Consider the following 288,358-nt stretch of genomic DNA (forward strand, 5'->3'; position numbering starts at 1 on the left):
ATTCCTTGCTTCAAACCCACTGGGCAGGATTGAGAAGGCGATGGGGTCAGCCCTGAGCAAATGGTCCCCTGTTCTTGTTTACCACGTACTGGGCATGTTCAAATCCAATCTCATCCAGTCCTCACAGCTGCATCCCTCCAAGGGAATAGTCGGGGAGACTGAGACCAATTACCTGGTAGATGCAGTTATTTGATCCACGTGCTCACCAGGCTGATCCAAACCTGTCGGATTCGCCATTCCGAAGAAAGAAAATTAAGAGCAAAAGAGAGCCCGTAAAGACTATTTTTAAAACACAAAATTTTAATTTTGGAGTGGTTTGAAAGCCTGCAAAAGCAGCATAGAATTCCCACCACCTTCACCCAGCCTCCACTGACCCCTTACATACCACGGGCATTTGTCAAAATCAAAAGGACATTAACACCGGCATAGCCGTGTTAAGGGAACTCCAGACAGCATTTCACTGGCTTCCTTCTAATGGCCCCTTGCTGTTCCAGGATGCAATCCAGAACACACGCTGCACTTAGCTTTTTTTTTAAACTTATTCTTTTTGTTACCTTGTCACCTTGGGCTTCAATTACTTGCACATGCTCAAGGCCGAGAAACACGCACAAGCAACGTGAGCCGCGCTGTGGCTCAAAACAATTTTGAGCAATTTCCCTTTCCACTCTTCGGTGGAGGAGCCCTCTCAGAGAAACTGGCAGCAGAAGGCCACAGGCCAGGCCAGAGCAGAGCGAGGCGGGGCCCAAGCCAGACACCAATCGCAATGCCTTCCAACCATGGTAGTTCCCGGCAAGTCAGATCTCTGCTCAGAATGCCTGACCAAGGGAAGCAGTGTAAAGAAGTCACCAAGGCAGCCAGAACTGGCAGGGACTGATGACAGAGAGGCCCCATTCAAGGACCTGGATAATGTTCTTGCCCAGGGTCCCCAAGAAGAGGATGAACCTCCCCAGTGGAACATGTCACTGCCAGGATTGGAAGCCGTGGATGAAATCAGAGGGAATTGTTTCACACCTGACTTAGAAAAAAAAAGTCACAGTCATAAAAATGAATGAATCACCCAGCCAGGCACACGAGCACTCCAGGCAAATTTAGAAAGCATGTGTGTGTTTAATGCTACTTTTACAGCGAGTGGAGTGCCCAAAAGGTGCTAAATGGGAAGGAGAGAGACTGGGTCCAGATTTCTCACCGAAACTGTTTTCACACAGAGGTTCTTGACCCATGGATGCCTCTACAGGGAAAGTTACCCAACAGAACACCATAACAGCCCCACATACAAACCAAGAGTGGAGGACCCCGAGGGGCAAAGTTCTTAGAACACACTTCCTTATCACTGTTGTTGTGATGACAGCTAGAAGGGAGCTGCCTCCTTAGTCCAGCCATAAGACCCACCAGAATCCCTCAGAGGGTATCTGTGTTATTTAACACTTTAAACCCCATGGCCTGGGCGGGCCACTTTCCTTCAGGTGTAAATTCCTTGTCCCAGGTGTGGTCTCCTTGTCCGACTAGCAACAGGGAGTCTTCAGGAGTGTCTGTTAACCTGCGGCGAGTCCTGGGTCACTGGCTGGCTTCTCAGACCTCATTACAAGCAGGGTGGCATTCCTTGTCTAGGAAACACACGGGCCACGTGAACTGGACCGCATCTCAGAACGATTTAGAGCATTTGCCAAGGAGCATCCCACACACATACAGGTACACACACACACACACACACACACACACACACACACACACACACACACACACACATGCGTGCCAGGTCCCCATGTGGCTCATACTGCAAGAGCCACACCATTTTATCATTCCTGTTTCTTGCTTGTAGTTTACAAAGCACTGTGATGGAGAAGGCTGATCTTCAAACCCAAGAACAGAGAGAGCTATAAGGCTCTGGCCCACAGGGCTGGTGGGATTGGTCTCAAGGCCCAGTTCTCCTTGCTGGTACTCACATTGGGGACTCTGTCTCCTTCCTCAGGGTGTGTCTGGGAATTTTCCAAGGCTACCCACCTATCCCTGGGGACAGTGATGGGGTGTCTGGAGGATATTCAGACAGATACTCCCAGGGATGACGCTCATTCTGGCTTGTGTGTTACAGTGGCCGTGGGCTCCACCTCTGCGCAAATGAGGACTCATCCTGAGGCAGGCAAGTCTAGGACAGTTTAGCATTCTGGGACTGTGTTTGGCATTATTTTTTTGCACACCTCCCTTGAAATAATGCACTTGGCAGCCTAGCTCCATCACCTGTAAGTACCATGTGCACATACCCTTCTCCAAACAGTTCACTAGCAACCTCAGAACTCCCTTACCCCCATCCCTGCACCAGGCTACACATATCCCCAACTATGAACAAGTTTCCTCACTCCTAATAGCAGTCAAATTAGACAGTTCTATTCCAGTGTGTTCTCAGTGTTTCTGGGTGTGAAGAATAGATGGGACAAACTGGCCTGAACTGGTTCTGGGTGCATGTACAGTCTTGGTTACTGTTCTATTGATGTGAAGAGATACCAGAACCAAGACAACTCTTATAATAGAAAGTATTTAACTGGGGGCTTGCTTACAGTTTCAAAGGGTTAGTCCATTATCATCATGGTGGGAAGCAGGCAGGCATGTCACTGGAGCTGGAGCTGAGAGCTTAACATCCTGATCCACAGGCAGCAATCAGAGAGGGGCTTGATTGACATGAGCTTTTGAAACTTCAAAGCCCACCCCCAGTGACACACTTCCTACAACATGGCCATACCTACTCCAACAAGGCCACACCTTCTAATCCTTCCCAAACAGTTGCACTAACTAGGGACCAAGCATTCAGTGAACCTATGAGGGCCAATCTCATTCAAACCACCACATGCAGTAAGGCAAAACTACATCTTCTACTAACCTTTTAGCGAGAGTTCCCTATTGATCATCGTAAGCATATGCATAATTAGGTGTGCATGTGATTAAAATCAGATGCATCGTAGGACGGGACACATACAATAGGAAAAAGGAATATATGATCTTTTTTTAGAGAGCCACCCAAACCACACCCCTTAGTAAACAGCCTTTCTTTCCCTCAGACCCCAGAAAGGAGGCCCCAAACAGTAATCAGGCCCCTGTCAGTCTCGAGCAAGTCTCTCTAACCTGCACTATCGCTTTGCTCCAAATAATGTGACCTTGCTACTTCTGCAGATCTGCGTGAGCCTTGTTTTCAATTCTTTGAGATAGCCTTGAAATACCCTGCCTGGAGCCCAATGGCCAGCGATAATCCTGCCTAAAAACAATGTCAAAGTAAGTTAGCCAGAATCCTGTTGCATCCTCTACCTCATGCCTTCCCCAGACAACTCCCAACTTCAGAAGAAGGACTGGCAACCACACAGTATCTCATAGACCAAAATAGAGCTTTTTATTTCCAAACATAGAGCAGATACATTAAAAAAAACATAAAACAACAATGAAAACACGAACTCATCTTTCAGAATACCGCTGCCACCAAAATAGACAAGCACAACAGCGCTCAGCAGGGACCGGAGACTTACATGACCCATCCCACAGAACTGAGAGGCGCTGCGGCCCCCAGTCAGCTCTGGACTTGATATGAACTGAGATAACACACACACACACACACACACACACACACACACACACACACACACACACACGTGTTCCAAGATCGTCATTTTGGCTCCAGTTCCGCCGGCCTTCCCAGAAAGCTGAACTTTTCAAAAATTCATGTTTTATTACCACAGAGACTTGTGACAAGAGGAGATGGTCCCTCTGTACTGTTTACACAAGTGAACACTTTAAACAATGAATTTGATTGCTCTGGACACCAAAGCACACTTACACAATACATATACACACGCACACACACGCACACAGACATGCACTCTCCTTCTCTGCCCACCTCTTTATCCTCTTTATCCCAGGAGCTCCAAGAACTTGCCTGACCCCTGCATCTGCGCTCTTCTAGAAGAATTTGGCACCATGCACAGTGATCTCCCACAGCAACCTCTGTCCTGCATCTGCCCCTGACAGTGGTGGCCCGAGTCTGTTTCCAGTCCTGCCCCTGGCACCCTACCCTGGTGCTCCCAACTCCCCCCTGGCAATGGGGGTCAAAGAGTTTGCTGGTAGAGTAGACACAGGAGAGAAACTCTGCCACTCCTGCACAGGAACGGCACCTTCCAACAGGCTACCCAGATGCGGGAGTAACAGTGGCCTGTGGTCCACAAGGGAAAGAAAAGCAACGGAAGACGAAGGCAAGTTCCACACAGTGGCAGAAAAACACCCAACTTGTGACCCGTCACCCCTGGGTTCAAATCCTACATGTCTCACTCACTCACTGGCTGGCTGATTTTAGGCAGTTTGCTAACCTTGTCTGCGCTCTGGGTTCAGCACCTAAACATAAGCTCGTGACTCCACTGCCCAGGTTCTCAGGAGCTGGGCTGTATTGCAGGCCCTGCCTTGTGGGTCTCTTCGCTTTCTTCCCATAGAACTAAAAGAGGGGCTACAGGCTCTGTCCCTCATCTGTCCAGTGTCACCAGGAGCACAGGTGGCCTGTCTGTGGAATTAGTACAACAGCACTGAGCAGGGACCAAAGGACTCGAAAGGAAACCTGGGATCTCTTGGGAAGCTGAACTCCTCTGCCACTGCTGTCTCCTGTGTTCAGGGATGGCTGGGTACCATCCTGTGGGCACCTGTGATGTTACCATGGGAACTGAAGGCAAGCAGATGCCTGGAGGATGCTGAGCCATGTGGGCTGCCTGTATGGCTTGTGCCGGGAGACCCCAGGTTTTTGTTCCTCAGTTGTTTTTTTAGAACAACTCCCCACTTGCTCTTAAGTCAATAAACAGAAAGCCGTCCGCTTGTGCCTTGGGGTTGAGGGGGAAATGTCGGCTGATCTTCAGTCCTTCAGGGGCAACCCTGTGCTGGAGAGGCACCTGGGCTCTGTTGGTGATGGTGGGCCTCAGTGACCGGCTAGAAGGTTAGCACTAGTCTGGAAAAGCTGCAGCCCTTTTTCCCTTTCCGGGATTTGCTCTCAGGAGCTCAGTGGAGCCAAGAATGACTGAAACACTGTGATCTTCCTGGAGATCTGACCACAGAGCAGGGTGGCAAGTTCAGCCCAGGCTCTGCAGGACGGGTGTTCCAAGAGTAGATTGAAGGGCTCAGGGACTCCTGACAACTAGCAGGGGCTGGCAGGCAACACAGAGGCCATTCCTGGAACTTCTAAGGGCCATGCCTCCAAGTTCTGCCAACAGAGCGTGAGACCCAGATGTGGGGCGCAGAATGAACCTGGGATTTTGGTTCCAATAGTGGCCGATACACCTAGGCAGCAGCCTGATGCATTCTTCCTTGCTAAGAAAAACTGATTTTTACTGGGATGTTCTAAAGTTAATGTGGGGGTTGGGGGAAGAAGCAGGCAAGAATTTTGTCTTCTGAGGGGGTTAGGATTAAGGATGAGGATGACAAGCAGGTGCTTTTCCCACAGGACAGATTAGCAGTAATACTTAAGTGGTTTGAGGACCAGGAAGTCCATTCAGGCTGGAGAGAGAGAAAGGCTCAATGATCAACTACTCATGTCTGCCACAGGTACATTAAGGGAGGGAATGGCTCACTTCTCTTTTCTATGCTGACCTGGAAAGTATACAAGACTAGGGTGAGGGAACAGAGGAACCTCTGCTGTAGGCTGACCTCCCTGAGAGAGGGAAGTGGGGTATGACCCCTCCTGGGTTGTGTCTAAAACCTTAGATGTCCATAGCCAAAGACAGCCTTGGGTCTCCTGCCAAGCCTTGGTGCTCAGACCTCAAGGATCTACCTTGGGACCTCTAGAGGCGCAGCCAGTGAGCTTCCTTTCCCTTCTGCTATGCCCAGGCCCTTTCTCCTGTCCCTCATCTGGCCTCCCTAGTACATCTCCTCTGTCCTCATAGTCACAGCTACATTTAATTTGCAGAAGCCATGAGACACCCTCCCACTTATCCCCAGGTCCCCCTGTGTCTCCTCCATGGCCCTCTAGCTCCTGGTAGGTTGAGCAGCACCTGTGGGAGGCAGAGGAGCAAAGTCAAGGGCCAAGGCCCTGGTCTGGATTCAGCATCTTAAACAGAACAGATGCTTCTTGGTCTAGATCCAGAGGGCAGGGCCTAGACTTCATTTACCCTAGTGTTCCAATATGTATGGCCCCAAGAAGGGACTCTAAGGGCTTAATATATGGGTTAGAATGAAGAGGGGACAAGACACTTTATCTGTCCGTCCGTCCATCCGTCCATCTGTCTATTCATCTTCCCCTCTCTCCTTTCTCCATTCCTTTCTCTTTCTCTCTCCTTCTTTCTCTCCCTCCTACTCCCCACTTCCTGTCTCCCTTTCTTGCTGTGTCCCTTCTTAAACAGTGGTAAACACGTGCAACATAAAGTCTGGCCTCATGGCTACTTAGCGTGCATTAGCGGCCCTCCGCCTCTGTGGTCCCTGACTGGCCTCTGTCTCTGTTTCCCATCTGATTACCCCAGCCAGATCAGCTCGGCTCAGATTCTCAAACCCTTCACAGAGTTTGTTGATCTGACCTGTCCTGACTTCACATTGCATGGAAAAAGAAAGGCCCTCTCAGTCTCTCTCGCTGTCAGGCAGCCTGGGCATCCTCGCAGGGTGGCCCACACCCTTGGCACCCGGCCTCCCAGCAGTAGCTCACGAGGGGCTTGTCATTCCCCTTGTCCCAGCTGCAGAGGAACCCCAGTTTCCTTCCTCTAAAGTATCTTAGGACTCTGGTCCCACAGGGAACTGAGGCCAATGATGGGGGACTTCACAGGGGCAGAGGAGGCCCTCAGGGTGTGTGGCAAGTCCTGCCTCTTGGAGCAACACGAGGCTGATGGCCAATGACCTGCAGGGATGTGCCTGCTGAGGGGATTCCTCAGAGAGTCACAGGAAGCCACAGAGTCTCGTTAACCCCACCCCAATGGAGCTGAGAGCAGAGAGTGGCCACTCAGTGACACCATTCCCAGAGGCCACAGAGACTGCAGCTTAGTGGTACCAGCCCCAAGTCCTTTCTCCCCAGTATGGGCTCCAGGGTCCAATAACCCTGGATTCCAGTCTCACCTGGATGTGGGCAAGTGGCTTTATATCTTTAAAAGCCCCTGTGTCTCACCTCACGCGTAGGGATGAAGAACTATCAGGCTTGATCGGGGTGGGCAGTATGGAAATGCCAGCCCTTCGGTGTTGGTTCCCCACAGAAAGGCATCGTCTGTGTCTTAGTTAGGGATTCTATTGCTGTGAAGAGACACCATGACCACAGCAACTCTTACACAGAAAACATGTAATTGGGGTGATGGCTTACAGTTTCAGAGGTCAATCCATTATCATCATGGCAGGGAGCATGGTGGCGTGTGGGCAAACGTGGTACTGGCTGCATCTCCACCAGAAGGCAGCAGGAAGTCAACTGACTATCACACATTGAGAAGCTTGAGCAAAAGAGACCTCAAAGCCCTTCCCCACAGTGACACACTTCCCCCAACAAGGCCACACCTCCTAATAGTGCCACTCCTTTAGGAGCCATTTTCTTCCAAACCACCACAGCCTAGTGAGCAGCGCCTCGGCCCTTCCCGCCAGCACCTCCAGGACTTCCTAGCTCACCCGTTGTCCTGAGCCCTAACTCCACTTAGACCAACTACATTATAAACAGATTCTCTGCTCCTGCATTCTGCACTCAGAGGACAGATGGGGACGAAAGGAGCAGAAAGCGACACAGGGTAGGGGACCAACAGCACTGATAGTACCTGCTTGGATCCTTACACACACACACACACACACACACACACACACACACATACACACACACATATTCCTAGGCTAACCTAGGTAGGTTACATGTGAGCACTGTCTGCAGGACAAATAACACACACGTACACACACACACACACACACACATACACACACTCATGTACACACACACACGTACACACACACACATGTACACACACACACACACTCCTAACAAAGACTTTTTAAGCTTTTTAAGCTCCAACACTTCTCTCCAGGGACACCTTCCAACTCTCCATGGTAATTGGCTAGGAGGCGACATCACAGTAGCAGGTGTCTATACGCACTTTAAGCAAAAGAAGTTACATCGGAAAAGCACCCAGAAATGGCTAGTATGTCATATTCCAGCTATATTCATATGAAAGAAATAAAAATATCAGTCCCCCTCTGTTCAAAAAGTTATGCAAACAAGCAATCCACAGTGTCATTGTCATAGTTAAAAACAGAGATATGTTCCCACCACCCCACCACCGGCATATTGCAGTTACACCCTCCCCAGCCATTTACCACAAGACACAACTACATTCATAGTAAACAGCTCTCTTTTCTGCTTTTTCTTTTTCTCTCTTAAGTTCTGGGGATGGAACCCAGGACTCACACCTGTTGGGCAAGTGTGCTATCTCTGAGCCACGTCCTCGCCCTGGGAAGGGAGGTGTGGGGAGGCTATACTATATAATGAACATGATATCACCTGAGGACGGTGGTGACCAGCCCATTTCTGGCTTTATAGGTTCTTGCTGTGTGGCTGTGGGTAAGGGACTTTCCTTCTCTGGGCCTCAAGTTTCTTACCTGTGAGATGGGAAAGCGGAAAAGGAAGTGCTGATGTCCTTTGCCACAGTTCTGACCAAGTGGTGGACTAATGATCTTAGTGAGCATCAGGACTCAGCTACCTGGGTCTGAGGTCAGGTGCACCAGCCCCTGATTTCCCGGCAAAATGGCAGTGTGCAGGGGAGGCCTTATGGCTGAGGTCATAGACCAAGTAACAAGCCCAAGGCACTGCCGTCCTGCTTGCCTTTCCTAGGTTCTGTGCTAAGATGAAGACCGTACATGGTGTAGCCTGATGCCAGCTTGGGAGGGACTTGGTCTGTGTGCATAGGGTGGTGACCTTGGAGTCGGGTCCCTCTTAGGGCCTCAATATTCGTTATGTTTAAAGTGCCTCTCTGGGTCTTTAACACTGTGGGTGTGTATCTGATGCTAATGCCTGAGGGCACCCCCACCTACCAGACAAATTCCATCTGTAAAAAAGGGGGCATTAAGTATTTTCCAAAAGAAAAAAAAGTGTCAGTTTAGGGTAAACTTGATCCAGTTTTAACCCACTTAGGGATCATCCCAGAATTCCCTGGTCATACTTCCAGCCTTGGGCATAGCCTGGAGTCACCCCAGAGGCCTCCCACACATACCTGGAGCCCACCTATTTGTTCCTGCCTGGAGCTAGATTGTGAGCCCTGGAAGGGGAAGAAGATAAGACCTGTCCATTCCTGTAGACCCACCAGCCTGCACAGTTCCTTCTTGAAAGGGAAGAGAGACCCCTTCAGATGGGCCGAGTCTTTTCCACTCTGCCCTCAGTTCACGCCCTAGCCCGGAGAATGCCCAACCACAATGGTAACACAGGCCTCCTGGGACTGTCACGGGCCACTGGCAATGTGCTTCACCCTTGTGCATAAGAATAAAAAGCCAAGTTCATCTTCCTTTTTTCTTTCTCCTGGGGAAAACACACAAACAAAATCCCAGCCACTTCCTGAAGACACAGGGTCACGCTCATGGTCACAGGCATTTCTCGCTGGTCTGTGTGGTGGGGCAGGCTAAGTGCCATCACTCTGTGGAACTTTGTCAGTTCTCTAAGTTCTTCTGCTCCTCTCTGGGGATCCCTCTGTCACCTGTCTGGTCTCACTGCTCTTGGCCATCACCGCTTCTTTTTATCCAGCCTACAGCCCAAGTCCTTGTGGCTTTAAAACTAGCCACATGCACAAGAGCTCCAAGGCTCCAATTCTGTTCAGCTAAGCTCAGAGCTCGGAGACTTCTGTATCTGGATTCCTGGGTACAGGTTGTCATAAAAGTAACATGTGATTTCTCCTGTCTTCCAGGGATGACAGAACGCTAAGGCACGAGTGTCACACATCCCATTAGGGAAACACACTGCTGGGGACTTCTGTAGGCACAAAGAGACATCGTATCTGAAGTTATCTACATTGAGCATATACATACACTGCGTATAAAAAAATCTGTACATTATTCCCTAACCACACATAGTACACATTTAGTATAAATAGACAGAAATGACATCGTAGAAAAAGCAAGTTCTGGGAACAGATGCAGCATTTAGACAGAGGCTCTTCTGGGTGTCTGGTCTGTCCAGCTTCCCCCAGCAGCCAGCCTCAGCGGGTCTGCAGAAAGTCACCTGTAGGCCCCAGTGGGCTAGGTGGGCGGGGGGCCGTTGTAACGAAGCATGAGAGCGAAGGAACGGGCGAAGTTGTTGGCCAGGGCGCAGCTGCGCTCCTCCTCACCAGCCGGCAGCAGGAAGAGCAGCAGAAGAAAGAGCAGGAGCAGCAGCTGCAACGGCAGCGCCACGCGGCATGCTTTCTGCAGGAGAGAGCAGGGATTCCGCCACCGCCTCTGCTGTCGACTCTGCGAACCAACACAAGACAGACCGTGAGCGACTACGAGGTTCAGGGGGCAGTGGGGCAGGAGGGCACGCTGGGTAAACTGTGTGACCACAGGCGCGGACTCTCCACTGTGAGGAGGGGCACGATGGTCGGTCTTGGTTGTCAATCGAGAATCGCTATGGAAACAAACCTCTGAGCATGTCTACAAGGGAGTTCTAGATTGGGTAGAGGTGGGAAGACCTGCCCTAACTGTGGGCCGCACCATCTCATGAGCTGTGATCCTGGACCAAACGACTAGAAAACGACCACACACACACACACACACACACACACACACACACACACACACACACACACTTCTAACAAAGGCTTTTTAAGAAGCTAACAAGGGAATTGACAATCCTAGCTCATCTCAGTTCCAAGAGCCTTTCTGTGCCTCAGTTTCTCTACAAAGTATTATTACCTGTGTCCTACTCAAAGCTATCCAAGAAAGGACTCCACAGGAGGCAAAACTCCCTTCCTTCATCCTCTTTGCTCTGGCCATCTGCCTATCCCTCAGTTCCCAGGAGGTGACCACAGAGACTCACGCCCACCATCTGTGAAGATTTTCACTATCCCAATATTACACCCCAAACATCTGGGCTCCATCTGTCACGTGTGTACACATGTGTACACACGCTGTACCCAAGGCCTCCTCCTCAACTCTTCCCCTAGACCATGAGCTTCCTGAATGTTTCTAACTGCTCTGGGAGGCTGGTTGTCCTCTGCCTATTTCACAGAGGACGAAACTAAAGCTAAAGGAGAGTCAGTAGCCTGAGATCACACACAGGCTCAACTTCCACCAACACTGCAAAGCCCAGGCTCTCTCCATCACCCTACATGGTGTCTCTCATAAGAAACCATGACTAAAGATAATCACAAGGCAGCACTCTGGGCCTCAGCTGTCCACATGGGTCCCATCTTGACCCAGCATGTTGAGTATAGAACAATGAGTATCAATGCAACTGAGGCTTGGGATCCTTTCCTAAGGCCTGGTGGGGCCTCATTCACTACCATAAAGCCAGACCAGCCCCAACAGCTCAAGGTGAAGAGAAGCCTGGCAGAGCCCAACCCAATGCCTCTCACTGTAGCTCCCTCAGCACCATCTTTAACCCTCTGCCTGCCCTGGGGCACACTGGTAACTGTTGTCCTTGTCTGTCCTTGGGAGCCCAGGCAGGGAACTGGGTACATCCTAATGATGAACACATTTCCCAGCTGGCCTGCCTACCTTGACCACATGTTTTCTTCCCTATTCTCTGAGTACCCAAAGCATGGGTTTGCAGCCCTGATCTCACTACTGAGAGCTCAGAGGAGCCTGTGTGTGTCTCATCTGTATGCAGGCCAGGCTCACTTGATCTCTGTGTGAGCTAGGCAGGCCACAGAATCACCTTTTTTCAAACTCCCAGGTTGATGGAGTAGGAGAGGAGACAAGGTACACTGAACTCTTTGCAACTGGTTGACTTCCACGGTGGAAGACAATGGATGCAATGGCCAAGGGAAGGGCGACTTTGTCCTCACTCAAGGAAGGCTAGCACCACATTCAGGGGCAGGTGTGTGGGTGTCAGCATCAAGTATCATCATTACATTCGGGTAACTGGGGAAACAGCAGAAAGAGGAACCAGGGTAGATGTAGGAGTCAGAGAAGGCTCTGAAGGAGATGCTGTAGGTTAAAGCATTATATTTTGTCAACAAGGAGTATCATCATCACATTTGGGTAATTGAGAAAATAACAGAAAGAGAGGAACCAGGGTAGATATCAGGACAACCTCTGCAGGGGATGCAATCACAGCTAGAGGCAAGGAAGACGACCCCCAATACACCCCCTAGCCTGACTGACCAGGGAGTTACAGGCTCCATGGCTAGGGTGAGTCTCTAAGATGTAGGGGAGGTATGGGAGTGGGAGGCTTGGAGACAGGAGGCCTGGAAAGCAACCCATGTGGATATCAGGTTCAAAGACTCAGTGTTGAAGGTCTTGGTGACAACTCTGTCATAATTCAGCAATGCCCAGCTGCTTTGGGGTTCTGTGGGTGGAAGGAAGATGGTACCCAATGCGGTCTGAGGCCAGTCTGGGTCCGAGACAGTGTGGCTGAGCAAAGCCCAGCTATTTATTCAGCTAGGACGAGGGATGCGGCCGATTTGAGCCGTTGGCTGAGCTGTAAGCAGGTGACCCAGAGAGAGTTCAGTGACATCACTCTGCCCAGCCCCAACTGGCCTTGCTGTCCCTGGGCAGAAGAGGAAGAGAGCTGTCAAGAGCATTGAAGATCAAGCATGAGAGTGTCCATCACAGCACCCATCATACTTTTTTTTTTTTAAACCTCAGCTGTGACAGCTATCCTCTACCACTGGAAGCCAACCAATGCCTTCTGAGGGTTGGTATTACAGGATCCCACCCAGCCCAGGCATCTGTTGAAAGGCAACCATTATCTTACCACCAAGAAAGCAAACAGCCACCACCAACCCTAGAATAAACTTGACCGAAAAGCCTCCATAAAGGAGCTGGGCCGCTGTGGCTCAGTAGGTAGAATGCTTGTCTAGCGTGCATGAAGCCCTGGGTTTGGTCCCCAGCAGTGGGTAAACACGGTATGATAGTAACACTGGCACTCGGGAGGTAGAGGCAGTAGTAGAAATCCAGGTTCGTCCTCACAGACAGTGAATTTGAGGCTATCCTGGGCTGTGGGAGACTCTGTGGGAAGGGAGGGAGGGAGAGAGAGGAAGTGAAGAAGGAGAGCCCACATAAAGCTGCATGCACACGGAGGGGCTGTGCACATAAATCTGCGTGCACACGGAGGGGCTGTGCACATAAATCTGCGTACACACGGAGGGGGGCTGTGCACATAAATCTGCGTGCACACGGAGGGGGGCTGTGCACATAAATCCGCGTGCACTCGGAGGGGCTGTGCACATAAAGCCGCGTGCACACGGAGGGGCTGTGCACATAAAGCCGCGTGCACACGGAGGGGCTGTGCACATAAATCTGCGTGCACACAGAGGGGCTGTGCACATAAAGCCGCGTGCACACAGAGGGGCTGTGCACATAAAGCCGCGTGCACACAGAGGGGCTGTGCACATAAAGCTGCGTGCACACAGAGGGGCTGTGCACATAAATCTGTGTGCACACACAAAGGGTCTGTGCACATAAAGCTGCATGCACACACAAAGGGGCTGTGCACATAAAGCTGCGTGCACACGGAGGGGCTGTGCACATAAATCTGCATGCACACAGAGGGGCTGTGCCTTCAGTGGGGATGCAGAGAACAAGGAGAATGACCTCATAGGAAGAGGGGCCAGAACATTCCACATTTGGTTGAAGGGAGGGGGGAAAAAGCCATTTCTTGGGATCTTGAGCCATAGGCAGGGCCTCTCCCAAATAGACGGGCTAAGTGGGTATCCCCAGTGTAGCCTAAAGAAAACCAGAACAAAATGTAATCATCAGCAGAGACTTTGACCTCCAAGAATCCCAGGTGAAGGTTTCCTGGTAGAGGGTGGAAGTAATCATGAGTGCTCCCTGGGAGGACTAGATTGGAACAGAAATCTAAATTCCAGAGAAGTGGAAACGTAAAACAAAAATTATGAATCTTAAAACCTTGGGAAGGGAAGGGAATGGGAGGAGAGGAGGGAGGGGGAAGCTATGGTTGGTATGTAAAATAAAAGGGGAAAATGTTAATTATAGAAAAGAAAAAAAAAACCTTTGGGAATACAATCAGGTAAACCCACGCCACTCCCAGGTGGCACCACACGTGGGCCTGTGTGCTGAGAGTCTCACTGTGCGGTGCCCAGTGTACCAAGAGAGCCTGGCCCTTGCAAACTGGAGAACAGCAGGGCCAGTCAGCTCAGGGCCCCAGTGAAAAGACTGTTTTCAGGGAGGGCAGCCATACATCCCAGGCCACAGCAGGCCTTGAGGTGACTCACGGCCCAGCTGCCATTCAAGAAGCAGCTACGATTCGTGTGTCTGAGCGTTGCAGGCAAGCGTCCACTGGCACCGAGTTGCCTACCATGCTGGCAGTACAAATTTAATAAATCCTAATTATTCTGTTTATGCAAACAAACAGGCTGAAGCTGCTGACGTAGCTGGAGCCTTGGATGACTTGAGGCCTAGAGGGAGTAGAGGAAGTGTGGAGAACCAGCCACACATAAATCATCAGCTCGACAGCGGGTGTCTTTCTTCCCTGTGGGCTGAACATAATATACAGAATGTTTTTAAGTTGGTGAGATTACAGCATTTGCAGAAGGTACTCCTGTTCTGCCTGGCTGGCCTCTGCGTATGTGTGCGTGTCATGTGTATGTATGTGCATGTGTGTGTGCACAAGTATGCATATGCATATGTGCGTATGTGTGTGCCCATGTGAGTTTAGGCACATGTGCATGTATGTGTGCACATGTGTGTGTAGCCCTATCATATTTGCACATACCTAACCAGGTAAAAAACAACATAATTTGGGTAAAAAAACAACTGTGAACTTGGGTCTTGAGTGTCCCATAGAGACTCGTGAGTTACAGAACTGATCCCCCGGCTACAGTATTTGGAGGAATGGAATCCTTAAGAAGTGGGACTGCAAATGGCTCAGCTGTTAAGAACAGTGTCTGCTCTTGCAGAGGACCTAGGTTCAATTCCTAGCACCCACACGGCTGCTTACAACTGTAACTCCAGTTCCAAGGGATCTGATGCCCTCTGTGGTGGTATTGTGTTCCCCAAAATATTGTGCACTCTAATAAACTTATCTGGGGTCAGAGAACAGAACAGCCACAATATTAAACATAGAGGTTAGGCAGTGGTAGCACACGCCTTTAATCCCAGCATTCCAGAGGCAGAGATCTGCCTGGATCTCTGGGAGTTCAAGGCCACACTGGAAACAGCCAACCATGGTGACTCATGCCTTTAATCCCAGGAAGTAATGGCAGGAGGCAGAAAGGTATTTAAGGCGTGAGGACCAGGAACTAGAGCTGGTTACGCTTTTAGGCTTTTGAGCAGCACAGTTCAGCTGAGAGGCATCCAGTCTGAGGAAACAGGATCATCTGAGGAATTGGCAAGGTGAGGAAGCTGTGGCTTGTTCTGCTTCTCTGATCTTCCAGTGTTCACCCCAATACCTGGGCTCCAGGTTTGATTTCATTAATAAGACCCTTTAAGATTCATGCTACAGCCCTCTTCTGGCCTCTAAAGGCACTGCACACACGTAGTGCACAGACACACATGCAGGCAAACACTCATACACATAAAATAAATATAATGATAAAAACAAAAGGACCTACTGGAAGGTCCTTAGGCCATTAGGGGGTGTGCCTTTGAAGAGGACTGTGGAACAGACTGTGGTCTTCTCCTCTTCCTCTTCCTTTGCTACCCGGCCATGAGGTGGGTAGTTTTATTCCACCTCATGTTCCCACCATGGCATATTACTTCACTAAAGGCCCAAAGCAACAGTGACAAGTGACCATGGATGGGGAAACTCTATAAAATCTGTGAGCCAGATAACCCTTCCCTCTTTATAAGCTGATTTCCTCAAGCATTTTGTAATAGTAACCGAGAACTGACTAACACAAGACTTGTGCATCACTCCTTTTTCTGCTCTTGGAAGAAGAAGCAGGAACAGTGTCTATAGGCATCTGAGGTACACACACACACACACACACACACACACACACACACACACACACACATGGCAATGAGAGCCTACTATGTGCCAGTCGGTAGGAAGGAAACTTTCCTTGCCTTTAGTTCAGTGGACTCCTTTCCTTCACTGGAAGATCATGGTCAAGTAATTTGACAAATGTCACACACACCAGTGACTGAGCCTGGATTTGAACTCAGAGCATAAAACACCAGTTCTCAAAGTGTGGTCCCTGAACTAGAAGTGTGAACAGCATCTGGGAATGTGCCAGAAACACAAATTTATGAACTTTCTAGACCAGTGGATTAGGATGTTAGGGCTGGGCACATCCATCTGTGTTCATAGGGCATCCTAATTGTCTCTCCTAATTGTCTCTGAATATCAAGCCGCCCACCATGAATGGCTTCCTTCTTCATAGGAGCTGAGGTTCATTGGCTTAAAAGGAAGCCAGAATTGAAGTCAGCCTTTTATATGCCTACTTGTTTGAAACATAGCATGGATAAGCACATAGAACCTTCTAGTTTGTGTACCCAACAGTATGATGGCTGACATCTCCTAGCTGTAGCTAAACAGGGCTATTTGGTGACTATCTGGGTTATGAGCTCTCACGGCTGCTGCCCTTCAGAGCCCTCTGACACAGAGACAGCCAGGCCTCAGCTCCAAACAGATGTTCCTGCCGCTCTGCACCCAGCCAGGTGCACATGCTCTAGGATGGCACACTGCCACTCTTTTGTTGGATGATGGGTTTGGAGCATATTAAACAGCGTGTGGCACGAAGTCATCACTGACTCAGGGACGACAAAATAAATGAATGACTAAAGGGAGAGACAGTCAGTGGGGACCACGACTGTACCAGGGATCTGGACGTAGCTACCACTTAGAATCTGCCTGACAGAGGTGTACAGTCTATGGCCCACGTGTCACATGCACCCCAGGACAGCTAGGGATGTGGTCCAACACAAAACTATAAACTTACTTAAAACATTGTGAGGGTTTGGGTTTTTTGTTTTTTTTTTTTTTAAGAAAAAAACTCTTTGCATGGTATGTCTCAGTGTCAAAAGGTTGGACGCCTCTGATCAACTCTAGCTTAGGCTGCATGGACGGGGACTCCCAGCCATGGAGGGGCTTAAAGTACAGCAACGACAGGCAGATTGACACTGGTCTTGGGACTTCTGTCTTCCACCAGGGGCCACCAGGCCAGGCAGTCCGGGTCACCTGCCCTTTCCAGACACCCCTTCCTAGTCTCTGAGGTTCACATCATTCTGAACTAGAGGGAAATCCTGGGTGAGACATGTCTGCCTCGGTATGTTCTGGTTCCCACAGTCTTCAAAATTAATTCTCGGAGTAAATGAAGCCAATGTTGATGTTTTCATTTCACACATGGGCAAGGGAACCCCCAGGCAGGGTGATTTTTCCAAGGCCATAAAGCTGGTTGGTGAAGGGCCCCGGGCGCAGCCTTGGTCCATAATAAGCCCTTCTTGATCCACAAGTCACTCAGTCTCCTGAAGTTGCCAGAGGCCGGGAATGGATCCAGGGTGCCCGCACCTGGGATTTAGACTCTGGAGAATGAGATCTGAAGTGACGCCGGGTTCTTTAACCAGAGTGTGCTGGGGGTTCATGTGACTACAGCCAATGTTTGGCAAGAAATCAAGGGCATCACTAGGGACAGCAAGGGACAGGAATGGGGAGAAAGGCCCCAGGGATTTCTTCCAAGGCACCCTACGAAGGGTTAAAGCATGGGTGTTGAGATCTGAGGGCCGATGCCATAAGCAGTCACATGCCTGGTGGACACATTAGCTCTTCACGCCATTTTCCCCTCAGGCTTAGAGCTGAGCTAAGACTGCTCCTCTTTGTCAGTGTCAGGGTACAATGAGATGCTCTAGCCACAAGTGTCCTGGCCTGAACTGGAAATATCCCCACAGGCTCGTGGTTTTAACTGCTGGTGGTTCCTAACAAGGGGAGGTTGTGGAGCCTATGGGAGTTGGGGCCTAGCTGGCTGAAGGTTATACCAGGTCGCAGTCCCCAATTTATCCCTCTTCCTCCCCTCCCTTCCTCATCTCCCCATCCCCCGATCTCTCACTTTTCCTCTCCCTCTCTCCCTGGGTGGTCAGGAAGTGGACCGTCATCCTCTGCCACAGGCTCCCAATGCAATGACATACTACCCAAGCACAGAGTCCTAAAGACTGTGGCTGCACGCTCTGAAACCCTGAGCCAAAGCAAACCCCTTCTCAAGTTTTTAATCTGTTGGGTATTTGGTCACAGCACTGGCAATGGAGCTGAGACCCCCTAAGAACCAGTCCTGGCACACAGAGCCCAAGCAGTGGGGGGCGCCACCTAGAGTGCCGTGACTGGTACTGTTCTCACTTCAGCTGTGGCTAGCATGGGAAAAGCCAGAGTCTCAGTGGGCACCAGTGGAAACATGTGCCTTGTAGAGCAAAGGACTCCACCACCCTTTCTAATGTGTCCCCTGGGGCCGAAGAGGCCACATGATCCAGTTTGCCCAGAAGAGTCTAGGCTCCTGGGTCAGTCCTGATTTACACCTGCCGGCACAGTAATCAAAGCAGTATCCAGTCACTCTCCAGTGTGTTCTGGGTCTCGATGACAAATCTAGGGGTCCTCCTACACTGTGTGTAGATCAAGGCTAATCTGTACACACTTGTCAATCCCTCCTTGAGCCTGAGAACACATACCCCAGGGCCCAGCCCATTACAACCCAAAGTTGGTTCTCTTCAGATCTCATGGAACATTCTAGAAAATCTAGACACCCTGGCCCAGAATCACAGGCCTTCTAGCCTTGAACATTCTCTGCCAGCTAGCTATGTCGAGCAGATGGCAGACACGTACCTTTTGGAATGCAGTCAGCTCCCCTGGAGAACTCTGCGTCTGTTATTTTAGGGAAGGGGAAGAAATGGGGCAAAAATCAGCTAGGCGCGTAAAACTTAAACCCCAGCAGAACCCGTAACAGAATATTCATTTTGTCAGGGGAGTATTTCGTTAACATTTCTGGTCATCTGGACAGCCTGCGCCAGCAGGGGATTTCGTTTAATGAGCTTTTTAACACACTTCAGGTCCAGGTGGCACACTGTCTGGATGGCCTTGGCCAGGGCTGGGGACGTGGCCTAGCTGGCTTGGACTGGGCTGACACCTAGTGGCCAAACTGCCAGTTGTGGGGCCGGAAAAGCCTGGTGTGCCCCCAAGCTATGGCTTCTGGGCTCTGAGGCCTGAAAGGGGGGCTCTAGGAGGCCTTCTCCCCTATTCCTTCCTGGGCCTAGGAAACTTAACTTCTTTGTCTCACGTTGCTGTCAACAGTCTAGAGGGAAGGAGGCCTCTCTCCTGAATGGGCGTGTTAGGAGACCACAGCATTTAATAAAGGCTATCATTATCCATGGTTTGTGTAGGAGATAGGAAACCCAGGAGATAAAAGTGCGAGGTCAAGGCCAGAGGAAGGAAGCGCTGAGTCTCAGGACCGCTGGCCTCCACTCATGCACCCCTGTGGCAGCGCCACACCACAGAGATGTAACAGAATGTTGCCTCTGCCAGTGAAGAACTATGACCCGAGCTTCTAGCATTGGGGTCAGGGGTGGGACTTAGCTATCCCCTCTGGAGAATGGGGTGCAGATACTCCAGCAGAAGGTGGCTATAGGCCCAAATGGGAAATGCACATAAAACTCTGACATGGTGGAAGTAAGAGATCTGTATACACTACTCACAGGACTCCAGCCTCACTGGGAGGTAAGATGGACAAATGATATGACATAACTCACGTGCCTAAGACCCAAGAGTGTCCCTCTTTTCCTTTGAGCAGTCCCATTGGCCTGGTATATGGATGCACCAGAATGAACTAGATTCAGCTCTGTCTCTCCAAGCCATGGTTGCCTCCTGGGACCCCCAACCTTTACCCCCAGCACCTACCAGCAGGTGGCCAGAGTCCTTGAGTTTGGACTTGTACAGCATCCAACGATAGCGCAGATCTTCCAGTTCATTGGAGGGGTCCCTTGCTGGCCTGAGTCGGAGCAGGTTCTCAAAGAGATGCTGGCCTTCTGGAATTCGGGCCTCCAGCTCCTGAGAGAAAGGCAGCATTATGTCTCAGCTGTCCAGTGGCCCAAGAACCCCACCTGGCTGGTAAGAATACACCAGTCAAGGGCCACCTGAGGCATGCTGGGAGATGTGCACAGGACCAGTAACACAAGACTCTCATCCAAGCAAGTTTTTAAAGAAATGTTTTTAGGGCTGGAGAGACGGCTTGATGGTTAAGAGGAATAGCTGCTCTTGCAGGGGAACTGGGTCTTAGTACCCAAATGTTGCCTCATAACTATTTTTAACTTTAGTCTCGAGGGATCTGATGCTCTCTTGGGCCCTCCAAGGGTACCAGGCACCCATGTGATGCACAGACATACATGCAAGTAAAACACTCATACACATAAAATATTCTTTCAAAAATTGGTCTTAGAAGTATTTATTTTATGTATATGAGTGTTTTGCCTGCGTGTATATATGTGCATCATAAGTATGCCTGGGGCCTGCAGAGATCTGAAGAGGGTGTTAGATCCCTTGGAACTGGGGTTATAGATGGTTGTGAGCCACCATGTGGATGCTGGGAACTGAACCCAGGTTGTCTTATGAGAGCAGTAAGTTCTCTTAACTTCTGAGTCATCTTTTCAGCCTTCATCTATGCATCCAGAATCTTAGAGAACACCCCCACAGTGTTTACTTTTAACATTGACATTCCAGGACCATGAGTGGTCACCATCACAAAGTGGTCATCATGGAGCGTGCCACTCTGTTGGCATTTCTGAGGCAGGCAGAGTTGATGTTAAGTTGGGTAGACTTTTTCTAAGTAGACCACAGCTCTCCCATAGGATGACACTTCCTCTTCCCAGGAGTCCTGAGAGGTGGTGTGATGTGGAGTGGATGAAAGGTCTACAGGTTGGAGTCTAGGCTTCAGCCCCAGGTTTGGACCCTGGCTAAGCTGCTCAGGACCTACCATGGTGCATGGGTAAGAAGTCATTGTTGATATGACTGGAGTGGAGGGTGGGAAACAGATCTGAGTTGGGGGTTGGTGGGTGGGAAGACTTGCTGGTGATACTCAGCTCCATCAGCAGGATGAGCCATGCACTGAGAATATAGAACAACGTTCAAAGGTATCAATGGACTAACAAATAGCGGGGCTAGTCAGGACAAAACTCAAGGAGGTGGAAGTGCATCCCCATGGCAGAGCACATGGCTAACATGTCTGAGACCCTGGGTTCTATCCCTAGCACTGCAAAGAAAACCAAGCCGCCACAGACGCTATGGGGATGGACAAGAACCCAGAGAAGCAAGGCCTCTTCAGACCTCCTTTTGCTCTTAGGATTTTTGCCAACCTAGAGGGAATGATACCAGCTTTGAACCAATCTATGTTTCTGCAGCCTCCCAAGGTTAAGGTGGTGAGAGTCAAAGCCTGGGCTCTGCAGAGGAAGGGACCTGTCATTCCCTTTGTAGATGAGATGCCTGCATGCTTATTCTTGGAGTAAAGGGAGCCATAAGTGAATCTGGGCCTTGAGCGTGCTTATTCACAGCCTAGCTCCAGATCATCTTAGTGGTCCAAGGAACTACAAGACTTGAACTTGGACTCAGTGGTCCCAGAATCATAAAGCCCCCACTTCTCAGAAATAGAAAAAAATCTCTCTGGAGGAAGAAATTATCCTAACTCCCAAATTAGTTTTAGTATATTTTGTTCAGGACAAAAGGTAACCACACAATAATACGTGACACCAAGAATGAGAAGCAGAAATATGTGACAGAAATATTTCTAAATGCCTGGAGGTATCAGAATTATTAGGCAGTGCAATTATGGTGGGTTACAGTTCAAAGAATTAAAAGATGGGCTGGAGAGATGGCTCAGCAGTTAAGAGTACTGACTGCTCTTCCAAAGGTCCTGAGTTCAATACCCAGCAACCACATGGTGCCTCACAACCATCTGTAATGAGATCTGGTGCCCTCTTCTGGCCTGCAGCCATATATGCAGGCAGAGCACTGTATACATAATAAATAAATCTTAAAAAAAAAAAAAAGAATTAAAAGACAAGCTTAAACATTTCATCAAGGATGTGATGGAAGACAGAGAATGTAACCAACCAGACCGAAGGGAACCAAACAGAAGTTCTAAAACTGATTGCCATGACAACCAAAGTTAAGATCTTAATAGACATATGTAATAGCAAATGAGACACAGCCAGGAAGAGAATTAGTCAAGTGGAAGTTGAGTCAGAAAAAAAGTATTCAGAATTCAACACTCTGAGTCAAGGGCAAAAAATATGCAAAAGAAACAGACAAAAATATACAGGTGGGAAGGAAAAATGTGGATTTCAATGATGTGAGAAAAAGACATCAAGGCAAAGGTGATATTTTAAGAGATCTTGTCAGGCCTTCTGTAAAGGCCCCACATCACAAATGCAGTCACAATGATTGCCAAGCAGGATAAATAAGAAGAAAATTGGACCCTAAACTATCACTGAGATGTCATATAAATAAAAGAGAGGAGAGGAAGAGTGGGCTTGATTAGGGAGGTCTTGGACAATAACGTAGGTTTGAACTCTGTAATAAAATGCTTTCATCAGGGGGTCGAGGTCTGATTATTGATTCTGTTGGATCACTGCAGAAGGAGCCATGACCTGGGTGACGCTCCACCAGAAAGGAGAGCAGGGAGGAAGCTGCTGCCATGGTCACATAAACAGAAAATGCAGAGGGAACAGTAACATCCAGGAAATGGACTTGAGAAGGGTTTGATGACTGCTATCGGTTGAATGATTGTCCCTTCCCAGATCCATGTGGACAGTATTGGGACATGGGACCTTTGAGAGATGACCTGGCCCAAGGGTGGGATTAATGACCCTCAAGGATGGGACTAATACTGTCACAAAAAGGCCTTTTTTAGATCCATTTGTCTCTTTGTGCCTCCTCCATCTTTTGGCCATATGATGATACAAGAAGGAAACCTTGCTAGGTTCTGATACTTGGAGTTTCTAGCCTTTTGGAGTGGTGAAATTCTTGTTGGTTATGACTTATTCAGTCTGGAGTATTTAGCAATAGAAACAGACCAAGACTAATAAGATGGCATGGAGGAGAAAGTAGTGGTAGACCAAATACAAACATGTGATTCCCTCTCTCCTGCCTGCAACACCTTTGGACTTTACATCAAGGGGTGGAGTCTCTTTCTTATCCCTTGAATCTGAGATAGCCTATTGACTTTCTTTGTGCAGCAGAACACAGAAGAATCCATGTGACACTAGCATGCAAGTTCCTATTCTAGGCATTGAGTAGTCTGGGCTGTCCCACATGAGAATGAGACATTCGTGGTCCGTGTCGTGTTTGTCTCCACCAACTTCCAGCCCCCCACCAGATCTATCTAGTTGTTCCATATCTGATGAAAGATAAGATTGTCCAGAATATGTGTCTTGAGCCCAGAATTGGCAGAAACCGGGCTGAGCTCAAATCACCAAGTGTCAAAGTCATGACTTAAACAATAGTTATTGTTTTAAGCAACTCGCTGTTGTGGTGGTCTATGGCACGATGGCAGCTAACCGATACTGGAGTCAAGTGATCAGTGGTGATATTTTTCAAATAGAGAAATATAAAGTGGGATGGATAGATACATGCATAAATGGATGACTGATGGATGGATGGATGCATGCATGCATGCATGGATGGATAGATAGATGCATGGATGGAAGCATGGATGGATAGATGATACATGCATAAATGGATCATTGATGGATGGATGGATGGATGCATGCATGCATGCATGCATAAATGGATCATTGATGGATAGATGGATGCATGCATAGATGCACAGATGGATATATGGATGAATGAATGGACAGATGCAAAGAAAAGTTAGTTCTAAAATCTTTGAACCAAAACAATTTAAAACTATTATATAGACTCAGGAGGGCTTACAAATGACTATTAAGCATGAACTCCTTCGTTTGAGGAACTTCTGGTGGCATGGGCCCCATTAGGGATCATTCCCTGGAACAAACCTGCAGTTTCATCTTTCTGGTCCTCAAGTCCTTGGCTGTGGCTGTTCTCATTGCAATGATTCCAACTAACTTGGAGTTTTCCGCCTGCAGCCACTGTTCAAAGTCCCTCAGGAGCTGGGAGTGATCTTCATGGAGGTCATGCTCTTCCAGTACGTTTGCCTGCAGGCAAGCATGTGTTTAGATGTGAGAAAGGTCTACTGGCCATGGACCCGGGGATCCCACCAAAGCTGAAGATGAGGACAGGGGACCTGAAGGGCATAGGAGAGGCTCAGAGGGATGATGAATAGGCCTCCATTCATCCACATTTAGGAGCCAAGAGTGTCCCTCACCATCACCTTTCTGGAGCTCCAGAGGTCATCATCATCCTTGACCAGGACACCTACCCAGTGGTCATCATCCTTGACCAGGACACCTACCCAGTGGTCATCATCCTTGACCAGGACACCTACCCAGTGGTCATCATCCTTGACCAGGACACCTACCCAGTGGTCATCTTTCCTCCATTCTTGTGGAGATGTGGGCAGGGTGAAATGAAAGCCAGTCCAGCTAAGTCCTTCCCTATCCCTTGGTGGTGCCCTACTCTTCCCTGATGTGGCTGGAGAGCCCTGGGTTCCAGTTCTATAGGCTCCTTGAAGGTTGAGCTTCTCTCCTCCTCCTCCTCCTCCTCCTCCTCCTCCTCCTCCTCTTCCCCCCTTCCTCTCTTTCTCCCTTCCCCCTCCCCTCCCCCTCCCTGGTGCAGTCTGTAGCTGCATCCCGGTATCCCGGTACCTCAAACTTCCGCTCCCTCTGGGTCTCTGTATATACAATCCCCTATACTGAGAACATGCCTGTGGTGGTTTGAATGATAATGGTCCCTATAAGCACACATATTTGAATGCTTGGTTCCCAGTTGGTAGAGCTATTTGGGAGTAATTAGTAGTATGGCCTTGTTGGAGAAAGTGTATCACTGGAGGTGGGCTTTGAGGTTTCAAAAGGCCAGGCCATCCCGTTAGCTCTTTCTGCCTCATCTTGTAGATCAAGATGTGAGCTCTCACTATTGCGCCAGCATCGACGGTCATGAACTCTAACTGTAAGACCCAAATAAATGTTTTCTTTTTTAAGTTACTGTGATCATGGTGTTTTGTCATGGCAATAGAAAAGTAATTAAGACAATGCTTCTCCCTCCTTCTCACACTCAGTCTTGAGGGTTCAACTGATATTTCATCATCCCTAGAAGGGCTTCCTCACCCCAGAACTGGGTGTAGCATCCAGCCTAGCTGCCAGCATATGCCATACCTTTTAAAACCCTGCTTAAATGCCTGGACCCCCACTCCTTTGTCATCTCTCACGCTGTGTTTCAGAGCCCAGCAGCACAGATCATGTGTCTGGTGCTTGTTAGCCATGCAGAATCAGGCTACTGGGTCAGGACCTGCATCTCCGACCTGTTTGCTATCTGGGGTCAGCAGTAAGTTTTAAAGCCCAGTCCTCTCCTAACACAGGCTGCTGCAGGGGCTCAGATAAATGGGGGCCAGTCTTGTCCAGGGGTGTTCCTGATCTTCTAATGTGATCTGGGACCTCTGAGATCTTAGACCTCCAAGACCCTCAGTCCTTTAGCAATTGATTACTTCTGAGGTCACATCAGGGGCAAGTAACAAGAAAGTAGATACATCCTATGAGCTGAACACATGGTCCAGGGCAGGGAGGGAGCTGTGATGGAGGCCCCCACCTCCTCAGTTGACATGGGATCTGACCTTTCTCCCAAAGCCTGTGAGACAGACTCACCCCATGCCGATGCCTGGGAATAGGGTCCTGGGGGTTGATGAGAAAGCCAGCCTTCGGGATGTTGTTGGTGAAGAGTAGTTTCTTCCCCGTGTCCACTTCTGTCCTCTGCAGCTGCTCGTTTCTGATGAGACTGAGAAGAAAAATACACTTACTCAAGGCAGTCATGTGCTGAGCATCCATCAGGTCCCAGGAGAAGAAGCAATAGTATCAGAGCACCAAGGAAACTTTGGAGATTCACCATGGTTAAGAACTTAGCAGCCAGAGCTGGAGAGATGGCTCGGCAGTTAAGAGCACTGACTGCTCTTTCAGAGGTCCTGAGTTCAATTCCCAGCAACCACATGGTGGCTCACAACCATCTGTAATGAGATCTGGTGCCTTCTTCTGGTCTGCAGGCATACATGCAGGCAGAACACTCTATACATAGTAAATAAATCTTAAGAGGAAGGGGAGGGGGGAGAGGGAGGGGGAGGAGGAAGAGGAGGAGAAGAAGAGGAAGAAGAGAAGAAGAAGAGGAGGAGGAAGAAGAGGAAGGAGAAGAAGGAAGAGGAGGAGGAGGAGGAGGAGGAGGAGGAGGAAGAACTTAACAGCCACCTTTGGGGACCATCAGAAGGCTTCCCAGGCACATTCATGCCATTTCTTCCTTTAAACCCACCTTACCATACCAGCAAGGCACATGTAGATGCAGCTAGAGAAGTAAGCTCAGGCAAGACAGGCTGGAGGCTAACTCCCTAGTGAGAGACGTTCTCCAATCCTCAGAACCCTACCAGAATCACTAACTGGACCAAAGATGGGGATATCCCCAGATTCCTGGCACCGTGGCTGCCATACATCTCAGCCTCAGTCAGATGCTCTAGGGACCCTAGGTGATGAGGAGGCATTGTCTGGGACAAAGTGGAGAGCAAGGAAGACCCTTACCTCAGCAGATTCTCCTCTAGCAGCCGTAGGGCCTGCCAAGACTCCACCAGCTTCCTCAGATCCTCCTGGACCAAGGCCGCCCCCTCTGGAGAAGACTTCTTCATCACAAGCTGGCCCAGTGCTTGGAGCAGGGACAGCTGGACCTCTCTCTCTGGAATTTCAGCCAGCAGCTTCTGTGGGACACATGGATAAACATATATACATGCGAGGTACTAGTTTGGAGGACTCTCTGTACCCCAGTATGAAGGTCACCCAGAATGCTTTAGGGGAATGCAGGCGAGAAAATGAACCAGCACCTTACCTCAGGTCCAGTCTCTTGGGACTCAGCATCCCAAAGATGCACATCCCCTTGGTGTGTCTCCAGCGTCTGTGTGACCATGGTAACCCACTGCTGCAGCTCTGACAGCCGGTGGCTGAAGGTGCAGTGCTCTCGGACGCTCTGCTGACACCTGTCCACAAGGTCCTGCAGTACAGCCAGGAGCTCTGAATGCTGCTTGAGGCAGACTGTAGATGATACCCCACAGATGATACCTAGACCTGCCTACATGCCCCCCCCACCACAACTATTAGGGGCCATCACAGGAGATGGGGGAGAAAGGATGTAAGAGCCAGAGGATGGGAAGGATGCTATGACATGATATGGCTGGTAAACACATGAACTCCCAGCAGCTGCCGTTACCGGTACAAAACCAAGTCGGTTAATACCACAGCTTGGATAAGAGAGGAGTTCATGAAGCCCCACCCCTACCTGAGGAGTGGTTGGCAGCTGAAGGCTATTGGGGGATGAGGAGTCATTTCTTCTTTGGGGTGTGGCCTCTTGTAGGCTGCCCATTTTCAGGGGATGCTCCACACTTATCGCCGTGTGGGCAGCACTAACTACTCAGTGGGTTACAATTAAAAAAAAAGAAGACGGGATGAAGGTGGGGTGGGGACATGGTGGGGATGGTCCAGAAGGAGTGGAAGGGGGGAGTGGGGTGGATATGATGAAGATTTATTGTATACATGTATGAAATTGTCAAAGGAAAAATAAAAATAGTCTTTAAAAAGAATGGGCAGCCTGTGACCTCCTGCAGCATTGTGGAGGAATCTGCAAGCGTTGTGTGGAGGGGCGGAGCAAACAGCTCTGAGGTCAGGGCTGAGGGTAACCGATGGACAGTACATGGGGGTGGGGCATGGGGCAGGCTGCTGTCACCCTAGGTTTTGTCTGGGGGCCCTTACATGGGTCTGTTTGTTCTTTAAGATTCATGGAGCCATGCCAACGTGCTTTCTTTTCTGTATATGATTGACTGTATAAAGGTTTTCAAAGCTACCTTGCTTTTTTTTGGGTGTGTGTGTTGGGGGCCCCTCTATCCCTGGATCCTGTTTCCTAGGCCTGTTAGTTTCTCAGAAGTCTGACTCATGAGCCTTTCTCTTCTCTGTCTCCAGGAAAGCTGGGCACTGTCCTCAGAAGGATGGCCGTTCTCCATTCTTCTGGCCCCCTTGCCTGGGACTCTCTGAGTCCCCTTTCCAGCCCACCATGAGTCATTCAGACTCCGGCCCTCTGCCACTGTTCTCACTGCACTACCCTGAAGGTCTCATGCCTCTGTGCTGGGCTTCCAAAGACCCTATCTCCCTGTATCTTTAAACAAAACAACAACAACAACAACAACAACAACAACAACAACAACAAATCACTGCGGAGATAGGGATGCCAGGCCCCTACTAAGGGGCTAGAAGCCCAATTGGAGGGGGGTTCAGCATCCCACATACTGCACCTACTTTCAACAACCCATCAAAGATGGCCTCAAATGTTTTCTAAGCCCTGCTCCTCTGTATCCTCAGTGCCAGGACCTGGGTACCAATACTAACCACCTCCAACAGCTTCCTGCCATAGGGACCTGTGGCCTCTGACACAGGAGCATGCTCCCTGTGGATGTGATAGTTAATCTTGCTTGACCCGATCTAGAATCACCACGGAAATAAGGCTCTAAACGATTGTCTGGGTTCAGTTAACTGAGGTGAGAAGTTCCATAAGTGTGAGCTGCCCCACTCCACGGGCCAAGGCCCAGGACTACGTGAAAATGGAGAAAACTGGAAGCAATTGGATCTCTGTGAGTTCAAGGCCAGCTTGGTCTGCACAGGGTGCCAGAGTCCGTCTCTCTCTACTTCCTGACTGAAGACACAGCGAGACCGACTGCTCCGAGCTCCTGCTGCTGTGGTTCCCTGAACCGTGAGAGGCTACACCTTGGCACTGTGAGGCAAAGCAGACCTTTCTACTGTTGTCTTTGTCAGACATTCTGTCAGGGATGACAGGACATGAAGGCCACTTGGCTGTGAGGGAAGGGGGAGTTTACACTCACTAGACTTAACAAGCATTGAATGTCTGAATAAGGGGACAGTTTCCCTTTACAGGAGCATGATGGGGTGTCACCCTCTTGCTACCACTAATGACACCCAGTAAATGTGTCCTCTAATGATTGGCCTAGCTCATCATTTGAATATAATTCTTGGAGCTGACATTTGGAGTTCTAGGGGCTTCTAGAAGCTGGGAACAGTGCCCTATCTCTCTATCCCCTTCATTTATCCCTGAGACTACAGATCCAAGTTTACTGAGCAGATTGGTGAATTCATCCAGACCCAAGGAGTTGCTTGGGCCAACAGGGCTCCTTAGGTCCTCGGTGTAAGGCATCATCTGTTTCCTGGAGACTCCTGGGGAAGCATTTGGGGCTGAGAGTGGAGTGAGGGCCAAAAGTAGCAGACAATGTAAGGTGCTCCCACTCCATGAAAGGAGGGAGACAGAACTGCCCCACATCCCACTAAACTGTCTCATGCCCACCCATACTTACAGTGATTAAAAGCCTGTTTGCCATGGCCTGGGGTTGGGCTCTATGGTAGTCTGAATGTAACTGGCCCCCATGAGCTCATAGGGAGTGGCATTATTAGGAGGTGTGGTTTTGTTGGAATAGGTATGGCCTTGTTGGACGAAGTGTGTCACTGTGGGGGTGGGCTTTAAGGTCTCAGATGCTCCAGCTACGCTCGGTGTAGACCCAGTTCATTTCCTGTGGCCTGAAGATTAAGATGTAGAATTCTCAGCTCCTTCTCCAGCACCATGTCTGCCTACACACTGCCATGTCCCACCATGATGTCATGGACTAAATCTTTGAACTGTAATCAAGCCCCAATTAAATGTTTCCTTTATCAGAGTTGCTGTGGTCATGGTGTCTCTTCACAGCAATAGAAACCCTCACTGAGACAGGGTCTAACTCCACACACAGGTGTAAGGAGGTCTCTGAAGTTCTAACAAGGCCACTGACTTGTCTGGGAGCACACCCTTCCTATACACGAAGGGCTTTGCTTTGGTTTAGTTGAGATTTTCTCTCACTCTTTAGAGGTACCACTGGCCATGCTGCCTGATGTGACATCAGTGGTTGTGGTATAAAGGGAATATTTCCTGACCTCTCCTATGACCAGAACTATCTGTAGCCACTTATATATGACTTGATTATGTCTCTTTAAGAATTTCTTTATGCTGGGCGGTGGTGGCGCATGCCTTTAATCCCAGCACTCGGGAGGCAGAGCCAGGTGGATCTCAGTGAATTCGAGGCCAGCCTGGGCTACCAAGTGAGTTCCAGGAAAGGTGCAAAGCTACACAGAGAAACCCTGTCTTGAAAAAAAAAAGAATTTCTTTCTATTCTAGACATTTCTAGATTGTCTGTGAGAGTGGTGTACCCACCTGTTAGCTTCAGGGTGGTAAAGAAGGTGTTTGCTATGGAAATGGGGTGTACAGGGCCAGGTGGGCTGAAGAAGTTAGCCTAGCACTAAGTTTTCTTGAGGTGTGGCCAGGGATCCGCTTAAACTCCCTGAGGCTTAATTAAAAAGCAGGACGACCCAAGCCTGTCTAAATCAGGGTGTGTAGGGAGCCTGGAGCCTGCATCGATACTTGTCTTGGTCAATTGTCAAGAAGTCTGGGTTCTGAGCATCCATCAGACTGCAGGAAGTAGAATCATCCTGTGCACCAGAAAGTGCTCAGAAGGCCACTAGAGGGCGCTGCAAACAAGGCTCTGAGGCCACCAGGGCTGGGGACACAAACAACTGCACCCACGCAGGCAGAGGAGACAAGGCAGCGTTTTCTGTTCTGCATCTGTGGCCCTCATCACAATGGGAAACCCTGGCATCACTCACTCACTTGCTGATTCACTGTCCCGTCCACCCAGTCCCCAGGAAAGCAGGGCCCTGTCTGTCAGTGTGAGCTGCCTCCGCCACGGGAGCCCAGGACAGCAGCCCGCATACAGTAATAGCTCAACAACCAGAAGCTACACAAATGAGGATGAGAAGAAAGAGAGGTTGGAAGGAACAGAAGCTGGAAGGAGAAAGGACCCAGGAGTGTAGGATTCTAAGACCTGGTCCTCACTGCTTAGGCCCTTCACTGGTCCCTTACCTCTAGGGACCTCTTCAGGACTTGCTGGTCAGAGGAAATCTGGTCCACTTTGTGCTGGTGGTTAGAGTTCTCCTGGGCAAGAGGCCTCACAGCCTCTATCTGTGTCCCCAGATCGAGACCCTCTTCCTGCAGGCCCTGTGATAGAGAGAAGAACAAGGGAACTTGGCCACCTGCCTCTCCATCCAGAAGTCCTTCCATCCCAGAAAACCCTCTATCCAGAAGACCCTCAATCCAGAAGACCCTCCATCCCACGAGACCCTCCATCCAGAAGAACCTCCATCCCAGGAGACCCTCCATCCCAGAAGACCCTCCATCCAGAAGATCCTCCATCCAGAAGACCCTCCATTCAGGAGACCCTCCATCCCAGAAGACCCCCCATCCCAGAAGACTACCCATCCCAGAAGGCCCTCCATCCCAGGAGACCCTCCATCCCAGAAGACCCCCATCCCAGAAGACTACCCATCCCAGAAGGCCCTCCATCCCAGAAGACCCTCCATCCCAGAAGACCCTCCATTTAGAAGATCCTCCATCCAGAAAACCCCCCATCCCAGAAGACCCTCCATCCAAGAAAAACCTTCATCCAGAAAACACTTCCATCCCAGGAGACCCTCCATCCAGAAGACCCTCCATCCTCGAGGCCCAGTGGGGTAGGGACTCTGAGTGGGAGAGTCCCTGGTTGGGGTTCCCAGGATAGCATGTTCTCTCTGTCAGTGGCTGCACCACATGGGTGGTCCAATAGATTCCTTTTCAGGGCAAATCAATCTTTAAAATTCAGACACAAATATCCTGGGGCATTATTAAAATAAACTATAGGAAAGACCAGACAGCATCTTGGGAAAGAAACTCACGTCTAGACTCTCACTTGGTGACCATTGGCTGTTATGAAGAATTATACCCACTTCAGTGTTAAAGCCTCAAATGTACCACGCTTAATGTTTTCCAGAGAATGCTGTCAGCTTATACAGGAATGGTGTTTGGGTTTGAAACAATAAACACTCTGTCATGTGCATGATAAAAACCAGTAAAGCTCCTCAGCTGGCTGGCGATTACCAATGACCTGCCTGCATGCAGTCCACACATGATATAAAACATATCTTCCTAATCGCAAAATTGGTTTATTCAACTGAAAGTCTCCGGACTCACCAAAAATAGTTCACACGACAGTTAATCTCCATTGTCAACTTGACTGGATTTGTATCATCTAGGAGACACCTCTAGGTGTGTCTATGGGGGTGTTTCCAAATAAGATTAACCGAAGAGGGAAAACCCACATTGAATGTGGACGGCACCACCCCATCAGCTGGAGTACCAAACCAAATAGAACTGAACTGAGTGCCGTTGTTCAGACTTCGGAACCCAGGGGCAAACAAAAGAACTGCTTGTCGCTCAGTTAGACTCGACTCAGCTGCTCAGGGGTGCTAACAGCCCCGCTGGGGCCAGGAACTGTCAGCTGAAAAATCGGAGGTTCTACTGAGACACAAGTCAGATCCCCAGTAAGAACCTTGGGCTCAGGCTGGCGACTGTTTGCACCTTGCTGCCAGAGGAGGAGCTCCCGTGCAGGCAACCGTGTGCCAGGTGACAGTCACTCCTCACCTGCAACCTTAGGAGCTGAACCTGCTTTCCAGGAAGGTCCCGCTGAAGTCCTTTCTCTGCTTGGATCCTGGCTTGGAGGTCTAGGAGTTTCCTGTGTAGGGGGTCAAAAGCCACCCCGAAGTCCTTGTGCTGGGCGAGCAGGCTCTGCAAATAGAACTACAAATGAAGCATTTTCCTCACGGCGCCTTTTAAGACCTGACACTGGGCCGGGCTGCTCTCTCTCTATACTGATCCACCTCCTCCAGGAAACACTTCCTGATGGGTCACTCCAGTGTTCTCTCACCACACTTTAGCCATAGTCCTCAAGAACAGCCCTCCCACACACACCAAATCTCTCCAGAAGTTTGTTTGTAGATAAGGTTTTGTTAGAATACGGCCCCGCCTACTCATTTCCTTCTGATTCTCTGCTATAGAGGCAGAGTTGGGTCAAATGCCTGACAGACACTGGCATCTTCACTGACTGGGCCCCTGCAGAAGCAGCAGCCTGTAGACAAGAGATTCTCAACCTTTGGGTCAAGACCCTTTTGGGGTCAAATGAACCTTTCACAGGGGTCACCTAAGATGATTGGACAGCATGGATATTTACATTATGATTCAAAACAGTAGCAAAATTACAGTTTAAGAAGTCACAAGAAAAATAATTTTATGCTTGGGGGTCACCACATCATGAGGAACTGTATTAAAGGGTTGAGGCATTAGGAAGGTTGAGAAGCACGATCTAGAGCTTTGCTGAGACCGCTCTGCAGACACCTCCTGTAACTGTCCGTGTGTGCTTGTCTCCACCAGCTGCCGCCATGGTTTGAGTGGAGACTTCACTTCCTTTCTGGTTCCCCCAGCTCTGGCAACCCTGCCTTATCATGCTGATGAAGTGTGATTGCTGGCTTGGAGTCAAGTGATGCAGCCTGAACCCTGACCCCTCCACCATGAGATACCTGACAGACTCTCCTCACCTGTAAAACAGGGAGGCTGGCAGCACCTCCCCCATAGTGTCAGCTGGACAAAGATTAACAGGTGCCTGGCCCAGAGCCAACACCTGTAGACCGTAGCTATTATTATCATCATTATTGGCTGCTCAGCAAACATTTGGCAGCTAGAACTGGCTGTCTGCAGAGTGCCAAGCCATTGCTTTGACTTATTGCAGTCAGAAGCATGCCATTAATAACATTCACTCGCTGTGGAACAGTCTTTTTGTACACTGTGAATATGTATTACTCTCATTGGTTAATAAAGAGCTGACTAGCCAATAGCTAGCCAGGAAAAGGTTAGGCAGGACTTGTGGACAAAAAGAGAGCCTGGGGAGAAAAGGAAGGAGTTGCCAGGAGACACAGAGAGAAGCAAGATGAACATGCCGTGGTGAAAAAAGGTATTACCACGTAGCAGAGAGTAGATAAGAAATATGGGTTAATTTAAGTTCTAAGAGCTAGTTAGTAACAAGCCTAAGCTATCAGCTGATCATTTATAATTAATATTAAGTCTGTGTGGTTATTTGGGAACTGGCCAGTGGTCCCGATGAAAAACTCTGCCTACATTCACTCTTAGGATCATGGTTGGTTAAAGTTAGCAAATGCTTGTATCTTCATTTTCTATTACATTTAAGTGTGTGCACACGTGTGTGTGTGTGTGTGTGTGTGTGTGTGTGTGTGTGTGTGTGTACATGCGCACGCGCACACGTGGAGGTCAGATGACAACTGTAGGAGTTGGTTTTCTCCTCCTATCATCTGGGTCCTGGGGGTTGAAAGTGGGTAGAGAATGAGCAGCAAACACCTTCACTGGTTGAACCATCTCCCTCACCCCATCTTTGCTTGTCCATCAGCTCTACAGAAGACAGCATGGCTTGATTGAAACCTAGGGAACAGGGTTAGGAGTGACCAGCAGCAGACAGGTGACTAGGGAGCCAGTGAGAAGGGTCACATGAGAGTCCTGCCCCATCCATAGACACAGAACCTGAGATTGTGGGAAACAGAGGCATACATCCAGAGCCACTGGGCAGGGGTGGAGCTGAAATCAAAATATCAAGAAGGGCTGTGCCCGCCCCCTGGCCAAGCTCCAGGGTGCAGCGGCTGATGCTCACCTGTAGTTTGCTCTTCCTCTGCAGAAGGCTGTTATGCAGTAAGTCTCTGTCCCTCACAGAACTTGCCACCTGCTCCAGGAGAGCGGCTGCTCTCTCCTGGCCCAAGATGCTCCCCAGCAAGTCTGTCTTCAGCTGCAGCATCGCCAGCTGCTCTTTCAGCCGGGAGCTCTCTGCCAGGGCTGCCTGTGGGAGACAAGGTACCCATGCACCTCAGACAGCCAGGAAAGCCCAAGCTCACAATTCCTACTGTTGCTGCGCGGGAGCTGTGACTCTGTGGGCATCTGGGGAACCGGCACAGTAGAAGCAGACAGGTAGGAATACATTGGAAGGTTCTGAATTTCAGGATCCATGTTGGGTTTTTTTTACCCACCCTCACCCATCTCATTATCAAAGGCCAAGGAACACTTCATCCCCTTTTCTGTCTGGGAAACCTGTGCCCCCTCCATCATCACCACCACCAGCTATGGCACAGGCTCAGCCTCTCTCACCTGGACCGCAGCTCGGCCTGCCTGTTGCTTCTAAGCTGGTGCCCCAGAGCTGACCTTTCACACCTCACTGGCTTGATCTTCCATGCCTCTACACCAGTGGTTCTCAACCTTCGTAATGCTGCAACCCATTAATACAGTTCCTCATGTTGTGGTGACACCCCCACCATAAAATTATTTTCGTTGCTACTTCATAACTGTAATTTTGCTGCTGCTAGGGATCATAATGTAAATATCTGATATGCAGGATATCTGATGGGGGTCGCAACCCACAGGTTGAGAACCACTTTTCCACAGTGACCCTCCATCACCAACAGATCTTCTGACTCCCTGGAAACACCTTGCTTTGGACTTCTGACCTTGAGAACTATGAGACAATAGAATTTTTATTTTTTATTTTTTTTTTTTATAGAAGAAACTAGTCAAGACCAGTAATTTTATTTTACTATGGGGTTTGGTATCACATTCTTTGTTATTTAAATGCCATATAGTTATCCAAGTTCAGTTCTTTTTTTTTCATTTTTCTTTATTAAGAAATTTTTCTACTCACTCTACATGAATTTTTTATTTTTTAACACAAGGTTTTACTCTGTAGCTCAGGCTGGCCTGCAGATTACTACATAGCCTAGGCTGGTCTTGAACTCACAGCAATTCTCCTGCCTCTGTCTCCACAGTGCCGGGATTACAAACATGAGCCATCACATCATAGTCCACAGCTGTATGACATGATCCTAAATACACAAAAACTGTAAATTAATTAGATTTTCTGTCTATCACATGGAAAGGTCTGGATGGATTTCATCAAATAAAAGGACAGGTTTAGGATGGTCTGACCTAAAATTGAGGTTTATAGTGCACACAAATTTCATTTGAGATCATTTCATAGATGGTCATGAGGATTGTCTAAAAAAGGCGACCATCAGAGGCTGGACACACAGCTCAGCCGCTGAGAGTACTGGCTACCTTCCCAGAGGACCTGGGTTCAACTCCCAACACCTCCAGAATATCTGATGAGTGTCTGTAATTCTCCTTCCAGGAGATCTGATGCCCTCGTCTGGCTTCTGTGGGCACCAGGTACACAGTGGTGCATACACACACATAGGCAAAACATCCCTACACACAAAAAATAATAAAATAAAAAAATTTAGAAAGATGACCACCAGAGCCACAGAGATAGCATAGTGGTTAAGAGAGCACACTATTGTGACAGAGGACCTAAGTTCAATTCCCAGCACCCACCTACAACTCCAGCTTCAGGGGGGATCTGTTGCCCTGGCCTCCTCGGGCACCTGTGCTCACATGCACATACCCATACATGGGCATACACATAACTAAATTTATTTTTCAACTTAAAAAAAAAAAAGCAGCATCCTTCAGCCCCTAAGCATGGGAGAAGGGATCTACTGAACCCTTGGGAGGAAGGATCATGTCCTGCTGTCAATAACTATGGAGCTGGGCTTGATGGTACACATCTGCAATCTTAGCATTCAGAGGGCAGAGGCAAGTGGATCTCTGTGAGTTCATGACCAGCCTGGTCTACATAGTAAGTTCCAGGCTAGCCAGGCTTACAAAGTGAGACCCTGTCTCCAAAACTAAAAAAACTCAATAACATAAATAAATAATTAGGGAGGGATTGAAGTTGGGGAGACAGCTCAACAATTGGGGTACTTGCTGAACAAGCCTGAGGATCTGAGTTTGAATCCCAAGAAACCCAAATAAATGCTGGATGGGCATGGTGGCCCAACTTTAGTTTCAGCTTATGAAGGCAGAGGTGGTGGGGGATCCCTAAAGCAAGCTAGCTAGCAAGACTAGCCACACCAGTGAGTTCCTGGTTCAGTGAATAAGGAGAAAGAGCAACCAAGTGATTCCCAGCATCAATCTCAGTTCACACATGAGCAGGCTCCAAGCTGCAGGCTGAGCAGTGTTCTCCAGGGGAAGTGGGTCAACCCGGAGTAAAGATTCTCCCAGCAACACCCAGTAGGTCAGAGCAGTGAGGGGAAAACTGTTCCCATATGTTGATGATGGTCCTATGCTTTGTGGGATGGTGGGTACTCTTTAATTTTCCAGAAATCTTTATGTTTTGGGGGTAATGTACACATGTTTTTGTAATCAGAACAAAAACTAATATAAAATGAGGCTGACGCCCGGCACATTTTCATGCCTCCCTCTGCTCTGTGTGTCTGAGAATCCCTGGACACAAGAGCATCTCATGGACTGAGAGCTCAATAGTAGCATAAAGCAGGGTTTATGAGCCAATCAAAGCCCCAGTGTTGAGGGACTCTGGGGCGGATGCTGCCACATGCTCTCCCTGTAACGGTTGCTCTTTCTCCAAACAGCCAACATTTGTTTTGTGCCCAGCTGAAGGCCTAGAAGTGTTAGTGTTGCAGCTACAGCCAGTCATGACAATTTCACCATCTTCAGCCAGGCACTGGTTTAAAGGACGGTCACATGACCTGCCCAACCAATGAGAGGAAAGCTTCCCAGGAAGGCTTTAGCTCCTTGTTGGCAGAGTGAAAGCAGTGATGGAGGGGGAGGCCTTAGGCCCCTGTGCTGTTCCCACCAATAACAAACACTGATTGCTACTTGGCAGCTAAGTGGAGGCCAGAAAGAGACATGCCTTGGAGCTAGGAGAGCCTGGGTTCCAGATGACTCTGTCGAGCCATGAGATCGACCTGATCATCTCTGTGTTTGAAGTTCCCACTGGTCAGGCTGTCACTGAAGACACAGTGAAGGCAATGGCTTGCTACACTGCTCTCTTGTAGAATCATTAATCCTCTACCTGTGGTGGGGTCCCCAAGGAAGACAAAATTCCACGTAGCTTCGAGAAGATCCATGAAAGTCACACCAGGCTTTGGCTTTACCCGAGGACTAAGGATGACTTTTGTCCCTGAGAACAAGTGGTGACCCTTCTTGTACACTTGGTACTTGGCTGACACAGAGCAGTGAGCTGGACCCAGGTGTCTCAAGGACCCAGGAATGCACTTGTCCCTGGGAGGGTAGCTGAGGTGCCACACACTGGGCCAGCAGCCTCCCCGGCCCCACAAAGCCTGATTACCTCAATCTGGGGCAGAAAGGTGTGAATGGAGGGCAGGTCCGGCAGGCTGGTGGTGATGTCCAGGAGCCTCTGAGCCAGGGCCTTCCACAGCTGCAGGTCATTGAGGGGCCGCTGGAAACGCTGCCACAGCTCTGCCCTGGTCGCATTGTGGAGCCTGGCATTCTTTCCCTTCATACTGCCAGGGCAGCACAGGGCACAGATCCAGAGAGAAGATAGTGAGATCAGTCCAGGGTGAGGCCTCTGCCCAGGCTGCCAGGGCAGGGAATGCCCTCCTAACACATGGGCTGCTACGAAGTAGCATAGGAAGTAGCTGGGAACTTGTAAACGCTGAGACAGCACTGACCACATGCCTCAGGTCTTCCTTAGGACAGACCCTCGGCTCCCTCAGGCCTGTAAGCTCTCAAAGAAATGAGATACACAAGTGTCCTCTGGGTCTGCAGTATCTGAAAAGCTGAGACTAGAGTCAGGCAGAGCAGCTGTGACTTGTGTGGCTTAACTCTGTCAAAGCCCCTGTTTCCTCATCTGAAGAACAAGTAACACAGTGCTATTCACACTGCTGCTGGAAACATTATAATCCTGATGCCCTTCACACTGAACTCAGGAACATTCATAATCCTGATGCCCTTCACACTGAACTCAGGAACATTCATAATCCTGATGCCCTTCAAACTGCTGTTGGAAACTTTACAATCCCGATGCCCTTCACACCAAACCCAGGAACCTTCATAATCCTGATGCCCTTCACACCACTCCCGGGAACATTCATAATCCTGATGCCCTCCACACCACTCCCAGGAACATTCATAATCCTGATACTCCTCATACTGCTCCCAGGAACATTCACAATCCTACAGCTTCTAGTAATAGAACACTAGGAGCTGCCCTTCCCACTTAGAACCAAACAAGCGCTTAATCCAATTTTTAAAAGAAATAAACGATGAAAATGTGAGTCTGGGACCCAGAGCTACTGTGAACCTAAGGGCATTTGTCAGCCTGAAGAGAGTGCTGCAGAATGAGCTAGCCTGTGACAGCCCCCGGAGTGAGGACACTAAAGGAAGCGTGCTCTGATAGCCACACCCTTCTTGAAGGTGGGACCTTGAAAGCTGGGCTCTCAGGATAAAAGGGCTGCTATGGAACTGTCTTCACAGAGAGCTAGTCCAGCTTCAAGGCAGGAGACCAAAAGCCTTGGGGGTAAATTGTAGAGACCCTAACCTGGTACTGCCCAGTCAATCCAAACCCAAACCCTGGTTAAGATATCATCCCAGGCTCAGCTACTTCCTACAAGTAAGTTTTCTAATACTAGGCCCAACACCGGATAAAGCTTCCCTGATCCTGATAAGAGGATGGACCAAGCTGAGGGAGAGGAGACCTATGGCCACTGTGCCTTTGTCTGTTCTGTGTGTGTAGCAGGTCCAAGCCCCAGCCTAGCCCTGCTTTAGCATTGGGCAGTAGGATCTAGGCACTATCCCAATTTTACAGATGTGGGGCCTAGGAACAGCTGTGGGTGAGAGACACGGCAGATGAAGCTCCTATGTCCACTCCGAAGGAATCCCCTATAACCAGGTAGGGGTATAAGATGTACTATGGGGTGCTATTGGGATGGCTGAGCTGATGCTTTCTTGGCAAAAATAGGTGAGCGCTCTGAATGTGCAGCGCTCATTTCTGCAGAGGGAGGCCATTACTCTGCTCTTTGCTGAGCTCGACTGTACCCATGGTCAGGGAGGTAAGCAGAGGCAGTGCTAAAGAGATGATCTGGTACTTAAGTCTCAGCATGGTCAGAGGCAGAGGAGTGGTTACATTTACCCAGGAGCCCTCCCTTATGACATGGCATGGTGAAGCCCTCCCAACGCTCAGCCACTCAAGACCCAGCAGAGGTGGGCCAATGAGCCTCCGAGCCGCGAAAAGCAATGCTCACGCCTCTTGCTGGGAGCCAAATGCAAGTCTCAGCTGAGTAGAGACTTGCCACCCCCAGACAGCCCATCCTCCACACACAGGGTGCCAAGTATCCAGCACCCTGAGTCCCGCCCACTCGTAGTCCTGACTGGTCTCAGCCTCCCTGGGTACCTTTGATATTCCTGAATGGCGGCCACCACGCTATCGGAGAGTGACTGTAGGTCAGGGAAGGTGACAAGTTCCTTCAGTTGAGTTTGTAGCCGGTCTGCACGGGGCTCCTCTGAAGCTAGTGCAGCCCGTGCCCCCTGCAAGACATGACAACCAGACGTCGGTGAGGCTCCTTAGGGGAATGACAGTGTGTGTGCAGGGGCTGAGAAGAGGCTGGTGACTGGCCAGGCTGGAGGACCTGGTCACCAAGGGCACGGACTGTGGGACCTTACCCTTAGGCTCAGTCTCTGATCCCTTCCCTGTAACAGCCTGGTTACACATGGTGTCATCTTCTTCACAGTGACACTGTGACAAATGCTTCAGTCTACTGTAACTGCTCCCATTGGTTCGGGGATATCTTAAACTGCAGGCCCCCACCTGCGTTCAATCCCCAACACTAACAAAAAGGACGACCATGAAGAAGAAGGGATTTCCAGAACGTGGATTATTGGTTAGCAAGCTGGACCCACGCTAAGAGCCAGAACTTCTTAAGCATCGACATTTTTAGGCACCAAGCACTTTCTCTGGCCCTACGGCCATTATTCCCAATTCACATACACCTGAAGTAAAAACCATGCCCCAAAAGCTGCCCAGGAGAAAGGAGAGGAACCTGCCTGAACCCTCACAGGCTAGTCCTGCAGTCCCCACTTTCAACCTCTGCACCAGGCTCCAACTCAGATTGAAGCAGGTGGCCCTCAAGGATGCCTGGTCCCCTTTGTAGAAAGATGCAGTGCAACCTGACCTGCTGGGAGGCTGGGCGGAAAAGCTCCCAAATGCATAAAGGATGCTCGAGAAAACCTTAGCACCATGGTGGGGCAGAAGAGCGGTCAGGGCCACTTTTATTATTTTTTTTTTAAAGATTTTTCCTTTAATGCCCTCCCACTTGAAGGGGGCTAGGGAAGGAACCTGGAGTCCCATGCAAGCTTAGGTAAGTTCTACCACTGAGCCTCAGCACCAACTTCAAGTGTTTCCTTCGACCAAATCATGATATTAACAATAAAGTAAGGGGTTGGGGAGTGTTGGACAGCTTGATCTAAAACCTGTCTGCACACTTCCTGCCGTGGTTTGAACAGTGCTGGCAGCGGTACTGGGGGCTTTTAGGAGGAGGGGTCCAGGGGGTCCTTAGGTCTTTGGAGGTGTGCCACTGAAGGGGTCCGTAAGGGCCTGCTTGTCTTGTCTTCCTCACGGGCCCTACTTTCTGGCTTAAGAGGTGAATGGTTTACTCTGCCGTAGACTCGTACCATGACATGCTGTCCCTGGCGGAGGCCCGGAGAAATGCAGTCTCTGGACCTCAACCGGCACCTCCAGCGCATGCGCCACAGCAAACCTTTGCTCCTGCTAAGTTCACCTCAGCCATTTTGTTACAGGGACATGAAGGTGACTAAGACTTCCCGAGTGGGTAGGAGCCCACGCCGCCTTCCCTCCCCAGACCTGCCCTGGGTTTGCCTCACATCGTCTCTCCACCGTGAGCTTCCCTCCACTGCTAACCTCGCCGCTTCCTGGCCAGAACGTGTCCCTCATCCCAATGCCGAGTCTGCCACCAACTTACTTTGTGCCTTTAGGGATTGCAAGGGGGGAAATATCTCAGGCCTTAGTTTCTCCTTCTTGAAATGGGAATAAACACCTGCCTTCTCAATGGCCCTTTTAGGGAACTCAGGTGCCAAAGGATCAGGCACACCAGAGAGCATGCGTAAAGCCGATTCCGATTCTCCAAGTGGCAACCTGAGGCCCAGCGCACCCCTGTACTTACCGAGAGCAGCCTCCAGTGGGCCACCAGCTCATCTTCTGTGGCTGTCTTCACCGTGGGCTCCAAGCCCTCATGGGCCAACCTCTGAAGGCTTTTCTTGAACTCTCCCAGCTCTGCCTCCAGCCTCAGGATCTGCTGCTCACAGGCCCCCTTGGACTGGAGCAGACCCTGCAGTCTCCCTTCTTCCTCCTTCCAGAGGACTCTCAGCTTCTCCAGGACCCCCCGCATCTCCTCCAGCTCCCCGGAGATCTTCTCTGCACCCAAAGGAGAGGTGTTCTGGATGACACCCTCGGCCTGCTCCTCCAACCTGTTCAAAGACTCCTCACCCCTAGGGAAATCCTTGGCGATGTCCTGTCCAGGATGACGGGGAGATAGCAGGAAAGCAGGGTTTAGCTGTGTTCTCAGAGCAGATCTGGGGATCATGCCAGGGGTGGACTGTCTGCTCTAGGTCACGTGGACTTGTGAGATGGGAACTATTCCCTCCAAGCCATTGAGCACTTACAGGAGAATGTCTCTTTTGGACATGTATGTCTTCAGCACTGTGTGGCATTTGCTAATGTTTCTAAAAAAAAAAACCAACTTGAAGCCATCAGCAAGATATGCCATGGGGCTACAAAGAGTCAAGGGGCACTCAGCCTCACAGTATGTGTGTGTGCAGATACCTATTTATATTTTAGATGCATGTTTATCTATATCACTGTATCTGTACAGATGGATGGAGAAAATGTGTGTGGCTGATGTAGCTCAGGTTGGCCTTGATATATAGCTAAGAATGGCCAACACACCAAATGTTTTGTACTGGATCCCCGGACTCTCTCCCCAGGAGTCTGTGCTGTGGGTTGTGGGTGTCTGTGTCTGATGTGGAAACTGATATCCCCACTTGCAATATGTAGGGTCTCCTCCGTCAGCCAGGCCTCAAGACACCCTAGTTGGGACACAGTGTCCTGGTTGGGTCGCAGTGGTATACCTGCAGTGCAGAGAGGCGAAGCTCCATAGCCAGCTTGCAGTTCCGCCCCAGACAGCTGCGCACTTTCTCCACCACTGCCTTCAGCCACAGCTGGAACTCGGTCACAGCCTCCTGGTACTGCTCATGCTCCTGGGCCACCTGGGTCAGGAGATCCACCCTATGCTGCAGGAGAAATTGCTTGTCATGAAGGTCCCCAGCCTGGCTAGGAGCCCACTGCCTGTGGCTGGGGCTCTTTTTTTTTTTTGGTTTTTTGAGACAGGGTTTCTCTGTATAGCTTTGCACCTTTCCTCGATCTTGCTCTGTAGACCAGGCTGGCCTCGAACTCACAGAGATCCGCCTGCCTCTGCCTCCCGAATGCTGGGATTAAAGGCATGTGCCATCGCCACCTGGCATGGCTGGGGCTCTTTAAGGCCAGGGAACAATCACTGGCTTGGCAGGGAGTCGGGAGGCATCTATATGGAGGCGTGAGTGTACACATCAGGGGTGCTGGAGTCAGGACCAGACCCTGGAGTCCCACACATGCCAGCACTTGGCCTGGTCAACCCTACAGCTGGCATTCTTTCCTGCTATGTCTGAGGAATGCCACTTGACTAGGGTACAGGAGTAACACCAACAACAATAACAGCCACAGAACACTGTCCCTCTGAGCCCTTGTTCCTGCCCTCCCTTCACCCTCGCCCTGCTGTGGGCATTGCTAAGGATGTTCCATGCAAACTCTGTAAACTCCCCTGCCCATCCATAAGGGGCTCTCATTTTTATTTTTGACAGACAAGGGCATTGAGGCCCAGAGAGGTGAAGTGACATGCCCAAGGTCACCCCGCTAGGACAGCCAGAGATGGGGGGGGGCGGTCCAAGCTGTATAAGAAAGGTAGCTGAGCACAACCTAGAGAGGAAGCCATAAAGCAAATCAGTAGCAGCATCCTTCTGTGGCTTCTGCTTCAGTTCCTGTCCTGACTTCCCTCAAGGATGGACACTGACCTGGAACAGTAAGCCAAATAAACGCCAAATAAACGCTCTCCTTCCCTAGGAAGCTTTTGGCCAGAGTTTCTGTCACAGAAATAGAGGAGCAAAGTAGGACAGAGGGGGTTTGCAGAGAAAGTTGAGGAAAGGGTCGGAGGACTCATTCGCCACGCACCTTGTGCGTCTGGGCATTCATGAGCCATAACCTAACACCATTGATGATGGAACAATTGGCATTAAATAGGGTCACCCCTATAAGGTGCACACTGGAGTCAGGAGGCCTAGGACTCTCACAGGGCCCAAGCTGAGATCCAGATAGTCACCATGGCACTACATTCTCATCCCCACATAGGGATGAGGGGGGGACCCTTTAAGCTGGGGGACCCCAGGCTGTTTCTAACAAGCCAAATGCTTTTGGCTTTGCCTGTCCTGTGGCTTCTACTGCCATTACTCACTCGAGAGTTACTTGCATTGTGCCACACAAGCAGCCAAGCAGCATAGAAAAGAACGGCCCTGTTCCTATGAAACCTTTCATTCTGTACCCTAGACCCGGAACTTCCTGTCCCTTCTGTAGGTCATGAGACAGTCAGCTTTGAAACTTCCCCTGCCCGTTTAAACACCTAAAAGCTGTTCTTAGCCCAACGCCAAGCAGGCACACGAGAAACCAGACAGTGTAGCAGCTGAAGGTTGGTGACCTCAGCTCCTTGCTGTGGAGCAGGCCGTGTCTAGGAAGGCTCTGAGCCTGTGGGAAGCTGAGTCCCAATTCCTCCAGTGAGGAGGGCAGATAGTCTGTGCACAGTTCCCCTCCTTCCAGACACTGTTCACCAAAAACCACTCAATAATAATAGCTCATTAAACCTCGGCAAGATGCACAACATGCAGAAGAAAATCTCCCCATTTTAGAGATGAGGTAGCTAAGGCTTGGGACCAGGTTACTTAGGAAAGAGCTGAGACTCTCAAGATAAGAACCACCTGCATCCCAAAGGAGAGCCTTGGCAAGGACCACTGCCTTCACAGATCAGTCCTCAACCTTTGAAAGCTGCTGGAGCTTCTTCAGTTCCCTCAATGGTTCCCACTTCCTGTGGTGTGGTTTGCACACGCACAGCGCCCTCCAATCCCAGGAAAGGCTCACGGATGAGTCATAGCGGGTTACCAGGAACCTTAGCGCCTAATGCTGATGGCAATGGATGAGGGTGGGAAGGACCCCCCCCCCCTCCGCCCCTAGTAATGAATGGTGGGTAACACTGCCTGTGTAAATGATGAGGTGCTGGCACCCAGGAAAGTCCAGAGCAAATAAAAGTCCGTGTGATGAGGAGCAGGCGCTGGCAAGGAGTGGCGGCAGGCAGGAATCCAGATTAGCTGAGCGCCAGGCACAGCCATTTCAAAGCCAGCTCAGCCAGTGGGAGGGTGACAGGGTAAGGAGTGGCTGAGGGCTCCGCCTTCTCATTAAACCACACAATTAAACGATCTGCAGCAAGCAGAGTTATCAGCAATGTCAAAACCCAAGCAATTAACAGGGTGGCTTGGATTTATGTCACCAACAAAGGGCTGTGGAAAGTCTAGGACCCATGGCCTGATGCCAGGCAGCCCTTCTCAGAGGCGGAAGAGGGAGGATGCTGCTGTTTGCCACTCGGAAGCAATGGTTTCAAATCAAACAAGGAAGACACTCCTGGCACCAGCTGGCCTGCCTGCACTTTCCTTTTGATACTGCTGCTCACCTCTACACTGGGCCTAGAAGCTTCTTAGAGGTGGTCTCCAAAGCCAAAGGGGGTGGCCCTGTCCCCACCCATATCAGAGGCTCATCAACTCACAGGTTGGACAGCCATAAAAACAGACTGGGGGTGTCGAGGTGGCTCAGCAGGTAACTGTCCCCTTGCTGCCAAACCTGACAACCGGGATGCACAGGGTAGACATGGAGAAGGCTGGAGAGCAGCTCAGTAGTTCAGAGAGCTTGCTGCTCTTACACCCAATCTACCCCTCGGACCTACCGATGGACTCAGGTGTGGGGACACTCCCAGGATCCAAGTCTACCTTGGGAATCACGAACTTCTGGCTGTTTCTGTTGGGTCAGTGGTGCCTGACCTTCTGATTTTTATTTTTATTATTATTATTGTTATTGTTGTTGTTGTTGTCTTTAGCCTTTATAAAAGCACCTGCTGACATCTCTCCCATCTGTCTACACTGTAAGAGGCCCTGTCTACACTGTAAGACGGCCGGAGGACTGAAGCGGTAGAGACAGAAGAGGCTTAGGAAAGACAATACTTGCTCCGGAGAGCTATGATTTCTGGGGGACTTAGGGTCATATGAGGCAGACAGTGAGATTCCCAGAGGCGATGAGCCATGATGGCTTCTGAATTGGGGTGGGAGTGGTACTCACCAACTTCCCCTGGTACCTATCTTCTTCTCACACATGCACACATATAAACACACAAATCTCACGCTTCCTCTTCTCTGCTCCCTGTCCTCACCTGTTTCTGTAAGTCACAGGGAACAGCCAGGAACCTTTCCTAGCCAGGCCTGGAGGAGCAGACCTGGAGAGAGAATTCCTCCTGTGCCTGCCCTGGCCACATGGTACTTGTAGAGTCTGGAAAAGGGTAACCAGCTACAAGAGCCAAGTCAACCTGATACAACTGTGTCCATCCATCCTGACCCAGGCCAGCAGCCTGGGGAGCCACGTGTCCCCAGGAGCATGTGTGTGTGTGTGTGTGTGTGTGTGTGTGTGTGTGTGTGTGTGTGTGTGTGTGTATGTGTGTATGTGTGTGTGATTCTCATAAACAGTTCAATGTGCCACACAAGGATGCTGCTTCTGTCTGTCCTTCATACACTGAGAATAAGGGAGATCCTTTATGGCGGGCAAACACTGGCCAGTTCTCCAAGAGTTAAACACCTAGTGATGATTAAGTGAGCAACCCCTATACCAATGGGAAGCAGCAAGGCCTGGCCTGGAACCCAGTCCCTTCTCAGGCGCTCAGTGTCTCTAATGGATTTCCATTCTCTGCTATTTGGATGTCAATGTCCCCTCACAGCTCGTGTGTGGAAGGCTTGGTCTCCAGCTGTTGAGAGGCGATTGGATCCGCGGGCACTAACTTCATCAATGGGTCAATCCACTGATAGCCTTGAGCTGAATGGGCTGTTGGAAAGTAGAGGCTACCGACTCCTCTCTGCTTCCTGGCTGAAGCGGTGAGCAGCTTGCCCCACCACAGCCTCCTTCCGCCATGATGCTCTACGCCACCCTCAGGCTCAGAGCAGGAGTCAGACTGAGCCGGCTAAAACTGTGAGCCGAATTAAAAACCTCTCCTCCTTTGTTTTCTTCTGGTATTTTCTCTCAGGCATGGAAATCAGCACACTGGCTTATTATAGAAATTCTTTCCCATAAATTTCGTGGGCTTGAGGACCCCAAGAGACTCCAGCACTGAGGAAAATAAGTGAGTGTCCTCCCACAACACCAGCAGGAATACAGCAAAGAGAGACTCATCCTTTGGGACGGCAGACCACAGCACACCACAGAAAGGGACACTTGGCTGCAGAAGTAGGACCTGTGACCACCAGCCACATAGTGCACCTGGGTCTTGGTTGCTGGGTCTGAGACTGTTCCCTCAGATTGTAAGAGGAATAATGGCTTTCCAACCCAGGAGGAGCAGAGACCCTGCAGAGGGACAGAGCCCGAGAGTGCCGCCCTCACTCTCCACCACTGGGAGACCACACACACATTTCTACAAATGCAGTATGAAAAGGAAGGAGTTACCTAAAACAAATAAATAAATCGGCAACAAACAAAGCCAGCCATCTTGCAGAACATGGAACCAAGAGCCTATGGCATCAATTTGGCTCAGCGATCAGTTTTAAAAAACACACTCGAACCTGGGCGTGATGGTGCACACCTTTAATCCCAGCACTCAGGAGGCAGAGGCATGTGGATCTCTGTGGGTTAGAGGCCAGCCTGGTCTACAGAGTGAGTTCCAGAGCAGCCAGAGCTACACAGTGAGAACCTGTCTCCAAAACACAAATAAGCACACTCACATCAGGAACCACCAAGCAAGCACAGAGACAGAGAAACAGGGACCATGAAGGTTGATTCCCAGAGTGCCTGGCTGGAGCAAACACAGAGTTGTGCTAAGGGCAGGTTCAGCCATGGGGATGTGCACCACGCCCTGATGGAATAAGCTCAGATGGAAATCACAGAGCCACAGGGAAGCCTATCCACCCTGCAGGAGACACAGTGACACCGAGTGTCTACCCCTGCAGCTCCCACTGTTAGACATGGATGCTTAATAACAGTAAGAACATAATCCTGCTGCAGGCAAGGGACATTTTTATAAAGGAACAGGTGGACAGATAAAGACCAATGAAGAAAAACAGAATTTCCAAAAAGTAACCATTTAACATAATAATTCGGTGAACTGTTGCCAAAACGTGGCCAGGATGAGGTGAGAGGATGGGGCAGAGGGATTGGGGTGAGGGCAAGAGCAGGAGTAGATGGGCTTCAGGGATGAAGGGGGGGTACTAAAAGGGAAGAAATGAAGGGAGGTGGGAGGGAGGAAGAGAGGGGAGGAATGATGGAGGATGAAGGAAAGCCACTGGGGGACATGAACTGCACAATCCATTACTTTGTACATGTTTACTAAACATCCACATGTGTATGAAGCCCTGAGCAACTCTGGACGTATGGACAATGGGTGGAAGGATAGGTGGATGGGTAGGTGCAAGATGGGTGGATGGGTAACCAGGTGCCGGATAGATGAGCAAGTGGGTGAAGATGGACAGCAGACAATGAGTAGGGGGCGGGCAAGAAAACAGATGGATATGATTACGACATGAGAGGCTGGCTCGATGGGTGGGTAGATGGGTGGGGTGGGTGGCTAAGTGGTTGGAGAGACAAATAGACTAGTTGGTTAGGGAGCAGTAGACTGATGAGTGAGTGATCAGATGGGCAGGAGAGATAGGAGAGTGTAGACTGATGGATGGGGTGAGTGAAAGGGAGGCTTGCTAATATACTGGGGAAGGGAGCAGACAGGCCAGGAAGCTGAGTGGGAAGTGGGTGTGTAGATAGACTGATGGGGGGTAGCTAATGAAAGACTGGGGCGATGAACTGACTATGAGTGAGCAGAAGAGGGATGGATGGGCACGGAGCCATCCACGGCTTACCTGGGCTCTGGCCTTCACAGCATCGTACTCAGCCTTCATCTTCTTCTGGGCATCTTCATCCACACTGGGGTCCCCGATCCTGTTGAACAGGGAGCCTGCCTCCTCCAGCAGCCTATCCAGGAGCACAGCCTGATTGTCCACATTATGCAGCAACACCTGGGCGTGGCTCAGCTGCCACTGCTTCTCCTTCAGGCCCAGCTGCAGCTCCACAGGCGGCTCCAGAGCGACCACCATCTTCTGGAACCAGCGGTAGAACTCATCCCGGGCCAGCAGATACTCGCTCCAATGCAGCCACACCCACTCGATGCGGCTGTGGGAGAGATGGAGGGGCTGAGAGGCCTGACCCCAGCTCCTGGGTATAGAAACCCTGTCGCTGCCCCCTCCCAGATAGTAGGGGCTGTGTTGTAGGGATATGAAGGTGACTTCTCTATGCCGAGTCACAATCCAGATTCTAGACTCTCCTTTCCTATGAGACTTTACATCCTGTAAGTAATCTCCCAGATGAGGCCAAGCCTGGACTCTATAATACCCTCAGCCACCCACTGGGGAGATGAATTTTAGGGGGCCCTGAGCCACCAGCACCCCAGATTCTTGCTCTGAACTCCCACTGCCAGTACACAAATCCTTCACTCTGCCCACAGTGGCCCCAGGCCCTTAGCATATACTGCCTGAAAGCAATTGGAAGATTGCTCCAGGACTGTGCCTGATATTAGGCAGAATACAACTATCCACGGGCCAGTTAGTGGCCGACAGGTAGTGATAGAGGACTGAGGGCCTGTGTGACTTCTCAGGGTAGCTCCGCCCGTTCATCTGCCTCAGTGTCCACCTCTCTAGAGGACCCTATCTCTGCAGTCAACATGGAGACATTCGTTTGTAATGTCAGAGAGAAGGGTTTGGAAGGCAGAGAGTTCTGTTCGGTCATGCGCTACCACGTTCAGATGTACATGCGCTCTGGGGATCCGAAAGGTCCTCATACTCGCATAGTAAGCGCTTTACCCACTGAGCCATCTCCCTGGTCAAGGCCAGGCCTTCTCATACGCCTGCCGTTCTGCAGAGGACACATACGCAAGCCCATCAGGACTGCTGATGCAACAATTCGAGTGTCCAGGGTCCACCCAGCATCACCATTACGCCTGTGTGTTATTAGAAAGAGACATTGGCCTGAATCCAAAGAGGACATGCTGTTCCCAGGACCCCTAAGTCCGAAGAAGTGTCACTCAGACAGAGGTCCCAAGATGGTATGGAGATGGGTAAGAAGGGTCACCAGCATCTGAGCTTGTAGCAGTGAGGTCCCCTGTCCATCCTCACCTGTGGCAGTGAGTCATGTAGGTGACCGTCTCCTCCCATTGGGACTTGATATCCTTCAGCTGGGCCAGGATCTCAGGCTTCTGGCCCTCCTGGCAGGTTGCCAGGAGGGCCTCAGCCGCCCGCAGGACCAGTTCCACCTTCATGCATCCCTCAGGCTCTAGCTGGCAGATTTTCTGTGGATACAACAGCCATTTTCCCAGGGTTAGACACACCACCACCAGGCACAGACATTGTTCCAGCGCCAAGAGCTGGGATTTCATGGCTAGAGTTGCTGCAACCCAGCTTAAGGCTCTATACTCTTCTGATGTGCCCCCTGAGCAAACTGCTAGGGGGGCTTTGGGAAGGGAGAGGGAGCCCTGGAGGTTATCCCTGTCCTTGACCACTGGGCCACATCCAGCTTCCAACTCAGACAGAGTTCACTCTCTGCTGGGATGTGCCTTCCGCGTCCTGTACCACGGTATGAGCAGATCAACCTTTCGGATTTTAACTCATAAGAAAACAATTGTAGGCAGCGTTCATCACCATGTGTGTGGCCTTGAGGTGACACCCTCAAGTCTGCTGTGAGATGCTATTGTGGTCCCCACCCAGCCAAGGCTCTAAAGGAGTCAGTCACACTGCTTTGCCCTTTGCTCCAAGGCCCTGCTCCCACGGGTGACAGGAATTTGGCAGTCCATTCCTGATGGGTGAGTCACTCAAGGACACCCCGGAGCCTTGCCTACATCTATCCAGTCTGTCTCCAGCCTGTCTCTCAGCCCTCATCTCTCTCCCTCTTTCTTTAAATTTATAAATAATAATTGTGTGTGTGTGTGTGTGTGTGTGTGTGTGTGTGTGTGTGTGTGTGTGTGTGATGTATGTGGGTGAGTGTGGGTGAGTGTGTGCCACAGTAATATGTAAAGGTCAAAGGACAACTTGGAGGCGTCTGTTCTCTCCTACTGTGGGCCCTGGAAATCAAACTCATGTAGTCAAGTTTATGAGGTATCCTAGTCAACTTGGCAAAACCTAGACTCATCTGAGGAGAGTCTCAAGTAAAGGATCTTCCTGATCAGATTGGCCTGTGGCCAGGTCTGTGAAGGAATTGTCCTGATTGTTCATTACCCGTTGTGGGGGGCACCATCCCTAAGCAGGTAGCAGGTAGGCCTGGGCTGTGTGTGTGTGTGTGTGTGTGTGTGTGTGTGTGTGAGAGAGAGAGAGAGAGAGAGAGAGAGAGAGAGAGATGGATGAAAGAAAGACAAAGACAGAGCAGAATGTTTCTCTGTGGTTTTTCCTTCAAGCTCTTGCCTTGAGGTCCAGCCCCAACGTCCTTCACTGACGGATTGTGACCTGGAAGTGTTAGCCGAATAATCCCTTTACACTCCACTTTTGGTTACTGTGTTTATCACAGCTGCAGGATGAAACTGGAACACACAGTACGCCCCTTTACCCCTCTGATATGCCTCTAGCCCTGTGCCCCATTATCATTCAGGGGTACATCCCCTCTAGATGTCCTGCATCTTTTTTTTTTCCTGAGACAGGGTTTCTCTGTGTAGCCCTGGCTGCCCTGGAACTTGCTCTGTAGACCAGGCTGGCTGTGAACTCACAGAGATCCACCTGCCTCTGCCTCCCGAGTGCTGGGATTAAAGGCGTGTGCCGCCAGCCCCAGCTCAACATCCTACATCTTGAACCTCATCCTGCCTTCAGCTGTCTGAGGGTGGGCATGAGGCACAGCAGGTAGTTAACCACAGCTACCATCACTAGTGTCATTATTCCCACCTCACAGACTGAAGCTTGGCCTCCCGATCAGGTGACGGGACTAAGTCTAGGGCCATGTATGGACTAATAGGGTGACCTTTGCCATGTGACTTCTGTACTTCAGGCCTATGACAGGCAGGCAGGATGGTTACAATACCAGGGCTAAACTGAGTCACGTTAGCATGCTTCACTGCCCTAGGCACCAGTAACTAGCCACTATTATTACATTGTTTTTGCAGACAACAGAATCTATTTTTTTCTCTTTTATTTCCACCTACTTGCTTGACTTATTGGCAGCTCCCCTTGGCCTAACCTCAAGCTTAGCTCCCAACTTTCTCACACTCATGTCCTGGGCAGCCTGGTTGTCTCTGTGCCTTCTAGGTGGATGGAGAAGGAAGGGATCCTGACATTCAGATGTGGCCTTCTCTGACAGTGTGTGAGTGACCTCAGGCAGGTCACATGACTGCTCTATGCATCCCTTTCACTCCAGTGACAATATAGAAATCCCTGCTATGTCCAACTTACATACTGCTTTAAGCATATTGACAGAACATGCAAGTAAGCATTTTTGTCAACTGTAGCGTAATTAGACAGACCCTCCTCCAACACATGTACATAGTCCCCAGCCCTCTCTTTTGCTTCCTATGATCAAAGTTAACCAGGATGACAACAGTGTATGACAACACGGAGACTTCCCACTCACACATGTTATCAAAGAGTGAAACTTAAGAGTCCCCTCCCCTTTCCCCTGTCTCTGTGTGGGACCAGGTCAAGTGGAGAGCGGGAAGCATCCTTACAAGAGGGAAGAGGTTTTGTTTGTTTTGTGGGGTGGCAGGACGTGACAAGTCACCCTCTATGGGCAGTGGCTATGTCAGGCCCCCAGACAAGAACCTGCTGTGGATATCGCTCTGTATGCTGTGAATGTGTTGCTCTGATTGGCTAATGAATAAAGTGCTGATTGGCCAGTAGCCAGGCAGGAAGTATAGGCAGGACAAAGAGAGAGGAGAATTCTGGGAACAGGAAAGCTGAGTCAGGAGTCACCAGCCAGACACAGAGGAAGCAAGATGTAAAAGTACCAGTAAACCACAAACCATGTGGCAACTTATAGATGAATAGAAATGGGTTAATTTAAGATATAAGAACTAGATAGCAAGAAGCTTGCCATGACCATACAGTTTATAAGTAATATAAGTCTCTTTGTGTTTACTTGGGTCTGAGCGGCTGCAGGAGCCAGGTGGACACAGGAAAACTTTAGCTACAAGAACCTGTGTCCCACTCTGTAATAATCAGTCATGAGAAAGACAGCAATACCTCCATGGCCAGGGTAGACTGAAGAAGCAAGAGCCACTTACGGAATGCTCTAGACTGAGCATCCAGTGTGCAGGATGCCACCCACCACCAGGAACAGGGGCCTGCAGTATGGCTGGGAACGAATCTTTTGCCTGCCAGAGATTTGATCTGATTAATAATAATAATTAGGAGATGGTATCTCTCATGCCCAGATGGATGCAGAAGCCGTCACAGTCCTCACACCTGTTATGTTGCTCACTCCAGTTTTACAGCTAAGAATGTTGGGGACCCTCAGAAGCCAGGGGTCGAGACTAAAGTCGCCTGGGAGGATCCTAGGTCCCTGAGTCTCACGGGGATCTGCTAGCCTCTGCCAACCAAGAGATCCTTTAACTTGGGGGAAGAAGTGAAATTCAGCCTCCCAGGCCACACCCCTAAGGAACCTGCCCTGCCTATGAGGTGACAAGGACAAAGCTCTCCTTCCCAAAGCTAAGCACCCTACTGAGTGATCTCGCCTTTGCCCACCTGATCTCCCATGGGAGGGAGGGGCAATCAATTTTCAGGCCAGCAAAGGATTCATTCCCAGTCATACTGCAGGACCCTGTTCCTGGTGGTGGGCGGCATCCTGCGCACCGGATGCTCAGTCCAAGTGGCTCTTGCTTCTTCAATCTGCCCTGGTCATGGAGGTATTGCTGTCTTCCTCAGTGTCTTGGAGAGACAAGAAAGTGCCCGAGACCCTCTGCTCTTTCCAAGCATGTAATCATGATGCTTTCTTGAAAGGAGCTGAAAGGTCCCAGAGGAGACAGAACACTAAAAAAGCCTCCCTTCCCCAGACCTAGAGGCTTGTTCCCTACCTGTTACCAAGCAAGAAGGGACATTTGCTGTGCCCCGAGGCCAGGAGGGGCTGAGGCCGCAACAGAGAAGGGGGAGGTGGGGGGACAGAGAGGAAGAATTGGTCCCTCCTTCTGCCACACCCACCCTGCCATGGCATGGGGGCTCCCTTCTGTAGCTTTTGCTTGGCATAAGGGCCCTTACCGGTGAGCGGGATCCCAGGGAAGTCTGGTAAGACAGGAACAGCAGAATCGCTCTGCTGGTTCAGAGCAGCTGGTGGCAAAGATGGCGTGTGGATTCGATGGAGAGAAGGAGGCAGTAAAGCTAGAGCAGACTTTCTCAAGGGTTTCCCCTCAACCCGGCCAACACTAGTTGACCACAGGCTGGGCACGGCACTGGACAGTATGGCCCATTCTGGGATTTCCTGGCAGGACAGGGGGAGGGCTACAGACAAGAGAATCATAAAAGGAACTAGAACTGGGAAAAATCCAAAAGGGCTTCTTGGAGGAGGCAGCATTGATGCCAAGCATGGAAATGGTGCCCACAATCGGAAAGGCAGAGGAGCGAAAAGTGGAGAAGCAAGACATAGCTGTGGATGCACACACCTGACTTCTCGAAGCCAGATCCCAGCAAATGCTAAGGTGCCCCTGATCAGAACAAGGCCTAGAAGCTGGTGAGAAATCTGAGGATGGGACTCAAGTGCAGGCCCAGAAGGCTGGGAACCACAGAGTGAAGAGAATGAAACATGGGGACTTGGAAGAGGATCTGGGAGCTCTGTGACCACAAGTATGGCCAGTGTCCCAGTGTCCTAGCCCACAGGAATCAGGTGGTCCTCCCAATTCCAGGGCTGAGCCCATCCACACATACATACATGCATACACATACAAGCGTGTGTGTGCGCACACACACACATGCACACACTCACCAGCCTAGACAACAGCTCCTCCCATGTCCCTCTCAGCCCTCACTCACAACCTGCCAGCCTCATGTGACGAGCTGCTGGGGAAGGGCACTGGAGGACAGGGGTGCTGATGGGTAGTGATGGGCAGGAGGGTGCCAGGAAGCCAGCTGGGGGCAGAAAAGCCTGGCAGTATTTCGTTTCACACGCTTACTCATGCCAAGCTGACGGGTATTCTGAGGAGACACAGTTCATGGGCAAAAGCCTAGTAACAGGAAATAGAGGAGGATCGTGTAGTCTTGGGAGGGGTAACAGCAAAGGGGGGTGGACATGATGATTTCTAATGCCAGGTGAAGTTTAGTTTTCCTCTGGCAGACAATGGGAGGTGGGGAGAGCTTCAGAGGAAGACAACAGAGGACTTGATGGTTAGTCTCAACTGTTAACTTGACAGGATCGAGAGCCACCTGGGAGACTGGCAAAGCGCACTTCTCGGTGTGTCTGTGCAAGCTCTGAGCAAATCGACATATGTGTATGCCTGTGTGTATACAACATGTACGTCCACAGAGGCTGAGAGAGTGTCTGATCCCCTGGAGCGGGAGTAACAGGCAGTTGTACGCTGCCAACTTGGGTGCTGGGAACTGAACTCGGGTCTTCTAAAAGAATGGCAAGTACTTGTAATTGCTGAGCCATTTTTCCAGACTCCTCCCACCTTTTTAATAATTTATTTTATTTTTAGTTATGTGTATATGTGCCTGTGTGAGGGTATGTGCATGTGAGTGCAGGTGCCAGCGAAGACCAGAAGACAACAGATCCCCTTCAGCTAGAGTTACAGGTGGCTGTGGGCTACCTGAGAGGCATGCTGGGAACTGAGTTCGAATCCTCTTCTAGAGCTGGATGACATACTTAGACCCGAGGCATCTCTCCAGCCTTCAACTATTGGTTCTTAATTGCTCCCTACTGAGGGTAAAAGTGGGGCGATCCAGGCCTAGCAGAAGCCTTGGATTTAAGATGTGGGTATTGGGCAGAGCCAAGTCTGAGCCAAGAGGGTTAGGGGACTCACCTGTATGTGCAGATGTCTCCCCACCCCCACCCCAGATGGAAGGAGGGACATTTTGTGACAGAAGCCTGGATGAGCAGCCGGGTCATCATGTAGAACTTTCTGGAAGATCAGAACCTCAGCCTCAGCCCCAAACCACCTTATCAGAATGTATATTTAAGTAAAATGACCAAGACATCTAAACACAGGTCAGGGTGTGAATGACTCTAGTCTCTCAGCCACAGGAGGAGGGAGATGGCCGATGCCACACTGCCAGCAAAGCCCGGCCACTGCCTACCTCTGTCTCGCGCAACCGTGCCTCCAGGGCCGCTCGGGGCCCCTGTGTGTTGTCATTGACCTGAAGCTGCTCCTGTACCACCTTCATCCACGCCTGGGCATCTTCCACACTTCTGTCAAAGTCCTCCTGGGGCTGCTGCGTCATGGCACCTGTGGAGACTGAGAAGGACCACATGAGGTCAGAGCTATGGAGAGACCCCAGGCAGCAGCAGGCACAGCATACCAGTGCTCCCCATGATGCTCCCCACTTGGCACAGTGGTTAATCCTAGGTGCCCAGAGCTGGAAATGGACAGGGAGAAAGCAGGTACAGCCTCTGCTGTGCGGCGAGCAGCAGCTGGTAGAGACATCCCCTTGTCACGTAGCCTCCCTGTCCCGTTCTCTAGCTTGGGAGCAAGGTGGCTCCTATCTACATTCTCAGGCCCTCCACAAAGCTCTCAAAGCTCACAGACAGAGAAGGCGAGACCCCAAATGAGCTTGATTTGAATGGATCCAAGCCCTCAACTGAAAGAACACTGCCCCGGGCATCACAGAAGCCCAGAGCACTCCGAAATGAACACGGCAAGGAGACGACCATGTGAGTTTATACTGTTCCCACTTCACACCAACTTGGGTCCCCAGCAATTCTTGTTTGTGTCCCTCTGTGGAGCGGGAGGTGGGGTTGGGAGGTGCCCTCACAGACACAGGCAATCAGCTGACCCAGTCCATCTGATAAAGCCCACCCGTTCCTTAGTGATACCTGCCAGCTGGGGCAAGCCACGCACCCACACCAATCCCCACGGCTGGGCTGCTCCTAACCTCATCCTGCACTGTGAGTGCAAAGTCTCAGATGTTCTCATCCAGCGTTCTCTAAAATCCCATTAAACCAAGACAAAACTCTTTTGCATTCCGATTCTAGGTGTCAGCTGACAGCGACTATAACCTGCTTTGGATTAAGGTTATTTACATCCACATTCTGTGTGAAGGGATTGGGTCTGACTTATCTGCCAGTCTCCCATGATGCCTTGCACAGAACGTCCAAGGTTGCTGGAAGAAGCAGCCCAGAATGGGCGTACACTCTAACACTAAACTCCCCACACACCATTTTCTCATTATTTTGTTTTATTGCAAATGCTGGGGATGGGACACGGGGCTGTGCGTCTGCTAAAGAAATACCCTACCATGGAGCTGCATCCCAGCCATGCTACTATTTAAAATGGCGAAATGTGACCTGGAGAAATGGCTCAGCGGTTAAGAGCACTCACTGCTCTTCCTGAGGACTGAGGTTCAATTCCCAGCACCCACATGGCAGCTAACAATTGTCTCTAACTCTAAGATCTGGCACCTTCACACAGCCATACATACATGCAGGTAAAACACCAATGCAAGTGAAATAAAAGTAAATAAATCATTTAAAAAAAATAAAAATAAAATGACAAAAATGTGTAGGACATGAGTAGAAGGTGCCTATAGGGCAGAAAGTAGAGGTCTAAAGAGAGGGGAACAAGAGAGGGTGATGGGCAAGAAGGAGATATCTAAAGTATTACATAAGCTCACTCATATGTAAAATCTGTGTTTAATTATATCACACATGTGCATACACACATGTAACGGAAGCAGGGGGAGACTATTTGGAATGAGGAAAGGAACCAATGGGGGGGATAAGGAGGATGGGGAGGGGAGCTGGGGAGGGGAGCAAAGAGCAGTGGGATGTGTGAATGAAAAGTCATATGTACCACAGATCCTGAAATCTATCATTCTGTATGCTAACTAATAATAATAATAAAAAATAAAGTGGCTAACCGAAAGGAAGCTAGAAGTGACCTCCACACCCAACCGCAGGGACTTGGTTTATATTATGGTCTATGGTGTACTTGCACTTGAGACTCTATAGTCGCCCACAGAATGCAAGCTTAGTGGGGACTTGTGGAAGCGAACACTGAGGATACAACACCAAAGTGAGGCAGAATTATGTCTTTAATATATACCTAACCCCTAACAAAAACACCACCAACAAGGGGCTGGGGGGATGGCTCAGCCTTAAGAGAACTGGCTGCTCTTGCAAGTGGACTTGAGTTCATTTCCCAGCACCCACATGGTGGCTCACAACCACCTGCTACTCCAGGGGTGTCTGACGCCCTCTTCTGGCCTCCACAGGCACTGCATGCATACACATGGTACACAGACATACATAAAACAGACATAAACAAATCTTTAAAAAAAAAAAAAAGATCAACACTAAAAAGCAAAAAAAATCCACTCATATAAAAAGGTTGGGACTCCCCATTACTGGGCTCATGTGACTAAGTAAGAGTTGAGGGTATGTAGACGTGACCCAGCCCCTCAAAGGCCTGGTTGCCATTATATAAGACCTGAGGTTTCTCCTATGAGGAGAGCCACCGTAGCCTCAGAAGCTACTTGGCAAAGGGCAATTGTCCCTGCCAAGATCACCACTGAAGGATTCTGCCCCCTTATTTTTACTTATTTTTTAAAATATTTATTTTATTTTTAAGTATGTGTGTGTATGTATGTATGTGTATGTGCATATGAACATGGGTGCCTGCAGTGGCCAGACCTGTCAGATCCTGTGGAGCTGGAGTTACAGGTGGTTGTGAGCCTCCTGACGTGGGTGCTGAGAATCGAACTCAGATCCTCTGGAAGAGCAGTGCTTCTAACCGCTCAGCCCTCTCTCTGGCCCATCTCGGATTTTCAATCTCACAAAACTTTGTGAAAAATTTCGGGAAAGAGCAGCCATCTTTTTATGATTAAAAAGAATAAGTAAAACCTTTTCCGAACATGACTAAATCACACAAAAAGCCTTGGCTGGGAATCTGGCTGGCCTCAATCCCCATGGCACTGGGTGGAGAAATTTGTGGCAGACAAAGAGACACAGACAAAGGCCGTGCCAGCTGTGCTGGGCCAAAGGACATGGGCATGGGTGGGCGGTGCAGGGCAGGCGGCATGCTAGGCGTGGCTGCTGCCCATTCAGAGCTCAGCCCCCAACTCGTTGTTTTCCTTTTAGAGCTGTTTTGACATTTTTCTAGAAACTTAATCCACACCTGCAGCCACGCCCTGTCTCTCCGTGCTTCTTTTGAAATGCGCCTTCACGTGTGCTGGCCTCCACGTTGGTTCTTTGTGGCCAGGAACTGCCCACTAGCTGCCGGTCTTGTCTAGCTTCCAAGAATTCAGCTTTTATTTTTTTACAAAGCCAGGAACGTAGGGACAGAAAATCATCCCCAGAGCCTCAGAGGACAGGAGCCCCCTGGTCACTAGCAGAACCCTTTCACGGGCAGGGCTTGCCGAGGAGAGCATGCTGGTTCGGTGACCCAGTAACGCACCTCACCGCAGCCAGGGCTCAGCCCAGCCTCAGAGGCCGCTCACATTGGCTGGGGAGGCTGCAGGCAGAGTTCAGGGGATCTGAACCTCTTGGAGAGAGATGCCACACCCAGGAATTTAATTAACACGGCGCCCAGCCCACCTCAGGCTGCAGCCCCAGCAGTGAATAAACAGACCTAGCCCGGGTGGCGGCAGCGTTCAGGATGGACAGCTGCCCACAGAGCATGTGTGGCTGCAGGCGGCTAAGTGCCTTCTCAAGTGCAAAGACTGAAGAAAATCAGCCATAATAAGACCCAGTTAGCAAACCCGGAAAACCAAATTTGAGACACACTACTACTACTACTACTACTACTACTACTACTACTACTACTACTACATTAACACAGTAAATCACACAATCTAACCATGGCTCCTATAACTCCCGTAGCTCTGAAATAACATTGGACATAAACAACACTTGGAGACATGTGTGACAGCTGCACCATTAACTAAAAATACACGTGATGGAATGCCAGGCCCCATGAATAGCGGGAGGTTGTGGGGGGCGCTTCCCTGCTGCCTGTGTACATGCCTGTGTACATCAGCTCAGGGTTAAGTCGGGGGTAAGGGTGGAGTCAGTTTCCCATCTAAACTCATGGACCCCCGAGTTCTACCCAGGGCCCCATCAGTACAAAGACCTGTATGGGACAGCCTTCATTTAGTCAATGGGGAGAGACTATCTCTGCAAGCAAGTGTAAGAAGCTGACAGCTGAAAAAGCAAACAAAAGGCTGGAGAGATGACCGAGGGGTTAAGAGCACTTTCTGCCCTTGTAGAGGACCCAGGTTCGGTTCCCAGCACCAACAGGACAGCTAGCAACTTGGCAGTTCACAACTATGTGTAACTAGTTCCGGGGATCCAATGTTTCTTCTGGTCTCTGTGGGCACCAAACACAAACATAGCGCGCGCGCGCGCGCACACACACACACACACACACACACACACACACACACACACGCGCACATGCATGCATGCATGCAGGCAATCACTTATACACTGTCTTGGTGGTCAACTTGACTACATCTGAATTAACTAAAACTCAGGTGGTTGGGCATACCTGTGTTTTGAAGTTGGAAAGACCCACTTTTAAACCTGATCTTTTGAGGTGGGAAGATCCACCTTTAATCTGGGTCACACCTTCTATAGCCTATATAAAGGACGTGGAGGAAGAAAGCTCTCTCTTTGCCTGCTTTCCCTCACTGTCACTGGCAAGTCCATTCCTTCACTGGCATTAGAGCCTACTTCTTTGGGACTCCAGCATATGCCAAAGACCAGCAGAGAATCCAGCCTCATGGACTGAATAACTACTGGATTCTTGGACTTTCTGTTGGTAGCCAGCCATTGTTGGACTAGCTGGACCACAGATTATAAGCCATTCTAATAAATCCTGTGTGTGTGTGTGTGTGTGTGTGTGTGTGTGTGTGTGTGTGTGTGTATAAATATATATGTGTATGGGACTATATGAATATTGAATATATATATATATTAATATATATGCCTTGACCTCACAAGTGGAAATAGTATTTTAAAAAGAAACTGTACTCGAGGGCTGGAGAGATGGCTCAGTGGTTAAGAGCACTGGCTGTTCTTCCAGAGGTCTTGAGTTCAATTCCCAGCAACCACATGGTGGATCACAACCATCTGCAATGAGATCTGGTGCCCTGTCCTGTCATGCAGGCATACATTCAGGCAGAACAGTGTGTACATAATAAATAGATAGATAGATAGATAGATAGATAGATAGATAAATCTTTTTTAAAAAAAGAAAAGAAACTGTGCTCACTATAACCTGTTGCACACTTATGAAGAACTAGAAGGAGAGCGAAGTTTCTAAACATGAAGACAGCAAGCAGAGGGATGCTGGGCACAGGAGAGGGACACTGGGCACAAGAGAGGGACACTGGGCACAAGAGAGGGGCGTTGGGCACAGCAGAGGGACTCTGAGCACAGGAGAGTGACACTGGGCACAGCAGAGGGACACTGGGCACAGCAGAGGGACGCTGGGCACAGGAGAGGGATGCTGGGCACAGCACACCTTGCACACCCTCACTGAATTTGCACACTATGCCCATAATGGATAGTTTTATGCATTGATCAAAAGAAAACATAAAATTAAATGAAGCTTTAAAAGAATGCTTTCCCAGGGTGGGAGAGATCACTCGAAGGTTAAAAGCACATACTGCTTTTGCAAAGGAACTGAATTCCAGCACCCACATTGGACAGCTCACAACCACCTGTAATTCCAGTTCCAGAGGAATCCTATACCTCTGGCCTCCATGGACACTGTACTCACATGTACATACCCACCTATACACACAATAAAAATAAAATCTTTTCCTAAATGCTTTTGAAGAATCTAGTAGATTCCAAATATGTTTCAAGTAAATACATTACATGTGGTCTATTTTTTAAAATTAATAAACATTTTTCCTCTTAGTTTCTAACTGCTCTTTCTACCCATATTTGTGATTTGGGTGTCGTTTGAACAGTTTTCTGGGAGTTTCTTCAAGGCATCTATATGGATGTAGTGGATCAAAGGAAGCAAGAAGTTGCCATAGGACAAAAGGGACCCAGAGATCAGTTACCAGGCTGCAGAGAAAAGGAGATGGTGACATTACCAGACCTGCACTGGAGGTGGCAGGGAGGAACAAGCCAGTAAGCAGCTCCCCTCCATGGCCTCTGCATCACCTCCTGCCTCCAGGACCCTGCCCTGTTTGAGTTCCTGTCCTGACTTCCTTCAGTGATGGACTATGATGTGGAAGTGTAAGCCAAATAAACCCTTTCCTCCCCAACTTGCTTTTGGTCATGGTGTTTCATAGCAGCGACAGAAACTGTGACTAAGACAATGAGTATAGGCACAGACGGGATGGGGAGAGGCAGGTAGGAGGGGATTGGGCCAGAGCAAGGCACACTGTCCATTTAAAGGCTCCCTTGATCCTGATTCTGGCCCTTGATCCAGAGCAAATGGCTGAGCTGCAATTTGGTGTCAAGGGACCAGTCTTGCAGGAAGGGCAGGGTTCTTGGCATTGACAAAATTGCCCAACATGGCCTCCTGCCCACTGAGGCTCCATGTCCTGTCTGCCAGGGTCAATTAGACCTCCCTCCCTCTCCTTTCCTTTGCCCAAGCTGAAGCTGCAGGTACTTGGCTCTGTACTGCCGTTGGTAAGGGGCTGGACCCCTGGCCTCAGTCATCTTGTGCTGGTTCATGTTTCTGTCAACTTGTCATGAGCTGGGGGTCATCCAGGAAGAGGGAACCTCATTTGAGGAAATGGCTCTGTCAGATTTGTAGGCAAGTCTGTGGGGGCATTTTCTTGATGAATGATTGATGTAGGAGGGTCCAGTCCACTGCGGGTGGTGCCACCCCGGGCAGGCGGTCCTGGGGTAGGGTAAGAAAGTGAGCTGAGCAAGCCACAAGGAGCAAGTACTCCTCTGTGGCTTCTGCTTCAGGTCCTGCCTCGAGTTCCTGCCCTGACTTCTCCCCTCGTTCATGATGTGCCTTAACCTGTGAGCCAAATAAACCCTTTCTTCCCCGGGCTGCTTTTGGTCATGGTATTTATCACAGCAATTGAAAGCAAACTAAGACAGACAGACAGACAGACAGACAGACAGACACACACACACACACACACACACACACACACACACACACACACACACACACACACACCACCCTAGTGACGTGCCCTGCAATAATGCTTGCCCTCCAGTGATGCAGGGCTCATGGAACCCTGTTCAGAACTGAAGCATATCTTATTGAAGGCACCCCCAAAACACAACACCAGATCCCCTCAAATAAAGGAAGGGGCAAAGTCGGGTTCTCAACATAACAGTACAGGTGTGGCATCACCAGTCCCATTCTGCAGCAAGGAAAACGAAGATCCAGAGAAGCATAGATCCTGCCTAGCAGCAATGATTCTAGATCCACAGTGGGAACAGCTGCAGTCAGCATTTCCAGGGCATCCTTCATGTGCCTGGCTCTATAGCAGTGGTTCCCAACCTGTGGGTCATGACCCTTTTGAGACTATCAGAAAACACAGATATATACAGTATGATTCGTAACAGCAGGAAAATTATCATTATGAAGTAGCAATGAAAATAATTTTATGGTTGGGGGTCACCACAACACAAGGAACTGTATCAAGGGGTCTCAGCATCAGGAATGTTGAGAACCCCTGCTCTATTGGGAGGGTTTATACCTATTCACTTAATCACCCTTCAAAGGCCCATGCAGGCACTTACCATTCTCCTTTCTGTGGAGATGAGAAAACTGGGGTTTGTGGATTCTAAGAAGCCTGCGAGCAGCACAAACAGGACTTGAATCCAGGACAGCTCAAGTCTTTTTTTTCTTAGCTTTGAGTGCTACCCAGCTTGCCTACCCCAGCGTATGCCAGGCCTCCACTGAGAGCTGCCAAGTGACGTGGGCAGCTGGGGCAGCCAGCCCTCTGTGGGCCATCTTCAGAGACCTGGTCTCAGATCGAGAACCTAGACTTTTGGACAAGCTCTATGGGACAGCCAGGCCCCCTCAGACTTACTGCACTGGCCGCTTTCGCCCTGTGCCCACCCACCTGACCTCCCGGCACTGTGTTCAGGGCCCCCGAAGGGGTGGAGAGGAGCTCATGACCAAGGAAAGCTAAGGTCCTTCCGAGAAGTTACATCCTGGGGCTCCTGCCTGGTCACCCTAGCTGGCCCACCACACACTGACCCTGAGTCCTGAGGGGCATGCTCCCTGGGCTGTGACTCACCGGACTCAGCAGTGACTCAGTCCTTCCCCGCCACATATGGTTCCCACCCTTCCATTCTCCTTCCCTCTGGCCTCTTATACAAAGATAGAATTTCACGATCTGAGCTCCAGCTGGTTTTAATCCTTAAGCTTCTCCAAGTGTGCTGAGGAAGGCTCCCTTCCTCTGCGTTAAGGGGGATGGTGGAGGGTGCTGCAGAGAGGTCGCCATCCACAGTGCCAGAGCGACGGTCCTTGGGATTCTCTTTCACGGTGTTAACAGAAGGTGATTCTAAGAGTGGAGTGTAAGAAGGAGGGCTGGGGGACTCTCAGGGAGCGTGAACTGGCTATTGAACCTGAATCCTGCCCCATTCACCATACCCCCCTGCAGGGCAGCAGAACCTAGACTTAGGAAGAGCCCAGTGTCTTACCCCATCTTGGAGAGAGTGAAGCGGTAGTAGACAGGCTGAGGGAACGAGTGAAATGTGCACAAGCTTTGGAGAGGTGAGGTGCCACGACCTTCTCGGTCCACTAAGTATGCAGTCAGCTCTCGATGTCCAGGGCTTCCACATCCATTGATGCAGCCAACCACATTGATCAATCTTTTTTTTTTTTTTTTTGAGACAGGATCTCACTATTTAGCCTTGGTTGGCTTAGAACTCACTATGTAGACTAGGTTGGCCTTAAACTCATAGAAATCCTCCTGCCTCTGCTTCCTGAGAGCTGGAATTAAAGGTGTTTTGTTGTTGATGTTTTACGTTGCATTTGAGCTGGGCACAGTAGTGTATACCTGCAATCCCAAAGCTCAGGAGGTGGAGACAGGAGGATCAGGAGTTCAATGTCATCCTCAGCAACAAACTGTGTTTGATGCCAGGCTGGGCTAGATGAGGCCCTGTCTCAGCACCCCCGCCCCACCACCACCACCAACAACAAAACCTTTGCATTGGTCAGCTAGTGCACTCCTGCAATCCCAGTACACAGGAGGCTAAGGCAGGAGGATTGCTTCATGTTTGAGGCTACCCTGGGCTAGCTATGCAGTGGCTTTCAGGTCAGCCTGAACTGCATAACAAGACCCTCTCTCAAAAACAACAACAAAAAGCATATGTCTTTGACATTACAGGCATTTTCTAGTCATTTCCTGAGAAATACAGTATTTCAACTAACGAGAATGCATTGGTTGACTTTGTGGTTCATGCATGCAGGAGGATGCACCCACAGGTTCTATGGAAATGCTATTCCATTTTATCTAAGGGACTTGAGCATGGATAGATTTTGGTATTCACTAGGGAGGGGGCAGGGTCCTAGAACTCATCCCCCTGGGATACTGAGAGATGACTATCAATGGTTATACAAGAAGGCCCACTCTGAAAGAGAGTTATAAGGCTCACTTCAGTTAAAGCCACTGAGAACACAGGCCAGCAACTGCTTTTGATAAAGGGCTCTTGAGATTGGCCCATCACAGATAAACAGTCCTTGGCTGTGAAAACCGGCTGCTGCTGGAACCACCTCTCTCTCTCCGGTAGACTGACTATAAAATAGCATCCTCAAGGAGCTTCCCCAAGCTCTCTAGCAATAGGCATAGGCTGGGGGATGCCAAGATTCCACCTGGGAAACTCTGGCATTGGCAACTCAAAGAAATTGAGAAGGGAAAGGAGGCAAGCAGGCCACTGTGGGCACCCCTGATGCAGGCTGGGGCCCCAAAGGCTTTACTATGGATCCCCGAGTTTGGGCTCAATTAGTGCAGGCTCCAGGAGGACAGCCAATCAGAAGATGTGAAAATTCACAGGAGTCCTTAGGGGTTCTCCGGCAACAGGGTCAGCTGCTGACAGAGAATGGGCAGAGCTCAGCAGGCATGGGACTGGCCATCTGCTGTACAACAGATTGTGCTAAGGTGGGTGCTGGTACCTCTGGGGCCTGGCTGGGATGTAGAATGCCCCATCCCAGGCTGATGCCAGCCAATCAACACAGCTAGGCTTTACAGAAGGGCATGTTAAATGCCTATATTTTACACTGAAGGTGGTAATGTGTACACACACACACACACACACACACACACACACACACACACACACACACTGAAGACCAACGGGCTAGGCCAGTGGCACCTATCCTCAAACTCCTTAAAAGCCTTTGGAAGTCCTGCTAAACCAAACTGCTAGAACTTATCCATCAGATTCTAAAATAGTGGGACAGGGGCTCGAGAGATGACTCAGCAGTTAAAAGCACTGGCTGCTCTTCCAGAGAACCTGAGTTCGATTCTCAGCACCCACATGGAGGCTTACAACCTTCTGTAAGTTTAGTCTAAGGAAATCAGGTGCCCTCTTCTGGCCTCTATAGGCACTGAATTCACAAGTATGCATGCAGGCAAAATATCCACACACATAAAGAAACGGAGTGGGGTAGAGACAGAAGAGAGGGAGAGAAAATAAATATGAAGGTACATGAGTGTGTGAGTGTCAGAGGCCATGGGCAGGTGTGCACATAAATTAGAGACCAGAGGTCAAGCTTCGTGCCTTTCTTCAAGAGCCATCCATCCACTTTAGTTTTTGAGAACAGGGTCTTTCACTGGCTGGGAACATGGTTGGGTTTTTTCCCCTCTGTATATGTTGGGGGTATAGAAGAAGTGGGGGTGGAGGGAAAAGAGAGAGTGTGTATATGTTGGTGTGCATGGGGGCCAGAGAAAACCTTGGTACTGTCCCTTTGAAGCCATCTGCCTTTGTTTTTGTAGGCAGGGTCTCTCACTGGCCTGGAATTCTCCAAGTAGGCCAGACTGGCTAGCCAGTGAGAGCTGGTATGCACCTGTCTCTACCTCCCCATTACTGGGATTGCAAGCATTTGCCTGGCTCCCCTCAGCCATTGCCTCTTCCCTCAACGTGCATTTCTGAAGACTAATGAGCATTTCGGGATGACCAGGGCTCCGGGAGGACAGGGCTTATTCCAGCTGTGTATGCAGCTGTTCCGGTCATATATATGGGGTGAGGGGGGCTACCAGACCTTGCCTGGTTAGAGTGAGCATGAGCTAAGGATAGACACAGGAACTCAGCCACAGTCCATCTTGGCTCCCTGCACTCTGGCCTACATTGCCTCAACCATTTCTTTTCCAGAACACAGAGCAGGCTTCCAGAGCAGGGCCAGGCTCCAAATTCTAATGGCTGTCACTACAGGAAACTTCCATAGGATTCTGTAGAGCAATTAATAGTCCCAAGTGTTGTTCTCTGTCTCCCCAGAGGCACTGAAGGTCACCTGAGGAGCTGGTTGCTCTCAAAGATGGCAGGGTTCCCTGATGTCACCTCCCTGTGACAACTATGTCTCCCAGAACTCTTCAACTCCAGCTTTTGTTGTCTCTGCCCCCAGCAAGTTGTCTCTCCCATCCCCAAGGAGCTCAGTACCTACTCTGAGGGAAAGGCACCAACAGAGTCCCATTTGGGAAGGTGTGGTCAGGGAGCGGGCAAGGCCAGAAGCCTTCCCTTAGGAGTACCACCCAGAACCATTCTCACAATGTGGGGAGAAGGAAATCCTGGACAGCAGATCTGTCCTGCCCACACCTCAGCAGGGAACATAGCACTCACATGCCCAAGTAGTTGCAGAAGGAATATCCAAGAGCCTGCCTGGGCTGGGAGGACAGTTCACCAGCTCCTGGCCTGGAGACCTGTTGTGGAATATTATTTTAAGATGTCTTACAATCGTTTATACTGTGGAATATTTGTTTAATGATGCAAAGATGTGTCGCATTCTTTTATGTTGCATTTGTTTAACTCTTCAAAGCTATGTTTCTTTGCCTGTCTAAAACACCTGATGGTCTAATAAAGAGCTGACCATCCAATAGCAAGGCAGGAGAAAGGATAGGCAGGGCTAGCAGGCAGAGAATAAATAGAAGGAGAAGAACATGAAAGGGGGAGCAAGGAAAGGAGGAGAGAGGACACCAGGGGCCAGACACCAGCAACACAGCCAGCCACGGAGTAAGACAGAAAGAAAGGCGTATAGAATAGAGAAAGGCAAAAGCCCAGATGGGACAATTAGTTAAGAAAAGTTGGCTAGAAACAAGCCAAGCTAAGGGCAGGCATTCATAATTAAGAATAAGTGTTCCTGTGATTATTTAGGAGCTAGATGGCAAGTCCTTAAAGAGCAAAGAGCCTAAGAGTTAAAAACAAACAAACAAAAAACAAAGCAAAACAAAACAAAACAAAAACAAAAAAACAACTATAGGGACCCTCCCTGTGAAGACCTGACTCAGCAAGGCGGGGTCATCCAGGAAGTCACATCCTGTCCCTACAAGTGTCCAATCCCAGCATCCCTGTGCTCACCACTCACCCTTCTCACTGGTGCTATGTGGTCCTGGGAATTGAGGCACATGCCAAGCTAGCACTGGCCCAATCCCCAGTAACTCTGTCTCCTCAGGCAGGATTTTTGCCCACATAAGGGGGAAGTCCCAGAACCCACTAGACCTGCCTGGCCAGCTAGCCACTTCCTGGGCCCCTCCCATGAAACCTGTGCCTCCTCACAGGACTGTGGACCGCAGTGACCATGGACCCCTCATTGCACACTTCCCATTGAGACTTCAGACATGACAGCTCACTTGTTTCCCTCCACCCCCATCCCTCCTTATTTTACAAGACCGGGTTTGCTATGTTGTCCAGGGCTCAACCTCTTGAGTATCTGGCACTACAGACACAGTCACCATGCCAGCCTCATCTTACTGATTTTTTTTACACTTGTGATCCAGTGTACCCTTCCTGGACTTCTGAGTTCATAGACTCCACCATGCGCTGCGCAAACCTCTTACCCTCCACACTCTTTACTGTGCTCGCACCAGGCCCTGGCTGAAGGCCATGAGGATGAGGAGCTGAGTGATGGGGAGAAGGTAGCCAGGAGGAACCTGCTCCAAGTCCTGGGATGCTGCTTGCCAACTCTTTGAATAAGTGGCTCTCTGGGGACAAAACCAGGCACTCTGAATCAACAGCCTAGAGGGTGTAAAGCCAGAAAAACAAACAGACCTCACCCATTGTGCATCAGGCAATCTGAGCTCCAAAAGGCACCTCTGTAAGCTCTGTCCCACCCTCCTGCAGGCCCCCAGAGCTCTCTCCAGAGGACCTGGACTGCCATGTAGCTTTGAGGCTGTCACAAACAGCATCAATCCGGAAGATCAACAACCTATACACAGGCTTCTGAGCTCTGAGTTTGTGTGCCCATGCTCCTGTGAGAATATAAACACACACAAGGTCTTGCCCTGACCTGCTCTGATTCAGACACTGGGAACAGCAAGTACTCACAGAATGTGTGCATGGAGAGATGATGAACCTGGCAATGTACATGGGAATCTTTCCCCTGTTGGAACTTAGTAGGTCTTCAAGATGTGCTCTCTGCTTATTTCATTCCTTGATAAACACTTTCAACCAGCTCAGGAAGCCTGAGAAAGGCCAGAACCAGAGGCAGGAGTGGACTCTGTTTGCCCCCAAGTAAGAGCTTTCTGAAGGCCATAAGTGGGGGGACACAGGTCTCAGTGCAGGCCCCTCCACAGATGAACTCTGAAACTCAGTCTCCTCCCAGCTAAAACAGGACCAGTGGTTGCCACCTGGCTTCCAAGCCCTTCCAGATGAGTGAGCTTGAAGTGGGAAGGTTGCTGACAGGGGACGGGGCACCTGGATTCCCTCAGGACATATTTCTAACAGACTCACTGGAAATACCGGAAATGCTTGCAGCCCCAAGTATGAAGCACTATCATTAACCTCTTCTGTTCCGACCTTCTAAAGGCTAATTGTGCCACTTTACCGTGTTACAAGGCGTCTTAGCCCTGGGCTGGAAAACCACCTGCCGAGGAGCCTTCAAAAGCTGCCTTAAATGCTACATTGTTCCACACTACAACCCCAGCCTTTGTCTACAGCGCTTACACCGCTCTAGGGGCAAATCTGCAGGAGGAGGATGCTATAATTAGTTCTACGTTATGAATAAGGAAATGAGACCTTAAATAGCCTGCCCACGAGCCTGAAGAGCCAGGTGAAGGCTGGAGTGTCTGGGCTCCAGAAGTTTCCCACAGCCACTTGCTCAGCATCCAGTGGGTCAGTAGGTTGTCAAGGTAACCAGCAGGTGGGCAAGGAAAATGACAGCTGCTTCTGGGAAGCAGGTGGGAGAGGGTTTCCCAGAAGCCCTCTTCACGGTGGTCTGTCTTGCTCCCTTGGTTCAAGTTTGCCGAGTGACCCTGTTGGTAGAAGCTCTTGTCGCCATCCTCCGTCTGAACCTGCAGCCTTCAGTGCACAGGGCCAGCCGGCCTGCCCCCTTACTGGTCCCTGGACTGCTCATCAATCAGTGTGTGTCTCCTGCTCAGTGCACAAAACCCCCATGCAGTGACACAGAGGAGCGGGCGTGCAGCTCTTTACCCAATGAGCACCCACTGACCCTGACATTCTCATTCTCACACAGCCAGGCTGGAACCACCCCAGGTCTGACTGTGGTTCCAGGTCTCAGGCTGCAGGGTAGGTCTTCATGGCATAATAAAGCCCTTGAAAAAGCCAAGAAGAGGAAGGCGCCAGGCAAACCCCTCAACCTCTGCATGTCACATGGAAATCCTCGCTAGCTGGGCTGTTTTTCAGATACGAGACTGGAGTTTAACCAAAAGAGTCATACCGAGATCTTATTTTGAGATGACATCTATGTAGCCAAGGCTAGCTTCAGACTGGACATAGTCCTGCTTCCATCTCCCAGAGTGCTGGCAGTACTGGTGTGTGACACACTTCGAGCTTGCCAGGACCACAGAGCAGTGCAATGGTAGAGCTAGGGCCAGGATTCATCTTGGCATAAAAGAAACCTGGGCCTCTCGGGGGTGGTGTTCTATTTCTTCACAGATAAAGAAACGATTATCCTCATACAGACAGATTCTTACTTTCCATCAAGGGCGCCAAGAGCATTCACTGGAGAAAGGATGTTTTCAACAAAACAAGCTGGACATTACAGACAACGGTATGAAGCTGGAGCCGTCCTTCACGCCACACACAAGTCCTACCACAAAGGGACCAAAGGCTTGAACGTCAGAGCTAGAAACAAAATGTAGTGAGGAAAACACAGCCATGGCGCTCAGAGGCAGGAGGACCAGGTGTTCACGGTCACCCTCAACTGTGCGACCAGCCAGCCTGGGCTATGCGAGGCTTTAGCTCAAAGAACGTTAGAAACTGTGGGCCCTCAAGATGGCTTAGCAGGGCTGGGTATGGTGGCGCACGCCTTTCATCCCAGCACTCCAGAGGCAGAAGCAGGTGGATCTCTGTGAGTTCGAGGCCAGCCTGGTCTGCACAGCGAGTTCCAGGACAGCCAGGTCTACATGGAGAGACCCTGTCTCAAAAAACAAACAAACGAAAAGATGGCTCTGAAGGTAAAGGCACTTGCCACCAAATCTAACTCCAAGTTCGATCCCCAGAACCCACATAGTGAAAAGAGAGAACCAATTCTCAGTCATCCTCTGACCTCTATATGCATGCCACAGCATGTATGAGTGCAAGCATACTACACACACACACACACACACAGAGAGAGAGAGAGAGAGAGAGAGTAAATAAATAGATAAATGTATAAAAAATAAAATAAAAAACCCTGCCCAGTCACACTCTCCATATCCAGTGCCACTGAAAGGTAACTAGTCTTGCCAACTTCACCATCATCAGTGACCTACAATTGCCCTGTCAAGGTCATCTATGTATGCCAGAGGAAGATCCTATAGTTTGGATAAAATGTTACCAAGTTCCAGTTACAATAGCAAGCTCAGGGGTGGGTGGGGGGAGCCTAGCAGCAGCCATGTGTGTGTAAGTGCACTGACCAGGCCTTGAGTAACCCTCCACCTTCCAGATGGAGAAACTAAGGCTCAGAGAGGCCAGCTCTCCTTTCCAGATCAGACAGCCACTAAGATCCTGACTCGGAAATGGGCCCATGTGTGTCTGTGGCCAGCAACGGTGCCAGCAGTGAGCCGGTAACCCAAATGAGGAAGTGAGTCACAGGCAACGGAGGGGGGCTTCCTTTTTGAGTCAGAACAGGACTTCCCCTCACACCCAGAGGACTGCAGAGATAGACGAGGTGGCAGCTTGGCATCATCGGGCTACCCCCTGCATGTAAGCATCTGTCCCTGATGTGGGGACAAGCATGACGGTATGCATGGCTTTGGCTTAGAGCTATCGGGTCTGGTGAGCCTTCCTCGTGTACATGTGAGTACATGGCTGCCAGTGAGTCTACGGGGCATTGGCCTGGCCTAGGGTGGACAGCTAAGTAACCCTCAGCTTGGCCCTTCTCATCCCCCGTGCACAGGCCTGTGAAGACACCGTATCCCTGAACAGTCACCTAGGTGCGGCGTCTCTCATCTTCCCGCAGGTACCATGGTCAGCATCTCTTGTCTCCCAAGCTTGGGAGACGCCAAATTCATCTGATGACAAATCACATTTCAACACCCACTCAAAGCTGGTGGGCAAGAGATCACAGAGGTGAACAAGCAGGATCCTGCCACCCCAATCACAGAGCCCTGCTCTTCTCAGCTGACCCTGACCCCAGCACTCAGCCTCTCCCCTCTACTGGAAAAACAGCATCCGTTCTGAGTACTCCCCACACCTGTGGCCCACTTCTCCCAGCCGAGACACAACGTTCAGGGACCCAACCCCAGAGTACAAATGTCCTTTAGAAGTGCTCGCTAATGTCACTTTCCAAAACGGGCCGTTGTTGGGCTCCTGGACGGCCCACCAGGTGCCATGTACAGCTGTCAAGCTAAGTAGCGTTTCGGCATGTGTTTCTCTCCCAGGGAGAATGTCTGAAATTCTCATGAGCCTCCCTGGGGCTCTTAGCCCAAACTAACGTGCTTGCCACAGTGATCCTTGCTATCAGTTATTACTGTAAACGGCCCAGAATGTTCCATAGAGGAGAAGCCTTGAGCTCTCAATAGCCTTTCATCATTGATGGACAGTCACACTCACTATATTCTGACTTCTCGGTCCAACCGGATCATGTGTGAATTTATCATTTGGTTAACCACCAGGGAACCCCAGGGTCCTTCGGGGCTAAAGCCACTGTAGACCCCTAGGCATCATCCTAATCAGGATCCGCTGCTGGTTTGGGCCTTCTGTATAGCATGGGCCATCTTAATCGACAAAACACCGTTTGTGGTCACTTGGGCTGAGAAGCCTGACCATCGAAGATGAGAGAAGAGCTAAATCTGGGCGGTGTGGGCTGCTGGGTGGAGCAGGACCAACACCTGTGAGTCACAGCCTGCACCGTACACAGAATTATTCTGCACACGGGGTTCTCAAAGGCTGATTTCCCCGGGACACCTCCTCACCACCCATCAGAGCCAGACAGCTGAGCCAGCCGGCCTGGAGTCAAGACTGACTTTAACGCATTATCAGCCGATGGATGGCACACTTCCAACTACGAAGTCAGTACTGTAACCTGCCCTGCCAACTGCTGGCCCTGACCGGAAGCCTGATAGTGGTAAAGAGCTGAAACCTGTGCCCCGCTGGCACACAGTGGGTGCTGCACAAGTGTTTGTTAAATAATACATTCACCAAATGACTGCCCAGCTGCAAGGGGCGGGGGAGCAGAGGTGCAGTCCAGCAAAAAGAAAATGGCAAAGGAAAATATGTGGTGTCCATCCCGCGGAATATCCTGGGCCATTTGCTGTGAGAAATGCGATGAGCAATTTTGGGGCTGGAGCTGAAGAGAAGGAGCAGGCTGCCGAACGGTGAACCGTGTGCTCCTGTGCCAGCCGGCAGGCTTTCCTGGAAAGGGTCAGACAGTAAATACATCCTGTGGCCATGTGGTCTCTGTCAAGGCTACCCAAACCTTCCTCGGGGGTGTGAAAGCAGCTGCCGATGACCCCAGAAGGAGCTGGCTATGTTCCAACACCATCTGATGGACAAGAGCGGGTGGTATCTGGCCAGTGGGCACCATTTGCCAACCCTACTGCGCACATCCTACTTGTGTCAGGAAATGATGGAGACGGAAACAGATGCAGAAAACAGAGCAAAGGAATCCTCAGCACACGCTCTGACCGTAATCTGACTGCAGGGGGTACAAGCCTACATGCTCAGCACTGGGGTCGGCTCAGCCACCAAAGGAGACCAAGGCCAGCTTGGGCTATATGCCACCTCTTCTCAAATAATAATAATAATAGTAACAAATAAATCTCCTTAAAGTGATAGGAGCAAGGGGTATTTGATCCATTTTAGATTATGTGCAGGTGTGTGTGTGTGTGTGTGTGTGTGTGTGTGTGTGTGTGTGCACATGCGCACACATGAGAGAGAGAAAGAGTGAGTGTATGTCCTCAGGTGTCTGTATGTGAGTGCAGGTACCTGAGGAGACCAGAAAAGAACATCAGATCCCCTGAAGCTAGAATTACAGGTGACTATGAGCCTCCAGAGATGGGCAACAGGAGCGAGAACTCAGGCCCTCTATAAGAGCAGTAGGCTAAGCCATCTCCCAGCCCCATTTGTTTATTTGAAAAGCCCTTGGCAAGTGGTGGTGGCAGTGCTAGCTTTTAATCCCAGCACTCAGGAGGCAGAGGCAGGCGGATCTCTGTGAGTTCTAGGCCAGCCTGGACTACAGCGTGAGATCCAGGACAGCCAAGGCTCTATAGAGAAACCCTGTCTTGAAGGGGGAAAAAAAAAAAGAAGAGGAGGAGGAGAAAAAGAAAAGAAGGAAGGGAAGGAAGGAAAGGAAAGCCTTTAATTAACAAAGTGAGGAGCACAGAGTTCCCTAGACTTCCAACATAAGTTTAGAGTCAAGTACAACATTCACTGCTTGCTATCTAGAAACCAGATAAGCTTCCAAGTCCTTGGACTGACAACTCAATCTGGCTTCCTCATCTGCTGGCTGCATGACCTCAGGGTATTGACCTCTCTGCTTCTTAATTTCTTTCTGTGTAAGGCGGGTGGCTTCACTTTCAGTCTGAGGAAAACAGCCTCACCAGTTCTCAGGTCCTATAAAATAGCCCAGAGCACTTGGGTTTACTTGATTTAATAAAGGGGCCAGGCTGTGGGTGGGTAAGGGGAGGACCTGAAAGGCTCCTGGTAGGGGTGCCGGAGGGGCATACCAGGATACTTCTACTGGTTTCTCAGAGAATCTTCCAGAGTGTGAGTAGGAGGGGCCAGAGTCTTCTGAGAAAATAGTGGTGTCTAAGCATGGAGTCCGCCCCACGGCAGGAAGCCCCCGGAAGCTCAGCAAAGCCTCTCTCCTCCCTCTGCCCCCTCACCCACTCCCCACTGCCTGCCCTCCAGCTTGGCTCTGGTAGCAAGAGCCCCAAGTAGCTCCCAGGTTCAGCCCACCTTGCTGCTACTCCTGTGGGCCCCTCCTTTTCCCCTGCCTCCCTAGTCCCTGTAAGCTGACATCACTGCTTCCGGGAAATCTGCCAAGTGTCCAGCAGAGTTGAGCACCTAAGTTCCTTGAATCCTCCTCCTCCTCTTTAAATAGATAAGAAATCCAGAGGTAGGTACAGAATGGTTAAGTAACCTGAGCAAGGTCACACAGCAAGTCATTCATTCTGCTGCCTTGTCCTTCCCATAGTCCCGTGAGGGAGGGGTAGGCCTGAGTCTTCTGGAGAGCCACTTACTCCCCCAAGCCAGGCTAGCCCCTTCATCTTGGTCCACAAAGAGGTGGGAAGAGAGAGTTCATCCACCGGCATGTGCCCTAGGCTTCACATAGACCCGTGGTCAGCCTGATGAGCAAGAGCAGATACATTCTAATTATAATCCCGACAGCCTGCCAGCCATGACATAGCCCAATGGGAAAGGAAGGGTCCCAGGAGATGCTCTCTGGTGCCCTGCAGGTCTTGCTACAAGTCGGGTGACAGAAATTCCCATGTATTTCTCACATGGCCCAAGGGTCACCTTGCAACCTCAGCAGAATGGGGACTATTTGAAACCCCTAGGCAGCGGAAGTGTGACTTCCCCCAGGACCCTAGGGAGCAGTTGGTTTCCCAAGCCTGACTGCACTGGCCTCAGCCTCCATGGGGGCAGACAACATCCCTTCTTCCTCCCTTTCCCTCCTCCTCCCTCCGTGAAGGCTTGTGTTGGGTGAACTTCCAGTCAGACCCAAGGAAGTGATGGTGTTGGCTCTTGTGCGCAGAGCTGAGAGCTTATCTAACACTCTCCAGCCAGAGGGAGCTGGAGGGCTCTGCCTCTCCCTGGAGCAGCTGAGGGCACCCACCTAGATGGTAGAAAAGGATGGTCAGCATATGAGCCGCGATCTTTACCCCCTCTGGGGGTGGGGCATGCACACACACACACACACACACACACACACACACACACACACACACACACACACGGTGCACACAAACCCACCTGGCTTTCTAAACTATCTTCTCCCTCTCTCCCTCCTCTCAGACAATGCTGGTTTGAGTTCCTGGGAAAACTGACAGGCCACAGGTTTTGCATGAAAGGCAAATGCCATGATCCCCAAGTGGACCCACAAGAGTAAAACTGCCACCACCTTGTGAGAAGATGCATTCTTTTTTCGGTCACAGAGGAGGGCACCTTATGCCTGGGCCTATGCTTCTTGCTGCTTCCCCTACAGCTGTTAAGTATTTAGCAGGGGTTCAAGGCCTGGCCACTTTATTTATTGAGTGAGTATGTGTGTGTGTGTGTGTGTGTGTGTGTGTGTGATGGGGAGGGGAGTGTGTGCCATAGCGCATGCGTGGAGGTCGCAGGACAATTTTGTAGAGTCAGCTCTCTCTCCTCTTACCTGGGTTCCTGAGGACTCACACGGGGTGAGGCTTTTAAAGCAAACACCCGTCCCTGCTGAGCCGTCCTACCATCTGGGGCTGGCAGCACTTGCCATCTGCTGTTCCTGTTTATTGGCTTGCCTACTGAACTACAGGCCACAGGCATCCCCGGAGCTTCAAATATGGCCTCAAACATTTGTAAATGACAACATCATAGCATCATGTCCAAAGGCTGGACACACACTTAGGGCTGGGGACTCTTCAAAGTACTTGCCACACAAGAGTGAGGACCTGACTTCTGTGACGGTTTGAATGAAAATGGCCCCCATAGGCTCACAGGGAGCGGCATTCTTTGAAAGGATTAGGACAGATGGCCTTGTAGGAGAAGTGTGTTACTGGGGGCCTGGAGGGGGAATTTGGGGTATCTAATGCTCAAGCCAGTTCCAGTCTCTCTCTCTCTCTCCCTCTCTCTCTCTCCCTGCTGCCTGCCGATCCAGGTGTAGAAAGAACTCTCAGCTCTCCACCACCACATCTGCCTGCACACTGCCATGCTTCTCTCCATGACAATAATGGACTAAACCCCTGAATGCAAGCCAGCCTCAATTAAATGTTTTCCCTTATCAGAGTTGACATGGCCAGGCAGTGATGGCACACACCTTTAATCCCAACACTCGGGAGGCAGAGGCAGGCGGATCTCTGTGAGTTCGAGGCCAGCCTGGTCTACAGAGCGAGATCCAGGACAGGCTCCAAAGCTACACAGAGAAAACCTGTCTCGGGGGGGAAAAAAAAAAGAGTTGCCATGGTTATAGTGTCTCTTCATAGCAATACAACCTTAAGACAAGACAATTCCCTAAATCCATGTAAAAAGCTGGATATGGTGATATAACCATAATCCCAGTGATGGGGAATCAGAGACAGGATGGTCTCCTGGTCAGGCAGCCTACTAGGCAAGCTCCAGGCCAGTTAGAGACCCTGTCTCAAAAACCAAGATGGAATGACACCCAAGATTCACATTAACCTATACAGACAAACAGACAAATACACAGACAAAAAAAAAAAAATCCCTGAACTCTAGCACTCTAGCTCCTTCTAGAATGTCAATTCCAATGGACCCACAACGTTTCCAGTCTTGCTCATCACTCAGTGGCCCCTACCCAGGACAGTGCTTGGCACACGGGACACCTGCAGAGAGAATGAAGGAATGAGCCTCCATCCTGGAAGTGAGCTTCCTTCATCCTGTGGAGACAGCCTCACAGGGCTTTCCTGCTGCCTGCACATGCTGGGGACCTCCTGCTGCTCACACGTAAACCAAGTAGCCCCCAGAGAGAGGCTGAGCCTGGTTCTTGGCAGAGGGGACTCTGTGGGGAGAGGACTCTGCCCAGGGGAGGGGAGACAAAGGAGGAGGGGAGTCCTCCGGAAGGACAGTGGAGGGGGCTAGGGAAAGGCTCAGACAGAGAGGGAGATAGGACATGAAAAGCATGAATTAGCTTCAAAGTCATTCATCTCCAGCAAGGAGAAAATAAGGATGCCCCACTAGCCCACACATCCACACATTCACAGGGACAGTAATTATTAAGCATGGGGTTCTGGACAGGCAGGGTTGGTCCCAGGACCATGAAGTTCCCACCTTGTCAGCAGAGCCAGGGCCTTTGCAACTTTTTTTTTTTTTTTTTTTTTTTTTTTGGTTTTTCAAGACAGGGTTTCTCTGTGTTACAGTTCTGGCTGTCCTGGAACTCACAGAGATCTGCCTGCCTCTGCCTCCCAAGTGCTGGGATTAAAGACATGCACCACCACCACCTACCTCCTTTGCGACTTCTAGAGCATGAAAGCCCAAGGGAAAGGCAATACTGACTCCTCACATCCATCCTCAGTCTGAACAGCAGGGATGACCTGGGGTGACGTCCACCATCAGGGTGACAGCAATGACCTTGAATGATCTGTTGGCCCTGGTTTGGTGGGCACTTTTTTGGTACTACGCTCAGGTAAATACTCTCTCTGGGGCAAACTGAGGTCAACTGTCCACCTACTTTCAGCTTCACGTCCCCTCCCAAGGTCCTCCCCATCCCCTCCCAAGGTCCCCCCCATCCCCTCCCAAGGTCCTCCCCATCCCCTCCCCTCTCAGCCACTCACAGTGTCCTGCAGCCTGTTATGTGTGCTCTCAGAGGCAGTCAGGAACCAAGCGGCTTCTCCTGGGTCCACAAGGGACCAATGCCTGGGTGTCCCCATCTCGGTTCATCCTGCTTCTAAAGATGGCTGCTCCTGGTCAGTCACTGCCTCCTGTGGAGTGTTTCACCTCCCGAGGCCTCCTCCCAGCCCAGCTTTGACACTCAGAGTGACACTGCCCAGCAAACACACACCGGGTAAACTGAGGCCACAGCAGGAGTGAGGACGTACCCATCTCCACACACACAAAGGAAACCCAAAGGTAGCAGAGCATGGTGCACACACCTGAAATCCAGTACTAAGGAGGCTGAGGCAGGGGAGATGCCACAAGTTTAAGACCAGCCTGGGTTATAAAGCAATTATCAGGCCAGGAATACACAGCAATAAATATAATGACTATATAAAAATTTAAAGTAACCACCATAATATAAAGTAAAAATGGATGCTGAATGTTAAGATAAAAAACACCAAGGTTAAAGCTAGGCAAGGATGCATATCCATTGTTTGTTTCACAGCACGTGGAGGACCCCATTCTTCCAAATGGCCACTCCAGAATCCTGTTCTTCTAGAACCTTCTTCACTTGTCCAGAAGAAACTGGAGCTTCGAACCTGGAGCTCTATGTGGAGCAGTCCCCTCGGTCTGGAGCCACCCCCAGCTGTGGAAGTTGGTGAGACCCCTAAACAACACTGGTCCTCCAAGAATGGGAGGCCCAGCAGGACAAAGTCATGAGAACTCTCACCCCAGGGTGTAGAAGCTGATTAAATTAATCCCGTCAGCAAGCTCCCAGATCTATCTGTAATCTCCCGAAGGGCCCTGCAAGGGCATTGTTCAGAAAGAGCTGGGTATTTGCTAAGTCAATGAGCAAATGAATTACCAACTCCAGGCCCTCAGCCAATCAGCAGACAGCACTGAAACCTACCTCAGACTACTGTGGTTGGACTCAAACTCAGGGCAATGCTCCTGTCTCAGCCTTCCTAAGTACAGGGATTACAGGTGTGAATCATGTCCAGTCCTGGCAACCAGCAGGGCCACCTCCTGTTCCAAGATTCAGGGTTTCCTAGAAACCTGTGGACACCACCAAAGTCCTGTAGTCTATTCACCAAGTTTACATGGCAATGGCAACTCCAGGAAGAGATCCGGAGGACCAGACAGAAACATCTCAGAAAGCTCTGGAGAAGAGGCAAACACATTGTACTGAGAATTCTCCACACCAGCTTGGGAAACCTCTTTGTGAACCTACAGCCACTCATCATTGTATCCTAGCTCTCTGGAGAGTCCTGGCTTATCAGTACCTGAGGTGAGGGCCGCTCCAGAGCATGGGCCCCACCCTTCAGCCACTTGTACACAGGACACGCCTGGACATGCACACACTTGGCCTCCCAGCACGGCGCAGGATTGCCCTGCAAGGGTGTCTCAAAGGAATGAACAGAGCTGACCACAAAAAGTATAGATCGTTCCTTCAGTCACTCCTGACTTAAGTTTATCTTGAAAGAGCACTTTTTATCCTTGTGTCGAACAGGGAAGAGGGATCAATGGCATATCTATTATACATCCTCAGAAATAAGTGGGCTGGATAGAAACACGTTTGAGGCTGGGCGGTGGTGGCACATGCCTTTGATCCTAGCACTCGGGAGGCAGAGCCAGGTAGATCTCTGTGAGTCTGAGGCCAGCCTGGTCTACAGAGCAAGATCCAGGACAGCACCAAAGCTACACGGAGAAATCCTGTCTCGAAACAACAAAAAAAAAAAAAAAAAAAAAAAGAAAAAGAAAAAGAAAGACATTTGAGTACCTCTCTCTGGATGGTGTCTCTAGTTTGCATGGAAACCTGCTTCTTGACAGACAGTGAGGGCAGTGAAGGGAATGATGGAGAGAGGATAAATTAGTGCCACCCTAAAGTGTCCCAGGATGTCCCAGGGTAACCCAGGGCTCTCAACTATTCCCACCCATTAGAATTGCCTGGGAGTGTTCAGAGGAAATGAAGAATCAGCCTCACTTCCAGAGATTTCTAATTCTATTGGCCCGGTACTAACGCAAGTGTCCATGAAAACATCCTACAGTCAGGGCTGTTAAAAGAACCAGAACGGGCCAGAAACATAGCTCAGCCAGTAGAGTGCTTATCTAGCATACACACAGCCCTGGGCTCATTTCCCAGCACTGCCTATACCAAGTGTGGTCACTCTGGAGGTGGAAGCATGGAGATCAGAAGTTCGAGGTCGCCCTTGCCTGCCTATCTGGTCCTCGGAACTTGTGATATCCAGTTTCTCTGACAGTCACGCATTGTCCTTGGCTTGGAGCACTTCCCTCTTCTGAGTTCTACATTGAGAACCAGGAGCATCAAGGCTGGAAATCAGACAGCAGCTCTCAGTGTGCTGGGGCCCACCGCAGAGACCTTGGCCCTCCCCACACCCCGGTTAACTCCGCAAGAGAAAAAGGAAACCAAGACTGAGGTTTGTAGCTTGCATCCTGTCACCTGAGCCGAGGGCAGAGTCACCAGCCACGGTGCCAGCTCAACTCCCTGCAGGTGCCCTGGGTGGGGGGAGCAGAACTGCTCAGCTTCCTGCAGCCTGTCCTCCCCACCTGGGAGGACCCCAGGAAAAGGGGGAGGAGTACCCTGAGAGGATGGATGTTCAGGGATCAGGGAAGGTGTGGCCGGCTCCTTGGACAGGTGAGTTAGCTCTGTACAAGGTTATGATACGGCCAAGATACACTGCAGGCGCGAGAATCAGGGTCCCACCAGGTCTGTCGCATTGTACCTCAGGCCCAGGAATAGAAAGAAACTGACTAAATAAAAGTGGAACTGACCTTCGCATAGAGTTGATGTAAGCAAAACTTTGCTCTGTGGGGTGACTGAGCAACCCATGACCCCTGACTTCTTGGGGTGGGGGTTCACCTCACAGACCCAGCAAGATGATAAAAGGAGCCCCTCCCTCCCCACTCTCCCTAGAAGAGGGAGTTGAGGCCCAGTGAGACTGCTCTTGGGTGAAATTCTAAGGCCTTGTCCATCAGCCAGATGACACTGTGGGTGAGGGGGCCTGCCACCAAGCCTAAGGTTCTGAGTGCCACTCTCTGGATCCATACGGTGGAAGGAGAACAGATGCCAGAGAGTTCCCTCGGCTCTCCCCTGCACGTTGTGCATGCAGGGGAGTGTGCGTGTGCGTGTGCGTGTGCGTGTGCGTGTGCGTGTGTGTGTGTGTGTGTGTGTGTGTGTTTAAAGGCTTCCCAGGCCCTCCCAGCCCTCTGAGCTTCCCTCCCTCCAGGTTGTCACCAGCTAGGGTGGCCTATGTTTAGAGCACACTTCCTACCCACCAAACTGTTCCCACAGAGCAGGGACGTGTCCCTGGCATCTTGCTACCCAGTCCGTCTCAGTCAAGGTCAAGCACATGGATGGAATGCAGTTGTCCAGGGTATGTGGGTTACAGGGCGGAAGAGCCCAGATCCCAGCCACAAACACGTGTCTCTCTGGCTTCCAGACCACAGCCAGCTCTTGCTAGGAGCTTCATGACTAACCTTGTTGTTTCCTGTGGGTGACATACACAGGACCATCCTCAGTCCTCCTTATTGAAGCCAAGACCTCACCCAGGGGAAGCCAGCCTACTACTGGCTGGTTTTACCCAGAGAGAAGAAGCAGAAATGAGAGAAGCCTCCAGAAAAACAAAAAACAACTTTTTAAAAAAATCTATTCCTTAAAATCATTTCCAAGCCAAGCTAAGTTTGAAGTCCATAAATAGACAAGCAGGCAAATTACATAATCAGGCCGGCTGCCCAGGGCCGGTGAACGACCGACCGTTTAACCTGGCAACTTCAACTGGCTCACGTGCTACCTACAACTCCCAGCCTGTGGTCAGTGAGTCTCAATAGCCAACCCACAAGTTGCAAGTGGAGTTCTAGAAAGGGGGAGGGAACAGAGAGGGCCCTCTGGGGTGGGGCTCTTGCTCTGGGGGACCTGTGGCATTCTTGGGCCCATGCATGATCTTGGGGAAAGGATTTCCCCTGAGGAATGGCTTGGCATAGGAAAGGCCCGGGAGCTGCCCAGCTGGAAGGCTGAAGTCTAGGTTTGCTCTCCACTTTCACAATCCAACTGTGATGCCTGCATCCGAGCACCTGAATTCAACTTCTAACTCCTCTGGCACCTGAAGATGACAAGGGCAGGTCATTTGTCAACTCTCTGTCAAGCAGGGGTGACGTCAGCACACCTTTCAGAATTGCTGTGGGATGAGGAGAAGGAGAAGCAAAGAACACTGTGCAATGCTGGCCCTCAGCAAGTGCCCACTAGAGAGAGGCTGGCTGTCATGGCAGACTGGGCAGGGAATCTCTTATATGGCCCAGTCCATCCATCACTGAATCTGCAGGCATGGTCAGCCCTCTACTTCCACAGCCAAGGAGGATGCCATCAGACAGACAGAAAACACTTGCATCTGTCCTGAGTGGACTTGTTTTTCTTCTTCCCTAAATAACACAGCCTAGCATGGCATCTACCTTGGGTTGGGATTGTAAGGAGTCTAAAGAGGGTTTCTAAGTGCATGAGAGCCAGTGTGGTAGCTCATGCTATAATCTCAGCCCTAGGGAAGCTGAGGCAGGAGGATCACAGTGAGTTCCAGGTCAGCCAGAGCTATACATTAAGAGTTAGATATAGCGCTGCTTGCCTGTAATTCTAGCGCTTGAAGGCTGAGGCAGGAGAATTTCAAGTTCTAGGCAGGCTTAGATTATACATAGAGACCCTGTCTAAGAACAAACAAAAGCACACTAAAAGGAAAAAGGGGGAAAGATGTATGTAGCGTGCATAAATTATGTAAGGATGTGTTTTATAGAAGGGGCTGAGTGTCATTGATTTGGTGTCTTGGTAGTTACTCTTCATTGTCCACATGACTGGATGCAGAATCACTATGGAAACAAACCCCCATGTGTGATTAGGAAGGTGTTCCCAGAAAGGTTTCCCTGAAGAGGGAAAACCCGAGAGGATGGGCAGCAGCATTCACAGGCAGGGATCCTGGGCTGAATTAAAAGGAAGAAAGGGAGCTGAGCCAAGCATGCCACACCTTCCCTGCCAATAACAGACTGTACCTCCACCCGCAAGCCAAGATAAACCCTCCCTTCCTTAAGTCTTTCCCACAAGTGTTCTGTACAACTCATCCAATACCCTCGGGGTTCCTGGAACCAGCCCTCTGGAGATGCCAGAGGGAAACCATATACTGAGTAGCAAAGCTGGCTGGTGTTGGTCCCTGCCCAGTGTCTCTTGAGTTCCTGTAGAGGAGACAGACAATAGACACAGCTCACATCTCAGACAGTGCTAAGTGCTGGGATGACAGTGACCCAGTGATAAGACAGACCCTGCTGGTGAATGCGGGATGGTGCTACTGTGTGGGCGGAAAGCTCTCTCATGGGCTGGGACCATGGGCTGAGGTCCTGGTCCTGATCCTGAAATGGAAAGGGTGGGGTGGGGGCTCCCAGCAAAGGAGAGGAGTTGGGTGTGCTCCACCAGTGAGGTCAAGGCATTATCAAAGTTCCAGTGATGGCCTTCAGAGCTCCCAGAAACAGATAGACCCCTGAGGGACAAGGATCATGAGAGATAAAGACAGGTGTCACCGCTTATCTTGGGTCTTCCCTCCAGGGCTCACTGAGGTTCTGAGTATCCTGGAAACAGTAGGGTCTGCCCCACCCACCTCATTCCCCAGCCTGGAGCATGTGTTCCCCTGGCTTTTGTCAGATCTTATTTAGGCTGGAAAGCCTTTTGTCTAGTCATAATTATAACTGCCTCTCTCTGGGCTGCCAGTGAGCTGTGAAGATGAACGGGCAATAGGCAGGTGGGGAACCAGACTTGAGTTCTGGAAACCACTGATTAAATATCAGTAGCAAAGTACAAGAGAACAGAAAACAGAAATGATAATCCGGTGGAATCTTCTAGGAGGCGATGGCTACCACGTGCCGGAGGAAGAGCAAGGGAAGGGCAGTTGGCAGAAGTTGCCACGGGTAGTGAGGGTAGTTAAGTCAGAATGGATGTGGGGCTTTGTGGGACCCAAAAGCAATCCTGGGGGCAGGAAGGAGGGCAGACCCAATACTTAGGGAAAGAAAGAGCAGCCTAAGAAATCTGTCCCTTTCTGGGTGGGTGGGCACATGGCAGGGGTGAATCTCAGGTCCCCAAACACCTATTGCTAGGCTTCCAAGTGAGCAAACCTCACAGAGACCTAAATCGAGCCTCCCATCTTAAAGAGCAGGCTATTGAGACTGCTGAAGGTCAAAAGGCAGCTCCTCCCAGCACAGAGGGAAGAGGCTGCCTCTGTGAGTCAGCCTAGGGTATTATTCTAGTTAAATGTTTCTTGGGAGGGGCTCAGTCATCTCAGATCTCACATAAAACTTGAGGCTTAATTGGAGTCCCACCACTCCCAGCTTGGTGATGATGGCTGGGGCCTAACCCAGTCAACCAACCTTCCCATCTTCGTGTGGCCGTGAGGTCACACCACCATCAGCAATGGCGTGGAGTACTAGGGAAGGTGCGTGAGTGAGAGCACTGGGTGGGAGTCAGGAGGTCCATTCTTGACCCTGAGGACTGGAAGACTTGAGCCAGTCAGGCTGGGGAGTTGGCTCAGTTGGTAAATTGCTTGCCTTGCTAGCAGGATCTGAATTCGATCCCTGAAATCCACGGTTTCAAAATGATGTGTGGTGGTATACACTTGTTGTCCACCAGTGCTGGGTGGACAACAGTCAGGAGGAACCCTGGGAGGAGGTAGAGACAGAAGGAATGCTCGAGCTCCTTGACCAGCCAGTCTATCCACATCAGGCCAGTCTCAGGTCAGTGAAATACCCTGTCTAAAAACCAAGGTGGCCAGCTGCTTAAGGAACAACTTCCCAGGTTGATGTCCGGCCCCTACATGCATACACACAGACAGACAGACAGACAGACAGACAGACAGACACACACACACACACACACACACACACACACACACCTTTGTTTGTGGAGACTCAGTTTCCTTGTATGTAAAATTACAAGCTCAGACAAGGTTATCTAGAACTCTGGAATTCTCTTACTCTCCACTGCAGCTGTGGCTTCTAAATACAAGTTGAACATCCCCAATCTGAAAATCAGAAATGCTCTAAAACCCAGAACGCTACAAGCACCACCATGATGCCACACTTGACCTCCTGTTTTCAAAACACAAGGGCACTAAGAATATCCTATGCATAAGGTACCTAGGAAACATAAGTACACAGGTACCTACCTCTCCGGGGGGCAGGCAGGAAGAACACCTTCCGGTGGGAAGAGAGGAGGTCACTAGGGATCTGAGGGTGTCCCAGATACACCCCGACAAAACCAAGCAGGCCTCGGGTGCATCCCACCTCTGTCCTGCAGACAGCATGTTCTGTGCATGGGGCAGTGTGGGCAGGCTGGGACTGTCAGCTCAGAGTCCTGCCACCTGACAGCTACAAGGACCCCGCCCATCTGTTTTCCACAAGGCCATTTCCCTGTGGCCTGCCAGGCTGGGCTGGCCAGACTTTCTGCTTCTCGGGAGTGAAAACAATGTGTTCACAGTCCAGCACGTGAGAAAACAAAAGAGCCCATCTTTTCAGATCTCGCTGCAGGTTCTCTTGCCCTACCCTCACCTGCAGTGGGATTTGAAGGAAATCGCCCACCTCTGTGAACCTGTTTCCCCAGCAACAGCAAACCAGGACTGATCATACCCAGGGCACTATGCAGTCTGGGAATAAATTATCAAACAGAATGAGAAAGCAGCTGCCTTAGAGGACTCGGAAACAAGACTCCAAGCCAAGCTCATGTACCGCCTTCGGTGAGGTTTCTGTTCATGAGTCACCTTGCGCACACACTGTGGCTCTCCCGACATTGTCAGTGAAATCAATGTCATCTCAGGCATGACACCTGTGCCTCCCTGCCTGCCCTCAGGAGGAGGATGAGATCCCAGGGCATCAGGCTCATGTGACAGGTGGTGTCCCTAGGAGAGTCATGCACAGGTGTGGCTAGCCATCGTGAACTGTCCTCCTTATGTACATCTGTGTCCTGTGTTGACCTTGGCCAGGGCATTTCTTGGGGTTATTAAACCAGCAAACTGAACCAGGTGACCGGAAGTCCCTCCCAGCTCAAAAAATGTTATGATTTCACGGTTTGGAAGTGTAAATCATTAGGCCAGAACTTGAAGACATTCTGTTTTTATTTTGAGATTCCCAGCTTGGCCATTGTCTGGTCTTGTAGGACAAATGGAGAGGGATAGTGTGTCTCTGCAATAAAGGGAACACATGTGTCCCATGGGGGGAGGGGGCTTGTGTTTTTTTCTTTTAAACTCAGCCAGATGAACATTTGAGTCCAATGAATAGTTTTCTCAAAGATTCCAAACATGCTCATTATTATCTTTCAATTTTATTTATACTACATAAGGTTTGATGTAAGGGAGAATATATCTCCTATTTGTAATAATGGAATGTGAAAATATTTTTAAAATACATGGAGATGGTTCAGTGGATAAAGCATTTGCAGGCAAGCCTGACACCCTGAGTTCCATCCCCAAGCCTTACATAGTGGAAGGAAAGAGCTGAGTCCTGACAAGTTGTTCTGACCTCCACACGAAGGTTACAGCACGCATGTGCATTTACATATAATAAATACCTGTAATAAACATTCTATCTTAAATACATATACACACAAGGCCTGTACTGAGTTGAGGAAAAAGAACAGAATGGGTGCTAAGGAGAAGGGAACAGGCTCATCCCTCACTAGTTACCCCCCAAACAGCCACACTGGTTCACACTAACATCCCCTTGCTCTTTTTTCTTTTATACACCTCCTTAAACCCATCACAGCAAGGCATGTCTACAACCCCAGCACGGTAGAGCTGAGCCTGGGGGATCATGAGTTCACAGCCTGCTCCATCTACATATCAAGACCCTGTCTCAAAATAAACTTGGCCCAAGAATGTGGCTCAATTGGTGGAGTCCTTGCACAGCATGCAGGAAAGCCCTGGGTTTGATCCCCAGCACTGCATAAACCAGGTGGAGTAACACGTGCCTGCAATTCTAACTCAGGGGAAGTAGAGACAGGAGGATTAGGACTTCAAGGCCCTCCTCAGCTATTTATCTACTCTAGGGAATCCTAGTCTACAAGAGACCACTCTCTCTCTTAAAAAAAAATGTTTCATGTGTAAATTAAAATCGGCACAGATGCTATACAAATTAGAACATATACAAATGCTTAGCAAATGATTGAAAAGTGCTTTTCTATCCTAACTACCAACATTCTCCTAATCCTGCTCCTTGTCACACCATGGTGGCATGTGACTTCCAGTTAAGGTAGTCCATCCCCACACTTAGGTGCATTTTCTTCGTTCAGCTCACCATCATCCTAGTGTTTTGAGCTTTCCTCAGTGGCTCCCTGCTGGATTAAGAAGATGCTAGGATTGTGCAGTTTGGGCCCCAGGCAGAGTGGGTTCCCAGCGACACTATGTCATAAAGGCAGGAAAAAGACACGCAAGAGTATGGACGGGGACTGCTGCCTCTGGTCAGCCCTGCCCTCTAGGTTCCCCAGAGCACCACCTTGATTTCTCTTCTCAGCAACCCGGAAGGGAGTGGCATCACTTTAGAGATGAAATCAGGGCTCCAGATTTGGAGAGCTGTCCTCATCTGCTTCCTAGTCACACAGTCTCAGGTATGGTCGCTAAACCTAGAGCTAAGAATCCTGAGGTTGGGAGATGTCATGTCCCCTCTTTGTCTGCTCCTCCTGGGTCTTGTCTTGGTACCAAAAATGTATTGATGTTATAGGGTGTGTGTGTGTGTGTGTGTGTGTGTGTGTGTGTCACAATCCATGTTTTCATTTCTTTCCATCAGCGACTTGATGATGACTGGGACCCGCCTGATCTTCAGTTTTTCCAGTAACTAAAACACAACATTGTCCTTGGATTGTTCAAGACAGGATGTGTAAAGTAATGAACAGCACCGAGTCAAAGGTCTGGAGTTCAAATCGTGGACCAACCACGCAGTCAGTGGATATACTATCAGTCTCCTTATCTGTAGTTAGCAATGTCGTCCTTGCCACCCACCAGGGACACAGGAAGTGAACAACAGAATACACTAATCCTAAAACTCCACAGTCACACCTGAATGCCCTATAGGCTTTCTCTTATCTCCCTCCTCCCAGAGTCAAGGACAAGTTTCCAATATTGACAGGACCTCAGGGGGGGTGATCCAGAGCACTGACTGTTTGACAGATTTGGGCAAATCAAGGCAGAGAGGAAAGAGGAATAGCAGAAACCCCAGGTATCCTGATCAAGCCCCCCCCCCCACCACACATATACCTTAAACCACAAAAACACTAACCTTTGCTATATCCACACCACAGGAAAGACTGTAAATATCCATAATGCCTCAATGACACAGGAGCTTTGGGGAGCTGGGGTGCCCCCTTTCTGAAACTAATGAGTGAAACAACTAGCCTGAAGCCACACACTTAGGTGAGGCCAAAGTGGCCATCTGATTTGGCCACACCCCCCACATTCCCCCCATCCCTTACAGCAAGAGGACACAAGAGGCCAGAGGCCTCTGTGCTTACAGATTCCAGGGTCCTTTGGAGGCAACGCTTCCCTTGCCCAGTCATGCCTTCCAGAGTGGCCACACCAGGATCCCCCAACAACCCCAAGTCTCTGTATCACTAGGCAAAGAGGCTGCCCAGGCAGGGCTGGGTCCATAGTCACTCCAAAGCACGCAAAGCCCCCATGGAGGGTGGACAGTTGTTCCCGTGGAGACAGAACAGCTCTGCCACACCCTGAGGTCTTTTCAGGACTGAGGGGACAAAGGATCATGGGTTCTCACCCCATCCCTCCCTCAGTGACTCCAGAAATAAGGCCTCCTGGTACATTCCTACACCGCCACCCCCAGAGGGGCCTCTCTGGCTCCCGGGGAGCAGCTTGGCTCAGCTGTAACTGTCAGCAGGCCAGGGGGAATGTGAGAGCCCACGTGTGTTGGAGTGTCCCTCTAGGGGCACAGTTCACAGGAAAGCCAGCAAAACAGCCTGTTGGCACAGAGGCACCTTCCTACCTCCCAGCTCCTGACCCCTGTGAGCTGTTGGCTCTCCCTCCTCTTCCCCTCACTCCCTCAGCAAGAGGCAAAGCTAAGCCTTTCAGAGAGCCAAGTTCCTGTGCAACACGGATCCTGGCTGTGCCGCCTTGAGCAAGTCACACCCCCTCTCTCACGTTGTTTCTTCTTTTCTGGGTAGATGAAAGTTAAGCTGCAGGGCCCAGTGTGACACACAGTTCCCGACGAGAAGACCAGTCGCTTTTTCCCACCCATGATGTGCGGGGTCTGTCCTCCCTTGGCACTAAAGTCACCCCACAAGCATACCCTGGCTATCCATTGTAGAAAGAAGCCATCCCTACAGAGATGAAGCAGGTCTCCAAAGATACAAGGAAAGCGCCCCAGAGCCAGAGATTAAATGTTACCACCCTTGGAACAGTTTTGAAGCAGGGGCCAGCCAGGCTGCGTGAGACACAAGGTCTGGGAACGGGCTGCAGATCTGACCTCAAGTGAAGCCAACATCCAGTTCCCCTTAGAGAGGTAGGATGGGGATCAGCGAGACTGTGCCACTCGCCCAAGGATGCACAGCGAGGTAGGTGACTGAAGGAAACGAAGAGCACCGGGTGGGACTTTCCTTCCTCACTCCGCGCTCTCAGACTCTGCTTGTCGAGCTCGTGGTCCCCAGAATGGGACATTCCGGGCCCTTGGGGACATGTGAGCGCATTAGCAGGTTCTCCGGCCTCTAGAGGCGAAGAGGGGAGACCAAGGAAGACACCTGGCCCCGGGGACGCGCTACCCCAGGCACTGCGGCGTCTTGCGGCCGAGCCTCTAGGGTGCCGGGATTTCGCAGCGGATGAAGCGGTTGCATTTGAACCGAAGCCCCGCCCGCCCTCAGCTGTCATGCTGGCCGCCGCCCCCGCGCTCCTCCCCGGGTCCCCCAGACTTCCCGTGGCGCCGATCTCCCGGGACGTGTCAGGACAGGGGTGCGCTGGGGACCCGGACGCGACCCTCCCCAGCCCCGCGCGGCCCCCCGCCTCCCTGCCGGCACTCACCCTGCCCGGAGCGTGCGGAGCGCGGCGCCGAGGGCAGCTGGGCCGAGTCCCTCCTGCGCCCTACGTCCCGGGGCGGCTCCGGGGCGGGGCGGGGCCGGGCCAGGGCGGGGCGGGGGACACCGCGATCGCCCCGCCCCCTTAGGGACCCGCCCGGAGCCCCGCCACACTGCAGTTGGGGAACCAAGGGGGAGGACGAATCTCACCGTCCCAAAACTAAGGCACGAGAGGGCGGGAATACTGTGTCCATGCCAGTCTAGAGGGTCTATGGATCCGATCCGGAGTCTTCACCTGTGCCAGCCCATTCCAGAAAATCGTGGGGGCCACCCAAGCGAAGGAGAGCCTGGGGAAGAAATTCTCCGGCCTGTCTAGACTTGGGGAGGTGATCAAAGGATGGCAGATGTTGCCCTCACAGAGGGGAGCAGGGGACACAGGCAAGGTCACCAAATACAAGAATGAAATGACATCTGTCAGTCAATCTAGTAGAAGGTACTCTCCCCATCCCTTCCCACTCCCCAGCCCACTAACCACCCATACAGCAAACCTCCCACTAAACTCAAGACCCAAGAATGTCCGTCTCCTCTCTTGCTGTCCTAGACCCAACTTAGCACCCTCCCACCCCATTGGCCAATCCCTGTTTCAGACTCCACCCCCTCAACCTTGCTTCTGAAAAGAAATCTTCTCTGCCTCTGGGCCTTTGCACTAGCAACTGCCTAAAGCCAGTCTCCTCCACCTGCCAGGTTCCTAAGATTTGCACCTAACCACCCCACTTCCCCTTCCCTCAGACTTTGTTCAACCGCATTCAAAAAAAAAAAAAGACAGAACAAAACACCCGAGGGCTCCAAGGTTATCTCTTCCAGGCAGTGACAGATCCTCCTGATTGACTCTCTCTTCTGAATGGAGAGCCTGCTGCCAAGGAGATCACAGCTTGAAAAACTAGTACCACGTGAGCCTCTCTGTCTTCATGGTGCAGGCGTGACCAGTCCACTTAATAGATGGCGAGAGTCTCCAGTACAGACCCAAGGCTGTTCAGTGTCCTGCTGCTTGGTTCCTTAGCAGAGCTGGCAGAATAAGTCAGTGTAAAAGCTACTGTCCTAAGAGATTAAAGTCAAACAGGACCAGAGAGTAATGAAGTGTGTGTGTATGCGTGTGCGAGAGAGAAAGAGAGTGTGTGTAAGAAAGCGAGAGAGTGTATGTGTGAGAGAGTGTGTGTGTGTGCATGAGAGTGTGTGTGTGAGTGAAAGAGTTTGAGTGTGGGTATGTGTGTGAGTGTGTGTGTGTGTGTGTGTGTGTGTGCATGTATGTGTGTGTTTTGTTCTAGATTGAGGAAGAGGCAGGAGTTAGTAGGTAAAGCTCCTAACTCCTGGAGATTAACACTGGGGGTGGACCCTGTTTGAAGCCAGAGTGCCAGAGGCTCAGCCACTCCTTAGCGGGAGCCCATTCATTAAGTCATAATTACTCTGAGAAGATCCACACAAAAGGCCTCCCCTGGTCTAGCACCTCTGGTCCATCAAGGTGCTGCTGTGTGCCCCGGGGGTTTGGGGGGTGTTACAGCAGCCAGGCAGGAGGTGACTAACAGTTACTATATTCTCACATTTGGATAAGGCTTTTGCTTTTCAGAATGCTTTCAACCAGCTTCCCCTTGTTAAATCCTTACAAAGATCCTCCTGGGAGTTAGGAGAAGTGTAATTAGCTTCACCTGAAAGGGATAGCCAAGCACCCGAGGGGTCAGGTGCCTTGTACTGGGGCAGAGCTGGCTCTGCCACTGCTGTGAATACAGGAGCCATTGGCCCACTGAAGTCCCAGACCTGCAGTGAAAAGTGGCCTGAGGCAGCTAGGAGTGACCAGTTATGAGCTGCACACCTTTAATCCCAGCACTCCAGAGGCAGAGGCAGGTGGATCTCTGAGTTTGAGGTCAGCCTGGTCTACAGAGTGAATTCCAACAGCCTGTGCTACACAGAGAAACCCTGTCTTGCGGGGAGACTATGGTGCCAATCACCCCAATTCACAACCCTCAGCTGGGTTATACTCTTCCTTGGTTTCCTTCTTCTGTTAAAAAGGTCTAATTCAGACACTTGTATGGTTTCATGCTTGGTGTCCTGAGGACCACTTGTCAGGAGCTGTTCACTATGGTTCTGAGTGTGATATGATGGCTAGGGTCTCTGGCGTATGATTATTCAAGTCTTTCATCACACACCTACAGAGGCCAACCATATGCTAGTCTCTGGGAATGTGGGGAGGGGTTCACAGAGGTGAACTGTCCCTACCATGGCTAAGTCTTTCAGAGCAACAGAAACTCAAACTCCAAGCCTTGCCTTCTTATTGTTTATTAACTGAGTGAGCCAGGTAACCTCTTAGAATACTGGGGGGTGGGGTGGAGGAGATAGCAATGGCATTGCACAGGTGAAACACACAAAAATGATAAAAATAAGAACTGCAGAATGCCATCACATATGAAAGTGCTGGGGAGATTGCTGGGGAGTAAGTACTTGTGTGCAAGCGTGAAGCCTGAGTGCTCATCACCAACACTCACATAAAAGCCAATGTGTTAGCACACATCTGTTAAGGCGGGCGCAGCAGGAGGTGGACTGCAGGAGCTCTCTGTCCAGCCAGTCTAGCTGAAACAAGCTCTAGGTTCAATGAGAGACCGTGCCTCAAAAACATAAGGTGGAGTGCAATAAGGAGAGGGCACTTAATAGATGGTGACCTCTAGCCTCTACATGCAAATACACATGCACACACCACAAGCACACGCAAACCATTGCATATACACTGATAGGTTGGCTGCTGGTGTTATCTTTGTCTTTACAGGACTTGGTGCTTTTCGCGAGGCTGCTGTGTACATCCATCAAAACCAGGACTCCACTATGCTTTGGTATTGTTGCTCATTTTTAAAAAATATTTTTGGGGTTGGGAACTTAGCTCAGTGGTCGAACATTGCCTAGCATGCATAAGGTCCTGGGTTCCATCCCCAGCTCCAGTAAAAATAAAATAAAAATAGTTTTTAAATTATATTTCTTTATTTAACCGAAGGAAGGGTCCAGTGCCACAGTGAGCACATGGAGGTCAGAGGAAAACTTGTGGAAATCGGTACATTTGCTTTACCATGCCGTCCCGGGGATCGAACTCACACTTGGCAGGAAGCGCCTTCACCACCTGTACCACCCAGCCATCTCACTAGTCTAGGGCCTTGTTTTCTTCAGCAATCCTTTCCCACTCTGAAGCAGCCCACATAGATGGAAGACACCCTGAGGACGCTGTGCAAGTGTGGAGAGAATTCGCAGCTGGGAAGCCGTTAACTACTGCTACAAAGTTTAAAAAAAAAAAAAAGATATCTGGAAAGAAAATTCTGGCAAACGGCTGGGGGAGAGCCCCTCTGTCATCTCTGGAATTGAGCACAGGAAACTCCGCCCGAAGCCTCCCTTTCAGAGGCAGCCTGGAGAGGCAACCACAAGAAGGGTACTAAAATTATGCCTTTCGGAAATTCTGACTCACTCACTGTGGGGCTGTTTGTGCAAGGCAAAAATGTCTCCCAAAAAGTGAAGTTCCCACCGTTCCCACCCCTTCCTCTGTGGCGTGTCTCCACCAACACTCCCGGGGAAGCTGGAACCCACTTCATGAACCCAGGGAGTTCTCCGGTCCGCTACACACTGGCAGCTGCTCGGCCAGCCTCCTTGGCCACTCCTACTTTCTGTAGGTGTGATTTCCTATTTATGTGCTCAGCCTCCACAGAGAGATTAAAGGGGAAAGCAGGGATGGCTTTGCTAGTTTACACAGCCCCTTTGGATGAATGGGTAAACAGAGGCAAGAGGGGGAGAAAAGAGGTGCCCTCTCCAGAAGTCCCAAGCATGTCCGTGCTGTCCAGCAAGTGTATGGTCCTATCTCTTGTCTCTCGTCTGGCTTTTCTCTAAGTGATGGATTATGCAGTGGCTACTGGCTAGGCACAGATGAAAAGCTCTCATTTGGGTGTACATTTCTGGGGTACACTGGCAGCGAAGTCCTTCTCTTAGCGTGGAAGAGCTGATTGTCATCCCTACTCTACTCAGCGATTTTGTGGTGTTTCGTTTGTTTGTTTTTGTGTTTTGTTTTTGAAGACAGGGTTTCTCTGTCTGTAGCCCTGGTTGTCTTGGAAATCACTATGTAGACCGGGCTGACCTCAAACTCACATCTGCCTGCCTCTGCCTCCAGAGTGCTAAGATCAAAGGTGTGTGCCACCACTGCCCAGCAGCAATTAAAAAAAAAAAAAAAAAAAAAAAAAAAAAAGCTTTGTTTCTGTCTTCCAGTTTTCCAAATCTTACTTTATTCTGCCCCACTGGGGTCCTGATGGAGCCCACTGCCCTGGTAGGTTCAATTCTTTGGGTAAAATTGGCTTCCCTGTGGGCAGCTGCCTCTCAGCTACCTCTGAGCCCAGAGCTCCATGAGACTAGAGAAGCAGTGTTTTTCTAGGCACACTCACTTGCCCTGCTTTTCTTTTGTGCGGTTTTTGGTTTGGTTTGTTCTTTAGTCTATGGTTTTGTGTCTGTTCTGCGCTGCTGGGGATCAAGCCTAGAGCCTCCAAGTGCTATGCAAGCACTCTGCTAACTGAACCATGTCCCCAGCCCTTGCCTTGATTTTAAAAAGTGAGACTACAGTATGGGGCTTTGCGGGGCTGGATTCTAGAGTGACTGGGATCTAGCCACATCACTTTGGACTTTCGGTCTTTTAAAAATATTCCTACGTTTGTTTGTCTGGTTGGTCAGTTAGATGGTTGGTTGTTACTATGTAGCCCTGGCTATCTTGGTACCTCCTATGCAGCCCAAGCTAGTCTGGAATTTGTGGCAATCCACCTGCTTCAGTCTCCCAAGTGGTGGGATTACCGCTATTCTTGGCAGTTTCTATATATATATATATATATATATATATATATATATATATATATATAATTCAAAATATAATATATATATATTTTTCCTCCTAGTTGCCTTTGGCCATCAATTTGACACACCCCAGAATAATCTAAGGGAGTCTCAGTTAAGAGATTGCCTCCATCAGATTGGTCTGTGGGAGGTGCCATTCCCGGGCAGGTGGTCCTGGGTTGTGTTATGAAAGCTGGCTGAGCAGGAGCCAGTGAGAACAAGGTAGTAAGCAGTGCTCCTCCGTGGTCCCCGCCTCCGTGGTCCGTGCCTCCGTGGTCCGTGCCTCCGTGGTCCGTGCCTCCGTGGTCCGTGCCTCCGTGGTCCGTGCCTCCGTGGTCCGTGCCTCCGTGGTCCCCGCCTCCGTGGTCCCTGCCTCCGTGGTCTGTGCCTCTGTGGTCCCTGCCTCTGCTCCTTCTTGAGTTCCTGTCCTGAGATCTCTCAGTGACAGAACCTGATCTGGAAGTGTCAGCCAAATAAACTCTTTCCTCCCCAAGCTGCTTTTGGTCCTGGTGTTTATCACAGCAACAGAAGCAAACTAGGACAGTTTTGTTTTGTTTTAATTAACTTTTTAGGGTGTAGCTGAGTCGGCAAAGCACTTGTCTAGCATCTGTGATGCCCTGGGTTAGATGCCCAGCGCTGGATAAAACAGACATAGTGGCACATGCCTGTGTTCCAGTACTTGGAATTTAGAAGCAGGAGAATGAGAAATTCAAGATCATCCCTGGCTACATAGTGAGCTTGAAGCCTGCCCATCTCAAAATAAAATAAAATGTTTAGTTAGTATACAAAGAATGGGTTTCATTGTAATACTTCTCTCTATATATTTATATATTATATATGCATATATTACATATATAATAAGTACACTATATTACACACACACACACACACACACACACACACACATATATATATATATATATATATATATATATATATAAAAAATGCTTTGTTCTGATTCACCCTCCACCCCAACTCCTGCCTCCTCTCTCTTGCTGGTCACTTCGTTATATCTGGTCTCTCTTTATATCAATAGCTCTTGAATAATGACACAGAGACTTTTTATTAATTATGAAAGTAGGCTTATTCCCAACTGACTCTTAAAACTTAAATTAACCCATTTACATTAATCTATATCCTGCTACATGGCTCATTACCTCTCCTAAATACCATATGCCCAACTTCCTCTGCTGGAGAATCTCCTGCCTCTCCTATTCTTTCCCAGAGTTCCTATCTCTCCCGGAAGTCCCACCTATTCTCTCCTGCCTAGCTATTGGTCATTCATCTCTTTATGAAACCAATCAGAAGGTGCTTTAGGCAGGTGAGGAAGGACAGAAACACATCTTCACACAATGTACAAAAAGATTATCCCAACACAGAGTTTTCCAGTCTGTGACATAAGGAAAGTGGAAAAGACCATCTCTAGCTTATTTCTACAACTTAAATAATTGTGAGAGGGGTTGGAGAGCTGGCTCATCTGTTAAGAGCACTGGCTGTTCTTCCAAGGGACCTGAGTTCAATTTCCAACACCCTCATGACAGCTCACTACTGTCTGTAACTCCAGTCCAGGGGATCTGACACCTTCACACAGGCATAAATGCAGGAAAAACACCAATGTACATAAAGTAAAAATGAATTATTTAAAAAATCAATTTAATAGTTGTGAGAATCTTGGGACTGGAGAGATGGCTCAGTAATTAAGAGCACTGACTACAGCCCGAGGGTGGTGGGGCGCGTGGGCCTTTAATCTCAGCACTCAGGAGGCAGTGGCAGGCAGATCTCTGTGAGTTCGAGGCCAGCCTGGTTTACAGAGTGAGATCCAGGATATCCAAATGTAGCACGAATCCTAATTGGTCTTAATAAAAACCTGGAGCCGGATATCAGGGTAAATGCTGAAAGATCAGAGAGGCAGAGCAGCCAGTCACTAGATAGTTCATACCTTTACCCAATCCTCAGCCTGAAAAAGACTGAGCTCCCTTCTCTTTCCACCTTATATTCCTTTTCTCCGCCCAGCCATATCACTTCCTGTCTCAAACTCGCTAGTGCTGGGATTAAAGGCGTGTGTGCCTCCCAAGTACTGGGAGCAAAGGCATGACATTCTGAGTGCTGGGATTAAAGGTGTGTGCCACCACTGCCTGGCCTCTGATCTTCAGGCAAGCTTTATTTGTTAGAGCATACACAAAATATCACCACAGCCAAAACTACACAAAGAGCACTGGCTGGTTTCCAGAGTGTCTGGGTTCTATTCTTACTACCCACATGGTGGCTCATAACCACATTTAACTCTAATTCCAGGGGATCTGATGTTCTCTTTTGGCCTCCCTGGGCACCAGGCATGCATGGGGTATACAGACATACACACATAGGGAACATCTGTACATATAAAATTAAATTTTAAAAGGTGAGGATCTTGATCCTGTTAGACCAGCGGTTCTCAACATGTGGGTCGCATTTCAAATATCCACCTTATGATTCATAACAGTAGCAAAATCACAGTTATGCAGTAGCAACGGAATAATTTTATGGTTGGGGAGGGGGTCACCACCACATGAGGAACTGTATTAAAGGGACGCAGCATCAGGAAGGTTGAGAACCACTGTGTTAGACGAAAACACAGTTCTCTGTGACTAGACACTGTTACTGCTAAATTCCAAGTAAGGGAAAAATGCTAGCATATGGTTGATAAACTTTAACTCTGAAAACTGAAGGCCTTCTGGAAAAGGCTTCCTGTGCATCTCCTGGAGGGCAGCCAGAGCTATGCTCTCTGCTACCATGGGCTTACCTTAAAGGTGTTTAACTGCATGCTTTACTTTGAGATAATTGTGCATTTACAAGTAGTTACACGAATTTTCACAGCTGCTGCCAGCATCTTGCAGAACAATGAGAGAGTGTCTCAGGGAGGGCCCTGACACAGGACCCATCAAGACAAAGCATTCAGTCCCGCAAGCTGCCAGCCTGTCTGATCTGCTCCTTTTAAATGCCAGAACCATCAACCCTCTTATTTCTGTAGCCTGTTTGTTTGATGGTCATTTTAAGATAGTTTTCTATACCTCGGATCCTCTGGGTACAGTGGTGTGAGCTTGCAACCTCAGCATCCCAGAGGATGAGGCAAGAGAGGGTTTGGAGCTCAAGGCCAGCCTGAGCTACATAATGAAACTATGTCTCAGATACATACAGAATGTAACCTTTTAGGGTTGGCTTTTTCCACTCTTTGGTCTAAGCAGAGTAAATATCCCTCTTGCTGAGTCCTGGCCCATGGTATGCTGGTTTAATCATCTCCCTGTGGAAGAACATTGGTTGCTTCTGGCTCAGTGCTCTCTTGTGAAGCTGCCTTGAGTATTCCGCACATGCGCCTTCACATCTTCCGTTGTTTGGTATAGTCCCCATAGGCAACCCCACCCATTCTGTTCTTCCTAATTATTTATTCCTCCAGTGCACGAACTCGGTGGGCGGAGGGAGAGGGGGATGTCTGGGCCAAGCTCTGAGTTGTGGAAATCCAATAAAAGCAAATTACATGTTCCTGCAGAGTGTGTGGGGGTAGCAACACCAGGGCACATGGGACAGTGACTAGCAGCAAATGCCAGGCGGTGCTATGTCACGGGCTCCTGGAAGAACCTAGAGACAGAAGAAGCAGAAGAAGGCCTGAGTGTCTGAGGCAAGGCCCTCTGGAGATAGAAGGTTCTGCATTAATCTTGGACGATGGAGGCTACTAGAGGTATTTTGCATTTATTAAGGGCTTACCAAGAAGTAAGCAATACTCCGATCCTTTGCCTGTATCTCTCTAGCCTTGATTGACATCTCACTTTACAAATGAGGGATAAAATGACCCCTTGCCCATCATCACCCAGCTATCAAGTGCCTCATCAGAAATACAGCTGCAGGCAATTCTACCCCAGTGCCCCCACCCCGTGTGTGTGCGCGTGAGTGGGAGTGTGTGTGTGTGTGTGTGTGTGTGTGTGTAAGCTGGCGGTCAGTGTTGGGATGTCATTCTTTTTTAATCATTTTCTCACCTTATTTTATTTCCTTGCAACAAGGTCTATTCACTGGATCTGGAACTTTCCATTTCTGCTAGAGTAGCTGGCCAGCAAGTCTCCGAATTTGCCTGTCTCTGCTTCCTGGCAGGGGCTACAGGTGCACAGTCATGCCTGGCATTTTTTACACAGTTGCTGGGGATTTGAACTCAGGTCCTTATGCTTGTGCAGCAAGCACTTTACCCACTGAGCCATCTCCCCATCCCCTCACAATCCATACTCTTAATCACTCTAATTCTTTATTATTTTTAAAAATTTTATTTTTATTATGTATACAGTGTTCTGCCTGAATGTACACCTGCACACCAGAAGAGGGCACCAGATCTCATTACAGATGGTTGTGAGCCACCATGTGGTTGCTGGGAATTGAGCTCAGGACCTCTGGAAGAGTAGCCAGTGCTCTTAACCTCTGAGACATTTCTCCAGCCCCTCACTCTAATTCTTTAAAGAAAATAATTTTTTTTAACGTGTTCTGTCTGCATGCATGTCTGCATCACTTATGAGCCTGGTGCTCACAGAGGTCAAGAGAGGGTGTTGGAGCCCTTGAAACTATAACAGAGGGTTGTAAGCTGCCATGTGAATGCTGAGAAACAAACCCAGGTCTTCTGCAAGAGCAACAAGTGTTAACTGTAGAGACATCTCTACAGCCCTAAAGTTGATGTTTGTTTGTTTGTTTGTTTGTTTGTTTGTTTTTAAACTAGGGTCTCTGGCATGCTGTATATACAGGGCAGGGTCGTGCAGGAGTGACAGAGGAACTTTATGGGTTCAGCTGTAACCTCCTTCCACCTTTATGTGGGTTCTAGGGACTGAACTCAGGTCACCAGGCTTGTGTGGCAAGAACCTTTGCCGGCGGAGCCATCTCACCAACCTCCTGGTCACTCAAAATCTGTGTGGTAGCCAGAGCAGAAGACCATCTTCTGGGTCATGAGTAAATTCTAATCTGTTTCTTAAGTTATATTCCACACCTCGCTCTATTTAGTCCAAAATGTTAAAGTTTGTTCTGGGTCAAGGTTATCGGTAAGATAAAATCCGCTGCGAAGAAACAGCGCTAGCTTTGGTAACACAGAGAAGTCACTTGATGGATCTGCTGCCTGGGAGCGCCGGCCAGGCGCACTACCTCATCTGCGCATGTGCAAGCACAGATCCTCGGTCGTGTTGAATTATCTGCCTGTGCAGCAGGAAAACAGAGCTTCGGGCTGATGGCACGGAGCACGCGGGGCCTCTGAGCCGGCCGCACGTAATGAATGTGGTTTTGTTTTCTCGGAATTGCTGCGTACCAGGAAAGTCACGTCCCTGCTCTGCTTTCTCCTTGGTGACTAAACACGCAATACGCGTTCACTGCACTGAAGGTCGCCCACCCTCCGATCCTCGTCATTCATATTTAAACAGCAGCATGCTGCCAACCTGGCCTGTCGGCTTGTTGCTTTTTCTTTTGAAATCCACATGCAGCCTTCATAATATCAATGTTTCCAGCCCTGGGGTGATTGGCAGAGCAAAAACCTCCCAGGATCAAAGTCTCCTGACTGGGTTCCTCTCTGGGCCTTGACACCCCCAGCAGGCTGAGCAGAGCCAGATGTCTTATCTCCCAGGGCCCCCACACCCATGAAAGGGGTCACCAATTCTTGCTGTCTTCCCAGTGACAGCTGTCAGGAGGATCATGCAAAACATGATGGTAAAAAACGTGCCATGAATTTGAAGATCTGCCTGGATGTGTCCTGCAATAATAAACCGAATCCTGGCTCAGAACCTTGACACAGAAACCAACTCAGGAGAGGCTGCCTGCGAGGAAATGGCTCTACTCGGTGGGAAAAGGAGGGTTTTGGCGTCTGCTCCCTGGGGACACAGTTTTCAAAGTCGCTGGAGTGTTCTCTCTGTTTTTTGAACCGGTGATCATGTTAGAAGCTGTGCGATAGGCGGGGTGCCCAGGAAGCCGAGGGAGGCCCCAGAGCCCAGCCCTGGCTGACTTCCAGAGGCGTGGCCTTGGCATCCAAGTCAGGGCAGCAGAGCTCAGGCAGACATTTGTGCCACTTCGATGCGTCCATAGACAAACAGGTACTCTGCCTTTCGGGGAAGGCCTGCATTTGGGGCCTGGGCTACCTCAGATTCAGTGGCAAGGCTTACAAGTGTCAGATAGGTCCATGTGAGGGCTGAAAGTGACTTGTAAGGCGCTGTCCTCCCGGCACAACAGCCCTTACCATGGTCACCTGAGTAGCTGTGACTGCTGCAAGAGTCTCTCGGAGATGTGTGGGGGTGGGGTGGGGAGGTGGGGTGGGGCTGTTGTTGTTCCCTGCTAGAAGGAGGAGGGGCTGGGAAGAGATTCCAGCCACTCCTTCCTATACCTCCCTGCTGTTGTATATAAGGAGTCGAAAGAGTACATCCAGTGTGGAAGGTTAATTGAAGGGGCGGGGAGACTCCGTGTATGCAGCTACAGGGAAGTTGTCATCCACACTGGGGTGAGACTTTACAATGCTGTGGTCGTTTGGGGTCACCCAGTCCTATGAAGAATCCCTCAGCCATGCTTGTTAAGTAAGCCCAGAAAACTCATTGGTTCCCCCAAAGTATTTTTCGGTGGAATCATGCTTTGACCCCTTACTGGTGCCCTATGGGGTGAACAGACATTTGTCCACATCTCCTGGAAGCATTCACTCAACAGTGGCCCAAAAACATTATGGGTAAAACTGTCGAAGAATTAAAACAGAGCTTAAAAAGGAAAACCTATTGTTTTTTTATGACACTTGGTCTGTGTGTGTGTGTGTGTGTGTGTGTGTGTGTGTGTGTGTTATATTCACATGTGTGTACATGCACATGCATGTGAAGGCCAACATTGGATGTCTTCCTCAATCGCTCCCCATCTTCCTTTATTTATTTATTTATTTATTTATTTTTTATTTTTTTATTCTTTTATTTATTTTTTTTTTTTTTTTGGTTTTTCGAGACAGGGTTTCTCTGTGTAGCTTTGCGCCTTTCCTGGGACTCACTTGGTAGCCCAGGCTGGCCTCGAACTCACAGAGATCCGCCTGGCTCTGCCTCCCGAGTGCTGGGATTAAAGGCGTGCGCCACCACCGCCCGGCCCCATCTTCCTTTTTGAGGCAGGGTCTCTCATTGAATCTGGAGCTCATCAGTTGGCCAGTCTGCTGGCCAGCAAGCTCTAGGGAACCTTCTGTCTGTGCTCTCCCAGCACTAGGGTCCTGGATCACGTTGCTGTGCCCAGCATTTTATGTGCATGCTGAGTATTGAACTCAGGTCCTCACACTTGCATGGATAGCAGTCTACCCACTGGGCCATCTCTCCAACCTCATCTTGACCATGATTCTTGATGTTCCGGGACCCTTCCTGAAGAGAGAAGACCAAGTGTCACTGTAACAGCCTAGCTCCGGGAAACCTTCGAATCTTGCTGCTGCTGATTGACACCTGACCCAGACAGAAGACATGCTTTCCAAGTGATTGCTGCAAGCCCTTGCAGCTGCAACTGCCCAAGACTTAAGACCTTTGATTCTAAATTTCCTCTTTGATGGTGGAGTGGGTACACAGGGAGAAACAGCAAGTGCTTCCTGATTTGGTGAAAAGTCATGGTCAGCAGGCAGAAACAAGCCCTGTAGAAAGCCAATGGAGATGCAAACAGAAGGTCCTCCCATCCCAGTGGCCCTGGACAGCAAAGGTTTTGCAAGCACCACGCAAAAGGGCCAGCCACCAGCTTCCGCAGTGAAGGCAACTTCTTTGATCTCATGCAAATTCTTGCTTGTCATTGATATGTGTGATATATGCTGATCCGTGATATATCCTGAGACCTCTGATTACTTCACAAGCTCCAGATGGCCTAGGACACAGGGTCACACACAGGGCCCACTCACAGCTAAAGAACAGGTAGCATTCCCCCCCCCCCCCCCCAACTCTTTCCCAAGCTCCTGAAAGGGTGACTGGCACCTGTGGCCAGGAATCACCCCCAGCCCACACTTCCCTCACTGCCCAAAGCAGAAAGCCTGGGCCCTCACCTGGCCTCTTGTGGCGTGGACATTCTCCATCACTGTCCTTCTCTCCTTCCTCCTTTTCAATCTTCTTTGTGGCCATCCCTCTGATACTACACAGACCCAGGGCTCTTCTCTCGTCTGGCCTTTCTCTCTCCAGGCCCACACCTACCTCTGTTATTGGTCAAAAGTTATTTTATTGTAGAGGCAATCACGGAAAAATCTCCTCTTTCGGCTGTAGCCTGATGATTTAGACATCCCTCAGGTGTGCTGAGAATCACGAAGTCTTAAGCAATCCATGGTCTCTTTTGTGATGGTCTGTCCTCCTCACATGCTCCCCTGAATCAGTAAGGACCAGCAGGGCTGAGCAGAACCCCCTACAACCAGCCAATCACCAAGCAGCGCCCTTACTTTCTCCAGAGTTTTCAGTTCTTCTCCCACGGCCGCCACCACACCACCTGAGACCAGAATGGTTCCACCTTCCCACAGTCACCTAACCACAGTCACCTGACTGACTGCTCTGTGGGTTCAGCAGCCTCCAGTCCATGCTCAGAGTTCCTACCAGGTGCTCTCCTGACTGGGCAGACAGAGGCTTTCTGGGATCTTCCCTCCTAAGGAAGGCTCCCCATCAGACACACACACACACACACACACACACACACACACACACACACACACGCGCGCACACACGGCCATTCCACATTTTTGCATATTTTAAGAAAAGTACGTGCCTTCCCTCAGAGAACTCTGAGGGCAATGTCCCCATCCTGGTTGTTTCCTCTTTCTGGAATTTTCCTCCCTCTTACATTGAGGCTTTATTGAGTTAAACCTCAGTGCCACCCTCTGGGCTTTTCTGGCTCCCAAGGTCCTTTGTCATGTCCCCTCAACTCCACTCCTGCCAATTCTGAGTGACATTCTTGCATGTCTCGTTACAGGACTGTGAGGTGTTTGGGGCTTGAGAATGTAGGTTTCCTCCTAAGACCCTATGTAGCATAACAGCAGGAGCTAGGGTGCTAGGAACTGAAGTGAGTGTCTTGTGCACACAAAGCAAGTGCTTTACCCCAAACACAAACACTATTTTTCTCTACGGCATCTATGATCAGCATCACAGCCTTCACTTAGAAGCAGTGTTGTTTCCCATAGTCTCAGTTACCCACAATCAATCATATTCCAAATTTATTAAATAGAAAACTCCAAAAGTCCATTCCTGAGTTTTAAATTGAGTTCATCAGCAGCAACATGTTGCTACTCATCATCCCACTCTGTCCTGCTGGGAAAGTCAACCATCCTTATCCAGTGTATTCACATTGTATATGCTACCTACCTGGGAGCCATTTGGCTGTGTTGGTCATCAGGTTTCCTGTTGTGTGTTTCAATACTTGTGTTCACGTCTCCCTATTGTACTTGTGGCCTCAGCGTGCAGGGGATGTTGGCAACTTGGATACGCCAAAGAGAAGCTATGAAGTTCTTCCTTTCTGGGAGAAGGTAGAAGTGCGTTGACCAAGGTCACAGAACTTTCATTACAGCACTGCTACTACTGTCCTGTTACTATTATTGTAGCCATTGTTCTTTCTTCTTTGGTTAATTTATAAGTTGATTTTATCATAGGTAAATATGTTTATGTAGAAACACAGTATTTATAGGGTCTAAAGCTATTTGTGGTCTTAGGCATCTGCTGGGAATCTTGGGAAAGGGGCTACTATATGAGTTTCATACTTTGGGACTTGCTAAGATACTGTCCTGAATTGTTGACTGTGTTTCGTGTTCTTTATGTTAGAATTATGCACTGAGCAGACCTTAAGGGCTGGTGTTACTGTGAAGGCACCAGGGGACACAACAAATCCTGTCTGGGAGCTCTCGGCTAGTGGGTAAGGCCCAGTGAATAAATAACAGAACGAGAACACACACATCCGTGAAGTGGGGCCAAGCAGCCATCAAGTGTCACGCTCATGTTCTTTGGCTCCTGCCACTGTGCACCCTGGACTGCACAGGCCAACAGCGCTCTGCGTGGTGGGCAGTTTCTTTCCAGACTACTGTTGTCTCAACAAACCCAGTATGTGGTTCGTCAGGAAAAGGACTCCATGCCCATATCACTCAATCCCCCCCCCCCAAGCTGATGGACAGTATCCCAAGGTGCTGACCACAGACTGGTAGGAGGGCTGTCCGAGTAACTCTGGCATCGTGGAGGGAGAACACATCCATGCCCTTAGAGTGTGTTTGCTCATTCATAGTTTTTTGATTTTATCATAGGTAAATATGTTTATGTAAAAACACAATATTTATAGGGTCTAAAGCTATTTGTGGTCTCAGGCATCTGCTGGGAATCTTGGGAAAGGGGCTACTATATAAGTTTCATACTTTGGGACTTGCTAAGATACTGTCCTGAATTGTTGACTGTGTTTTGTGTTCTTTATGTTAGAATTATGCATTGAGCAGACCTTAAGGGCTAGTGTTAATGTGAAGGGTCTCTAGTCAGCCCAGGCAGGCCAGTTACTCATGATTCTTCTTGCTTATGCCTAGTGCTTCCAGAATGTTCCTTTTTGTTTTGGTTTGGCGGAGTGAAGTAGAAATGGGTCTCACGTATTTCAGCCTGGCTGGAATTCATTAAATAACCAAGACGACCTTGAATTTCTGGTCTTTCTGCCTCTGCCAGCTGATGGCTGGGATTACAGGCATGCACCATCACACCTCATTTCATCAGTGTTGGGGGCTAAACTCAGAACTTCTTGCATGCTAAATAAGCACTGTCCCAACTGAGCCTTTAAAAATCCCAGAATATCTGCCAGCTTTTCAAACCCCCCATTGACCTGTCAGTCAGCTGTTACACGGGCCACTTTGCAACACTAATAGAAAGCATGTGAGTTAGCCACCCCATAGGGTAAGTAAGGACTTGCACTGGGGGAGAAGCGCAGATCTGGGCCATTTCACTGAATCCCCGACTCCATTATCAGCGCGGCTCCAGCTTCTGCAAGGATGACAGACTAGTGCCCCCTGCTGGCCCTTCAGGGTAAGATAGAGACTCACTAAAATGCCCAGTTCCCCGCTCCGCCTCCCAAACAAAACAAAACAAAGAGACTCTGAAAGATTTTTCTTTTTCCCCACAAGCAACAATTTCTTGAGAAGAATCTTATAAGAGCCATAAGTAGTACTGCACACCTTTAATGCCAGCATTGAGGCAGGAGGATCAGGTCAGTTCCAAGGCAGGGTGTGGTGGAGCACTGGATGGCCATAGGATCAGATTATTGGCTTCCCTAGATGGCCTAGCACACGTATGAATTATCTCAGGGCTGCAGCTGTGATAATGTGAGGACAGATGCATGGGTGGATGGGAGTGTTGGGGTAGAACTAACTTGAAAAACCAAGGCTGCATGAAAAAGGTTATAGGCAGGCCAGGTCTCAGTCCATATAGGGAAGGCCTGTATGAAGTTAACAAATGCTAACTTCACCTCAAGACAATAAAATTGCCCAATTTGCCAGTGAGGCCTATTCGAAAAAGCTTCCTCTTTTACATAAAAAAACAAACAAAAATAATAGCTTTTCATTAAAACCCTCTGGAATTTGGTATCTTTTTTTTTTTAATGCACATTGGGGTTTTGCTTGCATGTATGTCTGTGTGAGGATGCCAGATCCCCTGGAACTGGAGTTACACATAGTTGTGAACTGCCATATGGGTGCTGGGCATTGAACCTGGGTCATTTGGAAGAGCAGTCAGCGCTCTTAACAGCTGAGCGATGCCTCCATCCCAGAATTTGATCTCTCACTGGGTCATACTTTCAAAAATACATGTAGAGTAACAAGTGGCATTCTTCTGCTAAAAAGGCAGAAAAACAAATGGCTTAAAAACCCTTTTCCCAATTTTCTTCTGAAAAGAAGAATGAAAAGTTATGTCTCTCCCCATTTCCAACAGGGACCACCAAACCCTGGGATGACTTCTCTTTCTTGGTTGGGGGAATCCTGTGTGCAGTGGACTCTCTGATAGTAATGTTCTGAAGGCATGAAAAGATCAAGCCTCAAAGGTTTGGGAAGTGTGGAGTGAAATTGTGACTCAGCAGGAGCCAGAGGCTCCCAAGTGTTCCTGTGGCTGGGATTATCTGAGGGGCCTTGGGCCTAGTGACACTGGCTGGCTCCTTACTTATCATGTTGGGGTCTTGGTATCGCCTCACAAGTCCCTGGGAGGTAGTCTGCATGACAGAAACTATTTTCTGTTAAAAACCAAAGCAAACCCCAAACAGCAAACAGCACTGCACATTAAACAGGCCGCAGGGGAAAAGAAGAAAACTGGGGGAGTCAGTTCACTCCCTCCACCATGTGGGACCTGGTGATTGAACTCAGGTCACCAAGCTTGGTCGCAGGCCCTTTTACCCACTGAACCATCTTGCCAGCCCACCATTTAACTCTTAATTCAACTTTACAGGAAACCTTTCCTGTGTTTTCTTTTTAGACTTGGTGTACAGGAAGTTTCTCAATAAAACGAAGTCCGATGGTACAACGTTAAAGACATATTGGCTGGCTGCGGTTCACAATCTGTAACTCCAGCACTTAGGAGGCTGGGACAGGAAGACTGTGAGCTCAAGGGCAGTGTGAAACCCTGTCTCAATAAATAAATAAATATATGCATAAAATAACGTCTCTAGCCAACGAGTTCCGTCTTTGGTATAAGAAGAAGCATGAGGACAAAGGGGCAGGAGCACACTTTTAGAGGTGAAAAACCATGGTTCGGATTTTTTTTCATTAGAGGTATGACAGTACACACCTATAACCCTCCTGGCACATGGAGGCAGAAACAGCAAAGTCACTGCAAGTTCAAAGCTAGCCCGGGCTACAGAGACCCTGTCTAAAAAACTAAAACCAAAAAGATTTCACTAGTCTTTGGTTTAAAATTATCATCACAAAGTTATAAACTGTAAGTATTGCAATCTTATGTAGAAACCCATGTATCTATACAATATGCATAAATAAATACCATATGCACGAGTTTGCAAGTCAGCAGAGATCACTTAGTATTCTGCAGGACTTTCTGGTGTTATAATTCAGCAGGGATAAAAAATGGAATATGAAAGTAACAAAATCCTGCTGCCCGCACCCTCCTTTCTTTCTGAAGGGCCAGCTTCAACTTCAAATCCTCTGGCTTTAGCTGGGCGGTGGTGGCACATGCCTTTAATCCCAGCACTCGGGAGGCAGAGGCAGGCGGATCTTTGTGAGTTCGAGGCCAGCCTGGTCTACAGAGCGAGAGCCAGGAAAGGCACAAAGCTACACAGAGAAACCCTGTCTTGAAAAACCAAAAAAAAAAAAAAAATCCTCTGGCTTCAGTCCTGAGTGCTGGTGCTGGATGATGGGCACAAACTGCCACACCCGTATCCTAGCCTTAGCAAGATTCAACCAGATCTGGGTACACAAAAGCTGTTTGAAGAACAAACCCCACAATATACATACAGGACAAAATCACACTGAGGCAACTGTTCAGGAGCTGGGGGGCACAGCAGATCACCTTACAAACTGCATAACACTCAGACAAAGCTTGAAATACACACAGCCTTCAGTGGTCATCACAGCTACATTCTCCAAAAACACAAGGAGAGAAAACAGCGTAGGAAAATTCAAGGATGAAAACTCAAGTACTCAGTATGCGTAGGACTAGGACCCAGGACCACACCCCCACACTCCCAATCCCAGGACAGCACTCATGCCCTTCATAATGCCCAGCTCCATGGTCTATTCTAGAGGGACCTAACACAACTGTAGCACACCATCCATCTCCACTTCTGCCGTAACCTGGGTACAGACAGGCAAGGAAACCCTGTGTGCCAGGCAGAGTCCTGTTCCGATGGAGGTAATGGGCCATCCCCAAGGTCAGAGAAGTAGTTATAAAAGCAGCTGCTGCAGGGTATGGCAAGAACACACCTGTAATCCCAGCACTCAGGAGGCTGAGGCAGGGGGATCTCAGGTTTCAGGCCAGACTAGGCTCTGATGGCAAGGCTCTCTCAAGGAAGGTAACGAAAATTAAACCAAAATACAGACCAGCTGCCTTGCTGAGGATAAAGGGAGCCGAACCCAAAGTGCATTTCTAGCTACTTTGGGGGTGGGAAAATGCCGGGCAGGGCAGGTTCTGTCTGGGTTTCCACACACTGTTTCAGGTTTTGTCGGGACATCAGGTTAATGGGAGGTTTGGGGAGAATGATGCTCTCAGGTGATGGGATGACATAGTTAAGTGTCTCACAGGGATGGGTCAGGGTTCAGCTCCGTTTGTGGGTTTCTGGGTCCCAAGAGCCATGTTGGTGTAGGAATGTTTGGTGGCCCCACCCCTGTAACCTAAGCACCCACTCTTCCCCTAGGGCAGCACCTTCAGAGCTCTGGGCAGCCGGGCCAGACACACCTGTGTCACCTGGTCTTATGACCCCCTCCCCTTCCAAGTTTTTGTTTAGTGTGTCCGAGTACCACATGTGTGCAGTGCCTAGAGACACCAGAAGAGGGTGCCGGAGTCCCTGGAAGCACACTTAACAGACAGTGTGGGTGGGTGCTGGGAACAGAACTCAGGACTGCTAGAACAGTCAGAACTCTAGATCTCTAACCGCTGAGCCATCTCTCCAGCCCAGCTCCCCTATAACAGCTGGGTTACTGTAAAGGACACAGGATGGAGGCACTAGGTGTGAAAGATGGGATGGGAACAGTGCCCACTCAGCTGCGGAATCCCCATGTGGCTGGTTTAGGGCTGAGATACAGGAAGATTCATCAGTTTTCACTGGCTTCACGGTGCTTTGGGGAGGTGGGTGCAAAGCAGGGTTTTACCAACTATAGCAAAGCCGCATCTGTATGCAGGGAGGAAAGACTGTTAGGATGCCCGAGCCAACGTGTTCCCAGGGTATATTTTGGGGTCTAATTATGTTTTTTACCTAAATCCTGGGGCTCTTCAAAGTAAACTTCCATCCCACTTTCCCACTAAGGATCCATACCCACAGCTCATACACAAAATGTTATAGCACAATTCTGACAACTGCTTTAGAAGTGTATTTTTTCACACTTTCATTTTATCTAAAGCAACAGCGCAAAACCAGTTACATCTCACACACACACACTTTAAGACAGTCTTATTCTGTAGCTTTGGATGGACTGGAACTCACTATGCAGAGTGTGCTAGGCCTAGATTCAGAGATCCACCTGTCTACGCCTCACAAGTGCTGGGATCAAAGGCAGGCGCTACTACATCCAGCTGAGACGCATTTGTGAAAAATGGGCTCAGCCATCTTTCCACTTGTTTACTTTAACATGACTTGACAGCTGTATTAAATATCTAACAACTTAAAGAAAAAACTATTTCCTAAGCCAACTGCACACTAGGTCAGTGTTCAATCTTTTTTTTTTTTTTTTTTTGGTTTTTCGAGACAGGGTTTCTCTGTGTAGCTTTGCGCCTTTCCTGGAACTCACTTGGTAGCCCAGGCTGGCCTCGAACTCACAGAGATCCGCCTGGCTCTGCCTCCCGAGTGCTGGGATTAAAGGCGTGCGCCACCACCGCCCGGCAGTGTTCAATCTTTATCGTCAGCTTGACTGGATTTACAGTCATCATGAAAACACACTTCTGGGGTGTCTGCAAGGATGTTTCCAGAAAGGCTAAGGTAGGGAGGAAGAACCACCTTGGCTTTGGGTATCTCCACCTTATAGGATGGGGCCCTGGATCTGAGCAGCAGCACTCGTGTTTCCTGACTATAGATGTCACGTGACCAGCCCTCTCAAGCTCCTGCCGCCATGTTTTTCCTGTTGGATGCCTCAAACTGAGATGAAACAAACCCTCACTCCCTTAAGCTGTTTTTGCCAGGGATTTTTGTCACAGCTAATAGTTAGCAACATGCTATTTGCCATTACTGCTCTGCAACCAGGTGCTCAGAGCACTCTGCAGATTCCTCCCTTCACCCAGTAAGCACAAAAGCCCCTCAGACAGTTCAGAGTAGGCGAGACATGTGGCTTCCTACAAGCAAATTGTCAGTCTTTATTTATTTCATTTTTAAAAGTAAAATTACAAATGGCATGCCGTTTCTGGAGGCAATTCAACAGATTCTCTGCTGCTGCTGAGGGTACAGACTGACTTTCATAGCAGCGGTTTCATTCCAGTATTTCTTGTGTATGTCTTTGTATGGTGTCTGGGATCAAAGGGTCTGCAAAATAAAAAGATTTGAACTTCAGGCTTGTCATTAGAAAAAAGAGCAAGCATCCACAACACTGACTGACAAGGAAGAGGCAGGGCAATGTCCCCATCTGTCTTCACAGTTTACTTGGCTCAGGTTTCCCGCTGAGCCATGATTTAGTAGACTCCACTGATGACTTGTGTGCACTTTCTGCTTTTACATTTACTCCCCAGACGAAAACAGGTCACCTCCAGCAACATTCTTAGTAACTTGAGGTTGTGTAGCAGTACTTAAGTGTCCAACAGAAACCACTCCGTCTGCTAAACAATATCTTGACTGCAAAGCTTCTCTGACTGTTGGTGGATCGACAATGGCATGGCAGAGCCATCATCACCGTGGCAACAGTACCCAGGACCTATCAGAGGAACATTGCACATGGAACCGCTGGCTCTTGAGCAGGCATGCCTCAGCTTCCTCTGGAGTATGCTTTTTCTGCAAGTCTGGTGTGCTCTCGGGTACCATCAACCCAGTGCAGGTCCAAGACTACAGATCAGGTAGCACGCCACCGAGTCCTGCTGGCCAGAATCAGGATCCATGTCCTACCAAATAAGAGCACCGACCATGTCCCGAGCTCTTCTAAGGGGTAAGTACATGTCAAGTGATATATAAGGTGGCAAGCAGAGCAAACAATTGGGGCCTTCTCAGAAGTACCTTTCATTCTTCTGCAGTAACATAAGCAGATGTGCCTGTACATTTTGTGCAAGAACTCCACCCAGTGGCCAGCATCATCGGCTCGGGAAGTCACCGACAGAACACTCTCTTTTATTATTATTCGTGTGCATGTGCTGGGAATGGAACTCAGGATGTCGCTTACACTAGGAAAGTGATCTACTACTGAGCTATATAGCCTCACACTTTCTGTTTTCCGTTTTTTAAAAGGGTCTTGCTCTATGGCCTGGGCTGGTTTGGAACTCTCCTTTCTCAGCCGCCAGAGCGTCGGCACTTTGCAGACAAAGGCCACAGGAGTAACCATCAATTTCCTAGTTCGTTCAATAAACCTTCCTAACCCTGGTTGGTACAAGGGGTCATGTGGACACCTTGGGCCCAGAGAACCAGCTGTTCGACAGCTAGGGCACTTTGCACGTTCCTAAGATAAGAACAGCGTTCTAGAGGTCAGGGAGATGGCTCAGCAGTTAACAGCACTTACCCGGCAAGCCCAGTTCTATCCCTGGACCCCTTGTAAAAGGCGGGAGGAGGGACCTGACTACACAAAATTGTCGTCTGACTTCCACTCCCACGCTGTGGCAGGGGCATGCACGCACATCATACATACACATAATTCTATTTCATGCTAAAAATTCTGGAGAAGGAATCCCACGCGAGGCAGGACCCGGCTTGGCCGTCCACGTGCACGACGGGTCCGAGGCAGGAGCCCCCCAGGCAGGACTGGACATGAGGCCGAGTTCGAGGCTGCAGCCCCGGACAGGGCTGGACGCGCCAGGTTCGCGGCTCACCTCAGCTGCCGAGACGCGGAGGCCCACCCACCACTTCTCTGGTCCTCGCTATAGCAAGACTACCCGCCGCGTTACCGTAGCAATCAGCCGCCGCCAACGGAACCGGAACCTGTGTCGGGAAGAGACTCCTTCCCGGCGTGCCGCGGGCGGCAGAAGCCCCGCCCAGCGCCGATCCTGTCATCCTGGAGTATCCCTGTAGGCTTCGATTGCCCTCAGAGGAAAGTCGTCTTCCTGTCGTCGCGCCTCTCATTGCCCTTCTGCGTGACCCTGATGGACGTTCAGTTTGTCCAATCAACACGCAAAGCGGTCGTCTACGCTCACTAACAAGCCTGTAGGACGCGGGTTTCAGGGACGGCCCACCGTCACGGTGTGGGCGATATGATTGGTGGAATTGAGCCAGTATTGTCCAATCACGGAGACTCAGCTCGGAGCCTGCCCAATGAGAGCCTCCGGTGGGCGGGCCCGGCACCACGGCCACCGTAAGCCCCGGGTTGGCCGCAGAGGCGGTGGGCAGCAAGCGGGTATGAGCGCGTCCCTGAGCCGGGCGGCGGCGGCTCTGCTGCGCTGGGGGCGCGGTGCGGTCGGCGGTGGCCTGCCAGGGATCGGCGTGCGGGCGGCGAGCACGGGCGGCCAGGCGGAGCAGCTGGACGCGCTGGTGAAGAAGGACAAGGTGGTGGTGTTCCTCAAGGGGACGCCCGAGCAGCCCCAGTGCGGCTTCAGCAACGCCGTGGTGCAGATCCTGCGACTGCACGGCGTCCGCGACTACGCGGCCTACAACGTGCTGGACGACCCGGAGCTGCGGCAAGGTCAGGCCCCTGGGATCCGGCGGCGAGGGCGCGGTGAACTTGAGCTGATCCCGAGGAGCAGGGGCCGTGGTTGTGTAGCCACCTGGGCTGGGGGTTCGCCTCACCTCACCTCGGGGCGAGCTGTCTCTGGCTGCGTCGGAGGAAGGTGGTCAGTAGCATGACCCCTCACCGGGTCAGCTGGGGGGTAGCTTGCTGTGGGGGACGCGCAGCGAGTACCTGCGACTTGTTGACGCAATGGGGACAGTTTGAGGGTCTTGGAAGCCAGCGGCCTACTTGCTAGGTGAGAGACTGGTACTGCGTAGGGAGGAGGTTTCAGGCTTGCCTGTGTGTGCCTAATGAGGGCAAAGGCTAGCCTCTAGTGTTTAAGGCTCCGGGTGTCAGGGACTGTCTTCTTGCTGCAGAGAGGGTTGCACCATAGTCCAGCTGGACTCACGTTGGGATCTGATTTCGGGGGAAAGACGAACTTTGGTTTTTAGATCCCGTAGCACAGAAGGGCAGTGTATGAGGGCTGGGGCTTGGAAGAGGTTCAGCGGGAAGAGGAAGACACGGCTTCTGACCCCCACCAGATTAACAAACTGCCTCGAGGTAGGGGCCCAAGGGTCAGAGGACCGAACAGCCAGACCTGTGGCTTTTCACCGGCCCCGAGGCAAAGAAACTGGGTCCTGATGGCTAGTTGACATCCTTTATGCAAACTCCCAGGCACCTTACTCAGTTTTCTGCTTGCTCTGAGTGGGGAGGAGAAAGGCCAGGCACTTGGGCCTGATCCTTGCCAAGAATTGGTCAAGGTAGGTGGAGCCCGCTCCTCCTGCAGTGGAATTGGGGGCGGGGGAGGGGGGGACTGAGTAGCTCCCCCACCACCACCCCATCTTCCTGACCCAGTGCTCTGGTTTGACCACTCCGCTGAAAGGAGACCTGTCTGTGTTAACATGGAGCGTTTGACATTTGAAATTACTGACTATAGTCATTCTTCTTATGGTCCTTCTCTTTGATGAGACAGGCTGGGGAGAGCAGATTTGGGTTAGAATCTTCTGTGGCCTAACTGCATTTCATTTTCAGTAAAGTGAAGATTCTGACACTGGCCGAGTTCATAAGGAGCCGAGAAACTGAAAATTGTAGCTGGACATAGTAAATCAGTGTCTGTCATCCCAGCACTTTGGAGGCTGAGGCAGGAGGATCACCAGTTCAAGGCCAGACTGCACTGCATTATGGGAACTCCCCCCATCCCCTCTGCACAGAATATCATCCTATCTGGCACAGAAGGCACCCACTAAATGGCAGCTACTTTACTATTAAACTGGATGGTTTTCAAATCACTTTTCTCCAGGTTGTCTAGAGTAGCTGACCCTACATTTGTTCTCTGACAGTACTGCGGGACCGAGCTCGAGGGTAGAGCAGAAGAAGCAAGGCAAGTGCTCTCAGGAATGGTGGCAAGCCATGCATTGTGCTCAGAACCCCCGTGTTTTCCTCCTCAGCTAACACTGGCTGTTTGCTAGGCTCCAGGGTTATCTAGCTCAGGGCAAGCTGTAGTTTTGGGTCAGAGGTGGCTCCTTGCTGGGGAAGATAAGCACCTACTCTGCAGTCTGAACTGGGGCCTACCCACAGTTGCCCTGCAAGCACTCTTAGCAGACAGTTGCATTGTGGAGATCTTGCTTAATATGCAGTCTGAGGGTCTTTCTTTGGTTTAGATTTTATGTTCCTCTGTGTAGTGTAACTGGAGGCAAGCTATAATGGAATACAATAATATGAGTACCTTTTAAAAGCAAGGAGGTTTGCTGTCTTCCATCTCACATGTCTGGCCTCTAATCTGTGTCATTAAGTACTCAAATGAGAGAAGAATTTAACCCTTCCTTTATTATTATTTTTATTGAGACAGGCTAGTCAAGCTGGCCTAGAACTCACTGTATAGATCAGGCTGCCCCAGAACTCAGATTGATTCTGCTGCCTTCAAGTGCTGGAATTACAGATGTGAGCTATCATGCCCAGCCACAACCCTTACGTTTCTTGACTGTTGATTTCATTGACTTGTTAATTTGGTTAATAAGTGTGCTATCCAAATAATTAAACATGTGTCTCCTGTGGCTTAGAGAAGGGCTGCCATTGGACTGGGCAGGGTGATGTGAGTGTGCTCCCCTAGTGCGGCCTTTGTTAGCCAGGTTAGGCCTTTGCAGTGTGGAGACTCTTCAAATCATTGTCTACACCCTGAGTTTGCCAAGGGGCAGGCAGGCAGGCAAGCAGCTCATTCTCGCTTTGCTGGACAAGGAGGGGCCTCCCACCTGTACTGCTGCGGCGTGGGACTTCCGTAGCATCAGCCCTTCCTTTTCCCTTGTGCCAGAATTTTACCAAGGGCCCTGGTTCTCACCCAGGGTCCAGGAAGTGTGGTGCAGAGAGGCCTTCTGGACCTCACTTTTATTACCTGGGGTACACAGCCACAGGGCTCTTGAGGAAGTCAGGGCACAGTGCAGCCTCATGGTTCCTTGGGCTTCCCACTGGTGACCTTGTGAGATCTGGCCTGTCTGCACACAGCATTTCACCTTTGGGAGGGCAGGTGCAATATTCTTTGGTGCTGGGAATGCCACTTGAGCCGGGCAGGCTTTCTGTGACTGTTGTTATGGCTAAGGAGAGACTGGTGTTACAGTCACATCGGACACCTCTGTGAGTGCTCTGGCAGTCCTGTATCCATCCCCACGTGCTCTTGCATCAGGAGCAGTGCCTGCCAGAGTAGGAGGTTGAATGGTATCGGGGACTATAGGGGTCCAGTCCCTCGATAGTCCCCTCCCAGGGTCCGGGAAGAATCTTCAACCAGCTGATAATTAATCTTTGATAAAAAGAAATGAATCTATGTACACCAAACTCCTTAATTTATACACTTTATTATTCTGTGATAGTTCTCTCTCTACACAGCTTCTATTCTGCTCTCATGTCTAGCTCCTTTCTTGCCTGATTTCTCTGTATTTATCTACTGTCCCCTCTAGGTTCTATCTTAATTCCTTCATCTAGTTCTGTCCCTTCTAGGTTCTCATCTATCTAGTTCTTTCCCCTATCAGCTCCTCTCCCGTCTCCTTCTCTCTCATCTGGCTCTTCCTCATCTTGTTCTTCCCCATCTGGCTCTTCCTCAGCTTCCATCTCATTCCTCTAGTCCTCTCTTCTAGCCCTTCAATCTAGTTCTTCCCCATCTCAGTTTGTTCCTCTCAAGTTCTTACCCATCTAGTTCTTCCATTCTCTTTTCTCTTCTCTGCCCTGTGCCCTGGAAGTCCCGGTATATAAAGGGAGGGTCCGAGCTAAATTGTGTAAAGCTATTACTTAACATCCACCTCTCCTAGGCGGTGTCTCCTTGTGGAATTTACCATAAATCAGGAGACTTGCATGTGGGCTGTTATCACTGTTAGTCCTCGGAAGTTGGGCGCCCACCTGGGTGGTGTTTCCTGTAGTCCTTGAAGAAAGTGACTAAGGGAGATATCTGATTCCAGAGAAAGCCTTTCCTGAGGCTGTTCTCCAAATACCTGGAATGTGTATGTCCAGAGTCTACACTGTTAGTCCTTCTTAGGGGGAAGTCAATTGCAAAAACTATGAAGGCACACATGATTTTCATAACAGAATACAGCTGATATATAACAAGCCAAGTAACACCAAAAACTCCTTGGGATTTGGCTTCCTCTGGAGGAATTCCCTGATTCCTCCAGGTAGTGACTTTGCCATAACCAGCTGAGTTCTTATGATATTTTCCTGCGGCCTGCAGCAGAATGGTGATGAATGCATAACTCTTAGACTATTTTTTCTTGTCCTTATGACTTGTAAACTTGTTGCCGCATTAGCCTATGTGACATTGCCATATGTGTGTCCATTACATGACACCATCAGAGTAGCTGGCCTCGCTGTCGCTGTGGACATGGCACTGTCTTGGTGCTGGGACATTTGGAGTCCTCCCTGCAGGCTGTCGTCTCCCATGGTTGTTTTCTCACAGGCTGTCATGTGTATTAGAAGCTCTTCTTTGAGTCTCACTGTGAACTTTCTTTTCCTCCGCACCCTTCTCCCAGGCTTCTTCCCCGCAGCCTGTAAGAGCTTACGAAGCAGTGTCTCAGCATTCAAGGCAATAGTTGGGCACTAATTACTCGGGCGAATATTGGAGGTTGGATACTCGGTTGTGTGTGTGCCCTTCTGTGGGCCAAGCCGTGTGCTGTGGGTGTCTGGTACCAGCACTTTGGAACTGTAACAGTCAGTGTATTGGAGATGAGCAGAGCTATTTCCCTACTCCCAGAGCCCGGAGTGGAGACAGACTTGCTCTGTGAAGGGCCAGGAGGTCTGTGCGCTCCTGAGCCCCCATTTCATTTGCTGCTCTGTTGTTGGAGGCTGCAAGTAGACTTGGATGTTGTATAATCAGTGAGCAAGCTGAATTCAATAAAACTTTATTTGCAAACTCAGGAAGAGGTTTAGCTTGAAGCCAGCTTGCAACCCCCAGGTCTAGAGGGGCCCATGTAGGACAGAATACGTGTGTAAGGTGTTCATGACAACATGGCTTGTGGTGGGGACGAACCCACAAGATGGGATCTTGGTCTCTTAGCAGACAGGATTAGCAGATGGAAGTTCAGTGCTGTAGGGTAAAACTATACTGAGCTTGAAACCAACTAGATCCTGGTGTACTTGACATGGCTAAATATCAAACACATTTGGTCTAAAGTAATTGGCAAGGAGTACTGATGTCACAATACTGTGTGTATACTGATGTCAAGGTGTAATTCAGTCCCACGTGCTATACACGCGTGCGCAATGAAGAAGCAGCTGTGGGCAGGACAAGCCGTGGGGAGGGCCCATGGGTTGAGAGGCTGACTTTAGACTCTAGAAACCCAGATGTTGTCCTGCACCCACCACATGCTATCTCGATGACTTTGGGTGAGTTACTTAGCCACTCTGAACCTTAACGTCATCCGTCAAACAGGAATAATTATATCATACATCTGCAGTGGTTAAAAAGGATTATCTGTGGAAGATACTTAGGGAGTATGAAGCACTGTAGCCCTGAGCCCTGCAAATGCTACTTTCTTACTGCTGTGTGGAACTGTATCATTCCTGTGTTCTTTCCCCATGCTTTCTGTTTACTGTGTTGCTCAGAAAAGCACTTCTGTGACAAATAGAGCGGAAGACCCCGGATGGGAGGGTTGGTGGTGGTGGCATAAGTACATCCACAGTGCCAGGAAGTCAGTCATTTCACCAATTACTACTGTTTGATCTTCTCAGTAAATCTACAAGGCAGTGGAGCTCCACTTTGCAGCTAGGGAAACAGACCTGGGGGCTGTTCCTAGAGGCCAGGGGGGCTGTTCCTAGAGGCCAGGGGGACTGTTCCTAGAGGCCAGGGGTTGAGGGGTGTTCTTAGAGGCTAGGGGGGCTGTACTTAGAGGCCAGTGAGCCCACTCTGCTGACACGTGTGGTAGCTTTGTCTGCTGTCCCCAGCCTTTGCTCTCCTCTCCTGAGGCTCTACGGTTTCCATTCAGAGATCCCCCAGCCTCCAAGGAGGGGGAAATGGAGGAAATGTAACCCTAGGATGTGGCACACCTAGCCCGGTATGTGACTCTGGAGTTAGTCCCCACCTGAAGTCCTACCGTGAACTTCATCGGGGACCGGGAAACCAGGCAATGCCAAGTGCTTCAGTGTGGAAAGCACCTTTGGAAGTGGGCAGGGCAGGGGAGTTTTTACATATATTTTGTCTGATTTTATTTTTCCTGGCTTCATAAGCTGCAATGTTGAGGGGCGGCACCCATGTGTGGGTGCAGGTACCTAAGGACGTGGACACCAGAGGTCTGTGTCGGGTGTCTGAGGCAGGGTCTCTTACTGAACCTGGCCAGCCTGGCTGACCAGTGGCCCTCTGCCTCTGCCTCCAGAGCTGGGAGATTACCGCACGTGCTGTGGTGCCCAGCTCTTTTATGTGGGTCCTGGGGACTCGAACTCAAGTCCTCATGCTTGCAGGACGAGTGCTTCGGGAGCAGAGCCATCTCCCTGGTCTGGGAGTCTCGATCGCTTGGTTTTCTGCTTTTGATGGAGCAGTGGTATGTGGCCCGAGTCCCTCAGCTTCTCACCTCCCATGCTAGTGTCTCTGGTTAGGGTGACTTCTGGTCAGCACTTGCTCCTGAGTTTGACCACTGTCGTAGATGTGATTAGCATTAAAACCTGTTCTTGGTCTGATTCTCTGGTTTCCAGGAGTTCCTACCTGAATGTCACCAATATTGCAGTCTTTGAAAACTAAGTGGGAAGGAAATAAGCCATATTGAAACAGTCCTTATGGTTCATTTCAGTGTTTTAGCTATAGACAGTGATCTTTATTACTAGAAGTTGCCCACTTTACTCCATAAGGAGAATCAGACACCACCTGAGCTATTGAAGCTCATAAAAGCCAGGCTTGTGGCTCACACCTCCAGATACAGTGCTCTGGAGGCTAAGGCAGGAGTAACTGCAAGTTCGAGGCTAGCTTGGGCTACATATGGAGTTCCAGGCCAGATTGGGCTAAAACAAAAACAAAACAAAACCCTACCAGCAAGCAGCAACAACAACAAATAATCCCAATGACCCATCAGTCATCGTGTGCACTCTGAGTACTGCCAAGGTGCTGCCATTTGTCCTTGAGGCAAAGTTCTTGAAATGTCAGCTGTGAAGCAAGAGAGTGGGCAGAGGGGGCAGTGTGACAATGTCTGGTCTGAGAGCCACTTGTTGGCAGCTAGGTGATAGGCATTCCGGTGGAGGACCCCCAGTCCCACAGTCCTCAGCAGCAGAGAGAGCTTCTTCACATGTGAGGTGAATGAAGTGAGGGCTTGGATGGGGTGAGGTGCTAGAACCAGCCTCCTGCTTCTCCCCCCACGGCGTCCCTGCCCTGATGGACTGTATCGGAGGGCACTGTGAGCCAAAGCAAGCTCTGCCTCCTTAGGAAATAAATAGTGATGAGGATGGAAAACAGTTCATTCTTTTCTCAGCAAAGGTTTTTACTAAAAACAACGGCACTGTTTAGAGTTGAGTGTGGTTTGGGGTGGTCCTCAGGCAGCCAGTGTATTTCATTTGATATGTGTCAAGCAGGGGGCCCTAGGCAAAAGTAATGAGTAAGTTTCCTGTGGAGGAAAGCAGAGCTGTGAAACACAGGGACAGGAGTGGGCCCGTTCAGGAGACTGAGAGGGAGCATGTATCTAAATGGTTCTTTGTTCCCACACCCCACCCTCGGTCATAAAGGTAAAGATTTGCAACTGATCTATAGGCTGTTCCTACTTGAGGGTCAAGTTTAAAATGCAAACAAAAACCAAATTCACATGACCCATGTACTGAGTTGTTGTTTAGGGGTCTATAGCACCCCACATCAATATGATGACAGCCTTGGATTCAGCAGTTTAGTGTGCTTAGATAATTGATATCGTGAAGGCTGGTAGGACTTACTCTCTACTGTAGCCTTCTCCCATTCTTCTTGAGAGGGCCTCTCCATGAAGTCCAGGCCAGCCGTAGCTGAATGCTGGCTTTACAAGCATGGGCCACCACGCCCAGCCTGTGACCATTTCTCAGGGTTTGCTGTCTGGAGAAGCAAGATAAAAGCTGTGACTCGGGCTCCCTCCAGCTCTGTTATTTACAGCAAACCCAGGACTGTTTAGAGAAAGACAGTAAGGTTTAAAAGGAAAATATATTGTCTTCTTAGACTGTTGTGATGTAACTCAAATTGGTAATTTTATTTGGAAAACAAATATTGAATGATACGGTAGTAAGAACAGGTTTGTCTACATAAAAAGCCCACTGTGTGACTGGTTTTTAGATGTGTGTACTATTGTATTTTTTGGAAGCACCTGCTCACTTTGTGGGTTTGTATGCTTATTTTGGCCATTTAAAAACACTGGCAATAGTATTTATGTCTTTGTTAATTTGTTTGTTGCTGAATTGAACTTAGGGGCTCACGGTCATGCTGGCCAAATGCTCTACTACTGAGCTAGATTCCTAGCCCTTCAAAAAATTTCTGTTACATCTAATACTAGCTGCTAATCACATGGGCTATATGTGTGTCTGTCACCGGGTTCTGTGGAACCTATCAGGGAGCTGAGAGCATGGGACTTAGGAGTTGCAACCACAGGGGGTTTTCTGTGCCTTTTGGTAACCTTCCAAGGTAACATCCTCTCAGCATCTTGATGCTGGTCTGCAGTGGCCCTCACCACTCAGCTGCGGGAAGAAGGCAGAGGTAGGGTCGTCCGATCAGCTAGTGACATATTCAGGTGGATCCACATTTCACATTACATTTGGGAATGAAGCCGTGACAGTTCTTTCCTGAAAGCATGACCTGTGTGGATAATTATAGCTTTGCCTGTCCCACGTGCCTTGGTTAGACGTCCGTTCCCTGGCTGATGTGTCAGTGTTTTACTGAGAGCCTTACCTGATTCTCATGAAAACCTCAGGGCTGAAGGTTGACAGAGAAGCTGAGGATCATGTGACCCGTCAAGTGATGTGCTGTCCATTTGGCTCTGAAACTCATTGCTGTCCAGGAGGGGGTGGGGCACCAGGGAGAGGCCTGGATTTCTGTTAGGAGTGGGGTTATGGCGTTTGTGGTGGAAGATTCTCTCCCTTCTGATGGTTTCATCTCCCATCTCTCCACAGGTATTAAAGACTATTCCAACTGGCCTACCATCCCGCAAGTGTACCTCAATGGCGAGTTTGTGGGGGGCTGTGACATCCTTCTGCAGATGCACCAGAATGGGGACCTGGTGGAGGAACTGAAAAAGCTGGGGATCCGCTCTGCTCTGATAGATGAGAAGAACCAAGACTCAAAATGAGGGCTCCAGTCCTTGCCGAGCAGAGCGCCCTCTCCATCACATTCGCTGCCAGAAAAGCCTTACCGAGTCGTGTGCTGTTGCTGGGCGCTTGCCTGGGCCTCCTGGCTTGCAAGCAGGCTGGTGCTTTTCCTTGGTTTTTGGCTCAGAATACCCCAGGGTGAACTTCCTTCCAACCACTGCTCTGTAAATCAGCGCTGTAATCTGGTGTTGCTGATTTTATCGTCTTTTACTCTCTGCCTGGTTCCGGGGTCATTCCTGACTCTTGTACGTGGGTTGGGTTATAAAGATGGCAAACCCCCCTGATGTTTTTGTAACTTCTTCTAGAAGGGAAATAATGAACAGAGAAGAAAATGTGATGGCTGGAGTGTTGTTGTTTTTTAAATAAATTGCCAACACAGACCATGTGTGTGTGAGTAATGAACCCAGCAAATATAGATCTGTAGAATGTGGAGGGCCAGCCACCTAGTCTTTGTCTTTTCTTCCTTCCTTTTTTCCCCCCTTCTCTCTCTCCTGTCCTCTGCTTCTCACTCCTCCCCCCCTTTCTGTCTGTCTTTCTATACAGCCCAGGCTGGCATTGAACTCGTTACATAGCCAAGGGGTAAACTTGAACTTGAGATCCTCTTGCCTACACCTTCTAGGTGCTGGGATGTCAGCCCTCTGCCACCGTAGTGCTGAGAATGGAATCCAGGGCAATGTACATGTTAGACGAAACACTTTATCAATGGAGGTACAGCCCCAGGTCTTACCTGTGTCCTCCCATTTTGAGTAATTCATTAACAGTGACTCTCATTCACCACTAGGCTGCTCTGCAGTTCTTCAGGTTACTAGGGAGTGCAGGTACAGTGTGTGTGCCCTCGAGCTGGATGTGACGCTGTGCCGGAGGGATGTGGACCACCTGAGAGGGGTACCCCGCCCACCCTTGGAGCCTGTGCCAATAGCTAATGGGAAGCAGGCATCAGTTGGCCTCTGAAGCATTTTCTTTCTCATGAAAGGGGTTCTAAGAGGAATTAATTGGAACTGTGTCCATCTTATAGTATAGTGTCTTGATGGGACTTCTCCAGGGCTGATCCATCCAGAGACTGGTGTGGAGGACCCGACTCCCCACCCCCACCCCCCATGGGAAGGAAGTACTTCTCTCCCAGTGTGTCTGGCTCTGCCAGAAGCCACGTTCAGTCTCCAGGAGCCAGACAGCATTGCCTAGAAGTCACAGAAACCGGAGGAAGGCTGCCTTTTCCCATGAAAAGGGCACGGAGAATGAATATTGGCCTCCCAAAACCTGGTCTAGGGCTTTGTGTATTTAGTTATCTTTAGCTCCGATCTCTTCCTGAGGTAGGGTCGAAGTGTGGATGGGCCTCCCTGCAGGCAGGGTCTGCTGGGCTCCCAGGGTTTGGGATTCCCCAAAAAGGGAAGGAAAGCTGCAGACCAAGGCTGCCCCCTCCCCCATCTCACTAGGGACCTGTGGGCCAGATCAGAAGACGAGAGCCCTCAACAGTGACTAACCTCAAGGCTTTAGGGAGAAGGAAAGACTTGTTAGTCTGTGAAGGTTTTAATTGCATTAATTGCACGCTCCCGTCTTTTGAGCATGCAGCTGAGCCTGTATGGATTCCTCACAGGGCTTAAAACCCCTTAGAAGCCTTTTGTTCAGGAGGTAGAGAAGGAGCCCAGGAGGAAGGCTATGCTCAGGATCCTGCCTGTGCTGGCAGCCATGTCCTCTGGGAAGAGTACCATTAACAGATGACCTTCCTGCCTGAGCATGAATGCCAGGCTGTGGTCACATCAGTCTGCTGTGGTCATCCCCTGCCGTCACACTAGCTGTGGACTGAGTTGCTTTTCCATCACTGCTGCGTCTGGCTTTTCCCTGGAACTGCCCGTGTTCCTTAAGACTCCTTTGGGGAAAAACAGCTGAAATGATAAAAATCATATCAGCAAAACAGCACTGTAAGCATCCTCTCTAGAATATTGGCTGGACTAGAATAGGCTGCCAGGGGAATGATCTGCTCAAAGCTTGTGAGCCAGTGAGATCCTATCAGAGTCACCCAGAATGTGCCCACCTGAAGCCCTGTAAGAAGTGTAATGTTCTTTCCAGAAGTTAATTAAGAATGCATTCTTCATGATTTGCACGCCTTTACCAAGTAGAAAATTGAAGATGTTATCTCATGTGAGTCTGAATAATTCCATGGTCTGCATAATTAGAGTTTACTGTGAGAATTAAACAGGGGCACACAAGTTCCTCGTACAAACAGCATCACACTCAGCCCTCTAGGAACCTTAGATAGCTTCACAGATGTCTAGTGTATTCCATTGTGACCGTATTGGATTTTTGTCACACTTTCCAAATCATATGCTGTTAGTCTCTTTAGAAATAGGTGGAGTTGTGCTAGGTGAACATTTTTTTTTAAGATTTAAAAAGTTTAATTATATGTTAGTGTCTATGTGAGAGCATGTGTGTGTGTGATATGGGCACCTGAGAAGGCCAGAATATGTCCGATCCTATGGAGCTAGAGTTAAAGGTGATTGTGAGCCACCACACTTGGGTGCTGGGAAACCAAACTCAGGTCCTCTGTAAGAGCAGTACTCATTTTTGACTATGGAGCGGTTTCTCCAGCCCAAGAGTGAACATTTTTATTTCAGGCAGGTTTGTTAGCTCCATAGACTGGTACATGGATAGTTACATGGGTATAATTGAACTTCCTTTGAACTGTATCTTTTATAACAATTTTAGGATACAAAGTAACTTTTTGTTTATTTTGTGATGCTTCAACCGCTGGCCTCCTGCTTAAAGAGCCCACAATTCATCACTGAGCCACACCCTTAGCTTCATTAGCCCTGTTGAATTTACTTTTGGGTAGGAGTCTGGGACAGCCATGTAGAGAGGTCTTGTTCCCCTTTCTGGGTAGTGTATTGGGATAGCAGGGTGAACTGAGAAGTCAGATCCTGTAGTGGCCTGAATGTCCCCCACAGGCACATGTGTTTGGACACTTAGTCCCCAGCCAGTGGCGCTGTTTGACAAGGTTGTGGAACCTTTAGGAGGTGGAACCTTGCCAGAGGAAGTGAGTCACTGGAGGTAGGCCTTGAGGCTTTATAGCCTGGCTACATCCTGCTCACTCTGTGCTTCCTGAGTGTGGATGTAGTGTGACCAGCCCGTCTCCTGCCTCTGCCGCCACCATGCCTTCCCTGCCGCCTGCCATGCCTTCTCTGCCATGATGGATTGCACCTCTCTGGAACCGTAAAGTTGCCTTTGTCTGAATATCTTTATCGTAGCACTGGAAAAAGAAACTAAGTCAAGTCCCTCGTCTGAGCGGGAGATGGTGTCAAGGGAGGAATGGGTCTGTCAGCAAGGCTTTGCTGAAGGAAGTGTCAGCCCCAGGGAAGAAAGCTTTTGTGTTTGCTCCTGAACCACTGGTGGGAAAATACACACATGAAAGGCAATAGATTCAACATTCTACGTAAGAATCGTCTAGAAGATGAAAAATCGCTTTAAGGAGCACATGCGGTATACAGCAGCTGATTGGATACAGGCAGAGGAATGGAGAGGGGTGAGCTCCGGGCCTCTGCAGAGTTGCCCAGTGGCGGAGACATGTAGATGTGTACGGAGAGTGTGCTAAGAGCAGCACCACCGGGTCCTGAGCCTTCTGGGCACTTGGTGGTTTGTGAGGCTATCCCACTTTATCAGTAGCAAGGACTGTGGTACTGGGTTCACAGGACCCTAACAGTTCACCCACGGATACCTTTGCCAGGAAAAGGCGGTGGAAATGCCTGGCAATTTCATAATGCTTTGTGGGAAATATTTCCAGATGACTGATGTGCCCATCACTGGTGCTCAGGGATAGGTTCAGCAGCCAAAGATGGGCAACCCTTGCTGGAGAAGTCACCAGAGCCCCCAGTGGTGCGTTCCACAGGTAAGCTGGGAACATTTCCCGTCTCCCACCATCCTGGCTTTCTAAGTTGTGCACGATGGTGGTGGCTTTCCCTCACTGTAACAGATACCTGGACTAGAGAAGATGGATCTGCTTTTGCTCAATTTGGAGGTTCCAGGCCGTGAATGAGTAGGTGGCCCTGTTGCTCTGGCCCTATGGCAAGGTAGTACGTCATGGCGGGGAACATGTTGTGCTGGGGCAAAACCTCTCAGCTTGGGCAGGAAGTGACAGTGTGAGATGGGTTCCATAGTCTCCTTCAAGGGCACACTCCAGCTATCTAAAGAGTTCCCACTAGGCCTGACACCTCCCTAAAGTGCCACTCTGGGGAGGAAGTCTTTACCACAGAGACCTTTGGGTTAGTTGAAGACCCAGGTTGTAGCCTCCATAGAACAAAGTGTTGGCTCTAAGGTGAGAGCAAGGGATGGTGTTCGAGTCCATCTGCTTCCAAACATTTGTGTGTCAGATGCCCCTCCCCTCATCCCCAGAACCTATGACTATGTTACCTGGGACCTAGCAGATGTGCATGGACTCATGATCTTGAGATCGCAGATGGTCCTGGGTCCTCTGGGTGGATCTGGCCAAGTGTCATAGCATGGGGGAGCAGGAGGGTCAGAGTCAGAGCGGAGGTGTAATAAGGGGTATCCTGGAGGGTGACAGAGGGGGCTAAATGCTGTGCGTTGTGGATTGCATTCAGCCTACAGAAGCTAGAAAAAACACGGTGGGGTGTCTACTGTGGAGCCTACGTAAAGAGCACAGGCCTTGATTTTAGTCTAGTGAAATGGATTTTGGACGTCAGACCCCCTAACTGAAGAATGAAAAATCGGTGTTTTAAGCCATTGAGTATTTATGGCATCCTTAAGAAACTAGTGTGGCCGCTGCCTGGGTTTTTATGGTGGATAGCACGTGGTACAGCGGCTAGGCAAGAGGACAGACATGTTATTGAGGTTATATATTTCATTGACTCCTCAAAAGATGAGTGAACATGAGACAGTAGCTCCTTTTTAGCAGCTGACCCCACAGAGGGTCCATGAGACCAGGCTACATGTCCAAGGTCATGAGTGAGTGGCAGGCTGGGGCGTGAGCCTTCATCTGCATGCTGTCATGTGCTCTAGGTGCCCGGCTAGATGAGTGCACCCTGGTTTGTCTGGTGGCACGGCTCTGGTGAGGGGCCTGGAGTGGGCTCCCTGTGGCCTGAGAGGAAGGACGCTTGTCCCACTGAGTTTATCTTTATTTCCTTACCAAGAGCCGGGGAGGCCAGGCCTCTGGAGCTTCCTCCCGTCACCCATGGCCAAGGACTGGAGGAGGAGGAGGGTCCCAGTGTGGAACCAGCTGCAGCCGGTAGGCCTAGGGTAGATGGACGGTCTGTGGGCACCTGGGGAAAGGCACCAAGGCTCTGTATGGTGTTTGGACTTGTGGCCACGTGGGAGACTTCAAGGTCTCCTCCAACATTCCAGACTGCAGGAAATCCCCAAAGGGTTGTGAAGGCCTGCCCCCTGCAAGGCGCCCCCCTGCAAGGCGCCCTCTGCAAGGCTCTCCCTTCACCTCCTCTCTGACCTTGACCAGTCTCCCTGTATCTATTTCTGCCTCACTTAGGGCCACCCTGCTGCCTTGAGTGTGCTAAGTCCTCACTTCCTGTCCACAGTGCTCCCAGCCCGCCCTCCCCTCCACCCTCCTTCCTCTGTCCACCCCCTCAGCCTTTCCCCTGGTTACAGTCCCCCTCCCCCACCCTTGGCAACGTGGCCAAATAAGATCTGTGCTTTCCTAACCCCACTCCTTTGGATTTTAAACCAGCTCATTTTTATTTCATTGAAGGAATGCAAGCGTATAATTAACCAGCTGGCCAGTCTAATGATGAAAATCGTCAGTCCCCTGCCTCTGACCTTTCTTCCCAGAGTCCACTCTCCAGAGCTGTCAGTTTCTGTTGTTGAAGTTGTTTCCCCTGCCTCTGTAACTCAACACTCTCGTGGCATTTTCAGATATTACCTAATTTTTTTTCTCACAGTTTAGTGGTTAAGAACTTAGTGTCTTATTTCACTGCCAGTCTATCCCATTTCAGATTCCCACTCAATTAACAACAGGGTTTGCTTTATTACAGCTTTTAAAAATTCTTACTAATTAATGTATGTGTTTTCTCCTTCTACCATGTGGGGTCCAGGGATTGAACTCAGGTCATCAGACTTGGCAGCAGGTACTATAAGGGCTAAAGTTAACCTGTAAGCCCCACTTGCCCAAGGACAGATAACTTCCTGGAATGCTGGAGGCTGTTGTTTAGGAGCAATAACAACCCATGGTTTTGCTCCCCAAACAAAATTATTTGACCAACTGCACCGGATATACCAGACCACATGTAGGTGGGAGGTACGTGGGCAGGAAATACATCAGAATGTACGCTTGCCCCTGATTGGATGTAGATGGGAGGTATGCAGGCAATAAGTACATTAAGATATATGCTTGTTCCTGATTAGACCTAATGGGAAATAAGGTGGCCTTGTGTTTTTGTCTTTTTAAAGCCTCTGCAAAATGTGACTTGTCGCCATTTTCTGGCAACCCAGGAATGGACCTGGCCAGAGTCCATCGTCCTAGCCAGTATTTAGTTAAGGCTTGCTTCAAATTTGGCTCAAAACCTGCGGGACTGGTCTTTCTCCCGCGAATCTCAGGTTTAACAGTACTTTAATCCATTAATCCATTAAACCATCTCTCTGTCACTATTGTGATGATCTTTTTAATTGCTAGCTCAAATGCTGTAGTCCTTTCTTATACAACCCCCCCCCTTTGTTAGTGATTATCTTTTTTTTTTTTTTTTGGTTTTTTCGAGACAGGGTTTCTCTGTGTAGCTTTGCGCCTTTCCTGGAACTCGCTTTGGAGACCAGGCTGGCCTCGAACTCACAGAGATCCGCCTGCCTCTGCCTCCCGAGTGCTGGGATTAAAGGCGTGCGCCACCACTGCCTGGCTCTTTTTTTTTTTAATTGGTTGTTTTCTACTTGATTTTCATTGTACTACTTATTGGATTTTCATACAGTACACAAAACCCATTGATAAAATTTTCAAACATGAACATCCAATGATTAATAGTCCCCTTTCTTCTTCCCAACCCTGTCTTGGAATCCTCCAATATCCCATGGTATTGCCCCCAAATACTAAGTGGTTGTTCTGGTCCTCCCAGGGTTGGTGTGTCCCAGCTCCTCAGTCCCCTGTATTCCATGGCTTAGTCTTTGTTTGAGATGTATGTGTGTGTGTGTGTATGTACATACATATATATGTGTGAATATATATTAAGAATAACTTATTATTCTTAATATATATTAAGAATATATATATTCCTTTGCTCTGCTGGAGCACAGCCTGGAAAGCATCATGAAGAAGGTGCATGGGAGGTTCATTTTTCAGAAGACCAGCTCTTCTGAAAAGGTTTTGTCATACCCATGTGTTATTGAAAGGCTTGGCTGTGTCCAAAGACATTTTCCCTCCAAGTTTGGTAGCATGACCTCACTATCGTGGACATCTACAGCTCTCTTGGGAAGCACAGTGAAGGGGTCTTTGTGACTTTGCCCCCTTTTTATGAAGAAACCACTTCAAGATCATTTTTAAAAAATCTCTGGCATAAGTGCTTTCTTAGGAGTCACTTCCTCCCTTCCTCTCCCCTCCCCTCCCCTCCCCTCCCTTCCTCTCCCCTCCCCTCTCCTCCCCTCCCCTTCTCTTCCAGATCTTTTATCTTCCTGTGGCTTGCAGTCTGCAGAGCCAGGTCTTTCAGTTCTGAGACATTTTCCAGTGACTTCTTGGGAAATTCCCCACCTCTGATCCCCGTTAGAGTCTGGATCTCTGAAACCAATCCTAATTTTATCTTTTCTCTCTTCAGTCCTTTTCTATCCTTCTTTCCATCCCTCGGATGTCTGCTGTGTGTCTCTTGGTTCATGGTTCTGCAGCCTCACAGGAGACACCACCACCGTCACTCACTCTAGGTTTTGAGGATGTGACCGGGTTCTTCCATGCGCTTCTGCTTCAGACCTTGCGATGCTTCTAGGTGCTGGAAAGGACCTTTGGAGGCATGTTTAGTTGTGTTGAAGTGGGAAGGAGCCCAAGGAGGGCTGGGTGCGTATAGGATAGGTGGCGCTATGGGCCTCCTTTAGTGCTTTTAATGGGCATGTGTTCTTTTCCACAATAAGGGCTGCTGGGGCTCTAGAGGAATGGATGGCCACAGGGCTAGCACCCACACCTGCCCCTAGGATCAACTTGATCATGTGTTTCCTCAGGACCCACAGGGAAGCAGGAGGAGACACTGGGGCTGGGGGACCTGATTTGGTATTTTATAAACTGAGGACATGACCGCTCCAAGGTGTGGTTAAGCAGAAGGTTTTTATTGTAGATATGAGGGAGAGAAGAGCCAAAGGCATCTGAAGAATCCAGAGCAGAGAAAGTAGTAGATTGAACGTGGCGAGCGGACTGGACTTGGCCATGAGAGGGAGAAAGGGGGAGAGTGAGAGAGGAAGAGAAAGAGACCACCAAGAGAGAGGGACAAGAGAGAGGATACCCCAAATAACAGGGTCATAAGGAGGAGTAGCTGGGGGGGCGGTCCTGAGCTGGAGAAGTTTTCAGTGTAGGAGGGAGAAGAGCTCCCTCTTTCAGTGAGAAGAGCTAGGTACTCTTGATTCTGAGGGAGCCTGGAGGCCGGTGTGCACTTTGGTGTCCCATGATATGCTAACAGACACCACAGGTAGCCATCTGTCCCTTCTGCCAGTGGTAAGGGAACTGACTCCTTTGTTAGACAGGGACAGGCTTCACAAACTCCTGAGAGATGCTGGCATTTATCTAATTGCCAGAATTTGGGAGAGTGGAGTTTCCTTTGGACCTGACAGGGTCCGGCCCCTCTTACCTGAATGTCTCTTTCTGCCTCCCAAGAGTCTGCAGTGTGGTGTCTGTGAGACAATCTCCATCGGCCTCAGGAAGTGAAAGGAGTGCCTGGGAGCCAGACACTGGGAGTGGACAGTCAGGGTTCAGCTGGGCGTCGACTGTCCCAGCTGGTACACATCAATGAAGGAGACAGAGTCATTGTTTCCATCTGGAAATGATCTCATGCCAGAGCACTTGATAAGGACCTGCTCTATCAGTGTCGTCTCCAGGAGGCAGCGGCCAGAAGCTCAGCTCAGAGACCAGCCTCTGTTGTTTTTCTCTTTTGAGGGGCCAGCCACCCAAATTAAATCACACACGGAGGCTTATTCTTAATTATAAATGTCCGGCCTTAGCTTGCCTTCTTTCTTGCCAGCTCTACTTAACTTAAATTATCCCATGTAGCTTTTGCCTTTGGGCTTTTACCTTTCTTTGTTTCTGTATACCTTTCATTGTTTCTTACTTCATGACTTGCTGTGTAGCTAGGTGACTGGCTACTCTCTCTCTCTCTCTCATTCTTTCTTCCTTTCCTCCAAGATTTCTCCTTCTATTTATTCTTTCTGCCTGCCAGCCCCACCTATCCTCTCTCCTGTCCTACTATTGGCCGTTCAGCTCTTTATTAGACCATCAGGTGTTTTAGACAGGCACAGTCACACAGCTTCACAGAGTTAAACAAATGCAACATAAACAAAAGTAACACACCTTAAAATAATTCCCCAACAGCCTCCAATGAGAGCTATGGGTGTGCACCGGTGTTTGGGTGCACATCCTTTGTGGGCACACTGTGGGTATAGAGCTCGGACCCGGGTTCTGCTCTTAACCCTCCTTCCTGCATAATGACCTTCAAGTGATTGTCTTCTTTACGCCAAGAAACCTTATTTACTACCCTGGCTGGAGAGCAAATCTCTGCCATTCCTCCAGAACTTCAGTCAGTGTCATGTTTTATGCCTTGACTTACGCATGACATTTGTCCCTACCTAAGCCAGGCTTGCCTATGTGAACCCTGGTGTGTGTGTCTGGACACAAGCATGCACATAGTCTATAGGCACTCATGCATTTGAGCATCATCTAAAACAGCTGCAATGATGCGGATGTTTTAATTGGCTTTCTGGGTAGTGCTGCGTCTCATTAGGCAGTGTAAGTGTTCTTCTGGGCCCAGCAGAGAGGTTGGCTTCCCAGACAGACTGGTGGAAGGAAGGCCAGGACCAACCAGCTTGGCCAGTTCAGGTACTTCCCCTGTTATACCGCATAGATGAGGAGACAGAACAGAAAAACAAAGGGTGGACCGACAGAGGCTTACCTTTTGGGGAGGGGTTAAGGCAGAAAGCTTTGGTATTGTGCCGACTGACACTCTTCTGCTTGGGAATTTAGCTATTCTCTTGCATAGTTCCTGTATCCTTCAGAAGACCAGGTGACTGAGGTTTGGTTTGGTGGTGTGAAACGGTGGTGTGAATGACTCCATGTTGATTTCAGATGGTTTGGAGGTCCAGGGAGGGGAGCTACTCCAAACCTGCAGCCTCCTGTAGTTCTTGTCTAACGAAATAATCCGTGTGCATGTGAGTCTGTGGGTGTAAAGGCACAGCTAAGCTCACCGCATGGAACTTACAGAAGGGCAGAGAACATGCCTCTTGTCTCATTAGGAATCAATACACATGTTTTAAAAACGTTTTTCTCTTAAATTCTAGGTGGACTCAACACTTAGGTAGTTTTAAATTTGATCCGTACCGATAGACAATCAGGGACTATTTCGATGGGGCCTGGGATGCTTTGGGTTGGTGTCACCAGGGGTTTATACCATGGAAATCCAGAAGATGGCACTGTTGCTTCCAGAATGAGCCCCTCTCTGCCTAGGTGGCTTTGGCCTGGCTCCCTCCTGCAGCTGCTATATTCAAGACCCATCCTCCTCTTTCTGGAATTCTTTATGTGAAAAGCGAATCAGGCTGTTTTATATTATCCTCTGTAGAGCATCCTTATTTCCTCTCATGGAAGTGGATCTTGGGGTCCAGGGAGTGAATTTGGGGACCAATCACATCAGAAATGCATAGTGAGTGTCCAGTCTATGGGCAATGTGGCAGCCCAGCATCTGGTGGTCTCCTCAGGCTGAGACTGTTCTGGAGAGAGGGGAGGAAGGCTGGGGATGGGAGACTGGCTGCCACTGAACTTGGATAAGCTGCTCACATTCTCTAGGCCTCAGTTTCCCCACCTGTACAGTGGAGGTGATTAATAACTCCTGTTAGAGAATAGGGACAAAGGTGAGGTGGGCCATCTGCTTTTCATAAGGAAAGCAAGCACCAAGGTTTATAGAGAAGAGCAGAGAGGAAGAGAAGGCTGGGCACTGGACAAGGTTTATAGAGCAGGGCAGAGGGGGGGAGAAGCCTGGGCACTGAACAGAGCCTGCTTCTCTTAGGTAAGACAGTGCAGCTGGAATTCAAAGTATTCTTCCCCAGGGGATATATACCTATAACCACAGAAGAGATAGGTATGGAGACAGGCTAAGGGACTGCGGGGTCTCCCTAAGAAGGGGAAATAGAATAGATAGGTAGAGATGGACAGGACACACACACACACACACACACACACACACACACACACACACACGGACACACACAGACACACACACACGGACAACGACATGGCTGGAATGGGGGAGTCAACAGGGAAAGGGAGGGAAAAAAGGGGGAAGAGAGATAGTATAGGGACAGCTGATTGATACTAAGGGCCATTTGCGGGATTGTGTAGAAGCCGAATACAGTAGAAACGTCTTAAAATATATACATATATGAAAGAAATCTAAATTGGAGTCACAAAATAACAAGGGAGACGAAACCCCAACTAGATATCTCTTGTCACCAAATGAAACCTCCAGTGCTGGGAATGGGTTACATCTAATTGGGTTGTTGGCCATGAGGGTCCATGGAAACCCCCAAACAACCCAGGCTATTGCCAAGACTATTGATTTCTCTCTACAAACTGATAGTAAGGCCCTATTGCTGAAGACAGCACCCACATAACTTACCAAACACAGATAAGTGCAGCTAGTACCTACCCAGAGTCCCTCCTGACTAGTGTTCATGGTCCTGAAAGTGACTCTGCACACTATCAGAGGAGAAGAGTAAACACCAATCCAGCTACAAACTCTGCAACCTACCACGGTGGTCTGCCTGCAAGATACACTGGTGCAATAGTGGTCCTAAAGCTGTGGGAGTAACCAACCCCTATCTGATTGGAATGAAGGCCCGCTCCATGAGATATTGGAACCCAAGCTCAACATTGCTCGAGTGTCCAAGAACCTGAGACTAGATGGGACAAGGACCTAGGGGAAAGCCAAATACCACTGTTCTACTAAAGGTGTGTAGCAATAAAATGACTCCTAACATCATCCTGCTTTGCTTATGTATCAGTAGTGCCTTGCTCAGCCATCATCAGAAAAGCTTCCTCCTGCAGTAGATGGGAACAAATGCAGACACCCACAACTGGACAATGGGCAGAGAGTGAGAGACCTCAGAACACTCGGTTCTAAATGGGATGATTCCAGCAAATCTCCTCCCTCAGGGCTCAGGGAACCCTGCGGAAGAGAAGGCAGAAAGATTGTAAGAGCCAATGGGGATGGAAGATACTGGGGAAACAAAGACTTCCAGACACAGCAGGACTGACACACACAGGAACTCTCAGAGACTGTGGCAGCCTGTGCTGGGCCTGCACATGGAGCTAGATGGGGTTCCATTGTTGAGAGGAGGAGTGAACACCCCCAAACCCTCATTCCTAACCCAGAAGCTATCTTCAGTTGATAACAGCTTGCAAAGGAAAAATTTAGTTTTCTCCAAGGGAGTCTCACTGGGTATACAAACCACTCTTAAGGGCAGGCCCCGTGCCCAGCAGTAGACGGCCATCAAAAAACTAACTCAATGGTATTTTTGGAGGTTTGCTTTGTCTCACAATGCTTTGTCTGAACTTTGTGGGGTTTTTGTTTGTTTGTTTTGGCCTTACAGAGCTTTTACTTATATATTATGCTTTCCGATTTTTTTTTTTGGTATGGGTTTTCTGCATATGGGAATGTGTGTGTCTCAGCCTCTGTGTGTGTGTTTCTTGTGCTTTTTCTTTGGCTCTTTTCCCCAGTTTGTTTGTTTGTTTGTTTGTTTGTTTTGTCCTATTGTTTTGTTTCCCCACATGTTTGTTTTTGTTTTATCATTATTACTTTATATGCCTGTTTATATTCTAACAAGAGAGAGAAAGAGTGTGGATTTGGGTGGGTGGGTGGGAATGTGGGGAGGATCTGGGAGGAGTTGGGGAGAAGAAACTATACTCAGAATATTTTATATGGAAAACATCTATTTTCGATAATTAATAAAAAAGTATTCTGTCTGAGGGCTGCAAGCAGGTCATCCAAGAATGTGGCCCCAGTTGCTCCGAAATCTCCTAAGAGCTCGGGAGTCACCTGTGCCATATCCAGGACAGCCTGTCCCTGCACTGTCAGAATCTTTGGGCAGCGCCCTGGGGAGGGGCTTCCTGGTCGACACTCTTCCCTCCTCTGCAAAACTTCTGTCCTTCCTTCCAAGGATGGCAACAAGACTCAGCTTGAAGAACGGGTGTGAGGAAGATTTGGGAAGTGTGGGGATTTGGATGAAAATGGCCCCCCATAGGCTTATAGGGAGTGGCGCTATTAGGAGGTGTGGCCTTGTTGGAAGAAGTGTGTCACTGGGGGTGGGTTTGGGGTTTGAAATGCTGAAGCCAGGCCCAGTGTCTCTCTCTTCCTGCTGCCTGCAGATCTGCATGTAGACTTTCAGCTACCTCTTCATCACTGTGTCTGTCTGCATGCTGCCATGCTTCTCACTGTGATGATAATGAACTAAACCTCTGAAACTTAAGCCAGCCCCAATTCAACGCTTTTCTTTATAAGAGTTGCTGTGGTCATGGTGTCTCTTCACTGCAGCAGGACATTAAGACAGGAAGTGTGATGCATGCATGCATTGAACATTTCTTGTAGGCTTATTGTCCAAAGACAATGCTGAATCTAGGAGCTAGTTGAGCCTCTTGCATTTAAATTCTGAGTGGAACCTTTCCTGCAGGTACAGATTTAGGCATGGATTTGAGCAGGAGATAGAAGAGCTAAATCTACAGTTTACATATATCAGAAGTGGGGTTAGCGCCAGTCTACAGTGGAGCTACTGTGAAGATTAATGAGATAGTACCATTTAAAATCCACCTACTGCTGGATCCCAGCACTTGGGAGGCAGAGGCAGACAGATCTCTGTGAGTTCGAGGCCAGCCTGGTCTATAGAGCAAGTTCCAGAACAGCCAAGGTTGTTATACAGAAAAACTCGGTCTCACACACACACACACACACAAATTCCTACACTATCTCTCTTTTCTCTTTCTCTTTTTCTCTCTCCCTCCCATCTTCCCTCTCTCTTTCTCCCTCCCTTTCCCTTTCTTTTTTGTTTTTTCTTTTTCTTTTTCCAGAGCTGAGGACCAAACCCAAGGCCTTGTGCTTGCTAGGCAAACGCTCTACCACTGAGCTAAATCCCCAACCCCCCCTTTTTTTTAAAGAAAGATTTTCTTTTAATGATTTATTTATTTGCATTGGTGCATTTGTGTAAGGGTGTTGGATCCCCTGGAATTGGAATTACAGACAGTTGTGAGCTATTATGTGGGTACTGGGAATTGAACCCCGGACCTCTGGAAGAACAGCCAGTGCTCTTAACCACTGAGCCATCTCTCTAGCCCCCCCTTTCCCTTTCTTTACCCCCTGTCTCTTTCTCTCCTATCTCTCTACTGGAGGTTGAACCAAAGTCTTGCATTTAGCTAGACACTAGACAAGAACTCTACCACTGAGTTACAAATACAGCCCTGGCTTTTCTTTTCTTTTCTTTTCTTTTCTTTTTTTTTTTTTTAAGACAGGGTCTCATTAAGTTGCCCAGGCTGACCTTGAACTCACTCTATAGGGCAAGTAGGCCTCGAACTTAAGACCCTTGCCTCTGGATGACAGGCTGCACCACTAGGCAGGCATAGCTCTTTCTTTTTCAGTCTCCTCTTATGCTATTTTTTTTTTCCAGCTTCATCGTGGAGTTTAGAATCATTTTGTCAACAGATTCTCTTTTTAACTTTTGCTAGCTACACACATTCGAGGCATTGAAAAATAGCCACAATTTCAGCCTGTCCCCAGCCCCGCAAAACACGGGCTCTGTTTGCCAGGAGTCACTTCCCCTTGCACCCCCTGAGATCCCAGAGCTATGACCTCTCTTCTCAACTGGCTCAGGCCCAGGTGGGAGGGCTCCATCGCAATCACTCCTCATCCCTCACCATGGTGACAGGGGTCCCCTTCGGAATGCAGCCCCGGAGATGCTGGCAGCAAGGCGGACCTGATGCCCTTACTGATTTTGTCAGTTAGGACAGTGGCAGCCCCACGGTGACAATGTTGTCTCAGTGTCGGTTCTCGGTCAAGAGCTGGGCCAGTCATTTTCTATATTGCATTTCACTGAAGGGATCATTATAGTGCAAGGTTGGAAACTTTTGTGAAGGGAAATATATCCTTCTTTGGAGCTGCCCGGCTCTGTACAGGCACCAATCAGTTCTCTTTCTACTTCTCCTATACTCTATCACACCCATCTCCTGGCCCAGGCCACATGAAGCTTGAAGGTGATGGTGCATGGAGTGTCAGAAAACAGTTGCCCCTTCTAAGAGAGTGTTAACGACAGTTACCATGACCATAGATCCAGCCAGCATTGGAATGTTTTGTTGCCAAGATATTCTGTAGGTGCAGCCACGGGAGTCTTTGCAGCATGATGCTGACTGCTGTTCATGTTCTATCTGGAGGAAACAGCTGAGTCATAACACTCATGGCCACGACAAGGTGACACAGAGCAGAGCCGAGAACCTGAGTCGTCAGGAAGCCTTCTTAGGATGCAGGACTGGCTTTACTCGCTTTTCTCCTTACTGTGACCAGATTTTTAACTTCAAGGGAAGGAGGGCTTATTTCGGCTCACAGTGTCAGGGTCTACCATCCATCACTGCAGGGAAGCCACGGTGACAAAAAACAGTAGGTGACTGGTCACACCTCACCCTCAGTCAGGAAGCAATGCCGTGTTTAGCTGTCTCCCTTTCAGTTTATGCTCAGGATCCCAGCCCAAGCGATGGTGCCACCCACATTCAGGGTCTCTGTCCTCAGTTAACACACGCCCAGGGGTGTGTCTCCCAGGTGATTCCAAGTCCAGTTAAGCTGACAAGAAGATATGTGGTCCGTGCCTCCTGCCCCATCTCTCCTCTCTGTGCCACTGCTCGACTGGAGGGTGACACTGTCGTCTGTGTGCATCTTGTCTGTGTAGGAAAATGAGGAGAGATGTCCTCGTTTCTTCAGGCCTTTGGCCGGAGAGAAACCGTAGCTGGGGAATTGTAGCCCCCACCCACAACTTGGTCCTGATTTATGTGATGAGATCCTGGACCTTGAACCTAAGCTTGAAGCCATGGTGTGTTTACATTTGGGTATTTTAGGAAGGGGCTTAGCTTAGTCAATTTTGCACATGAAAAGTATATAAATTGTCCTGGCTACAGGATGGGTGATGTTAAAGTCTCCAGAGGTGGTTGCTGAGCTGGGCTGGGGAGATGGCTCAGCTGGTTTAGTGCTTGGGCGGGGGACAGGGTTGGGGGGACAGGACATCTGAGTTCAATCCCCAAAACCCATGTTTAAAAAGCTAGATGTGGTGGCATGCTCTTGTACTTCCAGTTCTGGGGAGTCAGAGATACATGGATCCCTAGGGCTCACTGGCTAGCCAGCCTAGCTTAGATGGCAAGTTCAAGGTACTTACAGACTGAAAGGATGAAGCTGCCCGCTGATGACGTAAGGCATCAGACAAGACCCCGAGCTGCCCATGTACTGAATCCTAACACAGACCATGTCTCAATAAACAAAATGGATAGTGTCTGAGTAATAACGTCCCAGGTTACCCTTTGGCCTCTACATATGTATGCATATATAAGCACCTGCAAACACATATGCAACCAACCCCAGACGGCCCTCATTAATTGCATAAATACATGTATTACTTTCCCATTCAGAAATGGAGTCTCCTTTTCCCGATGCCAGCTTGTGCTTTGAGGAACAGAAAGAGCAGAGGAGTCTTAACCAGACTAGCTCCTAGGAGGCCTTCCAGCTGCTGCCTGGGTCTCCTGGAAAGCTTGCTCACAGTACAGTCTGTTCAGGAACCCGGCTGCTGTGGCTGAGGCAGCCTGAGACCATGGAAAAGTCACATGCCCCAGTTTGGTTGCCAACTCCTGCTGAGCTCCCAGCTGACAACCACTAGCAGCTCAGAGGGTGCTGTCTTTGACTCCTAGCCTTGATGATTCTTCAGGGGGCTGGATCCTAGCTACCATATGTCTGAAAGCGCATGAGAGAGTCCTAGGATTCCTTGCTGAGGCCAGTCAACCTCTGTATTATTTACTTTTCTGAGCACTGTGACAAAATGCCCTACAGAAGCAGTATAACAGAGGAGATGGTTTATTTTGGCTTACAGTTTGGGGATCACGGTCCCTCATGGAAGGGAAGGCATGGGGATGGCAGCAGGAGCTTGTGACATGGCTTCTTGGTCTCTGTAAGACAAATTGCTAAACTGTCTTATTAATAAAAACCCGGAGCCAGATATTGGGGTAAAAACTGAGAGATAAGAAAAGCAGAAAGAAGCCAGCTGCATTCTTACCACTTGGAAATCCTCAGCCAAAGAGACCTACTTCCTGTATACCCACGCCTATATATCTTTCTGTTCTGCATCTCACTTCCTCTCTCTGCCCAGTTACATCACTTCCTGTCTGTCTGTACAGACCTCCAGACCTCTATGTTTAGTGCTGGGATTAAAGGCACGTGTCACCATGCCTGGCTCTGTTCCCCAGTGTGGCCTTGAACTCACAGAGATCGGATGGACCTCTGCCTCCCAAATGCTAGGATTAAAGAATGCTACCATTGCCTGACTTCTATGTTTAATGTAATGGCTGGCTTTTTCCTCTGATCCTCAGGTAAGCTTTATTAGGGTGCACAGTATATTGGGGGACACAGTGTATCACCACAGGTCTCAGTTCTCATTCCACTCTCTGTCTTTGCTTTGTGTTGCCTCCTTCCCCCAAGTAGACTCTCTCCAGCTGGGTGCTGCCCTCCTGTCCACCTGCCCCAGACTTCCTGCTCCTGATTCTTGCCTGGGATCCCTCTCTTTTCTTGAGTCAATGGGTGTATCCATGTCAGATCCCCATGGGGAACCAGTTTCTGCAGAATTTAGAACCCCAAACTCCTTGCCCTTAAATTGAAAGTTTTTGATTGTTTTTGTATTCTGAGCATTTACCTGGAAAGTTGAAGCTCAGAGAATTAGAACCGTTGGCAGGAGATGCCCTGAGTTTCAAGCCTTTGGAAATGGCCTCTTTCAAACCCTGACTTTTGTGAGCTCTGGGGAGCTGAGGGAGGACCCAACCTCAGCAAGGACTTCTGCTTCTGTGAGCTTGCCTTCACACTCTGCTGTCTCTAAGGCTGAACATCATGAATGCTCAAACACTGTTTGAAGTTTATCTGCAGGCTCTGGGGACTTCACCCTCACCCCCAGGGCCATGATTATCACAGTCATGTCCCAAGGATAATCTTTTGTAAATTTTAGCCAAAGCATTTCCATTTTTCCTCTCTGCACATTTATTTCCTTCTAGCCTCTTGCTCCAGGGGAGCCAGAAGGCTTAGTGCCCAAGGCAGTAGAGGCAGAGGAAGTCCTGGTTTCGAAAGCTTAGAAGAATCATGCTGGATTGGGATTCCTTTGTCTACTCTCCTTAGCACATCAAGGAAAAAGCCTGGAAGGCTCAGAGGCATCCCAGTGGACAGTGTGTGAGGGAGGCCAGGCCACCAGGGAGAATGGGGTCAGGGAACCAGGTATCTGTGAAGGAAACCAGAGAAAGCAGCAGGGCTTGAGGAATTGTGGGAAGGTGGAGGAAGGCCCAGAGGTCAGTTAAGAGCCTCTTCTCTGAGGTCTGAGTTTTCTTCCTGGGACTGAGGCTGGCAGAGAGGGCAAGGTTATTCAGAAGGCAAACATGGCTGTTGACTCTTCTCTTGGAGCCTCTGGGAGGTCCAGCCAAGGGGACTCGGAATGTTAGCTTTCTCTGGAGTGACGCAGAGACTGAATGGCCCCCAGCATGCTTGTCCTGGGTAAGCCAAGGTACCCAACCTATTGACTGGCACTTGATGGAGTCCCAAAAGGGACAAACTAAAAATCAAAGGCTGTAAAAGAACTCTCTGAACTAGAGCTAGGACAGTCCCTCCCTTGTCTGGCAGAAACTTCGTCCCAACACCACAAACAGCAGCATGACCCCGAGGTATCTCTACCAGTGGACCAGGGATGGCTCCCCCCCATCTCCTCTGTCCTTACCCCTACCAGTTGCTATTACTAGTGGTTCTCTGAAGAGTCCCTTCTGTGGCCTTTGCCACTGATCTCCTCTATTACTCCGTATGGCCTTGACAATGTAAACATGGTCCTTCTAGGTTGGAGGCAATTCCTGGAGGAAATGCCAGGAATTCCCCAGAACTAAACTAACTCCCACTTGTGGTCATGAATAGAAACTTTGAAAGACCATTTTTATCTGGTGATGGTAGTATACCTCTGTAATCCCAACACCCAGGAAGTGGAGGCAGGAGGATTATGAATTCTTTGTTTGTTTGCTTTTGTTTTTCCACACAGGTTTTCTTTATGTAGCCTTGGCTGTTGCACGAATCCTAAATGGTCTTTTAATAAAAACCTGGAGCCAGATATTGGGGTAAATGCTGAAGGATCAGAGAGACAAAGGAACAAGCCACTGCCACTTCTCACCTCACCAACTCTGTGCACGCTCTAACTGAAAGCCTCTGAGTCCTCAGCCGAAAGAGCCTCTAGTTCCTGTCTCCTCACACCTTACATGCCTTTCTCCGCCCAGCCCTTTCACTTCCTATCTCAACCTTACTAGAATCAATCTCATGTAGCCCAGTGTGGCCTTGAGCTCACAGAGATCCACACGGATCTCAGCCTCCCGAGTGCTAGGATTAAAGGTGTGTGCCACCACTGCCTGACCTCTATGTTAACTCTGTGGCTGACTCTGTCCTCTGATCTTCAGGCAAGCTTTATTTCCTAGATGACAAACAATATATCACCACATTTGGCTGTCCTGGAACTCACTCTTTAGACCAGGCCGGCCTGGAACTCAGAGATCCGTTTACCTCTGCTTCCTGAGTGCTGGGATCAAAGGTGTGCATCACTACTGCCCAGCTAGGATTATGAGTTCTAAAGCAGTCTGAACTATATAGAGAAATCATGTCCCCCAAACAAAGAAAACCAAAGTTCTCTTGAACATGTAGACTTACTGGAGATAAAAGTACAGAATATTAGAATTTCTAGAAAGTCTATTCCTCAGGCTGGGGTCAGGCTTAGTTATTTCCAAGTGTGAGAATCTAAATTTGGATGCCCCAATCTCCTATAAAAAGCCAGGCCCAGCAGATGCCTGTGATCCCATCTCTTCCTGCCAGGTTCCTCAGGAGCCCAGAGTGGCTTCCTCCCCGTACAGAGCCCCTCACTAGCCTCCTGGAGACTGACCTCCTTTGCTGAGTGTTCTGGCCACACCCATAGGATGAAGTTTACCTCCCTAGCCCCAGGAGCCTGCTTCTAGTTCCCAAGTCTGCAGTAATTCGGTCAACCCCGATTTTATTCATGGGGCAATTTAAAAACAGACTGAACAAAAAGCTCCTCTTCTGCCATTACAGGGGTGGCTGGACTCAGAGCCTGGGTTAGGCTGGGCCCAGAGCCATCAGCATCCTCTTAAGCATCGGGACCTGTTTTTGTCTCTTGTGTACCCCGGGGACAGGGGTACAGCTCATTTTAGATTCCAGCCGAGAAGCTCAGGTGTGACTTCACTCCAGAATAGCAAGGACAGTGTCACAAGGGCAATGTCTGCCCTACTCCATAATGCAAACCCCACTTTAGAATTTCAGTGTTCCCAATGACCCCAGGGCTTCATATGTTCCAGGATGTCCCCAAACTTCCTATACACTTGGGGATGATCTTGAATTTCTGATCTTCCCTGCTTCGACCTCCCAAGGGCTGGGATTCCGGGGTGTGCCAATGTTATGCCCAGATTGGGACCCCAAAGACAAACCACCAAGACCTTAGGTTCAGAATGCAATTAGCATGGTTTATTTCTGTTTACAAGCCACGGACAGGGAAGCTCGATCCAAAGCACTCACTGGTAGTAACCGTGAGGCCAGGAGGAACTTGCTTTTTCTTTGTGTGGCTAGCTTTTTAAAGGCAAAATCCACAAGCCCTTCAGGGGGGTTGGGGGAGTTTTGCACGGGTGCAACTCGGATTGGTTTATCTTTATCTCTGTTCTCTTTTAATTGGGTGAGGGTATGTAACCTTTGAATTTACTGGTTGGTGGTTACAATTTATTACTTTGGGGGCAGTCCAGCACAAGTCCCAGGCTTTGTCCTTGAGCCACCATGGGGGCTGGCTGGCCAAGCACGTACTGCACATAACTCTAAATTGGTGAGGGGCCCCAGAAAGTAAACATCTGGCTAAACTTTGAGCAGTCTTTTGTTCATGGCCCTCCCAGAAACTGCTTGCTCAAGTCTCAGGAAACTGAAGTTGAGGCCTGATCTCTGAGAGAAGACTGAGCAGCCTGTTATGGCATCTGCTTGGTCCTTTCACCACCATACCCAGCAATGGCTGGCTGCATGCTAGGCAAGCACTACCGACGGAGCTGTGTGTCTAGCCCCACTTTCAAACTGTGAAAAGATAGGAATTCCTTCAGGAGAAACTCTTTGACACTAGCTGCCCTGGCACCCCTTTGCATCTGTGGGGTACCGGGTACGTCTCAGACACTGGCAGGGGCTGGGCAGAAGTGACAGCCCCAGTGGGTCTGGTTTTGTTCTGGGATGGTCTGTTGCATGATGGGTTTCTGGCCTTTCTCATCAATGCTCCCAGCACATCGATCGGTTCCTGTCTTTTCACTACTGTTTTACAAATCACTCAGCGTTGGCACATGGACCCCTGGAGTCACTGTCACAGATTGTGTCTTTTGTCTTGTGACCCCTCCTTCTCCATCTACCCCAAAGGGTTTACAATCCCAGTGTGGCAAGGGGTGAGGAAGTGGAGGTGTGAGAGTGTGTGTGCACGCGCGCGCTGTGTGCTGGGCTTCAGGCAAAGCTTCCCGGGTACTCCAGTGAATAGAGCATGCTCACCTTGCTGAGAGCTACACCCGCCTCCTCTCTGAGGTGGAGGACAATGTCTAGCTGCTACTACCCCAGCTAAGGTCACTGGCAACAGAGTCGGGACCCATTAGCACTCCACCAAGGACCTGCAGCGGTCTGCAGGCTGCAGGCATGCAGGCATTTCAAATGTGCGCAGGCAGGACTCGCTGGCCTCCCTCCTGAGGCAATCTAAATGTTAGTAGATTGAAATCCTCAACCACTCCGGTCTGCTAACAAGAGGAGTAAATCACCTTTGAGAAACCAATTATGCTGCCGTAATAGCATCCTGCTCATGGAGCCCCGTGCCAAATAAACCCAAATACAACCCCGCAGAGCTCACACCATCCATTCTAATGTCAATCGCTCAAACTCACAGTGCCCCTCACAGGCAGAGCAGGGTTCAGGCTCCAGATAGGCGGCTGAGTAAGAAGGGGGTCAGGGTTGGACTACCCTGTGATGGCTCCATTCTTAGGCACACACTGCACCCCCCCCCCTCCAATCACTTGACTGTGTAGATTCCTTTTCCAGCCACCCCTCAGCAGGGTGGAGGTGAAGAGGGCTATGGGTGAGAGGTTGGCGGGGGTGGGGCTGCAGAGGGAGAGCTGGCAGCAGCCTGAGCACAGATTACAGAACTATGTGATTAGGAGGAATCTTTAGGGGTTCAGAGCCAAGTGATGGGGGGTGCAGGGCGGGGGGGAGGAGATCTTCACAACCACGGTGAGTGAGTGGGCACGGCATTTTGGGGGTGGAAGAAAAAAGCATTGATGGGCAGAGGGGAAAGTCGGGATGAGCTTTCAGTGAGGCCCTGGGAAGTGGAGGGTGGAGTGTGGATGGGGATGACGTAGATGGGGGATGATGGTGCGGGGCTGGAGAGAGGAATGCAGTGGGAGGAGAGGTTAACTTCTGGAAGGTTTGGTCAACTGGCTCCCTTTCTCCATTCAAGGAAGCTGGGAACTCCCGGGCTGAGAAGACACACTAGGAACATGACATGGAGAGGCGTTTACGTCTGGGCACTCTGAACCATTTCCTAGAGGTCTCAGTGGTCAGGTGGGCCTCATGGTCCCAGGAGGCAGAGCTGGCTGAGAGTCTCTCCCAGAGCTCCCTCCCTGCCCTAGCCTGTTCTGAGGCCCTGTCACAGAATCTCATGTACTGGGTGATTTGTGAAGGACAGAAACTTGGCCATTTATAGTTTGGGATCTCAGCTTTTGGAGACAGAATCTCATTTTGTAGCCCAGGTTGGCCTGTAACTTGATAGGTAGCCCAGGCTGGCCTTGAACTCAAGAACCTCCCATCTCTGGCTCCCGAGTGCTGGGATTGCATGCCCAGTAAGACCTTTTCTTTTTTCTTTTTCTTTCTTTTTTTTTTTTTTTTGGTGTTTCGAGACAGGGTTTCTCTGTGTAGCTTTGCGCCTTTCCTAGAACTCACTTGGTAGCCCAGGCTGGCCTCGAACTCACAGAGATCCACCTGGCTCTGCCTCCCGAGTGCTGGGATTAAAGGCGTGCGCCACGGCGTGCGCCACCACCGCCCGGCGACCTTTTCTTTATAAAATTCCCATCATCGAATATTTTATTATAACAACAGAAAATGCACAAGACACTGCTAAGTAAACTTGCTAATCTTAACCTGGGGTCCTTAACATGTTTCTATGTGGACCCTACCACATCCTGGTTTACCTGTCTTCTTTTACATGCATAATGTAAAGTCCCTTCAGTTATATTAAAATTTTTAGGGGCTGGAGAGATGGCTCCATGGTAAGAGGGTACTGCTTTAGCAGAGGGTTGAAGTTTGGTTCCTAGCTCCCACATGGTGCCTCAGAATTGATAGTTAACTCCCGTTCTGGGGAATCTGACGCCATCTTATGGCCTCTGTGGGTACTGCATGCATGTAGTGCACAGAAATACATCCATCCAGGCAAATACATATAAAATGAAAATAAACAAACCTTTAATAAAAATTAAGTTATCAAAATACAAAACCATGTAACAAAATTACTAATGTGTGTGCCTCTTTATTAACATCTCAGATAATCAGGCCTGGTTGTGGAGTCTAAAAATTTCCCTAATTTCAAACTAGAGGCCAATGTAGCTGATATTTAGAGATGTAGAGCGGGAGCAGCTGTGGTTTCTACTGGAGACAAATTCAGTTATTGGAAATGCTATTATATTTTTGTCACCCATGGTGTTAATTGGAGGATATGCTAAATTCAACGAGAGGTTAGGGAAAATAAGCGTGTATTTATTTTCCCATCCACATTCATGGGTCATCCTGAAATCTGTCTGTGAACCTCGAGGGTAGACACAATTGTACCTGCACTTTGTGGGACCTCGGAAGGGTTTGCAAATGCAGGCAGGATTCTGCGCATCAGGAGCCCTTGCCTAGTCCCGTTGGTAATGAAAACATTAAAGGAGTTTATTGCTGAAATCTTGTTCCTAGCTAATGTGCCCAGAAGCTCCAGACAGTCTGTGGAGTGATCCACTCCTCAATACATGGCAGAGATGGCTGGTATCACCCACTGCCCCTGCCCACTCAGTCATGTGACATGGGGCACAAGCGACATGCGCCACCTCAGGAATGCACAGGAGAAGCCCCTCTAGACTCATTTTTACTTCCCAGCCTACTGACCCTGAAATGGCACCATGAAGGGCAGCTTCAGAAGAGGGTGGGGTTGCTGTCAATGTGGCCCCCCAAGGGGTGGCCCAGGCCCCAGCACATGTCCTTTGGGTGAGACCAGGGCCTTTGCATGGTGACTTGGTTGCTCACACAGTGGCTTACTAATGGGTGCTGTAGGTGCCTAGGGCTGACAGTGTCCTCCATAGTCTTTCTGATTGGTGCAGTCCTGGTCACATTTCACTCTGGTGGCTCCAGCACACCTGTGTGGTCTGGACACAGGACACACCACACCTCAGCCTTTTTTTTGAAACAACAATTTTTATTTGATTTGATAAAAGTATGGGTGTTTGCCTGCATGTATGTCTGTGTACCACATGCATGCCTGGTGCTTGCAGAGGCCAGGAGAGGGTGTTGTATACCTTCCCACGAACTGGAGTTACAAGTGATATATATATATATATATATATATATATATATATATATATATATAAAACCAATGCCCTGTCTGGACTTTCTCCCCTGCCATGCAGGCACCGGACAGTGCTGTGACCTCTGAAGAAGGCTTGCATGCCACAGTGGCTGCACTTCTGAGACTTGTCGTCCTTTGCAAAGTTGTCCACCCTCCTTTTGACTGGCGTTCTAAATTAAAACAAGCCCCATCCAAATAATTAAAGCCTTATTCACTTAAATACCATTTTGATCCACCAACCCCAGCATGCTCATCTTGGGACCCTCACGTACCATCAGAATGTGTGGTAACCACCCTCAGTCTCCAATCGTGAAACAACAAACACAAATGGCATATGTAGTGGGCATCCGTTCCACCTGTGACCTTAAGGTACCAGCCCCTAGGGCGTGGCCTTGGGGCTAGCTTAAGACCTGAGGGGCATGTACACCTCGCTCTCTTCTCTCCTTCGTGGGCTTGGACGGTGTGGACTGACTCAGGAGGCAGAAACAGTGTGGGACCGGCCATCAGCCTTCCAGGACTGTGACAGTTTTGCCCCATTCTGTTTAGTGAGTTGTTCTTCCCAATCTAGATCCTAATAAACTCCCTAATACTCCTTAAGCAGTACCACTCCCTTGGATTTCTCCCTACAGACATGAACTTCTGTGAAGTTTAATTTGCAGAAAAGTGACATTTGTCTCCTCGGCTTGCTTGACCTCTAGTGGTAGAGTTGTCCATAGCTCAGACCTGTGTCATTTCTCTCCCTAGTGCTCTCCCGATGAGTCCAGGCTCACAGCCTGGAACTGGCCCCAGGAGGTGAAGGTCAGTTGTGACGTTCAGGCCAGGGCTGGGAGGGAGACAGGAATTTTGTGTGACTAAGACCCCACCAAGCCAGTAGCTTTCTGCCTGTTGTCCCGTGTACCTCTCGTCCCTCTCTACAAAAGCCTGTCACTTGCCTGTGTCCCCTAAGATAGTTTTTTTTGGGGAAGTGGTGTGTATTCGTTTCTTTTCTGCTGCTGTGATAAACAGCATGACCAAGGTAACTTACATAAGGAAGGGCTTATTGGGCTTATGGTTCCAGAGGGTTAAGGGTCCATCACGGCCGAAAGGCGTAGCGGTAAGTTGCAGGCATGGCGGCAGGAACAGGAAACTGAGAGCTCACATCTTTAAACATAACCATATGGCAGAGAGAGCAAATTGGAAGTTGGCAAGGCTCTTTCCTCTCAAAGTCCGTTTCCCAGTAACATACTTCCTACAACAAGGCCGTGCCTTCTAAACCTCTCCAAATAGCGCCACCAACCGGGACCATGCATTTAAATACGGGAGCCTGTAGGGGACTTTCTCATTTAAACCACCACAGGGGTTGAGATGCAGGAACTGGCTAGCCCTTCCGTCACCAGATTCCAATAATCCTGGTTTCTCCTTCCATCGCTCATCTCCTGAGAACTGGCTTTCGAGGGATGAGAATGGGGACAAACATGAGCTCCATCCCCATAGCAAGCTCACTGCTCACCCACAGTCTGCCCAGCCCCACACTCCAATGCATCTGAGGCCTTGAACAGAGATTCCTCTGTCTGTTTTAGCCTACCTACCTAATGTTTTCATTACTGTATTTTCAAAATTTATGGGTTTCCTTGTTTGGCTTCTATAAAAACATCAAGCTGTTACTACGTTGGAACGTGAAATTTCGGGGTCACCTAACTTTGTACTCCTAGGCCATGGTCCCTCATATTTGGCTACAGAATAAGCCATCACCTCTCCCCTTTGAGATAAAAGTTGTAATGTGTCCATAGTAGGGAGTCTGCCTTTTCTCTCCAAAGATGAAAAGATTCGTGAGGTTACTTTTGCTTCTTTGCTGGAAGGCCAGAGGAGAGGACGCATGTCACTTTGTGTGGCAGCCTGCTTCCCTATGACAAGCTCTGTTGTAAGGGTTTACCCTGGGCTGGGCTGTGGTGTTTAAGAGTCAGCTCCCTCACTGTCCCTAGACACTGACTGCCTGTGGGAACTGAATGGATCAGATCTACTCTCTGTCCCTTAACTCACTGAGATGTCCTGTGAGTCCTAGCCCAGATCCTTCATGTCTTTTGCATGTCCTGATAAAGCTGAGTTCACACCTGGCCTTTAAAATGACCTTTTTTAATGTAACCTTTAACAAATGTTTATCGATCACCTAAAGCCCAAGGATAGTGGTGGTATAAATGTCACATTCCGTTCCAGAATCTGACCTTTTCTGCACATTCTTTTTGGATCAACTTGGGGCCTGGCTCTGTGCCAGGTGATGTGGTTCTAAGGAGTAGTCAGCACCAGGTTCCCCCTGACTGCGAGTTCTTTGAGGGCCAGGATGGTTTGCTTTCTCTTGCTGTGATAAAACACCATGACCAGAAGCAGCTTGGAGAAGAAAGGGTTTATTTGGCTCACATATCCTGATCGTCATCCATCACTGGGGAGGTCAGGGCAGGGGCATAAGCAGGGGCCTGGAGACTGAACTGAAGCCGAGGCTGTGGAGGACAGCCTGCTGGCCTGCTGTACATAGTGTGCTCAGTTTGCTTTCTTAAACAACCTAGGACTAGCTATCCAGGCATGGCACCCGGGACAGTCAGATGGGCCCTCTCACATCAATCATCGATAAAGACAATGGCAGTGCACTGGCGTACAGGCCATTTACCCGATTGAGGTTCTGCTTTCCCGGATGACTCTAGCTTGTGTCAAGTTGGCGGAAAACTAACCAGTGCAGGGCATATCTCCCTCCACTGGCTGACTTTACAGCAGGGCCCAGTTCCACTCAGCTTTCCCATCAGGCATCCTACCACCTTGCTGTTGGCACGCAGCTGGTAACGGAGCCACCTTCCCCTTTGTAGCCAAGTGTGTAATTTTGACCTCCGCAGAGGAAGGAGGGAAGAAGATTCCACGCTGAGGGCAAGAAGCCCCGCTCAATTTGGTGAACAGGAAGCTCCATTCCCAGGGATGCCGCCGTTTATTCATTTGGAAACAAGAGCTTAGGACGAAGCATGGAGAAAAACACACAGCTTCATGCTCCAGGCCAAATGGATGAGTTACCAAAAAGATCTATGAGCACCGTGGAGCAGGGTGGAGAGCGCGAGAACACCGCATCGTGGCGCTTCCTTCTGCTCTGGCTTCACGTGTTCATTCCTGGGTTCCCCCCACGTACTCTCGGATCCTTTCTCCCTCCGTGGATGCTCCTCTTCTGCTTGACCTCCACTGGCAAGACCCTGTTATGTGGCCCTCTCTCCACACTCACCACATGAATCCATCCCGTCCCACGATATCATCTCCAGTGTCCATCCCCTGTGCGTCTGTCTGAATTGTAGTCATGGATGCCCAGTTTCACAAAGAGCAGCTGTACAGTGAGCGCGATGCCTACAGAGCTTTCCGCCCCCAGGGCTACCTCATGGCATGATTTTGTCACCTTTCAAAGCAGGGACTTCAGTTCTGAGGCAGTTGTCGGCTGATTATCTCCCTAACCTGCCGTCCGATACTTGCTTGGCTAGCGTGTAGGCTGGAAGGCTGCCTAATGGCTTTTTTATAGCCCGGCGGTGCGCTGCTTCATTAAACCCCAGGGATGGTCACATGCATTGTTCTAGCTACCCACGGTGGGGACACTCTGCTGATGAGCCAGGAGAGGGTGATGGCAACATAGTCAGGTCAAAGGACAGATCTGTGGCATCAGAAGGAGACATCACGACTCCCTGTCACCATACAGTCAACAGAACCAAGGCTTAGAGGGGAGAGTTGCCATCTGAGGCTGGGCTGCTCAACATGGCAGCCAGGGGTCACACGTGGGTGGCTGTGCCTGTGAAATGCATACTGGAGCTCAAAGATCTTAGTACAAAAACAGAGAGAACACAGATAGCTTATCAGTGTTTTTACGAGTGATGACATGTGCAACAGTGTTTTGGGTGTGTTGAGTTAAACAATTAGTATTTGTGTGCATTTCACTGCTTCTTGTTTTTTTTGGGGGGGGTTGTTTATGGGTGCTAGAAAACTTACAAGGCATATGGTGTTTTTTTATTTCTATCACAGAGTTATAGTTTCAGATCTTATAGCGAGTTAGTAGCAGTGGAATGAGTGTATGTGTGTGTGCGTTAGTGTGCATGGCAGTCTATGTGGAAAGTGAGATAATATGTGAATGTGTTTACATGAGTGTGTGTGCATGTTTGTATATGTACCCGTGTGTAAGGATGTATGTGTGCATATATGGTGATGTGTGTGCATATGTATGTATATATAAATATGTACTCATATGTGTGTATGAATGTTTATATAAATGGATGATGTGTGCATGTCTATAAGTATTTTATGAGTGTACATGTGTGTGTGATGTGTGTGTATGCATGTGTAAATGTAGGAATATGCATATGTATATAAGTACATGAAAACTGATGTGTGTGTGTGTGTGTGTGTGATCTCCTGATTAGCTTAAAGCTATGAGCTGGACACAACCCAGAGCTATGGGAGGTCTCCCCTGAGGGCTTACCTAGTTCACATTGGTCTAGGGGCATGTCTATAAGCATTTTCTTAATTGCTAACTGATACAGGAGGGCCCAGCCCACTGTGGGTGGTGACATCCCTAGGACAGTGGGCCTGGGGTATATAAGAAGGCCAGCCGAGCAAGCCAGTAGGCAGCACTCCTCATTCGGAGCCTGGGAGGCAGCGGTGTTGCAAGGGGAGATTGCAAATCAACTCCCATGGTGCTGTGGCCTCGTGCCAGGTCAAGGCACACCCTTTACTCCAGCCACGTGCCTATCTGCACCATGTTACTGCAGGGCCCAAGCTCACACATGGCCCCTAAACCTAAGGACTCGTTACTATCAGATTTTCTTTCTATGTGAAATACTCTAGTTTGTTTTCTCAGAGCTGGGCATGTGCCAGGTTCTGACAGCAAGAGCTCTACTGCCAGCTACAACAGCCCAGCACTTGCATGTTGAATAAATCTCTGGCTATACATGGCTTGGATAGTTCTGCCTCAGTAGCCATGTGCCGCATGGCTGGGTGTCCCACAAACACAGTGAAGCCATACATAGCCTGGCTGTGCTGTGAGGAGCAGGTGAGGTGGAGCGTGTCCAAAGCTGACCGCGGAGGAGATGATCACTATGGGTCACTTCTTCCTGTCCTCTCTGGTCTGCCCCTGTTCAGAGTTTTCTAACTACTCAGATGTAATAAGGTTCTTCCAGGGGATTTCCTAGACAGCCCTGGGCATGTGACAGGCCAGCCAGCACAGACTTCGACTTGGAACGATGACATTATCACCGCTGCTCTCCACTAGTCTGTACAAAGCGCTTCATGTCTGCTGTGTTGTTTGGCCTTGGCTACTCAGTGTGTGCACCCATGTGTACATGTGTGCACAGGGGCATGTGTGTGCATGTGTAGTGGGATGAGTGAGGCTCAGAGGCTGATCCCTATAAGTCCCGGGCAAGATGAAAGCCATGTGTTCTGACCTCTCCTTTGTTCTCTGGAGACTTGGAGTCCAAACCAGTAAAATCATAGAAGGAGCTGAAGAAGGAGATTGGAGAACCTTGAGAAAGAAGCTGGGGGTGGAGCCTACCCATCCCCATGGGGGTAGAGGGTTAAAGTTCACTTAGTAATTAAACCCGGAGCTCACTGTTTTGGCTGGCCAGCAAGCCCTAAGTATCCACTTCCCTGTACATCCCCCACATTGAGATTCCATGATGTCATACAAAGCTTTTTCCACGGGTGCTGGGGACATGAACTTGCTCTACCAACGGAGTCACCTCCCCAACTCCATGTGATAGATTTTGAAGAATGTAAGAATCTTGCCCTAAATGATTATCTGGCATCTGAAGGAAACAGATGGTGTTGAAAGTGAGAAAGGAGGTATTATTAAAGGCTGGAAGATGGTTTGCATTTCTCAGAAAAGAGAATATAATCCTCATTCAATTATGGCTCCATCGATGAGAATTCTAGAATTTTCTAGAATTCTAGAAATGTCACAATGCACTTAGAGAAGACTGGGATTAAACACAAGTTCATTGTGAGCAAAAACTGAGGTCAGATTAACTTTATTTCCTCCCCCAAAGACATGTCTATCCAGGACTCATACCTTATATTGCATTGTTTATTTACTGAATTGACTAGCTGCTGCAGTAAAGTCAGAGATGAGCAGTTGAAACAGACCCCAGATGTTCTGCAAAGCCCAGAAGTTTTACTATCTCGTGTTTTATAGAAAAGTTGGTTACTCTTGGCTAGAATTAGTAAGGGATCTTAAATCTAAAGAAAGCCTGTAAGGACCATAAGGAAGTGTAGTTGCTAAAATGATACACTAGGGGGCAGAAGAGATCTGACGAGAGGCGCTTTCTCACTGGTCCATATCCCAGACCCCACCTGGGACACCACAGCTCATCGGCCTGGAAGTAGAAACCACTAGCATATGAGGCTGAGATGCTGAAAGCAGAGTTCCCCAGCCTCCCTGCCCTCTCCCTGTCTCCCAGTCTCTCTTCCACATTGCCTTTTCTAAAATACATCTGAATGTAACGGTGCACGCCCGGAATCCCTGCACTTGAGAAGTTGAGGTAGGAGGATCAGGAGTTCAAGGTCCTCTTCAACTATGTATCTAGTTTCAGGCTTACCTCATTTACATGAGAGCATGCTCAAATAAGCAGAGGGAGAGGGTGAGGGGTAGGGAGAGTACAGAGAGCCCGACCTTACCCCCTCCCCCCTTGGGATTCTCTGCTGTCCTCACAGGTCAGAGTCACACCCCAGCCAGTTCCAAAGCCCAGCTTCTACTCTTTACTTTTCTGTCTCTGATTGCTTGGCCCCATTAGAGCCCCAGGTCTCAGCAGCACACATACCAGCTCCCATCCCTGGTGCCTCTATCTGGCCCCTGCTCTCCAAAGTGTGTCCCCACTCCGCCCACTCCCTTCCTCCTGTTTCCTGCCTAGCCTTCAGGCTCAGCTCGGGTCCCACTTCCTGTGGGAAAGCTCTTCCCCAGCCTCTTTCCCCTCCATTCACATCTAGGCATCCCTTTCTGGGCTCCTTTGTTCTCAACATTTACCCTTCTCCAGGTCCCTCAGATGTTGCCGTGGGCCAGGGTCTCATTAACTCAGGGTTCCCAACACCTGTGGATGTCCTAGCACAAATTTGGGACATAGCAAATGTAGGTGTGAATGAAGGAGTGAGCATAAAGTCTCACCCAAGGAACATGGTCCTTTAAGGTTCAAAATTGCTTAGAGATGCCATTTGTAGACTATTATTTTAAGGTGTGTTACTTTTGTTTATGTTGCATTTGTTTAACTCTGTGAAGCTGTGTTACTGTGCCTGTGTAAAACATCTGTAGTCTAATGAACTGAATGGCCAATAGTGAGGCAGGAGAAAGAATAGATGGGGCTGGCAGGCAGAGAGGATATATAGAAGGAGAAATCTGAGAAAAGGAAAGAGATCAAGGAGTGAGAGAAGGTGGAGAACTCCAGGGGCCAGCCACCCAGCTACATAACCAGCAACAGAGTAAGAGTAAGATTTACAGAAGTAAGAGAATGGGAAAAGCCCAGAGGCAAAAGGTAGACAGGATAAGTTAAGTTAAGGAACCTGGCAAAAAACAAGCCAAGCTAAGGCCGGGTGTTTGTAATTAAGTATAAGCCTCTGTGTGTGATTTATTTGGGAGCTGGCTGGTGGGCCCCTAAAAGAGTAAGAAACAAATTACAACAGATGCCTGGGTAGACATGCCCAGGTATAGGTGGCCCTGGGAGAAGAAGAGATTCCAGACAATGTCACAGGCACTGATTTTACCTCCTGCAGGTTTGTAGAGCAGAACTGGTTCCCAGGGACAGCTGGGCGACCTCACACAGTGAGGTTAGCATCTCAAACATTCTCTCTTTATGCACATACTTGGCTCTCTGACATGCACTGGTTCCCATAGGGACTGGTAGCTCTGCTTCACAGGGCATTCTGTTGCTGAACAAGGTGGGATTAATGTTGTGTGCACAGGGGCCACTCTCCTGTTTGGGATGCACACTTGACTAGAGAGACCTCCTCTCCACCTTGTCCAACTTGGACTGGATCAAAACGGGCCCGGGCATCTGATGAAGTGAATCTAAGGCTGGGTTGGCTGGGCAGTAGCTGTGTAGGGACATCTCTAAGCAGCATTTGAACTGACGGATCCATACTCCTTGGTTCCTTTTTGTTCATTCACTCATTCATTCATTCATTCACTCATATTAATATTTGCCATGTGCCTTGTTTGCACTAGGACATCCCATGGGTGTTGAGGACCCTGAGTTAATGAGACACTTAGCACATGGCAGTATCTGGGAGGGGGAATCACTTGCTTCCTCCGAGCGTCAGTTACCTAGTCTAGGATTGTGCCTCTGTGACCTCCTGGGGATGCTGGATGGCCAAAGGAAAAGCCCCCTTCAGGGTCTCTCTACAGTGTTAGTGTTCTCTATGGGGAGGGAGCATCTGGGGACCCAAGATGGCTAAAATTCAGCCCATCTTCTAGAGCCTTGGAGACAAGAACTTTCCCCTCAGCCCATCCCTTTACCCCACCCCACCCCACCCCAGCCAGTCTCTCAGCCTTGCCTCCAGCTCCTTGTCCCCTCAGCTCTGAGGACCAGTCGCATAGCCTGGGCTGGAGTCTTGCAAAGTCATTGCAGAATTAGCTGGAGGAATTAATGGCTAAGCAAACAGATTCCTCTTGTCAGATGCAATTTATAAATATCAGTTACACAGGAAGTCAATTAAAACTTCCCCTGCAGACTGAAGCCTCCCCCCACTTCTTCCCACACACTGAATGTCATTCTTTATAAGAAGCCGATGGCTTCTAGGCCCAATGCCGTGCGAATTCTCCTCTCTCCCATTAATTAGATATCATCTGGGTTTGGTAGAAATTTCATTAAGTGTCAAGCTCTTGCTGTCGAGACATTTTCCCTAAGAAATAAATAAAAGCTTGTTCATGCTCGCTTTATTCCTTCACTTATTCATTCAACAAGGAGATATGATCGGCTCTTCTCTCCGGTTCTTGGAGCTAGCTTCTCCATTGATTTCTCCTTCTGCCCACTGCTGGGTGAGCTGTCTCCCCTAGTTCCTCCTCCCAATTTTCTTCTTTCTTTTTTTCCATATCATTTATCATCACCCAGCATAAGAAACAATGCCCTTTTATGCTTTTTGCTTACTTTCTGTTTTCCAGGTTAGAAGCTTAGCCTCTGGAGTGTAGGAATCTGTAGCTGCTTTAGTCTCAGCCTGTCACACCTGTTCCCAAAGGCCCTGGACAGTGCCTGCCTGGTAAAGAGGTGACAAATGAATGCTTTTCAGTGTGAAGGACAAGCTGAAGACCTGTCAGAGAAGACCTGAGGATTCAGTGCAAGATGGAGCAGACAGCGATGCCGCCCTGCAGGAGGAAAAAGCAAAGAGGAGCCCTGCATGCGAGGGCTCTACTAGCTGCTGAATACCCATAATGGCTTTACAAATTAAGTAACTGGGCCGGGCGGTGGTGGCGCACGCCTTTAATCCCAGCACTCGGGAGGCAGAGCCAGGCGGATCTCTGTGAATTCGAGGCCAGCCTGGGCTACCAAGTGAGTTCCAGGAAAGGCGCAAAGCTACACAGAGAAACCCTGTCTCGAAAAACCAAAAAAAAAAAAAAAAAAAAAAAAAAAAAAAAACCCAAAAAAAACAAATTAAGTAACTGTTTATTGGCATACAACAGAATGTTTGCCCAGAGAAGTCAAGCCATTTGCCTAAGGCCACAGAGCTAGTGAATCCCAAACCAGAGCTAACCTGAAGGCCGAGTCCACTCAGCTTGCCTAAGAGAAAGGACAAGTGTGCTGGGCCTCCCAGGAAGACAGTCTGGAAGATGGAGCATGCTCACTCTCCTGAAGATGTGGCAAGATCTGCACACACAGGGTTGGGGTACAGGACCCTCTGTTTACTGCAGCATGGAGAGGTGCCCTTACCAGGACCAGGGCCACGAGAAGACCCAGAGTGGTTGAGAGAGGTATAAGATAGGGTGGGGACAGATGCCAGCTGAGACTCAGGCTGAGAGTAAAGACTTTCTTCCAATGACGTGCCATCAAAAGGCATGCCGTGCTCTGGGAAGTCTTTTAAAGTAGGTAGAAGTCACCACTTCTGTTTTGTCGCCACTCAAATATGGCTGATCCAAGATGTGCTAAAATGAACCTATGTAAAAATCCCCTCTGTGGGAGACAGAGACAGACCCCCTGGGACTTGCTGACCAGCAGCCTGGCCTACTTGATGAGCTTGAAGCCCTAGACAAAAAAGGTGGAGAGTGCTGATGTTGTGCCCAGATCGTGACCCCCAGAGAGACCACCAAGGACAAGCATACCAGAATGCAAAAGCAAGGTTTATTTCTGCTACAAGTCACAACAGGGAACTCATCTCAAGCACTCACTGGCAGTGAGGCAGGGAGGAGATACTCTTTCTCGGGGAAGTTAGTTTTTATAGGCAAAACCCACAAAATTTCTTAGAGAGGAAGTGGTTAGTACAGGTCCATCCTTGATTGGTCCAGTTTTTCCCGGGCCTGGACTTTGTCTTATTTCAGCTTATCTGTTTGCCCTGTCAGGAGTTTTACAACCCATCTCTGGGGTCTGGTCATGTTATCTCTGGAGAGGGGCATCTCGTGGTTAATCGGTCACCACCAGACATCCTGACTTTGTTCTTTTGAAAACACCTGACTTCACCCTCTCCAGGAAGGGAGAACTGACTCAGTTTGGTTTATTTTTAAGCTATCTCTTCCCTCAGCTCTTTTGGGTTTCTGGGGGAACTGTGTCTGGGCCTTTGGTGGGGGTCTTTCACTAAGAAGTGACATTCCAAGTTGTTCTCTGGCCTACACACACACACACACACACACACACACACACACACACACACACACACATATGCATACATGAATGCACACACACATATCCACATACAAAAACAACAAACACACAAAAACAATGTGCGACATGGTGGTGTGCAGGCAGATACGGTGCTGGAGAAGTAGCTGAGTGTCTTACATCTTGGCTTGCAGGCAACAGGAAGTGGTCTGAAACACTGGGCATGGGTTGAGCATATATGAGACCTCCAAGCCCACCCCCACAATGCCATACTTCCTCCAACAAAGCCTCACCTCCTAATAGTGCCACTCTCTTTGGGGGCCATTTTCTTTCAAAACACCACACCTGGTTTACAAGTCCAGATCACAGCCCATCATTGAGGGAAGTCAGGGCAGGACCTTAAGAGGGAGCAGAGTCAGGAACCATGGAGGAATACAGCTTTACTGGTTTGCTCCCCCTGGCCTGCTCAGCTCTCTTTCGTATACAATTCAGGACCACGTGTCCAGAGGTGGGACCACCCACTGTGGGCTGGACCCTCCCACATCAACCGTTAATCAAGAAAATGCCCCACAGACACATCTAGAAACAAACCTGTAAGCAATTCCTCAAGTGTGGTCCCATCTTCCCAGGTGACTGCTTTATGTCAAGTTCACAGAAACTAACCAGTATCTACCCCATTCCATGTGGGAAGACAGAGGCAGGCAGCTCTCTCTCTTCTGCTCAATGGGCAGTCAGCTCATCTGAATTGGTGAGCTCCAAGTCCAGTGAGAGAGCATGTCCCCAAAAATAGATGCATGTAGAGCAATGGAGGAAGATGCTCAAAGTTGACTTCTGGTCTGTAGACACACACACACACACACACACACACACACACACACACACACACACACACGCATACATCTCTTCCTCACCCACACACAGGAAGAGAGACAGGGAGAGGAGGGAAGGAGGGAGGGGAGAGAGAGAGAGAGAGAGAGAGAGAGAGAGAGAGAGAGAGAGAGAAAGAGAGAGAGAAATTTGCTCATGTATAAGTGTCATAAGGACAACTTGTTTTCAACCCTCCTGTCTGGTAAACCTGGTGGAGACATGCCATCTTGCAGTCCAGAGAGAACTTCTCTTTCTTCTTTATTGCTAGGAAATCCTTGACCCCATCATTCCATTTTTTTCTTTCTTCTCTGGTTATTCATGCCCTCCCCCAACTCCTCCCAGATCCAAGCCCCTTCCCAACCTGTCCAACTTTGTGTTGTTTAAAAATGAGTTCAGAGAATCCCGTCTGTGACATCTATATACCCTTGGGTGTGTGGTCTCCCATGGGGACAGGGTCAACATTCTAGGGGCTACACCCTGAAAGGACACCGACCCTCCCTCTCCCAGCAGTTATCACTTGTCGTTTTTTCAGAGACAGTTTCCTCCCCAGACCCGACATTTGCCCAGAGTGCAGGTCACCCTTGGTTGGGTACTAGGACAGCCAAAGCTGAAGGAGGGCAACCATGCTGATCTCTGCTCCATTCCCAGTGCCCAGCTAGCACCCCTTGATTTCCCTCTGCTGAGCTGAAGTGAGACCCTCTCCTGCCAGCTCCATCCTTCAGGGAGATGCTTTGTACTTAGTAGCGAGTCCCCATTTGGATCCTAATCGCAGCTACCCTGGACACTTCATAAACACAGACCCTACATCTCAGAGGAAGTCAGGGGAGGGGCCTATGACCAGTTACAACGGCACAAGGGATTTCAGTGCACAGCCAGGCAGGGGTCACTTGGCCCAATGGCTTGCTCAAGCTTGCCTTCCCACATGGCTGCACAGAAGGATAGCAAGTGTGCACACAGCACTTTCTTGTACACACCTCATACGTGTGTATTATTCACATAGACCCTGGGAATGCATGATAAATAATATAATTATGTTTTACAGTTGGGGAAACTGAGGCACAGAGAAATTACAAAGCTGGTAATGGGGTGAGTGTGGTGTGTATATAGCTATTCTTGAATAACAAGCAGTTCCTTTTTCTCCAACAGCAGAGACTTATGTTGTCTTTTGGAACAGTCTTGCCATATAAACCATGATGGGATTTTTTTTCTTTTAATTTTTAAAATAATTTATTTATTTGTGTTTTATGTACATTGGTGTTCTGCCTGCAAGTATGTCTGTGTGAAGATGTCAGGAGTTATAGACAGTTGTGAGCGGCCATGTGGGGGCTGGGACTTGAACCTGGGTCCTCTGGAAGAGCAGCTAGCACTCCCAATCATTGAATCATCTCTCTATCCCCCCATGATGGAATTTTAAATGACAATCCTCCTGCCTCTTCCCAACTGCTGGGATTACAGGAATAAACAACCACACCAAGCCCCAGAGACTGGATCATTCACGTGGAAGTTTCTGTCCCTAGGTGGCACACTGCAGGTACTCACTAAATTGTTCTGTTACTGATGTCCATCCTGCCCCCACCTCAAAAGGCTGATTGGCCCCTGCCTGTGCTGTGGAGATGAGGCTGGTGGTCAGAATTTTCAAGTGCCATTGACTGGAGCTGAGGGACACCAAGCAAAGGCTGGGGAGGGAAGGCTTGGCTGGGGCCAAGTAGAAGATATCCACTGTGTCACCTTCCAGCTACAGAGAACCATGTGTGTACAGAATCAGAGACACATGAGCAGCAGGGCAGTGGATTGGCAGAGATAACATAAAAGCCAGTTGGCCAGTCTCGAGAGCAGAGCAGCTGTGACGGAGTCCAGTGTGCCTTTCTGGGCAGCCTGGGTGGCCAGCTGCTTAACCTTCCATGCTGAGGGCTAAATAGGATAGGATTTGTGACCTGGTAATTGTCTTCAATTTCTAAGTTGTAGCCTGAAAATTTGGCCAAATACTCCCTTCTTGGTCTTATCTTACCCCATTGTCAAGCATATAGATTGCTTGGGGCGGGGGCAACGAGAAGAAATTCTAATTTTCATAGAGGTCGGCATGTGCATACCTCATAGGAGAAGCCTGTCTTTGCGGCACGGGACACACAGGTCCTGGGCTCCTATGGCTGGCTGTCTGCTCAGAGGCCTCAGGCATGGCGGGGTTCTGGGAGTGAAATACCTGAGTACCTCTCTCAGTGAAGTGCTGGTTTGTTTCCTTGTCCCTGTCATGGTGCGGGGGTTTTGTGTCCTTGCCCTCAAGACTCATGTATTCAAGACTTGGTGACACTATTGAAAGGCATCAACTTTACCATTATTCTTTTCCTTTAAGGAAAGGACCTGCTCACTGTTATGGGTCCCAGCCAGCCCGCCCCTTGACTAGCGAGCGGCTCATTGGTTTTAAGCTCCGGCAGCTACAGCAACAGGAAAATGGCTTGAGGGGAGAGCATTTTACTTCCTGACAATTAAAGGTAATTTAATTACCAAGGAGTAATTAGCATGTTAATCCAGGCCCGAGCTTTCTCTCCTCTTTACATAGAGTGAACCTTGGTGAGGAAAAACTCAGAAACCAAACCAAATCTGTAACAAGACTGGAAACAGCCATGTCCCATTTCCAGGGCTCCCAGGGATGTAGCCCCAGGACTGGGCAGATGGAACACCAGGCCTCCTGTCTGTGTGCCTTGTAGGCTACTGTCAGAATCACTCAGGGCTTCCGTGTTGGTTTTCATCACTACCACGCGTCTGTTACCTGCTGCGACTTTTGTTGTCCTGCTATAAGCGACGGCTATTTTTTATTTCTTAAGGGCCCTCCCTGTACACAGTGAGCTCTGGGCTTGCAAAGCCTCTTGGCATGAAGGGATGGACCTTAGGCCTGGTGAGTTTCATAACCTGGGGAAATACCGCTTTACCTATTTCTCTGAAGTGCTGGATTTGTTCTCTTGCCCTCGTTTAAGGACTGGATAGGAAATATCCCTCCATAACTTCATGTGTGGTAGGCTGGTCTATCTCAGTCTTCAGCTGGTGATGCTGTCTCAATGAGTTTGGATCCTAGGGCTCTGATCTAATCTATTGATGGATTAACAATTTGATCACAGGGCTGGAGAGATGGCTCTGTGCTTAAGAGCACTTGCTCTTCTTTCAGAGACCCTAAGTTTGATTCCTAGCACCCATGTCAGGTGGCTCACAATGACCAGTAATTCCAGCTCCAGGGGATCTAATACCCTCTTCTGGCCTCTGTGGATACTGCACTCACATGCACATATTTACACACAGACACATATGTCCACATGAATGAAAATAAAATAAATTTAAAAAAAATTAATGGCATCATTAGAGGTTACAGCAATTAAGAGTGAGGCCTAGTTGGAAGCAGTAAGTCACTGGGGTATGCCCGTGATGGGTAACCTGTCCCTTCTCTCGTCTGCTCGCTGCTTCCTGGCTGCCATGAAGGGAGCCGCCTTGCTCAGCTATGTACTCTTTGCCTTCTGTCAGCCCAGGAGCAATGGAGCCAGATGATCTCATAATCCCAAGCCATGAGCCGAATAAGCCATTCCTTCCTCAGCTTGCTTTTCTCAGATATTTTTCACAGTGTTGAAACTCGACCCCCACTCCACCCACACTCAAAGGCACGGGCCAGTCGGAACAAGTTCTCCAGTGGAAATCTGATATTAGAAGTCTCCTACCATTTGCTAGTTCCATGAAAGTCAGCGTTGTGGCTGGGTGACTTTCATCATTGCTCAGTCCTCTTTGGTATTGTGGGATGGATATCACCACCCTGGGACACTTCAGCTCACAGGGTTCCGGGGAAGGTACCATGTTCTTATATCTCACGATTGCCTTCCTGTCTGTCCTACCCTTGAAAGGATTTCTTGAAGCCCAGAGACTATCTATATATTTACCTTTTGTTATAGGGTGCTAAGGATGGACCCCAAGGCTTCATGCATGGTGGCCAAGAGACCTGTCCCCCATCTCTCTGTTGTTAAAGACAGAAGTCAAGCATATGCCCAACAGAAAATAGGCATCTTTGGTACTTTGCCTAGAACTTTGGCAGGCAGGATCACTCTCCTGAATGAGGTACTGATATTTCTTCAAAGACAAGAGACCCAGGCTATCTCCTTGTGGAAGCTGCCAGAGCAGGGGGAAGTGCAGAGAGAAGGTGTATGTATCCTCAGGAGGTAGGCTTGATCTGGTTAGGTGTTTTCATGAGGGAGTTTGAGCAGTTGGTTGGGCTTGTGTGAGCAGTTTCCGGTTCTGTAAACTGAGTGTCACATTTCTGGTGTCAGAGACTGTGGAAGCAGGCAGCAAGATCCCTTAGATTAGATGTCTGCCACAGTGGCAGAGAGTGGTGTATTTCCCATTGTCATAATGATGTAGGCTAAATTCATAAAGGAAGTAAGTCTAGAGGCTGGGAATAGAGGTCAGTTGATAAAGTTCTTGAGAAGCATACACAAAGTCCAGAGCTCCACCCCCAGAACTGCATAAAACTAGGCAGAATGTTGAACACCTGTAATCCCAGAACTTGGAAGGTGGAGTCAAGGAGGATCAGAAGTTCAGAGTTGGGGTTGGAGAGATGGCTTAGCAGTTAAGAGCACATACTGTTGCTCTTCCAGAGGACCTGAGTTCAGTTCCCAGGACTCACATTGGACAGCCCACAACCACCTGTAAGTCCAGCTCCAGCAATCCAACATTATCTTCTGGCCTCCGAATGTACCTGTACTCATATGCACACACTCACACACAGACACTCACATAGACACATAGTTAAAAAAAAATCCCCCCCTCCTTTTTTCTTTTTTTTGAGACAAGGTCTGTCTGTGTAGCCCTGACTGTCGTGGAACTCAGAGATCTATCTTCCTAAAAAATTCTTCAAAAACATTGCTGAGTGGTGGTGCACATCTTTAATCCAAGCACTCAGAAGGTAAAGGCAGGCAGATCTCTCTGTGAGTTTGAGGCCAGCCTGATCTACAGAGTGAGTTCCAGTACAGCCAGACTTACACAGAGAAACCCTGTCTGGAAAAACAAACAAAAACAAACAAACAAACAAAAATATCTTTAAAAACAAGTAAAAGAAAAAAAATAAATAGTCCCCTCCCTCTTGAGTTCCAGGTCATCCTTGGCTATGGAGTGAGTCTGGAGCCAGGCTAGAATACAGAAAACTCAGCTTCAAAAAAAAGAAAACTACATTTAGCTCATGGCTTTGGCGGGCAAAGGTCTAAAAAGCATAGTGAGGAGTCTTCTCTGGCAGAGTCATGTCAGAGCAGATGGCAGTGGTTGAAATGCATGCGGTAACAAGTCGCTAAGCAAGAGCCACTGAGCTGGATGGGGTCAGACTCAGGTTTCTATAGCAACTATCTATTGAGAACTACCAAAGGTCCCATGAGAACCATCTTAGTCTCTTGCTGGGGCAGTACCCTCAGTTGACCTCAGGGCTCTTAGGATCTACCTCGAGAAGCTTCCATGTCATTTTCTGATACTGCACCCTGGGGACCAAGCCTCTAGGACATGAGCCCTTGGGGGAAACCCATATCCAAACCCCAAACAAAATTTGTTATTGCCTCCATTTTCTTCACTTGGCAGGCTGATAACATTTATGGGCTTGTCCATGGATGGAAGAGAGAGAATGTCTTCATCTCTGCTGGCTGCTGTAACAATAAGAGCATGGACTGGGTGGCTTGTGAGCAGAAGGATTTGTTGTTCACAGTCCCTGGAGAAGTCCATAATCAAGATTCTGTCAGATAAGATGCTAAGGGAAGGTCTGCTTTCTGCTTTCTATATACTTATCTTTTTGGTGTTTCATCACATGGCAGGCAGGGAGACAGACAGACAGACAGACAGACACAGACACAGACACAGAGATGGAGAGAGAGAGAGAGAGAGAGAGAGAGAGAGAGAGAGAGAGAGAGAGAGAGAGAGAGGTCTCATGAGTTTCTGAGATCTGTAAAGATTTCATAAAGAGATGGATTTAGGGTGTTCCAGAGAGATAGAACCAATAGGCTATTCTTAGGTCCAGTCAACCCTCCACATCTGTAGGTTTTACAGGCATGGCGTGATGATTTTGATTGTCTCTTTGACAGAATCTAGCATCATTTGGGAGATGAGCCTCTGGCATGACTGTGGTATATTATCATGATTAAACTAAGTTAAATAAAAAAAGACTGCCCACTGTGGGTGGCACTATTCTCTGGGCTGTGATCCTGGCCTATAGAAAAAAGAGGAAGTGGACTGAACAGAAGCCTTGGTCTCTGCTTGTTGATTGTGGATACAATGTGACTAGCGACCTCTAGCGACCTCTGTGACTTACCCACTAGGATGGACTATATCCTGTAACTGGGAGCCAAAGTAAACCTTTTCTGCCTTAAGTCAGGGAATTTTATCACAGCAACAGAAAAAAGTAACTAAGATGCATGGAGTCGACCAACCACACATGGAAATATTTAAAAACAATTTCACTTGTGTTGAATACGTATAGATTTCTCCCTGCTAATATAAACTAGATTATACAGTGTAACAACTGTTTACACAGCATTTACATTGTATTAGAGATTATGAATATTATAGAGATGATTAAGCCATGCAGGAGGGTGTACATAGAGTATGAACAAATGCCAGCCATTTTATATGATCTTTGAACATCCATGGGTTTTTGGAGTCTGTGGGAATTCTGGAACAAATTTCAGTGTCCAGAGGGACACCAAAGGATGCCTGTCCATCATCATTGCACAGATGTGAAGGAGCTTATTAGAGGAATTGGCTCATGTGACTACGGAAGCTGATAAGCTTCAAACAGGCTGTCTGAAAGCCTTAGAACCAGAAGCCAATGGTGAATTTCTCAGTCTGAGGCTGACCTGCTGGAAAGTCCCAGGAAGCTACTGTACAGGCTGACTGAGGAACCCAGATCTGACTTCTCAGGGCAGTAGGATAAGGGTAGAGAGGTGTAGGGGTGAGGGGAGAGAATTTTCCCTTCTCCCACCTGCTGGTTCATCCTGGGGCCCTGCCAGTCAGATGGAGCTGGCTTGCACAGAGGCTGGGAATTTCCTTACTCAACATTTCAATGCCCCTGCCTGTCTCTGGAACTACCTCTACCAGACATGGAGGCATTCTCCATGCACAGTCATTGGATTTCTGGGTCAGCAGTGGCAGGTCCCATGTCCAGTTCTGGTGTCAGTCTTCACATACAGCTGCATGGATAGCTGAGTCTCAGCTCTGCAGGGTCTGTCTGGGAGACTGGGGTGTCAATTCTCTCTGTGTACCCACCAAGTCTGGCCCTCCCCAACAGTGTGACCTCCCCAGTGTCATTCATAAATTTCTAAAATATTGTGATGAAGTACAGATAGCATAAAACACACAGCATAAAATCCACCTTAGTAATCTTTACATTGAAAAATATTTTACATATATGGATTTTTTGGCTGCATGTATGTCTGTATGCCTGAGGAGGCCAGAAGAGGGCATTAGATGCCCTGGAACTTGATTTACAGACAGTTGTGAGCTGCCATGTTGGTGTGGGGAACTGAACTCAGGTCCTCTGGAAGAGCAGCGAGTGCTCTTAAACTCTGAGCCATCCTCTGCCCCCATCTTAACCACTTAAGTTCATTCTCTAGTGGTCTTTATTTCACACCATGGCTCAGTCATTACTACCAGCCCTCCCCACAGACCTTTCATCTTCCTACACCACCTGTCCCAGTGAACAGCTCCCCTTCGCCCCTCCCCACAGACCTTTCATCTTCCTACACCACCTGTCCCAGTGAACAGCTCCCCTTCGCCCCTCCCCACAGGCCTTTCATCTTCCTACACCACCTGTCCCAGTGAAACAGCTCCCCTTCGCCCCTCCCCACAGGCCTTGCTGCCCTGTTCTACTTCTGACTCTGGGAATTCGACATATCTAGGCAGCCATCTAAGTGGGGTTACATGGTGCTCTCTGTGGCTGGCTTATTTTCACTTAACACAATGTCTTTAAGTCACACTGACATTGTTGTATGTTTTAGAAGTCCATTCTGTTTTAAGGCTATTAATAGCTTGCTTTCTATTGTTGTGACATAACACTCTGAACAAAAGCAGCTTGGGAAGGAAAGAGTAAGTTTCAATTTGTACTTGCAGGTGACAGTCCTTCATTGAGGGAAGTTGAGGCAGGAAGTTGAGGCAAAACAGTGCTTGCTGGCTCTCTTTCTGGCTCGCTCTCAGGCTCATGCTCAGCTAGCTTTCTTGTATAGCCCAGATTCACTGGCCTAGGGATGGTAACACCCACACTGGGCTCGGCCTTTACACACCAATCATCAGTCAAGACAGTCCCTCACAGACATGGCCACAGACCAATCTGATCAGGGCAATCTCTCCACAGGTAACTCTAGGCCAGTGGTTCTCAACCTTCCTAATGCTGCGACCCTCTAATACAGTTCCTCATGTTGTGGTGACTCCCAACCATAAAATCATTTTGTTGCTGCTTCATAACTGTAGTTCTGCCACTGTTATGAATCGCAATGTAAATACTGCTATGTGAGTGTGGGGGGTTGTGACCCACAGGTTGGGAACCACTGCTGTAAGCTGCATCAAGTTGACAGCTGAAGATAACTAGGGCAAAGTTGAAGGGATTTCTATCATATGTAAATACCACAACTTGTTTGTCCATGTCTGTCCATGGGCACTTGCTTTGCTTCTCATTTTACCTATTGCCCGCATTCCTGGGCATGTGGGTGTAGAAGCTGCTGATCTAGTCCCCACTTTCAATTCTTCGGTGTACGTATCCAAAAGTGAAATTGCTGGATTACCTTGTAATTCTGTCTATACATTTCCGAGGAGCCACTATAGTGTTTTCCATAGCAGCTGAATCATTTTTTTCTGAGAGAAGATTCTTTCTGGCCTCAAATGAGTTCTGAATGTGATGGGGGCAGGTGCAGGGGTGGGTCCTGGGAACTGTTGTAGGATTCAGAAGCATCTTGTCACTTGAGTCCACCTCTTCTTGGGACTATGTTATCTGCTGAAAAACTCTCTTGGTATCCTGGCAGTGATTTAGAGAGGGATTCCTCCATCTTTAATTCCTCCAACTTCCCTCTTCCAAGATGTAGCAGCATCTCCCTCCTATCACCACATTAGTTCCCATGGAAACACATTAACTGCCTCTTCAGCATGGTACCTTAGAAATGGCCAAAGCCTTCAGGAGGAGCCTTTAGCAAATTCTCCTGCTTCTTCACTAAGGCTGTGGGAACAGACATGGGAATGGGGATATTCTGGTTCACCCCTGGCCTTGGTTAGCACCCAGGTGGCTTGGGTGAGGTCCTGCCCTCTCTGGTACACAGTTTCCCTAGTCACAAAGTAGCAGGACTGTGGGTCTGCCTCATTTCATCTGCACCAATATGCTCTCTGCTTTCTGCCCTGAGAGGCCACATTTCTAAAGATGCCATCTGTCAGGTAGGACTTACTTAATAACATTAGCCATTCCATGTTTTATTAAAGACATCAATAATTCCCACCCAGAGCTTCTGGCCACAATAAAAGCAATCCAGTCAATGTCATTTCATGCAAGAGCTGGTTCAGCCTCCTTTTGGCAACGTTCCCTTTACAATTTAAAAACATGGGACATAGTTCTCAGGTCTCCATGACTGCTTCTGGGGAACCCAGGTTCAGCATGCCTGCACGTCTAGACATTAGGTCCAGCTCTGTGATTCTGCGGGATGGAAAGACTTCACCGTCAGTGTCCTGGTTTAATTTCTGTTGCTGTAATAAAATATGCTGGAAAAAATTTTAAGGGAGAAAGGGTTTGTCCTACTTCTCATTCCAGGTCTCAGGACATCATGGTGGGGAAGTCAAGGCCTCCTCACAAATTCTTTGAAACTTTCCCCTTCAAAAGATGGAGTTCACCTCCTGTCTTCTCAAGGATGGACCCTACTTAACTCTCCAAACAGGAAGTGATGGAAATGCTGATTTAGGTTTCCTGTGACATAACCGGATGGCAGGTTCTTTATGTTCTGTGTCGAACCTGGAGGAGGGCAGCTGCCACCGGCTAAGGACACTCAAGCCCGGGGGAGGGTCTATGGGAAGAGCTGACTCCTGCCGTCAAGGGCCATGTCACTGAACTGTGTGAGAAACTGTTGTTTGTTGTTACTGCAGCAGATTATAAAAAGCCGAGAAGCCTATGGCATCACAAAGTCATCTCACAGTTCCGTAGCTTAGGGAATCAGCAGGCGTGGACAGGGCCACCATCAAGGCGTCACCCAGCTCTACAGTCCTTTCAGGAGTTCCTAGCAGGAGGTTCTGCTTCCTTACATTTTTTGGCTTCTAGAAATCTCCCATGTTCTTTGCTTTGTGTTTTGAATCTAAAATGTCCCTGGGGCAGGCGAGACAGCTTGGCAGGTAAGGGATCCTGCCATCAAGCCTGATGACCTGAATTCAACCTCTGGAACCATCTTGGTGGGAGGTAAGAACCCATTCCTGTAAGTTGTCCTCTGACCTCCATACCATGGTGCTCAACACCTCCCCTCAACACATCAAATAAGTAAGGAAATGTAAAAATGTTTAAAGAATCTTGTTTAACAATAATAATTTTCAAAAAGTGTCCCCAAAGGTCCCAGCTAATGGCACTGCTTTGGGGAGCTGTGGAACCTCTAGAAAATGAGGCCGGGCTGGTTGGACAGGTCACTAAGGAAGGGCCTTGGAAGGCTGCAGCTTGTCCCCTACCCTACTTAGGGTTTTGTTTTCTCTGCTTCCTGGCCTACCACCATGTGAGGGGCCTCTGTGAGGTGCTCTCAATATCAGCGACTGAGCTAGCCCCCATACCACCAACTCTTCTCTCTGCAGCTGAGGACTGATGTCTCTTTGAAACCAGGATCCCAAAGCTGCCTTTCCTCCTTCAAGTTGTGTCTGGGAGGTGCTGAGGTCATACAGATGCCCGAGGAGGACTGGCACTTGCCCCCTCCCCCATCTTCAGCATCACCTCATCCGCCCAGCTCCCTTTTTCTCTGGCTTTCCTCTTCGTTAACTAAGAACCCCCACAATCTCACAGCGGTTACCTGGAGAACCCAGGAGAGTGTCCTTACATGCAAGTTCACAATCATCAATTCTCATCACCACAGAGACTGACATGCAAATTTCAGAGTCTGAGGTGTGGACGTTGTCCTGAGGCCTTTTTTTCTGCCAGCCACAGAAGTGGATCCGCTCACCCTGGCTAAGCCTCCTTAGGACCACAGCTGCTGTCAACCAGCTGACGGAAAGCCTCCCAAGAAACTCTGGGCCAGACTCCCCCAGCTGAGCTGTTCCCTGACTTCTGATTCACCTAACCTGAGTCTCCAGCCAGTCTGTTGGAGGCTAATTTGTTTTGCTGCAACGGATAGCAACTTTAGGCAGCTTAATTAACCTTTCCCAGCCTCTCTTACCTGTAAGATAGAGACGGTGCCCATGACCTTGAGACGCTGCTGTGATGACTAAGCCAGTGCTTGGAAACATCTCCTTAGGAGCAAATGCTTCCTCAACAGACGTGATTTTGTGGGTGGGGTGGGGTGGGGTTGAGACAGGGTCTCACATAACTCAGGCTGCTATAGCACTTGCTACGTAGCCGAGAATGACCCTAAGCTCCTGGTCCTCTTGCCTCCGTCTCCCAAGTGTTAGGATTTCAGGTCTAGGCCACCATGTCTGGCACTAGATGTATTTTTTCCTTGGGCTCTTTCTCCCTTTTTCATAAGACAGCCTCCAGCAGCAGCAGCAGCAGAGGATCAAGCCCACCTACCTGTCTCCATGTTTTAGTTTCTTTTTCTGTTGCGATGAAAAAAAAAAAAACTTTGACCAAAGCCACTTAAGGGAGAAAGAGTCTGTTTTAGCTCTCCGTCATGGTGGGGAAATCAAGCAGGAGCTTGAGGCCCTCGGTCACTGTATGTCCACAGTCGGGAGGAGAGGGTATGAGTGCAGGCATGTGTGTTTGTTCAGTTCTCGGCTCACTTTCTCCACTCGACTACAGTCCAGGATCCCCTGCATAGAGAATGTGGGAATCAAGATGGATTCTCTTATAGCAGTGAACACGATCAAGATAATCACTCACAGACATTGTCAGAGGTCTATCGCCGGTCGAGTATAGACGATGTCAAGTTGACATTGGATATACTACCCGTCACACTCTGGTAGTGTGTTTGTCATGCACATTTAGTGTCCAGACAATTGACTAGATCTAGTGTGATCATTAATCTTGGTTGTTAACCTGCTTGGAATGAGAATCAACTAAGAAACATGGCTCTGGTCACACCTGGATTTCCCTGGTTAGGTTAGTTGAAGTGGGAAGACTTACCTAAATGTAGGTGGCACCTTCTGGTGGCAGCCCAGACGTAAGGAGGTCTAAGGGGAAAGCTTTTGTGTCTCACGCTGGTGGGTTCATCTGCCCCCTCTCTGCTGCTGCCATGGCTGCTGGCATTCATTGCCATCACAGCCCAGCATCTTCCAATGTGAACCGAAGACCAACGGCTCTCCAGAAATCCTTTAGGATTCCAGTGCCAGACTAGGACTGCTGAGGTAACCAGCCCCAGGGATTGAGTAGCTATCAGATCCTCAGCCTCTCTGCAGTGAAGACAAGCCATTGTTGGACTACCCAGACCACGCAGTGTAAGCAAATCCCATAACCCCGACTAATGCATTCACTGTCTATTGGCATCATCTCTCCTAAGGCTACATGGGTGGTCTGGTCAGTGCTACCCTGAGACATTCCTGGGACTCTCTAAAACTCCAGGACACTGTGACTGCAAACCTCCGATGGGCTTCACCTAGGACATTCATCTCCTAAACAGTGGGGTGAGTGTGCCACACCTTGTCACATCACTACTCTCAGAGGCGGGGACGGGGCTTGCAAGCATTTCAACAGGTAGGGGACGGGGAGGCTAGAAGCATCTGCTTGGAGCTTTGTTAGTGGGAGGCCTGAGAAATCACTAACCAGATACAGCCTGTGAAGCAGATGAAGATGGCTCTTTGGTCTCCTCTGAGCTTGTCAAGTTAAGATATTAACACATTACCGGGAATGCAAGCGTTCAGAATATTGAATGCCATTATGAAAAAGTGGTTCCTCTGTCCCCCAAAAGCGGTTGTAAATTTAGAAAATATCTCCCTGAAGAGGAGCAAGGGTGTGGGCACGGATTTATCTGTGTGAAGAAAATGAACATGCGGTCTTAAGTACTTTTTAAAGATGTGGTGTTGCCACAGGGAGTGATTTGCTGATTGAAAAGGTTGTGTGCAGCCGCACATGGGGTCCCGGAAGAGAGAGGCAGAGCCCTGCAATGCTGGGATTAGAGGGTGACCTCAGGACTGGGGCAGAGGGTGGTGACAGAGTGATTCAAGATGGCACCTGAGGGGGCGGGGCAGGGGTGCTCCAAGATCAACCAGGTAGGGAAAGGGCAGAGAGCAATGTAACGGTTTGGAATACTCGGCCAGGAAAAGGGAAATCTGCTTGCTGGGGCACAGGCTGGGTTGGGGGTTCATACACTGCTGTGGCTTGAACGCTTGCCCTCTGGAAGGTATGTGTTGCAATCCTGAGTCTGGAGCTCCTGCCGTTTCAAGGTGGGACCTCTGGGAGGTGACTGGGTTTGTGGGTTGTCAAGAGAAGGTCAGAGGCTTGGTTATAAAAAGCAAGCTCCCGCTGACACACTTGCTCATACTGCAGTACATGTGGTCATCCAGCAGGAGACCCTAGCCACTGGCAGAGCACATATTGGTACCGTGCCCCAAGACCACCCAGGCTCTAGAACCTCAAGCTAAATGTGCCTGTGTTTGTTCTCTTGCTTTCTAGTGCTAGAAATGGAACCCAGGGCCTCGTGCATGCTTGATGAGCAGTGGTCCACCATGTAGGAACATTCCCAGCCCTTGGTATTTTTGAGATTGTCTCTGGTTATATAGCTAGGCTGGCTTCCAATGTATACAATCTTCCTGCTTCAGCTTTCAGAGATCTGGAATTATAAGTGTACACCACTACAACTCACTAAATCTGTATTCTTTCTAAGTTACCCAGTCTGTAGTATTCAGTTGCAGCCACAGAAAATGGGCTAGGACATCATGAGCAAGGCCACAGTGAGAATGTGTCCCCACAAGGCTGAGTCCAGGGGGGCCTTGAGTGAGGGTAAAGAATGGGGGGAGAATGGGCAGTCTGCTTGGATTCACTGCTTGGAGCTTTACATGTCCCTGCCCATTCATTTCAACTACTGAGCATTTCTGTGTGTCCCAGGACAAAGGGGGGCATAGGAAATGGGATCAGCAGGATAGCGCAGCTAGGCCCAGCCATGTCCATGTCCTCATTTTGGAGTTGGTGGGCATGTGAGACCATTTGGAACTGTCTTTGGTGGGGTTAGGAAGGACTGTTGGAAGTTTAGTTTTGTGCATGGTGGCTCTGGGATGTTCAACTGGATACCCAGGTACATGCCACTGGGCATCGGAGTCCAGTTAGGAGGAGGGTCCTGATGGGGTCTGGTCCAGTGACAGCACTGGGGCCTGGATCTTGAGGAGCTTGCTACAGAAGCCGAGTGGCAAGGAGAGGGTGTTAGTCTGACTCTTTGGCATGCTGTGTCTAGCAGGCAGGGACTGGGAAGGAACTTCTACTGTCCAGCTGGATATTGAGAGAAAATCAGTGACGGAGAGTCCGTGAGGCAAAGGGACAATCAGGTGGACCCTCTGTGTTTCCCAGACAGTGAAGTTAGCCAGCCTAATGGCACCAGAAGTCAAGGAGGATGACATCTGAACATGTCCATCGCTCAAACACTGTGCTGGGCATGGGGACACCAATGGCAGTCATATGTAGGGACGGGGAGAATGGCAGAGGTTCCAACAATGTCTTGTCACCCAGCACTTAGTGGCATGAAGCAAGGCAATCCTGGTACCTGATCCAATTTCTGGGAGGTGAAAACATGCTGGGCTCTTTCTGGCTGGCCGACCACACAGCAGCGTGCAGGCCAGAGCACATCTATCACTTTCTTTGGGAAGTCCTGAGGTCTCTCTCTGTGAGGTCTCTCCAGGTGGCCTCCTGCCTGGCAGCCTTGGGGCAAGCAGGCCACCTGAGAAGGAGCATGGCTGGGGCAAGGTAGAAGCTCAAGGGCCTGTCATACTACTCCCGTGGGTCAGCACCAAACATGGATTCCCCGCCCGGCCACCCTGCACAGGAAGAGTGGTTAATAGACCACTAAAAACTCCATGCAGAATGTTGTAATTAAAAAACAAAAGCAAACAAACAAACAAAAAACAGGAAATGAGGCCATGGCTAAGGACAGGTATGGTATTGGGGGAGTCTGTTCTTTGTCAAGGTGGAAGACACTTCATGTTCATCACAACTGTGTGTAATGTACACTGCCAGAGAGCACACATGACGTAGACACTGCATATTACAGGTCTGCACACCATCCCCATGTTTCTCATGGATGGGAAGAGCCCTGTACTATGGGCAGGATCTCGACTCTTCTAACTTATAAACTGGTGGGGGGGGTCATACAAAATATGGGGAACCTAAAGTTGGGGTGCACCCAGGACCGTGGAGAGAGTGAGAGGAAGACTTAGGACAGATCCCAGGTCCTGAAAGCTGCCGGGTCAGAGATGTGCAGAGTTCCCTGTTTCTATCTCTGAGTGTCTGTGAGGCCCCTGCAGAATCTAGGAAATGAACCGGGCACCCGGCAAACCGCAGGCCTCATTAACAGAAAGCCTGTCCCTGTGGGTCTCCCGCCGCAGTCGTTTGTGCAGGTGGCATGGTTCGTAGCCTGCTTTAATAAGAGTGTGGCCCTGGAGTGAGTGACTGGTGATGTGACATTCTCATCTCCTAATGGCACCAGGAGGGTAGATGCCCCATGAGTGGTGTGGGTTTTGAATTTAAATGGAAGAGAGAGAGAGAGGAGCCGAAGATCCTAGGACATTGGAAAGGCAGCACAGCCCTCCAAGTGAACTTCCAGAATGTGCCAGTTAAGAAGGAGGGATGGGGAGGAGCGGAAATGAGGGAGTTGATGAGGAGCCAGGATGGATATTACCTCAGGACGTATGACTGTTGAGAGGGAGCTGGATGTGGAGGGTCTTCAGTCAGATTGGGCCACTGGGCCTCACTTACCCACCAGCTGGGTTCCATCGAAGCCATTTTGAAGACAGGAAATGGAGACTTGGGGATAGTGAAGCCTCCTACTGAAAGTATGACCAGTGGACCTGGGAAGAGGTGTGGGAGCTATCATGTTTCATGCAGGAGCATACAGGAAACAAGGCATCTCCACACTACTGAGTCTGGATCCCTGCTTAACAGGATACCCAGCTGATCCTGCATGGTAGAGTTGAGACACTCTACTCTGCAGATGCCCTACCGCCAAGTTCACCCAACTGGGAAGGGCAGCATAAAGGACCAGGATCTGGGTGACTCCAAAGCTAGAGCTTGTGCTGTGTATGGAGCCTGTGCCTCACAAATCAGCACTGGCATCTTTTAACAATTTGTAAGTAAAGTCCGTCACCCAGGATCCCTAAGCGTGGGTACCTAACATGGCATCCAAATGGCAGGAGATGGTGGTGCCCAGGTTGCACTGTCCTCCCACAAGTGAGGGGTTCCTGAAAGAATGGGAACCCCAGACTCACTGGCCTGATAGTAGGTGGGACAGGAGGGAACAGGACTCTACCCTGGCTTCCCTGAGTGGCAGGAGTCTAGTAACCACACAGAGGAGCTAGCTGGAGGGTCAGAAGTATGAAAGGGTTAGTACAGGCAGCTGGGACGAGGGAGAAGAGCCTAACCCTCTTTAAATCTGTTATCCAGCCAGCCTGGGCCCGTCTCTTGGAACCATCTCTTGGAAACACTTTTGAAAGCTCACCATTGGTCCAATGAGATGTCCCAGGAGGGAAGGTGCTTGAAACCAAGCCTGATGACCTGTTTGATCCCAGAGATCTTATGGTGGAGGGAAAGAATTGACTCCTGAAGTTGTCCTCTGGAGCACACACACACACACGCACACACACACGCACACACACACACACACACACACACACACACACGCACACGCGCACACACACACACACACTGAAAAGAATAAAGCCAGGCTGCTCTTCAGGTCACTGCTATCTGAAGGTGGGGGAAGCAGAAATGAGACCGGAGGTGACAGCTGCTGGTCACTGCACACGGTCATCTTCGACTCCTGATTGACAGCCTTGCTAGGTGGGACTCTTCCTCGAGCTGACAGACAAGGCCAGAGACCCCATCTACTCAGATCCCCTTGGTGAGTGGTGGCGAGGGCTGAGGTCTTTTCTATAGTTTCATTTCTGAGACCTTTGAAGTATTTTTATAAGCCATACTCTCGGGGGAAAAAAAAATCTTTAATTCTTCTGTACAGCTGGGAGCCTTCCTAGAGGAAGAAAAATGCTGATTTCAACAATACCGGGTCATCGTGAAGTACACTATTCATCTTGTGGATGTCAGGCGTGTTCTGCGAGCGGATGAGACTTCTGGTGCTAATGAGAAAATCTCACGCTCACAGAAGAAGGAGCCTAGCCATCACAGGGGAAGCTGTGCTTAGCTGAGCTCAGGGCCGTGCACCGGAAGACACCCCTACCCCATGCCCAGTAGGGAGGCTTTCACATTTGCTTTCATCTCCATCCTTAGGGGTGTGAGGAAGCCACTGCATTTTCTAACCGAAGGTCTATTCAAGTTCACACATTTTTGTCTGGTAGAAAATAAAGTGAGCCAGTAGCCCTGACCCCAAGAAAAGCCCTGAGGGGGCCTGAGGCTCTCCTCTATAAGATTTTTCTAAAGTGATGGAGGACAGTTTTAAGAAAACAGAAGAGTTCAACATGCCCGTGTGAGAGTTAAGAGGGAGTGTTGCCTAGACTTGTAAGAAGAGGAAGAAATGCAGGCAGAGAATTTAGGGCTCTGCTCTGCTTTTGGTTACCTTCTGGGAGAGGTGAGGAGTCAGACTGTTTTACAAAGGCAGTTTCCAAATGTCTTGTAGAATGAAGCCTTGCATACAGTAGGTGCCAAGTAAACTTTTTTTTTTTAAATCTAAGCATCACTGAGTACAATGCTCAATGGACAGATCTCCATTTATCATTAACCAGGTAGGACCCACCTCCCTGGGCATCCAAGAGGCACCTGTGATGCCCACCCTCCTAGAAGACCTTTGCTTATAAGAAACCATTGATGACTTTCCATCCTTTGAGTCCAGGGAGTGTGAGGGGAAGTCGAGACATTTGCTTATGTTTTTCTTGCGGCTTGTGGGTCTGTTTGTATTTATTTTGGTGCTGAAGATTGAACCTGGGGTTTTACACCTGCTAGAATAAAGGAAGAATGCTCAAAACTCATCAGTGAAAAACCACACAATCCAACACTCTTACTCACAAGCAGACAGGAGCTGGCATTTCAGCAAAGATGATGCCCAGATGGTAGCTGAGAACCTGCAAGCATGTGCAGCAGCAGCAGCCGCCATGGAGAAATGCAAATTAAAGCCGGGAGATGTCACATCTATCAGAATGCAGGAAGCAACAAGCTACCCCAAGATACCGGGGAGAATGTATGGGGAGCTGTCATACCGGCACCAGCTAGCCAGTTTTTATGAATAAAGCATCCCCTCCGTAACTCTCCAACAAGAGCTTGTGACCTGTACCCAGGTCCTCCTAGCACAGTGGTTCTCAAACTTCCTGATGCCTGTGACCCTTTAATATAGTTCCTCATGTGGTGACCATAAGATAATCCTCGTTGCTACTTCATAACTGTAATTTTGCTACTGTTATGGATCGTAATACAAATATTTATGTTTTTTTTGATGGTTTTAGGCAATTCCTGTAAAAGGATTGCTCAACTGCAAAACGGGGCTGCAACCCACAGGTTGAGAACCACTGTCCTAGAAGTGTTATTCAGAGTCAGAAATTGGAAATGCTCAAGTTTCTTCAGTAGAGGAAGGGTTAAACAGGTCGATCAGAATCATGAGATACTGTTTGCAGCAAAGAGACCGAACTGTTAATAGCTACAACTTGGATAAATCTCTAGAGAGTTGTGCTGGATGGAAAAAGTCCCCAAAGATGATCAGCTTTATAGTTCCATTTTATGGCAATCTTGAAACAATGACATTTTAGAAATGTCAATTAGGTTAGTGCTTCTCAAGGGCTAAAGAGTGCGAGGGCGGTGACTCACAGCATACCAGAAAAGGGTATTGCATGTCCTGGAGCTGGTGTTACAGGTGGTTGTAAGCCACTGATGTGGATGCTGGGAACTGAACTCCAGTCCTCTGTAAGAGCATCATGAAATCTTAACTGCTGGGTCATCTCTCCAATTCCACTAATATCTTTTGTAAGGAGTATACAATACTAATGTTTTATTCAGGGATTGTGCCATAATTTTCTTAAATATTCTATAGTTTTTTTCCCATGTAGTCTTTCCCCAGTCTCTCTCTGTTCTAAATCATGTTGCTATAAAGTCTTTTCACCTAAGTATTTGCACTTAGGTCATTTTCTTAGGACGGTTTCCCAGAAATGGAGTTACAGTGCTGAAAATATGCACCCTAATGTATGGTTTCAAGCAGTTTGCCCAAGTTTTCTGCTGATGCTGAGTTCATGGCAGAAGTGTGAGCGGCCCCTGGTGGTTCTTAGGTTTGTGCTGCCTGGAGAATGACTTGGAAAATGAGACATCATAACAGACCCATTGAACAGGACTCAGGAGATTCCTACTGTCTACCAACATCTAGGAACAATGGAGATGAAGAGAAGGGAGATGAAATTGATCTTTTAGTTAAAAAAGAAAAATGGCCTCTCTGTCCCCAAATTCCTAACTTCAAGGTCCTGGATCCCAGGAGGTCCCAGGTCTTGACAAGACTGAGGGACTTCAGAACTGTGTGAGCATTGTATTAGCCTACTTGGGCTACCACAACAAAAATGCCACAGCCTGGGAGGTTTAAGTAAGAAATTCATTTCCTTGTCATTTTGGAAGTTGAGAAATCCAAAATCAAGGTCCAGGAGGGTTCTGTTCCTCCCTTACAGACATCTGTCCTCTCATTGTGCCCTTACATGGCTTTTCCTCTGTGAATGTGCATAAGGTCACAGGCACACAGTCTCCTCTTCATGCAAAGACTCCCATCCTATTGGATCAGACCCCTGTACTTAGGGCTTTGTTTAACCTTAATTACTCCATGAAAGTTCTATCTCCATGAGCAGTCACATTGGAGGGTAGAGTTTCAACATGACTTCTGGAGTACACACATACTCAGTCCTAGCAGGCATCCCGGTCAGGGGGTGGCAATTTGGGTGTAAGGAGAGAAGGATTAAGTAGCTAGTCTCACAGGAGGACCAAAGGTGAAGTATGTCAGGAGTCATCATCCGTCAATCATTTCACTCATTCACTTGGGAAATACCCCACAGATCCATGTGTTGAGTTCCAGGCCAGTCTCTGATGATACACAATAAGGGCATCATCTCTGTTCTCCCAGTGGAGCTGACACACTAAGAATATTTTCAATTCCTTGTAACCATTTGTGCTGAAGCGGGGGTGTGGGCATGGTGCTATGGGAAACCAGAGGATGACATTGAAGGCATGAAGGTTCAGGGAAGACTCAGGGATACATAAGCAGGTTGATGGCCATCTGATGGAGGCAGCATGCAGGAGACAGAATAGACAGAATAGAATAGTCAGGGCATAAGGATGAATGCACAGAGGTGTGAGGCCATGGCCACAGTACATTGATGAAACTTCCAGGTATCATAACAGGTCCAACATGTCTGCATTAGGGGCCTGCATGGGAGGGCCAAACAGTCCCTTGGGTGCCCAAACAAGATGGTGTACCTATATCCTAAAAATAATGAGCATCCATTAGAGTTTTTTGGGGCAAGAGGTCAGATGATATCAGACTTGGGTGAATCTGGGAACAGATTGGAGGGTGACTCTGAAGAGAAAACAGAGGCAGGGTGAACACCAACCAAGCCATGGATGGTCCCAGTGATGGGTGGTGGGATCCAAAGGCAGGGAAGATGGACGGGGTACTAACAGATGCTCTGGCTGGAAACAGCAGGCTCCTTGTCACACTCAAGCTGCACAGCAGGACAATAGCCACATCTGGTTTGTCCCATGTGCCTGACCAGTGTTGGGAGCTTAGTACATATTGTTAACTTGTGGATGAAGAAGCTGGGTGGAAATGTAGCAAGTACCAGGTCCACAGTCTATACATGAGTGAGAGCAGGGACATTTCTCTGGGTGCTGACTTTGAGCTGGGTACCAAGCCCAAGATGGTGACTATATTCCATCCATATCTGTATGTATTGTTAATATCTGTGCGTATTAGCATTGAGGGTGTCTGTTCTTAATTTAGAACTGGCCATGGTCCCTTTGGCTATCTCATTAACTAGTTAAATCTTTAAGCTTGTTCATTTTCATGCAAGTATGGTTTTTACCTATTTATGAAATATATATATATATATATATATATATATATATATATATATATATATATATTTTTTTTTCTTTTCTTTGAGACAGGGTTTCTCTGTGTAACCCTGGCTCTCCTGGAACTCACTCTGTAGACTAGGCTGGCCTCAAACTTGGAGATCCACCTGCCTCTGCCTCCTGAGTGCTGAGATTAAAGGTGTGCACCATCTGACTGAATTTATCTTATAGTGCATGTTTTCCTCTTCTTTTGCTGAAGTCATTTTCCTAGTAGCTTCTTAAGAAAGAGAGATACAGAGTACTTTCTGAGTCCTTGCTTGCCTGGAGTGCGTTTTGCTTTACCCTTGTCCTTTTCATCATGGAACTGGATATTGGGGTCTTGGGTGGAAACCACCCACCCCAAAACTTTGAAGGCATGTTTTTCATCCTACAGCACATAGCGTTGTTTCTAAACTTATTTATGTGTATAGGTGCTTTGTCTGCATGTAGGTCTGTGTACCACATACATGAAGTGCCCTCAGAGACCAGAAGGAGTCAGATCCCCGGGAACTAGAGCTACAGATGGCTGTGAGTTGCCACGTGAGTGCTGGGAATTGAACTCAGGACCTTTGGAAGAACAGCTAGTACTCTTAATGGCTGAGCCATCTCTTCAGCTACTAAACCTGCTATAGAGAGCTTTGTTCTCCTCCTCTTCCTCTTCTTCTCCTTCCTGCAACCTTTTTTTTTAAAGGGTTGCCCTGGAGATTTAATCCAGGATCTCGATCCATATGGGCCAGCTGCACAGCCCTTTATGTTTGATCTTACTTACCTATGTCTCAAGACAGGCTGGCCTTGGACTCTATGGCCAGGCAGGTCTTGAACTTGTGATCCTCCTGCTTCAGCACCTGAGCAGCTAGATCACAGGTCTATACCACCAAACCCAGTCCAGGTTTTGTTTATTTTTTGCTTAATGTAACCCATTCTGTTTTTCTTTATGGAGAGTTACATGTAAAGTTCTTAGGACAGTGCTTGGAATTTAATAAAATATGATTAACTCTTAGCTATTAAGATTTAGTTTTTTTAATTTTGCACTACTCTACTCTGGTATGAGTCTAGTCGCTATGCTACTTAAGACAGTAGATTTCCAGTTTCATGATGAGGTCCTGCCAGGCTTCAAGCAACAGAACTCAGCAGTTGTGTTCGATGCTTCTCTGAGCGGGCCCCCAAGGGTGCCCGCTCACACATGCACACCTGTACACACACATCATGAGGACTCCGACCTTTTCTTTCAGAGCCAACCATGAGGGAGACATCCCCCTGTGTTAAAATGAGCCTCTCCCTTCCAGTAGTGCAGAACACAGCACTCCTGGATAAAAATAGAACATGTTCGAGTCGGCCCAGGCTGCCCGGGAGGAATGCTCACAGCTTTGTTCTTCCTCTGCTTTCAGTATTATTGGTATTTAGTGCCAGAAGACAGCTCTGCTGTGTGTGTGGGAGGAGCAGCCTCAGCTCTGATTGCTAGGAAGGCCCTTCTCCTCTGTCCCCAGCACCAGAGCCTGAAGCAGGCCCTTGTGGTAGCCTCTGGACTCTTCCTCACATTGATTTCTGCTGCTTCCAGCTGCCATATCTGTTTCTCATCATCAGATGAGGCCTAGGACCCTATTCTAGAAAGGTCCATCCCCACAGCAGGTTGGCCTGGGGTTCCTCTGGTCACCAGTATCTGCTGTCATGCACAGTGGCCTCAGGTGGCTGTAGCTGTCAATACCCAGTGATCTGTGCATGCTGCTTTCTGTTCATATGGTTCTAGAATTCTTCCTATTTGAGCCCCAAGGAAGAAAAGGATGAGCTCTTTCTGAGGCAAGAGTCACCTTCCAGCCTGGGGCAGTGACTTGAAGCGTCTCAGTAGACCTGGGGACCTTAAAACCCCCCACCAGTCCCAGGTGTGGGGCATTGAGAGGCAAGTAAGGGATAGGGGGCTGATCCAAGTTGATTGCTCATCTAGACACAACTGAGTTGTCTGAAAACAACTCAGAGTCCGGAGGAAGGTAACAGAAGTTCCACCTTCTCTCCCTCAGCTAAAAGAGAAACGTTGAGGCAGATACAAGCAAGGTGGGCTGAGAGGATTTAGCTCCAGTTTGGTGCAGCGGGAAAGAAGGCTGGGCTTGTGATGTGCCTCAGTGTGTGGGACAGTATGTAGCCTAGAGCAGGGGCCGGATAAGAACAGGGGAGAAATGAACACCACTGGCCTCCCCTCCCTGAACTTTGAGCAAATACGTAGGAGTCTGAGAGGGATGCTAGACTGTCCATCCAGCCTGAAGTAAAGGCAAGCAGGTGCATGATGTGGCCCAGCCAGGCTGCAGGCAGCAGAACTTCTCAGCAGTTGCCATTTCCAGACAGCATCCATCAGGCTGGGGATGTAGCTCAGTGGCAGAGCACCCACCTAGCATGGAGGAGGCCCAGAGTTCCATCCTCAGCACCACACAAACTAGACATAAGATTTTGTTTGCAATTAGCATTCTTCAGTCTCCCAACATTCTGTCAGCTCCCACATCTGCCTCCAAAGGCCTCATGACAGGTGGAAGGCCCTTCATCTGCTGACATTTTGGAATTCTGTGGCTGTCACGTGGTTCCAATCCCCCCCCCCCCCCCCATGGAAACATATAGAAAACAGCAATGACTGGAGTCTCTCTTCACCACCAGGGGGCATCATTTGCATTATTTGTGCTGGCCTCCCTCCTTCCTTTTCAAACCCTGAAGAATCCCTGTTTTCTATTCTTTTTTCTTTTTCTGAGACAGGATTTTTCTGTGTACCCTGGCTGTCCTGAAACCTGTAGACCAGGCTAGCCTCGAACTCACAGAGATTCACCTGCCTTTGTCTCCCAAATGCTGTGATTAAAGGTGTATGCCACCACGGGCAGCTCTCTATTCTTATTATCATATACTATGCTTTCTCCTGCATCCTTTAAATAGTTGTGACACCTCTAAGCGAGGGGCAGTGAAACCACTGGACTGGACCACTCTGGGTGTAGAAAGAAAGGTTTATTGGGAATCAATCTGCCAAGGGTGTTTCAGGGGCAGAGAACAGCGACTTGGTGGGAAGGCAAGCTGATTTTCTGTAATAGTTGGCAGGGTGGGGGTCTTTGAGCTGAGGTAGCTGTTTGGATTAATCAGAACTAGGTACCCTTGCTTGAGGGAGTTGACCATTGGGGGAGGATAGGGGAGGTAGAGGTTTTCTTGGTAAACAGAAACGTACCTTTTAAGATTCTTGAGGAATGTTGAGTTTAGGCTTCTGTTTAGTTGATAATAATCATGCTGTTTACCCCACCATTATCCTTCTGTTTAGGATGTTGTTACAGCACTGCCATCCCAACGCCCCCCACCCCTACCCCCCGTTTGTACCTAACAACATCATTTCGGTGTGCTCTCACATGGAAGCTTGGACCAGCACTTCCCTTTTGCTTCCTGAAACTGGAAGTACCACATTGCAGCAGCCCCCTGGTGGGGCCTGATCCTGGCCCAGGATGTTCTGGAAAAATCCTGAACTTGGAACAGCAGATCTGTTTCCTGTGGCTGCTGGGACCTGGGGGCCTTCAAACAACACACTTTTATTTTCTACAGTTCTGGAGGCCAGGAGTGTGGAGCGAGCTTGTCTGAGCTGAAAGACAGGGTCATGTTCCCTCCAGAGGCTTTAGGGGAAAATCCATTTCAGGGCATGTCCAACTCCTACAGCTTCTGGAGTCTCTGGTGCCAGATCCCTTTCTCTATACTCACACCCCCCCCCCCCCCCCCCCCCCGCAAATAATGCAGCATCCTTATGTCTCTGCTTCCATCTCCAGGTCTCCATTTTCTCTTCTGAAGCCCCTCTGCCTCCCTCTACAGACACTGGTGATGATGTTTAGGGCCCACTGAGATAATCTGGGACCACCTCTGCATGTCAGTCTATAGTTAAACTACATCTTCAAAGTGCATCTTGTCACATAAAGTACTACTCACAAACTCAGAGATTGCACCTTGGTCAGTTGTGTGTGTGTGTGTGTGTGTGTGTGTGTGTGTGTGTGTGTGTGTGTGTGTGTGTGTGTGATGCACATATGTGTTTACATGTATGGGGGCCAGAAGACAACCTAAGGTATTTCCCAGACACCAGCCACTTTGTTTTGAGGCAGGATCTCTTCCTAGCTTGGAACTTACAGCTGGTCAGTGAGCCCCAGGGATTTGCCTGTCTAGTATCCCTGGCCCTGGATTGCAATTCCTGACAGAACATCTGACTCTTTTAAACTTGGGTCTTGGGGATCAAATGCAGGTTCTCATGCTTGCAAGGTGAGCACCGTATGTTCGGAGTCATCTCCTCCATCTCCTAGGTGCCTTTGAGTGCACTGGACAGTGGGTCTCCATCCTGGGTGGTGTTTAGGTGAAAGTCCCACCTTGGCCCCACCTCTCTCTCTCTCCCTAGACTCCGCCCCAAAGAAAGTCTGCCAAGCAGTGAGCCCTTCCCTGGAGCTGCCCGTCCATTCCAGACTCCGCCCCTCAGAAAGCCTACCAAGGGTCAGGGTCAGCCTGCCTGGGCTACTCAAGACCACCTACAGGCTATTAGGCTATTGAAGACCTGGTCACCAGACAGGCCATGTGATTCCTTTCCTGTCTTCCCCAGAGTCACCCGGGAGTTGCTTTGCTCTGTTAAATCTGGACTTAGTCATTCAGCATGATTGGCTTATGGCAGTGGAGGAGGATACCCAATAACTATGGCTCCAATACTTATCAGGTGGGTTCCAATTAATGACTTTGAAGTTGATAGGTGGAACCACAGTCCTTCATTGTGTTCTGTTGTTTGTTGTTGGCATGGCGGTACCTACCCTGAAGGCTTCTCTCAGTCCCTAGAAGGTAGCTGCCTGAGGGAAGGGGCTTCTGAACTCACTGGGCTCTCTCCGGCTGCAGACTACAGGCTCTTGTGTTCGTGAGTGGTCCCCATAGCAGTCATTAAATCAATAAGTGAATGATGATGGGTGAGCCCAGCCAGTGCAGGGGACTTTGGAGAAGACAGTGGCTACTGCGCCAGAATTTTAAGTCTAAAAACCAGCTGGATACAAGCCAGTAACTGAGGGATTTGTGCAGAAGCCTTCTGTGACACTGTGAAATGGCCTCTGCGCGCAGAATGCAGGGACCAGAAGGGGAGGGGAGGGGGGCTTCTTGGGGAGAGGAGCTAGCAGGTCAGCAATGGCTGCAGGGGCTACAAGAGGCCGCCCTGCACCCACACTGAGTGCAGGAAGAGGACCTGGCTGCTTCAACTCCAACGCCTTGCAAGGAGAATCTCCTGGGTCTGTGTTTACCCAGAACCACTTGGGGGAAGGAAACCCCAGACAGGGCATTTCCAGCTTCAACTAGCCGACACAGCACAAATCCTGGAGTGGCTTGTGGGTTGGGAAATCCCCCCTCCTTCTCCCAGGAATCTTTCATTGCAGAATATTGCAGAGACCTGCTTCTAGGCTGCCATGCTGCGGCAATGGGAATGGGAGGATATTTTTCTGCTTTTTCTTTGCAGTTCAGTGGAACAAATGATTATTATTCCACACCTGCCAAAGTCCTTTCTTTCTTATTTTCAAAACAATGACTTATCTAGAGAAAACTGCCTTTAGCCATGTTTTTTATTTTTTTTTGTCAGATTGGATTGATTGAAACTGCATATAGAAGTCAGGGTGTGTTAATTATTACCACAAATGATGAGTGGAACCTACTGCCTATGAAAAGCGTGATTAGACCCAACACAAGTTTTCAGCAACAGATTTGTGACAAGTATGTTTTCTGATCACAAATGTAACCTAGACTCAGGGTCTGGGGATTGTAACAACAAATCCTTTAATATTTCTGGAAAGTTGTTTGTCTTTCTTACCAAATAAAGTGAAAAAAAATCAACTTCATAATGACACATTACAGAGCTGGTATAGACAGGCTTGGACCATAGGCTCACAGCAACATTAGCTTTGCTTTTCTGTTTACCAGCACAAGGAATCCATTTCTAGCTGCCTGTGCCCTTTGTCTCCCATTCTTTCTGTGATGGTTAATGTTGATTGACACCCTAGAGCCACCTGGGAAGAAGCCTCTAAGTTAACCGACGTGGGAAGACTCACCTACTGTGGGTGACATCATTCCCTAGTCAGGGGTTCCTAGACTGTGTAAGAGCAGAGAAAGGGAGCTGAGCACTAGCATGCATACCTCGATTTGTTACTCTGTGCTCTTGATTGTACATATAATGTGACCAGCTGTCTCCAGCTCCTGCTGCTGTGACCTCCCTGTCATGATAGCTAGTGCCCTGGAACTGTGAGCCAGATGAAGCCTTTCTCCCCAAGTTGCTTTTGTCAGGGTATTTTACCACAGCAACAGATCAGAAACTAAGACACTGTGGTGGTTTGATTAGGAATGGCCCCCATAGACTCATACATTTGAATGCTTGGCCATTAGGGAGTGACGCTACTTGACAAGGATTAGGAGGTGTGGCCTTGCTGGAGGAAGTGTACCACTGGAGGTGGACTTTGAGGTTTCAAATGCTCAAGCCAGACCCAGTGGCTCTCCCTCTTCCTGCTGCCTGCTGATCCAGACGTAGAACTCTCAGCTATCTCTCCAGCACCATGTCTGCCTGCATGCCTCCTTGCTTCCCACCATGATAATAATGGACTAAACCTATGAATGTAAGCAAGCCCCAGTTAAATGCTTTCTTTTATGAGAGTTGCTGTGGTCATGGTATCTCTACATAGCAACTGAACAGTGACTAAGAGAGACACCTTCCAAGTCCCTAATCATACTCTGACCAGCAGTCTGCATCTTTCCCAGCCAAGAAAGGCATATGGGGCATCTAATTGGGTACCATTATAGTTATGTCACACCCATGTGTTTGTGGGTCCTGTTCACCCAACCTCTGGGCAAGCACCCAGCTGACTACCCTTTAGTCACATGATAACAGCAATAAGCACCCATACATGGGGCAGCTGCTGAGTGCTTATATCCCTATGCTTTCCATAGAAGAAGATAGTTGCATTCCCCCTTTACAGATGGCATACTGAAGATTAGATTGCTAAGAACTCACCCGATACCAATTCATCATTCAGCATCCCAGTCAGAATGGAAGCTCATGTCTGCTCTGCACACTTCCTGACACAGCAGGAGCTGCACAGGAAGCAGAACTTACAGAGAATGACCCTCACTGACCGTTCAGAAGAGCAGAATGAGAAGGAGGGTTAGTGAGCATGCCCTTTGCAGGGGAGAAAACCAGAGCCCAGAGAGGGGAGGACCAAGTGCATGGTGGAACAGCCAGGCTTCCCAGCAGCAGATGGACTAGATTTCCAACTGCACCCATTGCTGCCTCTGCAGGCACTGAATCCACTCACTTTATAAAAATAATTGGTTACTACAGCTAGGACAGTGGAGACCCTGGCAGCAAAAGTAGCTACCACAGTTAGTTAATCTTTCATTCTATTGGGCATGATAAATTTAATTCAATAGTTATATACACTTTGATTGGCTTTGAAAATTATAAATTTATAAACTCAAGTTCCATTTGCTTTTGGGATACCATCTTACAAGGACTCCAATTTGCAGTAGGGCTCATTAAGGAAGGGAATGGCTCAGTTGCCTTTAGCCTACCGGCTATGGGTGGGTTAGGACTTCTCTTGGTCTTTTATGTGTTGAACACACAGATTGCAAGCCCAGCGCCACTTTGAGATCTTTGGCAGCAGTTAACTCTGCAGCTCACACATGATTGAGCCTGTATAATAATGAGTATTCAGAGATGGGTAATGCCTGGGGGGCGCTCACCAACCTAAGACAGAGTGCTGTGGGATGTTCTGTATGGCAAATGTGTTGCTAATTAGTCAATAAATAAAACACTGATTGGCCATTGGCTAGGCAGGAAGTGTAGGTGGGACAAGGAGGAGAATAAAGCTGGGAAGTGGAAGGCTGAGTGAGGGAGACACTGCCAGCCGCCACGATGACAAACAGCATGTGAAGATGCCGGTAAGTCACGAGCCATGTGGCAAGTTATAGATTTATGGAAATGGATTAATTTAAGCTGTAAGAACAGTTAGCAAGAAGCCTGCCACGGCCATACAGTTTGAAACCAATATAAGTCTCTGTGTTTACTTGGTCGGGTCTGAGTGGCTGTGGGACTGGCAGGTGAGAGAGATTTGTCCTGACTGTGGGCCAGGCAGGAAAACTCAAGCTACAACAGAGCGCCTGTGTGGCCTGAGCAGGTGTCTCCATGATAGGTAAGGTGACCTGCTGACGTCCCACGCAACCTAAGTCAGAAGCTTGTTTTTAGTAAAAGGGGGACCTGTAGGGCCCTGGCCCCCCGTTTTGGGCAACTGTTGCCTTGCTTGCTGACCTTGACCTTGATATCCTCCCTATGCTAATTCCCTGCCGGGTTCCACCCTCCTGAATGCTTAAAGGAAGTTCCTTGTCTGTGTATCCTGAATAATGGGTGTTAACAGCTTAGATGCAAGATTGTAAAACATAGGTAGCGAACTTCTGCCCTCCGGGCTTCTCCCATTGTGCTGTAAGCCTGTATTTAAGACCTCCTCCCAATGGCATTCAGTAAAAAAATTATTATTACTGTGTGCATGCATGTGTGTGTGTGCATGTGTGCATGTGTGTGCACATGTGTGCATGTGTGTATGTTGTGTACACCATGGCATGTGTGTAGAAGTCAGAGGACAATTCTATGGACTCAGTTCTCCCCTTCCACCTTTATGTGGGTTCCAGGAATCAAACTCAGGTTGGCAGACTTTTACAGCCAGTGCCTTCACCCATGGGGCCATCACACGGGTCCCATGAGTCCATTCACTTGGAGTGAGAGGCCTGAGTGCAGATGTGCAGCCTAGTAGCCGATGCTGGGGGAAGCAGGCTTTGTGTTTATTCCCCCCTTTCTTTTTAGACTTCACGTAGCTCTTAAGTGGATGGCAGTCTGGAAGACCAGCCCCTAAGTAGCATGCACCTTTTGAGGAAGTGACACAGGGCACATTAAAAGACACAACACACCAAGGGCTTTTGATAAAGTAGACATTTCAAAACTAAAATTGATTCAGAACATCTCGCCCACATTTAGAGTATGCACTGACCAGGTTTTTACCCAAGTTAGAAAACAGCTAACGGGGCAGTGCTCTGGTGTGAGGCAGAGTGGAAGCCTGTTGGCACCTGTCCTGATCTGGAGGAAATCATGAGATAGCAGGGACCATGGCTGCTGTGCATCAGACAGGAGTGACTTGGCCAATGTCTATGCAATAAGAAGGACTTATTTTTAGTCCCGAGCAGAAGGTTCCAGCATTGGGCCATTGAGTCTGGGCACTGAGCTGGCATCTTGGCAACACCATTTTTTTCATTTGTTTTTGAGGATGACTGTACTAGCTATGAACATCTGTGCTGTGTGCAAGCACAGGATGAGAGAATGAGGACAGAAATAGGGTCACCACTATTCTTGGCTTTTCATCCAGAGTGCCAGCTCTACCGCTAGGCTGGCTTCTCTCTCATGGTAGCAGAATGACCCCATGGTGCCATACCTACTACGCTGACAAAATGTTGACTCTAGTCTGGTGATGTTTCTAGCCCACGTGTGAGTAAAAGCTCCTCCCATGCTGGACTCTCTGTCTCCCAGACCCATCGCTATATCACTTCCGGGTTGGAACAGTAAGCTATTGCTGTGTAAGAAACATCCCCCAAATGCAGTAGCCTGAAAAGACAACCATGTATTCTGCCAGTCTGAGCCCAAAGTGGCTGACCTTGACTGAACTGCTTTGGCCAGCTGGAGGTGGGCTAGTGCTTGCTTGCCCAGAAGCAAGGATGAACCAACCAGTGGTCCTTCTATTCATCTATGTGCTTTACGTGCCTCGGCAGGTTAGCTGCAGCCTGTTTCTGTGGTAGTGGTAAAGGCCGAGCATGTAGAGGAGGTGGGGGTGTTCTAGTTTCCTCATGTTGCTGTGATGAAACACTCTGACCAAAAGTGACTTAGGGGAGGAAAGAGTTTATTCATCTTCAGGATCACAGTCTGTTGCCTGGGGGAAGTCAGGGCAGGAACTCAAACTAGAAACCATTAGAGCAGTGCTTCTCAACCTTCCTAATGCTGTGACCCTTTATAGAGTTCCTCATGTTGTAGTGACCCCCAACCATAAAATTATTTCATTGCTACTTCTTTTTTGTTTTTGTTTTTTTTGAGACAGGGTTTCTCTGTGTAGCTTTGTGCCTTTCCTGGAACTCACTCTGTAGACCTGGCTGGCCTTGAACTCACAGAGATCCACCTGGCTCTGCCTCCCTAGTGCTGGGATTAAAGGCGTGCGCCACCACCGCCCGGCCTCATTGCTACTTCTTAACTGCAATCTTGCTACTGTTATGAATTGTAATGTAAATATCTGATATGCAGGATATCTGATATGAGAACCCCCCTCCCAAGGGATTGTGACCCACAGTTTGAGAACCAGTACATGAGGACTGCTGCTTACAGGATCATGTTTAACTAGCTTTCTTACGAAGTCCAGGACTACTTGCCTAGGGAATGGTCTTCCCACAGTGGACTGTGCCCCACTACATCAATTAACAGTCAGGACAATACCCTACCCCATGACATGCCCACAGGCCAGTCCTTCCATTGAGATTTCCTTCTCAGATGACTCTAGGCTGTATCAAGTTAAAGGAAAGACCTAGTTACAGATAAATCTAAGAGGAAGAAAAGGATCCTTGATGGCTAACTTATGTTTAACTGCCTAACTGGCAAATTTAATTCTACACTGTCTTTGTCCTCATACCAGCCATGAGAAAAGTAACATCACTCCAGTGCAGGGAGAAGGAGACTGAGACTCTTGAGAGGGACTGCCCTAGGTCATGTGGTTATCAAATGGAAGAGTCAGGATCTGAATCAAGTGTTACCAAACTCCAAATCCATAAAGAGGATGGAGCCCAGAAAAACCAAGAGTAGTTGGCATTGGCTGGACACTTGAAGGTATGTGTCTGAAATCACCAAGGTCTTGCCAGCATGTAGCCCCTACTGTCTGGAGTCGGCAGTCGATCTCCCAAAGTGGCCATCTACTGAGACAAGCTGTGGTCCTTCCAGCTTTGCCTCTACCTGGACTTGGCTCAGCAAAGACCACACTGGGCCTCCTGTCTTGGATTGTGACAAAGCACACATTCTCTTTGAATGCTTACCGTGACGGCAAGTGGGTGGGAGTCACCTTCGCCCAACATTCTAATTTGGGGTTGGTGGATTCAGCTCAAACTCTCAGCTCTTCTGTTCTTTCTTTCTAGCAGTCCTCAGGGAAGTAGGGGCTCCATGCACACCTGTGTGGGCCTGACCGTGCTGTGACCCTTCTCTTAACTTCAGAGAGGTCACAGGGATGCCCAACCTTTTGACACTGCACTATCACATTGTCATTTACAAATATGTTGGGCCACATTCACAGTTAACCTTGGGCCAAAGGTTGGACACACCTGAGTGACTCACCTGTGGTCACGAAGCCAGACAGCAGCTGATGCACCAGTACCTCCCTGCTAGTGAGCTGAGGGCTGGCCTCGTGTTTCATTCTCAGGCTCGGTCACCCACTGGACTGTCCTGGGAGCTAGAACAATCCTGGCCTTATCTTCATTGATGCTGATTTACTAGGTCTAGGGTGCAACGTGGGCTTTGGGATGATAAAAGCTCCCTAGAGGTTTTAGTCAACATGTGGCCACCTTGCTTCTTATAGTGCCCAGGTCACCTGCATCGGTTTCAATAAATCATTAGAACCCTAGTCTCAAGCCCTGTCCCAGATTACTGAACCTAATTTTGCATTTTAATAAGATCCTCAAGGAAGACCTACACACATTCCTTCCTGGGAAACACTGCCTCCAGATCATGCTTAAGACCTCAAAGAACAATGTCACATTGGCGAGACAGGAGCGGGGAAGGATATTTTGGGAGAGCGGGCTCTTTCCCCGAGGGCTTCTCTAATCCCAGTTATGGAGACCAGGGTCTCAGAAAACATAAGCTGGCTTTACTTGCATGGAGTGAGCTGTGGAGAGAGTTGTGGAGAGTCACACAAGTGCGGGTGTGTGCTGGATGTTGAGCCAGGGAGAATGAGTCTGAACCCCCTCTCTTTGCCGCTCTGTCTCAGCTCTGAGAACCTCTCAAGCTGCAGGCATCACGTGCAGTACTTCCAAGCAGGGTTCTGTCTTCACTGATGAGGCCATGTCCAGTCTTTGACCCTGAGAAGGAAGTGAGGTCAGGCCAGGTGGCTCCTGGGGACATTACTTTTCTTTTACCTGCATGAGTAGAGTGTAGTTCTCTCCTGTCTGCCCTGGAATCCTGGCTCACTGACAGATTCTGTACTTTACCTCTGAGACCATCTTGTCTAGTTTACAGAGGTCTTATGTGGATAACCAGCATATCCAAGGCCTTGAGTTCCTGAGTCTAGACCTCCTCTTGTGGCCTGTAAGTCTGTTTGCTGTCAGTCCTTGTCTCTCACCCTGCCCCTCACCTGCTACTGTGACCGTGGAACAAAGGATACTGTGGCCATGGAAGCTTAAGACAATACAATGCAATTCAGCTGCTCAGAAGCATGGGCATGCCAAGTTACAGATCATACTTTCGGTCACATCTAAAGGCCTGTCTGGAGAAGCCGTGGATTTCAAGCTTATCATGCTGTTGGTAACATTTACTTATTGGTGCATGGAGGGTAATGTTCCACATTCTGTACATCTGCTGGGTAGAGGCTGTCTACATTTCTTGCTATATGAGATTTCTTACACTAGGCCCCTTGATTCTTCAAGACCAGCAAAGGAGTGAGAGGGTGCCAGATGGGCACCATGATCTTCTGTGACACGGTCATGTGACAGGAGTGTGAGCATCCTGTACACCGAGTTACCTGTCTCATGGTGTCTATGATGATTCTTTATTTGGTGGGTTAGACTGAAGTCCCAGCCACACTCACACTCAACCAAGGGTACTATACAAAAGTATGAACTCCAGGAGGCATGGGGAGTCACTTCAGAGGCAGCCTTTACAGTGTATTTCAACTCCACAGAGCCCCTAGTCACTCCCTGCGCCTGCTGAGTGGCTTTTGCCTCCTGTCTTCACAAATGCTGTTTCCTAAGCCTAGAATTCCCTTTCAGACAGACAGACAGACAGACAGACACACACACACACACACACACACACACACACACACACACACACACACCTCTTCCCAGAGTTATGATTTCCTATCAGCACGTGCAGCAGTATCAACACAGGGCACGGCTCACTGCAAATGTTCAACACCCGTGCGTGTGTCAACTGAGTAAGGAGACAATGAATGGACTCTCAGCTAGGAGTCTCAATTGTAGGCCCCATCCCGTGTCCAGGGCTGTGTGACAGTTCACTTCCCCCAGGGAGCCCTACATCATCTCAGTAACTGGGGCAGCTCCACGTCTCACTTGCCCTGACTTTGAAATAACTTTTCCTTACAGTTCCCAGATGCGCTTTCCTGGAACGGCTCTTGATGTTCTCTGCTTCCCTCCTCCTCCAGCCTTATAACTCCGTGGCCCTGCCAAAAACTGGGAGCTCATTATCAGGCCAGGAGCTGCCTTGCTTTATCCCCGAGTCTACAGATGCAAAACACTGTCATATGTCTCCATAGAGGTCACATGCTGTGAAGGCTTCCCGAGGTGCTGGCTGTCAAGGAGAGGAGTAGAGGCGTTTCATCTGCCTGAGTAATTGTTTCCCATGTTGTTCAGAGAGTTTCCCATTTACATTCATGGCAGAGAGAGCAAGCTGCCATTCCAGAATCTAGTTTCTCCCCCTCTTCTCAGAGCTGATGAGAAGCAGCCTTGAGATGAGAGTCAAGGCCCGGGAATGTCCACCCTGGGAGCAGCAGACCTCAGAAGGAGCATTGCAGAAGGTGAGCCACTCTGCATCTGCTGTAAGGTCACTCCCCACACTGCATCCCAGCCTTTCTCTCCCTCCAGGTTTGGCCTGGATCTTCTCACAATCTTCCTGTCACCTGGGAATGTCTGTTTCCGGTCATGAAGCAGATAGTTTCCCAATACAGAGGTCTCCATGCTTGAAGACTCCCCTCCAAGAGCCCTTACTTGAGCACATGGGCTGACATGAGACTTCCCTTCTTATGGCGATATTTTATTTGTATTAAAATGTTATTTGTATGTTAATAAATAATGTTGCCCAGGGGTCAGAGCTATTAGCAAGCCATAAGAAAGCAGGCAGTGGTGGCGTATGCTTGTAATTCCAGCACTTGGTAGGCAGAGCTGGGTAAGTCTCTGTGTGTTCAGGGATACAGCCATTATTAGATACACATGCCTTTAATCAATACCAATCATGGAAAACCTGGAGGCCTATACAGACAGGCTGTGAGGAGGCAGTCATGTGGTTGGGTTTACAACCAATGAGAAGGCAGGACAGGAACTCTATATAAAGACTTTAACACAGGGGTAGCTCTGGTTCGGAGAGGTAGGACCACCGCAGGAGGAAGGGTAAGGTTTTGGCTCATAGCTCTGACCTCTTGGCTTTCTTCTTTGCATTGGTTCTGTGTTTCTTATTTAATAAGAAGGTTGTTACATCTACACCTTCTCCCGTCACCCTCCAGTCGATGATATTTCTCATCCTCTAGAATCACATTGGATGGTTTCACCAATCCTCTGCACCCTCACTGGAATGGACAGAGGGAAACAGAGAGGAATGGGTCTGTCTGTCTACTGCGGGTCTATCTGCAGGGCGGGGTCAGGCCCACATCCAGCTGCAGTGACTGATGGTGAGTGAAAGCCAGTAAGGACCACAGGGACTATCAGTATTGTTGTGTTTGGGACTAGATTTTAGTTTGTGGAATCTTCTGGAATGCTTTTTATCAACTGAGTCTGGTTCACTTCAACCCGGGGGTTAGCAGAAGAAATGGATCCCTGAAGTATCTACAGGCTGGAGAACACCCTTAGGTGGAGGTGATGGGACAAAGGGAAGAGAAATGAAGCAATACCAAGTGGAGACAGTTCCTGGGCATTTACACCTGACCCACGACCCAGGATTGCCGCACCCTGCCACACAGTGTGACTGTACGCCATCCTGAAATGCTTTGAAAGTACAAGCCTTTTAATATTGTGACACAGTTCTGTCTTCTGCAGAATCCTTGCTCAAAAACTGCATGATCGAGTTATTTAAAGAAAAAAATGGCCGGGTGGTGGTGGCGGCGGTGGCGGAGGTGGCGCATGCCTTTAGTCCCAGCACTTGGGAGGCAGAGGAAGGTGGATCTTAGTGAGTTCTAGGCCAGCCTGGTCTACAAAGAGAGTTCCAGGATAGCCAAGAGTGTTACACAGAAAAACCCTGTCTTGAAAAAAAAAAAAAAAACACCAAAGAAAAATCCTACAATGTTTTAAGTAAATTGACGATTTGGGGGTTGACCTGCACCCATAGCTATGGCAGGGGCAGGAGGTCCACAGGCTCCATGGACACTCCTACAGGTTTACATAGAACACAGGCTTCAGTTTTGAGAGGAGATGAAGCTGGGCCTGGACACTTCTAGGCCTTTTCTTGCATCTCGGGGATGTAGGAAGTCAGGAAGCTGTGGAAGATGAGGCCCAGAAGAAAGGTCTGCATTCAGTCAAAGGTGATTGGTATTAGGACCTTTCACTCTGGCCCCAAGGAGGCCAGGGGTCCAGAAGGTCCTATAAGCACCCCAGTGTGGAGACAGTGGTTTTTGTACTTGATCAACAGATGTCTACATGAGACTGCCTCTTACAGATGATTTAATCACAAATATCAGGTGTGTCCAATCTCCTCCCCATGGTGTGCATCTGTGTATGCATGTGGGGCTGTTTGTGTGTGTGTGTAGGTGTGTCTGTATACATTTGTGTAGGAGACTGGGCTCATATAGGGAGGTGCCTCCTGCATTAGTAATATTAGGCTGTGATGGAGAGGCTGTGGTGTGGATAAGGCTTGGGCCACATTATCTGACACTGTGGTGTGGATAAGGCTTGGGCCACATTATCTGACACTATGGTGGTCATCACGATTACTGGGTTGGACTCACTGAATGCTCAGAGCTACTGGAGGCCTTCATCCATCCCTGTATCTGCATCACGATAGAGCTGGGCTCAGAGTTGGGCCATAGCTGAGCTTGCATGAAGGATCATCCCTAACTTCTGGGAAGAAGAAGTACGTCTAATAGGCACAGCAGGTCACAGGAGACAGGGCTGTCACAGGTCTGTGTACATTTGGGGGGCTGGTAGTCATTTGCTTCTGTTTGGCCCTGCCCTGTTCATCTCCTGTGGTAGATTCCTATAGCATGAGAATGAGAACATTGCAAGAACTCTACTGGCCTTCTCACATAATAGTGAGTTCAGCTTGGTGGATAAAAATGGACAACTATTGAGTGACTATGGCTTTGACTCTGTCCCTAGAGAAGTCCGTGCTCACCAGATCTCTAAATTGTGGAATAAACACTCAGATCTCTGATGAGAGAGGCAAATGGGTGGGAAGGATAGACATTATTATCAGAAGTGCAGCTCCAGAAGGCAAGCAACTGAGGCAGGAGGATCTGGGATTCAAGCCAGCCTGGGCTACACAGTGAGACTCTCATCTCAAGATATCAAAACAAAAGCAACAAGAGACACAGAAACTAAAGGGAAATTGAGGATGGTGGGAGAGTCGACAGCATGGTAGCTTCAGGAAAAACTCGTGGTCCATACCATCAGGAGAGCTCCACGGGGGACTTTCGGGGGAGCAGCTTCAGTAGAGGGTTGGGGCATGGTAAGTCAGCAGAAACATAAGGTGCTGTGTACAGTGGCAAACCAGAGGGGTGGTGCTTCTAGCCTTTCTGCAATATCTGGCCCTGGAGAACTAGCCAGCAAGTACTCATCAAGACTACCCACAAGGTATTTCCTGTGCCAGACTATGTGCTAAGTACTCAGCCTTGACATTGACTTCTCCAAACTATACATGGCAGGTAGAATAATCATCATGGGAGGTTGGGGAGATGGTGCAGTTAATAAAGGGCACCTACTTTGATCCCAAGCATCCACATAAAAGGTATAGTGGGGAGCACATGCTTGTGTAGTGGGTAGCCATTCCAGCTTTGATCTGGAAGTTCCAACCCCATTGAGCTTCAGTAACTGTCATGCCTACAAGGCAGGGCCCAGAGAGGACCCTGAGGACCCTAGATCTGGATGTGCCAGCTCTCTTGGTTCCTGGACCCTGAACGCTGGAGGTAGATAGAGCAGAGTTCTCCAGAGAATACCGCCGGACTGCGCTACACCTTTCCCAGACCCTGTAACCTATCCCTTCACTTGTAAGTTACTTCACAAAATAAACCTCCCTTTTAACTACGTGGAGTGGCCTTAATAATTTCACCAGTATGCTTGTCATCCCAGATCTGGGGAGGCAAAGACAGATCCTCAAAGCTATCTGGCCAGCCACCCAAGATTGACCATATGGGCATACATGTATGTGTACCTACAGACACAAGAACATGCTCCCAACATGTGTAGCCATACAAAGGAACTATAGATGGTTGACAGGTGAATGGCTAGCAAATGTTCACATAGCTAAGAAAGTTGGATTTGGGTGTGGCTCTAGACTCAGTAAACTACGTATTATGTTGACTTTGGCCGTGGAATCATGGTGTTGGACAGGCTTGTTCCAAAAGTGAGAGGACTCTCATGATATCTGTATGAACAGTGGGGAGGGAGAGGTGGCTTAACACCTCCATTTCAGAAAGTCAAGCCCATCAGCTAACATCCCCGAGAGTCCCAAGCACCTATGACTGAGGCTTTGCATAGTCTGTTTCTTACATTCGGCAATTGTTTCACCCCCAGGACCCTCTTATATGAAATGGGGTGCTACAGGGCTTGACCTTAAGTACGATGCTTCCCTTCACAGTTTTGGAGCTGTTGGGTCAGTCCTGGATGCCCTGCATGGGCTGTCTGGATGATGTGTCCTTGGCCATGTAAAGGAAGTGTCTGCTGAGTTCCTGGGGCACACATGCCCACCTTGAGCAGGCCAGCCTCTTCTTGATAGTCAGTGGATGGCATTCCCAGCTCACCCACATTCACCTACGGGGCAGTGGCAGAACATGGCAGTCAGTGGATGGCATTCCCAGCTCATCCACATGCACCCGTGGGGCAGTGGCAGAATCTGGAACTTGGAAGCAGGGACTGGAGTTCAGATTCTAGCCCCTCCAGTAAGTGGCTTGTGATCTTTGTTGAGGGACAGCCACTGTCAGTCCTTCGTCTCCCAATGATGGTAAGAGCATCAGACCATCCCGCAGTCGGCATGTGGCCCTCATTGGCCTCTCTGCGCTCATTCTAGCCTTTGCTTTTTGCGAAGAACCAGTTTCTTCAGTGTAAGAAGGTGGCCCCTGGGCTTCCGGGAATGACCCACTTAAAGCCAAGTGCTTCCTTCTGGGTCATTCTGATGGACTAAATGAAGAACCATTTCCAACTACAGCCCAAGGAGCCAGAGGGAGATGCTGTGGAGCAGAGCTGCTGAGGCCTGCATGTGGGCCAAAGAAAATGTGTAGCCAAATCAGAAAAGGCCGTCAGTCATGAGGGTAGATTCCTGACCAATCAGATTGTGTCTCTCATCTGGGCAACTTTGCTAACCTAAGTAGCCCTATTAAAGGTAGTCATATAAAAGAAGATAGGATAAGTAGAGAGACATGGGGAGCATCTGCGTTAAGGGATACTTTGTCTCTTCGACCCCCTCTGACCTCTTCTTCCATAATGATTGCTGATATCACAGCATTGACTGTAAACACTTCTAATGTCATACAACGATGAGGTTTGGGCAAGAAGGGAGCCTCTGAATGGATTCTCTTTCTAGCACACCTCTGGGCTCATGGTGGATTTGGCTGGAATGAATTAGAGCCTGGAAACAGTTTAACTAAAGGCTATCTCATTCCAACCAGTGTTTACTGGGTCCTTTCAGTGCTTCTGACACCAGTTTGCTTTTGGGGACCCAGAGATAGTCTTTGTCCCACACTTAATAAGTTGCCATTTGAGCTGTGTAGTGGCATGCACCTTTAAATCCTAGCACATGGGAGGCAGAGGCAGGAGGATCTCTGTGAGTCCGAGGCCACCCTGGTCTACAGAGTGAGTTCTAGGATAGCCAGGACTACATAGTGAGACTCTGTCTTGAACCCCCACAAAATTGTCACTGATGCACCAGGGCTGGCTTTGCAGGTGTCACCATTCCTAGGCACAAGGCTGTGACGTCTGGCTGTGACGTCTCTCACTCGATTGACCATCAGGGTTGGCTTGACTAATCTGACTGGCTAGCAAGCAGTCCTCTCTTAAGAATCCATGTGCATCCTTCTAGAAGCTTCTTTCTTCGTTGATATAGAACAGTGGTTCTCAGCCACTGAGATATTTATGTTACGATTCATAACAGTAGCAAAATTACAGTTATGAAGTAGCAATGAAAATAATTTTATGGTTGGGGGGTCACCACAACATGAGGGATGCAGCATTAGGCAGGTTGAGGACCGCTGATACAGAAGGAGCATTCTTCGGTCAAGGGTACAGAAACAAAAGCTCTCAAATGTTGGTGCAGGTCTGTACATCAGCCCACTAAGGCAGGCAACATGTGTGTGTTACAAGTGAGAAGCAGGAAGCTCAGAAAGTCAAGTTATAAGATCAAGGTCGTGGAGCAAATGCCTGAACTAAGCGCTGGACTCAGGCTTTGTGATGAACAGCAAACCTCCATGTGTTGGGGAATATTACTTTAAGGTATGTTACTTTTGTCTATGTTGCATTTGGTTAACTCTGTGAAGCTGTGTTACTCTGCCTGTCTAAAACACCTGATGGTCGAATAAACAACTGAATGACCAATAGCAAGGCAGGAGAAAGGATAGGCAGGGCTGGCAGGCATGGAGAATATACAGAAGGAGAAATCTGGTAGGAAAACTAAAAATAATGAGCAAGAGAAGGAGGAGGACATCAAGGGCCAGCCACCCAGCCACCCAGCTACACAGGCAGACACAGAGTTGAAAGAAAAGAAAAAGTATACAGAAATGGAGAAAGATAAAAATCCCAAGGTGAAAGGTAGACAGGAAAACTTAAATTAAGAAAAGCTGGTAAGAAATAAGCCAAACTAATGCCAGGCATTTATAATTAAGAATAAGCCTCCATGTATGATTTGGGAGCTGGGTGGCAGACCCATTAAAGAGCAAAAGAGTCAAAAGAGTAAAAGAATAAAAACAACCAACAACATACATGCTCTTAAGTACTTGGGTGGCAGGGTCACTGCCTTCCAGATGCCAGTCCAGCACAAACATACACAGCCTGGGATGCTGTCCAGGCAATAGAAACCCACCTGCTGCTGGAGTGCTTTCTATCCAAGTACTAAGCAGGCCCAGGCTGCTTGGCTTTGCAGATCAGTTGAGCTGGGGTATGTTCAGGGTTGTACGGCTCTAGAGGAAATCAGGGCTTTAACAGAGGTCTGGATGAAAGGATACAGGAGAGTTAATGAGGGAAGGGGAGGCAGGAGCCCCTGTCTTAGGCTGGATACTGAAGCCCCAAGTTTTCTAGCTCATTGGAAAATGAAAAATGCCATGACTGTTCCAAAGGCACCCTCAATGTCTCTAAGACCTGGGGAAGAAGGAATGGCTGGGGTAAGTACACTCAACCCAGGGTCTTCCTCCAGCCACACAGAATGAGTCCAGCTCTGTCTACCTTGGACCCCTCTCACCAGAGCAAGGTGAAAATCAAAGCTCCAGTCTGACAATGCAGAGGTCATCATTCACAAGGGCAGGTGTGCCCTGTGCCGATGGAGAAAGTGTTGTCCGTTGGTTTTGTTGTAGACCGTCTTAACCTGGAGCAGGAGGTCTTATCCTCAGAGCAGTATCAGTGGATTGGTCTCAGCGTGCTCCCAGATCTCTACATGAGAAAATGTGAATGGGGAGACCAGGCTGCTCCTGGGCCAACGGACTTGACCCACCACTCCACACTGTGCTGCTGAGGCTAGGCAGCACCTATTCGGCTGAAGTGCAAACCAGGGGCCAGAAGAGGACTCAGCACGTTGGGGCAGAGAGCAAGGAAAAGGAGGCTCACCATGGGCGCTGAATCTGTGCAGTTGGGAGGCTTGGGGAAGTGGTGCCCTGCAGGCAGGTGGGCAAAGAATGCAAGGCCAGGCCACAGGGAGACTCTTGTCAATGTTTAAGCTATTAGGTGTTCTGTCTTGCACAGTTCAATGGGAACACTCTAGTTCTAATATCCCTTCTGCATAATTTTTTTCCTTGTGAAATAGACCCAGCTTTCAATGAAGCTGTTGTCTGGCCCTGCCCACCCCTGTGCTTGTAGAATCTGAGGCAAAGGTGACAGAAAGAGCAGGAGATGACTCCCTGTCATCCTTCTCAAGGAGAAGGACCAAGCCAACAAAGGAAACTATACCATGTGTCAATCTGGTATTAGCAATCTTGGCTTTGTTTGTCTGGTTTGGCTGGCTGGTGATTTGACTAATTTGCAGATTAAAAACAATATTTTCTCATTTCAAAACTTTGCCTTTTTTTGAACATGTGAGGTTGGGTGTCTATTCACAACTAGTCATGTACATTTCCTTTTCTGTGAGTTAATTATAGCCCTTCCTTATTTTCTATGTGTATTTCTCTTAGTTTTTGATTGATGAGAGCTCTTTACATATGCTGGGAGTGAGTGGCACGCTAATTATTATTGGAATGTTTCCTTATTTAAGTTCATTTTTAAATGTAACATAAAAGTTATACTTCTGGGCGTTAAAATTATCCAGGCTTTTCATGTGTCTGTTGCTTTGTGTTTCATCTATAAGAAGATTGCATCACCCAAGATCTCAGCATATTTCCACATATTTAGGTTCCAAGGTTAGTGCACATGGCAGGCACACTTCCATTTAATCATCTGGTGGCTCTTGCCCCAACCTAGAGACTGAGATTTGTGCTGTATCAGAAAGGTCCCTTCTAAAATTTGACAGAACTCCAGGTCCCTAGTTTCCTAGACTGTCAAAAAGATGCCACTTGGGAACCCATGTAGAAGAAGGAAGCTGAGGAAGGTCAGAGGCTAGACAGGTACTTAGAAGGTAGAGTGGAGTTTCCCAAGCTTTCTGAGGAGGATAAAGACTCCTGGGGTGTGGGATAGTGTCTGGCAGCCATGTGGTAGGAACAGAAAGCTCTGAAGGGTGGTGAGTCCTGACATCACCAGCAGCTGGCTGCAGTGGCTTTCCCCTGAGACTCTTGCTGAATCCTGATGGAGGTAGACTAATATAGAAACCTGAGGGGTGTCAAACATGCCAAGGTCACTTTACAATCCTAAGTGGCTCAGGATGAGCAAGGATGTGGCACCTGAGACCAGGACAAGCCAGAGAGCACACTCTGATTTATTAGCTTTTATCTGACCTTAATGTAGCCAAGTTCTTATTAGAGTTGTTCAAAGACTCACCATCTGCCCAACAGAAGAAAGGGTTAATTATAGCTGTGTGTGTATGAGGAGGGGGCATTCTCTAGAGTGCTTTAACTATTGTTTATATTCAATGATCTAAAATTACACCAGGAGAAAACACCAGTGATCTGAAAGCCAAGAGGAAAAGCAGGCAATAGAAGCAGACCCACAGATGAGCTGAGGCCTCAGTGGTCACCACAAACATGACTAGTATGTGTAAGGAGACTATATACCTGTAATTCCCAGCTGAGGTGGGAAGCTCAGGCAGGTGGATGGAGAGTCTGAGAACAGTCTGGGTTTTATAGTAAAACTATGTCCCAATAATACAAAATAAAAAGTGGGTGCTGGACAGATGGCTCAGCAATTAAGAGCACTAGCTGCTCTTGTAGTGGACCAAGCTTCAGTTCTCAGCACCTATGTGGCAGCTCACAACTGTATATAATTCCAGTTTCAGGAGATCTGATGTCCTTTTTGGCTTCTGTGGTCTCTGCATGCATGTGGGACACTCACATTGAGGCAATACACTCATTCCTGTAAAATAAAACCATTATTGAAGTGCATCAAACTAATGGATGTGATATTTACAGTTAAATCAATTGTCTAGTTAAAGAGCAGATTAGACAAAATGCTAGAGTTGGTAATCAGGAATATAAACTAATAGAAAATATCAGAATGTAAGCTTAAAGGGAAAAAACATAACAACAACAATAACAAAAACAAAGAGGAAAACACCTCATGATTTCAGTGCACAGCTTAATGGGATTACATCCATGCAATTGGATTCATCAGAGGAGAGAAAAGGATGAGCTAGGAATCACTGATGATGAAGAGGCATCTGTCACCAAAAAACAGAACATAGTGGCTAAATGAGTCATCACAGTTCTCTAGAAAGAGGACCAGAAACAAATATTTCCATGTGTATTATCTTAGTTGTTTTTCTATTGCTGTGAAAATACACCATGACCAAGGCAACTTGTAAAAGAAAGCACTTAATTTGGGACTCATGGATCCTGAGGGTTAGTCCATGACCAGCATGGTGGGGAGCATGGCAGACAAGCAGGCATAGAGCTGTAACAGCAGCTAAGAGCTTACATCTTGGTCCATAGGAATGAAGCAGAGAGAGTTAACTGAGAGTGGCATGGACCTTTGAAACCCCAAATCCTGCCCCGAGTGACACATCTCCTCTAACAAGGCCACATCCCCTAACCCTTCCCAAACAGTTCCACCAACTAAGAACCAAACACTGAAATATATGAGCCTATAGGTGCCATTCTCATTCAGAGCACATCTATCCTGTAAGCAAGCACATATAACACAAATTTTTAAAAAGCACCATTTAAAGCAGCATGATAGAGCAAGTCCAAACCTGCAGTGGTCATTCCGCTCAAGATGGCTTATGGTGAGGGTCCACTGGAAAGCCCACACTATTGAAGGTTCTCTCTGGCTCAGGGAATGTCCTCATTGGCTTTACACTCCTGTCATAAAAAGACTGACCAAAAGCCTTTTTATGACTTGGGGAAGGAAAGGGTCTATTGGTTTACATGGCATACTCCATCGCTGAGAGAAGCCAGGCCAGAGCTCTAGGAACCTGGAGGCAGGACCTGAAGCAGAGGCTATGGAGGGCACTGCTTCCTGGCTTGCTCCTCATGGCTTGCTCAGCCAGCTTTCTTATACTCCCAGGACCTCCAGCCTAGGGGTGTCATCACCCACAGTGGACTAGACTCTGTCTAGATCAATGCTGGCTTGTGTCAAGTTGACAAAAATCTAAGCAGCACAGGGAAATTGATCTTTAAAATTTTAATAATTTTAAATGACAAAATCAGTGTGTATTTACACACGTGTGCGTGCGTGAGTGCGTGTGTGTGCGTGTGTGTGTGTGTGTGTGTGTGTGTGTGTGTGTGTGTGTGTGTATTTATCATGGTGTATATGTGGAGATCAGAAGACGACTTGTGGGAGTTGGTCTTCTCTATCATGTGAAATCTGGGAATCTAACTGGAGTCTTCATGATGAGTGGCAAACATCTGTACTGGCTGAGCTATCTCCCCAGCCTAAGGACAGCCTTTTTGCTTTGTTGAGATCCTTCAACTGATTGGATCACATTAAGGAAGCCAATCTGCTTTACTCAAAGTCCTATAACTTTATGTGAATTCTAAGTTGACAGGTAAATTTGGCCACCACAATAGGTGATCTAGAAGAGTAGCAAACCTTGAGGAGGTGGGTAACACTGTAAGTTGTCAAGACCCATTTTAAAGCTATAGTTGTTATGGACTGAAGTGTCAGCTCAAAAATAGGCACAATAATTGCCTGAAAGAGAAGTAGAGCCCAGAGGCAGACATGGGTGTGCATGCTTCCAGGTTTACCATGGAAGTGAAAACACTGCACAGCGGGGAAGGCCCTGGCTTTAGGAATAGCATGAAGCTAACTGGATATCTGGATGTATTAGTTACTTTTTTGTTGCTATGATAAAACATCATGACCAAGGCAACTTTAAAAAAAAAGAGTTTATTTGTGGACTATGGCTTGAGGAATGAGTCCATTATGACAAGGAGCATGGTGTAGGAGCAGGAAGGTGAGAACTCACCTCTTCAACAGCAAGCATGAAGCAAAGTCTGAGAATTGGAAGTCATGAGGTTTCAACTCTCAGCCCCTGTCCCCAGCGACTGCTTCCTCCAGCAAGGCCACCCTTCATAGCCCTCCCCAAATTGTGCCTCCTTCTTGCGACTGAATGTTCGAATATTTGAGCCGAAGGGGGACATTCTCATTCAAACCACTAGAAACTCAACTAGATGTTGTTGGTTTTTACTCTTTTGGGGGGCCTGCAACCCAGCTCCCTAATAAATCACACTCGAGAATTATTCTTAAGTATAAATGTCATCCTTAGCGTGGCTTGTTTCCAGCCAACTTTTTTAAACTTAACCCATCTATCTTTTGCCTCTGGGCTTTTCCCTTTCTCTATGTCTGCATGCCCTTTCTTTCCTTCTTACTCCATGTCTGGCTGTGTAGCTGGGTGGCTGGCCCCTAAGTCCTCCTCCTTCCTCTCTCATTCCTTCTTCCTTTCTCCCAGATCTTTCTATTTCTTCTCTCTGCATGCCAGCCCCACCTATCCTCTCTCCTGTCCTACTATTGGCCATTCAGTCTTTATTAGACCATCAGGTGTGTTAGACAGGCACAGTAACTCACTTTCACAGAGTTAAACAAATGCAACATAAACAGAAGTAACACACCTTAAAATAACATTCCCCAACAACTGTGGTGATAAGATGCTCTAAACAAAGCACATCTTTGGTGCCCCAGAAAGGAAAAAGTGCCAAGTCCTCCTGTGGGTTCTGTGGTCAGCCTGAGTTTTCTTTCCTCTTCCTGCTGGCTTGGCAGGTTCCTGAAATAGCAGATGGATGGGAAGGTCTCATGTGCAGTGTTTGTAGCCTGTCTTCAGTCAGTCCTTCCGCAGGCAGTAGATAGTCGTCCTTGTCAGTGTGTCCATTCCTCAGGGGTATCCACATCACTCCTGCATCCACAAGCTGACCTTGGCCCTCCTGCTTTCAGTAGTGTTTTCTTACCCTGAGCACCAACACAAGGTCACTGTCTGAGCCTTTATCACAGGAGCCTGATGACACCCCATCCTTGTGTGGTCTCTAAACCCCTTGAGTTCCTTCTCTGTGTCTTCATTCGTGGATGCTTCCTCAGTCTCATGTCCAACCACGCCCTGTTGCTCTAGACTCTCTACCTCACGTCTGCCTGTTGTTCTGGCCCGGTCCCCTGGAGTGGCTGAACAAGGTGTGCCAACAGCACAGTGCCCTTCCTTCAGTCTCCAAGGCCAGCACAGCACCCTGTCTGTGGTCTGGAATCACCCCCACCCTAGCTGATGCAGCTGTGCTTACTACTTGGGGCTTGGGAAGGGCTCCCTCTGCTGGGAGAGGACAGAATTGCTGGGCAGAGCTCATCTCTGGGTAAGAGAAGCACCATGGAGAGAAGACTGCATCTCAAAATCTTCCCATGCCAGGGAGCTGAGAAGGGCAAGTTGGTCAGGATATATTAGCATCTGTCAGCCATGATGTGGCAAAGACTAGCTAGAGGACAAAGGCCCATCCTTTCCTCCCAGGCAGACATTCTGAGCCTCTACCTGGGCCCCCAGCAACTCTAGGGACTCAGCTAAGATTGGCAGCAAAGTCTCAGAGCCAAGAATAGGTGAGTTACAGGTTTCTACTGCCACCCACCTCACTCAGGCCATGCCATTCATGCCTCAGTTTCTTCATCTGTGAAATGGGATCTGCAGTCTCTAGTCTAAAGATGCGGTGCCGAGGGGAAGCACTGCTGGTTTTCCCTGCTCACCTTTGCTCCTCCCAGGTGAGGGCATCTATCTTGATGCTGTCCTGCTGATGCCATCCTCCTCTGCCCTCTGAACCCTGCAGCTTCAGCTTTCCAACACGAAATGAAGACCAGCAGCTCTCCAGGATTCCTCCGGCCTCTAGCACCATCACACTGGGATTGTTGAGACATCCAACCACATAGACTGAGTGTCACTGGGTTCTCCATCCCTCCAGAGAGCAGCCAGACTTTGTTTGGTCACCCACATTGTGTAAGCAGTCTAATGAGTCCCTTTTTGAGAACCCTACTACTATTTCCTCATCAGATCCTCTGCCTGCCCCATCTGCATGCCTCTTCTCCCTCTGTCACCACGGATGGCAAAGAGGCTCTTCTCATCCCTCAGTCTCACCAAAAGGAACTTCATTTGGAGTTTGTTTAATTTTTCTGTGAAGGAATATACTCATGTGCTTCTGCAATCTAAGCTGATACCAAAGGATTAGAAAATGAACACCCCTTACACCCAAGTAAATATAGCACATGGTTCTCCATCCATTTGTAGCTGTGTTAGCAGGAATAAAGGCATTCTGGGGATACCGTGCCCCCTCTATTTGGGTTTCAAAATATCAAAACAAAATGAGTGCTAAGGAATTGGAATTTCACCAGCAAATCTCTTGTTGGTAGAAGGAGAAGGCCGTGAGCCAAGTGCCAACCAGAAGAGCAGCTAGTATCCAGGAAGATTTCATACATTTCCAACAACTTCAGACCACCTTCTGACCAGACTGATGGGCAGGATCACACCCCACTAGAGACTGTTAGCCATGCACACCCGTGGTCGCTATGGAATTCTTAATCCCATGTTAGGATTCCCAAATAGATTTAGGATGTCACTGGATCTTTTTGTTCCCATTCTCAATTGTGGACATACTGGATTTCCTTTATTGACTTTTCATCATTAGGTATTAATTGGTCTATTGCTGTAACCTGGGTTGTTAGGAGGCTGCCAGGGCTCAGGCTCTGACCCTAAAAGCTTCTCTAACACATTTATCTGAGTAGCTTCATTGTAGGTAATTTTGTATCTTAGTATATAATACCTAGACCAGGAATCAAAGACTGTAGCTTATGGGCCAAATATGGTCAGGTGTTATTTTTAATAAATAAAGTTTTATTGAACACAGCCACACTCAGGATTTATGTATTATTTATGGTTCTCAAAACAATGGCAGAATCAAATAGCTACAACAGAGACTTTATGGCCCATAAAGCCCCAAATATTTATTATCTGGCCTTTTATAAAAAATTTCGGCCAATTCTTGCTCTAGGCTTCTAACTTTAATTAGTTTCTCTTCTTTCATTCCAGTCCCCTCAGGGTCCATTGTACACACAGCAGCTGGAGGTCATTCAGACTCTATTACTTACTGGCTTCTTGAGGCTCTTAGTATAAATCTTAGTTCTGACCAACAGGAATGACTCTGCTGTATTCACCCTCTCCAGGATCTGTGTCTTCCAGGCATGAAGCTGACCCTTGGTTGTAGGATGTCACATCCCCCCCCTCCTTACATGGTTGCTACCACCCCAGAGGGGACTTCATGGGGTCCTGCTCACTGCTCTGCTTCCTCCACAGCTCTTTCTTCTTACATGCAGTAAATGTTTTGTCTTCTCTTCTGGTTCTGAACCAGAGGCAGAACCCAGCAAGTGAACACTGCTAGCCAGAAAGGCAGATTCTAGCCACACCCGGGCCAGACCACCAGGGACCCTGGCAAATAACTGTTCCTGGTCTCAGGGTCTACTTCTCAACAGAAAATTGGTGCAATGTGTACACACCACTTCCAAAATTACAACAGAGTTAAAGACTGCAGTTGACTTTGGTGATTCTAGAATCAGGAGAGCCCTTGGTTCCTTTTTTTATGATTTAATTTTTATGTGTTTTGGTGTTTTGCCTGCATTTATGTCTGTATGAGGGTGTAAAATCACTTTGAGCTAGATTAGAGATACTTGTGAGCTGCCATGGGGGTGCTAGGAATTGAAACCGGCTTCTGGAAGAGCAGCCAGTGTTCTTAGCCACCTGTCCAGCCCACCCTTGGTTCTTAACAGAATCAAAGATATTGGATTTATGGTCATTAAAAGACTGAATATAACAGAAACAAGGATGTTGGCAGTTTCAGTGACTTCTGGGAGGGACTTTCTCATCATGCCTGTGTGAAGATTTGGCTCTTCACTTTCCTGACTTCTTTGAAAGCAATGTAGCTGCAGCTGCCCACTTTAGCATGAGTGACTCCATACTTTTGTGGTCAGCTGGTCTTCCATAGGGGTCCATTCTAAAGGAAAGCCTCTTGCAAGTTTCTCATGTCTTTGTTAAGACTTGAAGGAGATACTCTATGATGATTGTACAATTAGCATGCTGTAATCACTTTAAATAATTGTGTGTGGTATATGTGTAGGCAGTGTGCACACACATGTTCATGGTTGGAGGACAGAACCCTAAAGACACCATGCTAAGTGAAACAAGTCAGCCGCAGCAGGATGACTTTATTTGTAGAAGATCCCTAAAGCTGTGCAAATCATAGGAACAGAAAATGAAGTAGTGATGGCCAGGGGCTGTGGAGGGCAGGAAGTCCGAAGCAGCCATTCAAAAGGCATGCAGGGAAAAAAGTTCCTGAAACCTGCTGTAAAGCAGTACTCATGAAAGTAACAAAACCTTTCCATTTTCTCAGAAGTGGACTAATGGTGGATTTCACGTCAGGCAGAAAATATCACAATAAGTGTGAGGCTAGGGAAATGGATCAGTTAGTCATGTCCTTGCCATGGAGACATGAGGCTCTGAGATCAGACCTTCATCATCCACATCAAAAGCTGGGCAAATTCATACACACGTATAATCCCAGCACTGTGGAAGAGGCAGGGGCAAGAGGACCCCCATGTCATGAGTCTCAGAGTGTCCTGTGACATGATGTCCAGGTTCTTGTTATCTCAAATGGCAAACTGGACAAGACACAGAGTGGCATTGAAGAAGCATAGGATGCATTGTACAGAATAGGAATGGGCTTCAGAAATCTCATCCTTCCAGACAGAGGCCTGAGTGGGTAGTTTCTTGAGTAGAGTTGACCATGTGAGGTAGGGGCATTGACTGGTTCCTTGACAGTTGACAGATGAGATATTATATAATTTTAGATGACCTGTGTTCGCATGTATGGGCCATACATAATTTAAGCATATGTATACCCTATCATGCATACATATGATGGTAAATAGGTTTGTTTTTCCCACCTAACAGGTCACAAGGACAGACTTGACCTCACAGTGTTTGTGTCACACACTGGGCTGGGTAGACCTTATTCATCATGCAGGACGTTCCTGACCACAAATTACTCAAGGTGTGGAGGTTCTAGGTGTTGCTCTACTGGGAAGGGACAGCTAAGGGTACCTTGGGTGTTCAGGTTCTCCCTGTGTTTGTCTACCTCTCCTGGGACATGCTGGCCAACTAGTTTAGCCAATCAGTGATTTCCAGGTTCCTGTCTCAAAGAGGAATGTGGAAAGGACAGAGGAAGACACTGAAGTTGAGTCTGGCCTCATGTACTTGAACACACACACAGTTGCATGCACAGCACACATGCATGTCTGTGAAGCCACTTTCACACCAGAATCACTTGCTCTTACCTCACCCTGTTCTAGTTTCTTCTGGGGTTTTGGATTTTTAAACGTATCTTTCGAGCAGAACCTGCATGTTCATAGCCCTTGTTTTGCCGGCTGCTGCAGCCACAGCACCCAGTGCAGTTCATGGCAGCCGGATGCTGTCAAACAAAAGAGTCCTTCCTGCAAAGGCCTGCTCCTGTCCTGTTCTCACCTGGACCTCAGCCTGTAAGTCATTCTAATGAAGCCTATGTATATTTATATATTATATGTGTCTGTGTTCATTCAATCAGTTCCAGTAATCCTTTAGAGAACCCTGATTCAGCCTGTCTCCTGGGTGACTTAGATCCCATCAAGCTGACAATCAAATTAATGACCACAGGTGGCCATGCTTTGAATCCATCCAGTGTAGGTGAGAGGGATGAGAGACTGCAATGAGAGGAGGTGGATTTTTTACACAACTCTCTTGTCGGATGCTCAGAGCATGTCACTTTCCTTAACCGACTGCATCTTCAGGACGGCCCTGTGGACTAAAGTCATATGGAGCTGGGGAGCAGGGTGACACTAAGTCCTTTCTCTGTATGGTGTCCCTGCTATTCTGGGATCTACTCACAAGGCATGAGGACCAGCAGGGCAGGAAAACCAGCAGGGCACAGGGCAGAAGGTGGACTAGGGTGTGACTGCAGGCCATGGATGTAGGGAGGGCATCTGGTGGTGTGGAGTGATGGGGGGCAGTTTCCTATAAGGGGGAGACCTCCTGGGATTGAGAACAGGATCCGCATGTGGAATGGCACACCTGGTGCATTCCAGGAGACAGCAGGGCATCTGGAGCTGAAGGTGTTCAGAAGGTATTCAGAAGGCATTCAGAAGGCATTCAGAAGGTATTCAGAAGGTATTCAGGGAGAAGGTACGACCACACCAAGGGGACCAGGGGACCAGGCCTGACCAACAAGGATGTTTCATGGTTGTTGCCTCTAATGGTCTCAAATCATAAGTATAAAAGCACTGGGGTTTCAGAAGTGAACTGTGTAAAAGTTTCAATGTCCAGCCTTATCTCCAAAGTGGAAGCACAGGAAATCCCTAGACATTTCCTTTCAGCAATCTTACTGGGTGACCCCGGTTACTTCGTATTCTACTAGCCTCCAGGCCAAGGATGGAAGCTGATTCAGCACAGGTTTGGTAACATATTTAATCAGGAACATACACTATTTACATTAAATAAGCATATGAACATCCAGATGTATGGGTACTTGTGAAGGGAAGGATCCCACAAATGAACAATCTGAGGGATCATTAAAACCAAATCTATTGTGTGGCCTCCTGCTCTAGTGAGGGCCATAGGCCCAGGTTTACAATCCCTGGCTGCAAGCACCTGGGATCTGAGGAGGGGCATGCAGCTCTCAGGCTTTATACTGCTTTGCAACCAAGCCTAAGTTTGTTGGGTAAGTGGGGGTTCACAGGTCAAGTGGGTACAGGCACAGCACCTTGTAAGATGGCATATCTGGGGCCTGGCCAGAGTCAAGTGACTAGGCCTTGCCCCTCACAGTACATGTGTAGCTGAGGGACCAATGAGGGATGGGCAAGTTCAAAAGGCAGACATTGGTTGCACTGAAGGTCAATGAGAAAGGCTGAGAAGTTAGTCAGCTGAGAAGCTCAGGGACACAGCGACCACTGGGCACAGAGGGAAGATGGAAAGAACGAGGCTCTTCTCAGGTGCCACTTCCCTGGGAAGCAGTAGAGGTTAGAGCAAAAAAGGTAGCTGGGAGGACTCCAGGAGCATGAACGGGGGCATCCTCTGGCTAGTGTTTCTTCCAGGAGCCCAGCATGGAGAAGAAAGAAGGGGACCAGCAAAGTGAACATAAGTGCAATCTTCTCTCCTGTGGGCCTGGGGGAGGCAAGGGAGACAGGAGCTGCAGGACCTGGGGAAAGATGAGAAGGGAGGTCAGAGACACAGAGGAGGCCAGGCAGTGGGGCTGCTGGGGGGCTGCTCAGTTGGCTCCCGATGCTGAGCCTCGTATCTTATACCAGGGCAGAACACCAACATGTGAGGAGAAGTGGGTGAGAAAAGATGGAGCAGCTTGCCTCTGTACAAGTCACCCAGTGCTTCAACAGAACATCTCTGGCTCCCTGGCTGAGCTGGTGGGATGGCCCAGCAGCCCATTCTGATAGATGACTGATTGTGAACAATGGTGACCTGTGGGCCCTGTGAACATGGTTGTAGCTGGAGCTCCTAAGGTGGTAAAGAAAGTGACATGGACACTTGTGGGAAGATTGTTCCACCCTGGACATCTCTGATGACAACTGCTGGGGAGGGGTTGTCATGGATTTCACAGAAAATGGCACTCCTTCTTCCTGAAGGAGCCCTGGTGCGCTCACCATGTCACGGATGATATTCTTTTGTCTCCATCTTTTCAAGTAACATGTCCTCTACGCCATTGAACTGAGTGTGGGGAAGGAGAGAGACAAGAGTGATCAGACCCAGCCCTGAGATTTCCCCTTCCACTCTGGCTCAGCTTTCTTTAGCCTGGGGCAGCACTGGGATTTGAATGGGGGATGGGGGACAAGCCCTCTCCACTGGTCTCAGTCAGTGACTTCCACAGGGGTTCTTTGTACCCAGGAGTTTGGCTGAGACCTCAGAAGAAGGCCTCTTCTCTCTCTCTCTCTCTCTCTCTAACCTGCTTTAAAACAAAACAAAACAAACCAAACCACATCTGCAGTTAGTTCCCTTTCCATTAGCTTAGCTTCTGGTTCTAGGATGGAGGGATATAGAGCTAGCCGAGGCCAGCCCCAGGGGGAGAGCAGGACCACTCAGATTACTCCACGCACTCAGTCCCTGGGGTAAGCTGTGCTTGCCTTGATGTGGTACACTATCTCCCAGAGGATGGAGTCACTGCCTTGGTACTTTTTCCTTGGGTAGAGTTGTCACATTAAAGGTAGTTCATTTGCATCTGGCATTTGGGGGTTATAGCAGGCCCCAAGGGGACATCTTCCTGGCCCAAGAGCACCTGGAGTTTTTCATCGTTCTGCAGAGCAAGAACAGAACACACCTTTACCTTCTGCTTACCACAGGCATGCTCCCCCAGGCATGACACCCCATGTCAGTCCTCTCACTCAGCAGCCATGGCTGACTCAATGCATTGAGCAGAGTTACGGCTCTTGGTTTCAACCTGTGGGAGTTGGTCTTCTCTTTCTATCATGTGAAATCCAGGAATATAACTGGAGTCTTCATGATGAGTGGCAAACACCTTTACTGGCTGAGCCATCTCCCCAGCCTAAGGACAGCCTTTTTGTTTTGTTGAGATCCTTCAACTGATTGGATCACATTAAAGAAGCCAATCTGCTTTACCCAAAGTCCACTGACTTTATGTGAACTCTAAGTTGACAGGTAAATTTGGCCACCACAATAGGTGATCTACAAGAATAGCAAACCTTGTTGAGGTGGGTAACACTGTAGTTGTCAAGACCCATTTAAAGCTGTAGCTGTTACAGAGTTAAATGTCAGCTCAAACACAAGCACAATGATTGCCTGGGTCAGAAATAGAGCCCAGAGGCAGACATGGGTGTGCATGCTTCCAGGTTTACTATGAAAGTGAAAACACTGCACAGCGGGGAAGGCCCTGGTTTTAGGAATAGCATGAGGCTAACTGGATATCTGGATGTATTAGTTACTTTTTTGTTGGTATGGTAACACTCCACGACCAAGGCAACTTCCAAAAGGAAGAGTTTATTAGGGTCTTATGGTTGCAGAGAGGTAAATCTCCATCATGGCAGCAAAGCATGGCATAGGAGCAGAAAGTTGAGAACTCACGTCTTCAACAGCAAGCATGAAGCAAAGAAAGAGAACTGGAAGGGATGAGGTTTCAACTCTCAGCCCCTGTCCCCAGTGACTACTTCCTCCAACAAGGCCACACTTCCTAACCCTCCCCAAATAGTGCCACCATTTTGGAATTGATGTTCAAATATCTGAGCACATGGGGGACATTCTCATTCACATCACTAGAAACTGAACTAGACGTTGTTGTTTTTTACTCTTTTATGGAAGGAGTGCAGCCACCCTGCTCCCAAATAAATCACATATAGAGGCTTAAGTATAAATGCCGTTCCCTAGCTTGGCTTGTTTCCAGCCAGCTTTTCTTAACTTACCCATCTATCTTTGCCTTGGGCTTTTCCTTTCTCTCTTTCTTATGCCCCTTCTTTCCCTCTCACTCCATGTGTGGCTGTGTAGCTGGGTGGCTGGCCCCTGAAGTCCTCCTCCTTCCTCTCTCATTCCTTCTTCCTTTCTCCCAGATCTCTCCTTCTATTTCTTCTCTCTGACTGCCAGCCCCGCCTATCCTCACTCCTGCCCAGCATATATTTGCACCTGTCAGCCACGATGTGGACAAAAACTAGCTGGGGAACAAAAGGCCAACTTCTGTACACATCGCTTTGACCTACGGAGACATCCTGAGCCTCCACCTGGGCCCCCAGCAACTCTAGGGACTCAGCTAAGATTGGCAGCAGAGTGTCGGAGCCAAGAATAGGTGAGCCACAGGTTTCTACTGCCACCCACCTCACTCGGGCCATGTCATTCATGCCTCAGTTTCTTCATCTGGGAAATGGGGTCTGCAGGCTCTAATCTAAAGACCCTAGTATCTTAGGGTCACTATTGCTACAATGAAACACCATGATCAAAGGCAAGTTGGGAAGGGTTTATTTGGCTTACACTTCCACATTATAGTCCATCACCGAAGAAGTCAGGACAGGAACTCAAACATGGTGAGAACCTGGAGGCAGGAGCTGGTGCACAGGCTATGGGAGGGGTGTTGCTTACTGGCCTCATCTCCTGGCTTGCTAGATATACTTTCTTATAGAACCCAGGACTACAACTCAGGGCTGGACCCACCTAAAATTGACAGGGAACTCCCCCAATCAATCACTAATTAAGAAAATACCCGACAAGCTTGCCTACAGCACAATCTTAGGGAGTCATTTTCTTAATGAGGCTTCCTCGTCTCAGATAACTCTAGTCTGTGTCAATTGACATAAAACTAGCCAGGAAATGCCTAACATGGGGCTAAGGGTGGAAATCTATTGGTAGAATGTTGGCCTAGCATGTGCAAAGCTCTGGGTTGGATCTTTAGCCCCACATAATACTGGGCGTGCTGATGGAATCCCAGCACTAGAGAAGCTGAGGCAGGAAGATCAGGAATTCAGGGTCATCCCCAGCCACAAAGTGGGTTTTGAACAACTTGGGATTCAGGAGACATTTCTGAGAGACAAAGAAAGGAAGGATGGGAGGGAGGGAGGAGGAGGGAGAGAAATGGTTGACATGGCACAGGTGTTCCCATGTTCTGGGGTGGGAAGAAAAGAATCTAGCTTGTGGTTTTCAAAAAGAAAAAGAACATATTGACCAGGTCTTCATGGCACAGGGTGCTGCTATCATGAGAGTACATTATGACTGTCCTCAGAAAAGCTGAGGGGATATGTTCAGGACATTGCTCCATGGGTATTAATACGCCAGGGTCAAGGACCAGGCTAGCCAGAAGCCCCAGCTTCCCTTGTGAGACTCAGTCACAGTTTATATGATGTTGATCACAAACATCTAGGGGGTGTGGGCTTGTTTTCCAGGAGAAGAAAACTAGTCCAGCTGTGTCTTTCCTGGTGTGCTCCCTAAGGCACTGGTTCTCAACCTGTGGCTTGTGACCCTCTTGCAAACCTTTATCTCCCATAGTATTTATATTACAATTCACAACAGTAGCAAAATTACAGTTATGAAGCAGCAACAAAAATATTTTTATGGCTAGGATCTCCACAGCATTAGAAACTGTATTAAATGATTGCAAGTATCCAGAAGGCTGAGAGCCACTGCCCCAGATACAGGGAGGTCAGCTAGGTTCCTGATGGAAATCTGTTGGAGAGGTGGTGATCAGGGCACACAGAGATAGCCCTGCAGAGGGCTAGCCTGAGGAAACAGGGCACCTGGTGAAGCTAGGCAGCTGTTTCCATGGAGTTGAGCTCCTGGCCCAGCTGCAGAAGAACTGGGTTTCTCATGCCTTACTCTCCCCACGCTGCTGCAACCTGTGATGAGTTCTCCACCCTGCCCCTGCAGGACTGCATTATAAAGAAGCAGACTGCTCAAAGGCTCTGCACTATGACTACCTTTCCCCAGAGGCCTCCCCCACTCACTCTGAGCTGTTTAATTCCTGGTTACTACCTTGATGAATACAGCAGATTATGGAGTGTTGCAAGCCTGGACCTTAGACCCTACTATCATATTTATTCCACGGTGAGTTTGGGGGCTCCACAGAGGCTGTACCCTGACCATTGTCCTTACAGACTAGGGTGTGTGTGTTAGGCTGATGCTATCAACATGTCAGAAAATAGCTGATACTGGTCTGTGAACAGGACCATGTCCTCACCCGTGCATCAGCCACAGGAGTCCCTGCTTGGAGGCCCCACAAGCACAAGCTTATCCACAGATGCAGGGGGCCTTTGGTGAGGCCTGACTTACCAGTAGATGGCTCAGTCAGAGGAGCATGCTGAGAAAGCTTACAGATAGGACAATTGATAGGTTGGGCTTTGTGGGATGAGTAGGAGTTCTCCAGGTCAGAAATAAGGCACACACTTGGAAGGAGCAGATGGGAATGGAAAGCACTAGCTTCTGATTTTTCTGCACATAATGACACACCTGCTGCTGTTGTCCCCAAACTTGAATGTCCTGGGGAAGCATTTAACAGATAAGGGTCCTTACCCTGGAATCTGATTGGGGCCCTGTGGGAAGTCCAAATGGGTTTCTGGATCTGCTGATGACATAGATAATCACTCTAAAAACTGCTCTGGGCTGTGGCTTTAGACCACGATGGAACCTGGGAGGCTAAAATGCTCTGTAAAGGAGTAAAAGCATTTCTAGGCATGGAAACTGCTCCCTAAGGACCAGGGATGTCACTTGAGGTCAAAGCCCTTGGTTGGTATGGCAGAGACTATGGGTCCCTTCCCTGGTACAAGCATGAGCAGTGTTCTGTGTTATACCTGGGACAAATTGCTGATGTGCCCATTAACATGTCAAAGTGGACGCTGGCCTCTAGGTTCTCCCAGCATCCCTCAACCCCTACCTGTTACTAGGTATGGTCACCTTATCCTGCTCTCTACTCTGAAATCTTCTGCCCAGGGCCTGTGCCTCTTCCTGCCCCCTCCACCCTCCCCTCTCCAACCTCCTGTGCCCTCTATATAACTCAGTCATTTCTTCTATGTCTATGGTCCAGGCCACCCCACTTGGTTGGCATCTCCTCTCCCCTCTCCTCTTTCTTCTCCTTCTCCTCCCCTCTCTCCTCTCCTCACATGGCCAGCCTCACAGTCCTGTTCACTCTGGACTCTCCAGATGTCTCTGCCTCTGGCTATGCTCTTCCTTTTATCTAAAATAAGCCTTCTCCTCCACCATACCTGGGAGCAGTCAAGTCCTTTCTTTTTTTTTCTTTTTTCCATTCATCTGGTGCTGACATGATATGATAATGGACCTCAGTTTGTCCCAGGTTTGAAACCTAACAAGGGGTAATTCAACTATTGCATCATTAAAAAAAATCAAGTTGATAAGCATTTTTCTTTAAACCTACAGCAAGCAAAGGATGGAAAGGTGTTGGACCAAATATTTTTAGTTAAAAAAAAAAAAGACAGACCCAGAAAAAAATGCAATTGATGCGGCTTCCATGGGAAACATTGTGTAGTCAATTAAATTCAAATAGAGTCACATGCCTCCCCGCCATCTCGGGTTAAAGTAGCTATTGGCTCCAAGTGTGCATGGAGGGGCAGGTGTGGCAATCAGAAGAGCTGCTGATAGCTGAGTGTGAAAGGGGCGGGGCTAATCTGATGGCTGCTGTGAGAGAGAGAACCTGAGGTCCCCAGGCAAAGCTGTGGCTAAGGGACACATGACAGGAAGTGCCCCCTGGAGTGGCCTTGAACTCACTTTGTGCTTCAGGCAGGCCTGGAACTTGTGATCCTCCTGCCTCAACCTCCTGAGTAGTTTGGGATCCCAGGTTGCAACACCAGGCCCAGCATTGAACTTCTCTCTTTCCTCCTTCCCTTCTTCCTTCATATTCTCCTATTTCTGTTTGTCTGTCTGTCTGTCTTTCTCTGTCTCTGTCTCTATCTCTCTTGTTTAGTATACTAAGAAGTAGCTTACATTGTTACATTTTCACACACACACACACACACACACACACACACACACACACACACACACACCAGAAGCAGGCACATCTCTCTAATTTCAAGGTCACATTGGCCCATATAGCTAGTTCCAGGCTAGCCAGGTCTACACAGAGATCCTGTCTCAAACAAGCACACAGATCATAAGCAAATAAATAAACCTTGAAAACAGAGCCCTGTGAGCCCGAGTTCGGATCCCAGCAGCCACATGAAAAGCCTCCTGTGGCTTTGTTGCCTGTGACTCAGTGCTGTGGGGGCGTCGACACAATCCCTGCTTCAAAGGCTTAAGGGGAAAGTGACTGAGCAGACACCTGAGTTCTCCTTTGGCCTCTTCAGGCTGCCACATATGTGCATCACACACACTCACACGTTTTCACACTCACATCACACATACTCCACTCACACAGTCTCACTCTCAGACACACACACTCTCACACTAACATCACACATACTTTACTCATACATTCTCATATCACACACACTCACATGATTTCACACCCTCGTATCACACATCCTCACTCTCTCTCACAACTCACTCTCACACTCAATTCTCACACACTCTCACAACTCACTCCTCACACAACACATACTCTCATATCATGCCTATTCTCGGGTCTCACACACCCTCTCTCATCCTCACACACTTTCACAATCTCTCATATTCTCTCAGGCTTTCTCATACCCTCACACACTCTCCCACACTCTCTCCCAAACTCTCCCCGACACACACACTCTCCGACACACACACTCTCCGACACACACACTCTCTGACACACACACAGTCTCCGACACACACACTCTCCAACACACACTCTCTGATACACACTCTCTCCGACACACACACTCTCTGATACACACTCTCTCCGACACACACTCTCTGACACACACTCTCTCACATATATTCTCTCACGTACCCTCTCTCTCCCACTCACCATCTTTCTCTCACACACACTCAGACATACTCCCACATACTTTCTCTCTGTCACCCTCTCTTTCACACCCATTCTCTCTCAAATCCTCTCTTACACACACTCTCTCTCACACACCTTTACTCAAACACACTCACACATACTCTCTCAAAAACTCTCACACTCTGACACACTCAATCTCTCTCAAATACTCTCACACACACCCACACACTCAGACACACTCACACATACTCTCTCTGTCACCCTCTCTGTCAACATCTCTCACACATACTCTCTCACATACATTCTCTCTCACATTCTCACACACACTATCTCTCACACCCACACTGTCCTTCACACTCACTCTCACACCCACTCTCTCACATTCTCTCACACACTCTCTCTCACACACTCTTTTCTCAAACACACTCTCTCAACTCACATGCACTCTGCTTCTCATTCTCTCACACTCTCACAAATAGTGTCTCACATATATTCTCCCACATTCACACACATTCACACACTCTCATACTCTTACACATACATTCACATTTACTTACAACATCTACATAGTCACCATGGTGTGCAAATGTGTGAGTGGGTGTATGTGTGAGTGTATGCGAGTATGTGAGTGTGTGAGATTGAGTGTGTGAGAGTTTGTGAGTTCCCACATACAGTGGCAGGTTGGGACAGGACCTTCTCAGTGTGATCTCAACAAGGATCAGCAGCTTTTTCAGAGGCCTCAGAGGGAAACTTTCATTTTGCAGGCACTGAGAAGTTGGGAACATTCCCTTAGCCACATTAGTGCAAAGCATCCAGAGACAATGGTAGTTTTAAATAAAACTTTATTTACTACAAAAGCAGGTGTCTAGTCAGTATGGGCCCTTTTCCCTTCTTGGCTATCCCCCTTCCCTCCCAACCTAAAGTCAGAATACACACAGAAGGGCAACTCTCACACAAAAGCTAGGGCAACAATCAGGAAGTGATCTGCCACAGTGTCAAGGTGAGGGTGAGCATCTTCAGCTTATAAGAATGCAGGGATTTCTCAGGAAGACAGGAGGACATTGGTAAGGAGTCTGTGACATGTTTTCTGCTTTGTGGTCACACCTGTCACTTGGTTATGGTTTATAGCGATGTTTTCCTTCCTTCTTTGTTTTGGTTTGTTTGTTTTTTTGAGACAGGGTTTCTCTGTGTAACAGTCCTGGCTGACTTGAAACTTGCTCTGTAGACCAGGCTGGTCTCGAACTCAGAGATCTGCCTGCCTCTACCTCTTGAATGCTGGGATTAAAGGCTTGCTATAGTGGCCTTTTCACTTCATAGCTATAGTGGCCTTTTCACTTCATAGCTATAGTGGCCTTTTCACTTCATAGCTTTCTATGTTGCTTCAGGTTTATGGTTTGATTTATTAAAGACACATGAAGCTCTCCATGAACACTACATTGCATTTCTTTTGGTAAAGCCCCTGCCCCGGGCCCTGTTGCTTGTGTGCGTGCACAGTGTGTGTTGAAGGTTCAGGTGAGCTGCTCTAACTCTCTCCACCTTATCCCCCTGTGCTGTGGGATGTTCTCTATGGCAAATGTGTTGCTCTGATTGGTCAATAAATAAAACACTGATTGGCCAGTGGCTAGGCAGGAAGTATAGGCGGGACTAACAGAGAGGAGAAAAGAAAGAACAGGAAGGCAGAAGGAGTCACTGCCAGCCACCGCCAGGACAAGCAGCATGTGAAGATGCTGGTAAGCCACGAGCCACGTGGCAAGGTATAGACTTATGGAAATGGATTATTTTAAGGTATAAGAACAGTTAGCAAGAAGTCTGCCATGGCCATACAGTTTGTAAGCAATATAAGTCTCTCTGTGTTTACTTGGTTGGGTCTGAGTGGCTGTGGGACTGGCGGGTGACAAAGATTTGTCCTGACTGTGGGCAAGGCAGGAAAACTCTAGCTATACCCCTGAGACAGCATCTTTCACCAAATCTGGAGCTAGACTAGCAGCCAGGAAACCCCAGTGATCTCCTGCCTCAGCTTTCCACAGCACTGGCACATGTATGACTGTGACTTTTTACATGGGTGTTGAAGAGTCACACCAAGTCCTCATGTCTGTGCAGCAAGTACACTTACCTATGGAGCCATCTCCCCAGTGTCTGCCTTATTTTTCAAAGGAGAAATTTGAAAACTCTGGAAATGGCTGAGACAGAGCCCCAGGGGGCAACCCAGTACCAGGAAAGGTGCTGTGTGGCTAGAGACTGTGGCTGCAGTGTGGGAGATGCACTGGGGATGAGCAGGGATGCTGGAGGGAGTACTGGGTGAGAGCAGGCAGAAGAGCAGCAGACATCAGGGTCCTGGGGAAGACCTAGGTGTTGGGAACAAGACTGTGGTTAGGGCTGTTGGAACATATACCTCTGATCCTGACCTTTGCAGCAAAAAAGCCAGGCCAGCACCAGCCATGGCTGCTGGAACCTGTCCCTAATGCAACTCTCCCCTCTACTCTCTTCAGATTGCATCCTCTATGACTGTCACCTTGTGGCAGTTTCCAAGATCCTTCCAGGAGCCCATGACCCCCTTCTATACTGTGACCTGTCTTCCCAGGAGATGGCAGCAATATTCTGTGGCATTATACAGGGGAACAGACTCAATGTTCTGGAGAATAGTGGACCATATCCAGGTAAGTGTTTGGTACCTCAAGGTAAAAGCTGCATTGAATGGGGTGTCAAATGGCAAATGCTTTTCACCCTGTCTCTCCCTTAAGGCGGTTCTCTCTCTCTCTCTCTCTCTCTCTCTCTCTCTCTCTCTCTCTCTCTCACTTTTATTTATTCTTTGTCTCTTTGACATAATGCATCCCCATCCCACTCATTTCCCCATCCCTTTGTATCCACTCTCTGCCCTTCCTCCATAATAAAATCAAATAAAAAAAGACAAAAGAAAAAAATCAATCTCATCATGGAAACTGTGGTGTAACACAGTGAGTCATGAATAAACATTTTATTTATTTATTTGTTTATTTTTCTATTATCAGCTTGATACAGTATATATTCTTATCCTAATAGTGAAATGTTTGATTGAGGCTTGCCCAGTAATTGAGTAAAACCAAAACTTATTATAAGCCACTGTCATCCTAGGGTTCCCCGTGCTATGTAGCCTCTCTGGTTCTGTGGGTTGCAGTCTGATTGTTCTTTGCTTTATATCTAGAGTCCACTTATGAGTGAGTACATACCGTGTTTGTTCTTCTGGGTTTGGGTTACCTTACTCTGGATCATATTTTCTAGGTCCATCCATTTGCCTGCAGACCTCATGCTGTCATTGTTTTTCTCTGCTGAGTAGTACTCCATTGTGTATATGTACCACATTTTCTTAATCCATTCTTCAGTTGACAGGCATCAAGGTTGTCTCCAGGTTCTGGCTATTACAAATAGTGCTTCTGTGAACATAGTTGAGCATGTATCTTTGTGGTATGACTGAGCATTCCTTGGGTATATTCCCAAGAGTGGTATGGCTGGGTCTTGAGGTAGATCGATTCCCAATTTTCTGAGAAACCGCCATACTGATTTCCACAGTGGTTGTACAAGTTTGCATTCCCACCAACAGTGGAGGAGTGTTCCCTTTGCCCTGCACCCTCTCCAAATTGACTGTCAGTGTTTTTGATCATAGCCATTCTGATAGGTGTAAGGTGGTATCTCAGAGTCATTTTGATTTGCATTTCTCTGATGATTAAGGATGTTGAGCATTTCTTTAAATGGAAAAAAGAAAGTATCTTCAACAAATGGTGCTGGCGTAACTAGATGTCAATATATAAAAGATTACAAATAGATCCATATCTGTCACCATGCACAAAACTCAAGTCCAAGTGGATCAAAGACCTCAACATAAATCCAGTTAACTAAACTTAATAGAAGAAAAAGTAGGAAGTACTCTTGAACGCATTGGCACAGGAGATCACTTCCTAAATAAAACACAAGCAGCACAGACACTGAGAACAACAATTAATAAATGGGACCTCTTGAAACTGAGAAGCTTTTGTAGGGCAAAAGACACAGTCAATAAGACAAAAAGACAGCCTACAGAAAGGGAAAAGACTTTCACCAACCCACATCTGACAGAGGACTGATCTCCAAAGTATATAAAGAACTCAAGAAACTAGACATTAATATACTGAATAATCCAATTAAAAATGGGCTTAAGAGCTAAACAGAGAATTCTCAAAAGAAGAATCACAAATGGCTGAAAGACATTTAAAGAATAAACACTTTTATTCACATATCTTTATTTGCAAGTGTTCATTGCAGAGAGTCACTGGTCTGGTCCAAGGCCTCTGGCTTCTGCTACACTATCTATGCTGGGCCCTCACTGGGACTCCTCTGGGTTATTCTGCTGTTGCCCAGTGTTGTGGAAATCCCCAAATCTTTGGGTCTGCAGGACTTGTCCCTTCAGGTGCTCCAGGAGATCACAGATGAGGTTGATGTTGGGGTGGGCCAACCTATAAACCTGGTCCTGGGCCTGGGTAGTTGCAGGGTTGGTCAGCCCACTCATCTCCTTGTCCTTACCACCATGCTGAACTCTCCTGCTTCACTCTGCCTAGTTCACCCCTTCCAGCAATGAGCAAGGGGCAGGGACAGGTCTCTTGCTTTCAGGTCCTCAGGATCAGATCTCCCACACCTACACCTTCAGGGTCAGCTAGATTGTGTTGCCCAGGAGTAGCATAGGGCCCACTTTCCCAAGCCCTACAGCTGATGAGGAACAGGACCAGCTCTCCTCAGGGAGATTCTTATCTCTCCTTCAATCAAATCTTCAACCACACTAACAGGGCTCATTTCTAGTGGAGGATTGGGGAGGGCTGCTGTGTGACAAAACTTTTCCTGGGGAGATGAAACACACTAGTCTACTCACCCCAGAGAGAGAACCCACAACAGACCAAAGTACAGATACCAGCAAAGTCCATCTTGGTGAACCAATGAGTTTTATTGGGGTTACTTATAGGAATCTGGGTGAGGGATCACTTACAGGAGCAGAAATGACTCACAGAAATGCATCACCAAAGCCCAGCCCAGCATGGGTGACAGACAGCTCACAAACCCGGGACCCTGGAGCACACTGCTCAGCCTGCAGGCAGCTCAGCAGGTTCCAGAGTGTCCTTTCCAGGTGCCTCAGTTGGGCTAAACCCTTCCAGGCAGCCTGGTTGGTTTCTGCTTCTTCAAGGTTGTCTTCTTTTCAGAGTCTTTGGGGCTTGGCTCTGCTTCCTCTGACAGGAAGGGGCCTAGTGAATCTGGTGATTTTCAGTGAGTTCTTGAAGATATTTGTGTTGGTGACCTCCCTAATTAAGGAGGAGGCTATTAGTACAGCACAGGGGGATAGAAAGGGAGAGAGAGAGAGAGAGAGAGAGAGAGAGAGAGAGAGAGAGAGAGAGAGAGAGAGAGAGAGCGCACATCTGTGCATGCATGTGTGTACCTCTGTCCAGTGGGGCAGGTGTGGAAGGAATGCTTCCCTCTGACTACAGAATCCACAGACCAGATCCCCTTCTGCCCTTTACCTCTTTCTGCTGCCTCAACTCTGCATGGGTCATTGTCTTAGAGCTGGCTAGATGTGTGTCACCCAGGATCCTGATGGCTGCTCCCTCTCCTGCAGATTGGAAACATGGAGCTACTGTCCCTAAAGCTGGAGGACCCTGTTGATCGGTAAGTCAAGCACAACAGCCTTTCTCTCTTTAATGGAAGGCAGTGCTGGTCTCTCTCCCTGAGATTTCCTTGTGTGGCCAGCCTTCACACTTCTCCTTTGGATATAAGTCCTGTGAGCTGACCCCCACAGTAAGAATAGGATTTCACTGAATCAGGATCACCATCAGCCCTGGAAACAGTTCCATGTGTCCAGTGTTCCACTACACAGCCAAAAAACAAGCTCAGGGTGTTGAAATACAGATCTTAAGGCCACAGAACCCTGGGATGGCAGTGAACAGACTAGAAACAAGTGACCTTGGCTCTCAAGTTTAATCACACCTGAGTGCTGTGTGGTATCAGCCCAAGAGGACCTTCACTGGGCATCTCCCACAGCTTGGTAGCAGCCCTACCTGGCTGGGTAGAGCTTGGCCCATGGGCAGGGCTAGAGCTGGACTGGCTGGAGCACAGCCTTTGGATCCAGCACCCAGTTCTGCAGGGATTCCCTAAGAAGTCTCACCCTGGTCTTCTCTAGGTCTTAGTAGCCCTTCAGCCCTGCCCCTTGGACCCTCATGAAGGTTTTCTGTATCTACTCCTCTGCTTGTTCCTCAGGTTTCCAGTTTGGCATCCCTTCCTGCCCGGCAGAAACCTTAGCTTCAGATGATCTGCTTCTGGGAGCCTGGCCTGTCTGTGTCCTGAGTCTTCTCCCTTGCTGGGTACAGCTGTGGCTTTCTTGCTCCTTTTTTGCCTCTGATGCTGACCTCACAGATGGTCCTTCTAAAGATCTCTTCCCGTCAAACCCCTCTCCTGTGATCCCAGTACTGCATGCATTTCAGGTTTCTCTGATCTGGAGATGCCTCTGGAGCAGGAATGGATGGGGACTCCATGCCCTGCTGATCTCTGAGCTATCAACACTGACTAGAAGTTGACCTGGTGCTGGGCAGAGCACCCTGTGCTCAGTAGCTTGAAAGCATTTTGGGATATGTACAGAGAGATCTTGCATGCTTCTCTCACATGTTCATTTCTTGGGTCCTAGAAGTGATGCTGATCCTAACCCCCACCCCAAACTTGTTTTTAACTAATTAAACTTACTGCTTTTACTTAGGTGCTGTGCTGTGCCAGTCTGTCCTTATCCAGGTTTTAGTGCAGAAAGTGAATGCTGGCCCCGACCCATCACAGGAACATTTTCTGATCGATTCTAGACATTTCCACAGTAGGAGGAGTAGTTACTGGTCCATTTCAACATCAGGGTTCCTGGGGCAAGGTCTAAAAGACAGGCTGTGTGGGAGCTGGGTGAAGCTGGGCTGAGAATAGGCTGAGAAGCTGTGGCATCACATGGAGGGAGGGGGAGGGGTCCATGACCTACAGTGTCAATGCAGGAGGCACACTGATCCACTGTGGACCAGAAGGAGAAAGTGTCCTTGTACATAAGACACCAGGTGATCAAGGGAGCAGCAGAGAGGGGCAGAGGCCAGGTACTGTGGACATGTCCTTCTGTCAGCTGGTCCACAGGAAGAGGGGCATCCACTCTGACACAATTCACAAGGAGAAACTGTCAGCAGATGGAAGCTACGACTTTACAGAGAGTCTATAAAGGCCCTTAGAGGGCTGGGGCTGGAGCTCGGTTGGTCACAGGCTCACTTAGTGTACACAATGCTCTAAGTTGATTCCTCAGTATTGTGTAATCAGGGTGTCAAACCAGGTGTGTGAGTAATGGTGGAACCTCAGCAGTTGATATGGAGGCCGGAGAATCAGAAGTTTAAGATGATCGTTGTCTGTATAGTGAGTTCAAAGCCAGCCTGGGCTAACAGAGTCTCTCTCTCTCTCTCTCTCTCTCTCTCTCTCTCTCTCTCTCTCTCTCTCTCTCTCTCTCTCTCTCTCTCTCCTTAGCCTATTCTCAGCTCAGCTTCACCAAGCCCAGGCTGTTTTAAGATTCGCTCTGTAGACCAGGCTGACCTCAAATTCTGAGGTGCACCTGCCTCTGCCTCCTGATTACTAGGATTAAAGGTATGAGACACCACTGCCCGGTTGAGATCTTGTTTTTAAAGAAAGTATTTGTAGAAATTATAGAAAAGTATTTTCTGATCTTGGGTAAGAAAAGTCCCAAACAAGACAACAGCAGCAGGCTGTAAGACCAGCCCTGCGACACAAGTTCACAAATGACTAGGGATTCTCTGTGGACAGAAAATGAGAGAGCAGCAACTCACACAAGTGGAGACAGGGACACAGGAAGAGGAAGGCAGGTTTAAAACCCAGAGCTGTTTCCCCTTGTTCTGGGAAGAAACGTTGGGGGGTTGGAGACAAGTTGTATGTAGGGAGATGTATGGTGGCTTCAAGTATAAGCTTGGACCCTCTCTGGGCCTTTACCTGGAGCAGGCTTTCTGAAGTAGACATCAAGGGCATTTGAATCAGATCCTGCATTGTCTTGGGATGTCCTGAGTGAACACACAGGGTGAACAACAGCATCCTTGACACCTGTCCACTACACTATGCATGTCTCCAGACACCGCCCCATGTCTGGGTTTTGGGAGTTGATATTAATTCTGGACAAGAGATCAGTACAGGGAAGGTGCTTGGAGTACTAAGGATACCATTCAGGAGTGACTCACCCTGAAGCCTGACACTGCCCCTTCCTATGAGAAGCTGAGTTGGTCCCTAGGAAACTCTCCTCCCCTAGTTAGACTACTTGTCAACTTGACTGCATTGACATTTAGATTGCTTTGACACATATCAAGGTGTGTCTTGGGAGTGTTTACAGAAAGAACTGAAGGGGAGGACCAACTGTGATGGCACCCTGTCCATTGGCTGCAGGTCTGGGAGAATAACAAATAGTGGAAGGAGAAATTCAGCTGAGATCCAGCATCCTCTGGTTTTGCTTCCTGGTCATCCATGATGTGAAGAGCTTTCCCTCACTGCAGCATCCTACTGCCTGGATGTCCTGCCCAAGTGATGGTGTTACCCAGACTTGGGGGGTTGTACTACTAAACACCTCTTCAGAAACAAACTGGAACACAGAGATTGTTGGAGGAGTAGTCCATTCAAGCCTGGACTTTGAGAAAATAGGGAATATACTGTCCATCTTAAAGGATCAGATCTAAGAATATATTAAAAAGGAGAATGGCTTCTGCTAGAATAAATAAGACATAGCAAAGCCAGATGTGGGAGAGAAGAATTGGAGCCCTGCATTAGTTCACTGCTGTGACCAAGATCCCCGATGTAAATGGCTTACAAAAGAGAAAGGACTTGTTTGGCTCCAGTAGGTTGTGTGAGAAGCACTTCAGTTCATATCATGGAGGGCCAGGGAGTGGAGAGAGAATGCACGCCTGTTTTCTCTTTCACCTCTTTTATTCAGACTGGATATCACAGCCCATGGGATGGCATACCTACATTCATGGTGTGTGCCACCTCATACCCTCATAAACACTCCTATAGGAACCTATAAGAGAACCCAACAAGTTCAATGTTCATAGTAATTCAAGGTATAAACACCCAAGCTTTGCTTTCTTACATAGTCATAAAGAAATCTAATGGAAAAATCACTGAAGACACACTGTGAAGCAGATTTTCAAACACTAGGAAGGGCTCCCAAACAAGCCTTAAATGGAGACACAGGCTGTGTTTTAATTCTCTTAAGGGTTTCAGTATTATTTGAGAAGGTTATTTTCCTCATAATAAAACACACAGCCTTCACTACATATTAGAGCTTCTTGTACAATTAGCAAATTGCTCTTTTTGCTCAATACATCTCTCAAGCCTGCCAATGCGGGGAATGGGACTTGGTTCCTTCTCTCTCATCATCTGATGGTTTCGTCAGTGACTGGATTCACCTCACTTGGGAGACTGAGGCACACCTCTGGGATGTTTATGAGGAGATGAGGCGGTACATACCATGAATGTGTATGCCATGTCATGGGCTATGACATCCAGTGTGAATAAAAGAGGTGAAAGAACAGGCATGAATTTTCTCTACACTCCCTGGCCCACCATGATATGAACTGAAGTGCTTCTCACATGACCCACAGGAGCCAAACAAGTCCTTTCTCTTTTGTAAGTTATTTCATTTGGGGATCTTGGTCACAGCAGTGAACTAATGCAGGCCTATGATTCTTCTCTCACCCCTGGCTTTGCTATGTCTTATTTATTCTAGCAGAAGCCATTCTCCTTTTTAATATATTCTTAGATCTGTTCCTTTAAGATGGGCAGTGTCTTCCCTATTTTCTCCAAGTCCAGGCTTGAATGGACTACTCCTCCACCAGTCTGTGTTCCAGTTTGTTTCTGAAGAGGTGTTTAGTAGTACAACCCCAAGTCTGGGTAACACCATCCCTTGGGCAGGACATCCAGGCAGTAGGATCCCGCAGTGAGGGAAAGCTGTTGACTTCATGGATGATCAGGAACAAAACCGGGGGATGCTGGATCTCAGCTGGCTTTCTCCTTCCTCTATTTGTTATTCTCCCAGACCTGCAGCCCATGGAGAGGGTGCCATCACAGTGGGTCTTCCTGTTCAGTTCTCTTTGGAAACACTCTCAAGACACACCTTGATATGTGTCAAAGCAATCTAAATGTCAATGCAGTGAAGTTGACAACTAGGCTTACTAGGGGAGGAGAGTTTCCTAGGGACCAACTCAGCTTCTCATAGGAAGGGGCAGTGTCAGGCTTCAGGGACTGGTCACTCCTGCATGGTGCCCTTAGGAATCCAAGCACCTTCCCTGTACTGACCTCTTTTCCAGAAGTAATCTCAACTCCCAAACCCCAGACATGGGTTTGTGTCTGGAGACATCTATAGTCTAGTGGACAGATATCAGGGATGCTGCTGTTTATCCTGTGTGCTCACTCAGGACATCCCAAGACAATGCAGGATCTGATTCAAATGCCCTTGATGTCTACTTCAGAAAGCCTGCTCCAGGTAAGGGCCCAGAGAGGGTCCTAGCTTGTTTATGAAGCCACCATACATCTCCCTATGTACAGAATTGTCTCCAACGTTTCTTCCCAGAACAAGGGGAAACAGCTCTGGGTTTTAAACCTGCTTTCCTCCTCCTGTGTCCTTGTTTCCACTTGTGTGAGTTGCTGCTCTCTCATTTTCTGTCCTCAGAGAATCTCAAAACACACCCACAGGGTCTCATGTAGTCCAGGATGGCATTGAACTCATTACATAGCCAAGGTTCACCTTAAACTTCTGCTTCTCTGGCCTCCACATCTCAAGTGTTGAGGTTCCAGTGTGTGCTTACACACCTGGTTTGACATCCTGATTAGGAATCAACTTAGAGCATTGTGTACACTAAGTGAGCCTGTGACCAACCGAGCTCCAGCCCCAGCCCTCTAAGGGCCTTTATAGACTCTCTCTGTACAGTTGTAGCTTCCATCTGCTGACAGTTTCTCCTTGTGAATTGTGTCAGAGTGGATGCCTCTCTTTCCTGTGGACCAGCTGACGGAAGGATATGTTCTAGGAACCAAGAACTGAACATGTGGGAGAAGCACACCAGATGTTCCCTATACATATCCCAAGGAGCCTTCAAGCTACTGAGCACAGCATCCTCTGCCCAGCACCAGGTCAACTTCTAGCCAGTGTTGGTATTTCAGAGATCCGCAGAGCATGGAGTCCCCATGCATTCCTGCTCCAGAGGCACCTCCAGGTCTGAGCCACCAGAGGTGCGTGCTGCACTGCTAGTCCAGGAGTGGGGTTGGAAGGGAAGAGGGGTCTTTAGAAGGACCATCTGTGAGGTCAGCATCAGAGGCCCAAAGGGGCCAAGAAAGCCGCAGCTGTACCTAGCAAGGGAGAAGGCTCAGGACACAGACAGGCCAGACTCCCAGAAGCAGATCATCTCAAGCTCATGTCTTAGCAGGGTATGAGCTATTGCCAAACTGCATTCTGAGGAACTAGCAGAAGAATAGATGCAAAAAATCATCACTGAGTGTACAAGCGACAGGGTCCTGAAGGGCTACCAAGACCTAGAGAAGACTGAGGTGAGACTGTTTAGAGAATCCCTCCAGAACTGGGTGCTGGATCCAAAGGCTGTGCTCCAGCCAGTCCAGCTCCAGCCCTGTCCATGGGCCAAGCTGTACCGAGCCAGGTAGAGCTGCTACCAAGCTGGGGGAGATGCCCAGTGAAAGTCCTCTTGGGTGGGACCACACAGCACTCCAGTGTGATTCAACTTGAGAACCAAGTCACTAGGTTCTAGTCTGTTCACTGCCTTTCCAGGATTCTGTGCTTTTAGGACCTGCATTCCAACACCCTGAGCCTGTTTGTTTGGCTGTGAAATGCAACATTGGACGCATGGAACTGTTCCCTATGCTGAGTGGTGATCCTGATTCAGTGAGGTCCTATGCTTACTGTGGGGGTCAGCTCACAGAACTTATGTTCGAAGGAGAAGGGTGAGGGGTGGATACACAAGGAAAGCTCAGGGAGAGAGACCAGCTCGGCGTTCCCATAATGGAGGAAAGCCTGCTGGTGCCTGACTTACCTGACTTACTGACATTGCCCACCATCTTTAGGATCAGTTGCTCTGTGTTGTCAATCTGCAGGAGGGGGAGCAGTCATCAGGATCCTGGGTGACACACATCTAGCCAGCCCTAGGACAATGACCCATTCAGACTTGAGGAAGCAGAAAGGGATAAGGGGCAGAAGGGGATCTGGTCTGTGGATTCTGTAGTCAGAGGGAAGCATTACATCCACACCTGCCCCATAGGGAAGAGGTCTCTACATGTGTGCACATATGCCCTCTCTGTCCCTTTTTGTCCCCCTCTGCTGTACTAATAGCCTCCTCCTTAGGTAGGGAGGTCAACAGCACAAATATCTTCAAGAACATCCTAAAACTGACCAGATTCACTAGGCCCCTTCCTGTCAGAGGAAGCAGAGCTAAGCCCCAAAGACTCCCAGAGAAGAGGAGCAACCCTGAAGAAGCAGAAACCAGCCAGGCTGCCTGGAAGGGTTTAGCCCAACTGAGGCACCTGGAAAGGACACTCTGTAACCTGCTGAGCTGCCTGCAGGCTGAGCAGTGTGCTCCAGGGTCCTGGCTTTTGTGAGCTGTCTGTCACCCATGCTGGGCTGGGCTTTGGTGATGCAGCTCTGTGAGTTATTTCTGCTCCTGTAAGTGATCCCTCACCCAGATTCCTATAAGTAACCCCAATAAAACTAATTGGTTCACCAAGATGGACTTTGCTGGTATCTGTACTTTGGTATGTTATGGGTTCTCTCTCTGGGGGTGAGTTGAGTAGTGTGTTTTGTCTGTCGGGAATAGTTCTGTCACACACAACCCTCCTCAAATTTTCCACTAGAATTTGACCCTGTTAGACCCCTTGTAGTTTTGAGTGAAGGAGAGATAAGAACCTCCCTGAGGAGAGGTCGTCCTGACCCTCATCACGTGCAACACTCAGGAGAGTGGCGTACACACACTCACACACTCAGACATACACTCAGACATATGCACAGACATAAGCACACTCATATAAGCACACTCACACATATGCACACTCACAGGCATGGGTGAGTGTGTAGAAGTTGTGAGTTAATGTGCGAGTGTGTGTCTGTATGTGAAAGTGTATGAGTGTCTAAATGTGAGTATGTGAATGTGAGAGTGTGTGAATATGAGAGTGTATGTGACACAGTGTTTGTGAGAGTGTATGAGTGTGTGAGTGTGAGAGAGGGTGTGTGAGAATGCATGAGAGAAAGTATGTGTAAGAGAGTGTGTGTCAGAGACAGTGTGTGAGAGAGTGTGTTAAAGAATTAGTGTGAGAGTGTGTGAGAAAGTGTGTGTGACAAAGGGTTTGTGAGAAGAGTATGTGAGAGACTGTGAGAGTGTGTGTGAGTGTAAGAGTGCATGTGAGTGTGTGTGTGTGAGAGAATGTGTGAGAGTAATGTGTGAGAGCATGGGAGTGAGTATGTAAGAGTGTGAGTAATTTTGTGAGTGTGTGAGAAAGATAGTGTGTGAGAGAGAGAATGAGAGAGTGAGATAGTGTGAGATAGTGTGAGAGTGTGAGAGAGAATGTGGGAGAGAGAGAGTGTGTGTGAGAGTGTATGAGGGTGAGAGTGTGAGATAAACTGAGAGAGAGAGACAGTGAGAGTGTGCATGTTGTGAGTGTGTGATATAGTTGTGTGAGAGAGTGAGATGTGAGAGTGTGTGACAGTGAGAATGTGTGAGTTGATCATGAGTGTGAGAGCATGTGAGTGTGTGTGATGCACATATGTGGCAGCCTGAAAAGGCCAAAGGAGAACTCAGGTGTCTGCTCAGTCACTTTCCTCTTAAGCCTTTGAAGCAGGGATTGTGTCGACGCCCCCACAGCACTGAAGTCACAGGCAACAAAGCCACAGGAGGCTTTTCATGTGGCTGCTGGGATCCGAACTCGGGCTCACAGGGCTCTGTTTTCAAGGTTTATTTATTTGCTTATTGATCTGTGTGCTTGTTTGAGACAGGATCTCTGTGTAGACCTGGCTAGCCTGGAACTGGCTATGTGGGCCAATGTGGCCTTGAACTTAGAGAGATGTGCCTGCTTCTGGTGTGTGTGTGTGTGTGTGTGTGTGTGTGTGTGTGTGTGTGTGTGTGTGAAAATATAACAAGGCAACCTATTTCTTAGTATACAAACCAAAAGAGACAGACAAAGACAGAGACAGACAGACAGACATGCAGACAGACAGACAGAAATAGGAGTGAATGAAGGAAGAAGGGAAGGAGGAAGGAGAGAAGTTCAGTACTGGGCCTGGTGTTGCAACCTGGGATCCCAAACTACTCAGGAGGTTGAGGCAGGAGGATCACAAGTTCCAGGCCTGCCTGAACCACAAAGTGAGTTCAAGGCCACTCCAGTGGGCACTTCCTGTCATGTGTCCCTTAGCCACAGCTTTGCCTGGGGACCTCAGGTTCTCTCTCTCACAGCAGCCATCAGATTAGCCCCGCCCCTTTCACACTCAGCTGTCAGCAGCTCTTCTGATTGCCACACCTTCCCCTCCATGCACACTTGGAGCCAATAGCTACTTTAACCCGAGATGGCGAGATGGCGGGGAGGCACATGACTCTATTTGAATTTAATTGACTACACAATGTTTCCCATGGAAGCCGCTTCATTTCTATCCTCACCAATAGAATTCTTTTTTGGGTCTTTTTTTTTTTTAACTAAAAATATTTGGTCCAACAGCTTTCCATCATTTATTTGGTATGGGTTTAAAGAAAAACACTTTTCAACTTGATTTTTTTTAATGATGCAATAGTTGAATTACCCCTTGTTAGGTTTCAAACCTGGGACAAACTGAGGTCCATTATCATATCATGTCAGCACCAGATGAATGGAAAAAAAGAAAAAAAAAAAGGAAGGACTTGACTGCTCCCAGGTATGGTGCAGGAGAAGGCTTATTTTAGATAAAAGGAAGAGCATAGCCAGAGGCAGAAACATCTGGAGAGTCCAGAGTGAACAGGACTGTGAGGCTGGCCATGTGAGGAGAGGAGAGAGGGGAGGAGAAGGAGAAGAAAGAGGAGAGGGGAGAGGAGATGCCAACCAAGTGGGGTGGCCTGGACCATAGACATAGAAGAAATGACTGAGTTATATACAGACCAGAGGAGGCAGGGATGGGGAGGGTGAAGGGGGCCGGAGAGGGAACAGTCCCTGGGCTGGATAGTTCAGGGTAGAGGGCAGGGTAAGCTGGCCATACCCGGTAACAGGCAGGAATTGAGGAATGCTGGGAAAACCTATGGCCCAGTGTCCAAGTTGACATGTTAATGGGCACATCAGCCATTTGTCCAAGGTATAAGATGGAACACCCCTCACCCTGGACCAGGGAGGGGACCCATAGTCTCTCCCATACCAACACAAGGGCTTTGCCCTCAAGTGACATCCCTGGACCTTGGGGAGCAGTTTCCATGCCTACAAATGCTTTTGCAGCTTTAGAGAGCATTTTAGCCTCCCAGGTTCCATCATGGTCTAAAGCCACAGACCAAAGCAGGTTTCAGAGTGATTATCTATGTCATCATCAGATTCAGGAACCCATTAGGACTTCCTGCGAGGTTCCAATCAGTTTCCAGTGTAAGGGCCCTTATCTGTTAAATGCTTCCCCAGGACATTCAAGTTTTGGGGCAACAACAGCAGGTGTGTCATTATGTGCAGAAGAATCAGAAGCTAGTGCTTTCCATTCCCATCTGCTCCTTCCAAGTGTGTGCCTTATTTCTGACCTGGAGAACTCCTACTCAACCCACTAAGCCCAGCCTAACACCTCTGCTATCTGTAAGGTTTTTCAGCATGCTCCCTCTGACTAGGCCCTCTACTGGTAAGTTAGGCCTCACCACAAGGGCCCCCTCTATCTGTGGATAAGCTTGTGCCTGTGGGGCCTCCAAGCAGGGACTCCTGAGTTTGGTACATGGGTGAGGACATGGTTTTGTTCACAGACCATTATTAGCTATTTTCTGACCTGATGGTAATATCCCCTCAACACACACACGCTTGAACACAAGAACAATGGTCATGGTGCAGCCTCTGTGGAGCTCTCAACTCACCCTGTTATGAATTGAATGGAAGGATCTAAATAAAGCCCAGGCTTACAACCATCCAGAGTTTCTCATTCTCATCCTCATAGAAACCAGGAAACACACAGATCAGACTGATTGGGGGTGGCTTCCAAGATGAGGCAGCCATAGTGCAGAGCCCTTTGAGCTGGCTGCTTCCTTAAAATGCAGTCCTGAAGGGGCAGGGTGGAGAACTCATCACAGGTTGCAGCAGGGGTGGGGAGAGTAAGGCATGAGAAACCCAGTTCTTCTGCAGCTGGGCCAGGAGCTCAACTCCCTGGAAACAGCTGCCTCGCTTCACCAGGTTCCCTGTTTCCTCAGGCTAGCCCTCTGCAGGGCTATCTCTGTGTGCCCTGATCACCACCTCTTCAACAGGTTTCCATCAGGAACCTAGCTGACCTCCCTGGATCTGGGGCAGTGGCTCTCAACCATCTGAACGCTTGCAATCATTTAATACAGTTTCACATGTTATGGAGCTCTCTAGCCATAAAATTATTTTGTTGCTAGTTGATAACTATAATTTTGCTACTGTTGTGAATTGTAATATAAATACTATGGGAGATAAAGGTTTGCAAGAGGGTCACAACCCACAGGTTGAGAACCAATGCCCTAGGAGTTTTCCAGGCAAGAAATACCTGGGTAAATTTCTTCTCCTGGAAAACTAGTCCACACACCTCAGATGTTTGTGATCAAGATCATATAAACCGTGATTGAGTCTCACAAGAAAAGTTGGGGCTTCTGGCTAGCCTGGTCCTTGACCCTGAGGTCTGAGTACCCATGGGGTCATGTCCTGGGCACATCCCCTCAGCTTTTCTGAGGACAGTCATAAAGTACCCCCATGGTGGCAGCACCCTGTGCCCTGAAGACCAGGTCAATATGTCCTTTTTCTTTTTGAAAACCACAAGCCAGATTCTTTTCTTTCCACCCCAGAACATGGGAACACCTGTACCATGTCAGCCATTTCTCTCCCTCCTCCTCCCTCCCCCCATCCTTTCTTCTTTTCTTTTTCGATCAGAAGTGTCGCCCGAATCCCAAGTTGTCCTCAAACCCATTTTGTAGTTGAAGATGACACTGAATTCCTGATCTTTCTACCTCATCTTCTCTAGTGCTGGGATTCCATCAGCACGCCCAGTATTATGTGGGGCTAAAGATGCAACCCAGAGCTTTGCACATGCTAGGCCAAGATGCTACCACCGATTTCCACCCCTAGCCCCATGTCAGGCATGTTCTGGCTAGTTTTATGTCAATTGACATAGGCTAGAGTCATCTGAAAGGTGGGATCCTCAATTTAGAAAATGACTCAGCAATCTTGTTTTCATTGTCTTAATTAGTGATTGATGGGGGAGGCCCCAGTCCATTGTAGGTGGAGCTGGCCATGAGTTATGGTCCTGGGTTCTGTAAGAAAATGTACCTAGCAAGCCATGAGAGCTAGCCAGTAAGTAACATCCCTCCACATCCTGTGCACCAGCTCCTGTCCCCAGGTTTTGCCCTGTCCTGACTTTCTTCAGTGATAGAATATAATGTGAAAGTGTAAGCCAAATAAACCCTCCCTCAACTTGTTTTGATCCTGGTGTTTAGTCGCAGCAATAGTGACTCTAAGACACTAGGTACTGCATCTTTAGACTAGAGAGAGACTGCAGATCCCATTTCACAGATGAAGAAATGAGGCATGAATGGCATGGCCTGAGTGAGGTAGGTGGCAGTAGAAATCTGTGATTCACATATTTTTGGCTCTGACACTTTGCTGGAATGCTTAGCTGAGTCTCTGGAGTTGCTGTTGGCCCAGGAGAAGGCTCAGATTGTCTCCCTGGGAAGAAGGGATGTGCACAGGAGGTGGGCCTCTTTTCCTTTAGCTAGTTTTTGTCCACATCATGGCTGACATGTGCTAATATATCCTGGGCAGGAGAAAGGATAGGCAGGGCAGGCAGGCAGAGAGAAGGTACAGAAGGAGAAATCTGGGAGAAAGGTAGAAGCAATGAACGTGGAATGAGGAGGACTTCAGGGACCAGCCACCCAGCTACACAGCCACACATGAATTCAGACGGTAAAGAAGGCACACAGAAATAGAGAAAGGGAGAAGCCCAGAGGCAAAAGGTAGACGGGTTAAGTTAAGAAATGCTGCCCGGAAACAAGCCAAGGTAATGCTGGGCATTTATAATTAAAAATAAGCTTCCCTGTGTGATTTATTTGGGAGCTGATGATGCTGTTTTCTCCCTCTTAAGTAAAATAAGGTACTTTATTTTTCATATTACAGAAGGACATTTGAGAGTTCTTAATATTTTTAAGAACAGTATTTTAAATATTTAAATTGAGAAGGCTTTGGAACATTTTACATCCATAAAATGCTTTGCATTGTTAATATTTAGACTTAAAATAAAAGGCTAAAAATTAGGGTCCCAGCTATAAGCACCAAATACTAACCAGAAACTGGGGTGTTCATTTCTTGTGATGCAGCAAGACTATTTGCTAGGCTAAGGATTTGGAACAGCTTCTGACTCCATGAGTCTTGACCCTTTGGGGGTTGAAAACATCTTTTCACAGGGGTAGCCTAGGACCACCTGTATGTTAGATGTTTGTATTGAGATTCAACAATGGCAAAACTACAATTATGAAATAACATTGAGAAAGTTCAGAACTAGTGATTTGGAGAATGTTTCTCTTTACTCAAGGTCTATTCAGACTTAAGAATGTTGGCTAGCCTCCTTGTCTTTGATAGATATCTTATGTTTAAACAATTTACATAAATTGAGTCATATAAATGTTTTATATCAATTTTTTTGGTTTCTTTACTGAACCTGTATTTGATAATACAAGAGCTTCACTCAAAAATCATTGTTTTTAAGCTACTTATTGTAGACTGTTAGAGATCATAAATAGTCAATCATAAATAATCAAGTTGTTTAGTTGTAGTCATGCTAAGCACTAATATAATTAATTATGGAAATAAGCTTTACTTCGTCCCTTGTGTGTGTTTTCAGAGTTGAGATTAACACAAATAACGGAAAACGAAGTTTGTCTATTCAGATATTCCTTGACAGCACTCATATGTCAGAGATCTGCAGAATTTGCATAATATGGAATTTAAAATGTTGATCTAAAAGCTTATTATATCAGACAGACTCCCAGATCCTAGCAGTGACCCAAGGTCCCCAAAGAAGATTACATACAGGGTACCACAATGTCTCTGCCTGGATTATGGTAATGCTGACCACAGGGCAAGAGCCCCCAATGCAACACATGCTGCCAGGACCTGGCACAGACTGTGGGCAAGCAACAGGACACTGGAGAATTGACTGCACCCCTTTTGCCTAGACAAAAGAAGATCAGTCTTCTCAATGTCCCTATTCCACAGGAGAAACTCACTCCTTATATAGCTGGTGGCTAAAGATTGATGCTGTTCTGATATTTCTGCCTCCAACACTATGAAGACCTGGGTAAGGCTAACTGGATGTTGGACAGGTCTCTGTCATTTTTTTATAGAATTCGAAGCTCCTTGGTCTGCACTCAGACATAATTTATCCTTCTCAGATTTCTGAGAGTACTGACAGCTAGGCTCGCTATAACTTTGTCAGCTTGGCAGCATAGGACAACCACATCCTTCTGCAGGGTATACTGAGCAGCTTGTTAGCTTATTTTAAAGAAAATGTTCTAAGCTACAAAAGTTTAAATAACTCATAAAGGTTTAAATATGGGTCCAAAAAAGGTCTGAGGATATGAAAGCTTATGAGCTTGGAGAATCTCAAAAAATGATTTAAGATAAAAATGCAAATATAAATAAATGATTTAGATTATAAAAGTTCATCAGATTGCTCTCCTGTTCTATGATATAGCGATTCAGAGCTTAGCAGTTAATAGGGTCCTGATAAGCTGGTAGAGTAATGATTACTTACTGTTCAGTCACAAGCTCAACATTTTACATTTATTTTAGTTGTTATCTAAATATTTCTAAATATAAACTAAAAATGCTTATTATCAGGCCAAAAATCTCCAGCTAACTTATACCTGGATCTCTGGACAGAAGAAAAATGAGCATGCTTTTAACCAAAATCTGTAGTTCTTGTTGGGATTCAAAGTTATGAGTCCTCTTCTGCTGTTTTACAGATACCCATGACCTGCTTTGTCTACAATATGGATTTCACTACAGATTGGTAATAATAATGTGTCTAAAACTTCTATGTCATTTTGTAAGATAGTTTATGTAGGCCTCAGAGGATTAAAAATGTCATAAAATTAGCACCCATTCACTTCACAGAGGTCAGAAGGACTCCAGATAAGTACAGCTTAAATTTTCCCCACTTGTCTATTCCTAAGGATGGTATATTTCAGTCTCCTGGTCTAGGGAATCTTGCCTTTACCAATTACTAAGTTTATGGGCCTAAAAGTTTGAAATAAGTTCATAAATTTAAACTTCTGTTCCTTGTTTAAAATCGTCTCAACAGGTTTCCCCTTGGCTGACAGACACCTCCAAATTTCAGTTGCTGACTACACTGCTCTGGACTTGCTAAAAGCTGACATGGACCAACACAGCCAATGTGATTGATCCATGTCTCTACAGCTGGGTCAAATCAGATGCTTTTGATAAGTGCCTCATTGCCTAAATTCCCTCCTTACCTTTGACTAGCCTTTTTAGCCTTCCTGGGCCCTGACCAACTACATCCCAATTCAGCTTAAAGCAGCTATAGAAGAGAATACATCATCCGTGCTCCCAAAATAGGCTAAAAAGGCCAAGTTAAAGGAAAACTCCCTGGCATGGGGGGTCAAATTTTCTAACTATAATGCTCATTGATATACCAAGAAAATGGGCCCTGGGTTGTCAATTGATAGATTCATTAACTGAAATGATTCTACAAAGATAAGACACTTAACCTTCTTTATACAAAACCAAAGAGATTATTATATGGCTTAATTTTATTTTCTCTCCTTCTACTTCTTCTCTCTGCCTGCCTGCCCTGCCTAACCTTTCTACTGCCCAGGACATATTAGTACATATCAGCCATGATGTGGACAAAGACTAGCTAGAGGACAAAAGGCCCACCCTCTGTGCACATCTGTTCTTCCCAAGGAGACATTCTGAGCCTCCACCTGGGCCACCAGCAACTCTAGGGACTCAGTTAAGATTGGCAGCAAAGTGTCAGAGCCAAGAATAGGTGAGTCACAGGTTTGTACAGCCACCCACCTCACTCGGGCCATGCCATTCATGCCTCAGTTTCTTCATTTGTGAAATGGAGTCTGCAGTCTCTAGTCTAATGATGCAGTGCCTAGTGGCTTAGGGTCACTATTGCTGTGATGAAACACCAGGACCAAAGGTAAATTCGGGGAGGATTAATTTGGCTTACACTTCCATATTATAGTCTGTCACTGAAGACAGTCAGGACAGGAACTCAAACAGGGCCAGAATCTGGAGGCAGAAGCTGGTACAGAGGCTTTGGAGGGGTGTTGTTCACTGGCTAGATCTACTAACTTGCTTGGTACACTTTCTTGTAGAACCCAGGACCACAAGGTCAGGACCTCAATGGGCTGGATCCTCCTCCATCAATCACTAATTAAGAAAATACCCAACAAGCTTGCCTACAGCCCAGTTGTAGGAAGTCATTTTCTTAATTGAGGCTCCCTCCTTTCAGATGACTCCAGTCTGTGTCAAGTTGACATAAAACTTGCCAGAAAATGCCTGACCTGGGGCTAAGGGTGGAAATCATTTGGTAGATATCTTGGCCTATCACATGCAGAGCTCTGGGTTGGATGTTTAGCCCCACATGGACCTGGGGGAGCTGGTGGAATCCCAGCACTAGAGAAGCTGAGGCAGAAGGATTAGGAATTCAGGGTCATCCTCAGCTACAAAGTGGGTTTGAGGACAACTTGGGATTCAGGAGACACTTCTGAGAGAAAAAGAAAAGGAGGAAGGATGGGAGAGGGAGGAGGGAGAGAAATGGCTGACATGACACAGGTGTTCCACATGTTCTGGGGTGGGAAGAAAAGAATCTGGCTTATGGTTTTCAAAAAGGAAAAGAATATATTGACCAGGTCTTCAGGTCACATGGTCCTGCAATTGTGAGGTTATATTATGACTCCTCTCATAAAAGCTGAGGGGATGTGCTCAGGCCTTTACCCTGTGGGTAGTCAGATTTCGAGGTCAATGACCAGGCTAGCCAAAAGCTCCAGCTTCCCTTGTGAGACTCACAGTTTATGTGATCTTAGTCACAAATATCTGAGGGGTGTGTGTTTGTTTTCCAGAAGAAATTTAGCTCAGGAATGTCTTGCCTGGAACACCCCTAAGGCATCTGTTCTCACCCTGTGGGTTGTGACCCTCTTGCAAACCTTTATCTCCCATAGTATTTATATTACAATTCACAACTGTAGCAAAATTAGTTATGAAGTAGCAACATAAATAATTGTATGGCTGGGGATCTCCATAACATGAAGAACTGTGTTAAAGGGTCACAAGCATCCAGAAGGTTGAGAGCCACTGTATAGATCCAGGGAGATCAGCTAGGTTCCTGATGGACACCTGATGGAGAGGAGGTGATCAGGGCACACAGAGGGAGCCCTACAGAAGGCTAGCCTGAGGAAACAGGGCACCTGGTGAAGCTGGGCAGCTGTTTCCAGGGAGTTGAGCTCCTGGCCCAGCTGCAGAGGAACTGGGTTTCTCATGCCTTACTCTCCCCACCCTGCTGCAACCTGTGATGAGTTCTCCACCCTGCCCCTGCAGGACTACATTTTAAGGAAGCAGCCAGCTCACAGGGCTCTGCACTATGGCTGCCTTTCCACAGAGGCCTCCCCCCCTCACTTTGACATGTGTAAGGCCTGGTTTCTACCTTGATGAGAACAGGAGACTCTGGACTGTTGCAAGCCTGCACTTTAGACCCTTCCATTTAACTCATTCCAAGGTGAGTTTGGGGGCTCCAGGGAGGCTGTACCCTGACTATTTCCTTTCGTGCTAGGGTGTCTGTGTTGGGGCGATGCTATCATCATGTCAGAAAATAGTTGATACTGGTCTGTGAATAGAACCATGTTCTCATCTTGCACCAGCCTGAGGAGTCCCTGCTTGTAGTCCTCATAAGCACAAGCTTATCCACAAATGGAGGGAGCCCTTGTGGTGAGGCCTGACTTACCAGTAGAGGGACTAGTCAGAGGGAGCATGCTGAGAGAGCTTACAGATAGCATAGATGTTAGGTTGGGCTTTGTTGGATGAGTAGGAGTTCTCCAGGTCAGAAATAAGGCACACACTTGGAAGGAGCAGATGGGAATGGAAAGCACTAGCTTCTGATTCTTCTGCACATAATGACACACCAGCTGCTGTTGTCCCCAAACTTGAATGTCCCAGGGAAGCATTTAACAGATAAGGGTCCTTACACTGAAACTAATTGGGGCCCTGTGGGAAGTCCAAATGGGTTTCGTGATCTGCTGATGACAAAGATGATCTCTCTGAAAACTCCCCACTGTGATTTTAGACCACGATGGAACCTGGGAGGCTAAAATGCTCTCTAAAGCTGCAAAAGCATTTTTAGGCATTGAAACTGCTCCCCAAGGACCAGGGATGTCACTTGAGGGCAAAGCCCTTGTGTTGGTATGGCAGAGACTATGGGTGCCCTCCCTGGCACCAGGGTGAGGGGTGTTCCATCTCAAACCTTGGACAAATGTCTGAGGTGTCCATTAACATGTCAAAGTGGACGCTGGCCTCTAGGTTCTTCCAGCATCCCTCAGTCCCTACCTATTATAGAGGTTGGTCAGCTTATCCTGCTCTCTACTCTGAAATCTTCTGCCCAGGGCCTGTGCCTCTTCCTGCCCCCTCCACCCTCCCCTCTCCAACCTCCTGTGCCTTCTATATAACTCAGTCATTTCTTCTATGTCTATGGTCCAGGCCACCCCACTTGGTTGGCATCTCCTCTCCCCTCTCCTCTTTCTTCTCCTTCTCCTCCCCTCTCTCCTCTCCTCACATGGCCAGCCTCACAGTCCTGTTCACTCTGGACTCTCCAGATGTCTCTGCCTCTGGCTATGCTCTTCCTTTTATCTACAATAAGCCTTCTCCTGCACCATACCTGGGAGCAGTCAAGTCCTTCCTTTTTTTTTTTTTCCATTCATCTGGTGCTGACATGATATGATAATGGACCTCAGTTTGTCCCAGGTTTGAAACCTAACAAGGGGTAATTCAACAGTTGCATCATTAAAAAAAAATCAAGTAGATAAGTGTTTTTCTTTAAACCTATACCAAGTAAAGGATGGAAAGGTTTTGGACCAAATATTTTTAGTTAAAAAAAAAAAAAACACAGAGAAAAGAATTCTGTTGGTGAGGATGTAAATGAAGCGGCTTCCATGGGAAACATTGTGTAGTCAATTAAATTCAAATAGAGTCACGTGCCTCCTGGCCATCTCGTGTTAAAGTAGCTATTGGCTCCAAGTGTGCATGGAGGGGCAGGTGTGGCAATCAGAAGAGCTGCTGACAGCTGAGTGTAAAAGGGGCGGGGCTAATCTGATGGCTGCTGTGAGAGAGAGAACCTGAGGTCCCCAGGCAAAGCTGTGGCTAAGGGACACATGACAGGAAGTGCCCACTGGAGTGGCCTTGAACTCACTTTGTGCTTTAGGCAGGCCTGGAACTTGTGATCCTCCTGCCTCAACCTCCTGAGTAGTTTGGGATCCCAGGTTGCAACACCAGGCCCAGCATTGAACTTCTCTCTTTCCTCCTTCCCTTCTTCCTTCATTCACTCCTATTTCTGTCTGTCTGTCTGTCTGTCTCTGTCTCTCTCACACACACACAGTCTCTCTCTCTCACACACACAGTCTCTCTCTCACACACACGATCTCTCTCACACACACAGTCTCTCTCACACACACAGTCTCTCTCACACACACAGTCTCTCTCTCACACACAGTCTCTCTTTCTCACACACAGTCTCTCTGTCTCTCTCTCACACACAGTCTCTCTCACACACACACACGATCTCTCTCTCACACACAGTCTCTCTCACACATACACATAGTCTCTCTCTCTCATAGTCTCCCACACGCACTCCCACACGCACTCCCACACGCACTCCCACACGCACTCCCACACGCACTCCCACACGCACTCCCACACACTCTCTCACACTCTTACACACACTCTCTCACACTCTTACACACACTCTCTCACACTCTTACACACACTCTCTCACACTCTTACACACACTCTTACACATCTTTCATACTCTCATACTCTCTCTTACACTCTCTTTCACACTCACTCTATCACACTGTCTCTCACACTCTTTTACACTCATACTCTCACAAGTCTCTCTCACACTCTCACAAACTCACTTTCTCACACTCACTCTAACACTCTCACACTCTCACATTCACTCACACACACTCTCTCACATACTTTCTTACACTTACTCACACATTCAGGCACACTCACACACTGTCACCTTCTTTCTGTCCCTCTCTATCTGTCACCTTCTCTCACACACTCTCTCACACACACACTCTCTCACACACACACTCTCTCACACACACACTCTCTCACACACACTCTCTCTCACACACACTCTCTCTCACACACACTCTCTCTCACACACACTCTCTCTCACACACACTCTCTCTCACACACACTCTCTCTCACACACACTCTCTCTCACACACACTCTCTCTCACACACACTCTCTCTCACTCACACTCTCTCTCACTCACACTCTCTCTCACTCACACTCTCTCTCACTCACACTCTCTCTCACTCACACTCTCTCTCACACTCTCACTCACACTCTCACTCACACTCTCTCTCACTCACACTCTCTCTCACTCACACTCTCTCTCACTCACACTCTCTCTCACTCACACTCTCTCTCACTCACACTCTCTCTCACTCACACTCTCTCTCACTCACACTCTCTCTCACTCACACTCTCTCTCACTCACACTCTCTCACACTCTCACCCTCTCTCTGTCACCCTCTCTCACACATGATCTCACAACCACTCTCTCTCATACACACTCTCTAACACACACTCTCTCATACACACTGCCTCTCACACTCACACCCACTATCTCTTACACTCTCAAACACTGATTTACTCTCACACACTGTCTCTCAGACACTCTCTCACACTCTCATGCCCTCTGCTCTTCACTCCTTCTCTCACACTCTCACAAACACTGTCTCACATATATTCTCTCACATTCACACACTCGCATTCACACACTGTCATTCTCATTCACACACACACACACACACACACACACACACACACACACACACACATTCAAACATCCACACAGTCACCCTTGTCAGTATGTGTGAGTGTGTGAGAGTGAGTGTGTGTGCGAGTTCCCACATACAGTGGCAGGTTGGGACAGGACCTTCTCAGTGTGATCTCAGCCAGGATCACCAGCTTTTTCATTCAGAGGCCTCAGAGGGAAACTTTCATTTTGCAGGCACTGAGGACTTGGGAACACTCCCTGAGCCACCTTAGTGCAAAGCATCCAGAGACAATGGTAGTTTTAAATAAAACGATATTTACTACAAAAGCAGGTGTCTAGTCAATGTGGGCCCTTGCCCCTTCTTGGCTATCACCGTTCCCTACCAACCAAAAGTCAGAATACACACAGAGGGGCAAATCTCACACAAAAGTTAGGGCAACAATCAGGAAGTGATGTGCCACAGTGTCACAGGTGAGAGCATGTGTCTTCAGCTTAAAAGAATGCAGGGATTTCTCAGGAAGACAGGAGGACATTGGTAGGGAGTCTGAGGCATGTTTTCTGCTTTGTGATCATACCTGGCACTTGGTTATGGTTTATAGTGACTTTTTACTCACTTTTTTGTGTTTTTTTTCAAGACAGGGTTTCTCTAGGTAACAGTTCTGGCTAACCTGGACCTCACTCTGTAGACCAGGCTGGTCTTGAACTCAGAGATCTGCCTGCCTCTACCTCTTGAATGCTGGGATTAGAAGCTTGAGTGACCACACCTGCTACAGTGACCTTTTTGCTTTATAGCTTTCTATGTTGGCTCAGGTTTATGTTTTGAGTTTATTAAAGACACACGAAGCTCTCCATCAACACGACATTGTATTTCTTTTGGTAAAGCCACTGCCCCGGGCCCTGCTGCTTGCGTGTGTGGGCAGTGTGTGTGTGTGGGCAGTGCGTGTGTTGAATGCTCAGGTGAGCTGCTCTAACTCTCTCCACCTTATCCCCCTGAGACAGCATCTTTCACCAAATCTGGAGCTAGAAAACCCCGGTGATCTTCCCCCCTCAGATTTCCACAGCACTGGCACATGCATGACTGTGACTTTTTACATGGGTGTTGAAGAGTCACACTTAGGTCCTCATGTCTGTGCAGCAAGTACACTTACCTATGGAGCCATCTCCCCAGTATCTGTCTTATTTTTCAAAGGAGAAATTTGAAAACTCTGGAAATGGCTGAGACAGAGCCCCAGGGGGCAACCCAGGACCAGGAAAGGTGCTGTGTGGCTGGAGACTGTGGCTGCAGTGTGGGAGATGCACTGGGGATGAGCAGGGATTCTGGAGGGAGTACTGGGTCAGAGCAGGCAGAAGAGCAGCAGATATTCCAGGTCCCTGGGAAGACCTAGGTATTGGGGATTAGACTGAGGTTAGGGCTCTTGGAACATATACTTCTGATCCTGACTTTTGCAGCAAAAAAGCCAGGCCAGCACCAGCCATGGCTGCTGGAACCTGTCCCTAATGCACCTCTCCCCTCTACTCCCTTCAGATTACATTCTCTATGACTGTCCACTTGTGGCAATTTGGAAGTTCTCTCCAGGATTCAGTGACCCCGATCTCCTATACTATGACCTGTCTTCCCACGATATGGCAGAAACATTCTGTGATATTATACAAGGGGTCAGACTCAAAGTTCTGGAAACTACAAGAACATGTCCACGTAAGTGTTTGGTACCTCAAAGTAAAAGCTGCATTGAATGGAGTGTCAAATGGCAAATGCTTTTCACACTGTCTCTCCCCTAGAGTGGTTCTCTCTCTCTCTCTCTCTCTCTCTCTCTCTCTCTCTCTCTCTCTCTCTCTCTCTCTCTCTCTCTCTCCCACCCTCTATCCCTCTTTCCCTATCTCCCTCTCCTCTCTCTTGTTTTTATTTATTCTTGTGTCTATCACATAATGCATCTGCATCCCATTCATTTACCCAACCCTTTGTATCCACACCCTGCCCTTGTAACATTCCCCCCAAAATAAAATTTAAGAAAAACAGAAAGAAAAAATTTAATCTCATCATGGAAACTGTAGTGTGACACAGTGAGTCACCCAGTAGACACTTTTATCCCTGTATCTTTACTTGCAAGTGTTCATTGCAGAGAGTCACTGGTCTGGTCCAAGGCCTCTGGTTTCTGCTACACTATGGATGCTGGGCCTCACTGGGAATTCTCTTGGTTATCCTGCTGTTGCCTTGTGTTGTGGAAATCCTGCATGTTTGGGTCTGCAGGACCGGCCCCTTGACATGCTCCAGCAGATCACAGATAATAATGATGTAGAGTTGGGCCTGGTCCTGGGCCTGGGTAGTTGCAGGGTTGGTCAGCCCTTCCCTCTCATGTCCTCACCACCATGCTGGGCTCTCCTGCTTCTCTCTGCCTAGTTCACCCCTTGCAGCAATGAGCAAAGAGCAGGGACAGGTCTCCTGCTTTCAGGTTCTCATGGTCAGCTCTCCCACACCTACACCTTCAGGGTCAGCCAGGTTGTGTTGCCCAGGTGTGGCATAGGGGCCACTCTCCCAAGTGCTGCAGCTGATGAGGTGCATGGCCAGCTCTCTTCAGGGAGGGAGGGTCTTATCTCTCCTTCATTCAAATTGACAACTGCTCTAACAGAGCTCATTTCTAGTGGAGGATTTGGAAGGGCTGTTGTGTGACAAAAATTTTCCTGAGGAGACGAAACGCACTAGTCTACTCACCCCAGATAAAGAACCCACAACACACCAAGTACAGATACCAGCAAAGTCTACCTTGGCGAATCAATGGATTTTTATTGGGGTTACTTACAGGAATCTGGGTGAAGGATCACGTACAGGAGCAGAAATGACTCAGAGAGCTGCATCACCAAAGCCCACCCCAGCATGGGTGACAGACAGCTCACAAAAGCCAGGACCCTGGAGCACCTGCTCAGCCTGCAGGCAGCTCAGCAGGTTACAGAGTGTCCTTTCCAAGTGCCTCAGTTGGGCTAAACCCTTCCAGGCAGCCTGGCTGGTTTCTGCTTCCTCAGGGTTGCTCCTCTTGTGTGGGAGTCTTTGGGGCTTGGCTCTGCTTCCTCTGACAGGGAGGGGCCTAGTGAATCTGGTCAGTTTCAGGGAGTTCTTGAAGATATTTGTGCTGTTGACCTCCCTACCTAAGGAGGAGGCTATTAGTACAGCAGAGGGGGACAGAAAGGGAGAGAGAGAGAATGCACCTCTGCATGCATGTGGATACCTCTCCCAGTGGGGTAGGTGTGGAAGTAATGCTTCCCTCTGACTACAGAATCCACAGACCAGATACCCTTCTGCCCCTTATCCCTTTCTGCTGCCTCAAGTCTGAATGGGTCATTGTCCTAGAGCTGGCTAGATGTGTGTCACCCAGGAACCTGATGGTTGCTCCCTCTCCTGCAGACTGGCACCATGGAGAAACTGGCTCTAACACTGGATGCAACTCTGGGTCGGTAAGTCAGGCACCAGCAGGTTTTCCCTCTTTATAGGAAGGCAGTGCTGGTCTGTCCCTGAGCTTTCTTATGTGGCCAGCCCTCACCCTTCTCCTTTGGACATGATTTCTGTGAGCTGACCCCCACAGTAAGCACAGGACCTCACTGAATCAGAGTTACCACTCAGCATTGGAAACAAATCCACCTGTCCAGTGTTCCAGTTCAAGCCAAATAAACATATTCAGGGTGTTGGAATGCAGGTCCTAAGACCACAGACTCTGTGATGGAAGTGATCAGACTACAATCTAGTGACCTTGGTTCTCAAGGTTGATCACACTGGAGTGCTGTGTGGCATCTACACAAGAGGACACATTGGATATCTCTCCCAGCTTGGTAGCAGCTCTGCCTGTCTGAGAAGATGTTGGTCCTTGGGCAGGACTTGAACTGGACTGGCTGGAGAACAGCCTTTGGATTCAGCACCCAGTTCTGCAGGGATTCCCTAAGCAGTCTCGCCCTGGTCTTCTCTAGGTCTTTCTAGCCATTCAGACTCTGCCCTGTGGGCCCTCACTGAAAGTTTTCTGCATCTAATCCTCTGCTTGTTCCTCAGGTTTCCAGTTTGTCAATCCATGCTGCCCGGCATAGCCTTGAACTTGAGATGATCTGCTTCTGGAGCCTGGCCTGTCTGTGTCTTGAGTCTTCTCCCTTCCTGGGTACATTTTGGGCTTTCTTGCCCCCATTTGTCTCTGATGCTGACCTCACAGATGGTCCTTCTAAAGAACCTTCCTGCCTTAGAACCCCTCTCCTGGGCTCCAAGTGTAGCATGCACCTCAAGTGTCTCTGACCTGGAGGTGCCTCTGGAGCAGGAATGGATGGGGACTCTATGCCCTGTGGATTTCTGAGACACCAACACTGGCTAGAAGTTGACCTGGTACTGGGCAGAGCACCCTGTGCTCAGTAGCTTGAAGGCACCTTGGGATATGTACAGGGAACATCTGGGGTGCTTCTCTCACATGTTCAGTTCTTGGCTCCTAGAAGTGATGCTGACCCTAACCCCTACCCCCAAACTGGTTTTTAACTAATTAAACTTTACTGCTTTTACTTAGATTCTGTATGGGGCCCATCTGTCTTTATCTGGGTTGTAGTACAGAAGGTAAATGCTGATTCCAAACATTACAGGAACATTTTGTGATTTCTTCTAGACATTTCCACATTGGGAAGATTGGTTATTGGTCCATTTTGGCATCAGGGTACCTGGATGAATGTCTAAAAGGGAGACTGTGTGGGAGCTTCGTGAAGCTGAGCTGAGAATAGGCTGAGAAGCTGTGGCATCACCTGGAGGGAGTAGGGGTGGTCTGTGACCTACAGTGTCAATACAGGAGGCACACTAATCCACTGCAGAGCAGAAGGAGAAAGTGTCCTTGTACATAAGACACCAGAGGATCAAGGGAGCAACAGAAAGGGGACAGAGGCCAGGTACTGTGGACATGTCCTTCCTTCCACTGGTCCACAGGAACAGGAACATCTCCTCTGACACATTTCACAAGAATTAACTGTCAACAGATGAGGCTACAACTTTACAGAGTGAGTCTCTAAAGGCCCTTAGAGGGCTGGGGCTGGAGCTTGCTTGGTAACACACTCACTTAGAATGCACAATGCTCTATGTTGATCCCTCAGTACTTCATAATCAGGGTGTCAAACCAGCTCTGTGAGCACATGCTGGAACCTCAGCACTTGAAATCTATAGACTGGAGAATCAGAACTTTAAGTTGATCCTTGGATACATAGTGAGTTGAAAGCCAGCTTGCACTACATGGGAACCCCCCCCCCATGTGTGTGTGTGTGTGTGTGTGTGTGTGTGTGTGTGTGTGTGTGTGTGTGTGTGTTTTGAGACAGGGTGTCTCTGTGTAGCTCTGGCTGTTTTAGAATTCACTGTATAGACCAGGCTGACCTCAATTTCATAGATCCACCTGCCTCTGCCTCCTGAATACAGGGATTAAGGGTTTGAGCCAACACTGCCCAGCTGAGACCATCTTTTTAAAGAATGTATTTGTAGGAAATAGAGTAACACATGTTTATGATCTAGGGGAAGGAAAAGTCCCAAACAAGGCAAAACAGCAGGCTATAAGACCAGCCCTGGGACACAAGTTCACAAATGACTAGGGATTCTCTGAGGACAGAAAATGAGAGAGCAGCAACTCACACCAGTGGAGACAGGGACACAGGAGGAGGAGGGCAGGTTTAAAACCCAGAGCTGTTTCCCCTTGTTCTGGGCAGAAACACGGGATGGTTGAAGATAATTCTATACGTAGGGAGATGTATGGTGGTTTCAAGCGCAATCTAGGACCCTCTCTGGGCCTTTACCTGGAGCAGGCTTTCTGAAGTAGACATCAAAGCCATTTGAGTCAGATCCTGCATTATCTTGGGATGTCCTGAGTGAGCACACAGGGTGAACAGCAGCATCCATAACATCTCTCCACTGAACTACAGATGTCTCCAGACACAATCCCATGTCTTGGATTTGAAAGTTGAGATTACTTCTGGACAAGAGGTCAGTACAGAGAAGGTGTTTGGAGTCCTAAGGGCACCATGCAGGAGTGACCAAGCCCTGAAGCCTGACACTGCCCCTTCCTATGAGAAGCTGATTTGGGGGCTGGAGAGATGGCTCAGCCGTTAAAGGCTAGGCTCACAACCAAAAATATAAGAAGCTGAGTTGGTCCCTAGGAAACTCTCCTCCCCAGTAAGCCTAGTTGTCAACTAGACTGCATTCAGAATCACTTAGATTGCTATTGAGGCATGTAAAGGAGTGTCTTGAGTGTGTTTACAGAAAGAATGGAAGGGGGAAGAGCCACACTGTGATGACTCCCTCCCATGGGCTGCAGGTCTGGGAGAATAACAAATAGAGGAAGGAGAAAGCCAGCTGAGATCCAGCATCCCCCAGTTTTGTTCCTGGTCATCCATGAAGTGAAGAGCTTTCCCTCACTGCAGGATCGTACTGCCTGGATGTCCTGCCCAAGGGATGGTGTTACCCAGACCTGGGGTTGTACTACTAAATACCTCTTTGGAAACAAACTGGAACACAGACTGGTGGAGGAGTAGTCCATTCAAGCCTGGACTTGACAGATCTAAGAATATATTAAAGAAGAATGGCTTCTGCTAGAATATAAGTCATAGCAAAGCCAGATGTGGGAGAGAAGATTTGGAGACCTGTATTAGTTCACTACTGTGACTAAGATCCCCAATGGAAATGGCTTACAAAAGAGAAAGGACTTGTTTTGGCTCCTGTGGGTCATGTGAGAAGCACTTCAGTTCATATCATTGTGGGCCATGGGGTGGGGAGTGAATCCACGCCTGTTTTCTCTTTCCCCTCTTTTATTCAGACTTGACATCAAAGCCCAAGGGATGGCATACCTACCTTCATGGTGTGTGCCCCCTCATACCCCCATAAACACCCCAGAGGTGTGCCTCAGTCTCCCATGTCAGGTGAATCCAGTCACAGAAGAAACTGTCAGATGATGAGAGAGAAGGAACCAAGTCCCATTCCACCCCCCCCATGGTGAGACTTGTGAGATGTTTTGAGCAAAAAGAGCAATTTGCTAATTGTACAAGAAGCTCCAATATGTAATGAAGGCTGTGTGTTTTATTATGAGGAAAATAACCTCCTCAAATACTACTGAAACCATAAGAGAACCCAGTAAGTCTAATTTTTATAATTCAAGGTATAAACACCCAAGCTTTCTTCGTACACAGAGTCAGAAAGAAAGCTAATGAAAAATCACTGAAAACACACTGTGAAGCAGATTTTCAAACACTAGTAAGGGCTCACAAACAAGCCTTAAATGGGACGCTGGGCTGTGTTGTAGTCCCATGAACTGGGCCTTTCAATTTTATACCTCAGTTTCTTCATATATCCAATTGGTTTAATTACAATAATGAAGGCAGCAGACAAGGATTAGTTTAATAGCTTGAGACAATATTTCAAAAACTTTAGATTACAGTAAAATAAAACAAAAAACCATTGTTACATGATCTGATTCAGAAATGAACGTGAAAATTGTGTGTGTGAGAAAAGGTGGGAAATCCTGGCTGAGAAGAGTCGGAGGGCAGAGTAGAGTTATGGGACACGATCCAGTGTCTCCCAGCAGGCACTGCCTCAGCCTGAATCTGCTCTAGGTCTGGGCAGCAAGGCACAGGAGAGGCTGAGAGAGAAGGCTGGAACACACACAGGAATGGGAATCACAAATGAATTATGGGAGAACATGGAGTCCAACATGCACCACTTTGACATAAAGCTTAGTCTGTGTTAAGCCCCTGACAGGCGATGAGTACAAGCACCTCTGTATCTTCTTTCTTGCTGAACCTGACAAGGAAGAAGCCGGCCCTATACCAGGGTAAAGTAACATTGTTAACACCAGGGATGGGGATCCTGGCTCACTGTTATCACTGAACCAACTATTGGAGGAGAAACAGGAAAGACAAGGTTATCCTGGCTCATGGTTTGAAGGATCATGGTGTGAAGGCATGATGGCGCATTCCCGCATGATGGCAAGAATTAAATTATCTCTTCACATCCTGGTGGATCAGGAAGGAGATCAGAGCTGAAGCAGGCTGGGCTCTGACACCCAAAGGCATTCCCTCCACTAGCAAACCCCTTGTGTACTAAGCTTTACCTCCTAATCATTGCACATAGTTTATATCCCCTCTGTTTTTTGACTTGCTTTCTAGACAACATAGAAATTTTTACCAAAAATCTTTCTTGTGGTTTCCCTCAGTAGTCTAGAATATGTTGTATGGTTATAATATTTTAAATAAGATAAAAAACATATGCATATACCCTAACTAGAATAATTCTGAAATTTGTATTAACATTGAACCAACATAAAGCGTCTGAAACTAGCAGTAGTTTTTTTAAAATAATTGGATCTAAATTATAAGCATATATGCATAATTATATCCAGCTCGTGTGTGTGTGTGTGTGTGTGTGTGTGTGTGTGTGTGTGTGTGTATACAGAGAGAGAGAGAGAGAGAGAGAGAGAGAGAAGTTGAAGCCATATATGTGAATATCTATCTTAAACAGGATTTGAACCACATAGGTGTACCCATGAATGGAACTTTAATTGTAAGCCCTTTGTCATAAGAGTAAAGCCAAATTTTGTTATAAATTACATAGATTTAAACCATATCTCATAAACAATTTATAAGTCTTGACATATAAGCTTAGAGTATAATTTTAAAATATTACTATTACTATTATTTACCTTTATTATATCAGACCCAATGATCAGAGCATGCAGAGGTTTTTATAAGTTTGGGCAGTAAATGAGGGCTGCAGCCAGTATTGCTAAACATTGTTGACTAATACATTTAGAAATAAGTATTTAGTGGCCACCTTCATGCATTTAAACATTTAAACGGGGGGGGGGGGGGGCGTTGGACAGTGCATAGGCCGTTCATACTTTCCTGATAGGGCTGCTTCCTCACTGGTCGACCCCGGTGTTTCCTGTGCTGCTAATGAGCATGCGCCATTTCTGTTGGGAGTCTAAAAAAGTATCACCCAGGAGAAGCGGCTGGCAGTAGCCACCCAAGGTGCCTGGCCTCATAGGCTCCTTTGCCCTCCCCTTCTGGGCTCCTCCTTGGTGTTCCCTAGACTGTGGTATCTGCAAAAATGGGGTGGGGGATCGGTTTTCTCCCTGGCTGCAGGCTGCTTCACAAAGAGAAGAAAGCTGTACGCAGGAACCTACCAGTCCCAAACCCGTCTGAAAGGGCTGCAGATAAGCAGCCAATGACCAGAGAAGAGTTTCAAGCATCCTCTGCTCACTCTAGCTCAGAGGTCATGGGTGCATTCACCTACTCTTATTGAGCTCCAGTCTGTCTGGGGACCAGATACCAGAACCAGAAAATTACTGATTGGCCAAAACCAGTAGAATAAGTTTGCGAGAGACTTGGGGTGCACACCCCAAAACCAGTATTGCAAGAGATCCTGGTTTTAGGCACCAGGGTTGGATCCGGGGTCTCGCAATTATGAGGGACAGTCCACCAAAGTCTATTAAACCAAAAGCAAACTTTATTCCAGAAAAATAAAAAAATAAAAAATTAATTATAAAGCACCATGGGGCACAGAAGCATATCAATCAGCTAGCTGAGACCACAGCAATGTTGGAATTCTCAGGCTGTGGCAATGGAGGTGTGCACTGGGGCCCTTTTATAGTATCGGGCATGGGGTGCATGCTAGGAGTCACGTAGAAACAACTAATAGAACTCAACTTTGGTCCAGGCAGTTGTTGGCTATAAGGGACAAGGGGATTAAAAGTTAACCCCTGGCTGTTGACAGAGAAGCTGGCTGTAAAGCAGACAGCCATTGTTAGCAGTTAACCTTTAGAGTGATGACTGACAGTTTTTATCTCTTAAGCTTATAATTTTATATTTCTATATTCCTGGACCCTTCACCCCATCCATACATTAAAGCCTCCAAAATATGGCCCTTTATAGACATTTACATAGCACCCAATTCTAACAGGTTTGTGTATCTCAGGTGTTTCTCAGATACACTTTGTTCCTCAGGGGAAGCCCAGACGGGGAGGGGCTTCCACAGCTCCTCTGCAAACAGGCTGCTTTTCTATAGATTTTGATGCTTTTGTTTCCAGTCCACACTCTGCTGTCACAAATCTGTGGCACCTAGTAGGACAGTCCTGGGAAAATAATTCAGACTATGGAAGTCATGACTTCCAGAGAACCAGCAGACTTCCTGAAGCAAGATGAGGCATGGACCAGTGCCCTGACCAGAGCGATGGAGGCTGCTGCCCATGGATACCACATCTCTTGTTGCTATGTGTTTCTGAGGTGGGTGTTTCTCAGACATCACTTAAAGAAGGTGGTGGATACATCCAGACAAGCTCAGGTCTCCAGTGGTGGGAACATAGACTCTCAGTTGAGTCTACTGGGTTTTAGCAAAGAGTTTGAGGGATGGGCATGGAGTATCTAAGAGAGGAAAGGAAGGGGCCATCTGAGACCGTATAAAAATTAAACATACTAGCAAAACCACATAGAACTGCAGGGACTGCAGCCTTCTGGGGCTCAGAGTCAGGAATTCAAAATGAGAACATGATTGTCTTTTTGTCTGCTTATTATCTTTCTGTCTAGATTAGAAAATAAGGCAAATTGGGTTCTGTCAATTTAGGCACATTACCTGCTAAGTAATTCAGAAGAAGGGGCATGAAGACTGTGTTTGCAGATGGGTTTGGGGTGTTCAAAGTTGGAAGGGATGGTGAGGTTGGAACCTGGCGAGGACTCTGCACACTGTATTCAGAGAAGAAATTCAAGGAAGGTCTATCCACATTTAGTGTTTGTCTTTTTACTGTGGGTAACTTGTTTCTAGGGCTTTTAAATTTTTTTGATATTTCTTTTATTTTTTCCTGCTATGTAGAAAATTTTCATTTTTTAATATACTCAATCACAAGTTCTACATGCTTGCTTTGTGTGGTCCTTGCTTAAGGTTCTTGGAAAAAGTTTCTCTAATTTGGGGTTCATGTTTTTCAGAAGTACTTTGTAATTTCTTTTCTTTAAATCATTAGTCCATCTGTGATTCATTTTCATATGAAAAAGTGTAGTAATATGTTTATACAGCGATATTGTTTTAAAATTTCTGGTAGCCAATTGTTACCTTTTCTTTTTTTGTTAAAGTAAGATCTCAATGTGTACTTAGCCCTGGCTGGCCTGCAAATCACTATGTAGAACAGACATTGGCCTCAGACTTCAGAGAGAACTAACTATGCCTGTTTTTGGATTGTTGGGATTAAAACTAAAAATTGTTACAAATAATACATTGTTTAATGTATTCTTTATCAATGCCTTGAAATGCCACCTCAATATATGTGGAAAAAAAATATTGCCTCTACCCTTTTAAGGCTTTGGGCCCTCCAGGAGAACTCAATTGACACAAAATATATTAATAAGAGAAAAGCACACACATTATGTAATATAAGTCTCAAGTGAGGCATAAGGCCTCATAAGGAAATGGAGAGTCAGGTAAACAGAAGTGAATAGTTAAAGTTGGACTGAAAACTGGAAATGGTGGAAATGTGACAAGCCAGGTGTCTGGGTAGGGATAGCTGATTGCAGAGGAGAACATAAGATGGAGACTTGTATAGATTTCTCTCAGCCTGTGGTCCGCCTTAAGGGTGATATGTCATCACAGGCTCATGTGTTTGAGCACACTCAGCCAGTAGTGAAGTTTTTCAAGACTGAGCAAACATGAGGAGATAAAGGTTAATACACAAGGGGTTTGCTAGTGGAGGGAATGCCTTTGGGTGTCGGAGTCCAGCCTGCTTCAGCTCCGATCTCTCTCCTAATTGACCAAGTTGTGAAGAGATAACGTCATTCTTGCCATCATGCGGGAATGCACCACCATGCCTTCACACCATGATTCCTTCAAACCATGAGCCAGGATAACCTTGTCTTTCCTGTTTCTCCTCCGATTGTTGATTCAGTGATAAGTCAGCAGTGAGCCTGGATCCCCATCCCTGACGTTAATACTGTTACTTTACCCTGGTATAGGGCCGGGTTCATCCTTGTCGGGTTCAGCAAGAAAGAAGATACAGAGGTGCTTGTACTCATCGCCTGTCAGGGGCTTAACACAGACTAAGCTTTATGTCAAAGTGGTGCATGTTGGACTCCATGTTCTCCCATAATTCATTTGTGATTCCCATTCCTGTGTGTGTTCCAGCCTTCTCTCCCAGCCTCTCCTGTGCCTTGCTGCCCAGACCTATGGCAGCCTCAGGCTGAGGCAGTGCCTGCTGGGAGACACTGGATCGTGTCCCATAACTCTACTCTGCCCTCCCACTCTTCTCAGCCAGGATTTCCCACCTTTTCTCACATACACAATTTTCACCTCCATTTCTGAATCAGATCATGTAGGTAACAATGGTTTTTGTTTTATTTTACTGTAATCTAAAGTTTTTGAAATATTGTCTCAAGCTATTAAACTAATCCTTGTCTGCTGCCTTCATTATTGTAATCAAAATAGTTGGATATATGAAGAAACTGAGGTATAAAATTGAAAGGCCCAGTTCATGGGACTACAACACAGCCCAGCGTCCCATTTAAGGCTTGTTTGTGAGCCCTTACTAGTGTTTGAAAATCTGCTTCACAGTGTGTTTTCAGTGATTTTTCATTAGCTTTCTTTCTGACTCTGTGTACGAAGAAAGCTTGGGTGTTTATACCTTGAATTATAAAAATTAGACTTACTGGGTTCTCTTATGGTTTCAGTAGTATTTGAGGAGGTTATTTTCCTCATAATAAAACACACAGCCTTCATTACATATTGGAGCTTCTTGTACAATTAGCAAATTGCTCTTTTTGCTCAAAACATCTCACAAGTCTCACCATGGGGGGGGGGTGGAATGGGACTTGGTTCCTTCTCTCTCATCATCTGACAGTTTCTTCTGTGACTGGATTCACCTGACATGGGAGACTGAGGCACACCTCTGGGGTGTTTATGGGGGTATGAGGGGGCACACACCATGAAGGTAGGTATGCCATCCCTTGGGCTTTGATGTCAAGTCTGAATAAAAGAGGGGAAAGAGAAAACAGGCGTGGATTCACTCCCCACCCCATGGCCCACAATGATATGAACTGAAGTGCTTCTCACATGACCCACAGGAGCCAAAACAAGTCCTTTCTCTTTTGTAAGCCATTTCCATTGGGGATCTTAGTCACAGTAGTGAACTAATACAGGTCTCCAAATCTTCTCTCCCACATCTGGCTTTGCTATGACTTATATTCTAGCAGAAGCCATTCTTCTTTAATATATTCTTAGATCTGTCAAGTCCAGGCTTGAATGGACTACTCCTCCACCAGTCTGTGTTCCAGTTTGTTTCCAAAGAGGTATTTAGTAGTACAACCCCAGGTCTGGGTAACACCATCCCTTGGGCAGGACATCCAGGCAGTACGATCCTGCAGTGAGGGAAAGCTCTTCACTTCATGGATGACCAGGAACAAAACTGGGGGATGCTGGATCTCAGCTGGCTTTCTCCTTCCTCTATTTGTTATTCTCCCAGACCTGCAGCCCATGGGAGGGAGCCATCACAGTGTGGCTCTTCCCCCTTCCATTCTTTCTGTAAACACACTCAAGACACTCCTTTACATGCCTCAATAGCAATCTAAGTGATTCTGAATGCAGTCTAGTTGACAACTAGGCTTACTGGGGAGGAGAGTTTCCTAGGGACCAACTCAGCTTCTTATATTTTTGGTTGTGAGCCTAGCCTTTAACGGCTGAGCCATCTCTCCAGCCCCCAAATCAGCTTCTCATAGGAAGGGGCAGTGTCAGGCTTCAGGGCTTGGTCACTCCTGCATGGTGCCCTTAGGACTCCAAACACCTTCTCTGTACTGACCTCTTGTCCAGAAGTAATCTCAACTTTCAAATCCAAGACATGGGATTGTGTCTGGAGACATCTGTAGTTCAGTGGAGAGATGTTATGGATGCTGCTGTTCACCCTGTGTGCTCACTCAGGACATCCCAAGATAATGCAGGATCTGACTCAAATGGCTTTGATGTCTACTTCAGAAAGCCTGCTCCAGGTAAAGGCCCAGAGAGGGTCCTAGATTGCGCTTGAAACCACCATACATCTCCCTACGTATAGAATTATCTTCAACCATCCCGTGTTTCTGCCCAGAACAAGGGGAAACAGCTCTGGGTTTTAAACCTGCCCTCCTCCTCCTGTGTCCCTGTCTCCACTGGTGTGAGTTGCTGCTCTCTCATTTTCTGTCCTCAGAGAATCCCTAGTCATTTGTGAACTTGTGTCCCAGGGCTGGTCTTATAGCCTGCTGTTTTGCCTTGTTTGGGACTTTTCCTTCCCCTAGATCATAAACATGTGTTACTCTATTTCCTACAAATACATTCTTTAAAAAGATGGTCTCAGCTGGGCAGTGTTGGCTCAAACCCTTAATCCCTGTATTCAGGAGGCAGAGGCAGGTGGATCTATGAAATTGAGGTCAGCCTGGTCTATACAGTGAATTCTAAAACAGCCAGAGCTACACAGAGACACCCTGTCTCAAAAACACACACACACACACACACACACACACACACACACACACACACACACACACACACGGGGGGGGGGTTCCCATGTAGTGCAAGCTGGCTTTCAACTCACTATGTATCCAAGGATCAACTTAAAGTTCTGATTCTCCAGTCTATAGATTTCAAGTGCTGAGGTTCCAGCATGTGCTCACAGAGCTGGTTTGACACCCTGATTATGAAGTACTGAGGGATCAACATAGAGCATTGTGCATTCTAAGTGAGTGTGTTACCAAGCAAGCTCCAGCCCCAGCCCTCTAAGGGCCTTTAGAGACTCACTCTGTAAAGTTGTAGCCTCATCTGTTGACAGTTAATTCTTGTGAAATGTGTCAGAGGAGATGTTCCTGTTCCTGTGGACCAGTGGAAGGAAGGACATGTCCACAGTACCTGGCCTCTGTCCCCTTTCTGTTGCTCCCTTGATCCTCTGGTGTCTTATGTACAAGGACACTTTCTCCTTCTGCTCTGCAGTGGATTAGTGTGCCTCCTGCATTGACACTGTAGGTCACAGACCACCCCTACTCCCCCCAGGTGATGCCACAGCTTCTCAGCCTATTCTCAGCTCAGCTTCACGAAGCTCCCACACAGTCTCCCTTTTAGACATTCATCCAGGTACCCTGATGCCAAAATGGACCAGTAACCAATCCTCCCAATGTGGAAATGTCTAGAAGAAATCACAAAATGTTCCTGTAATGTTTGGAATCAGCATTTACCTTCTGTACTACAACCCAGATAAAGACAGATGGGCCCCAAGCAAAATCTATTTAAAAGCAGTAAGTTTAGTTAGTTAAAAACAGTTTGGGGATGGGGGTTAGGGTCAGCATCACTTCTAGGAGCCAAGAACTGAACATGTGGGAGAAGCACACCAGATGTTCCCTGTACATATCCCAAGGTGCCTTCAAGCTACTGAGCACAGGGTGCTCTGCCCAGTACCAGGTCAACTTTTAGCCAGTGTTGGTGTCTCAGAGATCCACAGGGCATAGAGTCCCCATCCATTCCTGCTCCAGAGGCACCTCCAGATCAGAGACACCTGAGGTGCATGCTACACTTGGAGCCCAGGAGAGGGGTTCGAAGACAGGAAGGTTCTTTAGAAGGACCATCTGTGAGGTCAGCATCAGAGGCAAATGGGGGCAAGAAAGCCCAAAATGTACCCAGGAAGGGAGAAGACTCAGGACACAGACAGGCCAGGCTCCAGAAGCAGACATCTCAAGTTCAGGGCTATGCTGTGCAGCATGGATTGACAAACTGGAAATCTGAGGAACAAGCAGAGGATTAGATGCAGAAAACTTTCAGTGAGGGCCCACAGGGCAGAGTCTGAATGGCTAGAAAGACCTAGAGAAGACCAGTGCGAGACTGCTTAGGGAATCCCTGCGGAACTGGGTGCTGGATCCAAAGGCTGTTCTCCAGCTAGTCCAGACAAAGTCCTGCCCATGGGCCAACATCTTCTCAGACAGGCAGAGCTGCTACCAAGCTGGGGGAGATGTCCAATGTGTCCTCTTGTGTAGATGCCACATAGCACTCCAGTGTGATCAAACTTGAGAGCCAAGGTCACTAGATTCTAATCTCATCACTTCCATCACAGAGTCTATGGTCTTAGGACCTGCATTCCAACACCCTGAATATGTTTATTTGGCTTGAACTGGAACACTGGACACATGGATTTGTTTCCAATTCTGAGTGGTAACTCTGATTCAGTGAGGTCCTGAGCTTACTGTGGGGGTCAGCTCACAGAACTTATGTCCAAAGGAGAAGGGTAAAGGTTGGCCACACAAGAAAGCTCAGGGACAGACCAGCACTGCCTTCCTATAAAGAGGGAAAACCTGCTGGTGCCTGACTTACCCATCGAGAGTGGCATCCAGTGTTAGAGCCAGTTTCTCCATGGTGCCAGTCTGCAGGAGAGGGAGCAGCCATCAGGATCCTGGGTAACACACATCCAGCCAGCTCTAGGACAATGACCCACTCAGACTTAAGGTAGCAGAAAGGGATAAGGGGCAGAAGGGTATCTGGTCTGTGGATTCTGTAGTCAGAGGGAAGCATTACTTCCACACCTGCCTCACTGGACAGAGGTATCCACATGCATGCACAGGTGCATTCTCTCTGTCTCCCTTTCTGTCCCCCTCTGATGTACTAATAGCCTCCTCCTTAGGTAGGGAGGTCAACAACACAAATATCTTCAAGAACTCCCTAAAACTGACCAGATTCACTAGGCTTCTTCATGCAGGAAAAAGAGGAGCAAGTCCCAAAGACTCTCACACAAGAGTATCAACCCTGAAGAAGCAGAAACCAGTCAGGCTGCCTGGAAGGCTTTAGCCCAACTGAGGCACCTGGAAAGGACACTCTGTAACCTGTTGAGCTGCCTGCAGGCTGAGCAGTGCTCTCCAGGGTCCTGGCTTTTGTGAGCTGTCTGTCACCCATGCTGGGGTGGGCTTTGGTGATGCAGCTCTGTGAGTCATTTGCTCCTGTAAGTGATCCCTCACCCAGATTTCTATAAGTAACCCCAATAAAAATCCATTGATTCACCAAGATGGACTTTGCTGGTATCTGTACTTTGTTGTGTTGTGGGTTCTTTATCTGGGGTGAGTAGACTAGTGTGTTTTATGTCCCCAGGAAAAGTTTTGTCACACAACAGGCCTCCCAAATCCTCCACTAGAAATGAGCTCTGTTAGAGCAGTTGTCGATTTGAATAAGGAGAGATAAGACCCTCCCTCCCTGAAGAGAGCTGGCCATGCACCTCATCAGCTGCAGCACTTGGGAGAGTGGCCCCTATGCCACACCTGGGCAACACAACCTGGCTGACCCTGAAGGTGTAGGTGTGGGAGAACTGACCCTGAGAACCTGAAAGCAGGTGACCTGTCCCTGCTCTTTGCTCATTGCTGCAAGGGGTGAACTAGCCAGAGTGTTGCAGGAGAGCCCAGCATGGTGGTGAGGACAAGGAGAGGGAAGGGCTGACCAACCCTGCAACTACCCAGGCCCAGGACCAGGCCCAACTCTACATCAATATTATCTGTGATCTGCTGGAGCATGTCAAGGGGCTGGTCCTGCAGACCCAAACATGCAGGATTTCCACAACACAAGGCAACAGCAGGATAACCAAGAGAAGTCCCAGTGAGGCCCAGCATCCATAGTGTAGCAGAAACCAGAGGCCTTGGACCAGACCAGTGACTCTCTGCAATGAACACTTGCAAGTAAAGATACAGGGATAAAAGTGTCTACTGGGTGACTCACTGTGTCTGTCACACTACAGTTTCCATGACGAGATTAAATTTTTTCTTTCTGTTTTTCTTAAATTTTATTTTGGGGGGATGTTACAAGGGCAGGGGGTGGGTACAAAGGGTTGGGTAAATGAATGGGATGCAGATGAATTATGTGATAGACACAAGAATAAATAAAAACAAGAGAGAGGAGAGGGAGATAGGGAGAGAGGGATAGACGGGGGGGAGAGATAGATAGATAGATAGATAGATAGAGAGAGAGAGAGAGAGAGAGAGAGAGAGAGAGAGAGAGAGAGAGAGAGAGAGAGAACCACTCTAGGGGAGAGACAGTGTGAAAAGCATTTGCCATTTGACACTCCATTCAATGCAGCTTTTACTTTGAGCTACCAAACACTTACCTGGATATGTTCTCGTAGTTTCCAGAACTTTGAGTCTGACCCCTTGTATAATATCACAGAATGTTTCTGCCATTTCTGTGGGAAAACAGATCATAGTATAGGAGAAGGGGGTCAGTGAATCCTGGAGGGATCTTCCAAACTGCCACAAGTGGACAGTCATAGAGGCTGCAAGCTGAAAGAGTAGAGGGGAGAGGTGCATTAGGGACAGGTTCCAGCAGCCATGGCTGGTGCTGGCCTGGCTTTTTTGCTGCAAAGGTCAGGATCAGAGGTATATGTTCCAACAGTCTTAACCACAGTCTTGTCTCCAACACCTAGGTCTTCCCCAGGACCCTGATGTCTGCTGCTCTTCTGCCTGCTCTGACCCAGTACTCCCTCCAGCATCCCTGCTCATCCCCAGTGCATCTCCCACACCGCAGCCACAGTCTCCAGCCACACAGCACCTTTCCTGGTACTGGGTTGCCCCCTGGGGCTCTGTCTCAGCCATTTCCAGAGTTTTCAAATTTCTCCTTTGAAAAATAAGACAGACACTGGGGAGATGGCTCCATAGGTAAGTGTACTTGCTGCACAGACATGAGGACTTGGTGTGACTCTTCAACACCCATGTAAAAAGTCACAGTCATGCATTCCTAGCTCTGTGGAAATCTGAGGGGGGAAGATAACTGGGGTTTCCTAGCTCCAGATTTGGTGAAAGATGCTGTCTCAAGAGGATAAGGTGGAGAGAGTTAGAGCAGCTCACCTGAACATTCAACACACACACTGCCCACACACACACTACCCACACATGCAAGCAGCAGGGCCCGGGGCAGTGGCTTTACCAAAAGAAATACAATGTCGTGTTGATGGAGAGCTTCATGTGTCTTTAATAAACTCAAAACATAAACCTGAGCCAATATAGAAAGCTATAAAATAAAAAGGTCACTGTAGCAGGCGTGGTCACTCAAGCTTCTAATCCCAGCATTCAAGAGGTAGAGGCAGGCAGATCTCTGAGTTCAAGACCAGCCTGGTCTACAGAGTGAGGTCCAGGTTAGCCAGAACTGTTACCTAGAGAAACCCTGTCTTGAAAAAACAAAAAACAAAAAAAGTGAGTAAAAAGTCACTATAAACCATAACCAAGTGCCAGGTGTGACCACAAAGCCGAAAACATGTCACAGACTCCCTACCAATGTCCTCCTGTCTTCCTGAGAAATCCCTGCATTCTTTTAAGCTGAAGACACATGCTCTCACCTGTGACACTGTGGCACATCACTTCCTGATTGTTGCCCTAACTTTTGTGTGAGAGTTGCCCCTCTGTGTGTATTCAGTCTTTAGGTTGGGAGGGAAGGGCGATAGCCAAGAAGAGACAAGGGCCCACATTGACTATTCACCTGCTTTTGTAGTAAATAAAGTTTTATTTAAAACTACCATTGTCTCTGGATGCTTTGCACTAAGGTGGCACAGGGAATGTTTCCAAGTCCTCAGTGCCTGCAAAATGAAAAGTTTCTCTTTGAGGCCTCTGATTGAAAAAGCTGCTGATCCTGGCTGAGATCACACTGAGAAGGTCCTGCCCCAACCTGCCACTTTATGTGGGAACTCGCACATACACTCACTCTCACACACTCACACATACTGACAAGAGTGACAGTGTGGATGTTTGAGTGAATGTGTGTGTGTGTGTGTATGTGTGTGTGTGTGTGTGTGTGTGTGTGTGTGTGTGTGTGTGAGAATGAGTACGACAGTGTGTGAATGTGAGTGTGTGAATGTGAGAGAATATATGTGAGACAATGTTTGTGAGAGTGTATGAGAGAAGGAATGTGAGAGGGAATAAGTGTTTGAGAGTGTGAGAGAGAGTAGGTGTGAGTGTGAGAGGCAGTGTGTATGAGAGAGTGTGTGTGAGTGTGTGTGAGAGAGTGTGTGTGAGAGAGTGTGTGTGAGAGAGTGTGTGTGAGAGAGTGTGTGTGAGAGAGTGTGTGTGAGAGAGTGTGTGTGAGAGAGTGTGAGAGAGTGTGTGAGAGAGCATGTGAGAAAGAGTGGTTGTGAGAGCATGTGTGAGAGAGGGTGACAGAGGCTGACAGAGAGTGTGAGTGTGTCTGAGTGTGTGAGAGTGTGATAGAGTGTGTGTAAGAGTGTGAGAGTGTGTGTAAGAGTGTGAGAGTGTGTGTTGTGTGTAAGAGTATGAGAGAGTGTGTGTAAGAGTGTGAGAGAGTGTGTGTAAGAGTGTTAGAGAGTGTGTGTAAGAGTGTGAGAGAGTGTGTGTAAGAGTGTGAGAGAGTGTGTGTAAGAATGTGAGAGAGTGTGTGTAAGAGTGTGAGAGAGTGTGTGTAAGAGTGTGAGAGAGTGTGTGTAAGAGTGCGTGAGAGAGTGCGTGAGAGAGTGCATGAGAGAGTGCGTGAGAGAGTGCGTGAGAGAGTGCGTGTGAGAGTGCGTGTGAGAGTGCGTGTGAGAGTGTGTTCGGGAGACTGTGTGGGAGATTGTGTGTGTGTGTGAGAGAGAGAAACTGTGTGTGTGAGAGAGAGTCTGTGTGTGTGAGAGAGAGAGACTGTGTGTGTGTGAGAGACTGTGTGTGAGAGACAGAGACTGTGTGTGAGAGACAGAGACTGTGTGTGTGAGAGACAGAGACTGTGTGTGTGTGAGAGACAGAGACTGTGTGTGTGAGAGACAGAGACTGTGTGTGTGAGAGACAGAGACTGTATGTGTGTGAGAGAGACAGAGACTGTGTGTGTGTGAGAGAGACAGAGACTGTGTGTGAGAGAGAGACTGTGTGTGAGAGAGAGACTGTGTGTGAGAGAGACAGAGACTGTGTGTGTGTGAGAGAGACTGTGTGTGAGAGAGAGACAGAGACTGTGTGTGACAGAGAGAGACTGTGTTTGTGTGAGAGAGAGACTGTGTTTGTGTGAGAAAGAGAGAGACTGTGTGTGAGAAAGAGAGAGACTGTGTGTGAGAGACTGTGTGTGAGAGAGAGAGACTGTGTGTGTGAGAGAGAGAGAGACTGTGTGTGAGAGAAAGAGAGAGACTGTGTGTGAGAGAGAGAGAGACTGTGTGTGAGAGAAAACGTGTGAGAGAGAAAACGTGGGAGAGAGAGAAAACGTGGGAGAGAGTAAGTGGGAGAGACTGAGGGAGGGAGTATGCGAGAGAGTGTGTGTGAGTGTATGTGTGAGGTTGTGTGCATGTGAGAGAGTAAGAGAGTGAGAGGGTAAGAGTGACTGAAAGTGTGAGAGCATGTAAGTGTGACAGAGCATGTGAGAATGTGGTGGTATTGTGTTCCCCAAAATATTGTGTACTTTAATAAACTTATCTGGGGTCAGAGAACAGAACAGCCACTAGATACTTAGGATAGGCAGTGGTAGCACGCGCCTTTAATCCTAGCGTTCCAGAGGCAGAAATCCATCTGTTCAAGGATACAGTCGAGCATGGTGACTCCCGCCTTTAATCCCGGGGAGTGGTGGCAGAAAGCAGAAAGATATATAAGGCGTGAGGACCAGGAACTAGAAGCATTTGGCTGGTTAAGCTTTCAGGCTTTCGAGCAGCAGTTCAGCTGAGCTTCGTTCTGGATGAGGACTCAGAGGCTTCCAGTCTGCGGAAACAGGACTAGCTGAGGATCTGGCGAGGTGAGGTAGCTGTGGCTTGTTCTGTCTCTCTGATCTTCCAGTTCACCCCAATATCTGGCCTCAGGTTTGATCTTATTAATAAGAACGTTGAAGATTCTTGCTACATGAGAGAGTGAGAGTTGAGTGTGTAAGAGAATATGAAAAAGCATGAAAGAAGCATGGGAGATTGTGAATGTGTGTGAGGTTGTGTGAGAGAATGTGAGAGAGTGTGAGGTTGAGAGAGAAAGTCTGCATATTGTGAGAGTGTGTGTGTGTGTTGTGTGGAGTGAGTTGTGAGAGTGAGAGTTGAGTGTGAGAGTGAGTTGTGAGAATATGTGAGTATGAGGGATGTGACGGAGTGAGAGTGAGGATGTGTGATAGGAGAGTGTGAAAGCATTGTGATAGGAGAGTGTGTAACAGTGGGGATGTGTGAGTGTAGTATGTGTGATGTGAGTGTGAGAGCCTGTAATGTATGTGTGAAAGAGTGAGACTGTGTGAATGAAGTATGTGTGATGTGAGTGTGAGAGCGTGTGAGTGTGTGTGATGCACATATGCCAGCCTGAAGAGGACAAAGGAGAACTCAGGTGTCTGCTCAGTCACTTTCCCCTTAAGCCTTTGAAGCAGGGATTGTGTCGACGCCCCCACAGCACTGAAGTCACAGGCAACAAAGCCACAGGAGGCTTTTCATGTGGCTACTGGGATCCGAACTCGGACTCACAGGGCTCTGTTTTCAAGGTTTATTCATTTGCTTATGATCTGTGTGCTTGTTTCAGACAGGATCTCTGTGTAGACCTGGCTAGCCTGGAGCTGGCTATGTGGGCCAATGTGGCCTTGAACTCAGAGAGATGTGCCTGCTTCTGCTGTGTGTGTGTGTGTGTGTGTGTGTGTGTGTGTGTGTGATGTTACAATGTAACCTGTTTCTTAGTATACTAAACAAGAGAGAGAGAGAGACAAAGAAAGAAAGAAAGAAAGAGAAGGAAACGAAGGAAGAAGGGAAGGAGGAAAGAGAGAAGATCAATGCTGGGGACCTCAGGTTCTCTCTCTCACAGCAGCCATCAGATTAGCCCCGCCCCTTTTACACTCAGCTGTCAGCAGCTCTTCTGATTGCCACACCTGCCCCTCCATGCACACTTGGAGCCAATAGCTACTTTAACCCGAGATGGCGGGGAGGCACGTGACTCTATTTGAATTTAATTGACTACACAATGTTTCCCATGGAAGCCGCTTCATTTACATCCTCACCAAAAAAATTTGTTTTTTTTTTTTTAACTAAAAATATTTGGTCCAAAATCTTTCGATCCTTTACTTGGTATGAGTTTAAATGAAAACATTTGTCTACTTGATTTTTTTTTTTTAATGATGCAACTGTTGAATTACCCGTTGTTAGTTTTCAAACCTGGGACAAACTGAGGTCCATTATCATATCATGTCAGCACCAGATGAATGGAAAAAAGAAAAAAAAGGAAGGACTTGACTGCTCCCAGGTATGGTGGAGGAGAAGGCTTATTGTAGATAAAAGGAAGAGCATAGCCAGAGGCAGAGACATCTGGAGAGTTCAGAGTGAACAGGACTGTGAGGCTGGCCATGTGAGGAGAGGAGAGAGGGGAGGAGAAGGAGAAGAAAGAGGAGAGGGGAGAGGAGATGCCAACCAAGTGGGGTGGCCTGGACCATAGACATAGAAGAAATGACTGAGTTATATAGAGGGCACAGGAGGTTGGAGAGGGGAGGGTGAAGGGGGCAGGAAGAGGCACAGGCCCTGGGCTGGAGAGTGCAGGGTAGAGGGCAGAGTAAGCTGGCCAACCTCTATAATAGGTAGGGACTGAGGGATGCTGGGAGAACCTAGAGGCCAGCGTCCACTTTGACATGTTAATGGACACCTCAGACATTTGTCCCAGGTTTAAGATGGAACACCCCTCACCCTGGTGCCAGGGAGGGGACCCATAATCTCTGCCATACCAACACAAGGGCTTTGCCCTCAAGTGACATCCCTGGTCATTGGGGAGCAGTTTCCATGCCTAGAAATGCTTTTGCAGCTTTAGAGAGCATTTTAGCCTCCCAGGTTCCATCGTGGTCTAAAATCACAGTGGGGAGTTTTCAGAGAGATCATCTTTGTCATCAGCAGATCACGAAACCCATTTGGACTTCCCACAGGGCCCCAATTAGTTTCAGTGTAAGGACCCTTATCTGTTAAATGCTTCCCTGGGACATTCAAGTTTGGGGACAACAGCAGCTGGTGTGTCATTATGTGCAGAAGAATCAGTGCTTTCCATTCCCATCTGCTCCTTCCAAGTGTGTGCCTTATTTCTGGCCTAGAAAACTCCTACTCAACTCACAAAGCCCAGTCTAATACCTGTGCTATTTGTAAGCTTTCTCTGCATGCTCCCTCTGACTAGGCCCTCTACTGGTAAGTCAGGCCTCACCACAAGGGCCCCCTCCATCTGTGGATAAGCTTGTGCCTGTGGGGACTCCAAGCAGGGACTCCTCAGGCTGGTGCAAGATGAGAACATGGTTCTGTTCACAGACCACTATCAACTATTTTCTGACATGATAACATCCCCCCAACACACACCCTAGCACATAAGGAAATAGTCAGGGTACAGCCTCCCTGGAGCCCCCGAATTCACCCTGAAACGAGTTAAATGGAAGGGTCTAAAGTGCAGGCTTGCAACAGTCCAGAGTCTCCTGTTCTCATCGAGGTAGAAACCAGGCCTTAAGCATGTCAAAGTGAGGGGGGGAGGCCTCTGTGGAAAGGCAGCCATAGTGCAGAGCCCTGTGAGTTGGCTGCTTCCTTAAAATGTAGTCCTGCAGGGGCAAGGTGGAGAACTCATCACAGGTTGCAGCAGGGTGGGGAGAGTAAGGCATGAGAAACCCAGTTCCTCTGCAGCTGGGCCAGGAGCTCAACTCCCTGGAAACAGCTGCCCGGCTTCACCAGGTGCCCTGTTTCCTCAGGCTAGCCTTCTGTAGGGCTTTCTCTGTGTGCCCTGATCACCTCCTCTCCATCAGGTGTCCATCAGGAACCTAGCTGATCTCCCTGGATCTATACAGTGGCTCTCAACCTTCTGGATGCTTGTGACCCTTTAACACAGTTCTTCATGTTGTGGAGATCCACAGCCATACAATTATTTATGTTGCTACTTCGTAACTAATTTTGTTACTGTTGTGGATTGTAATATAAATACTATGGGAGATAAAGGTTTGCAAGAGGGTCACAACCCACAGGGTGAGAACAGATGCCTTAGGGGTGTTCCAGGCAAGACATTCCTGAGCTAAATTTCTTCTGGAAAACAAACACACACCCCTCAGATATTTGTGACTAAGATCACATAAACTGTGAGTCTCACAAGGGAAGCTGGAGCTTTTGGCTAGCCTGGTCATTGACCTCGAAGTCTGACTACCCACAGGGCAAAGCCCTGAGCATATCCCCTCAGCTTTTATGAGAGGAGTCATAATATAACCTCACAATTGCAGGACCATGTGACCTGAAGACCTGGTCAATATATTCTTTTCCTTTTTGAAAACCATAAGCCAGATTCTTTTCTTCCCACCCCAGAACATGTGGAACACCTGTGTCATGTCAGCCATTTCTCTCCCTCTCCCATCCTTCCTCCTTTTCTTTTTCTCTCAGAAGTGTCTCCTGAATCCCAAGTTGTCCTCAAACCCACTTTGTAGCTGAGGATGACCCTGAATTCCTAATCCTTCTGCCTCAGCTTCTCTAGTGCTGGGATTCCACCAGCTCCCCCAGGTCCATGTGGGGCTAAACATCCAACCCAGAGCTCTGCATGTGATAGGCCAAGATATCTACCAAACGATTTCCACCCTTAGCCCCAGGTCAGGCATTTTCTGGCAAGTTTTATGTCAACTTGACACAGACTGGAGTCATCTGAAAGGAGGGAGCCTCAATTAAGAAAATGACTTCCTACAACTGGGCTGTAGGCAAGCTTGTTGGGTATTTTCTTAATTAGTGATTGATGGAGGAGGATCCAGCCTGACCTTGTGGTCCTGGGTTCTACAAGAAAGTGTACCAAGCAAGTTAGTAGATCTAGCCAGTGAACAACACCCCTCCAAAGCCTCTGTACCAGCTTCTGCCTCCAGATTCTGGCCCTGTTTGAGTTCCTGTCCTGACTGTCTTCAGTGACAGACTATAATAAGGAAATGTAAGACAAATTAACCCTCTCTGAACTTACCTTTGGTCCTGGTGTTTCATCACAGCAATAATGACCCTAAGCCACTAGGCACTGCATCATTAGACTAGAGACTGCAGACCCCATTTCACAAATGAAGAAACTGAGGCATGAATGACATGGCCCGAGTGAGGTGGGTGGCTGTACAAACCTGTGACTCACCTATTCTTGACTCTGACACTTTGCTGCCAATTTTCACTGAGTCCCTAGAGTTGCTGGTGGCCCAGGTGGAGGCTCAGAATGTCTCCCTGAGAGGAAGAGATGTGCACAGAAGGTGGGCCTTTTGTCCTCTAGCTAGTCCTTATCCACATCATGGCTGACATGTACTAATATGTCCTGGGCAGTAGAAAGGATAGGCAGGGCTGGCAGGCAAAGAGAAGAAATAGAAGGAGAAATCTGAAAGAAAGGTAGAAGGAATGAGAGAGGAATGAGGAGGACTTCAGGGGCCAGCCACTCAGCTAAACAGCCAGACATGGAGTGAGAGGGAAAGAAAGGCATACAGACATAGAGAAAGGGGAAAGCCCAGAGGGAAAAGACAGATGGGTTAAGTTAAGAAAAACTGGCTGGAAACAAGCCTAGCTAGGGAACAGCATTTATACTTAAAAAAGGAGCCTCCGTGTGTTATTTATTTGGGAGCTGGGTGGCAGCACTGCTTCCCCAAAAGAGTAAAAAACAACAACATCTAGTTGAGTTTCTAGTGGTTTGAATGAGAATGTCACCCATGGGCTTAGATATTTGAATACTCAATCCCAAAATGGAGGCACTGTTTGGGGAGGGTTAGGAAGGGTGGCCTTGCTGGAGGAAGCAGTCACTGGGGACAGTGCCTGAGAGTTGAAACCTCATCACTTCTAGGTCTCTGACTTTGCTTCATGCTTCCTGTTGAAGAGGTGAGTTCTCACCTTTTTGTCTGAGGCAGGGTTTCTCTATGTAGTTTTGATGGCTGTCCTCACTCTCACTGCTTAGATCAGGCTGGCCTTCAACTCACAGAGATCCACCTGGCTCTACCTCCCGGGTGCTGGGATTAAAGGCGTGTGCCACCACCATCTGAGAGTTCTCACCATCTTGTTCCTATTCCATGTCTGCCTGCCATAATGGACTCTTACACCTCTGCAACCATAAATCACAAATAAACTCTGACTTTTCGAAGTTGCCATAGTCATGATGTTTTATCATAGGAACAAAAAAGTAACTAATACATCCAGATATCCATTCATACTATACCTAAAGGCAGGGCCTTCCCCACTGTACAGTGTTTTCACTTCCATGGTAAACCTGGAAGCATGCATACCCATGTCTGCCTCTGGGCTCGATCTTTTCAGGCAATCAAAATGCCTATATTTGAGCTGACACTTCAGTCCAGAAAAACTATAGCTTGAAAATGGGTCTTGACAACTTAGGGTTACCCACCTCCCCAAGGTTTGCTATTCTTGTAGATCACCTATTGAGGTGGCCAAATTTACCAATCAACCTAGAGTTCACATAAAGTCGGTGGACTTTGGGTAAAGCAGATTGGCTTCTTTAATGTGATCCAATCATTTGAAGGATCTGAACAAAACAAAAAAGGCTGTCCTTAGGCTGGGGAGATGGCTCAGCCAGTACAGGTGTTGGCCACTCATCATGAAGACTCTAGTTAGATTCCTGGATCCCACATGATAGAAAGAGAAGACCAACTCCCACAGGATGAAACCAAGAGCCATAACTGTGCTCAGTGTATTGACTCAGTCCCGGGTGCCAAGTGAGAGGACTGACATGGGGTGTGGTGCCTGGGGGAGCCTGACTGTGGTAAGCAGGGGGTAAAGGTGTGTTCTGTTCTTGTTCTGCAGAACGATGAAAAACTCCAGGTGCTCTTGGGCCAGGAAGATATCCCCTTGGGGCCTGCTATGACTTACAAACAGCTGGAGGCATATGAGCTGCCTTTAATGTGGCAACTCTACCCAGGGAAAAAGTACCGAGGCAGTGACTCCATCCTCTGGGAGATAGTGTACTACATCAAGGCAAGCACAGCTTACCCCAGGAACTGAGTGGTTGGAGTAATCTCCAGTGGTCCTGCTCTCACCCTAGGGCTGGCCTGGGCTAGCTCTATATCCCTCCATCCCAGCGCCAGAAGCTAAAATAATGGAAAGGAAACTAACTGCAGATGTGGTTTTGGTTTGGTTTGTTTTAAAGCAGTTTGGAGAGAGAGAAAAGCCCATCTTCTGAGGTCTCAGCCAAACTCCTGGTTACAAGGAACCCCTGTGGTAGTCACTGACTGAGACCAGTGGAGAGGGCTAGTCCCCCATCCCCCACTCAGGTCCCAGTGCTGCCCCAGGCTAAAGAAAGCTGAGCCAGAGTGGAAGGGGAATTCTCAGGGCTGGGGCTGGTCACTCTTGTCTCTCTCCTTCCCCACCCTCAGTTCAATGGCTTAGAGGACATGTTACTTGAACAGATGGAGTCAGAAGAATATCTCCTTCAAGCCTTAACAAAGAAATGAGAAACTTGCAAGAGGCTTTCCTTTAGGATAGACTCGTGTGTAAGGCCAGCTGACCACACCAGCATGGAATCACTCATGCTAAAGTGGGCAGCTGAAGCTAAATTGCTTTCCAAGAAGTCAGGTAATAAAAGAGCCAAACCCTCACACAGGTCTGATGAGGAAGTCCCTCCCAGAAATCACTGAAACTGCCAATCTCCTTGTTTCTGATTTCTTCAGCCTTTTCATGACCATAAAGCCAACCTCTCTCACTCTGTCTTAAGAGCCGAGGGTGGGCTAGAGAGATGACTCAGTGGTTAAGAGCACTGATTACTCTTCCACAGGACTAGGGCTGAATTCCCAGCACACCCATGGCAGCTCACAACTGTCTGTAATCCAGCTCAAAGTAATTTTACTCCTTCACACAGACTTAAATGCAGGCAAAACACAAAGACACATAAAATAAAGACTAAATCATTTTTTTAGAACAAAAATTGCTTTCCTGATTCTCGTATCTCCAAGCCAACAGCAGTCTTTAACTTACATGTACTTTTGTAAGCAGGTTGTTCTCATTATCTGAATTTCCTGAACAGAAGCCAATCACAAGACCAGCAGCATTTGTTTTCCTGGGGTCCGTGGCCTGTGTGTGGCTAAAATCTGCCTTTCTGACTAGCAGTGTTCACTTGCTGGGTTCTGCCTTTGGTTCAGAACCAGAAGAGAAGACAAAACATTTACTCCATGCAAGAAGAAAGAGCTGTGGAGGAAACAGGGCAGTGAGCAGCACCCCATGAAGGCCTCTCTGGGGTGGTAGCACCCGTGTAAGCAGGGGGGGATGTGACATCCTGCAGCCAAGGGTCAGCCCCGTGCCTGTTGGACATGGAGCCTGGAGCAAGTGAATAGCGAGTTGGGCCTTGATGGTCAGAATAAAGATTTATCCTAAGAGCCTCAAGAAGCCAGGAAGTAATGGGGTCTGAATGACCTCCAGCTGCTGTGTGGAGGATGGACCCTGAGGGGACAGGAATAAGAGAAGAGAAACTAAGTTAGAAACCTAGAGCAAGAATTGGCCAAATTTTTCTATAAAGGGCCAGATAGTAAATATTTGGGGCTTTATGGGACATAAAGTCTCTGTTGTAGCTATTTGATTCTGCCATTGTTGTGAGAACCATAAATAATACATAAATGCTGAGTGTGGCTGTGTTCAATAAAACTTTATTCATAAAAAACAATGCCTGACTGTATTTGGATCATAAGCTACATGGTAGCTTGGTATAGGTGTTATATAGTAAAATACAAAATAACCTGCAATGAAGCTACTCAGAATAATGTGTTAGAGAAGCTTTTAGGGTCAGAGCCTGAGCCCTGGCAGCCTCCTAACAAGCCAGGTTACAGCACCCTTCTCAATAGACCAATTAATACCTAATGATGAAAAGGAAATTCTGTATGTCCACAATTGAGAATGGGAACAAAGAGATTCAGTGACAACCTGAATCTATCTGGGAGTCTTAACATGGGATTAAGAATTCCATAGCAACCACGGGTGTGCATGGCTAACAGTCTCTAGTGGGGTGTGGTTCTGCCCATCAGTCTGGCCTGAAGGTGGTCTGAAGTTGTTGCAAATACATGAGATCATCCTGGATACTAGCTTCTCTTCTGGTTGGCACCAGGCTCATGGCCTTCTCCTTCTGCCAGCAAGAGATTGCTGGGGAAATGCCAATTCCTTGGGGCTCATTTTGTTTTAATACTTTGATACCAAAAGGAAGGGGGCACTGTATCCCCAGAATTCCTTTATTTCTGCTAGCACAGTTACAAATGGAGAACCATGGTAAGTTAATTAGATAAGTTTATTAGGGTGCACAATATTTTGGGGAACACAATGCCACCACACTTGTGACTGAACAGTAAGTAGTCATTGCTCTACAAGCTTATCAGGACTCTATTAAATGTTAAGCTCTGAAATGTTATATCATAGAACAGGAGAGTAACCTGATGTATTTTTTATAATCTAAATCATTTATTTATATTTTTATAATTTGCATTTATACCTTAAATCATTTTTTGAGATTCTCAAAGCTCATAAGCTTTCATATCCTCAGACCTTTTTTGGACCCATATTTAAACCTTTATGAGTTATTTAAACTTTTGTAGCTTAGAACATTTTCTTTAAAATGAGCTAACAAGCTGCTCACTATACCTTGCAGAAGGATCTGGTTGTCTGATGCTGCCAAGCTGACAAAGTTATAGCTAGCCTAGCTGTCAGTGCTCTCAGAGATCTGAGAAGGATAAATTATATCTGAGTGCAGACCAATACGCTTCTAATTCTATAAAAACATGACAGAGACCTGTCCAACATCCAGTTAGCCTTACCCAGGTCTTCACAGTGTTGGAGGCAGAAATATCAGAACAGCATCAATCTTTAGCCACCAGGTATATAAGGAGTGAATTTCTCCTGTGGAATAGGGACATTGAGAAGACTGATCTTATTTTATCTAGGCAAAAGGGGTGCAGTCAATTCTCCAGTGTCCTGTTGCTTGTCCACAGGCTGTGCCAGGTCCTGGAAGAAGGTGTTGCATTGGGAGCTCTTGCCCTGTGGTCAGCATTGCCATAATGCAAGCAGAGACTTTGTGGAGCCCTGTACATAATCTTCTTTGGGGACCTTGGGTCACTCCTAGGATCTGGGAGTCTGTCTGACATAATAAGCTTTGGATCAACATTTTAAAGTACCGTATTCTCCAGATCTCTGACATATGAGTGCTGTCAGGAAAATCTGAATAGACAAACTTTGTTTTTGGTTATTTGTTTTAAGCTCAACCCTGAAAACATACAAAAGGGACTGGGTAAAGCTTATCTTTATATCTTTATATCTTATAATTATATCCTAATTAATTATATCAGTGCTTAGAATGACTATAATTAAACTACTTGATTATTTATGATTGACTATTTATTTATATTCTCTAGCAGTATACAAAAAATAGCCTTAAAAGCAATGATTGTGAAATGAAGATCTTCTAGTATCAAATACGATTCAGTAAAGAAACCAAAACAAAATATTGATATGAAACATTTATATGACTCAAATTATCCAGGTAGCTTAAGCTTAACAAATTTAGCAAAGACAAGGAGGCTAGACAACATTCTTAAGTCTGAACAGACCTTGAGTAAGGAGAAACATTCTCCAAGTCACTAATTCTGAACTTTCTCAATGCTAATTAATAACTCCAGTTTTGCCATTGTTGAATCTCAATACAAACATCTAACATACAGGTGGTCCTAGGCTACCCCTGTGAAAAGATGTTTTAAACCCCCAAAGGGTCAAGATTCATGGAGTCAGAAGCTGTTCCAACTCCTTAGCTTCTGACAGCTGGGTTTAAACGGGGCGGGGCTAATCTGATGATGCTGTGAAAGAGTGAACCTGAGGTCCCCAGGCAAAGCTGTTGCTAAGGGACACATGCACAGGAAGTGCCCCCTGGAGTGGCACTTGAACTCACTTTGTGGTTCAGGCAGGCCTGGAACTTGTGATCCTCCTGCCTCAACCTCCTGCGTTGTTTGGGATCCCAGGTTGCAACACCAGGCCCAGCATTGAACTTCTCTCCTTCCTCCTTCCCTTCTTCCTTCATTCCCTCCTATTTCTGTTTGTCTGTCTGTCTGTCTGTCTCTGTCTTTGTCTGTCTCTCTGTCTGTCTTTCTCTGTCTCTGTCTTTGTCTGTCACTCTGTTTGTCTTTCTCTGTCTCTCTCTCCCTTGGTTAGTATACTTAGAAACAGGTTGCATTGTAACATTTTCACACACACACACACACACACACACACACACACACACACACACACTCTCGTCAGTAATTCATGCAAGAGCAAGCTTTCCCCCTTTATAGGAAGGCAGGGATGGTCTCTCTCCCTGAACTTTCCTGGTGTGGCCAACCCTTACCCTTCTCCTTTGGACATAAGTTCTGTGAACTGACCCCCACAGTAAGCATAGGACCTCACTGAATCAGACTCACCACTCACCATAGCAAACAAATCCATGTGTCCAGTGTTCTAGTTCAAGCCAAATAAACATATTCAGGGTGTTGGAATGCAGGACCTAAGACCACAGAAGCCTGGGACGGCAGTGACCAGACTAGAACCTAGTGACTTGGTTCTCAAGTTTAATCACACTGGAGTGCTGTGTGGTATCCACCCAAGAGGACCTACACTGGACATCTCCCCCAGCATGGTAGCAGCTCTACCTCACTGGGTAGACCTTGGCTCATGCGGAGGGCTGGAGCTGGACTGGCTGGAGCACAGCCTTTGCATCCAGCAGCCAGTTCTGCAGGGATTCCCTAAGCAGTCTTACCTTGGTCTTCTCTGTGTCTTGGTAGCACTTCAGGCCCTGGCCCTTGAACCCTGAGTGAAGATATTCTACATCTACTCTTCTGCTTTTTCCTCAGATTTGCAGTTTGGCATTCCCTCCTGCCCTGCTGAGACCTGAGCTTGAGATGATCTGGGAGCCTGGCCTGTCTGTGTCCTGAGCCTTCTCCCTTGCTGTGTACAACAGCAGCTTTCTTGCCCCATTTGCCTCTGATGCTGACCTCATAGATGGTCCTTCTAAAGACCCTTTCTCTCTTTGAATCCCTCTCGTGGGCTCCCTCCGTAGCATGCACCTCAGGTGTCTCTGACCTGGAGGTGCCTCTGGAGCTGGAATGGATGGGGACTCCATGCACTGTGGATCTCTGAGATACCAACACTGGCTAGAAGTTGACCTGGTGCAGGGCTGAAGTTTCTGTGCTCAGTAGTTGAAGGCACCTTGGGATATGTACAGGGAACATCTGGTGTGCTTCTCCCACATGTTCAGTTCTTGGCTCCTAGAAGTGATCCTATCCCCACCACCAAACTTGTTTTTAACTAATTAAACTTTACTGCTTTTACTTAGATTCTGTGCTGGGCCAAGCTGTCCTTATCTGGTTTCTAGTGTGGCGGGTGAAAGCTGGCCCCCAAATATTACAGGAATATTTTATGATTTTTTTCTAGACATTTCCACACTGGGAGGAGTAGCTACTGGTCCCTTGCAACATGGAACCAGGGGTAAGGTCTAAGAGGGAGGGTTTGTGGGAGCTGGGTGAAGCTGAACTGAGAATAGGCTAAGAAGCTGTGGAGGGAGGCTAAGGAGGGAGGGAGAGGGTCCATGACCTACAGTGTCAATGCAGGAGGCACACTGATCCACTGCAGAGCATTAACTGTGGACGACATGTCTTTCTTCAGCTGGTCCACAGGAAGAGGGGCATCCACTCTGACACAATTCACAAGGAGAAACTGTCAGCAGATGGAAGCTACGACTTTACAGAGAGTCTATAAAAGCCCTTAGAGGGCTGGGGCTGGAGCTTGGTTGGTCACAGGCTCACTTAGTGTACACAATGCTCTAAGTTGATTCCTCTGTATTTCATAACCAGGGTGTCAAACCAGGTGTGTGAGCATATGCTGGAACCTCAGCAGTTCAGATGTGGAGGCCAGAGAGTTGGAAGTTTAAGGTAATTCTTTGGATATGTAGTGAGTTCAAATCAAGTCTGGGCTACCAGAGACCGCCCTCCCACACCCAACCCCCAGTGTGTGTGTGTGTATGTGTGTGTGTGCATGCATCTATGTTTTGAGACACGGTGTCTCTGTGTAGCCTTGGCTGTTTTAGATTGTCTCTGTAGACCAGGCTGACCTCAAATTCAAAGATCCACCTGCCTGTACCTCCTGAGTACTGGGATTAAAGGTATGAGACACCACTGCCCAGCTGAGACCTTGTTTTTAAAGAAAGTGTTTGTAGAATATATGCAGAAATATATTTAGGATCTTGGGAAAGGTAAAGTTCCAAACAAAACAAGACCAGCAGCCTGTAAGACCAGCCCTGGGACACAAGTTCACAAATGACTAGGGATTCTCTGAGAACAGAAAATGAGAGAGCAGCAACTCACACAAGTAGAGACAGGGACACAGGAGGAGGAAGGCAGGTTTAAAACCCAGAGCTGTTTCCCCTTGTTCTGGGAAGAAACGTTGGGGGGTTGGAGACAATTCTGTACATAGGGAGATGTATGGTGGCTTCAGGAACAAGCTTGGAACCTCTCTGGGCCTTAACTGGAACAGACTTTCTGATGTGGACACAAATGGTATTTCGATCAGATCCTGCTTTGTCTTGGGATGTCGTGAGTGAGCACACAGGGTGAACAGCAGCATCCCTGACATCTGTCCACTGAACTATAAATGTCTCCAGACATGACCCCACGACTGGGGATTGGGAGTTGAGATTACTTCTGGACAAAGGTCAATACAGAGAAGGAGCTTGGAGTCCTAAGGTACCATTTAGGAGTGACCAGTCCCTGAAGCCTGACACTGCCCCTTCCTATGAGAAGCTGAGTTGGTCCCTAGGAAACTCTCGTCCCCTAGTTAGGCTAGTTGTCAACTTGACTAGGTTCAGAATCATTTAGATTGCTATTGAGGCATGTCAAGGAGTGTCTTGAGTGTTTCCAAAGAGAACTGAAGGGGAGGACCCACTGTGAGTGGCACCCTCTCCATGGGCTGCAGGTCTGGTAGAATAACAAATAGAGGAAGGAGAAAGTCAGCTGAGATCCAGCATCCCCCGGTTTTGTTCCTGATCATCCATGAAGTCAACAGCTTTCCCTCACTGCAGGATCCTACTGCCTGGATGTCCTGTCCAAGTGATGGTGTTACCCAGACCTGGGGTTGTACTACTAAATACCTCTTCAGAAACAAACTGGAACACAGACTGGTGGAGGAGTAGTCCATTCAAGCCTGGACTTGGAGAAAATAGGGAAGACACTGCCCATCTTATAGGAACTCAACTAAGAATATATTAAAGGAGAATGGCAATGGCGTCTGCTAGAATTTAAGACATGGCAAAGACGGGATGAGAGAAGAATCATAGGCCTGCATTAGTTCACTGCTACTGTGACCAAGATCCCCAATGGAAATGCCTTACAAAAGAGAAAGGACTTGTTTGGCTCCTGTGGGGCATGTGAGAAGCATTTCAGTTCAGGGAGTGTCAGTGTCAGGGAGTGAGGAGAGAATGAACATCTGCTTTCTCTTTCCCTCTTTTATTCAGACTGGCTCTCACAGCCCATGGGATGGCATTCCTATATTCATTCTGTGAGGCCCCTCATCCCCTCATTAACACCCCAGAGGTGTGCCTCAGTCTCCCAAGTCAGGTGAATCCTGTTACAGAGGAAACCATCAGATGATGAGAGAGAAGCACCAAGTCCCATTCCACCCCCCATGGCGAGGCTTGAGAGATGTTTTGAGCAAAAAGAGCAATTTGCTAATTGTACAAGAAGCCCTAATATGTAGTGAAGACTGTGTGTATTAATAAGAGGAAAATAACCTTCTCAAACACTACTGAACCCATAAGAGAACCCAGAAAGTTAAATGTTTATAACAATTCAAGGTATAAACCCCCAAGCTTTCCTTACATACATAGTCAGAAAGAAATCTAATGGAAAATCACTGAAAACACACTGTGAAGCAGATTTTTAAATGTTAGTAAGGGCTCACAAACAAGCCTTAAATGGGAAGACAGGCTGTGTTGTAGTCCCATGAACTGGGTATTTCAATTTTATAACTCAGTTTCTTCATCTATCCAATTGGTTTCATTGCAATAATGATGTCAGCAGACAAGGATTAGTGTATTATCTTGAGACAATATTACCAAAACTTTAAGTTAATATAAGGATTTATTTTCCAAACTAATTTATAAATACAATAAAACAAAACAAAAAACCATTGTTACCTACATGATCTGATTCAGAAATGAACATGAAAATTGTGGGTGTGAGAAAAGGTGGGAAATCCTGGCTGAGAAGAGTCGGAGGGCAGAGTAGAGTTATGGGACACGATCCAGTGTCTCCCAGCAGGCACTGCCTCAGCCTGAGGCTGCCATAGGTCTGGGCATCAAGGCACAGGAGAGGCTGAGAGAGAAGGCCGGAATACACAGGGATGGGATTCACAAATGAATTATGGGAGAACATGGAGTCCAACATGCACCACTTTGACATAAAGATTAGTCTGTGCTAAGCCCCTGACAGGCGATGAGTACAAGCACCTCTGTATCTTCTTTCTTGCTGAAGCTGACAAGGAAGAAGTCGGCCCTATACCAGAGTAAAGTAACATTATTAATGTATTAAGTTAATTATATTAACTTAAAGTTTTTGTAATATTGTCTCAAGCTATTACACTAATCCTTGCCTGCTGGCTTCATTATCGTAATCATCCAATTGGATATATGAAGAAACTGAGGTATAAAAGTGAAATGCCCAGTTCATGGGACTACAACACAGGCTGTCTTCCCATTTAAGGCTTTTTAGGAGCCCTTATCAGTGTTTAAAAATCTGCTTTACAGTGTGTTTTCAGTGATTTTCCATTACCTTACTTTCTGACTCTGTACGCAAAGAAAGCAAAGCTTGGGTGTTTATACCTTGAATTATTATAAAAATTTAACTTGCTGGATTCTCAAAACATCTCTCAAGCTTCGGAATTGGGGGAAAATGGGACTTGGTTCCTTCTCTCTCATCTGATGGTTTCCTCTGTACCTGGATTCACCTGACTTGGGAGACTGAGGCACAACTCTGGGGTGTTTATGAGGGTATGAGGTAGCACACACCATGAATGTAGGAATGCCATCCCATGGGCTGTGAAGTCCAGTCAGAATAAAAGAGGGGAAAGAGAAAATAGGCGTGCATTCTCTCCCCATCCCCTGACACATGATATGAGCGTAAGTGCTTCTAACATGACCCACAGGAGCCAAACAACTCCTTTCTCTTTTGTAGGTCATTTTCATCGAGGATCTTGGTCACAGCAGCAGTGAACTAACACAGGCCTCTGATTCTTCTCTCCCACATCTGGCTTTGTTATGTCTTATTTTCTAGCAGAAGCCATTCTCCTTTAATATATTCCTAGATCTGATCCTTTAAGATGGGCAGTGTCTTCCCTATTTTCTCAAAGTCCAGGCTTGAATGGACTACTCCTCCACCAGTCTGTGTTCCAGTTTGTTTCTGAAGAGGTATTTAGTAGTACAACCCCCAGGTCTGGGTAACACCATCCCTTGGGCAGGACATCCAGGCAGTAGGATCCTGCAGTGAGGGAAAGTTGTTCACTTCATGGATGATCAGAAACAAGACTGGGGGATGCTGGATCTCAGCTGGCTTACTCCTTCCTCTATTTGTTATTCTACCAGACCTGCAGCCCATGGACAGGGTGCCATCACAGTGGGTCCTCCCCTTCAGTTCTCTTTGGGAACACACTCAAGACACACCTTGATATGTGTCAATAGCAAGCTAAATGTCAATGCAGTCAAGTTGACAACTAGGCTTACTAGGGGAGGAGAGTTTCCTAGGGACCAACTCAGCTTCTCATAGGAAGGGGCAGAGTCAGGCTTCAGGGACTGGTCACTCCTGAATGGTACCCTTAGAACTCCAAGCACTTTCTCTGTACTGATCTCTTGTCCAGAAGTAATCTCAACTCCCAAACCCCAGTCGTGTGGTCATGTCTGGAGACATTTATAGTCCAGTGGGCAGATGTCAGGGATGCTGCTGTTCTCCCTGTGTGCTCACTCACGACATCCCAAGACAAAGCAGGATCTGATCCAAATACCATTTGTGTCCACATCATAAAGTCTGTTCCAGTTAAGGCACAGAGAGGTTCCAAGCTTGTTCCTGAAGCCACCATACATCTCCCTATGAACAGAATTGTCTCCAACCCATCAACATTTCTGCCCAGAACAAGGGGAAACAGCTCTGGGTTTTAAACCTGCCTTCCTCCTCCTGTGTCCCTGTCTCCACTTGTGTGAGTTCCTATTCTTTCATTTTCTGTTCTCAGAGAATCCCTAGTCATTTGTGAACTTGTGTCCCAGGGCTGGTCTTACAGCCAGCCTGTCTTGTTTTGTTTGTGATGTTTCCTTCCCCAAGATCCTAAACATATTTCTCCATATTTTCTACAAACGCTTTCTTTAAAAACAATGTCTCAGCCAGGCAGTTGTGTCTCATGCCTTTAATCCCAGTACTCAGGAGGCAGAGGCAGGTGGATCTTCGAATTTGAGGTCAGTCTGGTCTACACAGAGTTCCAAAGCAGCCAGGAATACACAGAGACACCCTATCTCAAAACATAGATGAATGCGTGCGCAAACACACACACACACACACACACACACACACACACACACACACACACACACACACACACACAGAGGGAGGGGCTGGCAGGTGGTTTCTTATAGCCCAGACTGGATTTGAACTCACTACATATTCAAGGATAACCTTAAACTTCTGATTCTCTGGCCTCCACATCTCAAGTGCTGAGGTTCCCCCATTACTCACACACCTGGTTTGACACCCTGATTACACAATACTGAGGAATCAAATTAGAGCATTGTGTATACTAAGTGAGCATGTGACCAACCGAGCTCCAGCCCCAGCCCTCTAAGGGCCTTTATAGACTCTCTGTAAAGTCGTAGCCTCCATCTGCTGACAGTTTCTCCTTGTGAATTGTGTCAGAGTGGATGCCCCTCTTCCTGTGGATCAGCTGAAGGAAGGACATGTCCACAGTACCTGGCCTCTGCCCCTCTCTGCTGCTCCCCTGATCATCTGGTGTCTTCATGTGCAAGGACACTTTCTCCTTCTGCTCTGCAGTGGATCAGTGTGCCTCCTGCATTGACACTGTAGGTCATGGACCCCTTCCCATACCTCCTTGTGATGCCACAGCTTTTTAGCCTATTCCTAGCTCAGCTTCACCCAGCTCCCACAAACCCTCCCTCTTAGATCTTCCCCTCAATTCCCTGATGTTGAAATGGACCAGTAGTTACTCCTCCCAGTGTGGAAATGTCTAGAAAAAAAATCACAAAATATTCCTGTAATATTTGGGGGCCAGCTTTCACCTGCCACACTAGAAACCAGATAAGGACAGCCTGGCCCAGCACAGAATCTGAGTAAAAGCAGTAAAGTTTAATTACTTAAAAACAAGTTTGGTGGTGGGGATTAGGGTCAGCGTCACTTCTAGGAGCCAAGAACTGAACATGTGGGAGAAGCACACCAGATGTTCCCTGTACATACCCCAAGGTGCCTTTAAGCTACTTAGCACAGGGTGCTCTGCCCAGTACCAGGTCAACTTCTAGCCAGTGTTGGTGTCTCAGAGATCCACAGGGCATGGAGTCCCCATCCATTCCTGCTCCAGAGGCACCTCCAGGTCAGAGACACCTGAGGTGCATGCTGCACTGGGAGCCCATGAGAGGGGTTCTAAGGCAGGAAGGTTCTTTAGAAGGACCATCTGTGAGGTCAGCATCAGAAGCAAATGGGGGCAAGAAAGCCCAAAATGTACCCAGGAAGGGAGAAGGCTCAGGACACAGACAGGCCAGGCTCCCAGATCATCTCAAGCTCAGGTCTCAGCAGGGCAGGAGGGAATGCCAAACTGCAAATCTGAGGAAAAAGCAGAAGAGTAGATGTAGAATATCTTCACTCAGGGTTCAAGGGCCAGGGCCTGAAGTGCTACCAAGACATAGAGAAGACCAAGGTAAGACTGCTTAGGGAATCCCTGCAGAACTGGCTGCTGGATCCAAAGGCTGTGCTCCAGCCAGTCCAGCTCCAGCCCTCCGCATGAGCCAAGGTCTACCCAGTGAGGTAGAGCTGCTACCATGCTGGGGGAGATGTCCAGTGTAGGTCCTCTTGGGTGGATACCACACAGCACTCCAGTGTGATTAAACTTGAGAACCAAGTCACTCGGTTCTAGTCTGGTCACTGCCGTCCCAGGCTTCTGTGGTCTTAGGTCCTGCATTCCAACACCCTGAATATGTTTATTTGGCTTGAACTGGAACACTGGACACATGGATTTGTTTGCTATGGTGAGTGGTGAGTCTGATTCAGTGAGGTCCTATGCTTACTGTGGGGGTCAGTTCACAGAACTTATGTCCAAGGAGAAGGGTAAGGGTTGGCCACACCAGGAAAGTTCAGGGAGAGAGACCATCCCTGCCTTCCTATAAAGGGGGAAAGCTTGCTGGTGCCTGACTTACCTCACTTACTGAAATTGTCCACCATCCTTAGGATCAGTTGCTCTGTGTTGCCAATCTGCAGGAGAGGGAGCAGCCATCAGGATCCTGGGTGACACACATCTAGCCAGCTCTAGGACAATGACCCATTCAGACTTGAGGAAGCAGAAAGGGTTAAGGGGCAGAAGGGGATCTGGTCTGTGGATTCTGTAGTCAGAGGGAAGCATTCCTTCCACACCTGCCCCACTAGGAGGACGTCTCTACATGTGCACAGATGCCTTCTCTCTCTCTCCCTTTCTGTCCCCCTCTGATGTACTAATAGCCTCCTCCTTAGGTAGGGAGGTCAACAGCCACAAATATCTTCAAGAACTCCCTAAAACTGACCAGATTCACTAGGCTCCTTCCTGTTAGAGGAAGCAGAGCCAAGGCCCAAAGACTCCCACATAAGAGGAGCAACGCTGAAGAAGCAGAAACCAGCCAGGCTGCCTGGAAGGGTTTAGCCCAACTGAGGCACCTGGAAAGGACCCTCTGTAACCTGCTGAGCTGCCTGC

The 288,358-nt window shown here is 48.4% G+C and overlaps 3 protein-coding genes, 2 long non-coding RNA genes and 1 other non-coding gene across 10 annotated transcripts in view; 2 read left to right on the forward strand and 4 right to left on the reverse strand.

Moving 5' to 3' along the window:
* Positions 1–3,354: 3,354 nt before the first annotated feature.
* On the reverse strand, positions 3,355–91,700 carry Syne3 (spectrin repeat containing nuclear envelope family member 3). 4 transcript variants are annotated; one of them, XM_052738883.1, is made up of 18 exons: positions 91,616–91,700; positions 56,642–56,799; positions 50,564–50,736; positions 49,256–49,565; positions 43,151–43,312; positions 42,187–42,534; positions 40,401–40,534; positions 38,337–38,511; positions 34,797–34,979; positions 32,726–32,869; positions 31,133–31,267; positions 27,017–27,178; positions 26,716–26,888; positions 25,801–25,930; positions 24,040–24,198; positions 19,931–20,080; positions 18,863–18,901; positions 3,355–10,398 (listed from the first exon to the last, which is right to left on the reverse strand). In XM_052738883.1, exons 2-18 carry the CDS (start codon positions 56,783–56,785, stop codon positions 10,189–10,191), a joined length of 2,931 nt encoding a protein of 976 aa, XP_052594843.1. In that variant the 5' UTR covers positions 56,786–56,799; positions 91,616–91,700; the 3' UTR covers positions 3,355–10,188. The 4 variants fall into 4 exon arrangements, with proteins under 4 accessions (XP_052594843.1, XP_052594844.1, XP_052594845.1 ...); XM_052738884.1 differs by lacking the exon at positions 91,616–91,700 and adding an exon at positions 86,771–87,121; XM_052738885.1 differs by lacking the exon at positions 18,863–18,901.
* A 112-nt stretch (positions 91,701–91,812) lies between these two features.
* LOC128110526 (uncharacterized) lies at positions 91,813–95,829 on the forward strand. The gene is made up of 3 exons (XR_008218235.1): positions 91,813–92,101; positions 94,424–94,487; positions 94,646–95,829. It is a non-coding gene; the product is annotated as an uncharacterized LOC128110526 (long non-coding RNA).
* Positions 95,830–112,460: 16,631 nt separating this feature from the next.
* Positions 112,461–114,569, reverse strand: LOC128110895 (uncharacterized). Of its 2 annotated transcripts, none has more exons than XR_008218364.1 (2): positions 113,954–114,569; positions 112,461–113,219 (listed from the first exon to the last, which is right to left on the reverse strand). It is a non-coding gene; the product is annotated as an uncharacterized LOC128110895 (long non-coding RNA). The 2 variants fall into 2 exon arrangements; XR_008218363.1 differs by having other exon boundaries at positions 113,828–114,569.
* On the reverse strand, positions 112,897–113,172 carry LOC128111356 (small Cajal body-specific RNA 13). Its single transcript, XR_008218603.1, has one exon. It is a non-coding gene; the product is annotated as a small Cajal body-specific RNA 13 (non-coding RNA).
* Positions 114,570–114,606: 37 nt separating the features above from the next.
* Positions 114,607–124,119, forward strand: Glrx5 (glutaredoxin 5). Its single transcript, XM_052738888.1, has 2 exons — positions 114,607–114,940; positions 123,545–124,119. Exons 1-2 carry the CDS (start codon positions 114,658–114,660, stop codon positions 123,718–123,720), a joined length of 459 nt encoding a protein of 152 aa, XP_052594848.1. The 5' UTR covers positions 114,607–114,657; the 3' UTR covers positions 123,721–124,119.
* Positions 124,120–287,832: 163,713 nt separating this feature from the next.
* LOC128110345 (protein TCL1B1-like) overlaps positions 287,833–288,358 on the reverse strand; it is a 6,974-nt gene continuing 6,448 nt past the window's right edge. The window contains exon 3 of the mRNA XM_052738128.1: positions 287,833–287,886. Within this exon, the coding sequence (XP_052594088.1) occupies positions 287,833–287,886 (54 nt within the window). The remainder of the gene's footprint in view (positions 287,887–288,358) is intronic.

This window comes from Peromyscus californicus, unplaced genomic scaffold (genome assembly GCF_007827085.1).
Source record: "Peromyscus californicus insignis strain IS unplaced genomic scaffold, ASM782708v3 Scaffold_15__1_contigs__length_86483966, whole genome shotgun sequence".
Lineage (NCBI taxonomy): Eukaryota > Metazoa > Chordata > Mammalia > Rodentia > Cricetidae > Peromyscus > Peromyscus californicus.

Coding starts and splice junctions, on each gene's coding strand:
- Syne3 (XM_052738883.1), bottom strand. CDS start 56,785: ATGACGCAGCAGCCCCAGGAGGACTTTGACAGAAGTGTGGAAGATGCC. Junction 31,268..32,725: donor TTCAGCTCCTAAGGTTGCAG/GTGAGGAGTGAC, acceptor TCTCTATCACAG/GGCCTGCAGGAAGAGGGTCT. Junction 26,889..27,016: donor CCCAAGAGACTGGACCTGAG/GTAAGGTGCTGG, acceptor TGTGTCCCACAG/AAGCTGCTGGCTGAAATTCC.
- Glrx5 (XM_052738888.1), top strand. CDS start 114,658: ATGAGCGCGTCCCTGAGCCGGGCGGCGGCGGCTCTGCTGCGCTGGGGG. Junction 114,941..123,544: donor CGACCCGGAGCTGCGGCAAG/GTCAGGCCCCTG, acceptor ATCTCTCCACAG/GTATTAAAGACTATTCCAAC.